The sequence below is a fragment of the Misgurnus anguillicaudatus genome, chromosome 10 (assembly GCF_027580225.2).
Source record: "Misgurnus anguillicaudatus chromosome 10, ASM2758022v2, whole genome shotgun sequence".
Taxonomy (NCBI): Eukaryota; Metazoa; Chordata; class Actinopteri; order Cypriniformes; family Cobitidae; genus Misgurnus; species Misgurnus anguillicaudatus.
Genome location: NC_073346.2, coordinates 35588934 through 35829939, shown reverse-complemented (window position 1 = coordinate 35829939; position 241006 = coordinate 35588934). Strand labels below are relative to the sequence as shown.

General features: G+C 38.1%; 2 protein-coding genes and 2 long non-coding RNA genes across 17 annotated transcripts; 1 reads left to right on the top strand and 3 right to left on the bottom strand.

Annotated features, from left to right (window-relative positions):
• Positions 1 to 5536: 5536 nt before the first annotated feature.
• Positions 5537 to 35717, bottom strand: smg5 (SMG5 nonsense mediated mRNA decay factor). The gene is made up of 22 exons (XM_073872507.1): positions 35318 to 35717; positions 34003 to 34101; positions 33794 to 33917; positions 33544 to 33700; positions 29881 to 29970; positions 29667 to 29756; positions 29433 to 29511; positions 28253 to 28378; positions 25160 to 25228; positions 23986 to 24197; positions 23690 to 23827; positions 22173 to 23003; positions 20381 to 20550; positions 20231 to 20306; positions 19968 to 20143; positions 15420 to 15578; positions 9680 to 9739; positions 9411 to 9570; positions 9000 to 9086; positions 7003 to 7081; positions 6786 to 6924; positions 5537 to 6618 (listed from the first exon to the last, which is right to left on the bottom strand). Exons 1-22 carry the CDS (start codon positions 35380 to 35382, stop codon positions 6535 to 6537), a joined length of 3270 nt encoding a protein of 1089 aa, XP_073728608.1. The 5' UTR covers positions 35383 to 35717; the 3' UTR covers positions 5537 to 6534.
• A 5115-nt stretch (positions 35718 to 40832) lies between these two features.
• Positions 40833 to 239740, bottom strand: syngap1b (synaptic Ras GTPase activating protein 1b). Of its 13 annotated transcripts, none has more exons than XM_055211187.2 (22): positions 239424 to 239738; positions 193690 to 193826; positions 176423 to 176528; positions 123910 to 124004; positions 120161 to 120282; positions 113723 to 113876; positions 110390 to 110488; positions 109458 to 109697; positions 106225 to 106560; positions 105695 to 105839; positions 91773 to 91917; positions 88692 to 88928; positions 86944 to 87145; positions 84732 to 84937; positions 84448 to 84661; positions 79962 to 80522; positions 79199 to 79636; positions 74547 to 74723; positions 66752 to 66963; positions 59622 to 59694; positions 51290 to 51351; positions 40833 to 42962 (listed from the first exon to the last, which is right to left on the bottom strand). In XM_055211187.2, the coding sequence occupies exons 1-22, from the start codon at positions 239443 to 239445 to the stop codon at positions 42845 to 42847; spliced, it is 4101 nt and encodes a 1366-aa protein (XP_055067162.1). In that variant the 5' UTR covers positions 239446 to 239738; the 3' UTR covers positions 40833 to 42844. The 13 variants fall into 13 exon arrangements, with proteins under 13 accessions (XP_055067162.1, XP_055067159.1, XP_055067169.1 ...); XM_055211189.2 differs by lacking the exon at positions 40833 to 42962 and adding an exon at positions 44928 to 45111; XM_055211190.2 differs by lacking the exon at positions 40833 to 42962 and adding an exon at positions 45051 to 45231 and having other exon boundaries at positions 239424 to 239739.
• LOC141367297 (uncharacterized) lies at positions 189791 to 191915 on the top strand. 2 transcript variants are annotated; one of them, XR_012371626.1, is made up of 5 exons: positions 189791 to 190366; positions 190895 to 190977; positions 191075 to 191206; positions 191295 to 191395; positions 191506 to 191915. It is a non-coding gene; the product is annotated as an uncharacterized lncRNA (long non-coding RNA). The 2 variants fall into 2 exon arrangements; XR_012371625.1 differs by having other exon boundaries at positions 189792 to 190366; positions 191295 to 191915.
• On the bottom strand, positions 191392 to 193092 carry LOC141367298 (uncharacterized). Its single transcript, XR_012371627.1, has 3 exons — positions 192753 to 193092; positions 192011 to 192147; positions 191392 to 191691 (listed from the first exon to the last, which is right to left on the bottom strand). It is a non-coding gene; the product is annotated as an uncharacterized lncRNA (long non-coding RNA).
• Positions 239741 to 241006: the final 1266 nt, after the last annotated feature.

Sequence of the window (241006 nt, the reverse complement as noted above, 5' to 3'; positions counted from 1 at the left end):
CCCGAACGAGGCATAAGGGTCTTATCTAGCGAAACGATTGTCATTTTTGACAAGAAAAATAAAAACGAGTTGGGGTCCATTAAAGTTCATTTGCTAAGTTTACCGGAAGTTACGTTTGTTCCACAAAAGCCTTATGTTGTTACTGCTGAAACCATTGTTGTACAGTGAGAGGGGCATGTCCAAATTTTTTTTAAAAAGTAAAAATTTAGCATAAAACAGGGCTTCACTGCCTTTTTGCTTTCTAATTTAAATAATTTAATAAATATAATTAATAGTGCTGGGCAAAGATGAATTGCATACAAAATAAGTGATAAAAGTGATTTGCATAATATAGAAGTGTGTTTTGTGTGTAATTATTATGGATATATAAATACACACATTCATGTATGTACTTAAGAAACATTTACATGCGTATATATATATATATATATATATATATATATATATATATATATATATATATATATATATATATATATATATATATATATATATATATATACTTATATGTAAATAAAAAGATTCTGAAATGTAAATATGAAAGTGTGTGTGTGTGTGTGTTTAAATATACATAATAATTACACACATTATTATGCAAAAATAACTTTTATTTTGTATGCAATTAATTGTGATTAATCTTTGCCAAGCACTAATAATTAAATAAATAAACAGGAAAAAATTATTTTACTTTTTTTTATTTTATTCTTCCGCCAAGCAAAATAGTTCTTCATAACGGTTGCAAGAAGCACACAGTGGCGCAGGAATACTGATGTAATGAGTTCACAGATAATCAGGCCGTAACTATTCGTTTTATAATCAGTACTGGAAAATCAACTCAATCCATTTGAAGAAACCGATTGCCTTAAACCATTCAAGTTTTAAAACACATACATTTGAGTACTGTGAACTTAAAGAGCTCCTATGGTCCGATTCATGATTGTACATTTCCTTTGGTCTGTAAGTGTGTTAGTACACGTTAACAATATGCAAAAGGTACCATCCCCAAAGTAAACAATGAGGCAAGTTATCATCTCCAACGTAAATCTCTTTTCTTGGACTACAACAAACACACGGATTGTAGGCAACAGTTTACTTCCTGAGTAATGTAGACAAGACCGACATTATCATAATTCCTCCCACTTCGGACTTACAGCCTGTAAGTTAACTCCTGTTAGCATTGCATTGTCATTGAATCTTTCAAACATGGTAAGGAGCGTCACATTTCCAGCTGACGTCAGAGGTATTCAGGGCAATCACAACGTATAGATTAGCTGACCAATCACAGCGCTCTTCAAATCGATGAGTTTTGTACAAAATCTGTGCGTTTCAGGAAGACAGGAATATCAGGAGCTACAAAAATGTACGGTATGTGTGTCGAAACACATTGTATTATACCAAATACACAAAATAATGTTGTTTTTACCCATAAATAGGTGCACTTTAAACAGTGGCGTAGCAAGTCAGTCCCAGGCCCATATGCAAAAAAAATGTACGGGCCCACTTAAGCCAAAGCCCCCCCAACCTTGCCCGTTGCCGCGCAGGTCTGTTATACATATACTGTTATAGTTATACATATACACAACATATACTTTTAATAAGGTAGTCAAATATTTATACTTTACTTTTTTACTTTAAAGGGTAGATTTAAGTAAAGAAAAACGAAATGTTTTAGGTAGTTTTTGACTCGTGACTAACTTCTCCGCCTTCTCTTTTCTCTTTAAGGCCCCACTTTTATGTTTATATTTGTCCATCCTTAATGTTCATGTAGATTGCCGCTATATTAACCTCTCACACTGTGTTTTCTTTTTTTTTTGGCGTGGCGATGCGTCATGTAAAAAAATGATAGCGTAGTAGTCTACGGAAGCCGCGGAGTGCAAAAAAAGAATAAACGCAAACAAGAAATGGAGAAATTAGACATTATGGAGAAATAAGAAATCACTACACATGATATGCATACAAAAATATATTTATTGCAGCCAGAAATAAAAATTTAATTGAAAAAAAATGTTTTAATTAAAAGCTGGGGCGGGCCCCCTATTGGCCTGGGCCCATTTGCACATGCATACCCTGCATGCCCAGACGCTACGCCACTGACTTTAAATATAAGTGCATATAACTCAAACTCAGTATATTTACGTACACAGTGTTATGTGTTTTAAAACTTTAATTGTTTGAGTTGAGTTAACTTATAAGGTTTTATACAGTCAATCAATCAACAAATTGTAAAAAAAGTAGAGTGAGTTATTTCAGCATGGTTTGTAAGGGAATATGAAAGATAACCCTGTATTTATTCAATGATTAATGTAAACATATGTACAGTTGACACAGAGAGGCCATGAAGTGCATAAAGTCAATCCCCTACCATAGGGTCCATAGGAGCCTTGCTGTCATTTCACTGAACACGAGTTATCTGTACAATATTTGTTCAGTTGCACGCCCCTTAAATGGTGCAGATGATGGGTTTCTGATCATATTTATTCTTGTAACAAACTTTTAAAACATACTCTATTTCTGAAAATGTACAATGAACTGTTATGAACCCAACAGTATAGTTCATCTTTCACCATCTTCCCATCCTCCATGCCACTGAAGCCCATGGGTTCATTTGGGCATTGGACAGGACTGCAAATAATTCTTCCCTTAAAGTGGGTCAAAACCCAGCTATTCAATGTTGGGATAGCACTGGGGTCTCTGCCAGCATACTGGCCATAAAGGCACAATGTAATCTTGGCAGAGGACCCGGTGTAGTTGAGGGCACGAGACAGAGAATAGTGGCATGGGGACACAGAGACCTACTTACAACTAAATGGTGATGGTTAGGTTCATAGCTTGTGTGTTTTCAGTTTAGATTGATTCATTGCTTGATAAGATTTTATTTGACTTTTTAATGTTGGATCTAAAATATTAAGTATATAAAATAAAAATATAAGTGTATTTTCATGTACAACATGGTATAAAGGCTATCACAGGGATGATATCCTTTTAAAAGGTCTAATAGAGGGTATATAGCATTTAGGTGCATAATATACAGTGATGTGAAAAGTATTGACCCACTTCCTGATTTTTTTTGCATGAATGTCACACTTTAATGTTTCAGATCATGAAACAAATTTAAATATTAATAAAAAAATAACACAAGTAAACACAACATGCAGTTTTTAAACAAAGGTTTATTATAAAGGAAAAACAAAGTCTAAACTCACCCTGTGTAAAACAGTGCTTGCCAAACATAACTTAGGCACTTAGTTTGCAGCACTTCGACCTCGGCGCTCAGTAACATCATCATGACTACTCCCCATCTCGCTCAACTTCCGTCAATATTACTGCGCTCTCGAGTTTGAAATGCTGCAAACTAAGTGCTCTTCTGCAAAACAATATAGTTTTCTTTTTTTTCGCTTAAAAACATCGCCACATTTTATTTTGTGTAACCATATTTACTCATATAACTACTCATGTAACAATCTTTAAATAGGGAAACATGAAAGTGTTTGGTAGCTTCAACATTCATCCCTGTTTGGATCCTAAGGGATGAATGGGGCTAGGCTAAATGCTAACACATTCACAAATGCATTGAAAAAAGATAGGTTGAGGTAGGAAGTTGAGGTAAGAACATAGTAAAATATTGAAAAACTGTGGTGTTTTCCTTTAAATGTGGTTTATCACACCTGAGTTTAGTTTCTCTAAAGGCCCACCTGTTACTGGCACACCTGTTCGCAATCAAGAAATCACTTAAATAGGTCCTGCTTGACAAAGTGAAGTAGACCAAAAGATCCTCAATGCTGAGATCCAAAGAAGAAACTTTGGATTTTTTATACCTATATATATATATCTGAGAGGTATCAATAAATGCACTCTTTAGGAAAAAAGTGTACTTTTGGAAAGCCCCACTGACAGCTTTTGTACCTTTTTTTTTTAGAGTGAATTATGAATTTATTTATACAAAATAAAACACTTTAATTCTCATTTTAGTAAAAACCAAATTAATTAGTTAATAATTTATCTATTTTCTAGTTTTACTGGATGTATCATTTTCATTTAAAATTTATTTATGCATCAATTTTCAATAAAATAATATATATATATATATATATATAATCGTAAAGGGATAGTTCATCCAAAAGTGTACATTTTCACTATAATTTTCTCATCCTCATGTTGTTCTAAATCTGTATGAATATCTTTTTTTCTGATAAACACAAAATATATTTTAATAAATGATGGTAAGCACACAGCTGATTGTTATTATTGACTACCATAGTGGGAAAAACAAATAGATGGAATTCAATATACTTTCATAATAATTGTTTTTCTACTATGGAAGCAAATGGTTACTCTCAGCTGCCTGCTTACCTTAATTTATCAAAATATCTTCTTTTGTGTTCACTAGAAAAAATTAATTTATGCCGGTTGAGAACAACATGAAGATGAGAAAATTATCACAGAATTTTCATTTTTGGGTGAACTATCACTTTAATACATACACTACACAGGGTTCCCACACAATTTTCATTTCAAAATTCCATACTTTTACAGACTCAAATTTTCAGACTTCCCTACAGATTTTTCAGACTATATTTTACTTGTTCTAAAAATGGTTTAATGATTCCATTGCTAACAAGTATGTTACATTCTAAACATTTAGTATTGTTTTTTTGTGCCTTTTAATAGGATAGGAAAGTAGCTAGACAGGAACTGAGGTGGGGGAGAAAGGGGGGCGGGATAGGAAAAGTCATGTTAAATTTATAATTATAAATAAAATATTTATAAATTCTATATTAAAATATTAAAAAAATGTTTTAAAGGGTTATTAATTTACCCCAAAATGAAATTTCTATCATCATTTACTTAGCCCCATGTCATTCTAAACTAATAAGATCAAGTGTAAAAACGATCTTTTGGCAGACTGATCCAATCGCCATTAAAAACTTTGCGTGGGAACTGGCGTACGCACGCTTTATAAATGAGCCCCCTGGAAATTACTCAAATCAAATTCCATACTTTTCCAAACCTGGTCGGAACCCTGACTACAAGAAGTTGATATGAACTCTTGAACATTTTTTTATTTTATATGCAGATTTGACTTTTATATGTTACTGCTATACAAAAGCTGTCTATAATAATGAGCAATAATGATTGGGTAAATTTTTTTGGACTAATCATTTTAGAAAACAAAATTTTATGCCTTAAAAGGCAGGGTGCATGATGCCAATGTTGATATTTGAAATCACCTAAACAAACACGCCCCTACCCCAATAGAATCTGGACCTCCTTTTGATAGACTCGTCCCACACAAACACAACCCAGGCAACAATGTTGGTTAGTAGACACGCCCCTTACTGCTGATTGGCTACAAGTGTGTTTTGGTAGTCCCTTTTCCAAAGTGTTTTTCAAAAATCATGCACACCGCCTAAAAAAAAAAAGTTAAATACAAATTTTGCCTTATATATTGAAAAATCTTTTTTCAAAGTTTTGTCATTTTCTCTTTAAATCCCTTTACAGCCCCCAGTCTGAAAACCCATCATTCAATAACGAGACATTGTAGATGAAATCTCTTTTAATTTTTAATGCACAGTCTCACACATACATTGTATTCTTTTGCGTTGTGCAATATGAAACAATTACTACGAGAACGTGATGGCAAATGACAGGGTCTAGATCAAACACCTCCACACTCGCCAGCGCAGCGGTGTGCGATGCGAAAGTCGTAATGTTAGAATGCTTTAACGCGCGTGACATCTCTACGCCTGACCCTCATTCCTGTGTTCAGCACAGCAAAGATACGACATACAAAAATAAAATCAAATAAAAGCAACCATTTGCCTTACTTATTTCATTCAGTTCATACACATACAACACAATACATTAAATCACAAAGGTACACGGCAAAAAAAAAAAAAAAACAGAGGGAGAAAGCAACGTAATAAAGCAAAAACGATCGAAAAAAGTGTACACCCAATACCCTGAATCCTTCTTGAGCAACAAGAGTAAATGCTAAAAAACAGAACTGTGGCTCCGATCAGGGCTAAATTCTTGTCGCGACCTTAAAGTTGACCTGCCAGTGAAACACAAGACATTCACGTGGCAGCGCACGACCCCTGTGCACCGTAGCATAAAGACGAAAATAAAACGATGCGAAAACACTGCTCTATACATTTAGTTATATGGGATTCTTTTCTGCATTTATGGACATGAATGTTTGTTTCTCTCTCTAAAACATATACACTCATTTCATAGGTATATATGTCTGGTTATAGCGCCCCAGGGGCATTTATTTCACCCCATAGCTTCTTTCAACCCTCCCGCGTTGGGTCGAGGACACGCTGTTGTACGTTAAAGCCCCGTGTCTCTGTCTTCTCTTTTCTCCGCACACTTACTGCACCCTCCTTCCTTACAAGTCTCCGCCTTCGAGTAGTTTCTCCTGGAGATGTAGATGCAGACAGGGCAGTAAAGTGGGAGAGAGAGAAAGAGAGAGATAGGGAGTGAGTGATGTGATCGGCCGAACGCAGAGCCGACCCCTGTGTCCCACGCTGTCTCTCAGCCCATCTCCTTCCATTGCTGATAAAACTCGGTGATGTTTTTCAGCTCCATGCCCGCAGACCCCACCGCCTGGACAGCAGCCTGCAACCAAACATGAGAAAACTTTTCATGGAGGCTCTGCTTTAAAATTATCCTTAATATTAAACTACAATAAAAACCGCTGTGAAAGGATGACATTTTTAACATAAAATATAACAGATTTGGCAAAGTGAAGATTGCCACAGCTGTAGTGTTTTGACAGTAAAAACCTTCATGGAAGCTGATCTTTCAGTCATCTCCTCCAGCGAATGTCCCGTTAATATGGTCACCATGCCGGCCGTGTCTTCATCTCCGCTTTTTTGAGACCCGGTGAGCTGACGACAGCTGTCCACCATCTTATAAAGATGCCTGTAAAGATCAGTTATTGCAGAATATCAACCACATTAAGGTTAACGTTATTGAAACGGGAGGTCATGTGTGTCTTACCAGGCTTCTGTGTCCTGGCGCTTTAATTTATCCCTCTCAAAACTTCTTCCTGACTCTTTCTGACAGCGGATGTATCTGTCGCAGAAATGACATACAAATGTGATGAGTCAACTGTCTATATTGTTCGGGGTATAAAAAGTAAATATACATACTTTTCTGCAGGAATTGCTATCCTAAAAGGGGATATTTTGAAAGATTATCTGGGGCACCATTGATGTCCATTGTAGGAAAAATATTATTATGGAAGACAATGGGGGCCCAGATCTGTTTGATTACCAAGATTGCTTGTTTGATTACAAATACATTCGTGTTTATTAAAAATGTAAACAAGAAAGTTTGAGGGTGAGAAAATTGATGAAAATGTAAATTTTTGGGTGAACTATCACTTTAATGCTTTTGAGGTCAAATGCAAACAAATAGAGCCTTTAAACGTCTAATGCAGTGCTTTCCAAACTGTGGGCCGCACAAGCCCTGAAAAGTGACGCCAAAATGTGTCGATCGCCCCCCAGTGACTGGTCCCAGTATAGGTCATAAACCCCACCTCCCCCATGTCATTCAATGGGACTTGAATATTTAATTACACTTCAATTATCTTTTTTCCGAAGCTGGTTTCTGTCATTTACTGTAGTTTTTATCACGTTGATGTAAATTCAAGTGCTTGTCTTTTAAAAAAGTTTGTTTTTAGTTAGTTATTTAATGCTATAAAAAGGGTGGTGTCACGTCATGATTGACAGCTGTGATATGCGTATTCTGCAAGGGCGGGGCCTTGAATTCGCGGCTTTACTTCGTGCTTACACACTGGCGGCTTCACTTTCACCAATGGAAGAGCGAAAAGCCTTCGTCCATCTTTTTTACAGTCTATGGTCAGGACTCACACACACAAACGTCTAGAAATATCACAAAAATATTACAAAATATCAATATCATCACCATCCTTTTATATAATATTATATTCATTGTTGTCAGTTTTGTTACTATTATTACTATTAATAATAATCATTATGTTTATTATTTATTATTATGAAGTTATTATTATGGGATTAGAAAAACAAAACAAAAAATTCCTAGAATTATTATTGGTATTACCAACATTATTGTACATACTATTATTGCATAATATACATATTATAATTATTACTATTATTATCATCATTATTACTACACAAATATGTATTATTATCCGTTTAATTTATTATTATTATTATTTTGTATTATTATTATTATTTTGCTTGTTATCATTGCTTCATAACAATATCATCATTTGTATTATTATCAGTTTAATTTATTGTTATTTTTATTATGAGTTCGCTTATTATCATTGGGCAGAAAAAAACAGTGTCACAATTGTTGTGTTGTTTTTGTTGTCTGTTTTGTTTTTGTTGTTTTCTACTTATCTGTTGTATGTTTTGCACTTGGACGAAGCCACTTATGTTAAAAAAAAATTCTCGAACAAAATCTAAAATATCTGTTAAATAACGTTTGTAAAACATTTGCTTTTTGTTTGACGCATCACCACAATTTGCGAACAAAAGGTTAACATCCACTTTAACAACGTTTGTTTGTCTGTCAAAAATTCACGAAGAAAACACAAAAATCTGTTAAATAACATTTGTAAAACGTTTGCTTTTTGTTTGACACATCACCACAATTTGCCAACAAAAGGTTAAACATCCACTTTAACAATGTTTGTTTGTAATTTGTTTGTTTGTACGTCAAAAATTCACAAAGAAAACACAAAATATCTGTTAAATACCGTTTGTAAAACGTTTGCTTTTTGTTTGACACATCACCACAATTTGCAAACAAAAGGTTACGTCCACTTTAACAATGTATGTTTGTACGTCAAAAATTCACAAAGAAAACATGAAAAAAAGAAAAAAAAAATAGAAATGAGAGAAGCAACTACCCCAAAACTGGGGATGTTGATCCAGTGGTCGAAGAAATGTAAAAAAGCACGAGGGAAGAGCTACAATCCCAGTAGAAAAAGATGTATCTGTTTCCCTTCCGAAACTCCGTCTCCAGGAAACGGATACTATCTCTCGCTCCAGCATTCTCTTTCTTTAGCATGTCCAGACCATCAATTACTAAAAAAAAGATCAAAATTTCAGTCAGTTAGCACAGTATTGAATGTTTCTGGTGGTCAGACCCTTCTGTATAAACTGCTTATTTGAGATTCATTTTCCTTACAACTGAGGTGCCAAACTAAAAAACAGATTAATTTAAGTGCATCTCTAAACTTGCAGATCAAAATACAGTACAGTTAAATCTTTATTTAGATTAGGAAGCATTTACATTTCATGCATTCGCAAAACAAGTTTATCAAAAGTGACTATCAAGTAATTACAAAACATTTCATGACTTTGCAGGACCACTTCAACCCTGGACAGATATACAAGACATTGGCTGACTTGTACGAGGGATGATGATGATGAAGCAGCCGCTGGCAGCCAGCTGTCTGATCGGACCCAGGTGCTGGCACAGAGCAGAAGTGTCTGGCACCAGGTACGGAGACATGGAGGACTGGGCTTTTGGCTGCTGCAGACTTCCTTCCAGCTGAGAGACCTCCAACTGCATGAAGACGATCAACAATTCATTACGGCTCCAATAAATAAAGTCGGTTTTGTGAACAAGAACGGCACTAACGAAAGTTAAAAAGAAACAGGACGGCTGGTCTGACCTGCAGGCGCAGCTGGGCCATGTCTCTCATAAGACGGTTCCTACGAGCTTCCTCTTCAGCCTGTGGATCAAACAACCAGAGGTCAATATAACCTCCACATAACACACCATAACATTACACATTACTTTTAAACCTCATTCACACAGCACTGTGGTCCCAGAAAATTTCCGTAAAATTAACACGTCCTGTAAATGTTCTGGGATCGAACTCACATGTGTTGAATATGTATATTATACACTCACCTAAAGGATTATTAGGAACACCTGTTTAAATTCTCAGTAATGCCATTATCTAATCAACCAATCACAGGGCAGTTGCTTCAATGCATTTAGGGGTGTGGTCCTGGTCAAGACAATCTCCTGAACTCCAAACTGAATGTCAGAATGGGAAAGAAAGGTGATTTAAGCAATTTTGAGTGTGGCATGGTTGTTGGTGCCAGACGGGCCGGTCAGAGTATTTTACAATCTGCTCAGTTACTGAGATTTTCACGCACAACTATTTCTAGGGTTTACAAAGAATGGTGTGAAAAGGGAAAAACATCCAGTATGCGGCAGTCCTGTGGGCGAAAATGCCTTGTTGATGCTAGAGGTCAGAGGAGAATGGGCCGCCTGATTCAAGCTGATAGAAGAGCAACTTTGACTGAAATAACCACTCGTTACAACCGAGGTATGCAGCAAAGCATTTGTGAAGCCACAACACGCACAACCTTGAGGCGGATGGGGCTACAACAGCAGAAGACCCCACCGGGTATCACTGATCTCCATAGGAAAAAGAGGCTACAATTTGCATGAGCTCACCAAAATTGGACAATTGAAGACTGAAAAAATGTTGCCTGGTCTGATGAGTCTCAATTTCTGTTGTGACATTTAGATGGCAGAGTCGGCATAAACTGAATGAGAACGTGGATCCATCATGCCTTGTTACCACTGTGCAGGCTGGTGGTGGAGGTGTAATGGTGTGGGGGATGTTTTCTTAGTACACTTTAGGCCCCTTAGTGCCAACTGGGCATCGTTTAAATGCCACGCACTACCTGAGCATTGTTTCTGACCATGTCCATCCCTTTATGACCACTATGTACACATCCTCTGATGGCTACTTCCAGCAGGATAATGCACCATGTCACAAAGCTTGAATCATTTCAAATTGGTTTCTTGAACATGACGAGTTCACTGTACTAAAATGGCCCCCACAGTCACCAGATCTCAACCCAATAGAGCATCTTTGGGATGTGGTGGAATTGGAGCTTTGTGCCCTGGATGTGCATCCCACAAATCTCCATCAACTGCAAGAAGCTATCCTATCAATATAGGCCAACATTTCTAAAGAATGCTTTCAGCACCTTGTTGAATCAATGCCACGTAGAATTAAGACAGTTCTGAAGGTGAAAGGGGGTCAAACACAGTATTGGTATGATGTTCCTAATAATCCTTTAGGCGAGTATAAATCGATAGATAGAGCAGTGGCCAAAAGTAATGTTCAGGGAGGGGGATTTAATGCCCCCTCATATGTGACCCTGGACCACAAAACCAAAGTCATAAGTAGCACAAGTATATTTTTAGCAATAAAATATTGCAGAAGTCAAAATTAAAGATTCTTTAAGGACAAAAAATGTAGATATTTTGTAAATTTCCAAAAATGTATTTATCATTAGTAATATGTGTTGCTAAGGACTTAATCTGGATAACTTTAAAGGCTTTTTTCCCAATATTTTGATTTTTTGCACCCTCAGATTCCAGATTTTCAAATAGTTGAATCTCGGTCAAATATTGTCCTATTCTAACAAACCATACATCAAAGCTTATTTATAAAAATCAGACCCTTATAACTGGTTTGTGGTCCAGGGTCACATATTACATGTGTACAGTACAAATGAACTGTTAAGGTACTTATTGGACAAAATAATTGAATGCACCTTTAATAAAATATTTAAATAAAGAGCAAAGATGGCAATTGTTCAAAGTTGCACACTGCAACACGTAGATAGAAAAATAAGAAACCAACTAAATCCTTTATAATCAAGCAGAAGTCTAAAACTGTGGTTTGGGTTAACAGTAGTGTTAGAGAGCTCATGCTGGTTGTAATGATTGGGTTAAAGTGAAGTCTTATAAGAGAATAAGGTTGTATCTCGAACACAGCCTTACTCCACAAGCTTGTCATGGACTGCAAGGCATTCTTTTGATTCGCAGGCCCTGAAGGTTTTAATGAAATTGTAGCAGAAAAAGCCGCCTCTTCACCGGCACAGCAAGGTAGCACTTCAACCATCATTTGTTCTACCCGTAAGGGCTGCGTGGTTGCTTGGCAACATGAGGCTCTCAAGCAAAAGCTCACATATGCGGTGAGGTTTTATGAAAAACCCCGTTCTCTTCGCCTGCGTAGACCCTGTCATTTTGAGGCACTTTCCATGGCTATTTCTGCATGCATTTAGCGCCATTACAAAATGGAGCACAAACTGAGGCATTTGAACATATCAGTCACATGAAGAGTTTCTAGTTTAAAGTAGGTCTGGCTCCAATTTTAATCAATCTTCAATTTAACAAAAAAATATTGATTCGGGGAAATCCCTGAATTGATCGATTCGTTACGTGCGTGCTTTACAATCCGTGTATCATTCGTTTTTTTCCAATTAAAACCAAAAAACGAATAATGACTCGTTTTCAAATTTTCTGATTGTGCACTCAGATCAAAAATAGAAAAAAATCAATAACGGGATTAGACAAATTTTGATTTAGATTTTTTTACTTAACATCATAGCAGACATAGACCAACCAGATCATTTTAAACAGATCAAGCGCCATTGTGGTAACAGATTAGAGGAAATTTTAATAAGGGTGTGAATATGATAGACCAATCATGCTCTCTTGTAAGTCTCACTCACTTACAGTCCAACCTTTGATCTTTTTCTTTTTTCATTATTATTATTTCGGGTATGGTAAATGGTAAATGGACTGCATTTATATAGCGCTTTTAACAGACCTATGGCCATCCAAAGCGCTTTACAATTAGCCTCACATTCACCCATTCACGCGCACATTCATACACCGACGGCGGTGTCAGCCATGCAAGGCGCCAGCCAGCTCGTCGGGAGCAACTGGGGTTAAGTGTCTTGCTCAAGGACACTTCGACACTTGGTCCGGTGGAGCCGGGGATTGAACCACCAACCTTCCGGTTTGTAGACAACCTACATGAACTACTGTGCCACTGCCGCCCCATACACGGTATGATACACTGATAAAAAATTTGAATTACCTGATAAAAATATTTGCACTAAATGCTTCCACTACATGAGAAAAGCCGTAGCCAGGTTAAATTTTAGAGTATAAAGATGTTAGCGGTCGGCACTATGGTGTGGCCTACTTTGGACGGGAGCGGGTGGTTTTCGCACTTCATTCTGACCGATGTTGCCACAAGTACCCCTTATAAAAAAAGTCGGACTGTAAGCAAATGAGACTTTGCTCTATCATATTCACACCCTTATTAAAATGGCTGTTACCACAATAGTACTTGATCTGTTTAAAATTATTTCATTGGTATATGTCTTCTAAGGTGTTAAATTAAAAATCAAAATTAAAATTTCTCTAATCCCGTTATTCATTTTGCTTTCAAAATATCGGAAAAGGAGTCGTTATTTGTTTTTTCATTTAAGTTCAGGAAATAAATAAAAACGTTTTTGGGTCAGTGACAAAAACAGTTTGGAAAGATGAGAAATTAAAAAATCTTTTTAAAATACTTGTTTTAAAAGCATGCATCAGGTTTATTTCAAGGCACATAGTGTATTTATGTAAATGTTATGCAATAAAAATTACATTTGCACCATTTTTATGACAGTTAAGACGGAATGGACCTTGTAAATGTCAAATGGTGTAACCGCCAATTGCGCCAAAGAATGAGAAATACTAACTATTTTATCTACCTTGATGACTTGTAAGCATAATCATCAAAAAAAAATCATTTTAAAATATCATTTTATTAGTTATTTCTAAATGTAAATTTTAATGCGTTTTTGTAATATTTGTCCTGACATATGCTGAAAACAGCTCTGTTTTCTAAATAATCTTTTACGAATTATGTAAAAATGTCTGTCAAAAAATCATATTACACTGAACTAGATGATTATATTTTATTCCACAATTTTTTTTATGAATATACTTATTTTTCATTTAAAAAAATACTAGTTACACCACTTGAGACAGACCGGTTACACCACATTGACATTTTTGCAATGATCCCCCAAATATTCTTTCAAAATGAAATAAAACCAGAAAATTGAATACTTGGTCCTCAAAAAAGAGAATTTATGCAAGTATTCTGCAAATTTATTTGAAATTTTAACCCTTTTACATGTAATTGAACCATATGGACACAACATTGACCCTTTTGCATTTTTTGTTTTAACTTGAAAAAAACGATTGAACGAATGATACACCGATTATTTACTCCAGGGAGTATTTGTATGTGTTTTAGACCATGTCTTTAGCCTTTTATGGAACGGCTGAAATTCCACAAGGGGGCGTATTTATTCTCAGACGTTGCATAATAAACGTGACATCCGAATATATCATTATAAATCGTGAATGGAAAGTGAGTTTCGAACGAATGTCCATTAGTGAACTAATTGTATACAGTATTTATATCGTAATTCGGTCAGAAACGTCAAGATTGTGAGGCGAACAAATCGTTTTGGATTAAAAGGCTTGGATATTCCATTTCATTGTACTTTTGGGGATTTATGAACAATTTGTTTTGGACAATTTCACCGAAGCGGATAAAGGGAAGATTTTGAAGGTAAGTAAATATCCTAAATCAGCGCCGCACGGTTCAGGTAACTAATAACTAGATTACAGTTTTATGACTGCTATAAATCATATGATGCTTTGTGTCTGCGCTTAATGGAATCCCGAAAGTCTAAGCTTTCAAACGATGTGCCGCATGACCGTATATTTTGAAGATTTAATGCTTCAAAGTTACAATGACGTTTATGCAGCCTCACGTGCAAGGGTGTAGTGATCCTTATCAGGTTAAATATTTATCCAAAGTAGACGGGAAACAGATCTTAATGTGCTGCTCACGCAAATACTGGGTTCACGTTTCCTTGTGCTTGAATGGAAATATATACACAATATTTTTTTAAAATGTCACGTAGTCTGTTTGAACAATTCAAAAAGAAAATCCATGTGTAACAGTATAATGTATTCGTGCATTACAAGTAGATCTTAAAGTGACAGCAAACAAAATCCTATGTCTGCAAAACTAAAATTTTAAATGAAATATTGATTACCAATCAACATTGGACTGATTTGAAATCTAATCGAAATTAAGGCTGTGCATTTCATTTTTGATTTTCAATTTCTGATTCAAACAATTACAAAAATAAGATAATCGAGGTAAAATAATTGTTGTGCAATTAAAATATAAATTGCATGCTGCTGCACCAAATTTGTTTGTAAGGCACTTCAAAGCACTACTGCATTGATTTGTGTAGCTTATTGCGACACTTACTTAATAAAGAGGTTAAATAAATAAATTAACAAAATCATGAAATAATCTTGTCAAATAACTGTGATAGTGATTTGCAACAAAATAATTGTGATTATGATTTTGCCCATTCAGAAGTCCTAATCAAACCCCACAAAAAAAAATCAAACTGATCGCAATACCCACCAAAATATCGCAAAGTTTGCAGCGATGCCCTACATTTTATGTTGAGCTTTATCTATTACTTTATTAAATGCATGTTATTTACCATACGGAACTGGGCCTTGGCCTGCTGAATGAGGTTCTCCTGCTCCGATTGGCTGATGCTGGTGAAGATGCCCGCCTCCGGGTTGAAGTGCAGCACGTTGCCTTGGAGATTTGTGAGGAAGTGGCCAAAGCTGCGAATGCAGCCCAAGCGCACCACACACTGGACAGCAGCGAGAAGAGAAAAGAGGAAACATGAGATTTCACAGAAACAGTGAGTGAATGTTAAATCACAGTTACACAATGCAATGCAAGCTTTTACGTTCTAATTAGCTGGGAGAAAATAATTGTTTGTCCATTAACTTCGCATTACTTTACATAAAATACACTTGCAAGTTATATTCTTTACATTAGGGAGCTTTAACAAAGGCACCTGCATGCCTGCTGAGCACTTTCTATAAATAGACACAAGTTTGATGGTTATTTAATTGCAGAAAAGTATGATTTTATTTTTTGAATTTAATATCATTAAAAATATATTTTGTCTAAATATTTCCTGTATTTCGAAGTTTTTGTATCTAAATATAGAGCGACCCAAAAAAATTATATGGATGGTCAATAAAAAATATTTTAAAACAACAAAGCTGGTGGTGGCCTTAGATTTACTCATTCTAGATAACACAGAGTATTATTTATCGTGTCACTCACACTAATAAAAAAAAACATTTGTCCATAAAACAGTGTCCTCAAGCACATCCTCAACAACAACAACAACAGTCTAACTTCCCTCTCTTACTTAAAGGAATAGTCTACTCATTTTCAATATTAAAATATGTTATTACCTTAACTAAGAATTGTTGATACATCCCTCTATCATCTGTGTGCGTGCACGTAAGCGCTGGAGCGCGCTGCGACGCTTTGATAGCATTTAGCTTAGCCCCATTCATTCAATGGTACCATTTAGAGATAAAGTTAGAAGTGACCAAACACATCAACGTTTTTCCTATTTAAGACGAGTAGTTATACGAGCAAGTTTGGTGGTACAAAATAAAACGTAGCGCTTTTCTAAGCGGATTTAAAAGAGGAACTATATTTTATGGCGTAATAGCACTTTTGGGAGTACTTCGACTCGGCGCAGTAACACCCTCCCTCTCCCATTATGAGTAAAAGTACTCCCAAAAGTGCTATTACGCCATAAAATATAGTTCCTCTTTTAAATCCGCTTAGAAAACACTACTTTTTATTTTTTACCACCAAACTTGCTCGTATAACTACTCGTCTTAAATAGGAAAAACGTTGATGTGTTTGGTCACTTCTAACTTTATCTCTAAATGGTACAATTGAATGAATGGGGCTAAGCTAAATGCTATCGAAGCATCGCGGCACGCTCCAGCGCTTACGTGCACGCACACAGATGATAGAGGGATGTATCAACAATTCTTAGTTAAGGTAATAACATATTTTAATATTGAAAATGAGTAGACTATTCCTTTAAACTATCTCCTTTTTCGTCCGGTCTCTGTTTGAATAAGAAGCTGTGTCATTAATTTCAGCATGCCTACAGACAGCTATAATAATGCTCTTATGCGTTTTCGGATACAACCGGATTTGTCAAAATGGAATTTCCCGCTCAACATTACACGTTTGACGAATGGAAATTTTTTCACATTGTCAGGGGCAAATGCGCATTTTTGCATTGATTTTGTATGTCATCTACTTGCAAAAGCTGTTGGTGTGCACACACACCGTGAGACTTTACAGTATTGTATATGGTGTGATATTTTCAGTGGTGTCTGGTTTTGTATGGCTAGAGTTAAAATCTCTTAATACCCTGACATAATAAAAAAATGTATGATTTCACATTTGCATATTATTATTATTATTTTTAAAATATCAGCATTATTAAATACTTTTGCAGTTAAAGGGACACTCCACTTTTTTTGAAAATATGCTCATTTTCCAGCTCCCCTAGAGTTAAATGTTCGATTTTTACCGGGTCTGGCAGTACCACATTAAGCAAAGCTTAGCATAATCCATTGAATCCGATAAGACCATTAGCATCATGCTCAAAAATAAGAAAAGATTTTTGATTTTTTTTCTTATTTAATACTTGACTCTTCTTTAGAAGAATTTTCTGTTGGTCTAAGTACACGATGTAACTCTTTGGTCATTTTTTAGCGCGATGCTAATGGTCTAATTAGATTAAATGGATTATTCTAAGCTATGCTAAAAGTGGTACCGCCAGACCCGGAGATCAGCTGAATGGATTCCAAAACGGTAAAAATTAGGGATCGACCGATATGGATTTTTCTGTGCCGATGCCGATTTTTTTCCATCAGCTTTAGCCGATGACCGATACAGGCTGCCGATTTTCTTTAGCCGATATTTGGAGCCGATACTGCTTTTTCTCATTCAGTTTATATCATAAAAATGACACAATGATAAAACCAAATGTTACAGCTCTTGATTTAAAAAAGGAACATTTATATTTAACAAATAGTAAAAACAGGTGAGGTAGAACAAGTAAGAAAATTCAGTGCTGCTTAAAATACATAAATAAAATAATAATTACACCATTGCACACAGTAGCAGCAACCAAGCAGCATAACAAGGGGAACACTTTACTTTATCCATGAAAGTAACCAACTATTTACAACCTATTTAATGCTTAGGTCTAAGTTTTAGTGCACTTAACTTAATCTCTTGTAGAGCAAATGTCTTTAATAAGACGACAAGGAAAATGTAAACAGCAATACTGATCCAAAAACAACTTAAAAAGAATTCTGAATAACATGCCAATTGCCCCACTTCTGTACCTCACACACCCTCTTGCCCTATAATAAATGCGAGGTATAGTTAGTTTGCCTCAGCTCGCTTAAAACGCATAAAACTGAACAAATACATGAGGATTTGTGTACGGACTTCGGTCAGATAGTAGAGCGCGTGCACGTGGGAGAGGTGCAGTGAGACATGGATGAGAGAGTGCATGTATCTTTGCGCTCCCAGTGAACAGAAATGTTGACAAAACTTACAAAAAAACACTTCTCCGGTCACATAAAAGTCCTGTGGGAACTGTTTGGAACTAAGTGCTTTGGGTCGAATTTCTTATTTTTTTCGCTGACGAAAATTCCGCGAAACTCCGTGTTAACAACCATAAACGTATGCAACCATGAACTGCGCTCTCCACAATGACGAGAAACTATCAGCAATGGATATTAATGTTTAGCCTTTTACTACTAACTTACATATATTTATGGAGATGAAAATTAAAAACCCAGCATGTCCAGCTATGATCAGCTGTTCGGCTAATGACCTGCGTTCGCTTGCGGCATTATGAGCACGCGTCGCTTCCAAACGTCAGACTGGTGGTCGCTGAATAAAACTCCTATAAATACCACGAAATCACGGAACAACGTCAGCATTATTTAATCCTATGACCAGTGTTTGTAACAGCTGCAGTATGCATACGGTTAGCCTAAAGGCTATTTGAAGCTCCCTAAATACAATGGCAAGCAGTTTTATAGGCATTCGCGTTTTCCATTATGACCACCAAACTTTCTTAGCTATGATTGCACGCACATATAGAGCAACGTGCTTACACTTTCAAAGTATATGGCAATATTTTTAGTCAGACGGTTAAAAGATGCTTTGAAGTTTAAAAAAAACTTACCAGAGCAGGCTTGGAGCGCTCCACTCTGCTAGTGGGGGGAGGGGCAATACACGGGCTGCAGGCAGCCTCCAGGAACACAGAGCTGCCTGTGGGCGCCTGTCTGTAATTAATGCCGGGGAAAAGCTATCGGCGAACGCAAGCCGCGAATCGGCCGATGCCGATACACCCAAAACCTGCTAAAATCGGCCCGATGTATCGGCCGGCCGATATATCGGTCGATCACTAGTAAAAATCAAATGTTTCACTCTAGGGGATCTGGAAATTGAGCATATTTTTAAAAAAGTGGTGTCCCTTTAAAATAGTTAAAGGTCCACTGTGTAGATTTTAGTGACATCTATCGGTGAGATTGTAAAATTGCAACCAACAGCTCAGTCCACAGCTCACCCCTCCCTTTCGAAACACATAGAGAAGCTACGTTAGCCACCAAAGGACAAACTCATCGGTCATCATCTGACACAATGTATGGACAAAACGCACTCTATAAAGCAGTTTGTTCGTTTAGGGCTACTGTAGAAACATGGGTGCACAAAATGGCAACTTCCAAATAAGGGGTGTATGTAGATAAAAACGGCTCATTATAAGGTAATAAAAACAACAAAGTTCATTTCGTAAGGTCTTTATACACCACTGATGATATAGGTATGTATATATATTTTTTAAATGTTACCTAATGCACCTTTAAATAAATAGATTTGCTGACTGCATCCCAGTTCAATATCACACACATTTTTTTAAACTAAATGGAACGTAACTTGCCTTCTCATCGGACACTCAGTTAGTGCTGTAGTGCTTACAGTGCTAACTAAAGTTACATTTTCAGTTCTTGCATGTGGACATATAAGAATATATGAATTTGAACAGTGTGGATAGCTCATATAATGTATGGTGTCCATGCGAACACAGTATATTTATATAAATACTGCGTGGGACAGTAACAATTACCTCCTCCAAAGGGCTAAGAGAAGGTCTCTGGCTAGTGAAGTCCAAGCGTCGATGGGCCGAGCTGAGGGCAGGAAGGTGGCGGAGTGCCAGATCCTCAGGCAAAAGCAACGTCTGGACCAAACCGGGCCGCTCAGACTCATTTAGGAGTTCTGTCACCTCTTTATTCAAGCCTAGATCTATAAGAGAAGCCGAAAAAAAACGTCTTCCTCGAGCATACAACTTACAATAAATAAATTAAGGATGTTTTGGTAGATTTTTCTCACCTGCTTCCAAAATCTTGGTGCCCTCAGGTAGTAAGTTAAGCAGGACTGAGAGTCTGTTCCACAAGCTCTGAGAACTCTGTAAAGATCAAGTTCAGTGTGCATACAGGTAGATAAAATAATGGTTCTGCCGCTTACGGTAAATTGACGTACCTGAGCACACATCAGGATGATGTCGGTGTTTGTCCTCAGCCAATCCAAAAAGACCTTCACTATCTGGATGAGATCCTGATTGGTCAGAATCTCCAGCCGCTCAGAAAGGGTTTTCTCACTGGGAATCGATTGGTTGCTGTGAACGCTGCCCTCGGAATCAGAGTCAGGATCTGAGTATGGAAAATAATATAATAAAATTTAATATACACTAAAGGAAATAACAGTGACTGCAAAGAATGAAAAGAATAGTCAGGTAATTTAACATCTAAGATTTGGATTCATAGTAATGAGCTACACAAAAGCGGTCTTTGCAGGAGAATCAACATATAATGTGACACCATCACTGCAGTGTTATGGCAGGTATAAATGTCTTAAAGGAGACTTTTTTAAGATGTCAAATAAATCTTTGGTGTCACCAGAGTACATATGTAAAGTTTTAGCTCAAAATATCATATGGATAATTTATTATAGCAAGTTAAAATTGTCACTTTGTAGGTGTGTGCAAAAATGTGCCGTTTTGGGGTGTGTCATTTAACATGTAAATGAGCTGATCTCTGCACTAAATGGCAGTAGCGAAGTTAGATTAAGGGGCGGTATTATCCCCTTCTGACATCACCAGGGGAGCCACATTTCAATGATCTATTTTTTCATAAGCTTACAAAGAATGGTTTATCAAAACTAAGTTACTGGGTTGATCTTTTTCACATTTTCTAAGTTGATAGAAGTACTGGAGACCCAATTATAGCACTTTAACATGGAAAGAGTCAGATTTTCATGGTATGTCCTCTTTAAAGGATTAGTCCATTTTCTTAAAAAAAAATCCAGATAATTTACTAACCATTATGTCATCCAAAATGTTGATGTCTTTCTTTGTTCAGTCAAGAAGAAATTATGTTTTTTGAGGAAAACATTCCAGGATTTTTCTCATTTTAATGGACTTTAATGGACCCCAACACTTAACAGTTTTAATGCAGTTTAAAATTGCATTTTCAAAGGACTCTAAACAATCCCAAATGAGGCATAAGGGTCTTATCTAGCGAAACGATTGTAATTTTTGGCAAGAAAAAAAAAATGCACTTTTAAACCACAACTTCTCGTCTATTTCCGGTCCTGTGACGCGCCAGCACGACCTCACGTAATTGCGTAATGACGTCGAAAGTCACGTGTTACATATATGAATCGCACATTTGTGGACCATTTTAAACAACAAACTGACACAAAGACATTAATTAGTATCATTCCACATACAACAACGTTGGAACGGTCCTCTTTCTCCACACTTGTAAACACTGGGGCGTAGTTTCGATACGTCATCCTTGACCTCTTGATGTGATGACGTATTACGTGAAGTCGTGCTGGAATGTCACAGACCGGAGAAAGACAAGAAGTTGTGGTTTAAAAGTGCATATTTTTTATTTTTCTTGCCAAAAATGACTATCGTTTCGCTAGATAAGACCCTTATGCCTCGTTTGCGATCATTTAGAGTCCTTTGAAACGGCAATTTTAAACTGCATTAATAGTGTTAATTATTGGGGTCCATTAAAATGAGAAAAATCCTGGAATGTTTTCCTTAAAAAACATAATTTCTTCTCGACTGAACAGTGAAAGACATCAACATTTTGGATGACGTGGTGGTGAGTAAATTATTTTTTTTAAGAAAATGAATTAATCTTTTAAGATGTAAGCATGCAAATAATTGCAATTGAGTATGCAAATATTACAAAAATGCCACAGTCCTGGATAAATTTTGAATAGCAAACAATGAAAAAGGGATTTATCTTAAGCAACGCACCATTGTCATTCGTTCCGTTAACAATCTCTGGACTCATGTTGCTAGATGTTTTTTCTGGAAGGGGTGTGATTTCTTGAGAGGGTTTAGGGTTGGAGTCTGAGGTGGGGTTAGTGGTAGCCGGTGGGCGGAGCAGCACATTGCTGAAAGTGGGAGCAAGCCGGAAGCAGCGCTTGGACTGGAAAAGCTGAGAAGACATGGCCTGTAGGTTACTGCTGATGCTGGCATCATTAGTAACTAGAGGGCCATTGGATGCTGGCGGGGTTGAGTTTTCTTCCCTGGATGGTTGTGGCTGCTCATCTTCCTCTGGTTGCTGATGTTGCGGCGCATTCTCTGCATCTTCTATGTCTTCCAGGTCCGAACGAGATTCTTGACTGTTCATGTCGGAATCCGTCTCGACGTCAAAAGCCGTGCCCCCTTCTTCTTCCTCCGAACCGCTTTCCCAGCGGCCATCCACCGCCAGCGGTTCTTTCCGCCCTTCTCTCGCTAAAGAGTTCATCTGGACCCTGGAGGATCCCAGACCGTCGACCGGCACGGCATCTTCCTCATCCTCCTCTTCATCACTCTCAAAGCCTTCGCTCAGGTCGCTTTCGTCCTCCTTGTGAGCACATCGTCTGCGGCGGAGCATGGATAGCCGCGAGAACTTCCTCTTTTGTTTTTGCTTCTCCTCTGCTGACCTCTTCTTCTCCAGTGCTTTCTTTACCTCCGCCGTACTTCCATTCCCTGTAGGCTGCTCTTCATCATTTTCTTTCTCCTCGTCATCCTCCAGGGAGCCGTTTTGCAGGGTTCTGTCTTCAGAGGGAGCTTCACTGGAATCTCTGGCCTCAGGCTCATCTAACAACAAAGGTATGAAAGTCATTTTCGAGTAGTCACGTTCCTTGTAAGCTGTCTACAAAACAGCATTTTAAGTCATCACATTTTAAGATACCTGGTGTTGTTTAAAACATAAAATGTTGTTATATGGCATCATACTAAAATCTATCGATAACAAAAAGCTAATAGGAAATTGACTACCATTCCTGATGCTTTATTTATGCCTATTAAAGGCGCTCTAAGCGAATCTGTGTGACGTTACTTTTTGTTGATGTTTGAACTGTTTTCAAACATACGGAGTGTAGCTAACTCCTCCCCCTCCCTTCCATGCTTTCATAAACGCGCCTATCCCCCACCCCTAAATCCTTCTTGTCGTTTATTGGCTGGAACACTTTGTTATCATTTCTGATGGTAGGTTTGGCCACTTTGTTGTTATTGCAGTTTGTGGAGCCTAGGCTGTCTTCAGAGATCGCTTTTTTTACAGTTTGATCAGCGGACAGGCAGCAAGCAGATAGTGAGAAGATGTTTGCTGTATGTAACAAAAAATGTTTTATGGTCTAAAACGCTTGAATTCGCTTAGAGCACCTTTAACATAACACAGATTTAACACAGATATATGATAACTTCAAACTCTGTTTCGCATGAAATGATGATTAAGTGTCTATTTTTAAGTGTATGCCACACAAAAAAATTGCTTTTATTCGCACCCGTGTTATCAGTGCGCAGGGCCGTGACATCACTCTCGCCCTCCTCCAGTTCAGCTTGCAGTCGAATGTTCACATGATTGACCAGATGTGAGAACAGAGCCAATGTGAAGGCGATGGAGGCACTGTACTGCTTTGAGGCTAAAATGTCATTTCAGAGAAGACAGAATTTAATCTGTGAGAGTAAAATGATGATCTGCACGTTTTAAATCATGACATTCAGACACCTGATGATGTATATTATTAGCTTTTTTGACACTATTTGATTTGACATTGATCTGATTTCAGTTTATATTTACCTCCTCGCTTCAGCCTGTGCACTACCATAAGGCAAGTCACCACCATCTTGAATATGAGGCTGTCAGGTAACACGGAGCAGATGGAGTCGTGCTCCTCCTCCTCCTCGCCGGTTGATTGGCTGCCGTGAGTAGGATGTGGCAGGTAGAACAGCACCAGATTAAAGTCCTCCAGCACAGACTGGCACAGTGACGTCAACTCAGTCTCCATCAGACTAAAGGAATGGGAGATTATTAGTTTACATATCATTTTATTCCTATATTTATAAGTTTTAGGTGTAGTATGAATATATGAATTGTTTGTTTCCAAAACATGATAAACGCCAAAATCAGTATTGTACAGGTCAGTATTAAAAAGTAAATTCTTAATTTTACGCAAAATCCGATATCAGCCGTGTTATTCTGTCATCTTTTCTCCGTTTTTCGAACCGTGACAAACGCCAGTCCTCCTTTACTGCAGAATGCAATAAATCTGCTTAACCACAGCGCACCATTCCACGCACTGTAAACATTAATGGCGGCGCGTTGAATAAACACGCAATCCTAGTTTTCCTCATCTACTTGATAAACCTGTGGTGGTTTTCTGTGGCGGAAAAGAAACGTAAGCCATCAAAATTGACTTTATGTGAGAGGCACTCGGGCGAAGGAAAAATGCCGGCTGTTGCTTATTCTTACACAACAGCATCAAACTTCTGTCATGCTAACACATTGACCTTTCTATTATTTTACCCGAAGTCAACGAAAATCGAGCAGGACCAAAACATTTTAAAGCTGATCGCATTCAAAAAAGTTCATCAACAACATCCAAAGGATGACAAAGTAAGTGTTTTGATTAATGCCATTAATGTTTATTTGTTTAATCAGTGTATACCACAAGTCAACTTAATGAATATAACATGGCAAAGAGGAATGCACATTTATATATTAATTCAATAACATTTAAAAAAAAAAACATGTGATGGATTTATTGCATTTTGTAAAGAAATCTTTGAAAATCATATTATGGATTTGATTTTTTGATGTTATTAAAACCTAAAGATGCTATGTGAAAGTTTGTAACAGAAAATAGTGGTTTTCATCTAGTCACTTTCTTGGTATAGAAAACACATTTTTACCCAAATTAGTCAAAATAAATTTATTTATTTTTGAAACCAAACTCTTCATGTAATCCTCTTACCTGTTCTTGGGCTGCAACAGACTTTGCAAATACATGAAGCTCACCAGCAATCTCTTGATGTCTTTTGACCTGAAGTAAGAAATCTTTTGTTAAAAACAGACAGATGTTTTCTCAGATGCATAGATATCTAGTTTCTAGGGGAAAACCAAAAAATATTCAGTCTGATCTCTTGGAAAAATAACATTACACCTGCTCAATTAGTATGTACAATTTGAGACATCTTTAGCAAATGCCTTTAATAAAATAAAACTGTATAATCTTTAAAATTAAGGTTTAAAATATGTTTAAGATGAAAACAATAAAAATGCATTTAACTCTGATTATGCAGACAATTATTGCTCTGGGATTAATTTTTTTGTTATATTTCAAGGGACAGTAAGTAGGATTTACCCCAATCTAGTGGTGAAATTGTGTTTTGCATTCAAACGAATAGTGCTCCCTGGCGCCTCGCTTTTCCAAAAGCGTGTTGCAACTACGGTAGCCGTTATGTAATCGCTGATCTCCTTGTTGGTTTCAGCTAGTTAACGTGTTCTGAATTAAAACGCGTTGTGGAAACGCATTGGTAGGCTAGTGCTTTTTGTCCCTCTCTGCTTTTATAGTTTATCAGTATGGTGGATGGACATGGAAGCCTCCTTGGACTTAAGCCGAAAGTATACTAGGGACGTCCGCGTATGCACGCCGTCTGCATGACGTCATTTTCGTCATCAGGAGGGTCCGCGGTCGGCCGCGTGGACCGTACGCGTGCAGCCCAAAATGTGAGACCGCGCGTACAGTCCGCAGACAACAGCGCATGCGCATGAAAATATTTAGACAGGACACTCAACTACAAACAATTATACAAAAGAAATAGATAGAATTTGCACACACAGTATCGTTTTTCTTCTTTAATTTTAACTTCTTACAAGAACAGAAAGCTGTGGAGCATGTTTGTTACCATAATGTTTGATTCCTGTTCTTTGTTGTCTTGTTGTTTGTTCTAAACTGTGTTTGCAATGGTGTATCGGTTACTTTTCTTCACCTATCCTAATGTTTTTATGTACTGTAAATGTCTCCAAATCAGTGCTGCCCTAACGGCCTGTTAGACTAATAATTTGAGTATAGTTGGAAAGCTGCGTGGACGATAGGGATGGGCATAATTAATCGACGATCGATAATTGATTGTTAAGAATTTCGTCGATCACGTTAATTTGTTATCAATTATTCGAATGCATTTTTTTATCTAACTCCTGTTTCACAAATACTCCGTATGCAGTGCGTTTGCGTATGTGTGGGGCGAATCCGTCAAGCACCCGTTGCAGTGCGCTGCTGACCGCTTATTCTGCATATAAGATGTTAATGTGATTGACACTTTCTGTGAACACTTTTCCGCATAAACAATAGAACAAAGCATCATTTTTTTTTCACAAAACAATATATTTGAGATATTATTTGACAGACTAGTAAGTGTGGATTAAGGATGTTTAAAATCTCTAGCCTGGTGGTCAGGATCTGAATGGATCAAATCAGCAGTTTTGCAATGCTTTATTTATCTCCACATATATCATAAATAAAAATAAGCAGAGTAACTTTGCAAGTCTACCCTTCCACATTATATATTTCCTACTATGTATGTATATGATTTCCAAATAATAAACGAGATTATTCAACGACAAAAAGCGTCTCATATGGAAATAAATCCTTACAATATTATTATTTCTCAAAACTTTATGACAAAAATAAGCAACTGTATTCCTACAGTTATTCAAAGATGCACACATTATTCCGCCTATAATTTGAATATTATACAAAAGTATTCATATAACGGCACGTTTCATATGGGAAATAAATATCCTCAAATTAACATAACAGCATAATAAAATGAATAAACAGACAATGAAACAGGATTGAAATATAAATTAAATTATTATTACCGGAAAAAAGCAATATTTGCCACAGGTTGATCTTGTAATAAGGGTCTCATCGAGGAAAAACACACTGTATATTTGTATTCATTGCATTTTTTAAGTATAAAAGTTAAATAACAAATTTTATTATAAAAATATTAACGATTAATCGATAGTCGATCAACAAAGAAAACTTAATCGAATGCCCATCCCTAGTGGACGAGTGCGCGCGCGAGCCGGACGCAGAAGCAGAAAAAAGGTATACCCCGGCCTTTACCCGTTCAATGTAAGTAAAGAGAAGAAATTCTAAGCTTACAAAGAAAAGTCAGATCACTGGCAGAGGTCATTTGACACCAAGGAGGACATATTTATAAAGACATTTTGATTAATAAAACACATAAAATCCTACTTACAGTCAAAAAAAAAATTCATAAAGGGTTCGGCAGAGAAATGTCACTAACTAAATGTGACTTTTATTGATTAAAGGGATAGTTCACACCCCCAAATACAATTTGCAGCCACCCTCAGGCCATCCAATTTTTTGGTGTTATTTTTTTGTTAATTAACGCAAGTCAACGCTTTCCGCCACTTTAAGAGTTCAAAAATTAGATATATTCAATACAAAAGTAACGCCCACGGCTCCTAGTGACATATTGACGCCTTGGGAAGCCAATAGGTGGATTTTTGCAAGAAATTGAACATTACTTACAACATTATTGAAATTAATGCAGAGCCTCTGTCAAACATGAGATATACATACACAGGAAATATATACAGGAAGTCCACTTTATCCAACCGATCTATAGGTGGCATTAAGAAGTTGGTTTGCCAACCGCCAACAAGCACCACAAGAGGATTGCACAAGAGACTAACGCCAATAACATTCAATGCTAATAACGTTGCAAAAACATTCAATTTTATTGCAAAAAACTATCAATCGGCTTTACAAGACATCAATATGTCACCAGGAGTCATGGAGACTACTTTGCATTGTATACATCTGCTTTTTGAACTCTCAAACTGGCGTAAACCGCTGACTTGCATTATATAAAATCACAAAGCACTGCGGTTTCTGCAAAACAACTTATTTATTGTTCTACAAAAAAAAGTCAGCAACATATCGGTTGGCCTGAGTAAATAAAAAGCACATTTTTATTTTATTTGGGTGAACTACCCCTTTAAATGTCTCTTAAAAAGATAAGGAATGCACCTCTGGCGCGATGGTGACAGTTTCTTCATCTCTTGTTTCTTCACCTGATGGTACATCTTGGCTGCCTTGTCAAAAAGACGCTTTAAATTCCCATAAGCACCATCAAAGGGAGTCTCTGACTGAATACTGTTCAACAGGGAAAACCAGTCCGTCAGGATCATGCACGAGTTATCAACACACAACGTTTTTTAAACATTAATCATTATCAGTCCCTCTGACGGACTTTTGTTTTCATTTCCGTGTAATGATCAAATGACTGAAGTAACACCATAACTTTAAATGAAAAGCAGCAAATATGTGTATTAATGCACTGCTGTTTTCTCACAGTCTCTCTCTCTCTTACACAAAGACACTTACTTAGGGGCTGTCCACACGGAGACGCGTATCACCGTATACTTATAAATTTGTTATCGTATTGGCGTTTCATCCACACGGATCCGGCGTTTTGGGAGACTGAATCCGCTATTTTTTGAAACCGGGTCTTAAAGTGGATAAATCTGAAACCGACACCCTTGCGGTTTCATCTGTACAGCCAATCCGTATATTTTGTGAAGCGAAAACGTCATCACGTCACGTGTCGGAAGCGTCACACGTAACAGCAACAACAATAACGGCGGACTGCGTGATTGTGTTCGTGCTACAGAAGCTACTAAAGCCTACTAGCTTTATTACAGCAAAATCTATTGCTTCTATGCAATTGTGGTGACCAACAAGCGATAATGGACAACACCATACCTTGGTTATGCGCATGCTCAAAGTCTTCTTCTCCGTGTATAGTGTTTATCTGTGGCAGAATTACAGCGCCCCATACTGGTCCGGCATATATACTACACCGCTTTCAGACGTTTCAGACGGTTTCAGTGGTTTCGTGTTTACGGATTCTTTTTTTAGGGCAAGGAAAAAAAATGATCGGATAGGGAAAGCACCGGCTTCGTGTGGACATAGCCTTAAACATGAAGAAGAGAGGTCGAAATTGGACAAAAGAGACAGATTAAAACAGCAGGTGTAATTGTAAATGTCTCTCTCTCGCCCAGTTATGATCCAAAGGACCAAAACAAATCTTAAAACCAGGTATAAACAGCCCCACTGACACAATCTATGAAGGTCAAAAGAACTTTGGTATCGCTTAGCCCAAAAACATCATATTACTCACTTTTGAAAACATGTATTTTTTGCTTACCAGCGCAAGTAGTAGTAAGTAGCTTCAACATTATAAAATTTACTTCCAGCCAATGTACCCAACTGATTAAACGGCATTCCTGTAAAAGACACATAATTCTCAAGTCAACAGCATGAAATTTAATTACACTTTTTTGCATATTAAAAATTCACCAACAGATATAATCACGAAAAGCATGCTGTTTGGTGCCAGGAGAACGTCTCTGTAGGATGTGAGAAGTAATGAATCTCTTACCGACGTGAGGAGCGACAGACAGGGCCTGGTGATAAAAGCGTTCGGCCAGCTGCTCCGCTTCCACTCCCGCCAGTTCATTCTGGTAGCGCGCTACACACAGCAAACATTAACATGCTGCGTTTATTTCCAGTAATGAGGACATGAAATCACTGCACAGTTTAAGTATGTTCAAAACAGTTTGATTTTATCAGACATCAAGTGAGAACACACTTACCGAGATCTCCCAAGTACACAAGGCACCTGTGACAAGCCATCTGGGCCCACTCCATCTCCTTAGGGCTGGCTGAGACCGGTTTCTTACGACCTACAGTCAATAAAATAAAAGAACAATTACCTAATCAATAAATAAGCCACAGAAGTAACACGTAGCAACATGAACCTCATCCAATTTAAACTAAATCTGATTAAATATGTAATTTTCACAGCTAGAGGTCCCCATACCAGGGCTCGAAATTGCGACCATTTTGGTCGCATATGCGACCGAAATTTAATCTGTGCGACCTTAAAATATATTTGGGAGCATTTGTGCGACTGCCCATTTTGTTGTGACGCGAGTTGATTGTGATCCTGCGTGCTGGCGCTGTCCCAGGTTCAGTGTTCTCTCCAACGATACATAACCAATCAAATTTCACCATTAAGTTCTTGCGTTTAATGAAGACCGCCGATTGGCTAATATAAGCGTCAGTCATTCCTTGTTTCAGTGAAGCGCGGAAATGTGAAAAGACGAACGCGTCGCGAGCATGACGAGAGCGAGCCGATTACAGCCAAGGTTATTACTGTTTCTTTGACGGCGATCGGGATTCAAATGTAACTCCACCACCGGAAAATACGAGTTGACGTTAAACCTTTCAGAGAGAGTGGCTTAAAGATTTCGAGTGTCTATGAAAATGTAACTGTTTACTGTAAATCCTGTAAAACGGTGTTAATGGCGGAATCAAAACATTTTAAGCGCCAGACGTACCTTGCTTAAACATGGAGAAAGTGCCAAAAACACAAGACGTGTCATGACAAATGTGTTTATTATTGATGGAGACACCGACCTGTCTGTCAGTGTGTTTAATGGTGTATGTGCGCATGCGCTGGTGAATGGACATTTGACAAACATCCTTGTGGTCCATGTTGCTGTGGAATACGACAATGCTGATGGTATGTTTTTGTTGTATTTTTTAAAACATTGCCTATTTAGTAGTAAAAGCATCCTGGTAATGCAGTTATCAATACCAATATATATTAGCCTTCTATATTAGGGGCACTTTTGTAGTCACAATTAATCAGTGTTTTACGTGTTTGCTAGATTTTCTATGTAATCTTAATCATGTTACCTGTAATTGTTAAATTATTATTGCTGCTATACTATTTCAACAGCATTTGGGTATTACTTTAGGAATTTATGCAGCAAAAAATAAAATAAAATAAAATAGAAGACCAACTTTTAAATGCTGGCCATAGGACGTGTAAAGCCTGGTGGTGGTGTTTTATTTTTAATAAAATAAATCTATTAACATTTACATTGTAGTTGTGGTACTTTTTAATTTTTGGATGGATGCGCCTAAATTTTTGCTGGTGCTCCTAACTCTTTAAAGTTGGGAGCACCAGTGCTACCAAATAAAAAAGTTAATTTTGAGCCCTGCATACAAAAAGTTCCAACTTCTGGTCACGACACGTGCGCGTTCACGAGAGTGCGCGTTTCCAGCGTAAAAGACACATTGGTGAATGCAGAAGCGAAAAAAAAAATGGCAATCAGGAAATAGAAATCTAAAACTGGGATTTTAAAGTCACAATGAAACAGATGTTGCGATTATCCGAGTGAAACGGTTTCTGAAAAAAAATACAGGGCTAGACCTAAATTCGTCAATCGAGAATTGATTGGATCGTGGTAAGTTGGGTCATGTTGCTATTTGCTAATAGCTGTGCTCTTTTCCCAGGCCCCACCCACCTGCCATACCATATTATTTGTAGTAAATAGAGATCGTCTCGAGGAGGGGAGATTTGCGTTTTTGATTAACTTTTTCCCCTCCATTGACTTCTCCAACGCTTCCCTGCCAATGACGAGTTTTTACGGCAATCCATATTTCTGCTATTATCCACCAGGTGGCGCTCTTACCCAACTTATAAAACAATGAAGCATCCACTAAGGCCAAACAGTAAAAATTCTGTGTATGTTTTGATCATCGCCCTAAATCTGATCTCTAACAAAAGTCCTTCACAAAAATGCAATTATCTCATCTCAAAATTTTGTATTTTTGAAAAAACCTACCCATATTTGAGGGGTATTACATATTACGTGCTTCTTCCTTGTCGTATTATTCATTAAGATAATAATTAATAAATGCACGCATAATTATGAACTTGATAAATGTTACAGATATGTTTTAATATGCACAATCAAATGCCTTTCAACATACATGTGCAAAAATCAGAATTAAATGAATGTGCTACAATTTTTACAAAAAAGAGTCTGTAGTAGCCTACGTGTTTTAGCCATAAAATAAGCACATTAAGTTACAAGTTTGTTAAGTTTTGTTTTAAAGAAAGGTTTTCTTTAAAGTGAATTTCGTTTAGTATAAACTGTATCTTAATTTAAATAAATTTTTCAACAACAAATTGCCTGGGTTTAATACCTAAAAAGCATTATAGCAGACAATATAATAATGACATGGAGGCGCCGGCGTGACGCGGTCACACTTTTATAAAACTGTCACTGAATTTACAAATGCACATTTTGCTTATTGCTCACACATATATTATGTTGAACAATAACAATATGTTAAAGTAAAATTATTAATAATTAATCTTAAAGAGTATTTGATTGAATGCTGAATGTTGTGCTTGTTCGATTTAATAAAATTAAAACTTCAATTATGATAATTAAAAGAATCAAATATTTAATATTGAGTGGGAAATTTTTGCTCATTTATTAATAGTATTTGAAAAATATATAAACTGCGCAGCTTCCACCTGTAGCCTAAATGATCTAGAACAGCAGCACCTGCGTTAAAAAAATCTGGTGCCAGCCCTGGTTATAACGGCCCACATATTAAAATTTTTTTAAATCGGGCTCTGGCTCATAATTACAGTGAACGCGTCGGGCCGGGCTAGACACAACATGCTCGGGTAGGGTCGGGCTTAATTTGTTGGGCTCGATCTAAGCTCCTAGACTGAAAACGCATCCTCTCATGAATGCTCATCGGTCCTTACTGGAAGCTTGTTTATTTTTTACTTTGTGAAGTTTTAAATATTTATATTTTTCTTACAAAACTGCATCGATTGCCCACAGGCGGCCTTAATTAACCCCCAGAAGCCATGTGGATTACTTCTGTGAAGGATGGATGGGCTTTTTAGGGCTTCAAATCAGAAGCACTATTTACTACCATTATAAAGTTTGGAACAGCCAGGACATTTTCTTATAAAACTCAGATTGTGTTTTAATTTTCCATCGGTCTTAGTACATGATGTAACTACAGAAGAGTCAAGTTTTAAATAGGAAACATATCTAAACTCTTTGGATATTTTTAGCACGATGCTAATGGTCTAATCAGATTCAATGGATTGTGCTAAGCTATGCTAAAAGTGCTAGCGCCAGACCCGGAGATCGGCTGAATGAACTCCAAAACTGTAGGAATCAAATGTTTAACTCTAGGGGAGATGGAAAATGAGCATATTTTCAAAAAAAGTGGAATGAACCGTTGAATGATGGGAGCTTTTACCAGCACTGCCGACTGGAAATTGACAGGATTTACAAATCATGTTCATGGATGATGTAATAAACTAAAGTTACATTATAACGTAAACCAATATAGTGGTAGTAGTTTTTAAATATTTTAAATGTAAATCTTACATATTGTGCCGTAAAAAAACTAAATGTGGCACGTCTCACCAATGAGTGGGTCAGTGACGTGCGTCCAGTCGATGCAGTCCTGTAGCTCCAGCTGATAATGTGACTGGATGTAGAGCAGCAGGTGTTGAAAGAAGCCCACCCCAGCAATCAAATGGGTCCTGTAGGCGCACTCCAAAGCACTGCGACTATGAATATGCTGCAAAGACAGCAAGAGAAAGCACACTTTATTGTGTTGGGAAACACCAGAGCAACTCTAAATTATGAGATGCAAGCAAAGAGGCAAAAGTACCTTCTTGTTGGTCTTGATGACCTGAATGACCTCATAGTAGACCTTTCTCCACAGCAGTTCTTCTGCCTTGCGTCCATAGTCCACCGGGTGCAGGAACATCAGCTTGACACAAAGTTCCCGCAATCTGTTGGAGGGAAAGCAAATTAATACAATTCCTCAACAGCTGTAAGATGCAACTTTAGGCATCTCTCAAAGTAAATATAGCTTACTTGTTCCTCAAGCTGATGTTCTCAGGTTTGAAGACCTCCCTATAGGACGACTTGCTGCTGATTATAACATCCAACTTATGCACCGTTTCCACCACAGCCCTTCATGAACGTAAAGAAAATGATGAAACACTCAAAAAACACAACTACACATACCTAAATGACCCAAAGCCAGTGATTTGCTGTTCCTACTTCTTGATAAATGTGTGCATATGCGTTTCTCATGGCTTGCAAACCATTTGGTTTGATCTTATGTATTTATAGCTGTACTTAAAAATAGTATTGACAACAAATGCACAGCTAAAATCAAAATGTAGGATGACATCAGGTAGATTGGGATGCTTACTGACATTGAGATGATCGTTTGAAAGCTTCCCTATCTTAAGTATCCAAATTCACCCCATCTGCGGTAGGCCAGCACATCTTATTCAACAGTTTATACAATAAAACTATAATCTCTACTTTAAAAAAAAATGTATACTAAGAGCTAAGTATTGAAGCCTTAAAGGTGCAGTGTGTAAATTTTATGCGGCTTCTAGTGGTGAAGTTGAAAATGCAACCAGCGACTCAGTCCACTGCTCACTTCTCGCTTTTGAAACGCAAAGAGAAACTACGGTAGCCGCCACCAGAAAAACATGTCATCGATGGAGACAACTTAGTAAACAAAGTTTGCCCATTAAGGGCTTCTGTAGAAACATGGCGGCACAAAATGGCGACTTCCACGTAGGGGGACCCTCTGTGTATGTAGATAAAAACATCTTATTCTAAGGTAATAAAAACATAACGGTTCATTATGAAAGGTCTTTATACACTCCTGATAATATAGTTTTGTATATTATTTTGCATTTCTGTCAAGAGATCCTTCTAAAAACTACACACTGCACCTTTAAAGTTTCAGATAAAACTACCTATCCAACTAAGTTATGTTTATACAAAACATCTTGTGGTTGTGTAAACACAGGCATTGATTTTAATATTAAATTAATATTTAGCTGCTCTGATGTCCAAATCCCTTCATAACTATTCCCATGTTCTGAGGGTTACCACATCCATTCTTTTCTAATACATACAAGCAAATTTTTTTGTCAAGTTTAAGTGGCAATGACTAAATGCACACGTCAAATAATATTTTATTTCAAGTTTAGACTATTAAGGCTTTAAGCGTGATGAACACGCCGATGACAATGTCTTAATCGATCTTATATTCTAATGAAAGCATAACATCTGATCCCCATAAACATGTTTTCATACAGAAATATGTAAAAATGCAAAGGTGTTTCCTGATACTAATAGTGTCGGCCTGTGTCGTCGTTCTCACCTGTACAGACGTTTAATATGAAGCACTTTGGCCTCAGGCTCGCTGTCCTGACCCGGTCCGCTCATTCTAGCAGCGATAAAGCGACTGTTCTGGTCTGGTTTCTGTATTTTGTTCTGGTTCGTTCCGCTCCAGTTTAGCGCGCGGCTAACGTTAGCAGAGTAGCTAACTCACCTCTTTCCCTCAGATTATAACTTAAACACAAACGCTGTCGTTCCTGTCCTCCCCCGCCGCCGGCCTCGATACCCATCCGCCGGCGTGTGTACTGGTGTCGGTTCGGGTCAGCTGTCACATTTCGAGGGGGTTGTGTTTGTGTTGTTGTCGTTCATCGTTGCGAGCGTCGCTCCGCGAGCGGCCATTTTTTCCCCTCCCACCGCGCACGGTTCAGTGACCGGGGCAAGTATCGCGAGAATTCCAGACATTCTCGAGGGCCGGGGCATTGTTGTTGTTATCGCGAGATTTACGAGGTTATGTCTTGGTCAAGTAGCTTAAACTGCAGGCGGGCTGGACGGCCCCTCGCGTGATCAGGCTCTGGCTTACAGTAAACGACAGTCCCAACAAAAGTGGTTCTCAAACTTTTTCGACGTGCGCCCCCCCTTGTGTACGGCGCATCCATTTATGGCCCCCCAAAATAACATGTATAACATAAAACATTCCAAAAATAAAAATTGTAATTAAACAAAACATATACAATTATACAATGTGGCGCTGTTGGTTTATTTTTCTGAGGTTTAATGTATGATAAAGGTTTTTAAAAAGGTTTTAATTTAATTTATGATAAATTAATGTATTTTATAAAATGTCATTTAACTAACATCTCAGGGTCCCCGGGGGGCCAATGCCCCTAGTTTGAGAACCACTACCTTACAAAACAAAAGCATTACATGCTAATCATAGAAAAATGCATTTTTTTAAAATTACATATACCATGCTTAAACTCTGCAGTCTTGTCCCACATGATTTTATTTGTACTTTAAGATAGGGTGACCATGCGCGCCATTTTTCCCGGGCGCGTCCTGACCAGGATTTCGGGTTCGTCTTCCGGAGGTCGTATTTGTCGACCGCATACGTCATAGAGGATTATTATTATTATTACAGAAAAGCAACCGTTATCTTTTAAGGTAAGAATGAAACTACGATTGTATGTCTTATGTTTTTAACTGAATGGCGTATGCAGTCAACAAATACGACTTCCGGAAGACACACCGAAATCCTGGACAGGACGCGTCCGGGAAGAATGGCATGTATGGTCAGCCTATTTAAGAAAAACAAATAACAATTATATAAAAATGTTTAACGGCATCATTTGACACAGATCAGTCAGTGATATATGGCTACTACATAAATTTACAAAAATGAATGCACTTATTTGCATTAAAAAAGTGGTGCTAGATAGCACTGAAAGTGGTTTAATGGCTCGCTATCATAGAGGAACCATTTATAGTGCTAAACATCACCTATGTAGAACCTATGTAGCACCATATTGTGGTATGTTGAACCATAAGTGGTGCTACAGTCATGCTTTAGCACCACTTATGGTTCTACGAGGGTACTAGTGCAGTGTAGCTCTAAAAAGGGTTCCCCTATGATTACAAGCTTTTAGTACTATTTAGCACCATTTTTAGACCAGTGGGTGCTGTAATAGGAGGTAAATTGTTCGATTAGGCTCTTTTACTGAACACATACGGCCTCACACTCTTGGGTGTTTCATTAAACATAGTGTGTGTCATAATGTTTCTATTAAATCCACCCTATATTCATTAAATTAATAAATATATTGTTTTTATGAAAACTTTTGTATGGATTCGGAACAACTAAATGATGACAAGAGTAAATGTGACAGAATTTTTATTTTTCTCTTTAAAAAAACCTCTCAATGTTAAAACTGTGGCTTTTAGGCCACATTATTCCAGAAAAATGTAAAAACATTTTCTTCAAGTTTTGGCCATACTGATATGGTGTTTTGTGCAGTGAAACTCATCGTTTCAAATATGCAAATGTATTTAACACTATTAAGATGTTGTGCCTGCTATCCACTTTTAAAGGGATAGTTTACCCAAAAATGAAATTTCTGTCATCATGTTGTAACAAACCTGTATAAATTTCTTTGTTCTGATAAACACAAAGATATTTTGTAACCAAACTATTCGTGGACCCCATTTACTTCCATAATATTATTTTTTCCTACTATGGAAGTGAATAGGGTCCAGAAACAATTTTGTTACAAACATTTCTCAAAATATCTTTGTGTTTATCAGAACAAAGAAATTTATGCAGGTTTATAACAACATAAGAGTAAGTAAACGATGACAGAATTTTCATTTTTGGGTAAACTATCCCTTTAAATGTGTAATTTTTGTTATGCTGATCAAAAGTCTCCTCATATCCTGAAAGCAATTGCTCTGAACAAATTTGTATATAATTTGTGAAAGATGTAGGACCATGAAATCTACTTTCAATAATTGGATTTGTTCTGAATATTATGATAGTATGTGTTCCTTGTCAGTCAGCATGTGTTTGCATGCTACGCCCTTACGACAATGAACCATAGTTTTATTGTGGTAAAAGTGTAACCAAGCGTTTTTGGTGTATTGATTACTATGAGCAAAACCATGGTTTTACTACACTAACCATGGTTTAACTATGTTTTTTGAAAACCATGGAGGTCAAAACCATGGTTATTTTATAGTTACGATGGTTTACTACAGTTACCATGTTTTTGTTTTGTTTTAACTGTAGTAAAATCATGGTTAGGTTTCCTAAGGGTGCAGACATCATACGTCTTCTGCTCGTTCAAAAATAGAGTGCCGCAGGGAAAAAGTATTTTTGTAGGCCAAACCGGGGAGTTAGTTGGATACTGGTTCCCTCACTAAAAAGCCCATTCATTATTCCCATAGGCAACGTCGGTCCTGAAGTGCCGATGTCCTGCAGAGTTTAGCTCCAGCTCAAATTAGGCACACCTGAAATAGCTAATCAAGGTCCAAAGAGTCACCTGAAAACTACAGGTAGGCAAGGTTATATCAATGGTTGGAGCTAAAATCTGCATGACAACGGCACTCCAGGACTGAACCCCTGCCATAGACTATTGGATTTTCGCAAAAAAAAATAAGCGGTGTTTAACAAAATATGACACTTACATGTTTTGTTCAACAAGGCTTTACAGATGAACACAACTTTTATTAATTTTGAAGTCTAAATGCGTTTACTAGAAATAAAAAACTTCAAAATTCATAAAAATTGTGTTCATCTTTGAAAAGTGTCTTGTTGGACAAAACATGTTTTTTTTTTGTTAAATACAGAGCTTTTTTATGATTATCCAGTCTATGGGGAAAATGAATGGGCTTTTTAGCAAGGGAACCAGTGTTTGGCTAACCTCCGGGGTTGGCCTACTCTATGGCAGGCAAACAACAACTACCTAACTTTCCTTTTGAACCGACTATGGCCGTTTCTCAATCTGAAGACAACAGCCTCCTCAGGTTGCATATATGCTGCATACATAATAAAGCCTAGTTTATTTAAGTTAATTGAGCATTACATCATCAAGTCATAAGCATATTACATCAATTTCCGATCAACTAAGAATAATAGTCAACTTTCTTGATGACGTATGCTAAAAAACGCGCCCTTCGGATTGAGAAACCAGTGAATTCTTACCTATGAATGACATATGATGTAATCCAATAACGTTGTCTCTGGTTGTCTCGCACATACAAAAACCTCAAAACAGTCCTCTTTCTCCACACTTGTAAACATTAGAGTGGTAGTTTCGCATATCTCATGCTGGTGCATCACAAGGTTAGTCGTGGTTAAAAAGTACTTTTTTAAAGGTTTTTTTTTTTTTGGCAAAAATGACGATTGTTTCGCTAGATCGACCATCATTGAACCTTATGTCTCCGTTGGGGTCGTTTAGAGCCCTTTGATGCTGCATTGAAACTAAACTGCATTGAAAATGCAAACCGTTGAGGTCCACTAAAGTCCCCTATATGGAGAAAATTCCTCAAAATTTTTTTTTCGACCGAACAAAGTCAGACACAAACATCCTGGATGACAAGGGGGTGAGCAAACCATCAGAATCTTCTTTCATGAAAGTGAAGTATTCCTTTAAATGTGACCTGGAAATGTTTTCCATCCAATAATGAAAATAATTGAAATATGCACATGGACATTTGAAGAGTTTGGTTGCAAAACGCGATAAACGCCATTTAAAAAAAAATTAGTTACCACCAAAATCAGTATTGTAGAAGTAAATTCTTAATTTTACGCAATGGTTAACTTAAATAATTGTGTTATTCTGTCATCTTTTCTCCCATTTCCCCCCTTTCTCTCTTTTGGCAAAGATGAATGCACATTAATATATTGATTCAATAGATTTATTAGCCTGGCTCCGCCCTCCTACGTTATTCCGCTTAATTTTCATTACGCTTCAGAACAACGTCTGGGACTGCTCTGTAGAGTTTCATTTTCTCCGGCAAAAATCTGCAGGTCCAATCAGCGAACAGCGGGGAGTGGCTAAGAACGCAGACGTTGAGGTCGTTCGTCAGACTGAGTGAGATACGTCACGACCAAACGTTAGCGATTGGTTATGGCGGATTCAGAGTGACTCTGGGCAGATCCAATAGTTTTAAACTTCAACAGAGGACCCTCCTTAACGGAAGTAACGCTTTGCAATGGAGCGTGGCCAGACTCTCTGTATAAATGAAATGAATGTACGAGAGTCTGGTTGCACCAGGCTATAGATTTATAGCATTTTGAAAAAAAAAAACGTATCATGGATTTATTACGGAGCCCCTAAGGGGGCATGGAGAAAAAATTTAATAAAGTTTAGTTACTAAACTATTGCGTTTAGTTTTGCGTGCGCACGTGAAACTATCCCGCTCGCACGTGAAAAGTTTCACATGCGCACACGATAGTTTCACGTGTGCACGCAAAACTAAACTTTTTATAAAAATTCTGCACATGAAGGTTTCGCGTGAGCACATGAAAGTAAACTTTAGATTTTTTTTACTCATATGTCACCTTAGGGGCTGGGTAATTTATTGCATTTTGTGAATATAAAAATAATCAAGTTTGTAACAAAAAATAGTGGTTTTCATCTTATCACTTTCTTGGTATAGAAAATACATTTTTACCGAAATAAGTCAAAATGGATTTATTACGTTTTGGAACCAAACACTTCATTTTAAAGTAGATACGGCCACAAAATGTCTTTCAATATGTTCTTATCAACCTCTCATCATCTGTCAATTTTGATTGTGAATATGGAGCATTATATAATATATGAGGTTGCCTGGATTTGTTTGCCTTTGAGAAGAGAAGTAAGAGAATCAACCTCAGATAGATAGATAGATAGATAGATAGATAGATAGATAGATAGATAGATAGATAGATAGATAGATAGATAGATAGATAGATAGATAGATAGATAGATAGATAGATAGATAGATAGATAGATAGATAGATAGATAGATAGATAGATAGATAGATAGATAGAAGAGTCATTTACAAAACCTTACATGAATTCAATAAGAATTTAATTATTTCTTTATTCATCTGTTTAATTGATTTCATTTCTATAATTGGCCCACCCGAAAAATATAAATTCAGATTTATTCAAAAAGAAATGAAAGTCTTTAACAGCATTGAATAAACTAAAAGATGAAATGATAACAGCAGTCATTATATCATTATTACAATAATAATAATAATAATAATCATAATTCAATAACCAGAATATCAACATTCATAACAAATCCAAAAACATTGGCAATACACTCTGACATACCACTCTTTCTATTAATATATATTTATGTATATATATATATATTTATATATACAAAAAGAAATAAATTCCCAAGTGTCTGCCCTTTTTAAAAACTGAAATTTTAGGGGCGGGGCTTATGGCTTGTCAAGAAAGATGAATATGATTGGCTCGTGGTTGGCTGCCAAAGATCAACTGAAGTTTATTAGAAAGAGGCACATCATGGGAACTCCATTCATTTACGGGGGACAAAAACGCAATTACTTGCATGGAAGAGTTGCTCGGCAAGTAATGAGTGAATAAAGCATCGGGCCATATAAAATGTCAGTAAATGGGAACATTTGGAAAAAGTTTCATGACTTTCTACACCGATCCAAACATCTCATCAGACACACAGCACTGTTGTAATTAAAAGCAATGGAAAATGCAATCTTCACGGATCAGCAGGCGATTCATGTCTGGAAAAGTTAATATATGCATACATACAGTAGGTATTTATCCTATAGATTTATATACAACCATTGCTTGGTCACCCAGAACTTGTTACAAAACACCTCGATCAATGTGAAAATGAGTGCAAGCTATAGACTGGCAAAACCTGTGGCAGACGCATGGCAATGCATCATCATAGCTTTCAGACTGCGTATACAGCCTGAGCAAAAAAGTGCTTCCAAAGACTCTTGCCAGAGAGTTGCCACTGTAAATATTACACTTCCAGAAAGTTCTCGTACGCTTACGACCGTCACACATATTGAGGAAAAAGCAAATCGGTAAAGAACATTCTGTACACTGCATATACAAAGATACCCTATATACAAATACATTATATACCGTATATAACCATACATCCAGTATATACACAACGACTGTACACACACTGTATATAAACACAGTCACTCACAATAATATTTAACCTGCATTACCTCTCAAAGTTTAGATTTTTGTCTAGTAGTGAAAAAGGAAGGAAATGTCCGCATCCAAATAATAAAGTTGAACAATTAACACACCAACTTGGCTTTGCTTCGCACAAACTAGCCCACAAAGTTTCTAAATATGAGGAACCAAACTGTCTGATCATCCATAAATCAAAAACACCACAGCGATCGTAGTAAACGAAAGAAATAAAGTAAAAGTTCCCGCATCCTTCTTTCACCGAGTCGTCGCCGTCGAGTATCCAGGATGAAGCAAAGTGCGAGAGTCGGGGAGGGGGAGCAGGTCAACTTTCCTTCGAATATAACGAAAATTCGTTGCAAAGAGATTGTCACATAAACTTTCCACGTTCTCACATTACCAGCATGTAAATCTTCGATCTCATCTGGGTGAGGTCCAGTCCAGAAGTTAAAAAATACAGTTCCAGCCTTTTACAAAATCACTTCAGCGTCTCTTGAGAGAAAAAGGCTGTGCATATTCAGTTTCCCCAAACTAAAAAACACGATTGAGAGACACGGGCAGGTGTGAAGGGCAGAGCTAATGTGACGTTAAGGAGAAGAAGAGGATTGTACCAACATCCTAAATGTATTTAGTTAAGAACCTATAAAACAGCACCTTTAAGATCGATCTGATCCACAAAAGTCCTCCGTCTCTCTCTGTGAAGTCTTTTTCGTGTGCACGTATGGCCGGCCAACCAGCCATTGTGAGGCACAAAAGAACTTCCAAAAGAGCATCCAAAAGCGAACTTGTATTTTCAGAGAGAGGCCACGACGGAGGGAGGGAACCTATTTTGTTTCTTTGGATCGGCTTTGGCACGAGTCAAAGCCTACGTTTGCCCTCCGTCAACCGATCGAATCGCGCGGCATCGCCCTCGAATTAAAACCTGACCAACCGGTCGACTGTCCTAGATGAGGCCTCCAATTAGATTCCAGATTGTCCTCCACGAAGCTTTGCGTTTGGCTGGAGATGAAGGGGATACAAGAGGTGCTTGATGAGCTGCTAACCGATCGACTCGGAGAAGAAATGGACTAACTACCAAAATGGTCTTTATTTCTTCTTTCCAGTTTGCGTTAAACTGGGAGGCAATTGATAGTTTACCTGAGTCGTTCGATTCTACGTATGAGGTATATTCATTTCATTTCATGGCACGTTTTCAGACGATAACCCTGTTATCCCATTTTTCCCCAATGCTTTTTGGGACATAAACAAATTGCCTGGTTTATTACTAAATAGAAGTGAAAGAAGTATAGCCCTCTTAAAAGCTAAAATGGCAATCAGTCCATTCTCCTCTCGTGCCGTCCCAATCCTTCGTATGATACAGTACAGCTCAGTGGTTTTATTGTGCAGATACTATATTGACAAGCGCTTTCGTCTAGGTTGGTTATATTGGTGTAGCTTTGATACATATACATAAAGGCCTCACATCAGCGATGGATTCAATTACAAATGAATGATTTGAAATGTATCAGCAAAGCCATGTAAATGTCTTCCAATGAACTGATCAATATAAAAAAAGTAAACAATGAGAATACAATCAGTATCAGATGGCACATCATGGCAGTGATAGTTCAATGAGGAGTTATAGCTAGCGTTATTTCTGTACAGTACATACGATCTGATTATTTTACACACCAAAATGACAATTTAATGCCAACACAAGCTACTTTTTAAAAACACTAGTTCAAGTCAACATAAAATAACTTCTTTGTTTTAAGCAAGCATGAATCATGTGCATGAAATATTATATTTTGTAATAAAAGTGTAATATATTCTTAATTTAGATAATGTAAAAAATTACTTTCTACAATGCCATCAACTTCCGTTGGATATTTCTTTCTTCGCTGAAAACATGGCACGTCAAAATCCCGCTCAAAAAAAAAACACCCACAAAAGCACTTACACCGTGCCGCTTATTTGCTTTAAATCTCAGCTTTCTTTGCATTTGAGAAAACACTTTTTGTAAAAACGAAACCTGCGTTCTGGCCTCGCATCTCAGTTTTGGTTAAAAGTGTTTCCCCTGACAGAGATCACCTCACGCTTTTAACAAAATCACAAGCATACACATTGAAAAAGATAAATTAAAGGGAAGACAAAGACGAATATGAACATTAAGGATGATGGCGAGATGGTCATGTGAGGTGGTTATGTGACACATAGCAATGCTTTGAGATTTCATAGCACCAGTTAAATACACATAGGTTCTGAGTTTGAGAAGAGAAAACATTGCACAAGTTCAGTCTAGTGAGGCAATTCGAAGACCACAAGCAGTTTGCACACCTGTCACAACGTCCACAACAACACGGCCGCTTCCTCCAGGGTTGAAATCCCGAGAAGATGAAAACATCAACCTTACGTTATCTCAAGAGAAGAGAGGCGTCGACCATTTCTGTAATTCTGTCGTCATTATTCTCGTGTTCGTTTGAAAACCCTGTCAGAAGATACAGAAAGGCACTAGGGACATAGCAAAGTCTCCAAGACAAAGCTGGTTCAATTTAGGTGGTGGTGCGCTTCAAAACATATTGAATAGTTTTTTTGCACGCCATTCCAGCTTCTTTTTGAATATGAACTGACTGCTTTATTTCATTGAAGATTTCAATAGTTTGGATGTGACAGGGGCTTGATCCAAAAACAATATAGGAAAAGTATCAGATCCTATGGAGAGCCCTTTCGTTTTGGATGGTGCAAGCAATGATGCGTCCTTCCTCCCATTGTCCATAATGTACAAAAAGCAAAGCAAAAGACATCTGAAGCTTTATCCTTACAGCTGAAACGTATAGGGAAACGAAAAATGTGACTTTTGATAATTGTTTTGGTCAGTGTTGTTATTGACCTGCTCCCCCTCCAATCTTGCCCCATCCCTGGATGCTGTCGCTGTGATCCCCGTTGCCATAGCGGCCATCACTGGGGCTGATTTTTGGTTGCCACGGAGCTCTCCGTTCTGGCGGGGAAAACGAGGAGGGGGCACTAACGGGAAGGACAAAACTCCGTTCTGGGAGTACGGGGTGGAGGGATCTTCCGCGAAGGACTTTCCAAAGCCAGAAGCGCTGGTCATTTCTCCTCCAAAACTCACACGGGGGTCTGCTGAACCCAAGGAGGAAAGCTGCTTTTCCTAGCGAGACAGAAAGAGAGAAAGAGGAAAGGAGAGGAGGGCAGGGCGAAGGAAAAATGGACAGATGGAGGGATGACGATTTGGCAAAATTAAATCAATGTGACACGATGGGGAGGAGTTCTCATGACGAGAAGAGAAGAATAGTAGAGAAGAACAGGAAGGTCACAGGGGGACGAGAAAGAGAGAAAATATTGAGATGGCAAGGGATTTGGAGGAGCAGTAAAGGAGGAACAAAACAGGAGTGTGAGTTGCACAGCGGAGGAATGAGAAATATCCAGAGATATGCACAGAAAATATGGGAAAGACATACAGAAAGAAAAAGATATTGGAGGTCCAGAGCTGTAATACTTATGTGAAGTTGCACGGCAGAGAGCCAATGATACAGAGTAATTTAAGTCCTAAATATTATTGTACATTGTGATTTTAAAGAATAGGTACTTTATTTATTGAAAAAAACATTAAGAGGGCCATATCATATTGTTTTATTTATAGTATTTTCTTCGTGGTCCAGGGCTGGAAATAGGGGGGGACGCGGTGGGACGGAGTCTGGTGAGTGAATTTCGAGGAGGAATAGAGTATCAACAAAGAGTACAGAAGCACAAGAGGGGAAACTCTGATTCGTTTTTGGCAACAGCCACTAGATGGCGCTTCAGTAGCGCGGGCGCCATTTTGGAATGAAAATTCTCACAGCCAATTCATTCTCAGCAAATCTCACAGGCAAATCAGAAGCGCAATAGTAAGTTTCTTAAAGGAATAGTCTACTCATTTTCAATATTAAAATATGTTACCTTAACTAAGAATTGTTGATGCATCCCTCTGTCGTCTGTGTGCGTGCACGTGGGCGCTGGAGCGCGCTGCGATGCTTCGATGGCATTTGGCTTGGCCCCATTCATTCAATGGTGCCATTTGGAGATAAAGTTAGAAGTTACCAAACACATCAACGTTTTTCCTATTTAAGACGAGTAGTTATACGAGCAAGTTTGGTGGTACAAAATAAAACGTAGCGCTTTTCTAAGCGGATTTAAAAGAGGAACTATATTTTATGGCGTAATAGCACTTTTGGGAGTACTTCGACTCGGCGCAGTAACACCCTCCCTCTCCCATTATGAGAGGGAGAAGGGGAGCGGACTTTTCAGGCGAGTCGAAGTACTCCCAAAAGTGCTATTACGAAATGCTGTATTGTCTTGTATGTATGTGTTGATTTGTTGTTGTTATTATGTAATTCTAATTTATGCTATTTTACACATTTACTACTAATATTAGTTACCAACTCCACTAGGTATGAAATATATTTTGAACATATTAATCCCCTGGATCCCACTACAAACATGATAATCTTATAGAACATGATGCATTGCTCTGTCCTATAATTGCCACTTTTGGACGGTGGCTGTTTTTTTTTTACTTAATCCATTTCGAGCAATTCTAATGTATATTTGTGTATATGTGTATGTATATGGAGCCAAAATATTAGGTGTGGATGAGTTTATGTCGCTATGTATGTATGTAAAATTAGCCTATATAAAAGTGGAAGACGTGTCTAAATATCTGAAAATAAGCTGTAAAAAGGAATAAATGATCACTGGTCTGATTGTATGTTATTCTGTGTTATCATCATTCAGGTTGAGTTTGAACTTTTAATGTACAAAGTAGCTGATATTGCCATCACTTAGTTGACTCCCGAGTCGCTTTCATTCCAAAATGGCGTATTTGTAGGGCTGCTGCTGGGCGCTGGTGTTGCGATGGAACGTTCTATTGAGTTTCCCCTCTTGTGCTTCTATACTCCTTGGTATCACCTCAAACTGGTAAGAAATTTTGAAATGGTGGAATTGAAAAGAAATTATATTAATTCAACTTGATAGCATTTAAAAATGACTCCCTATTATGTTTTTTTTGTGTGCGTTTATTGTAAAACTTTTATTTTGTAATGCATCATTTTGCTTGTCACATGTCACTTCACGGACACAGTGTCACTGTATGACTGATGTATCAGTTTCATTATTTAAAATATCCATTAAGTAAATATTCAACTTTTCACACTTTTCAAAAATATTTCTTTAACCTGAGGACAAATTTGTTTTTTTTTGTGACTTAAAAACATAAGAAAACATACCTATACTGTAAAAAATGAAAAGTTGGATCAACTTAAAAAATTACTTAAATTGGTAAAACCTAAATACATTTTTTTTAAGGGGACAAATCGTGAAATCCGATTTGTTGTTTAAGTCAGTGGTTCTCAAACTGGGGTCCGGGGCCCCCAGGGGGGACGCGAGAGGGTGCCAGGGGGGCCCCAGTTTTATGACATTTTATAAAATACATTCATTTATCATGAATTCTGTGTAATTAAACCTAAAAAAAATAAGGCTACTAACCAACAGCACTACTTTGTATAACTTAATATGTTTTGTTTAATTAAAATGTTAGATTTTAGAACAGTTAGAAATTTTCTTTGGGGGGCCGCGAATGAATGCACCGTACACAAGGGGGGCCGCACGTGGAAAAAGTTTGAGAACAACTGGTTTAAGTGCTATAATTGGGACCCTATCAACCCAGAAAATGTGAAAAAGATCAACCCAGTAACTTAGTTTTGGTAAACCATTTTCTGTAAGCATGTGAAAAAATAGGTAATTGAAATTTGGCTCCCCTTGTGATGTCAGAAGGGGATAATACCGTCCCTTAATCTGCACTGTCCCACCACGACACTGTCATTTAGTGCAGAGATCAGCTCATTTGCATTTAAAAGGACACACCCAAAACAGCACATTTTTGCTCATACCGACAAAGTGGCAATTTTAACATGTTATAATAAATTATCTATATGGTATTTTTTTTAAGCTAAAACTTATACAAAAACACATACGTACTCTGGGGACACCAAAGTTTTATTTCACATCTTAAAAAAATCTTGTGAAATTTCCCTTTAAACTTGTATGTTTAAGTAAAAAATATTTTAAATTAAAAATGTATGTTGAAAAAACTAACCTTTTCTAGGTGATACAACTTTAATTATGTTTTTAAGTTGATCCAACTTTTCACTTTTTACAGTGTAGGAGAAAACTTTGTAATTGTAAAAATTTGGTTGTAAAAATGTTTAATATTATATTGTTTTAGACCCATCTAAAATGACTCCCCTCCTTCAAAACTACAATGTAAAAAAATTCCTACTTGCACTTAATTGTTTTCTTACACAAGTCATTTTAACTTTTTTTGACTAGTGAGGAGTTGGTGTAGAAAATATGACAGTTTTTATTATAGTTATGTTATTACAACTTTATTTTATGGCAACTTCTAAACTTCTGAATTAATTATAACGTATTTATTCAAGTTGTTTAAACATAAACAAGGAATTTTTACAGTGTAAAGTCCCCCCAGTGAATTTCTGCCATTTCCAGCCCTGCTGAGGTCTATCAAAGAAGCATCATTTAGTTCTTTTTTTAATAACCAATACATGAACAGGAAAACTTGATTCCTTATGATATGGCCTCTTTAAAATTATGTAAAGTCTGTACTATAAAATAATTACTAAACATGCAAACATGCAACTTGTGTAACAATTGTGAGATGTGAGAATGAAATAAAATGTATGTAATATGTAGAATATGTACAGGCAGATCCTGACTGTTAATGATATCTGCATTTGTACATCAAATGTGCATGACATGTTATATATCAGTTTAACTGAGGGCTTTACTGTAAGCAACAAATCATCCTAAACAATGGTCCTATCATGAGACACATTTTATGTGAAAGAGGAAACTTGATCAGTACTTAAAATCTTCTTTAAATCAGTACAAATGATTTGTAGAACTCCTATTTGCACTTTCAGTTGTTACATTCTGTTTTCATATAGGCCTAATATTTGTATATTTCTATGTATCATGTTTGTATAAAATTTTGATATTTTATATCAAAATTTGAAAGCTCAAACCAAAACAGCGTGAGACCCACTATTTAGAATGGCAGGTAGTTTTCACACTTTGATTGGTTGGCACAAACCCAAGTTCTCTTGTTAGAGTCCCAACATATATTTCATATAAGCCAATACTATCTCAACCCAATACTTTCCTGCCAACTCTCCAATATCCAGTCCAAATAAAGGCACAAATAGCCCCCAAAACCTAACTTAAACAAAGTTTGTCTCTCGTCCTGTTTGTTTCCATGGAGAGGGCAGGCTTTATGAAATGTTTTGCCTTCACTTTTTAGGATGCACGTGGAACGCCTGGCATGAGGGGTTGGCCAATGTAAAAAATATGGGAATAAAACTCACACCAACCAAGCAAGCCCAACTTAAACAGTCTCAGGTCCGTCCCACCTCACATTTAGTGTGAAAACACCCATTTAGTCCATCACTGTCACTTTCATTTGTCACGTGTGGCTGGACATTCACAAATAGTGGAGACAACGTTTTTTCTTCCAGTCTTATCATCTAATCTTACCTTGAACCTCGGCTCATTTTATATCTAAATCATGCTCAGACTGTTTCTCATCAAGTGCGGTCTTTTTCAGTGATGTCTGCGTTGGGGCAGTAATGGAGGAACATTTGAATTAAACAACCTTAAAAAGCTTGAGAAGTTCTACAAAACAACAAGACCAACATTTGTACTTAATCCATTACCATATTTAACATACTCACCTGTTGTTTTTAAATCTAAACGGGATTAGTTTACCATACTACACTCAACGTTTTAAACACCAAAGGATTTGCTTTGGTTCCAGACTGTTACATTAGCAAAGCGGCTAACGTAATCCAGTCTGACTCAGCTCGGTGTGATTTCGTTTCTCTTCTCAATCAGAACCTAGTGATCATGAATATGAAATTAATGTTTGGAAATTGAGGTTTTAAATAGTCTGCAACACTAAACATAAAGACAGGTGATGACGACAACAGGATTAAAGGGTGCATCTCTGTCAGAACTGAATTCAAGTTGTGTTAGCACTCATGTGAGCGGCATGTTTGGCTGGAACCATTGTTTGAATCTGATCAGACTGAATTGGCCTGTCGGTAATGTACACTTAAAAAAAAAATGGTGCTTTATGATGCCATAGAAGTACCATTTTTGTCTGAATGGTTCTTTGAGGAACCATAAATGGTTCTTTGATGGCATCGCTGTGAGGAACGGTATAAGGAACTAGAAATGGCCATTACATGCCCAGTGATTCAAACCTATTAAATATTTTGGGTTCTTTCGGGTAAATCTGACCCCAAAATCTCATCTGGAGTGATATCTTACACTTGGGTGGACAGTTTTTTTCAAGATCCTCATTTACAAACACTAAGCGACATCAAACATACTTTCATCTTTAATATGTTTTTAAGTTACGTTAACTGTACCCCCCCAAAAAAACAATGCAACAAATTATTTACACAATCATAAACACTGATTTCCTAGGCAACACAACAGCAGCACTGCTACACAACACTCAGTATGCCTACACAAATACTTGAAAAATCACTAGAAGCGCAACAGAAGCACAGACGCACATGTATAATCTTCCACACACACTCTCAGGATCTCATGCACGCTGATAAACGACCCCTGACCCCTGTCAGAGCACCACAGATAAAGATACGGAGATTTCCCAGAATTCTCATCATCTGTTTGGGAGTGTGATGGTTGGGTGGATGATGCAGGTAGAATGGATGTGGTGATACTGTAAGCAATCTTGCACTGAGTCACATGGCCTGTGTTTGAAATGTGTTCGGCTATAATTTTACATAGAAACAATGTAAAACAAATCCCCAGAGACCTGCATTTATTTAAAACAGGACATGGAGGCAATTAGTGTTTTTTTTTTTAGATTATTCTAGATAATGCAATGCTAATAAATCCCACCAGCTTAGTTTTAAATGGGATTTCCCCCCCGGTGTGTATGTGACCCTGGACCACAAAACCAGTCAACCAGGGTATTTTTAAAGCCGAATAAATAAGCTTTACATTGATGTATGTTAGGATAGGACAATATTTAAACTACAGGCCTGAAATAAACTTTACACTTTTTTACGTTTCAGGCAAATCTTTTTCTTCCCCCATCTAGATTAATTTATACTTAATGACCTATAGGCAGGTGTACATGACTTAGTGCAGGTAAAGTGCAGTGCGTGTGGACAAATCTAGTGTACATACAGTGGATGTGAAGGGAGACAGGAGTGGAGTGGGTGGGTCAGTTGAGTCATTACCTGTGCATTCGAAGCGGAGCGGGTGCAAGGCGGGGCTGCACTAGGATGGACTGCCGCCTCCCCTAGGAGAAATCACCGTATCTCATCAACACAGGAGAAGAGAGGAGCAGAAAGGAGAGAGGGAGGAGACAGGAGAAAAGAAAACCGGAGAGAAGATACGAAGAGAGGAGCAGAAGGAAAAAGTAATAGTGGAGAGGACTGGAAAGATGTGAAGAAGAGAAGAGAGCAGCAGAGAGGAGAAGAAAGGAGCAGAGAACAGAAAAGTGAAGTGGAGAGGACCAGAAAGCAGCAGAGAGGAGAAGACACAAAGTGAGAGAAGAAATTAGCAGAGAGGAGAAGAGAGGAGCAGAGAAGAGAATAGTGGAGAAAAGAGAGGAGGGGAAAGGACTGGAAAGGTGTGGAGAGGAGAAGAGAAAAGAAGAGAGGAGCAGAGAGCAGAAAAGTATGGCAGAGAGGACCAGAAAGAAACAGAGATGAGAAGACAGAAATGGAAAGGAGAAGAAAGTAGCAGTGAGGAGAAGAATGAAGCATGCAGGAGAAGAATGGAGTGGAGAGAAGAGAAGAGGGGAGAGGACTGAAGAGGTGGGAAGAAGAGAAGCAGAGAAGAGAGGAGGAAGGAACAGAAAACAGAGGAGCGAAGAGGAGAAGAAAGGAGTGGAGAGGAGAAGAAAGGAGCGGAGAGAAGAGTGGAGGAGAGAAAAGTGAAGAGAAGAAAGGAGTGGAGAGGAGAAGAAAGGAGCGGAAAGATGAAGAGAAGAGCAGAAAGAGAAAAAGAGGAGCAGAGAAGAGAATAGAATAGTGGAAAGAGAGGAGGGGAGAGGAGAAAAAAGCAGCTGAGAGGAGAAGAAAGGAGCAAAGAGAAGAAGAGAGGAGCAGAGCAGAGAATAGTAGAGAGAAGAGAAGAGGGGAGAGGTAAGGAGCAGAGAGAAAAAGAGAGGAGCAGATGAGAGAATAGTGGAGAGAAGAGTCGAGGAGAGAATAGTTGAAAGAAGAGAGGAGGGGAGAAGTAAGAAGCGGAGAGAAGAAGAGAGGAGCGGAGGAGAGAATAGTGGAGAGAAGAGAGGAGGGGAGAGGAGAAGAAAGGAGCTGAGAGGAAAAGAAAGAAGCAGAGAGATGGAGAGACGCGAAGGAGAGAATAGTGGAGAGAAGAGAGGAGAAGTAAGGAGCAGAGAGAAGAAGAGAGGAGCGGAGAAAAGAATAGTGAAGAGAAGAGAGGAGCGGAGGAGAGAATAGTGAAGAGAAGAGAGGAGGGGAGAGATGAAGAAAGGAGTGAAGAGAAGAAGAGAGGAGCAGAGGAGAGAATATTGGAGAGAAGAGAGGAGAGGTAAAGAGCAGAGAGAAGAAGAGAGGAGGGGAGAGGACTTGAGAGTTGGGGAGAAGAGAAGCGAGAAACAGAGAATAGAGAATCAGAGAAGAGAGAAGCAGGGAGCGGAGAGGAGAATAAAGGAGCGAAAGGGAAGAAGAGAGGAGCGAAGAAAAGAGGAGAAGAAGAAAGGAGTGGAGAGGAGAAGAAAGGAGCGAAGAGAAGAAGAGAGGAGCGAAGAAAAGAGGAGAAGAAGAAAGGAGTGGAGAGGAGAAGAAGAGAGGAGGAGAGAAGAGAGGAGAGGAGAAGAAAGGAGCTGAGAGGAGAAGAAAGAAGCAGAGAGATGGAGAGAGACACGAAGGAGAGAATAATGGAGAGAAGAGAGGAGAAGTAAGGAGCAGAGAGAAGAAGAGAGAAGCGGAGGAAAGAATAGTGAAGAGAAGAGAAGAGAGGAGGGGATGAGAGAATAGTGAAGAGAAGAGAGGAGGGGAGAGATGAAGATTGGAGGGAAGAGAAGAAGATAGGATCAGTGGAGATAATATTGGAGAGAAGAGGGGAGAGGTAAAGAGCAGAGAGAAGAAGAGAGGAGGGGAGAGGACTTGAGAGTTGGGGAGAAGAGAAGCGAGAAACAGAGAATAGAGAATCAGAGAAGAGAGGAGCAGGCAGCGGGGAGAAGAAGAAAGGAGTGGAGAGGAGAAGAAAGGAGCGGAGAGAAGAAGAGAGGAGGAGAGAAGAAAGGAGAGGAGAAGAAAGGAGCTGAGAGGAAAAGAAAGAAGCAGAGAGATGGAGAGAGACGCGAAGGAGAGAATAGTGGAGAGAAGAGAGGAGAAGTAAGGAGCAGAGAGAAGAAGAGAGGAGCGGAGAGAAGAAGAGAGGAGTGGAGGAAAGAATAGTGAAGAGAAGAGAGGAGCGGAGGAGAGAATAGTGAAGTGAAGAGAGGAGGGGAGAGATGAAGAAAGGAGTGAAGAGAAGAAGAGAGGAGCAGAGGAGCGAATATTGGAGAGAAGAGGGGAGAGGTAAAGAGCAGAGAGAAGAAGAGAGGAGGGGAGAGGACTTGAGAGTTGGGGAGAAGAGAAGCGAGAAACAGAGAATAGAGAAGCAGAGAAGAGAGAAGCAGGGAGCGGAGAGGAGAATAAAGGAGCGAAAGGGAATAAGAGAGGAGCGAAGAAAAGAGGAGAAGAAAGGAGTGGAGAGGAGAAGAAAGGAGCGGAGAGAAGAAGAGAGGAGCGAAGAAAAGAGGAGAAGAAGAAAGGAGTGGAGAGAAGAAGAACGGAGAGGAGAGAAGAAATGAGGAGCTGAGGTGAGAATAGTGGAGAGAAGAGAGGAGGGGAGAAGTAAGGAGCGGAGAGAAGAAAACAGGAGCGGAGAGGAGGTAAGTAGCAGAGAGGAGTAGACAGAAGTGGAGAGGAGAAAAATGGAGCACACAGGAGAAAAAATGAGTGGAAAGGAGAAGAGATGAGCAGAGAGGAGAAGAGTGGAGCAGTAAAGAGAAGAAAGAAGTGGAGAGGAATAGAGAGGACTAGAGAGGAGCAGAAGAAAAGATTCGAGAGGAGCAGAGAGGAGAGCAAAGGTTTGTGTGTATGTGAAAGTGAAGGTCTGTGGTTCTGTGCACCACTCCCAGCAGGCGGCATGGGGTTGTGTCCATGAGACAAGATCAGCATGCATGCGCACGCACATGCACGCACGCACTCACACACACTCACGCACACACACACATACAATACAAACACAAACATTCCCAGACAAACATTTAAAGGTACATACACAAAGAAAAAATCGCACCATAAAATAAATCATCAAAAGTGATCTAAAGTAGGCTCTCAGCTCTCAGCACCAATATTGCTATTATGATTTTGCAGCCAACATGCAGCCAAAAATATAGCAATGACCAGCAGTAAGACTAATAAACATTCCTTTCTCTTCTCTATACATTCAGAATTATTCTGCTCTTGCTTGAAATGATAATTATTTGTGTTACTGACATGCGGCTGGCTTTATGCATCTAACATGTAGAAAACTGCACACAGCGCACAAACTTCTGCCAAGCACATGAGTATACAAACTAGATGAAAGAACAGAGACATCATTAAAAACTATGGGACAAGTCAAACCAGAGCGCTTCACAAACACAAACTTCTCTTCCACAAATGATCAGAAAGGTTAAATTCAGCATTATTATTAAAGATTAAAATAAAGCTGTACATCACTGTAATGCATAGTGTTCTGTAGTTTATTGCTTTATCTTCTTAGGAATTAGATTTCAATGATTGCAATGAATCAGAAACTCCAGGTGTGCTGATGTAGGGTTGACAAATCTTTCAATTTCCACGCAGAGATGTTTCCCTTCAAATGTCTGCAAGAAAATCTGCTGACTGCTTAACAATGCTTATTACATGGCTCGTTAGAAAGCCTGATTCTGATTGGCCAGGTTTATTATTCCCAGATATCAACCGCTTAAAACTAATTTACAAAGTAAAAAACTGAATCATTTTGAAAGGTAAAGTTTAAAATGACACAAAAATGTCTCTTAATTATATGACATTATACTTAGAAATTAATAAACCAAATATTGTGTTTGTGAAGTTTGAACGTCTTGCCTTATCTTAAAAGCGAAATTATAAAACGGCTCGTTCTGGTTCTTCAGTCTGATTAGTTGAAACGCTCTAAGCCGTGATAAAATACCCCGGTAACTCCACGGTTCAGACCGCATCACAAGTATCACTGCGCCACTGTTGCTGCGTACTGATTTATGAAAATAAACAACACAGTCTTTAATCATTTTTAATTTTTCTACATTTGCACAATTATGGCGATATCCAGATAAATGTCAATAAATATTGTTGAGTCATTTCGTCAATAAAGAGAAAAGGTTCTCTGGGTTGTTGTTGTCTTAAATTGATATTTCCGCTATTATCCACTAAATGGCAATCTTACCCAACTTAAACACTGAGGCATTAACTTAACACAACAGCGTTGTGTTGGATTTAGCGTGACGTGTAAGTTTTGATGGCTCTGAATCTGATCTCTTACAAAAATTTTATTATCTTTTAGCTGAAAATTTGAGAGGTGATAACTGATAAGAGAACACATGAAGGTATAGGATAAAACGGGTTTTTTTGTTGTTGTTTTTGGAAAGCGGATGGTCTGTTCTTTCATTTGATATTTTATGTTTATTTAAAGAAGATCATTTTTAATTTTTAACTTAAAAAAAAAAACGCTGACGGGGAAAGAGTTCAGCATGCTTCCAAGCATATTTGATCATCACTTCAACAGTTGCACGATATAAATGTTAATGTATATTTTAGATGAATGTTGATATATAAAAATAAACACCACAGTCTTTAATCATATTTTCATTGTGTCTTTGCTGCGTCTGTGTTGTTTGTGAACTGCGCTCTGTTGCAGCCACACTTGATTCTGAGGAACTACTTTGTTTGGCGGAAGAGTAATATGTGTACTAATATAATTACAACTTATTTGTGTTTCATTTTGTGAAACCCTGCTATGCATATGAAGTAACCGTTTTATAAACGCAATAAACCCCGCGAAGCAGCGGGGTTACAGTGCATTTTATACTGTATATATATACATTTTATACTCCGCTTCGCGTCGTGCCTAACAACGGCACTTAGCTGTTATAAAATGCACTGGTAACCCACTGCCTCTTGGGGCTTATTGCTTTATTAAAGCATACTTTTAATATAAGGCAAGACGTTCAAACGTCATTAGCAAATAAACATATAAAATATAATTTTTCAAATCAATATTTGAAGAGTTTGGTTCAAATCCGATATCCATCATGATATTATGTCATCTTTTCTCCCTTTCTTCCCAAATCGTGATGAACGCCAGTCCTCCTTCTCTGCAGAATGCAATAATTCCGCTTAACACATCACAGCACACACTTCCATGCATTGTAAACAATAATGGCGGTGCTTTGAATACACACGGAATCCTAGTTTTCCCCATCTAATTTATACTTTGTGATCAACAATCGAACAAAAACTAAACACTACTTTGATTGGCATTGATAAACCCGTGGTGGTTTTCTGTGGCGGGAAAGAAACGTAAGCCACTCGAGCAACAGAAAAACGCCAGCTGTGGCTTGTTCTCACATGACAGCATCAAGCTTCTGTCATGCTAACACATTGACCCCAGAGGATCTTATGAAAAACTTTCCATTATTTTAGTCAACGAAAATCAAGCAGGACCAAAACATTTTACAGTTGATCCTGTCAAAAAAGTTCAGCGACAACGTCCCAAGTATGACAGTACCAATGATAGTGTTCTTAATATCACAAAGTAAGTGTTTTGATTAATGCCATTAATGTCTTAATCTACCGTGGCCTGGAAAGGCAAAAATAAACCACAATGGTGAACCACCCACCTACAAGATCAAAAAACAAATTCACAATTTTTTTTTAACAAATTTACAAGTTTTTTAACAAATGTACAAGTTTTTTAACAAACCCACAATGAGCCAACAAAAGTACAAGCCCCTTAACAAATTTACAATGAGCGAACACAATTACAATCTTTAAAACAAATTTACAAGTGTTTAAAGAAATTAACAATGAGCGAACAAAACTACAAGTTTTAAAACAAATTTATGTAACGGCACCATGTAAACAAACTCGTCACGCTTCCCCGTTTCAGTCTATGTAACCCCAGAAGCGAACGAACAATGCAGTCCTAATTAAAAAGCCTAATACACAACATCGCATTCACAACTCTCATGTGATTCACGGCAATACTTCCGGGTTTCTTCCCACCGGAGGCTCGGATGCGTGACATCAGCCTATTGTATACCCTTTCCGTAATAAATGTAAATTTGTTTTAAAACTTGTAATTTGTTCGCTCATTGTAAATTTGTTAAAAAACTTGTAAATTTGTTCACTCATTGTAAATTTGTTAAAAAACTTGTATATTTGTTCACTCATTGTAAATTTGTTAAAAAAACTTGTAAATTTGTTCACTCATTGTAAATTTGTTAAAAAACTTGTAAATTTGTTCACTCATTGTAAATTTGTAAAAAAAACGTGTAAATTTGTTAAAAAAAAACTTGTACATTTATTCACTCATTGTAAATTTGTTAAAAAACTTGTAAATTTGTTAAAAAAAACCTTGTAAATGTGTTCACTCATTGTAAATTTGTTAAAAAAACTTGTAAATTTGTTCACTCACTGCAAATTTGCCAAAAAACTTGTAAATTTGTTCACTCATTGCAAATCTGTTAAAAAACCCGTACACCTGCTAAAAAAAACTTGTAATTTTTTAAAAAAACTGGTCAATTTGTCAAAAAAACCTTGTAAACCCGCTTCCAATCCTATAAATAAGCAATTTAGCACCTCGAGGCCACCGTATTAATCAGTGTATGCCACTAGTCAACTAAATGAATATAAAATGGCAAAGATGAATGCACATTTATATATTGATTCAATTGATTTATAGCATTAAAAAAAACTTTAATCATGGATTTATTGCATTTTGTGGAAAAAATTATCAGTTTTTATAATAAAACTTTAAAAATAAAATTATGGATTTTAAATTTTAATGTTAGTATAACCTAAAGATGCTATGTGAAAGTTTATAACAGAAAATAGTGGTTTTTATCTTGTCACTTTATTGGTATAGAAAACACCTTTTTTACCCAAATTAGTCAAAATGGATTTATTGCGTTTTGGAACCAAACTCTTCATTTAATGTTAACATCTTATGAGGTAAGGTCACTTCGAGTCGGGTCCAGTGGCCGGTTGCATAAACATAGCCGTGACATTAAGACTGCGTCTTAAGAATGATTCTGACTAACTAGCAATTAGTTAGGGCTAATCAGTCTTATTATTTGGATTTAAATTAGACCAATCTACCTTTCTATGTAACATACTTAAAACAGTTATGATCAGTCTTGAAGAAAAATATTCATGACTTACTTTTAAGACTAGTCTTAAAGTTTTATGCAACCGGCCACTGATCACACTGTCGGGGCTTATTTCTGCAATAACATCCGGCTGCCTATACATTATCCCTTACATGTATGAGGTTCTGTCCACCAGGCCACTTTTATATTCCAGAGCTAAAATCTGCCTTTTAACTCACTCTTACCTGTTGTAAGAAATCTAACTTTGATTTGAGATCTGACTAGATTATTGGGTGCGTGTATGCACGAACATGTTACTGGCCTCTATGAGATTTGAGAATTTGGTGTTTGTTGTAACATGCAGCGATGCACCATTCAGCCTTATGCTTTTAAGAAATAAAAGCATTAAAACAAAGCAAACAATGGCATGTGGCAAGGAAACATGGAGCCATTCTGTTGGAGATACTTAAGTTTCATAAGCTTAAGCACGTTTTTCTCTACCAGAGGGAAAGTGAAGTTGCTCATTTCAATCAAGCCTCCAACATTTCCGTCTCTTCAGTCAGATTTCTAAATTTTAGAGTTTTAAACAGCTATGAAATGAAATAATATACAAGTATATTCTACTATTTTAGATTTTTCTCTTGCATACCCCTTATTCAGTCCGTCGCCATGTTAACTCCAAACCGAGGCTGTGAGGAATGGACGTGCAGAACTTTGTCCTGTGGAGATTTGTAAAACAGCATCCTGGTACAAAACAATAAGTTTAAAGTGCATGCTCTGGATGTCCATCCCTCACAGCCACGTCTTGGAATCAACATGGCGGCAGACTGAAAAGGCGTATGGGCAAAAAGACCCTAACCAAGAGATTTAGACAAAAGTTCAGCAAGGTCTTATTATACCTAGATTTGACAGATTAATCTGAGATTCATCAATTTTATGAGCAAACTCGAGCTATTGTTCCTCTAGTGGAGAAAATCTTCCAGCATTGGTCCCTCCAAATAATAATAAAAATAAAATCTGAGTGCTGTTCTACAGAAAAACAATCAATCAGTTCTTTAAAGCATTCAGACACGCAAAGCAAAACCAACCAATACGTACACAGACAGACAGACAAACGATAGACACAACTGGTCATAGTAAAGGAGATATTCAGAGGAAATGACAACACAGACCTGGTCTGGAAAAATCCTGGGTTTGTGCTCAGGTACCACCCCTACTCTCAACTCATCTTCCACAGCCATGAGCCTTCATAAAGACAAGCGACAAAACAGAGAGACAATATTAGTTAGACACACAGTGTTCATCATTTCAAAAACGCTTGGAAGCGTATCACAGTACGGTCACATAAATGACAGTATTCCAACATCCCAAGGGAATACGGCAGCTAATAAATGAAAATGGGGCATATTGAAAAGCTTGTAATGATGTTTGACGTCGGCCGCTGTGACTGGCAGCTTATTTCCCAATTACATGCCGCCAGCCCACATCAAAGTGATGCTTTACTTGAAGACATGAAAAAAAGGAAGTTCTTATCTCCATGTGAAATTGTCCCCACCTTTTGGATATCAGATCAGACATGATGTTTTGTACTACGACACAAGCAGTTACCATTGAAGTGCTTTAATGGGTCTTATACTGGCGCAGCCCTTTTTGAATGGGGGGTGAAAAGGTGATGTACACCTTTAAATTAATATAATTTTTTTTAAAGCCTAATCTTTAATCTAGTTTTAAAGAAGACACTTTAAAGTTTTTCACGGAAGTCTCTGGAGGTGAAAATAATAAATAAAATGTTAAATCAGTTTACATTTATTGTAATAAATGAAAATAATGGACACTTTAAAATCTCTAAAGGTGAAAATATTTTTTTTAACAGTTTACATTTATTGTAATAAATAAAAATAATGCAATAAATTATATAATTATCACAAAAATTAGATTTGTGTTGCACTTTTAGTAGTTTTACCAACAACGGCCACTAGGTGTCAACGTTTGCTGCATGCTCTTGTCACAAATTAATAAATTACTGTCACTGGATTATTATTACTGCAAAAAGGTTTTGAAATATGACTACTACATTCTTAGACCTTTCCAACGATATATAGGTTGTCATGAAAGATGTAAAATAAACTCACGTACCCAGATCAAGGGACAGCGCCAGTTAATGGGTTTTAATATGGTATTGAATCATTATATTCTAGTGTTTGGCTTCATGTTGATTTCTTTTGGCAACATGACTGTAGACATAAGCAAGGACATGGCATGTACATAAAACACATACAGTAGCATGTGGGAATCACACAATGATGACAAATGATATTGTCTTGTTTCAATATGAAAGATTTTATTTATAAATGAAACACACAGGAGCTGCGGGTTATGAAAGTGCATTGAAATGAGACGTTAAAAATTATGACTTATTACAGTATAACCTTTTGTAATCTTTAGTTTATGTAAATAATGAATTGCACAGTTCAGGTTTAAAACAATATAATCAGATATTTTATTCCATTGATACGGTACATGTTGATTGTACAAATCCAGAAGTAAAAACAAAAACGAACAGAAATCAATTTTGTTGCTGTGATGTTTGACACTGAGACTTCAAAAATGAGAGAAGCAAACCATTTAATTGCAGGTAAGATAAAACAGTGACAACATTGTGATAGTTTATTAAGAAAGGTGATGAGGTGAGACAGTCAGGGGAGAAGATATAGAGGAAAGTAAACTTTCATTAATGGCTACAGTAAACAACATACTTAATGCACAGTTTCGCTACAAGAGTTAAATATATATATATAATCTGATATACATACAGTATATATGAATATATAATCTGCTCTATATTCCTAGATAAATATCTTTAAAACAATATGTGAATTTATAGGGAAGCAAAATATTTTTTGACAAGATCAAATGCTCATACAGCAACATCACAAACATTTTCAGCATTTCCGTGCAAACATCGCTTATTCTTCAAATCGTAATTACACTTGAAATGAGATATCTAAGATTCAATTTCAAACCTTAATGAATTAATTCAAAGATCTATAATTCATATCTCTATGTTTATTTCACAAAGAGCACCATAAGATATTATAGTAAGTAGTCATAACGTGCCTTATCAACTCATGTTTAATGTTTTATACTGTACATTGTACTGTAACAAATACCAAAACACAGTGTTATTTATTTTTTAAATAACATATTAATGTATGGTTATATGTCACAAAATACATAAATGTTTTAATAAAGTAAATGAAGCCTAATTTGTATCCTTGATGTTTACATTTTGATTTATTAGCAAATCTCATTAATTTAATCAGTGATTTATTTAGTAATGAAAATACAATTTATGAAAATAATCCTGCCAGCACACAATGATTTTTGTAAAAATGAAATCAACTAATGCTAAAAACTAGGCTACTGCAGTACAAACGTACAATTTAAATACTTATTTTGCATTACAATATTGAGAACGGGGGCAAAAATTGCATTTTATTATCATGTAATAATGTCACACCTCAACTAGGTTTCATTGCCTTCATTAAAAATGTAATTTCTTTATCCTTTTTTTGTGGGAGGGGGGTGTGTGTTAAATTTAATATGTTCTTGACAGGCTTTGTAAAGATTTTCAAGCTGTCACTGGGGCAGTACCCTTTAAAAAGCCCCCAATATGTAACATTTAGGTACGGATATGTATACATTTGGTACCATACTGTATGTACCTTTGAGGTATAATAATAAGTTTTTTTTTAATGTACAAGGATGCATATCTGTATCTGAACCCCTTAAATGTCTTCTTTTATTGCATGTTTCACATTGAATGCAACTGATTTTCCAGCAATGTGCACTTAAAATCTATGGATGTGACAACGGGTGGGATGAGATCGCTGTTCTTGTTGTAGCACATAGAGATATGATGAAACATGAACACCAGAAATATGATCTAATTTAAAGTGCACGACACTTTCACCACACATGTTATAGGACACAGTGAAAGATGTGTAGGATTAAACAGATACACAAGCTCTGGAAAACATAATTCCACCCTTCCAAAATCAGCTGATTTGGTTTGTTTAGATGTGCTGCTACGATTTATTTAGGCTTTTTGGGAAAAAAAGTGTCTTTCAAGACAGACAGGGAAAGGCAGAGAAAGGCTTGTTTTGGAAGAACATAATTAAAGGGATAGTTCACCCAAAACCGTTTACTCACTCTCATGTTGTTACAAACCTGTATAAATGTCTTTGTTCTTATGAACACAAAGGAAGATATTTTAAGGAATGTTTGTAAGCAAACCGATCAGAAGCCCCATTGACTTCCATTGTATTCTTTTTACTACTATGGAAGTCACTGGCAGAATTTTCAATTTTGTGTGAACTATCCCTTTAATGCAACACTGATATTTGCTTCTTAAAAACAGAAAAAGTCTATCATTATACAGTATATTTGCCCTCATGTCATGTGCATTAGAAAGTTGAAGCAGTACAAGTAACATGCTTCCATACAAAGTAATAATGCAATGATATTATTTCTGTTGGGAAAAGACATTGCATATCATTATGATTATTATTTGTAGCAAAAACAATTAAATAATGACAGCAATTTCTGTTGGACAAACTATTGCATTGTTGTAAAAGACATGCAAAGTAGGGATGCTCCGATTGATTGGCTGTAGACGGGTCGATCACAGCATTAAATGACTCGATCGGTAAATATGCTGATCTCATGAACCGATATTTCTATTACTTTTGTCATCATAGGGCACCTAAACGCGTCTGCAATTGGAGACCATTTTTATTCGTTGTTCATGTACGACCTGCAAATCTGGATTTCTCCATCGGCTTTTACCGGTCCTAACATCCAGCACGATGCGTCTTCACATCTCCATCAAACAGCGTATACAACAAACAGCGGGGAAAATAAGTATTTGACACATCAGCATTTTTATCAGTAAGGGGATTTCTAAGTGGACTATTGACACAAAATTTCCACTATATGTAGCCATCAAGCCAAATATTGAATTCATACAATGAAATCAGAACATTTAAGTATACAAGTTGAGTCATAATAAATAAAGTGAAATGACACAGGGAATAAGTATTGAACACATGAAGAGAACAAAGTGCAAAATGGCATAGAAAGCCAGGAGATCACCTGAAATCTGTCAGTATTGAGAAAGAAACCCTGCCCCCCATCAGTGTGTCCAGTACTCATTCCCTGTGTCATTTCACTTCATTTATTATGACTCAACTTGTATACTTAAATGTTCTGATTTCTTTGTATGAATTCAATATTTGGCTTGATGGCTACACCCGGTGGAAATTGTGTGTCAATAGCCCACTTAGAATTTACCCCATTTAATGCTATGATTCAACACGAGAACAAAGCAAAGATCTATCTCACGTCTTAAAGCTGCATTATCCTAATTCATCTCTAGAGACTGTGAAGTGTTTTATTTTCAATACTTGTAACAGACAATCTGTATATTCTAATAATCAAGGACTTTGCTGCCGTACCATGGCTGCAGCAGGCGCAATGATATTACGCAGCGTCCGAAAATAGTCCCCTTGGTTTTGAGCGCGATGCTAATGGTCTAATCGGATTTAATGGATTATGCTAAACTATGCTAAAAATGGCACCGCCAGACCCAGAAATCGGCTGAATGGATTCCAAAACAGTAAAAATCAAGTGTTTAACTCTAGGGGAGCTGGAAAATGAGCCTATTAAAAAAAAGTGGAGTGTCCCTTTAAAACAATACTATAGGCTACCTAATTACTGCAAGTAATATAATAAAGGCAAAATCTGTGGTATTACTTTATGTAAAAAAAAAGGTTTAACAGTTACAGTCCTCAAATATCTTACATACAGTATAAGCTTGAAGAATGAGTATCATGCATTGGTATCGGCCATTTATGACGACAAGAAATCGGTACGTTGCAAAAATCCTAATCGGAGCACCCCTAATGCAAAGTGCGCAAAAAACTCTTTAACTATTTATAAAGGAATTTATGAAGACTTTAACACTTTCAGGTGGTTTCCCGGACAGGGATTAGCTTAAGACAAGATATGGCAGTGGAAGTTGGTTTCAGTCTGGACAACTCGTACATTTATTTTAGTCTAGGACGAGTCTAATCCCTATCCGAGAAATTGCACCTTTGTCACGTTTTTTTTAAAGGCGACAAATCTATACGACAACAAACTATCGCCCATTTACAAACATTCATCTGGAATACAGTTTGTGCTTATACACGGCGAGGAAGAACACACTTGATGATTTTTATATATATTTTTTATACGAGTAAAAACCCAGGTGTCCCTTCACGGCAACTGGACATCTGAATGTCTTCACTCCATGTCTTCATTCCTAAAATTGGATTGAAATAGCAACATACTCTGTGACACAAAATATGCTGTATGTGCTGCATTACAGGAAGTTACATCATTATTTTCTCCAACCAAATAGGCATACTGGAAGATGGGTCATTTAGACTAATCCTATTTAGGAAGCCAAAATAACATGACATCAAAATGACAAACCAAAAACCGCAAGACAACACACAAATGTCCATGTTATAATATTGAGATGTTCATGTCTAAACAACTGCGAAACTGGGAAAATATTACATTTACAGAAGTAATTCACACACTATCAAAACGAATCGCCCTACTATATATAGAATAGAGGAGAGCAGGGCACAACCTAAAACTTTAAGATTAAAGGATTAGTCCATTTTCTTAAAAAAAATCCAGATAATTTACTCACCACCATGTCATCCAAAATGCCGATGCCCTTCTTTGTTCAGTCGAGAAGAAACCATGTTCCTTGAGGAAAACATTCCAGGATTTCTCTCACCCCAATGTACTTTAATGGACCCCAACACGTAACAGCCCCAATGCAGTTTAAAACTGCAGTTTCAAAGGACTCCAAACAATCCCAAACGAGGCACAAGGGTCCCATCCAGCGAAACAATTGTCATCTTTGGCAAGAAAAATATGCACTTTTAAACCACAACTTCTCGCTTATCTCTGTTCCTGTGACGCCAGCGCGACCTCACGCAATGCGTCATCACGTCAAGCGGTCACGGATGAAGTATGCGAAACTCCGCCCCAGTGTTTACAAGTGTGGAGAAAGAGGCCGGTTTCGATGTTGTTGTATGTCGAATGATACTAATTAATGTTTTTGTGTCAGTTTATTGCTTAAAATGGTCAGTAAATGTGCGCTTCAAATATGTAACACGTGACCTTTCCACGGCATTACGCAATTACTTGAGGTCACGCTGGCTTGTCACACAGCCAGAGGAAGAAGAGAAGTTATGGTTTAAAAGTGCATATTTTTTATTTTTCTTGCCAAAAATGACAATTGTTTCGCTACATAAGACCCTTATGCTGTTAAGTGTTGGGGTCCATTAAAGTCCATTAAAATGAGAAAAATCCTGGAATGTTTTCCTCAAAAAACAAAATTTCTTCTCGACTGAACAAAGAAAGACATCAACATTTTGGATGACATGGTGGTGAGTAAATTATCTGGATTTTTTTTAAAGAAAATTGACCAATCCTTTAAGACGATATAAGGTTGGATTTGGTGACTGACTTACAAACTCAACTAGGAAATAACATATATGTGTGGTTTCCCGGACAGAGCTTATCCAAGTCCCAGACTAAAATTCCTGTTTGAGCTTCTTAAACTCATAGGGAATAAGTTTTTTCATGCAAATGTTTTCTCTTAATTGACGAGATCACTCGTCAGTGGCGGGTAAAGAGTTAATGTCTTTGTGTCAGTTTATTGTTTAAAATTGTCCCAATTTTCGCTACATAAGACCCTTATGCTGTTTTTTATTTTTCTTGCCAAAAATGACAATTGTTTCGCTACATAAGACCCTTATGCTGTTAAGTGTTGGGGTACCTTAAAATCCATTAAAATGAGAAACATCCTGGAATGTTTTCCTCAAAAAGCATAATTTCTTCTCGACTGAACAAAGAAAGACACCAACATCCCGGACGACATGGTGGCGAGCAAACCATCTGGATCTTTCTCAAAGAAAACTGACTAATCCTTTAAGACGATATAAGGTTGGATTTGGTGACTGACTTACAAACCCAACTAGGAAATAACATATAGGTGCGGCTTCCCGGACAGAGCTTATAGTCAGTTAATCTCAGAGATGTCCCACTAACATCTGTAGTATCCAAACACTTCTCATCTAATCATAAAGCCAAATGAATTTAAAAATAACCTATTTAACTTCACCAAATGACGTGTGAGCGTGTGACCGCTGTTTCACCAACTTCCTTCTGGCATTACCTGTCAATAATTCCTTTAATCTGGGTGTCTTTCTCCATCTGCTGATGTCTCAAGCGTCTCTCACTGTCCTCCAGGCGGCTCTGATACTGCAGCAGGATCTTATTGGTCTGCTGTTCCTGAGATAACAGCCTCCTCTCGTACTCCTCCAGCTTACGGTGTGACATCATCAAACGCTCCTTCAGCGAATTGATCTCCTCCTCGTACTCTCGCACCTGCGACCACAAAACAGAGAAGAGGACACCGTTTTGAAATGTCTTTTTGTGTGATCTAAAACTAATGCAAGATCTAGATATATATAAGACTACATTGCTTATTTGTTTTTGGTGAAAGTAAGGCATACGATGAACTGATAAATTAAATTTCGAATGCTCCGCAAGATGCTTTACATTGATGCCTAAGGATGCAACTCAGGTTTTGAAACAGAGCCCATGCTATACCCTCATATCATCTTTTAGGAATCATAAAGGGATAGATCATTTAGTTACCCTTACGTGGTTCATAACGTAAAATGTTAAATACATTTCTTTGTTCCGATGAACACAAATGAAGATATTTAGAAAAATGTTATTAACAGATCTGAGGCACCATTCACTTCTATAGTATTATTTTTTCTACTCTGCTCTGCTTGGTTACAAACATTATTCAAAATATCTTCCTTTGAATCCCAACCTAGGCATAAGGGTCTCATCTAGCAAAACGATCGTCACCCCCCCCCCCCCCAAAGAAAGGACTTTTAAACCACAACTTCTCATTTTGCACTGCCTTGCATTACGTAATTATGCTGAAAGGTTACGCGTTGCATATGTGAAATGCACAATTTGGGACAATTTTAAACAATAAACTGACACAAAGACATTAACTCTTTACCCGCCACTGACGAGTTATCTCGTCAATTAAGAGAAAACATTTGCATGAAAAAAACGTGTTCCCTATGCGTTTTATTGCTATCTGTAATACCACGATTATCTACTAGATGGCGCACTTACCCAATTCATAAAAAACTGAAGCAAAAAATATGTATTAACTCTTTCGCCGCCAGCGTTTTTTTCAAAAAAGTTGCCAGCCAGCGCCAGCATTTTTCATGATTTTCACAAAAGTTTAATGCCTTCCAGAAAATGATCTTCTTTAAATATATAAACATACGATATACCAAATGAAAGAACAGACCCTCTGCTTTCAAACAAAAAAAAAACATCCTACCTTCAGTAGTTCTTTTGTAATCAGCTTTTGAATATGGGTAGGTTTCTGCAAAAACACCACATTTTGAGCAAAAAGCAGAGATAATTCCATTTTTGTGACGGACTTTTCATAGAGATCCCATTCAGAGCGATCTTTAAAACACACATGGACATGTAGCCATAGTGCAATACTTCCAGGTTTAAAAAGTTGCGGAAGGGCACCACCTGGTGGATAATAGCGGTATTACGGAAAGACGGAAATACTCGTCATTGGCAGGGAAGCGTTTTCTCTTGATTGACGAGATATCTCGTCAATGGCGGCGAAAGAGTTAATTTTACACTTTGTGTATGTTTTGATGATCGTTCTGATTCTGATCTCTAACAAAATTTCTTTACAAAAATGCAATTATTTCAGCTTTTTGCAAAAAAAATTTTTTTTGAAGAAGCCTACCCATATTTAAGAGTTTTTAAGCAGAGAAATAAAAAGGCTGGCGGGAAATGAGTTCATTAGTATCATTCCACATACAACAACACACTTGGAAACACTGGAGCGGTAATTTCGACATGATTACGTAATACTTAAGGCCACACTTGCGAGTTACTGCAAGATGAGAAGTTGTGGTTTAAAAGTGCTTTGTTTCGGCCGAAAATGACAATTGTTTCGCTAGATAAGACTCTTATGCCTTGATTGTTTATAAACATCTTGGATGACATGTGGGTGAGTAAATTGTCAGAAATTTTTTTTTTATGAAAGTGGAATATTCCTTTAAAGATGCTAATATTAAAGGTATAGCGGAGGATTTTCTCGAATTTTAGAAAAGAACCGCCTTCTCCACTTTTTAAAAAAATGCAATTGCGCAACACTCCTGATTGACAACTAGGAGGACCAATAGTCTTGATGATCAAACCGGAAAATGAAAATCCTCCGCAATACCTTTAATGGCAGATATTGAAGATGGAAAAACACTGTCCAGAACTTTCACTCATGCATATCAAGAGAGAATGAAAAGAAGTTCTTCTAAGTCGTCTACATAAACTTCCAGAAGGTCAAGTACGACTGGGACGAACTGACCAGAAGCTCACGCTGTTCTCTGTTTATTTCCAAGACCTGTTCTCATTTAATATTTAAAAAAATGCACAAGTGAGGCTGTCAGCACCATCTGTTGCTGGGGTGAAAGAGTCGACGTGCATTTTCTTGACACGTGCATTATGCCCCAAGGTGTTTACTGAGAGATACGGGTTCACTCGGTCAACCGACGGTCTAAATTTATTCTGTTACCCTAAAGTATACCCATCAGCACTTAAAGGAACAGTTCAACTTAAAGGGGACATTTCACAAGACTTTTTTAAGATGTCAAATAAATCTTTGGTGTCCCCAGAGTACGTATGTGAAGTTCTAGCTCATATAGATCATTTATTAAAATTGCCACTTTGTAGGTGTGAGCAAAAATGTGCTGTTTTGGGTGTCTCCTTTAAAATGCAAATGAGCTGATCTCTGCAATAAATGGGACTGTCATGGTTGGATAGTGCAGATTAAATTATCCCCTTCTGACATCACAAACGGAGCCAAATTTCAATGACATATGTTTTCACATGCTTGCAGAGAATGGTTTACCAAAACTAAGCCACTGGGTTGATCTCTTTCACATTTACTAGGTTTATAGAAGCACTGGAGACCCAATTATAGCACTTAAACATGGAAAAATTCAGAATTTCATGAAATGTCCCCTTTAATATGAAAATTTCTCATTATCCAAACCCATACGTAGTTTTGTTTTTGTAACACAAAACACTTTCATGCAACTCTTTTACTACAACACAAAGTAGCATGAAAGTACACAGTAAAGATGAACCGATATATCGGCCAATAATCCTATCAGTTAATAAAAGCAATTTTTTTCACACAATTGGTATGATAGTTTAAAAACAGCCGATATATCCGGTTAATCGGGGGAAAAAAAACGAAAATGCAATCATTTTTATCTCTTTGTATAGAAAATGTAAAGAAATGCCGCTAGTTTAATGTTCAATATTAAATGTAATCATTATTATTTAGTTAACGCAAGTTAATATAATCACCAAACTATTGGCATCGGTATCAGAATAATCTGCTATTGGTGGAAAAAATTTATATCGGTTTATCTCTACTATAAAGTATATTATACGAGTATATATAGCAGGGGTCTCCAACCTTTTTATGAGCAAGGGCTACCACACGGGATAAAACAATCTGGAGGGCTACTTTTTGATATAGTCTACTTAAAACTTTTTGTTTTACTTGTTTATTTTATTTGACTTGTTTATATGTTTTAGTATTGTTTAAAATTTTAACATACGTAAACCAAGCCAAGCTAATATAAAAAAATATGTAATGAATAAATATTACAGTTGAGACTATTAATAGAATGTGCTTTGGCGGGCACCTCACAGACTCTGTGCGGGCTACCTAGTGCCCGCGGGCACCACGTTGGTGACCCCTGATATATAGTATATCATTTACTATAGTTTAATAGTACATATACTGTACATGGCCGTAGCCAGGGTTTGAAAATTACCGAGGTCCATGGGGTGTTAAGAGTTAACAAATGCTATCCCAGGTTAAAAAAGTGCACTTAAATAAAATACACTTTAAGTACACTTAGTAAATGTAATATTTTCGTGCACTCATTTTGTGGCTTATATATCACATTTGTTTTTGGTACTTTTTAAAATTAAGTGAAGAACATCTAAGTGTTATTTTGAGACATCATTTATTTCAATAAAAATCTAGCTGGTTACTGGTATTCTTACTTTTTCAGGTAAACTGAAGTACTGATCAAGTACAACTTTACTTTTAATAAGTATATTTGTAGCATAACTTTACATAACTTACAAATGAACTTGCATGTATTTAAGTGGTTTAAGTACATTGAAGCATACTTTATTTTTACCTGGGATCTAAAATATTCTGTCTTAACCTTTTTACACTTTGGGTACACACTCTGTTTTGGGGGATGGACTGGGACTGCTGGATTATTTTTACTTTTTCATGCAACAATGTTTATTTTTGTAATCATTTTAATAAGCAATATTATAAAACGTTACAAGATTTTAAACAAGAACTTCTTTCGTGCTCTTATTGTTTTCAGCATGAGTTTGTTAAAGGTTAACTTCTAAATTAAATGAAATAACAGAATTCTTAATGCTTATGTTTTGTTGAGATTAGCTTTACCGTTTTACGCTACGTGTTTTAACATATTTGGCATATTTTATTTAAACCCAATTCTTCTACATCTTTGTACAAGAGTAATTTTCAATTGTCTGTTTTTCAATAGTGTTGTTGATACTCTTACAGACACAATTATGATGATTGCTTACCGAATGTAGTATCAGCAATAACCTGCTCGCGCTGAATATTTGATAACTTTCAGTTTCCATGTTGCCAGATATTAGTACGAAAAACAAGCAAAAATTAAAACTGCAAGCAGTGATGGAAGGGCCCTCGCACTCATGTGCACCGCCACTCTATGGCCTTAGTAAAGCAATAAACCAGGGGGATTGAAATTTCCGTGGATAAATATAGGTGGATATTCAAAGGAACTTTGAAGTGCCACTACTCCTTTATGCAGCAGGTGGCGCTATGATTGTAATTGATTGTTGTAACATTGATGTGTTGAGGCCAGGACCCTTGTCAAACGTATGATGTCTGTGACAGGTCAGACATTGCATGTCTGAGTAACAACAGCTTTCTCATGGCGAAAAATCAAACTTTGACAGGCCACAACGGACACGCCCCTTTAACGAAATGTCAAGATCTTCACAATTTATCATTGTGAAGTCCCTAAGTTCAGACTGACCAAATATGATGATGATCTGAATACATTTCAATGAGCAGTAAATCACAGTGTAAAACATGTCATTTCCTGCTTCCAGCAGGTGGCGCTATAACTTTTACTGAATATTGCCATGTTGATGTGTTCAGGACAGGACAATTATCAAACTTGTGAAGCGTGGGTCAGATTGGACATTTTAAACCTGAGTTAGAACAACTTCCTGTTTCATTGAGAAACACAGAAATTTGGCAAGCCGCCACATACACACCCTCCATTGAAACGTCAAGATCTCCGCAATTTAGCATTGCAAAGCCCTTTAGATGACACTCACCAAATATGATGATTATCTGATTAAATTTATAGGAGGAGTTTGTTAAAATACGAAGGCCAGAAATGGCAAAATTTGCACTCAAATTACAGAGAAAATTAAAAATGGCTGACTTCCTGTGGGGTTTAGAGCTTTGCTCCAAGAGACTTTTTTGTAGGTCTTGGGGTGATACATGATCCTACCACATTTCGTATCTGTGCGATTAACGTAGCGGGGGGGCTGCTCTATTGAATTTTTGTAGGTGGCGCTATAGAGCCACTTTAACACCCCAAGTTCTGAAGCCTATATCACATGAAAATATTTGCCACTTTTGACACGTGTGCAATGTTTCATGACTTTTTGAGCTCGTTTAGGCTGTCGAAAAGGGGATTCATTTAGCGATACTTTGCGAGGCCGCAACGGACACGCCCTTTAACAAAAAATCAAGGTCGATGCTATTTATCATCACACAAGGTCTTGAGATTAGACTAATGAAATATGATGTTGATATGGTTAAATCTCTAAGAGCAGTGAGTCACAGCATAAAAGGTGGTATTTCCTGCTGCCTCTAGGTGGCGCTATGACTGATACTGAATTATGCCATGTTGATGTGTTCAGGCCGCGACCCTTATGAAACGTGTGAAGTTGGGGGCAGATCGGACTATGTATGTCTGAATTACAACAGCTTCCTGTTTCATGGCGAAATATCACACTTTGCCAGGCTGCCACGGACACGCCCTTCAACGAAAAGTCAAGATCTTCGCAATTTATCACGGCAAAGGGCTTAACATCAGTCTGACCAAATATGATGATGATTTGATTAAATCTCTAAGAGCAGTAAATCACAGCGTAAAACATGGTATTTCCTCCTACCTCTAGGTGGCGCTATGAGTGAAGTTGAATATTGGCATTGAAATGTGTTCAGGCCAAGACACTTATCAAACGTATGAAGCGTGGGGCAGATTGGACATTGTATGCCTGAGTTAGAGCCACTTCCTGTTTCATGGCGAAAATGCAGAAATTTGTCAGGCCGCCACGGACAAACCCTCTGACGAAAAGCCAAGATCTCCGCAATTTAACATCGCAAAGGCCTTTAGATGAGATTGACCAAATATGACGATGATCGGATTAAATCTGTAGGAGGAGTTCGTTAAAGTATGAAGCCTGGAAATGACCAAATTTGCACAAAAATCAAGGCAAAAATTCAAAATGGCGGACTTCCTGTTGGGTTTAGAGCTTCGCTCCAAGAGACTTTTTTGTAGGTCTTGGGGTGATAGATGATCCTACCAAATTTCGTATCTGTACGTTTTTCGTAGCGGGGGGGCTGTTCTCTTGAAATTTTGCAGGTGGCGCTATCGAGCCATTTCTACACGCCCACTTTTGGCGCCTATACCACATGTAAATTTTCGCCACTTCTGACATGTGTGCAAAATTTCATGAGTTTTCGAGCATGTTTCGCCCCTCAAAAATGCGATTCACTTTGGAGAAGAAGAAGAATAAATAATAATAATAATAATAATAATAATAATAATAATAATAAACCGAGCAAAAACAATAGGGTCCTCGCACCCCGGTGTGCTCGGGCCCTAATAATTGGCCTTAAAAAACAAAGTTCATCCAAACCTTGTATTTCATAAATAAATCAGAGAAATCGCTAATACTAACCTAACAATCACTGTCTAGATAATGTCAAAGTGTCACATTTATTGCTAAAACACTACGTCTAAACAGGATTTTTAACAATGGGATCTGGCAACACAGCAAATTCTGTACCTGCGCTGTCGCAGCTTAAGCCAATCTTCGTCATTTTACACTAAACTATACAGTAAAGTGTCCAAACTTAATTATATATGCGGATTCGTTTTGAAATACGAATGAGTCATTCAGAGAAATTCAATGTTTTTTATATGAAAAAAATTACCGAGGTCCGGACCTCTGTGACCTCATAGCTAGCTACAGCCATGATACTGTAGGAGCGGTTTCCCGGACAGGGCTTAGACAAGTCCTAGACTAAATTGCATGTCTAAACTGCTTTAATTTCAAAACACATTGTACTGACATATCTTAACATATATCAGTATCATTGTTTTGTCTCAAGATGCACACCAGTATTTTTTTGTAATGTTTGTTTGTAGAAACTACTTAAATGTCCTAATTTAACTAAGTCCTGGATTAATCTAAACCCTGTCTGGGAAACCGCCCCATTGTGTGGTATATAATAGACAGTAGTATTTATAGTAGTACTGCAAGCTCCAAAAATAACACAAAACACCTTAAGGATTGAACATAATGCTACTGTATGCCTTTTTTAGGTGTTTTTAATATATGTTTGCGTTTTATTGGGGCTTACTGAAGTACTCTAGAAACAAACTGTGACATTGTGTGTTCCACTAAAAAGACATTACACTGCATCTATAAATCATAGGCTATGAATAACATAAACCTTTTGGGAAACAAATGTTTAAGCACATATACTGTAGTCTAACAAAGTAACACACCCTGTCCAGACGAGACTCGTCCATGCTCTTGGAGTATTCCTTCAGCTTGAACTCTTCTCTGTCGATGCGAGAACTCTCGATGTCAGCAGAAAGATGGGGCATGTTGGACACCCAAGCGACCGTTCGTTCAGAGGCAGGGGTCGCGGGGTTGAGTGTAGATGGAGATTGTGAAGAACCCTGAGGAGGAAATGAAAAAGATGACGTATGAAAAAAGGGCTACTTTTTTAATATTTCATATTTTTTGCAGAAGAAGCTGTCCATACACAAAAATTTACACGCATCACATTTAACTCTTTTGCTGCCATTGACGAGATCTCTATGAAAAGTCCGTCACAAAAATGGAATTATCTCTGTTTTTTGCTGAAAATGTGGTATTTTTGCAGAAACCTACCCATATTCAAGAACTACTGAAGGTAGGATAAAACTTTTTTTTGTTTGAAAGCAGAGGGTCTGTTCTTTCGTTTGCTATATTGTATGTTTATATATTTAAAGAAGAAAATTTTTTGGAAGGCATTAAACTTTTGTGAAAATCATGAAAAACGCTGGCGCTGGCTGGCAACTTTTTTTAAAAACGCTGGTGGCGAAAGAGTTAAAGGAATATTCCATTTTCTTAAAAGAAAAATCCAGATAATTTACTCACCACCATGTCATCCAAAATGTTGATGTCTTTCTTTGTTCAGTCGAGAAGAAATTATGTTTTTTGAGGAAAAACATTGCAGGATTTTTCTCATTTTAATGGACTTTAATAGACACCAACAATTAATACTTAACTCAACACTTAACAGTTTTTTACAACGGAGTTTCAAAGGACTATAAACGATCCCAAACGAGGCATAAGGGTCTTATCTAGCAAAACCATTGTCATTTTTGACAAGAAAAATAACAAATATACATTTTTAAAGCACAACCTCTCGGCTAGATCTGGTCGTGATGCGCCAGGTGACCCCACGCAATACATCATGACGTCAAGAGGTCACAGAGGACGAACGCGAAACTCCGCCCCAGTGTTTACAAGTGTGTTGAAAGAGGACCGTTCCTACGTTGTTGTATGTGGAATGATACTAATTAATGTCTTTGTGTCGGTGTATTGTTTACAATGGTCCGCAAATGTGCGTTTTATATATGTAACACGTGACCTCCCTACATCACTACGCATTTGCGTTAGGTCGCGCTGGACCGAACCTATACGAGGAGTTGTGGTTTGGAAGTGCATATTTGTTGTTTTTGTTGTCAAAAATGACAATCATTTCGCTAGATAAGACCTTTATGCCTCGTTTGGGATCGTTTATAGTCCTTTGAAACTCAGTTGAAAAAACTGTTAAGTGTTGAGTGTTAATTGTTGTTGTTTATTAAAGTCCATTCAAATTAGAAAAATCCTGCAATGTTTTCCTCAAAAAACATAATTTCTTCTCGACTGAACAAAGAAAGACATCAACATTTTGGATGACATGGTGGTGAGTAAATTATCTGGATTTTTCTTTTAAGAAAATGGAATATTAATGGAAAGACTTAATAAAGGTGATTGTAACATCTTAAAGGCGGAGTCCACGATGTTTGAAAAATGCTTTGGAAAAGGAGACGGGCCGACTACCAAAACACACTTATAGCCAATCAGCAGTAAGGAGCGTGTCTACTAACCGACATCCTTGCCAGGTTGCGTATGTGTGAGGCGGGTCTATCAACCGAAGGTCCAGATTCTATTGGGGTAGGGGCGTGTTTGTTTAGGTGATTTCAAATATCACTATTGGCTTTCAAACATCGTGGACTCCGCCTTTAAATAAGGCTTTGATACGCATTTTTAACGTAGTAGAAAATACAGAGATATTCATCGTATGCCATTATCAACACCACAACAAAATGACCGAGTTACGAATTTAGGTCAGTATCGCCCTGCCCTACTCTTAAACCTTACAGTTAAATAAAGTAAAACTTAAAAGCATAGTTCACTGTCTGTCAATATTTATTCACCCACATATTTGTTTAAAATGTGCATGTGACACTTCTGTGAAAGAAGATATTTAAAAAACTAGTCTCAGTGGTTTTGTATCCATACCGTAGAAGTCAATGGGTGACACCGTCGTTTGGTTTACAATAGGTACGTTAACATGCAACCAAATAATCAGTTTGTAATCATATTGATGGCTTAATCGGATTGAAAAGCCTTCATGTAAACGCCGTAATCAATACAACTGAGGTCGATCGGATTCAAATTTCAATCGTAATGAAAGGGGTGGTGTAGTCTGATCTGTGATCCAATCATCAGAAGAAAAGTACGTATAAATGTGTGAATCGTAGTATTTTCTCAATCGTATGCAAAAATACCTTGTGCACATGTGCAGAATTGTGCTTAAGTTTACGTCTTATATTTACCTCTTATTTACGTATCACATGATTCTTGTCACAGAATCATACAATAGCAAGGCAATAGCAACGCGCATTATTAACTCTTTCCCCGCCATTGACGAGTTAAGTCATGAATTAAGAGAAAACGCTTCCTTGCCAATGACGAGTTTTTCCGGCAATCCGTATTTCCGCTATTATCCACCAGGTGGCGCTCTTACACGACTTATAAAATTCAGAAGTATCGCCTTAGGGGAAAAAGTTTAAACTCTGTGTATGTTTTGAGGATGGCTCTGAATCTGATCTCTAACAAAAGTCCTTAACAAAAATGCAATTATCTCAGCTTTTTGCTTAATATGTGGTATTTTTTAAAAAACTACCCAGAGAGGTGATAAAAGAGAACAAATGAAGGTTGGATTAAACCTTTTTTTTGGGGGGGGGGGGGGGTCTGTTCTTTCATTTGATATATTGTATGTTTATATATTTAAAGAAGAACATTTTCTGGAAGGCAATAAACGTTTGGGAACATCATAAAAAATGCTGGTGCTGGCTGGCAACCTTTTTTTTTAAACGCTGGTGGGGAAGTTTATGTCTTTTATAACATTACATAAAGCAATAAAAAACGTTGTGCCTTTCGAAAAGTGTTTTTTCTTTGATAATATTTAAAAACTTCTCAAAAATAACTTTCTCCAACTCAACTTTGTACATTTATAAAGAGATAAAGAGATGCTGTATGCTGTGTTGCCAAGTCCTCTGCTTTATTGTGGACTTTAGATTTTGGCTACTTGGTTGTTTTTTCTGCGGGTTAAAGATGAAAGGATTTTGCTTAATAGTTGTTGGTATTTGGGCTGTAAATAGACATTGGGATGGTTTTGGGATAGTTTTAAATGTCCATTGGGATGGTTTTGATATGCAAATCAGGCAACCTTTTGGCATTTTGGCAACAGAAGTGGTGTTATTCCCCATTGGTTCTAACGTGTTAGCAACTCAGAACGTTTATTTAACTAGTTTAGTTTCCAAGCATCAAAATGTCTGGTTGTTGCGTTTGGTTCCACTAATATAATATACTAATATACGTATATATGTATCTGGCCACTTTATATTTGGCCATATGCTAACGTCTTCTATCCACTCTATTATATTACGCGGAAAAAGTCAACTTTTAAAATAACTTTCTCTGTCTGTGTTGCTTCACTGCCGATTCTTGCCATACTTCCATTGCCAAAATGTTACCAAAAGAAAATATTAAATATTTCAAAATAAAAAAAGTAAGAAGGTCTTACAGATTGGGAATGACATGAAGATGAGTAAATTATAAAAACACTTTTCTGAGTGTAATAGTTCTTACTATCTATTACATGTATAACTGTGGGTTTACACCAAACGTGAAGCGTGCAATCGAGTTGAATATTTTCAACTTGGGCGAAGACGCGTTTGAGGCGAATAGCGCGTGTTTTCATGGCAAAAGCGCCGCCCATATCGCGTCATTCCCATTTCCCCACGCGAGGACGCGTCTGATCGCATCTTTGCATTGACTTTGTATGTAATCTACTCACGCAAATCGTTGAACTCGCATCTGGTGTAAACCAACAGTTAGAAGTGTTATTATTTGTGTTACCATCAGACACATGAAACTTACACACAGTAAATGATTCATTACACGCTATTAGAATAAAATGTTCAAAAAATGGTCTTCTGCTCTCACTCAGGCTGAACCCTTTCGAAAAGTACATCTTTGGACCTAAATAGTTCATTTTAGTACCTCAGATGTACATATTGCCACCAAATGTATACATATCAGTACCTAAGGGTCCTTTTTAACTCTTTCCCCGCCAATGACAAGTTATCTCGTCAATCTGCAATACCGCTATTATCCACCAGGTGGCAACTTGCGCAACTTATAAAATCTGAATGTATCGCCCTAGGGCAAACAGCTGTATGTCCGGTTACGACAGTTTTGAGGATCGCTCTGCATTTGATCTATATCAAAATTCATTTACAAAACTGGAATCATCTCAGCTTTTTGCTCAAATTTGGTGTTTTTGAAGAAACCTACCCATATTTGAGAGGTGATATAAAAAGAGAACTGGTGAAGGTGGGATGAAACGTTTTTTTTTTTTTAAAGCAGAGGGTCTGTTCTTTCATTTAATATATTGTATGTTTATATATTTAAAGAAGAACACTTTTGTTGGGAGGCATTAAACTTTTGTGAAAATCATGAAAAATGCTGACGGGGAAAGAGTTAAAGGGTACAGCGCCCCAGTGACAGCTTGGGACCATTTTTTGACCTTTTTTTTTGAAAATTCACTCACCTGTTTGCTCACTGTGGGCTTGAGGAGATTCTGTTGTTGAACCTGTTGCCGTTCCTGATGTGATTTGGATTGTTGTGTAGACTGTGGTGTTCCACCTTGAGAGCCCTGTGACCCCTGGCTCTCCCTGGTGGAGCTCTGCTGATGGGGTAGGCCAGGAGGCGTGCTGTCTTTGACGGAGAGCTGCTGCCGGGGCCCCTGCTGCCGGCCCCCGAAACCGGACTCCGGGGACTGCAGCAGGTTCCCGCTCTGCGGCCTGGTTTTGGCTGCGGGTGCGGCGGCAGAGCTCACGGAAAGCTGATGCGAGGGTTGAGATTTCATTCGCTGCGTGGGAGGAGCCATGGATGTCTGACGGACGGGCTGAACGGTGGTGGGAGGCGTGGCAAGCGACGAGTGAGATGTGCCGGTCTGTGATGTCATGCCCGTCATCTGCTGCTGATCCTGATCACGACACACAGGCTTACATTACAACAACCGTCTCACTGCCACTGGCGTATGATACGAATATCTCATTTGAAATCGCCATTACAAACGGTAAGACGGTCACGGGATGTTTACAACAAAAGTCAGAACTAAACCTTCTATGATGTTAACACTTTAAGTAGGACTCTGTATCTTTTGGATTGCATCTAAACATGGTCCAAAACAGAGATAAAGTACATTCAATTCACTGGATTATCTCAAATTATTGCTTACATTCGCATTTGTATAGACATAAAGAGGACGCCGAACTTCTCAAAAGCCAACGAAGAGATCAAGCAAATACCTGCAAGTGCATTGGGACCTGCCGTCGCCCGTAGTCGCTCTGATTATGTCGGGTGTAGTCGTCACTGTAGCTGTGTGAGTGAATGATGCTCGGCTGACCCAGGTGAGGTCCAGGTCTGAGGGTGGAGAGGTCCTCGCTCCGGGAGAAGCCGCCGTGGGCGAACTGTGGCATGTAAGCGGGGTGAGAGGGGTCCGGTTCAGGGGACAGCAGCAGAGGAGGCGGCGGCTGAGCTCGACTGTGCTGGTGATGAAGCTGCGGCCCGTCTGCGGCGAGGTGGAACAGGGGGTTCTGGAAGGAGAGGGGGTAGCGGAGAGCGGCGGCCTGCTGTTGCTGCTGCAGCGAATCGCTGGTGGTTCCCATCTGGCTCAATCGGAGTCCCCCGGACATACTGGAGCCACCGGACCCGGCCGACATCCTCCCTCCGGCGCGCAGCTGACCTCCGAGACCTCCTCCCAAACCCGCGAGCCCAGCGTAGCTGCCGAGGCCGGCAATCGAGGCCTGGGAAGAGTTGAGCATGTCCCCCATAGACTGCAGGTTAGAGACGCTGTTCATTCTTGAGTCCTGGAGGTCCATCATAGAAACGTTTTCATTAACATCTAGACTCTAGGGGGAGAGCGCTGCAGCTACCTGCCGTTCGCAGCGGTCGTGGGGCGGTACGCACGTGAATAGACAGCATTTATGTGTTTATTAATGTGAGATTTAAATAAATGATTCACCCGAAAAGCAAAATTCGGTTTTAAACCTGTATGCTGGTGTAAATTGTTATGCATAGATCTTTTCTATACAACAGTTTTTAGTGCCCACCTCTGCCATGGTGAAAAAACCATAGACTGTAAAAATGTGAACGTAGTGTGTCTGTGGCGTCTCCTATAGGTTTGTGAAGAGCTTTTTTGAAGCCAATAGTTGGGGGGGCTTCCCGTCGCCATCTACACATCGCGGATAACCGAAAATGGGTAAAGAGGTGGGACGTAGTAAAACTGAGGTGGCTGGTTGCTGAAACCATGCACGACTAGCTCAACTTTAGTGACAACAGTGGCTGTTCAACCATCACTCAAGTGGCTACGCCCTTAATTATGCAAAACTTTCAATTAAATTAAATTCAATTTTATTTATTTTAGCGCATTTCACAATTGTTAGCAGCTTTACATTAATAGGTGTAGGAAAAGCATAGAAAAGTGAGCATAGTAATAATGTAACGTATACGGTAAAGTAGTAAGTTAAGCCAAATGTAGCGGACTCTCCAGGGGATGAAAAAACCCCCACCTAGTCCAGAGGGAAAACTCCTAGGAGGAGAAAAACCCCTGAGATATATATATATATATATACTATCGGGGTATATGAACGGGTAAGCATATTCAATTAATTCCGCCGGTGGTCGTTGGTCAGCCATCGGTCAGTATTTCAGGCTTAATATAATTTAAACGGATGAGTTACAAAAATATTCACCCCCTCACAGTTGTCATGTAGGGCAAAATAAGCTATTTAGACCAAAAACTATTTTTGTACCACATTGTAAACATTATTTTCTGCTGTAAAGTTGGGCATTTTAACATTGGGGGTCTATGGGGATTGACTCCCTTTTGGAGCCTCTAGTGGCCAGTCGATGAATTGCAGTTTAAGTCACTTCCGCTTTGGCTTCATCAGAAAGATTGAAAGGTTGCCCTCTAACTCATTAAAGCAACATAAAATTTGTCCTTGTATAGTTCACCCAAAAATAAACTTTCAGCCATACATTGTCTAAGTTATATTAACGGGATTCTTCACCCAAAAATGAAAAATCTGTCATAATTTCCTCACTCTCATGTTGTTACAAACCTGTGTCAATTTCTTTGTTCTGATGAATACGAAGGAAGATATTTTAAGGAATGTTTGTAACCAAACCGATCATCAGCCCCATTCACTTCGATAGCAGGAAAAAGAATAGCATGGAGGCTCATGAACGATTTGGTTACAAACTTTTCTCAAAATATCTTCATTCATGTTCATCGAAACAAATAAATTTATACCGGTTTGAAACAACATGAGAATGAGTAAATGATGACAAAATTTTCATTTTTGGGTGAAATATCCCTTTAAATAATATCCTGGGTCTTTTCAGCTTTATAATGGTGCCCCATTATTAAAGGATAGTGCTCCATTTTCATTAATACACCAAAGGTGCAGCAATGTTTTGTTAACACTTTACAATAAGGTTAGTTAACCACATTAGTTAACATAAACCAATAATGAACTGCACTTATACAGCATTTATTCATCTTTGTTAATGTTAATTTCAGCCATTACTAATACTTTATTAAAATCCTGTTAACATTAGTTTATGCACTGTGTATAAACTGAAATAAACAAACAAGAAATAGCTTTATTTCTATTAACTAACATTAACAAAGATCAATAAATACTGCAACAAATGTATTGCTCATGGTTTGTTTATGTTAGTTAATACATGAACTAATGTGTACCTAATGAACCTTATTGTAAAGTATTACCAATGTTTTTTAAGGAAATATATTTCAAACTATGTACAAACTACGGCTGTACACGTATTCACGAGTGAGTAAAAGTCAGGCATAAGGCCAAAAGCCCATCGCTTCATATTAGAAGACAATTTCTGTCAATTTTTATGTTTGTTAAGTTCATAACTTTTTTAAGTTACGTTTTTGGGCCATGTTTGCCTTTATTATATAGATGGAGAGAAGAGAACAGGGTAGATATATGGGTACGGGATCGGCAAAGAGCTTCAAGCCGTAATTCGAACTCGGGTCACCGAAAGTTTGTCTGGACCATATGTCGGAGCACTGCCGACTACACCATTGGCTCCGACACTTTAGAAGACATTTAATAACCGTATGGACTAGTTTTTGATGAATGTATGTGCTTTTTGGAGCTTTAAAAAGGGGGCACTATCCAGTGCCATTATAAAGCTGAAAAGAGACAGGACATTATTTAACATAACTCTGAAATAAGAAAGTCATAAACACCTTAACACCTAGAATGGTTTCAGGGTGAGTAAAACATTGGCTAATTATCATTTGGGGTGAACCATCCCTTAAGGACTTATATTTAAATGTCATACAATTGTCTTCTGTCCAAAATTTAAAGGATTAGTCAATTTTCTTTAAAAAAAATCCATATAATTTAATCACCACCATGTCATCCAAAATGTTGATGTCTTTCTTTGTTCAGTCGAGAAGAAATTATGTTTTTTGAGGAAAACATTCCAGGATTTTTCTCATTTTAAAGGACTTTAATGGACCCCAACACGTAACAGGTTTAATGCAGTTTAAAATTGCAGTTTCAAAGGACTCTAAACAATCCCAAACGAGGCATAAGGGTCCTATCTAGCGAAACGACCGTCACCCTTGACAAGAAAAACAAAAAATATGCACTTTTAAACCACAACCTCTCGTCTAACTCCGGTCCTGTGATGCGCCAGCATGACCTCACGTAATTGTGTAATGCCGTGAAAAGGTCACGTGTTACATATGTGAAATGCACATTTGCGGACCATTTTGAACAATAAACTGACACAAAGACATTAATTAGTATCATTTGACATACAACAACGTCGGAACGGTCCTCTTTCTCCACACTGGGGCGTAGTTTCGCATACATCCTCCGTGACCTCTTGACGTGATGACGTATTACGTGTCGTGCTGGAATGTCACAGACCGGAGAAAGACGAGAAGTTGTGGTTTAAAAGTGCATATTTTTTATTTTTCTTGCCAAAAATGACTATCGTTTCGCTAGATAAGACCCTTATGCCTCGTTTGAGATCATTTAGAGTCCTTTGAAACGCCAATTTTAAACTGCATTAAAACTGTTACATGTTGGTGTCCATTAAAATTAGAAAAATCCTGGAATGTTTTCTTCAAAAAACATAATTTCTTCTAGACTGAACAAATAAAGACATTAATATTTTGAAAGACATGGTGGTGAGTAAACTATATTGACCCCTTTTTAATGAAAATTGACCAATACTTTAAGTATGAACTGTATAGTGTGTCTATTTTTATGTAAAATTATTTTTTCAGCTATCAAAAAAAGTTTAATGGGGTGGCCACTAAAAACGTTGTGCAGAAAACATCTGTACAGCACACAGATTTAAAACGACATGAATGTGTCTCTGAATTTTCCATTTTGGGTGAATCATTGCTTTAATGTTTGTATGTGAACCCCAAATGGTGATGCAAGATTAACTCTCTTTCGTATGTATTGTCAGCACCCACATCATCCTGCAGCCCTCTTTCGCCATGCTTGTGTGGTATTTGACCATGCAGTAAGCAGGTTCTTCTCCCCCGGGATCAAAGCGAACACACAGACCCTCAGCAAAGCTGGCGAAACGTGTGCTAGGGAGCGAGCTGTTATTCAAATGAGAATTCGGACCAAACACACTGACCACAGTCATGAAAGAATCTCTTCAATTAAAGGGGCTAATATTGAAGCAAAAACCTCCACCTAAACATAACCGTTTCTCTCTGGGACTTACCTTTGGGTCTGGATCAGTAATATCAGAACTGCTAGTACAGTACGCGGGACTAGACCGGGCCAACGGGGGGCGGGCGACATAGAAAACATCTTTCGATGAGGCTCTGTGAGGATGATCTCGATCCGCGAACCCCCCCATTCCAGGCCGAGATGGGGGAGCTCCGCCGCTGGACATGGCAGAGGTTGGAGAGGGCAAGCGAGTGATGTCTATCGAACTGCAGTAGGAAAATCTCATTATTAGACTGTGTAAAATATCTATAAGCATATAAAGACACAAAACGCTACCTGTTGAGGTCTCTCATCATGAGGTTCTGAAACTCAGACGAGACGCCTCGGTTAAAGCTGGGCCTGGAGAGCAATCTATCCGTCTGTCTCTCTGGAGGCTGTCTGTCTGTCGGATGGCTGGGCTGCCTCTGGAGATGAGGGTTACGGAGCGCCATGCTGATGTCATTTAGTAGGCGTGGCAATGGTCCAAGTTTGATGATAGCATCCTTTTGGAAAATGTAAGTTTATAGAGAGAGAGAAAGCAAGAGACCAAACTGATGACCAATCAAAAATAAGTATATTAATATTAATAATGGGCCTCATTTACTATGCATGCATACACCTGTACTGTATCAGGGGAAGAGACTTACATTTACATTCATGCATTTGGCAGATGCTTTTGCAGTGCATTAAAGGTTTACATTTATTAGGACGTATTGAACCGTATATGACCTTTGCGCCATCAACTGAACTGAATATCCATTTTGGTGTAAAAAGATAAAAAACTATTTCTGTACACTTCAGGCGTAGCTACGTTATTCAACAAAAATACTTTTTTTGTGAATCCTCCAGTAAACAAGCAGTACTGTATGTGAGACCCTACACATGGAGTTTAAAGGGGACATTTCATGAAAATCTGAAATATTCCATGTTTAAATGCTATATTTGGGTCCCCAGTGCTTTTATCAACCTAGTAAATGTGAAAAAGATCAACCCAGTAACTTAGTTTTGGTAAACCATTCTCTGCAAGCATGTGAAAAAATAAGAAATTTGTCTCCCTTTGTGATGTCAGAAGGGGATAGTACCACCCCTTAATCTGCACCATCCAACCACGGCACTGCCATTTAGTGCAGAGATCAGCTCATTTGCATTTAAAAGGACACACACAAAATTTTTGCTCACACCTACAAAGTAACAATTTTAAAATGTTATAATAAATTATTTGTATGATATTTTGAGCTAAAACTTCACATATGTACTCTGGGGACACCAAAGATTTATTTGACATCTTAAAAAAGTCTTGTGAAATGTCCCCTTTAAGTGTTAGGGTTAGGATTGTTAGTATATTAGCGTTTAATTATTGCCATCTCACGTACCCACTTTAACTGTGGGTTCACACCAGCCGCGTTTGAGGCGTCAAATTCGCGTGTACCGCGCCTAGTTTGCCCCTTGAACAGTTTGAGTTTACTAGCTTCATTCACGCGTGAAAGCCGCGCGTGAAATTCTAGTCATCGAGACATTCACACGGAAATTTCGCATCATGGGAGGGGCTTCTGTGGCTCCGCTCACTTCCTGTGATCACGTCACTACTAGACCAAGCTCCTGAATTGGTTAACACGGCACCTTTGTCCGCCAAAGTTCGAATTTTTCAACTCCCGAGTTTGCCACGGCAATGTTCAATTCGCGGCTTTCGCGCAAACTAGACATGCGAATGAGGAGGAATCGCGTTTACTTCGCCGCGCTAAATGCCTCATTCGCGCCGCGAGACCTCCAGACAGGCGTCAACGTGTCTTCACATTGACTTAAAGGAATAGTCAACATATTTTAATATTGAAAATGAGTAATTACCTTAACAAAGAATTGTTGATACATCCCTCTATCATCTGTGTGCGTGCACGTAAGCGCTGGAGCGCGCTGCGACGCTTCAATAGCATTTAGCTTAGCGCCATTCATTCAATGGTACCATTTAGAGATAAAGTTAGAAGTGACCAAACACATCAACGTTTTTCCTATTTAAGACGAGTAGTTATACGAGCAAGTTTGGTGGTACAAAATAAAACGTAGCGCTTTTCTAAGCGGATTTAAAAGAGGAACTATATTTTATGGTGTAATAGCACTTTTGGGAGTACTTCGACTCGGCGCAGTAACACCCTCCCTCTCCCATTATGAGAGTGAGAAGGGCTATCGAAGCGCCGCAGCGCGCTCCAGCGCTTACGTGCACGCACACAGATGATAGAGGGATGTATCAACAATTCTTAGTTAAGGTAATAACATATTTTAATATTGAAAATGAGTAGACTATTCCTTTAACATTAAAATTACTCGCGCTTGACGCCTCTACCGCGGCTGGTGGGAACGCAGCATAAGCCAAAATATTTTCAATGAGAAAATTAACATGACCTTACAGACATAAAAAACGCACAATTCCTGTAAACATACATTATGCAAGGTTTACATAAAATTAGTAAATGAGGCCCAGCAATCTTCTACAAGGTTATTAAAAAGCATCTACCTTACTTAGCTGTGCCATAACTTCCCACAGAAGACTGTGCAAGATGGAAAGCTCGCGTCCCAGGTCGATGTAGCCCTCGAAACCGCCTGCATTGCTCACGCTATCTAGATTGGAGATCTCGTAGAGGAACTGCTGCATGGATCCCCACTCCATCTCTAAAAACTCATTCATAAAGGACATGTACTCCTCCTTACTGCCAAACCTGTAGTACAGTGAGGAATTAGAAAGAAATCACATGAGCTTTGTGCTTTAAACTATGAGCTATGATACAGATGCTCACAATGACGATAATGAGAATTATTTATTATTAGAAGTTTCATAGTTGGCTACATTTGAATGGTTAAAGATCTAGGCTGACACCTCAAAGGTCATAATGAATTTAACTAATAAATTCTTTCCCCGCCATTGACGATTTATCTCGTCAATTAAGAGAAAACATTTGCATAAAAAAAAAACAGGTTCCTGATTAAATTTTATGTTAATCAGTGATTATCCACTAGATGGCGCACTTACCCAATTTATAAAAAAACTGAAGACAAAACGTTATTTACTAAGTTTAAATTATGTGTATGCTTTGATAATCGTTCTGAATCTGATTTCTAACAAAATTCCTTCACAAAAATGCAATTATTTCAGCTTTTTGCTTAAAAAAAATTGTATTTTGAAAGAAAAATACCAATATTTTAGAGTTTATTAGAAAAAAATTGAATGAAAGTTTTTTTCCCCCCGCTTTGTTTGTTTATTGTTTGATTGAAAGCAGAGGGTCTTGTTCTCTTATTTGATATATTTGTATGTTTATATATTTTTAGAAGAAAATTTTCCTGGAGGGCATTTTGTGAAAATCACAAAAAATGCTGGCGGGCAACTTTTTAAAAAAATGGCTGGCGGGGAATGAGTTAAACAGGAATATTAAAACGGTCCCCTGTAGGGTTGCAAAAATGAATCGATGAAATCAACAAATTTCATTATCGATTAGTTGGTCTGTGATGTCACATGCTCTCGCATCACTGTTGGACAGCGTGGACACGTGTCCGCTACATACAGCACAAGCTGTGCGCATATAATTAAAGTCAGGCGCTGACCACTGCGCAACCAGTTTGTTTAAAAGCAAGGCAGCGTTGCCAGGTCCTCTGCCTTTCGATGGAGTTCGGAATTGGGCTACTTTTAACTTCTCGGCAGGTTGATGTTTCTCTTTGGGTTAGAGATGGAAGGATTTAGTTGTTGGTATTTGGTCATTGGAATGCTTTTAAAATAATTTTGAATGGCCATTGGACTGGTTTTGTTACGAGGATCTGGCAACCCTGACACTACAAATACCGAAGCAAAAGGGCAAACAAACGCTGGTTAATAAAGGTTTGATTTGGTCCTTTAAAGTCGCCATGAAATGTCTTACTCAAGAATACATTGAGGTTCACCACTATGAGGCTTGAACCCACAACCATTTGGTTACAACTGCAGATATTTAAAGACATTGTGTATACACCAGATGTGACTTACATCTCGGCATGTGGACTTGATGTTGTCTACACTGGAAATCTTTTAGATATACATGATTTTAAAATATTGCTGTACAGTAGATGCCGGACTCTTATTATTTACCAGTTGTAAAAAAATTGTGCAACCCAAGCCACCTTTCCTAATTCATCTATTCTGTCTAATGCTTCGAGTGCTTAAGTTGAGTTTTCTCTTCATATAGCAGCAAAGATGACATAGCAATAAAGTTGAAAGACTTAAAAAAGCAAACTGACTTTGAGAAGTTTGCAAGGTTCTGCACGACTTTGGCTATTAGGGTGAGTGTGCGTGACGTCTGCTCGTCGGGATATTCCTGCGTGAGGTTGAATAAGGACGGGGACATGACGGCCGGACACAGGAAGCGCAGGAAAAGGGAACCACTGATTAGTCGATCAGCAATGTCTTCCCTCCCTCTCTCTGCACATCGGACACGCCAGGAGGCAAAGACCTCCTTCAGTTCTCTTGGAAAAGCACTGGAAAGAACAAAAAACATGTTATACTTTGTTTTGCTTGGCATTTACATGTACTGAGTATAATGACATTTCATTTTTGGACCCTAAGAAGCAGTAACTTAATGGGGTGGTTTAGTCCCTAGTCCCAGATTAAAATGCATTTTTGAGCTGGCATACAGTGAGGAAAATAAGTATTTGAACACCCTGCTATTTTGCAAGTTTTCCCACTTAGAAATCATGGAGAGGTCTAAAAATTGTCATTGGTGCATGTCCACTGTGAGAGACATAATAACAATAAAATCCAGAAATCACAATATATGATTTTTTAAACTATTTATTTGTATGATACAGCTGTAAATAAGTATTTGAACACCTGTCTATCAGCTAGAATTCTGACGCTCAAAGACCTGTTAGTCTGCCTTTAAAATGTCTACTTCCACTCCATCTGTTTGAGGTCGTTAGCTGCATAAAGACACCTGTCCACCCCATACAATCAGTAAGAATCCAACTACTAACATGGCCAAGACCAAAGAGCTGTCCAAAGACACTAGAGACAAATTTGAACACCTCCACAAGGCTGGAAAGGGCTACAGGGAAATTGCCAAGCAGCTCGGTGAAAAAAGGTCCACTGTTGGAGCAATCATAAGAAAATGGATGAAGCTAAACATGACTGTCAATCTCTCTCAGACTGGGGCTCCATGCAACATCTCACCTCGTGGGGTCTCAATGATCCTAAGAAAGGTGAGAAATTAGGCAAGAACTACACAGGAGGAGCTGGTCAATGACCTGAAAAGAGCTGGGACCACCGTTTCCAAGGTCACTGTTGGTAATACACTAAGACGCATGGTTTGAAATCATGCATGGCACGTACTGTAAGCAGGCTTGTGCAAAATTCAGAATTGAATTGAGAATGACTCCTAAATTCCAATTCAATTCTTGAATTTGAATTGAATTTGAATTGATGTCAAAAACAGGATCTAGAATTACAATTCGAATTTGAATTAAAGGAAGCAGAATTGCAATTCAATAGAAATTCAAAGAAATTCATATACATATTATACAGTAAGTGAAGTGTTAAAAATGAAGTTTCAGATGTGATTGCATTACATATTCTATAAATTATATTAGTTTGAACTACTTGTACAGATTACATTAACAGGATATGTTTTCCCTCATCAATTAATGTTAAAAACTCTAGTCACATAACAAATAATAAAGTTACATTTTTTAGTAATTGTAATTTTGTGGAACATGACTTCATTTCCCAGAATGCTTTACTTTAACCAAGTATTTGGAATGGTTGCCAAACAATTTTCCAAAGTAACTTTCCTAACACTGAATGTTTGTGAGATTCTTTCTGTTGTGTGACTGTGGAATTTATTTGAATTGCCATGAATTAAATTCCACTTCCTGTCATTCCAATTCCAATTCAAATTCAACTTCCTGTAGGGCGGAGTCAATTCAATTCAAATTCCAATTCATGAATTGAATGGAGGCCAATTCTGAAATTCTGAATTGTGCACAAGCCTGACTGTAAGGTTCCCCTACTTAAAACAGCACATGTCCAGGCCCGTCTTAAGTATGCCAATGACCATTTGGATGATCCAGAGGAGTCACGGGAGAAAGTCGTGTGGTCAGATGAGACCAAAATATAACTGTAAAGCATGGGGGTGGTAACATCATGCTTTGGGGGTGGTTTTCTGCACATGGGAATACGATGGCAATTTCAGACCCCTCCATGATTTCTAAGTGGGAGAACTTGCAAAATAGCAGGGTGTTCAAATACTTATTTTCCTCATTGTACCGTATTTTCCGCCCTATAAGGCGCACTTAAAAGCCTTTAATTTTCTTAAAAAATGACAGTGCGCCTTATAATCCAGAGCGCCTTATATATGGATCAAGGCAAACTCCGGGTCAATGTCAAAATGTTCCGGCCGGCTCGCGCGAGGACGCTTCGGCGGCCGGTTCGAGCGCTTCCGCGGGTATCAGACTGTTTCATTTAAAATGTTCCGGCCGGCTCGCGCGAGGACGCTTCGGCGGCCGGCTCGCACGAGGACGCTTCGGCGGCCAGCTCGCGCGCTTCCGCGGGTATCAGACTGTTTAATTTACAACGTGTTTACTGAATTATTCCCGTCCACGTTTGGGAGAAGAGTGAGCAAGGCTGGGAGAAATTGTTAATATGCACATCAACGTTTGAACAACGTCACCATTGTGAACTGAGTTTTCAGAAAGCTTAATAAAGTTTGACTTTATCTGACATTCCCATTAGCACAGCTCCATCTAGTGGATGCATAACGCAAACCCAGTCAAACGTTTGACTGCAGTATCTTACTCTATGCGCCTTATAACCCGGTGCGCCCTATATATTAAAAAAAATCTAAAATAGGCCATTCATTGAAGGTGCGCCTTATAATCCGGTGCGCCTTATAGTGCGGAAAATACGGTAATTTAAAAACATCTTGCACTTATATATCAGTGCTGTGTTTTGTCTCAAGATGCACACCAGTAATGTTTTATGTAAGGTATGTTTGCAAAAACTACGTAATTGTTCTAATATAACTAAGGCCTAGTCCTGGATTAATCAAAATCATTGGTCTCCAACATGGTACCCGTGGGCCAAAGCACATCCTATAAATAGCCTTATTTATTACATATTTTTATATAAGCTTGGCTTTTAAACAATGATAAAACATATCAACAAGTAAAAGAAAATAAGTAAAAGAAAAAAGTTTAGTGTAGACCATATAAAAAAGTAGCCATCCAGATTGTTTTATTCATTGCGGTAGCCCTTGCTCACAAACAGTTTGGAGGCCCCTGATCTAAACCCTATCTGGTAAACTGCCCCGAAGTCAACTAAATACAAACCAATGAGAGTTGACGATTTTGCAGAGGGCAAGTTCACAGCACATCCGGAGGTTGGCTTGATGTTCGGGCAGTATTGAAGGTGGAGTTCTCATGGGGTCGACTTCACAGTTCTCCTCTGACTCATACAAAGCTCTGATAAAATCACCTGAATACAAATAACCATAGATGTGTGACACATTGCACCAAACATTAGCAAAACACTGAGTAAACCCTCTTAAAATGTTTAAATGTATGAGAAAATTTCTTGATGCTCACTGAATTTACGCAGAGTGTGATATTTGAAAAACAATATAAAAAAAATATTTTAAATATTTTAAAATATTTTTATTCATGAAAATAAATTACGAACCATGGGCTTTATTTATTCAGTGTATTGACCTATTGTCACCTACTGACACAGGAGCGGAAGCGCTGAGAGTAATACTCCATTCCTGATTTTACTGTTGCTTCGCAGTATTGCGTGACATTTTTACTTATATCTTTATTATAGGCCATTTTATTCATGACCATTAATTACAATAGGGGGGAGGAATTTTGTCCCCACTGATGAAGTTTGTTTTAATCCGAATATAAAGGAATTAAGTATAATTTTACTTTACCATTATGTTTTTCTATATGAATATAATCATAGTTTACTAGTGTGTGTTTACCATTATGTTTTCTATATAACCATAGTTCACCATTGTGTGTATGAAATTTACCAGCATGCATTGCAGTATGTTCTTATACATGGCGAAGGTTGTTACATGTTGAAGGCTAAGACAAAAGACGTACTGTACTCTTGACAAAGTGATGCCATATGTTTTCCATATGATACAAACCATATGTTACTGAATATTAGACCATATATGGAGTACATGGGGTGGGGAGGCCAGCTTATATATACCACTTGGGGTACAGTAAAACTTTAGTGGATCTTGCAAGATCTCCTCACGGCTTTATTTGGCTGACAATAAAGTCCATCTTTGAAATCAAAACCTAAGATTGAAGATTGTTTCATCCGAAAAAGGGAAACCACAACATTTTGGCGTCACGAACAGGATAGAAAAGGGCTGAAGTACCGAACCACCTGGGCGGACCTGACGAACAACACAAACAAGAATGGCCATATACTAAGGTAAGCACTTTTTGCTTATTAAATTAGGTTTGTGTTGTTTGACAGAACTGCCCAAAGTGGTGAGACATTTAAGCTCTTCTAAATTTAAGAACCATATATGTGAAAGGGGTTTTGATTTCAAGGGTACAATTTAACAAAGGCATGCATGCATGAATCTGTATTGACTTACTGATGGGTTGGCTATTAAGACCATAGTGATTTGACACAGATTTGTAAGTGAAGAGAACGCGTGTAAGGTAATATACAGTGTTGAGGAAGTGTTATCTGTATATTGTTTATGTGTCCTGTCGAGGAAGTGTTATTGTTGCATAAGGTAATATACAGTGTTGAGGAAGTGTTATCTGTGTATTGTTTATGTAACATGTCGAGGAAGTGTTATGGACACATAAAGTAATATTGTGTGGAGGAAGTGTTATCAATATTACGAGTTGATATACAGTGTTTATCTGTATATTGTTTATTAATCATGTGGATGGAGGTGAAATGATTAATGGTTTTTAGTGTATAAGTAAAACTGTGTGGTTTTTCGGTTTTAAGTGTTGGAGTACTCTGTGTCTGTGTCTGTGTCTGTGAGCGTGGGAATTTTGAGTGAGGTTGCAAGCTGCTGAGAGACTGTTAAATAAACTCTGCATCTGGCAGTCAGTGAGAGCGTTTCCCTTGGACAGGCCTTTGGGCTGAAAAAGGGGGGTGTAATTACTGTCTGGTGGGTGTAGTGTGAATGTTTGATAAGCCCTATTAAAAGGGATACTTATGAATGTTTAATAGGCCCTATATTCATAGGGATACTGATGAGTGATGAGCCCTGTAGATAAAGGGACAAAAGACTGAATGTATAAGCCCTAAAAATAATAAAGGGTTAGAGTGTGCGTTATGAGCCCTAAAAATGAAGGGAGCCCAAAAATAAATAAAGGGATTGATACGAATGCGAGTTTCTTACTGAAGGTTTGGTCAAAACAAAGTTTCTGTATGAAAAATAAAGGTTTAACTAAGAAATAAAGATGGCTGATATTGTTGTTTGATATGTTTTGGATTTGAAAACATTTTATACAATCTCCTTTCAAAGCATAAAAACCTGTGGGGACATATAGGAGAATAAACAATTGAACGCATAAAATTCAATAAACCCACAAAGTGTACTAAGGGTTTTTGTATTATGAATAAAGACATGGCATTCAGTCCTGTTGAAACTTTGGGATCAAAGTATCCATTGTGTAAGGATCTTATAAATAAAGTGTCTAAAAAATGGCAAAAACGTACAAAAAACATGGTCACCAGATGGCCAGAAGAGGGGACTTTTGATGTGGCATTGTGTGAGGAGATGGAAACATTGGTTAAAAATTACAAAACCAAAGAGATGAGTAAGAAAAACAAAAAAAGAGAAGAAAAACGTGAAAGGGAGCAGGAGATTTTAGCATTGTTCAAAAAAGAAGGGGAAAGTCTGCGTAAACATTTAAAGCAGGCCAGAAGGCTGTTGAAAGACTTGGAACAAGAAACCAAGGCTAAGGAACAAAAATATGCAGACCCCCCTCCTTATTTGAGCTCTGAGGGTCAGTTTCCATTGCTCAAGGGAACTGTTGGGATTTTGGGTGAGATGCAGATGAAAGGAACTGTGGAAATAGAAGATGATGAGGAAGAGGAGGAAGAGGAGAGAGAGCCAGTTGTAAGATCTAAAACCAAATCAGCTCTTGCAACAAAAGAAAAAACATTACAGTTAGACTGTTACAAACAAGCACGAACAGCACTAGAAAAGATGAAAACGCCATATAACATAAAAACACCAAGTGCAAAGCAATCATATGAGCAGGGAGAAAAAGAAAAACAAGAGAGTAAAAAAGAGAACTTACTAGAAAGAGCAATAAGTGAAGAAAAATGTGTATTTGATGAAACATATGAAAAAAGCAGGGAGGGCGAAGAGAGAGCGGAGTCCCTGGTTGATGTGGGGAAATGGTCACGCGGGGAAGAAAAATCACTTAGACCTTTAACAAAACAGCTCCCCATATTAATTAAAGGAGCTCAAGGTAATTACGTCCCCTGGGCTTCACAAGATCTTCAAGGACTCGTCAACCGACTCCCGGACATCCACGAGGGGGCTGGCAAGTTCATCAGGATTTTGGAGGAGGAATTAGCTGGAAAGCTGATTGCAGTTGGAGACATCAAAGCCCTTCTAGCGAAGATCGTAGGGGGAGCTAAGACTGATCAGATCCTCCAAGACGCTAATCTACACAGAGCCGTGAATTCCTACGACATGGATGGAATTGTTTTTGATGCATACCGCCCCGCAGTGTGGCGAGTTTTACGAACTGAGTATGAAACCAGAATCGACCCCAAGGCACTGAAGGGGGAGGAACTGAGCGAAACAGAAAATCCCCTCACTTACGTTCAAAGGCAATTAAAGAGATGGAAACAAGAGACTGAGGGAGACCCCGAGGGGGATCCTCTTATGACCACCCTTTTTAGAAATGCCATAGTGGATGCTATGCCACAGACTGTAAAAAGCAAACTAGAAGATGTGGTAGGTCTAAACTCTAAATCACACAAAGAGTTTTGTGACCATGTGTCTCATGCTGTGGACTTATTCAGAAAAAATGAACAGAAACTGAAAACGCAAGAGAAAGAACTGCGAAGAAAACTGACACAGTTACAGCTGGAAGAACTTTCAAACAAAAACAAGAGAAAGATTCAAGCAGCCGTGCAGAAAGACGAACACAACCAGATGTCAGTGATGGCTCCGGTGACTTCTCCTCCACCAGCTGTTCAGCCGACCCCTCCCGCAACAAACCCTCCTAATGCACACCAGACCCCCGTGCCCATCATCAATGTATACAATCAACAGCCAGGGCCGATGGGGTGGACAAAAAATCCACCACAAGGGGACAGGAGAGGAGCAGAAAGACTTTCTGACATCATCTGTTGGGGGTGCAAAGAAAAAGGTCATTTGAAGAGTGCTTGTCCGAGCCATTCATGGACCCAGTCCCCTGGGGGTAGAAGGGGGAAGAATTGGCAGAAGTCTGTGAGGGGTCCTGTGAATCCCTGGGTAGGGACAAATCCAGATTTTTAGGGATGCCCAGAGAATCCTATTGGGGAGAGTCAGTTACCAATTTTAACCACTAATGCAAATCAAGAACCAATTTTACAGGTTAAAGTAGAAGGAAAAAACATACCCATGATGGTAGACACAGGAGCGGTTTATACATGTGTAAATTCAAATTATGCATCACATCTCCCCATGTCTGGCAAATTTGTAAAGACAATAGGATTCTCGGGACAAACTCAGTTAATTCCAATGACCGCTCCGATTTGTCTACAAACTAAAAACAACCGTGTGACCTTACCAATCCTGATATCAAACCAGACTCCTATTAACCTTTTAGGAAGAGATGCTTTGTGTAAATTGGGTCTTAAAATTTGGTGTTCTGCAGAGGGAGTGTATGTGGATATAAAAGGAACTCAAATGATGATCTCTGAGCCAAAAGCTAATGTGTACTGGTTAGGACAGATTGAGAATGAGGTTAAACAAGCACTTGATAAATGGGGTAAATTCATTGAAGCACAGATTCCTGATGCACAAATACCAAAGTCACGGTTCCATTGTGCAATGATGTATGATCCTTTAAGAGGTACAGAACTTGAAACAAGATGGCAGGAAGAAACCAAAGGGCAACAAATTGAGTTAATCTCAGATTCCATCATAATAGGCAAACAGGGAGCAGCTATAACCTTAAAGGAGAATGACTTCACAAACAAATGGTTTACTATAGCTGATTCTGTACCACATATAGCTCTGTATGTAGGGGAAAATTGGAAATCAAAAGATGTTGGGCCTATGCTGAAAAAGGCCTCACAAAGTCAATGGGAGGTAACAGAAAATCCATTGATTTTTCATTCTGCTGATAAAAATTACATTAAAATTCTGTATGGAACCTCACTGTTAGGAATTCCTCAGGAAGTAATTATTAATCAGCAGAAACAAATTCAAATGATGACAAAACTTGAAACAGAAGAGAGTTATATTGCTGAATTACTACAGGATGTGGAACGACAAGTCCCACCAGAGCTGTGGTCTAAACATGAAACAGATGTGGGCTTGGTAAAATCAGCCAGCCCAGTGAAAGTGAAACTTAAACCAAACATCTGCCTTCCCAGGAAAGCACAATACCCATTACGCCCAGAGGCTGAATTGGGAATAAGGGCTACTATTGAAGGATTATTAAAAGCTGGGGTACTTTTTGAAACAAGCAGCTATTGTAATACTCCAATTTATCCTGTACTTAAAGCAAACAAAACTAAATGGCGCCTCGTACATGATCTACGAGCAATCAATGACATAGTAGAGGATAGTGAAGTTGATGTGCCAAACCCACACACTCTGCTAACAAATGTCCCCCCTGATGCCAAATACTTTACTGTGATTGATCTATGTTCTGCTTTTTTCAGTGTACCAATTGCTGAGGAAAGTAGATATTTGTTTGCATTTACTTATGCTGGTAAACAATATTCATATTGTAAATTACCACAGGGGTTCAAAATGTCACCAACAATATTTAATCAGGTACTCAAAGCTGATTTGGAAGATCTCATAATAGACAGCACTTTGCTGCAATACATGGATGATTTGATGATTTGTTCAACATCTCTGGAACAATGCCATAGAGACTCAATAACGGTACTGACTAAACTAGCTCAAGGAGGTCATAAAGTATCCAAAACCAAACTACAATATTGCCAGCCACAGGTGGAATATTTAGGGAGGTTAATCTCATATGGAACAAAGGCCATAGCCCCAGCACACCTAGAAGGCATAAGTAAAGCACCATTGCCACAAAAAGTAGGACAGATGATGACTTTTTTGGGCATGACAGGTTTCAATGCTGATTGGATAGAAGATTATGCAATCAGAACAGCACCATTGAGAGACATTATGAAACAGGCTGGGCTACAAAATCTTAGTGCTCCCTTAAAGTGGACTACAGATGCATTAGCAGCCTTTGAGTCAATTAAACAGGAGCTTCAAAAAGCACCTGCTTTAAGTACACCTGATTATACTAAACCCTTCCACCTGTTTGTTGCCAACAGAGCTGATGGATATGCTTCTGCAGTATTAATGCAAGAAACCTGCAGTGGTAGGAAAAAGCAACCAATAGCATACTATAGTACTAAACTAGACAATGTAGCACAAGGATATCCACCTTGTTATCAGCAAGGTCTGGCAGCAGTATTTCAAACATATGAAAAGGCCTCGTCAATAACTATGGGGTATCCAGTTATCATATATACCCATCACAAAATTGCAGAGTTAATTGAACAGGGAAAATTTGTTTTGACACAAGCCCGTATTTTGGCATATTCGTTACTACTGACACATCCAGATGTAACAATTAAACGGTGTAACACGGTGAATCCTGCAGAGTTGATTCCTTTGGCTTATGAAGGTGAGCCACATGAATGTGTTGCTGACTCGTTAGCTTTCACCAGGTTGCGACCCGATCTCGAATCTACCCCAATTACTGAAGCAGAAGTCACTTACTTTGTGGATGGATCAAGTTTCAGGGATCATTCAGGAATTCACACTGGTTATGCAGTAGTGAAAAAAGAGGGAGAGGATTTTGTGTCTGTACTGTCCCAACACTGCGCACAGCCGTGCTCAGCTCAATTGGCAGAATTAAAAGCTCTTACAGCAGCATGTAAATTGGCAAAAGGGCAAACAGCAAACATTCTGACAGACTCAGCCTATAGCCATGGCGTCTGTCACCACTATGGGGCAGTATGGAAACAAAGAGGTTTTAAAAGAAGTGATGGCACACCTATTCAACATGCTGAACAGATTGTTGAATTAATCTCAGCTATGATGTTGCCAAAAAGACTGGCCATTATCAAATGTCAAGCTCACAAAAAAGGAAATAGTTATGTCATCAAGGGTAATAATGCAGCAGATTCGGAGGCCAAAAAGGCCTCCGGGTGTCAGGTGGCAATAATAGCTCCAGAAGTTCTTATTGAACCCAACCCAACCATTGATGATATTGCTCGGATTCAACAACAGGCAGGACCATATGAGCAATCTATGTGGCACCGAAGAGGGGCCACAAAAGACTCCCAAAACATTTGGCGGTCGCATGAAGGTCACATTGTTGCACCAACAGCACTGTTAAATGTTCTAATCACAGACGCGCATGGATTTGACCACTGTGCTCGAGCAGAAGTGATTAGAAAAATTAAAGAACAAGGATATTGGTCTCCCTATTTGTATGCAACAGTAGAGGAGTTTTTGTCAACATGTGAAATTTGTGCCAAGTACAATGTCAGAAAAGGAATAACAACAGCAATAGGTCATATTCCGGTACCAGAGGGACCATTTAAACACTTGGTTATGGATTATGTGGATATGATTAAGAGAGTGCAGGGTAAGAAATATTTGCTTGTTGTTATTTGTAGGTTTAGTCGTTGGGTGGAGGCTGTACCGTCGGCTGACGAAGGAGCCGGAACAGTAATCAAATTTCTGACAAGAGAGGTTATTCCTAGATTCGGAATACCATCAGAAATAAGTTCAGATAATGGATCAGCGTTCATTCAAAAAACAGTAAAACAAGTACTACAACATTTAAGAATAAAGCAAAGATTGGGATGTGTTTATCATCCACAATCTCAAGGGATGGTTGAAAAAGCCAATGGAATCATTAAGGCAAAACTCAACAAAATATGTGCTAGTACTAAACTTAACTGGATTGATGCTTTACCTCTTGCACTAATGAGCTATCGCATGCAAACTAACAGAACTACACATCTAACACCGCATGAAATGCTTACAGGTCGACCTATGCCCGCTCCACACTGCAGAGGTCCATATTCTGGGCCTCCATTAGAGCAATTGCAAATGGAATTAAGGTCCTACATGAAAAAGCTAACTGCTATCCATAAAGCTATTTTTGTGCAGGAAAGGAGAAAGCAGCCTTGTGAGGAGACGGAGACCACATGTCCAATTGTCCCAGGGGACCAAGTCTATCTGAGGGTTTTCAGGAGGAAATGGAACGAAGCCAGAAGGGAAGGACCATATAAAGTGGTGGCCTCTACCCCAACAGCAGTCCGAGTGGAAGGCAGCAACACGTGGTACCACTTAAACCACTGCACTAAAGCTCATAAAGAAAAAACAGTGACTGGAGAGGACAGCCTTGGAACAACCAGCCAAGAAACTTCTGCTAAAAGCAATGAGGCACAAGATGCGGCATCAGGAAATGACCATGGACAGAACACATCTGACGACATGCCTGATCATCATATGCTTGTGGCCAGTTCATGCTTTAAACAACACCACGACTCCGCCTCCAGTTATTCAGGCCCAGAATCACACCACCCTGCCATTGACTTCAACACCTGTAACTCCAATGCTGAACCACACTTCCCTGTCATCAACTTCACTTTCAACCACACAGCCTTTTAATCTTACAACTTTTAAAGCAACGGAGCGTGCAACCGCACAGACTCTGAACCATACCTCCTTTACATCAACTACATTTGCAACCACACAGACTCTGAACCATACCTCCTTTACAACAACTACGTTTGCAACCACACAAACTTTGAACTCTACATCCTTTACATCAACTACGTTTGCAACCACACAAACTTTGAACTCTACATCCCTTGCGTCAACAGCGCTTGCACCCACACAGACTTTGAATCACACATCCCGTATGTCAACGCCATATACAAACACAGAGACTTTGAATAACACATCCCTTAAGTCTTTAACGTTACTACCGTCAACACAAACGCTCAACCAAACGAACTTGCCATTGATTGTTGAACCCTCAAAAGGACTGAGGAACAATACAATCTCAAATACAACTGAACTAACATGGAGAGGAAAACAACGTAGAGATATTGAGGATGATTACAGTATGTACGGAGAAGATGCCCAACTAGACATTTTATGGGAAACGGCAAAAAGTAATCAATGGTATGAATGGGCAACCTTTACAGCAACAGATTTACAAGGAAAAAACTGTTTGTTTTGTTCTAAATCACCTGCAAGTCAAGTAATAGTAGTGCCAAATCCATTTGATTTTGAAAAATGTGCGGAGATGAATAGACTCCATTGTAAAATGAAACTGCACAGACCTATTTGTCCAGCAGAATGTTTGAGTTCTCTAAGTAATAGTAGAGAAAGACTTATGTATCGACACATACGATCATTTGCATCTAGATGCAGAGGTATTGATGTATCAAAAATTCTGCAAGTAGGAAATGACCAAATAGAAATCCCACAATGGTACATCATAGATTATAGTAAGGAATATGAGTGTTTTGTAAAAACCACAGGGAATTTTAATATGGGACAATTTAAAGGAAAATGCAAAGTAATTTGGATGTTAGATAAGACAAAAGTTCGACAAGCCAGTGATACTTTAGATCTCCCACCTATGAGGTCATCAGGAATAAGAAATGGGAAGAAAATGATTCCAGAAAAAATCTGTGAAAATCAAACTATAGCATTCCCCGATGTAGACACCCATACTGATCAAACACAAGCAATAGCAGATTTTTTCTGGATTTGCGGACATAGAAAACTTTTACCTTCTTTGCCATTAGGATGGAAAGGAAAATGTACAAGAGTACGACTAATACAGGAGATTCATATAATGGAATGGGATTTCGATTACAAATCAGAACCAAAGGACACAAGTAACCATAGAGTTAAGAGAGGTTACGAATCAGATCCTACAGTATACATAGACGCAATAGGTCAACCCAGAGGTATACCAAATCAATTTAAGGCCCGAGATGAAGTTAAAGCAGGTTTTGAGTCAATATTCATTTGGATTTCACAAAATAAAAATACAGAATGGATCAATTATATATACTATAACCAGCAGAGATTCATTAACCACACCAATGAAGCTTTAACTTCACTTGGAGAGCAACTAGATGCAACCAGTAAAATGACATGGCAAAATAGACTCGCGCTTAATTGGATATTAGCGGATAAAGGAGGAGTGTGTATTTTATTTTCTAATTACTGCTGTACTTTCATACCTAATAATACAGCACCAGAAGGTACGTTTACAAAAGCTATGACCAAACTCAAAGAGTTACAGATTGAAATGGCAACTAATGCCGGAAGGGATGAGAAAATGTGGGATTGGTTCGATTTAAAACTAGGAGCATGGGGAGCTTGGTTAGCAAAATTAGGAATATTTGTAGGAGTAGCGATCGGCATCGGAGGATTATTATTTTGTTGTGTCATACCGTTATTAAAATCCCTCGTTATCAAAGCTACTGTTAAACAAATGGAAATGACAACTTATCAGGATGATAAAAAACTAAAGGCACAAAATGATCAGTCCATGCATTACCAGGACTTACTTTACAGAACAGTAATGAACCTACAGTTAGTAAATGAATATTCAAGCACCTCTGAGGAGGATGAAAACGAGGAATTAAAGCAAATCTCAAGCACATGTAGGTTAAGTATAATCAAAACGTATTACACGAATCTTACTTAAAATGTATTATTAGGTAGTACTTTTGTTTTATTGATTTGAGGTTACTTTTTGGTTTGGGTTTATATGTATGCTTAGCTTTAGTTTATATTGGGTTTTATATGTAGGCGTAGCTTTAGTTCATATTGGGGAATTTTATATACACTTGTGTTATTCAATTCAATTTAATGTCTCTCGTGTTTATCATGCATACATAACTTAGATTGTAGTATCAATTATTTCAATTTACTTATTTTATTTGGTTTGATTTAAATTTACATTTTACTTTATGGTTATCATACATACTTAGTTTTGTTGATTATTTCTGGTTACTTATTTTTTGATTCAACTTTATATTTACTTTATAATTATTATGCATGCTTTACTTAATTTTGTTTATTTCTATTTACTTGGTTTGATTTTACTTTACAGTTATTTGTTCTCTATGCATACTTTATTTTTGTTTTAATTACTTACTATATTATTGCTTTTCATTTGCCAACATTTATATATACGGTATAATTATCATATATTTTGTACCATGTATTTACCCAGTTTTACCACATATGTTCAATATAACTACAACAGCCGCAGACAAGTGCAGAACCAATTGCACACAAACTGTTTATGTAGGACTTAAGTTCTTTTACTTTTACATTCAAAGACAAAATAAGAATGGAAAGATGTTTGCTCTTATTGTCCATAGTTCGAAGTGCAGTGGCATAATTTAGTAATTGGTAATGTATAGTGGTTTTCTTTAACCACGATATATAGTGATAACTGAGAAACTGAATTATGAAACGGCACTCCGGATTAAAATAAATAAACAGGAAAGTGAGGCTAGGTAAGCCTCAGAGCGGGGATTATGATGAAGTTTGTTTTAATCCGAATATAAAGGAATTAAGTATAATTTTACTTTACCATTATGTTTTTCTATATGAATATAATCATAGTTTACTAGTGTGTGTTTACCATTATGTTTTCTATATAACCATAGTTCACCATTGTGTGTATGAAATTTACCAGCATGCATTGCAGTATGTTCTTATACATGGCGAAGGTTGTTACATGTTGAAGGCTAAGACAAAAGACGTACTGTACTCTTGACAAAGTGATGCCATATGTTTTCCATATGATACAAACCATATGTTACTGAATATTAGACCATATATGGAGTACATGGGGTGGGGAGGCCAGCTTATATATACCACTTGGGGTACAGTAAAACTTTAGTGGATTTTGCAAGATCTCCTCACGGCTTTATTTGGCTGACAATAAAGTCCATCTTTGAAATCAAAACCTAAGATTGAAGATTGTTTCATCCGAAAAAGGGAAACCACTGGGAAAAAATAATCCATCAGAGGGATATTAAGGGATATTAAGACTAGAGGGGGGTAAATCCCCCCTATCCCCCCAGAAAAGCGCACCCTGAATTTACGTACCATTGCCTACAGATGACCTGAATTATTTCTCTATATCGCTTCATCTTTTGGTTGGTGTGTCCACTAGAGGCGCTTGTTTTGATGCAGGTTTATTCAAAGTTACAAAGCAGACAAAACTGAACATTATTGACGTATACTCTTTAGTTCATGTTTGTGTGACCGTGGCAGATAAACGGCTAATGTTGAGGATTCGTCTTTGGCCGAGGTACATCAAAAACTTATTGTTCACAGAAATCATAGTGTTGACTTTCAAAAGGGACAGTAATTAATGATTAAAAATACATCTGTATATTTTAGTCGACTGTGTTTTATTCAAATTAAACCGCAAGTTGCACGTTTGCGTGCATATGACCACAAATAATTACCAAACAACACAAATCTACTTAACTCTTTCCCCGCCATTGACGAGTTAACTGGTCAATTTAGAGAAAAAATTTGCATAAAAAAAGTGTTCCTTGTGAGGTTTTATGTTTATCTGTAATACCGTGCTTATCCAATCGATGGCACTTACCCAATTAAAGAAAATTTCATTGGGTAAGTGCCAAATTTAAAGAGATTTAAAGAAAATATCCATATTTAAGAGTTTATAAGCATTGATAAAAATAGATAGGATGAAACTTTTTTTCCCCGTTTTGTTTGTTTGTTTGTTTGTTTGTTTGTTTGAAAGCAGAGTGTCTGTTCTTTCATTTCATATATTTGTATGTAAAAAAAAAAAAAAAAAAAAATATATATATATATATATATATATATATATATTTATATATATTTTATTATCCATGGAAGTCATTTTGTGAAACTTTTGTGAACATCACAAAAAATGCTGGCGGGCAACTTAAAAAAAAAAAAGACTGGCAGGGAATGAGTTAAGATAAAACGCTTCCCTGCCAATGACGAGTTTTTCCAGCAATTCGTATTTCCGCTATTATACACCAGATGGCACTCTTACCCAGAAGCAACCCCTCAAGTAAAAAAGTTCTAACTCAGTGTGTGTTTTAGATCATCCTTCTGAATATGATTTCTTTCAGAAGTCTTTGACAAAAACGCAATTATCTCAGCTTTTTGCTCAAAATGTGGTATTTTTAAAAATACCAAATTTTGAGCAGGAGGTAATAGAAAGGTTGAAACGTTTTTTGGGTTTTTTTGAAAGCAGAGGCTCTGTTCTTTAATTTGATATAATGTGTGTTTATATATTTAAAGAAGAACATTTTCTGTTTGGCATTAAACTTTTGTGAAAATCATAAAAAAAACGCTGGCAGGAAAAGTTCACCTAAAAATGAAAATTTTGCCATCATTTACTTACCCTTAACAAACCTCTAAACATTTCTTTGTTTTGCTGGACATTTTGCTGGATATTTGTAATCAAGCAAGAAACAGAAGCACCATTTACTTCCATAGTAGAAAATAAAATACTATAAAAGTTAATGGTGCTCAAAAACAGATTGGTTACAAAGATTTCTCATAATATCTTTCTTCGTGTTCAGCAGAACAAATATATTTATACAGGTCTGTAACAACTTGAGGGGGGGGGACTATCCCTTTATTAAAGACGTGCAGTCTTTAATTTGTGTGTGTCTGCTTCTTAACTTGAAAAAAAATCAAAAAACGAAACTCCTCTAGTAGACATACGATCGAAAGATATGTACTGTTCCAGGTGCAACATATTTTAAGTTATGCAAAATGTAGGCAGAGGTACGTTTGGCGAGTGAGCCCTGCTCATTCTAGACAGCAAGCCATTCGACTAAGAATTTGAAAGGGCCATGCATACAAAATAAGTAACTAATTTACATGGAAGATAAAGACTGTGTATATTTATGAAAATGTATTCAGTAGCACATATACAGCCCCAATTCTAACAGACTATAATATATGAAATGCTGTGAAAACCTTCACCTAAAACGTCTTTGAGGTACTTGTGTCCGATGAGTTTGAGGTACTCTTCTATGGCTTTGGTGGCCAATGTGTTCTCTCTGAAGATGAGGTGCTCTCGATCAATGAATCGGTCCACCTCACACATTGCCATGTCTGAAAGAAAGTCCTTGTGCAGAGCAAAAGAAGACACATCTATGGTTAACACACAAACATTGTATATATCATCAATATATATATATAAATCATTTCTACATTCTACAAAGGCGGACCTACAGACCTTTCATTAAAATTGAATTGTTTTAATACAAACTTTTCAGTACTGAATTAAGTATAGACTAGGTAGATTCATTTATTTATTGACTACTTATTTCACACTACAATTTCGGCCATCTTGAAATATTTTACTAAGCATGGTGCATTATGGGATTGCATTCACCTAAAGTAGGTCCAATTTAGCCAAAACAAACGCTTTGCCTATTTTACGTTTTCTATGGTAAACATGCTAGGTTTTGGTGCAGAATAGGTAGTTCCAAAACAAAACAAGGTTCTACCTTTGCCTTCCCTGTGCTCTGCAGGATGTGCACCAGCGCACAAGCCACCTCTTCTTTGCTCTTCACGCTCAACAGCGGCTCCAGAACGGCGCATAACGTTCGGTAGTTGTTGGTTACGTACTCTGCAAACTCTTTATAGAGCTCCATCGGCAAGATGCTCATGGTCTGAAAGCGCGACTTGAGCCGCAGGGATGCGTTGATGATTTTGCCTCCTCCCACACCTCCACCCTTGGCCAGGACGCTGGGCTGAATGACAGGGTACCACTGCTCTACAAACTGGCGACCGGTGATGCTGGAAATGGGGATGCTGACCAAGCCTAAATATGTGCTTTTCTCCTGTTATGGGTGTAGAAATAACAAAAAAAAAACATAATGGGTCACCTCGCATGCACACACATTTTTTTTGGTTTTGTATCTCGAAAAGAACTAAAAACCTAGTTAAATTGTTTGACTTACCGTTTTATTTCTGCATAAACTTATTATCAATTAAAACACTCTTTTTCTAAATTTGTAAATCTGTTTCTGTGGCTCAATTGGTAGAGCTTTGCATTAGCAGCGCAAAGGGTCCTGGGTTCATGCAAGGAACACGCATACTGATAAAATGTATGCGCTGTAAGTCACTTTGGATTGAAGCATTTGCTAAATGCATAAATGTAAAAGTACATTTGCAAAGGGACTTCAAGATACTTATTATGCATGCGGGTGATTCTCGCGAAATTAGACTTATGAGGTGTCATGAAACATTTTGTTAAAAAAAAGTATAAAATAAGAAGCATACAGTTACAAACATCTCTTCATTTACTATTTTGCACATTATTTTAAATGACATCATACAAACTAATTTTGTTGTTTTTTCCACATTTAAGGGGATCATTTTCATTACCGCAATGTGTCCATGACTGGATTTGGGTTCTTTGACATGGAAATATTTATAATTAAAAAATCTAAAAAATAAAAAGCTTCAGTGCGTGTTATACTATAAACATTTAAAGTAAAGAAACATGTGGTATTTGGTGATCATTGGTAAATGAAGAGACAATAATAAGCAATATAAATGTGTCAAAGACCAATTTTCTCATCCTCCGCAACAATTTTCAATCATTGTTTAAGCCCCAAAGGAACTAACATTTAAAAAAAAATTGTTGGAAGGGACATAATTGACTGTGACACTCAAGATGGCTACCAGGTAAGCAGTTATTATTTTTTCTTTACAGATAAAAGTTGAAATTTTCATTGTCATAGTACACAGACAACTTTTTAGTTCTCATTACCGAAACATGAGTTTGTAAATGCATATATTTTTAATGTATTATCATGTTGCGGTAATGATAATTTTTTGATAATGATCTAAAAAATGTAAATAATTCTATAGGAAATATTTTAAGTATTTTAAGTTCAGACCTTAATCTTATGTGCAAAAAAATTGGCTTCAAGGGCTTTTTAAAAAAATCTGGATTTTGTGAGAATCACCCATGCTATTCTTGGGATCAAACAAATAACATTTGCATTGCTAACACAATGCTCTACCATTTGAGTTACATAAACACATGTATAATATCTATTATGTTTTGTATCTATTACAGTAAATGAAGAGTTTGGTTCCAAAACGCGATAAATGCCATTTAAAAAAAAAAAAAAAAAAACGAGTTACCACCAAAATCATTATTGTATCAGGTCAGTATTAAAAAATCCATTATTAAGCAAAATCCAATATCTGTCGTGTTATTCTGTCATCTTTTCTCCCATTTTTCCTAAAATGCGATAAACGGCAGTCCTCCTTCTTTGAAGATGCAATAAATCCGCTCAACCAATCACAGCGCACCATTCCTAGCACTGTAAACAACAATGGCGGTGCGTTGAATACACACGGAGTCCTAGTTTTCCACATCTACTTTGTAATTCGTGATCAACAAACAAATATAAACAAAATAATACTTTGATGGCATTGATAAACCTGTGGTGGTTTTCTGTGGCGGGGAAGAAATGTAAGCCATCAAAATCTAATAATTTACGCGTGAGGCACTCGGAAGACGGAAAATGTCGGCTGTTGCTTGTTCTCACACACAGCATCAAGCTTCTGTCATGCTAACACATTGATCCCAGGGGATCTTATGAAAAACTTTCCATTATTTTACTCGAAGTCAACGAAAATCGAGCAGGACCAAAACATTTTACATGAAAAAGTTCAGCGACGACGTCCCAAAGATGGCAGCAGCAATGCCAGTGTTCTTAACTCATTCACCGCCATTGACGAGTTATCTCGTCATTTGAGTTCATATTTAACTAATAAATATGCTTTTCTGGACGAATTTCAAAGTGAAAGTGTAATACCGCTTTTATCCACCAGATGGCGCCAAAACGAATTTATCAAAAACGGAAGTTAAAAAGATTTAATGAATTATTTTTTACTGCCTTTATGTTTGATAGTCATTCTGAGTCTGATCTCTAACATAAATTTCTTTACAAAAATGCAATTTTTTAAGCTTTTTGCTCAAAATGTTGTATTTTTGAAGAGAAATATCCATATTTCAGTGGTTAAATTAAGTAGAAAAAGTAAATATATAATGAAAGTTTTTTCCCCGTTTTGTTTGTTTGTTTGTTTGTTTATTGTTTGTTTGAAAGCAGAGGGTGTGTTCTTTAATTTGATATAATTTGTATGTTTATATATTTATAGAAAATAATTTTTCCTGCAAGGAATTTTGTGAAAATTTTGTTAAAATCACAAAAATGCAGGTGGGCAACTTTTCTCAAAAAGGCTGGCGGTGAATGAGTTAATATGACAAAGTGTTTTGATTAATGCTATTAATGTTTATTTTTTTAACAGTGTATACCACGAGTCACTAAATGAATATAACATGGCAAAGATGAATGGCATTTATATATTTATTCAATAGATTTATAGCATTTTGAAAAAAAAAACATTTTATTGCATTTTGTGGGAAAAATTATCCGTTTTCATAATAAATCTTTGAAAATCAAATTATGGATTTGAATTTTTTAAGTTTTTATAACCTTAAGATGCTATGTGAAAGTTTGTAACAGAAAATAGTGATTTTCATCTTGTCACTTTCTTGGTATAGAAAACACGTTTTTACTGAAATTAGTCAAAAGGGATTTATTACGTTTTGGAACCAAACTCTTCAAAAGTTTTTTTCACATCTTTTAGGAGTTCACTAGCATACAACTCTAATTTTGAGTATTTGAGTACTATTTTCAACTTTAAGAGTCTTTACCTTACGTCTTTTCTTGTCGGTCTCTTTGTAAAGATGAAGGCGGAGGTTTCGGACAGCTGGCAGGTTGTTGAACTCAAAGTGCTCACCCCAGAAGACGGTATCGGTTCGGGGTTTGCTGGTGGTGCGGGCGTACAGCATGTCATCCAAACACAGTTCACAATAATAGCGCTTTTTGGGTGGGAGTTCCCGAGCCTCTATGATCCAGAGTTTCAGAACGTTGTCGACACGTCGACTGTTGTCCTGAGTAAAAGAAAACGACGACGATGATGATGAAGGGGTTCATGAGACATAGTAATAGTAAGTTAAATACTACATGGTACTCCAAAGGGCCTCCAAAAATATTTTAATACTGTATTACTGACTACTTTGACCAATTTTTCGGTGATGCACATCTGCTGCTTTTCTGCAACTTTGAAAACTTCAATCATTCGGCTAATAAGCGAAACTAATTAACACCCTTGGTTTGTCCTCCTTTATCTCAATATTGGCACGGCATCTGCTACAGGACTGACTGGGCTGATCATTTCTGGAAGTGTACATCACGTTCTCCACGAATCACGAATCAGTCCAAACTCCCGCTGCTTGAACATCTGGATGAGTCAATCCACACCAAGACACTTCAAAACTCTCGCGAAAGACAGTCAATCGAAATAATAGATGTCTGCAGAAGAATCCAGCAGCCTGCGTGGCCTTTGGGATTCATCTGAGCGTATCGAATTAGAAAAAGGCGAGTTTGTTTAGGAAGTTTCATAATACAACAGGACAGCAGACAGAAGCTACTTCATGTTCACCTGGGAATCGTAAAAATACCAGTAGAGGGTAAATTGAGTATAAAGACGGAGATGACAGGAGAGGTTGATAGTAAAGCAGATTTATGCAGAAAATAAAGAAATAGAGCGAGCGTCTCTTTCCTTGTTCTTCTTCACACTCACTTTGTTGGGTTTGACAGCTCTCTGTAAATTCTCTATCCATTTGTCTCGCTCCGCAGCCGACCGACAGGCGAAACACTTTGTTCCTGAAGCAGTTGTCACCTAAGGAACAAAATAATGAGTTTCAATATTTCAGCTTTCAGAGTAATAAGAAAGAGCAGCTCGCAAATTTCCACGGGGCAGAGAGGACTCATTTTGAGGGTTATAATTCGGGCACACCCCTGTGTTTCAAGGTGATGCAAGATGTAATTACTTCAGCACTAGTGGTGCCAAGCAGAACTGTACAAATAATGCAAACACTATAAACTCTTATTTTAACAACAAAAGTATGCCACTGTTTACACTTGTATTGAAAAGTCCAGCTAAGACCAGCATAAGCTGGTGAGCTCGTTTTAGCTGGTCTCCCACCTTGGTTTTAGCTGGGTTTGCTGGTGTAGCAAGCTGGTCTGTCTGTGTTTTGGTCACTTTTAAGCTGGTCTAGGCTTGAAGACCAGCTGAAACCAGCTACCAGTTTATGCTGGTCTTTTAAAGTTACCTTTTGTAACCTTTGTAATTTTCAAAAATGTGTTATTTATATTTTGACATAGGGGAGTGCGGGGCACAACCTAATGCTTTTTGGCTTTGGTTTTATTTATAATTAAAACAAATTTTAGGTTAGATTAATATTTTTTTACACAATCAACACACACATCTCTGCTACTATTAACACTTAAAGTTTGTTTGTGGGACCTACCGTTATCGTACAATTACACCCAAAGTGACAGGAGTGCAAACTTAGCCCATATGTGCGATTCATTGTAACAAACTGTGGGCTTGTTGTAACACCTGCTAGAAAATTTCGTTTAAACAAAAATAATTCAATAAAATTCTGCCTACATACTAAAGGTGGATATTGTTTATATATTTGCCTATAATAGATAAATATCCACACATTCATGATCCTTCATCTAACCATCCTTGCATTATGCATCAATGCATATAAATAGATTTTTTTGAAAGGGCTGCACAATTAAGACAAAAAAAAATCATAATTGTGAGTTATTTCCCCTGATATTGTATTAACAGTTATCATCTTAATGAATAGTATTTACATTGTTTTCATTTCATTATCATTGTATACCTGCGGCTTAATTGTAACACTGTGTGTGACAACTAACCCCACTTTGTAAAAATGTTTTTAATTCCAACTATCAGTTACTAAGAGTTGTTGACATGTTTTAAAATGGTGTTATGTTTTAGGTAACAAGACAGTGATTAACTCTTTTGCCGCTATTGACAAGATATCTTGTCAATCAAGAGAAAACACTTCCCTGCCAATGAAGAGTATATCCGGCTTTCCGCAATACCGCTATTATCCACCAGGTGGCTACATTTATACTTTCTTCTGCCTGTAGCTCAGTGTTTCTCAAACTTTTTCTGCCATTCCCCACTTTAGAGGTAGGGAAGAGTTCCAAGCCCCACCTGTCCCAATCGCCCGAACAAAATCGTAATCAGCTAGGCTTTAAGTTACCGTGTGACATTTTCTACAGTCTGATTTATTTAAGTTTTAAGCTAGGTTTATGTTTAAATGTGCCGTTTTGAGTGTATGGTCAATAAATAATTGAATTAATAGATTTTCTCCCATTTGTCACGCCCCACTTGTAATGTTCCTATTCCCCACCAGTGGGGCCCGCCCCACACTTTGAGAAACACTGCGTAGCTGAACATTAACGCACATTCCAACTTATTTTGACAGCACAGGTCACAATTATTCACCCTTAAAGGAACAGTATGTAAGAAATGTATATCAATTAATCATAAATTGGCCCTGATATGTCACTAGACATTAACAAATAATTTTCATTTCAAATACTTATATCACTGTTGCAGCCCTCAACTGATGTTTATGTTTTCATTTTGTGTATTGGCCACCAGTTTTGTGATTGCAGTACCAGTTTTGGCCACAATCCTAAAGGACAAGTTCAGTATTTTACACTTAAAGCCCTGTTTTCAGATTGTTTATGATGAAATAGAACGGGTTTGACTGAAAATTGGACATATGATGCTGTCCCGAGAATTTTCGGTTTCTGTGGTATCACCCCCCCCCCACACACACACACACACACCCTCAAAATGGCTGCATAGGTGCACTGGAACATTCCTTCCTAAAATGCATTAAACTTTCGTTTACAAAGACGTGAAACTCATCGAGTGGTCGGGGGTGTTCACTCATGTGCTCGCACGGAAGTCGCTGCAAAAGATGCTTTCCAACAGGTTTTATTGTAGTTTTTGTCCAACTGCATTGACTTGTATTAGATGTGCTGTGAAGTACGGTATAGACCGTTTCAGCAGTAACAACATAAACGGCTGCACGTAACTTCCGGTAAACTCCGCTAAGAATAAATAACAACAAAGTTCTTTCAACATAGTGTATTTATATAACAAGCAAAAAACAACACATAGATTACCTAGGAAACCAATACATTTGTTATTTTCGATGAGGCATTTGTTCAAGAGATCAGTTTAGCAACTAGTCAGACCTTAAAAAAAATGAAACCGGAAGTAAGGTTAGGATCCAGACGTGTATCACGTGCGTCCGATGAAACGGTCTATTACTTCGCCGCCAGAAACGAAAATGGAGTTGTTTGTATTCTTGCAATTGGCAAAGGTGGATTATCGCCATCACCTGGGCTGGAGTGTCTATTATTCAAGCTCTCAACGGAAGAATATACGGGTGTGAGGCGTTCGGAAAAATAGGTCCATAAGTTTACAACGAATGCTAAAACACCTGTTGGAAAGCATCTTTTGCAGCGATTTTTGTGTGAGCATATCAGTGAACACCCCTGACCACTCGATGAGTTTCACGTCTTTGTAAACGAAAGTTTAATGCATTTTAGAAAAGATTGTTCCAGTGCACCTATGCAGCCATCGTGAGGGTGGGGGGAAAACGAAAATTCTCGGGTCCAAATTTCAGTCAAAACCGTTCTATTTCATCATAAACAATCTGAAAACAGGGCTTTAAGGGTAAAAACACGAACTTGTCCTTTAAGTTGTAACAAACCTGAATACATTTTGTTTGTTTTGCTGAACACAAAGGAAGATATTTTGAGAAACGTTTGTAACCAAACAGTTTTCGAGCACCATTGACTTCCATAGTATTTTTCTTTCCTACTATGGAAGTCTATCGTGCTCCTATTTCCTGCTTGCTTACAAGTACCTTCCTTTGAGTCCAGCAAAACAAAGAAATGCTTTTTCTGTACTGTGTTTGTGTTGACAGGTGCAGTAAACACACCCTGAAACACTCCAGAATTGAGTATATCTATAGTTTGCAGAGAGGTTGAGAAACTTTCACGTTACCTCAAAACAGTACTCCTGTCCCAGTATACTGGAGTGAACTGGTTTGATGATGGCGTCTTCATCTAGTGTCAAATCCAGAGCCTCGGCTGCACTGCTGGGAGACAGCAAAGACTCATGGGAGTGCGACTCTTTGAAGCTCTGCATCAGACGTGTCCTTTAAGAAAAAAAACAGCAACATCTTTAAGAAATCTAATCTCCAAGGATGCTTTAAAGTACATCACACAACTACATCCAGGGTCAACTTTTAGCCACCTGCTAATAACCAACTGAATGAAAACTTACAAGCTATAAATGAAGAGTTTCGTTGCAAAACGAGATAAATCCATTTTTTTTTTAAATTTTCTCAAAACATGTTTATTATTACGTTATCATGTTATTATTTTGTTTTATGGTGCTTCTTAGCTGTATTTATTAAGTTATGAAGGTTTAAATCAAAACAAACCAACTTCATTTGCATTGAAATTAATTGAAATGCACAACCAAAAACGAGATTTATGAACAATTAAAAAAACGGTGGTTATCTCGTTTTGAAACGAAACTCTTCAAATATTTCTCATTCATTAAACAGTTTTTTTTGCATTTTTACATTTTAGGAATCCATATTATGCTATTTTTACATTGCATACAGTATTTGTGACACTGCATTTGTTGTTTTCTTTCAATAAATCCACACTTGTTGCAAAAACATTTAGCTTTCATTCCTACAATCATATTTCATTACATTTTCAAGGCATCCTAGACAAACATCTGCTTACACATGATGGTGTTTTCTTAAGTAGACAATTTGGGTGTTTACATAAAATTAGCATACGTCAATAATCAATCTCATATCAACTACATCGCCAAACAATAAATCAGTTCTGTATGAATCTACAAGCCAACTATCAAGTAACTTTATTGACTAGCCACACATTTGATGCTTTCTACTTATTTTGCTGATAAATTATGAATATTGGTTAGATCACAAAGTCCATACAGAAGTTTATGTGGATATTAACCCTTCATCTTCAAGCAAACTCATATGGATTTGTATGGACGACCAACTTTTTATGTTTTTGTATGATTTGCTTTGATCCCTGTGACGTTGGGTTTAGGGGTGGTGGTGGTGATGGTATGGGGTATTATTATTTTTTTCTTCTAATAACTGTATGGTTCTCTTAGTGCGAATACATACAAATTAGCCAAATCGTAAAATATGTACAAATACCCACAGATGTAAAACAATCTAAAGGTATATCTGCATAAATGTTTAAGCAAAAACGAATCAATCTTAGTAGAAATATAGTTGAAAAGCACATTGTAACATCACATCTACACCTCGACTGTACAATCAAACGCACACGAACAAAGTTTATCGAGAAGTATGATTAAAGAAGTATAAGAAATGTTAAATCCCTACTGGTTATGTATTGCTTGTCCTGCGTCTTCTCAAAACCGGAGTATATGTACAGTATACACAGCCTTACAGCGTTAAATACAAAGTGTGGGGGAGACAAAAAAAAGTGAGAGGGAGGGAGAGAGATGGAGGATATAAAAATAGACCCAAAGGAGTGAGTCACAATGTAAGAAATGATAGAGAGATATAGAGAGAGAGTGGAGGGGGGAGAGAGAGGGAGAGCAGTGAGACAGCAAGACTTCTGGGAGGAAATAAAAATGTTATGTAAACTGTGAGAACTGAAAAGATTAAGAGAAAGACAGGACAGACAGATACCCATATATTGCGTCCAAGTACTTCAAATGAGTATGAATGTGTGAATGATTAGTATTCACATGGATGCAATAAGCAGAAAGTACACAGATGTTGACGTATCACTGCTGTAAAGATGCTGAATTGTGCAACCAGTGGACGAAATGATGCTGTCGAACCGCAAACTGTCAGATATTATAAAGTTAAAATAAAAATAGGGGAGAAACCAAAGCTGGGATGCTCTTATAAGTACTATAAAGTTGTTTTTCTAAAGTTGATTCAATTTGACATTTTTAACAACATCCGAGTAAATTGTTTAAGAGTTTGTTGCTGGTGCTTTAAGAAAATACTAATTAAAACGTTTTGATATATTTTTTAACAATTTTATTTATTGATATATTTTTAAGTTATATTTTTTGGCCAGTTTTTGCCTTTATTAAGGGGGGGGTTTAACGCTATTTCATGCATTCTGACTTATTAACACAGTTTAAGAGTTGTAGTCCTCATGCTAAACATAAGCAAAGTGTCAAAAAAGCAGTTGAGCTTGTAAAAGAGATTTTTTGAGCCAAACTCACGCCTCCTTGTTCCTACAAGTTTCGGAAAGTTTTTTTCAAATGGGGGTATCCGTTACGACTGATTGACCCCATATTCCTTTTATGGGCCTTTACCCCCAGAAAAGCATGCCTGCCCTGCACGTCAAGTGAGAGCGAGAACGCGCGTTAGCATTGCTCCGTCGAGTAGAAGTCACCGGTATCACTGCACAGCACAAGACAACTTTGTTTTAGCAAGATAGTTCAACAAAAGAAGTGTGTTTTTGGATGTAAGGAGAAAAAAACCTTATTTAGCTTTCCCTGTCGTAAGACAACAGTGGATGCAGTTCGTCTTTACCGGACAGCAACGTAATTGCGAATGAGTGTTTGTTCCCCAGCTGCATTTCGGAGAGGACTGCTTTACAAACAAGGTTCAGTTTGACGCCGGATTTTCCACATTATTACAACTATTGGAGCGGTCGAAACTTTAAAAGACCCCGTTTAGGAGTCACAACCACAGGCGTAAGTAATTCAAAATCTCACGTGTTTTGTTTGCATTCGCGCATACGTGCATGTAATGTAAACAACACCAACAACAGCACTTTGTACTGCATTTACAACATTTGCTTTTAAAACGGGCAAATGCAGTTAAAAACTGGATTATGTTGCTTTTTTATTAAAATAGCGGATAAACAAGCAAGGATTAATTACCTGTAAGAGACGTCCTGCTGTAATCGTTGCTGCTATTCTTCCTGTTCGTCCATTACTGAGTAAGTATCCGATTTTTAAAGTTTGATTTCCATTTATGTCGGCTGTAAATCCAAAACTAGTATCCGAAGCTGCGCGTACTCGTAACTCTTCAGCTCCGCCTACCACACGCCTTCAAGTGTTCGACCTTTTACGCCCAAAATCGGAAAGGCTGTTTTTTCTTTTATAAATCTGACTAAACGAAAGACTCTTTGGACATATGATGAAATACTACTCTATATATAAGCAAGATTAACATTAGATTGGCAAAAACGTCTTGTGTTATGTCAGCTTTAAACAGTAAGGTTAGGAGAGGAAAAGAAAAGTACAGGGAGGAGAGAGGCGTATGGGATCGGCAAATGACCACGAGCCGGGAATTTTTTTATACATTTGGAACCACAATCGGTCAAATCTAAAAGACAATTCTCATAAGGGTCAATTTTTTTTAAATGTACACATCATCTGAAAGCTCAATAATTAAGTTTGGACAATACGACACTGGGTCTCATTCACTAAGCATGTGTTTGCACAAATTTGTGCATGAGATGTGCGTACAAATCGTGATTCAACAAAAACGTTTGTATCAAACTTTGAAGAGTTTTGTTGCAAAATGAGATAAATCCATTTTTTTACATTTTTGTCAAAACATGTTTATTATTATGTTATCATGTTATTATTTTGTTTTATGGTGCTGCTTAGCTGTATTTTTTAAGTTATGAAGGTTTAATCAAAACAAACCAACTGCAGTTGAATTGAAATTAATTGGAATGCACAACCAAAAAATTAGATTTCTGAACAATTAAAAAAATGGTGGTTATCTCGTTTTGCAACGAAACTCTTAATTTCTTCTAAATGTACGCAAAAATTCATGAAAATCTTAAACCACTCGTACGCAATAATCACGTACGCTATACTCAAATACTAGGCTATAATTATAATGTGTATAATAATGTTGATATATTAAATAAACATGATTAAATTTTATATTATAATATTTTCTGTATTTCTGTATATATATATATATATTATTTTACATGATCTTTTTTATTATTATATACATTATATTATCATTATTATAGCCTACTTATTTTTTCTACACATATCAAGAAGATGCCCGTAATGACAAATCTTCACGCTTTTCTTCCTCACTTTTTAAAAATCTATATGAAAGCGTTTGCTTAATGCCTAATGTAAGGAGGTGTTTGACTTGACAAAGACCTTTTTGGTCGAAACGTTGTCTTTTAAATAATAAATATTGAGAGCTATAGTAGCAGTGTGCCGTTCTTTGTTTTTTCGTGATTTAATGCCTAATGTAAACATCATGTAAATGTAATGAGAAGTCCAAACATCAATCACTTGATCTCCTGTCTGTTTTATTTTCGATACAGATGCGCGTCTCTGTCATATTTCAATTCAATTCAATTTTATTTATATAATGCTTTTCACAATAGTTTATTGTTTCAAAGCAGCTTTACAATAATAGAAACAGTGAAAAGCACAGAAAAGCGACAGATAGCACAACATAATACATTATAAGCGAGCGTATTACTAATGTAACGCCTAGAAGAGGAAGCTAAGTTAAGCCCAAGAAGGCTGTATATATATATATATATATCTATATATAGATATAGATATAGATATAGATATATAGATATATAGATATATAGATATATAGATATATAGATATATAGATATATAGATATATATAGATGTATACACACATATAAACGGATAAGGAGATTAAGCGGAGATTAAGCGGGTTCTGCCGGTGATCGTTGGTCAGGCATCAGCTGGGCATTACGTTGAAGGACGGCCAGTAGATCAGAGGTGTGCCGACTTTAATGAAATGTCATATTTCTTAACGCATCCAATACTTTAATGTTACTCCGGTCGATGGACAGCACTGGCTTCCTCCAGTGACAGCAAAACCTCCCAAATAAAAAATGCAAAGCAAAACGTAACTTTACCAATAATAAATATGATCAGGGATATCTTTTCGAGCTCTTTTGCTTCTATGACAAACTGCTCTAAAATTTTCAGTAGAATAGCGCTGTGCTGCAGAAAACCTTTATATGGAGCTGGTTTGTGTCAGGATCCTGTCAGAATGTTCTTTTGTTTTAATGTTTAGTTTAAATTGACAGGGTTCTGACAGCATCATGTTCTGTGTGGGAACACGTGGCCATGGTTTGTTGATATCAGGCCACGTGTTTTCCTTGTCTTGTCTCTTTTACCCTGCTCCCTTGTCATTCTCATTGGTTTTCATTGTTTGATCCCTATCACCTGTTCCCCTCTTGATTTACTCCCTTATTTAAAGTCCTTGTGTCTTCCTGTGCTCGTTTGTTTTGTTTTTGCCTATATGTAGTAGTGATGGGCAGTGTGGCTCTATCCATAGATTCGGCTCTTCTGGCTCGGCTCCCTTAGAAGAGCCAGCTCTTACGGTCGCACCTCTGCCTGCGTCTGAAGATTCGGCTCTGCTCGTTCGCTACAAAGAATCAGCTCAAAGCCGGCTCGTTCGCGAACGACCCATCACTAATATGTAGTCAAGTCTAGTGTTAAATCATGTTAGGTCTAGTTTGTGTCTAATCTGTCTACTGTCTGTTTACTGTTGCTTGCCCCCTCGTGAGCCTTTGTTTTGTACTTTATTAAAGTGTTTTCAGTTTATCCCTGACATTGCTTGCATTTGGGTTCATTTGTCCCATGTTCCTGACAGTTTGGGCGTGTTTTATGCAAATTACCAACCTCCGCTCATGTAGAACACTCCAAATTCACCAACGTAAGACGTAACAAATTCATGTGCGTACGCAAGTGTTGTGAATTAGGCAGAAAGTTTTTGTGAGTGGTTCAAGTGTGCATATAAATACGAAAAACGTAGGCAATTATTAGTGAATGAGACCCATTATTTCTGGAAAAATCCTGGAATCTGAGGGTGCAAAAAATCTAAATATAGAGGGATGTATCAACAATTCTTAGTTAAGGTAATAACATATTTTAATATTGAAAATGAGTAGACTATTCCTTTAATCGTGTATCTACTCATGTAACAGTCTTTAAATAGGGAAAACATGGAAGTATTTGTTGGCTTCTAAATTCATCCCTGTTTGGATCCTAAGGAATGAATGGGGCTAGGCTATGTGCTAACACATTCACAGCACGCTGTACAAAGATTAAGTGCACTCATTGAAAAAAATATAGGGATGTATTAATTCATCTAAGCTGAGGTAAGAAAATAGTAAAATATTAAAAAACAGTGGTGTTTTCCTTTAACAACTAAGTACAATATTATACTTTTCCCCACTCTAATACACATTAAATATCTGTATATTTATATGGCTGTATGTGTCTTGTATTGATGCATGAATAGCAATGCCAACACCAATTTTTAGACTGGACAATAATGTGTTACTAAACTAAAATGGTCCTGCACTGCACTTGTTTCCCAGCATGCTGTTATAGGAGAAAGATTTGAGAGAGTACCGGTCCTGGTCAGCGCTGCGGAATCGAGGGAGGATCATCTGACGGAAACTGCTGGTTCGGTCCAGCTTTGGCTGACTCTTGGCCCGTTTGATGGACCCCTTTAGTCTTCTGCTGAGGAAACTCTGAAAAAATCAACAGAATCAATATTAGTACACAGATGAGTAAAACAAGCAATATCACAAATAATATCACAGATAGCTGGAGTAATAAAAATGAAGTTTAAAAACAGCTGTTTAAAGGCGGGGTGCATGATCTGTGAAAGCCAATGTTGACATATGAAATCACCTAAACAAACACACCCCTACTCCAATAGAATCTGGACCTTCTTTTGATAGACCCGCCCCACACATACGCAACCCAGGCAGTGATGTCGGTTAGTAGACATACCCCCCTTACTGCTGATCGACTACAAGTGTGTTTTGGTACTCGGCCCGACTCCCTTTTCCAAAGTGTTTCTCAAAAATCATGCACCCCGCCTTTAAAAGTGATGGATGTAGATTCAGTACAAATTATGCAACTTTGAATTATTTACTTAAACGTATATCTATGAATGTAACTGCAACATGGGAAATAATTCAAATGGTATTGAAAAATGTGTATAAATGATCCATCCCACTCAGAGTGAAGTCTAAATAAAGATTTTTTTGCAATATTTATATTTTTCAATTTCTAATGAATTAGATTATCTGATGTGAAATTCTTGTGCAACTGACTGAAATTATATTCCTTTACTTGTGACCAAACATCTTAGCAATGTTGCACTATCCGCAGTCGACCAATAGTGGGAGATGTTGCTTCATAAATATTTTCTGTTGCCTGGAGTTGGAACAGACTTGACACAGCAGGCGTGAGATCCACACGCCACACAACTCATAAGCTCTGTGTTTCACATCATATAATCTTAACATACAACCTCAAATCACCACTATCACTGATGATGTAACCTCCCAAAGACACAGCAGATGATACTTTAAAATTTAAGATAAAAATATTGGGTTGTTTCAACCCATTGTTGGGTAAAATATGGGCAGACCCAACCATTGGGTTATATGTAAATCTATGCTGGGTTGTTACCCAACCATGGGTTGAACTTGAAACAACCCAGCATAGGTTTATTTCTAACCCACAGGTTAGATCTATCCATATTTTACCCAACATTGTTATAGTGAAGGCTATTACAGCTGATGGCTGTTGTAACACCTAACCCCAAGTACTAAACTTCTACAGATACCTCTTAACATACAGCATAACTATGAATATGTTAGCTTAAAGTCCCCATGAAATCAAATCTGACTTTTCATTTTTTAATAGACTATTGCAGTGTTTATTATAAACTATTAACTCATTCACCGCCATTGACGAGTTATCTCGTCATTTATGATTTATAAATATGCCTTTTTGGACGAATTTCAAAGTGAAAGTGTAATACCGCTTTTATCCACCAAATCGAATTTATCAAAAACGGAAGTTAAAAAGAGTTAATGATTTATTTTAACTGCCTGTATGTTTGATAGTCATTCTGAGTCTGATCTCTAACATAAATTCCTTTACAAAAACGCAATTTTTTAAGCTTTTTGCTCAAAATGTTGTATTTTTGAAGAGAAATATCCATATTTCAGTGGTTAAATTAAGTAGAAAAAGTAAATATATAATGAAACGTTTTTTCCCATTTTGTTTGTTTGTTTGTTTATTGTTTGTTTGAAAGCAAAGGGTGTGTTCTTTAATTTGATATAATTTGTATGTTTATATATTTATAGAAAATGATTTTTCCTGCAAGGAATTTTGTGAAAATTTTGTTAAAATCACAAAAATGCAGGTGGGCAACTTTTCTCAAAAAGGCTGGCGGTGAATGAGTTAATCTGGGAAGTCATTATTTTAAAGGGGCCATGGCATGAAAATCTGAATTTTTCCATGTTTAAGTGCTATGATTGGGTCCCCAGTGCTTCTATCAGCCTTGAAAATGTGAAAAAGATCAACCCAGTAACTTAGTTTTGGTAAACCATTCTCTACAAGCACATAAAAAAATAGGTCGTTGAAATTTGGATCTCCTTATGATGTCATAAGGAGCTATTATAATAATACCGCCCCTTAATCTGCACTATCCAACCACAGCACTGCTATTTAGTGCAGAGAAAAGCACAATTGAGTTTTAAATGCAACAAACCACCATCATTGTGATCAGTGTTTGAATTTCATCAGCTCATTTGCATTTTAAAGGACACACCCAAAACGGCACATTTTTGCACACACCTACAAAGTGGAAATTTTAACATGCTATAATAAATTATTTATATGGTATTTTGAGCTAAAACTTCACATATGTGCTCTGGGGACACCAAAGACTTATTTGACATCTTAAAAAAGTCTTGTGCCATGGCACCTTTAAATCATGCACCCTCAAAAACTTTAATCAAAATCTTAAAACATACTTCCGCCCTCTTGTGGCTATCATTCTCTGATGATGTCAGATAGACGCCTTGGGCGGATCATCCGTTAACCCCGCCCCCTCCAACTGTCAGTCTGCAGCGAGTTCTATTTTTGAATGAAACATCTACTTTTAAATATCGAATCAATTCACAGAAAAAACAGAAGCCACACCCACTAGTTTCCTCCTGTGATATTTAGTTTCACTTGTATATCACAACACGGAAGTAAAGCCGGTCGCGAATTCCAGTTCATGGGGACTTTAAAGGGACAGTTCACAAAAAATGAAGATGCTGTCATTATTTACTCTAAACGTATATGAGACCTTAGAAAACCACATAGCAACACCCTAGCAACCATTCAGAACACCTTAGCAACTATATCAACCTGGAAATCATATACAATACTCTAGGACCTCGGCTTCACGTCATGGCAGCATCACCACCTCTCGGGTGTGCATTATTTTTCTAATAATTCAACGGCCCGTCGTCAATTATTCTTTACATATGTTCTGATTCTATTTTACGTTTATATATTTAAAAAATAATTTTTGGAAGGCATAACTTTTGTAAAAACCATAAAAAACTTAAAAAAATACTTTATTTTTAAAAACGCTGGCGGGGAAAGAGTTAAGAAACACTCACTGTAGAAAAACCAGCCTAAAAAAAGAAATAAAAACCAAATCTAAAAAGCTACTTTCATCCCACATTCATTGATGCCATTGTAACTTTGGTTGCCATGGAAACTTTTTTGCCTCTCTCATCCCTATGCGATTTACTCAAACCGTGGGACACCAAACAAATGTATAAACCTTCTTCGCATTTATTCTAATATTATCCAAAAATCAGTTTATCTCAAAGAAATCCAACGTTATATTTGATGTTCTCAGACAGAATGACTCAGGCGTTGGCTCTGAAACACGAACATGTTTGCTTCCTACGTGACTAACTGTTTGTCTAACACCTCGCCGGCCGGTCGAAAGAGGAAGAGAAGTCAGCTGTTAGATAACATACCTCGACCGATGGCAGTGATGCCACACTGGGTCCAGATTCGGGATTGGAACCCATAACCTGCCACTCACCGGCCCGATAAGAGAGCGGGACCGAAGGAGGGAGGGTGAGCGAGAGAGGGGGTGAAAAATGTAGAGAGCGAACGAGAGGAGGGTTGCTTACTCTCTTTTGTTGTGGTAAACAAGATGGGGTTAAAGAGGGTAAGAGGGGCAGAGTAGTCGTGCGCGGTGACCTCCGTCCGGAGACGGGAAGAGCCGAAGACGGTAAGGAGAGGGAGGGAGAGAGAGATCGGGGTCGGGAAGGAGGGGTACTCACGGATTGTCGGAAGGGTTGAGGGGGGGCAGTGGGTGGGATCTCCATGCTTGGCTGTTTCCCAGTGGCAATGCTTTTCCGACGGAGCCGAGCGTTGTCTGAGAGAGAAAGAGAAGGAACGTTAGTAACAGTTTACCTGGGAATGAAAAATCAGTCATTACTTACCAGCATGAGGTTATTTAATTATCTTAATGTTTTAAATTAAAGGCGGAGTCCACGATGTTTGAAAGCCAATGTTGATATCTGAAATCGCCTAAACAAACACGCCCCTACCCCAATAGAATCTGGACCTTCTGTTGATAGACCCGCCCCACACATACACAACCCGGCAAGGATGTCGGTTAGTAGACACGCTCCTTACTGCTGATTGGCTATAAGTGTGTTTTGGTAGTTGGCCCGTCTCCTTTTCCAAAGCGTTTTTCAAACATTGTGGACTCCGCCTTTAATAGTGAAGCTGTTTGGTCCAGAACATAAACTAAATGTCCAAAAAAACAACATAAATTAAACATTATTATCGCTGAATAATGACTTCTGTTCCTCTTTTGGAGTGATATAAAAATAGTGAGTAAATAAAAACAAACTTTATGTTTGTCTAAATTATTCCTTGTAAAGTGCAGGTTGAAAGTGAAAGAAATATGTTGCCACTAAATATTAGTTCCGGATTATAATATTAATAAAAAATATTGCCCTTTTAACAAATATATTTAAAACAGTTTTCTATAAAAGGCATATTTATTTTTTGTTGACATAGGAGCAATCCTATCGTAATGGCTGTCATGTTAAAGGGAAAGTACGCCGAAAATGTTTAATTTTGTCATTATTTACTCTAAAGCTAAAGTTGTTCCAAGTTGTGTATGATTTTCTTTATTTTGCTAAATATAAAGGAAGATATTTTGAAAAATGTCTGTAACCAAGAAGATCTGGGGCACCATTCACTTCCATAGTATAAATATGTAAAATAAAACAGGTGTGCGGGGCAAAAACTGTTAGTTGTAACACGGACTGTTTACATTGTTGCACAAGGTTGAGCGTTTTGTTTTTCAGGTATTTTTTTCAAAAGACGATCTCCCGCAAATTATTGGAAATGTATTATGTTTTTCCAGAGAGTTATGGATAAACGAGTGTTTTAGTGGCATGTAAGTACATTTTTTCATCATATGTTTTTTTTGGTTTCTAAGTTGGGTGTGTAAGATACCAAATCCAATGCTATGTCATATTAATCAGTGTCTTGTTTACTAAAACATAGCATCGTTTTAAAATATGTCTGCAGCTCGTAGTAACTTTTTTGGTGTGCTTGAAAATATTTTGACCCGGCGGAGTTAATTGTAACGCTGTGTTACAACTAACCCCTCAGCACTTACGATATGATACGCTAACGTTAGCATAATTCTTGCCATTGTTTTAAATAGGCTACACAGAAATAATTGCTGGCTGCCAACAAAATAAATGTGCCTGTCTTATCAAAAATTGTGTGTCAAATTTATTTTTGTTCATATCTTTAATATTGATTGAATAAGGTCACGTCAAAGATTAAAATCATAATAAAATGAATGGCTAAAATCAGACTTTGATGCTCATTATTTCAGAATTTGATTTTGAAACTGTAGTATGGTTATAACAGACTGGGTCACATATAAAAAAAAAATTGCGATAATTGTTCTGCTTTTTCCTCACAAATTTAGACATTTGTATCCATTTATAATTGAACTATTGTTAGAAAAGGACTGTATGAATGAATACAGTGTGGATACCTGTCTATTATAGACAGATATATAAACAATATCAACTTTAAGTAGACAAAATATTATTGAAATATTTGCTGCAAACTTAATTTTTAGCAAGTGTTACAACTAACCCCCTGCCTGTTACAATTAACCCCACCTATGGGGTAAGTTGTAAGTAACGTTTGCACTTCTGTCACGTTTGGTGTAATTATCCAAGAATGATAAGTACTAGAAACAAACTTCAAATTGTCATTTGTAGCAGAGATGTGTGTGTTGCTTGTGTAAAAATATAATTAATTAAACTCAAATATTTTTTGAATGATTGAGTCAAAACCAAAAAGCGTTAGGTTGTGCCCCGCTCTCCCCTACTATAAGTGAATAGTGCCCCAGATCTGTTTGGTTATTAACATATTTCAAGATAATAAGAAATGTATACAAGTTTGAAACAACGTGAGGGTATGTAAATAATTATTTGGTGAACTATCTCTTTAAGATCCTATGACCACCTAAATACTGAATATACTTTTTCTGAAATCAAAAGTTGTAATTGTTAACATAAGTTAATGTACAACGAACTAACATGAACAAATGTTTTGGCATTAACTAACTAATAACAAAGGCGTATAAATGCTGATAAATGATATTGCTCATTCTAAGTTGGGGTTGGCTAATGCATTTACTACAGGTATGTTTAAAAAATACAACCTTATTGCAAAGTGTTATCAATATGAATTTAATTAAAACAATGCAGGTAAGTTTCAGGTAATATTTTTATGCCTGTAAATTTCTCAATGCACCTGCCACTGGACTGCCAAGTTAATTTTAAACCTTGTGTGTCACATTATGACAAAACCTAATGAGGCATTAGCAAACAAAACTCTTATTGACTGGTGTCCTTGATCGAGCACTGACCGAGATACGCAGTCACTGGAGGTGCCGTAGACGCGACTATTGCTCAAGAACTTCAAGTCGTTCCAATTCGAGTAAAGTCGCTGACGAAACAATCTCTCCACTATCACACCATCATTCTGTTCTGCTCTGTGCCGTGCTTACCCTCCCATAAATCTAAGTGTAAATAAATACCAGGCATCTCCTCAGCCAATCCGATCTCTCTCTTTCAATCTCTCTCTTTCTCTTCATTTTTGAAGCTCACAGCTCAAACACACAGTTCTCTCGCCTTGCACCCACGCAAGCCTTTTACATAAATCAAATAGTGTATTTATTCATCTCTCTGCATTTCTGTTTTTCATGAGAGCATTTTCCTCTCACCTCTACCATTTCATTCTTTAATACTCCCTCTCAATTTCATCAGTTTTTTAGCACAATGCTATACATTAAATTTCACAATCTCCCCTCCTGATGTTTAGTACACTCCTGATACCAGAACAATGATGATTTTATCATTAAAGCCCGGCAGTAAGTATATGTCTGTCAAAGGCAATTATATTTAACACATTGATTCACCAATATCCCCTTTCAACCACGGCTGGCTGCGTGTCAGCACCGAACGCTCGGAGAGACCTTGATATACAGTAAGCTTACGTTTCCACCAAAAAGAGTTCACTACGTCACCAGTAGCTATTATTATACTGCTGCTTGTTATTAAATGCTTTAATCTGATTGGATGAGAAATGTTCCACGGGTATTGATTATTTTTTTTGTAAAATGCACACATAATTTGCCAAATGTCTTAAAATCACCACCAGATCAATGTTTGTGGTAACCGTGGTATAAGTGGAATAATTGACCGCTTCGTGTCGTGCCGCATTACCTTGGTCATTAATTATTCCTTACATAAACCATCATGAAATTTCGTTTGGTAACATGTTTCTTAACATGTTTATTAGCTTTAGCTGTTATTGAACATTTATTTTATTTCATTCCATTGAAAGGGTTTACTGGTTTTAACCATGAATTATTAAATGGACATTTTACTGTGGTATGTCAGGTGTTTGTGACATAAAATAAGCAATAATGCACCTATAACAGTTTAAAGGGACAAACAATTTTCCAGCTCCTCTAAAAATCTCGTTTTGGAATCTATTTTGGGCACTGCGTTATATCATTGCACCTGCTGCAGCTATGGTGCGGCAAAGTCCTTGATTATTACGCCAGAATGAGAGTATAATTCCTAGCCATCGGCCTAGAAAATCTCAACTTTTAATTTTCCGCGGTCTTAGTACACAATGTAACTACAGAAGAGTCAAGTTTTAAATAGGAAAAATATCAAAACACTTTAGTTATTTTTTTTAGCATGATGCTAATGGTCTAATCAGATTTAATGGATTATGCTAAGCTATGCTAAAAGTGGTACCGCCAGACCCGGAGATCGGCTGAATGGATTTCAAAACGGTAAAAATTAAACGTTTCACTCTAGGGGAGCTGGAAAATAAGGCTATTTTCCAAAAAAGTGCAGTGTCCCTTTAAGCAGTTTCATTTAATCGAATACTTACAAACAACACACATTTTTCGCTAGAAATGCAATTAAACGTTGTAAAAAGTGAATATATAACTTTATTTATACAAAAACTGTGCTCCAGACGCTTCTTTGCCACCATTTTATGCTTTTTTAACTCTATCAGACTCGACCAATCACATTCCCCTCGCTCACACGCATAGAGTTGTAGGACATTAAAGGCATCAAAGAATACATCTATGCTGCTTTCAAAAATCTGAACCTGAAGAAGTTATCTCAGGAGATGTAAAACAATATTGGATTCGCCTGGAAAAAAGACCCCATGCGCATCCTGAACATGTCGCTCCCTACATGGACGCACTTGCTGTGCATCTACATTTAAAATACTGTAGTTGCGCACGCCAAATGTGAACGGCCCCTAACTGTGCGTGTACACCAAAGCAAACGCGGCTGGAAATGCCAGGCAGATGCCAACTGCGGACGTTTGGCAGCATTTTTCAGCTGGGCGCTTTGTTTGCTATGTTACGTCTGTTTCTGTTTGCTATGTTACGAGTTTCTGTTTTAAAGATCATATGGGGGGCCCCATACATAGACTTGCCCTGGGCCCACAAATTTTCTAAAATCATCAACTATATGTAATACACTTAACAAGCAATAGTTAGCCTGTCCGGAACCAAGCTGACTAAAACCACATCACTGTATGACACTTGCTTTTCATGTGAACGGCCCCTACGCTAATAAGATTTTGTTTCTCTCTCCCTGTCTCGTCCTCGATCCCGAGGACAATGAGACAAACAGATCCAGTTCCGGTAAATGTGAAAGTCGGCACACCTCTGATCTACTGGCTGTTCTTCAACGTGATGTCCAGCCAATGCCTGACCAATGACCACCGGCAGAACCCGCTTAATATCCGCTTAATCTCCTTATCCGTTTCAATGTATATATATATATATCTCCCAAGGTTTTTTTTCCTCCTAGGACTTTTTTTACTTCCCCGGCTAAAAATCCGGGTTTTTTTTCTCCTAGGGTTTTTTTCAACCCGGGGAGGCAGCCTTCTTGGGCTTTACTTCTATACGTTACATTAGTAATACGTTCGCTTATAATGTTGATTTAAAGCCGCAGCAAATTTAGCTGCTTGTGCTATCGTGTATTATGTTGTGCTATCTGTCGATTTTCTGTGCTTTTCACTGCATCTATTATGAAAAGCTGCTTTGATACAATTACCAAATTGTGAAAAGCGCTATATAAATAAAATTGAATTGAATTGGCTGGTTGGTTGTTGTGCTATTTGTCTCGCCCCTCCTCCACTGTGATTGGACAGTCGAGTGAAAAGTGACATTGACGAGCTGAGCGTTTTACCCTAAAGTTGGGCACTCAGTGCTGAGTGCAAAAAAACATTAAGAGGGCGTGCACACCAAAGCTTGTACGGCAGCGGCCGGCGTATGTTTTCAATTGTTTCCAATAGAAGCGCGCTGATTTTCAAACAAGTCTGTTAAATTTGTCCCACCCCTCCTTCACTGTGATTGGATGGCTGAGTGAAAAGTGACATTGATGACATGAGCGTTTCACCCAAAGTTAAACATTTTTCAACTCTGGCCGCTCAGCGTGGAAAAAAAAACAGAGCTTGGGTGCATTTTTGAAAAGCACGGCACTTCATTGGAAACAAGTGGAAACGTACGTCGGCCGTTGTAAATGCCTTGGTGTACACGCCCACTAAGGCTGCTGTTTTTGATCATACGGCATTTGGTTATATGGCAGTTTATATGACAAATAGCATTGGTCCTGGACGCTGGTTGATTATTTCAGTAAATAAAAACATTGTAGCCGCATTGTATAAATCTTTCAAAACAGACCTACCACAAACTCAGAGATTGCAAAATTGGCTACAGTACAATCGACATATAATTTGACAGTCTTCAATTTCTTAATATTACTACAATGTAATGTACAATCCTAAAGCGAAAACTGTCCTACACTGTCAATAAACAATTTTACAATATAAATAAAACATCCTCTAAACCATTATTACCTAAATAATATGTTTCTTTGGAGATGAATCATGACATTACCAAGCTATCCTTTGATGTACCACTACTGAGCCCCTAAGGTGACAGTGGAGTAAAAAAATCTAAAGTTTAGTTTCGCGTGCTCACGTGAAACTTTCATGTGCTCACGCGAAACAGTCATTTGCAGATTTTTTTTACGTTTTGCGTGCTCACGTGAAACTTTCGCGCGTGCACGTAAAACTATCGCATGCGCACATGAAAGCGAAAGTTTCACGTGTGCACGGGATAGTTGTTTGTGCGCTCGCGAAAGTTTCACATGAGCATGCGAAAGTTTCACGTGCGCACGCGAAACTAAACTTTATTTAATTTTTGCTCCATATCTCCTTAGGGGCTCCGTATACCACAGTACTGTTTTGGAAAAAAAACAATTAACATATGTACAAACTATTAACATCAGATTTGTACAACTCATTATTAAGCAAATACATTTAGTACAAGAAATGAATCTGTTTGAACAATATAGATGCTTGATGGTACAAAAATTAATTCACTTAAATGTGTCTGGGTGATAAAAACATAAATGAATGTTTTAATGTTTACTCTAACAATATAAACTTTAAGAACCGCAGGACTTAATAGACTAAACCCAATCGGAGGTCTGAGGTTACCGTTCCTTTTAATTATGGCAAATTGAAAGCCAGCTTGGATACATCCATCTATTTCAATTTCTCCCACTGTCCTTTTTGATCCAAATCCAGGCTCTTTATTTGGTTGCCATGGCAACATTTTCTAGTACCTTACATTTGACTAACACAGAGGGAGAAGATAACACTGTGAAGCGTTGAAATATAGATCCACACGCATGTGAAAACGCGTGTCACAGAACACGTGACCGTAAGACCGATGGGAAACAGGAAGGTCACGTTTCAGGGCATCTTTATTAAGAATCAGGGGAACGGTTGGCAAACACAATGATCGCCGAAATAGGCAAGATCTTCATCACAAGGATAAGAGGGGATTTTTTTTTATCAGCCTATAATTGTGGACAGATAAAAGCTGTAGTGTAATATTCCTCCCGACAGAGGTGTGTTAAAGTATGTGCACAGGTCTGTGTGGGTGAGAGTGCACTTTTTATTCTCAATGTAAATCTGATGTCAAGCTGAAAGCTGGAACTGAAGTGTGTGGGTGGAAACAGCTTCAAGCTTCAATCCCTCTGAGAGAAAGAGAGAGAGCCAACGGAAGAGAGAGAGAAAGAGACATCCAGAGAGATTGAGAGCATGGCGTAGGGGAGCAAACATGATAAAAAGTGAAACAAATGAAAAAAAGATATCAATAACTTCTCAACCTGATTGATATGCGTGGGATTGCTAGCTGGTCGATGTTTATGCCTGAATTAGATTTGTAACGGTGTACGTAGCTTACTGAAAAGAAAATAAGGCTTATTGAGAATTATTCCTAAAGGTGAATTGTGTAATATTTGCAATGCAGTAGGACTGGACGGTTAGGGCTGTGTATCGGCAAGAATCTCACGATACACAATACAGATCACGATACATGGGTTGCAATGCAACATGTTGCAATACATTGCGATTCTGTAAAGCAGCAATACAATAGGATATAATTTAAGGAAAGCTGTCATTAACCTCATTCACAGAGCACGTTGGTCCAGAGTCCTGCAACAGGTCGGGTACCCGCGGATACCCGCATAAAAGTGTCTAAAACGGGTGGATTGTGATATTCCTAAAAATCACAGGCAGGGATGCGGGCAGATAATTAACTCCGTGCGGGCGGGTAGTAGCGCGAATGAAAGTATGTGCAATATTTATATGTCTATAAATTACATTACACACGCAACATATGAAATTTGACCCATAACATCACCACCACTGGTTGGAGCGTTGCAGGAGTTTTGCCGTTGATAGCCGGACACTGGGAACTTTTTCTCTTAGAAAGCATTTCGAGACGAGACTTAGGAGCACAGCAGGGGTTGTGTAGATAGGTTGTATTTTTTCTTGTTCTTTTTTTCATTAATAGGTCTATTTATGTATAGTTATCAGGTTCCATAGCCTATTTGGGTGCCGATGGTTGGCTACTTGAATGGCGCAAAACAAAGCGCACTTTATCCGGTTTCATTCGCCCATTCATGACGCTGTTGTGATGTTAACTCTTTCACCGCCATTGATGAGATATCTCGTCAATTAAGAGAAAACGCTTCCCCGCCAATTACGAGATTTTCCGTCTTTCCGCAATACCTCTATTATCCACCAGGTGGCGCCCTTCCGCAACTTTTTAAACCCGGAAGTATTGCCCTATGGCAAGCGCCTGCATGTCCGTGTCTGTTTTAAAGATCGCTCTGAATGGGATCTCTATGAAAATGGAATTATCTCTGCTTTTTGCTCAAAATGTGGTGTTTTTGCAGAAACCTACCCATATTCAAAAGCTAATTACAAAAGAACCACTGAAGGTAGGATGAAACGTTTTTTTTTGTTTGAAAGCAGAGGGTATGTTTATATATTTAAAGAAGAACATTTTCTGGAAGGCATTAAACTTTGGTGAAAATCATGAAAAACGCTGGCGCTGGCTGGCAACTTTTTTTAAAAACCGCTGGCGGTGAAAGAGTTAAGAGAGGTACGAGATAAAAAATAAAGCACTTTAATTGGAATGATTTTAGCGTGTGTGATTTATGTGTGTGGGCGTTGGGTAACGGGCCAAATATTAACGGGTCTGGGCGGGTGCAGGTTTAATTTTGATATTATCACGGGTGACGGGTCGGATCTGGTGCTGAACTTTGTGGGAACGGGTGGAAGCGGGTCTCCAAAAATGGACCCGTGCAGGACTCTGCGTTGGTCCCAAAACATACCCGTAAAAATTGGCAGACAAGCTTCTGTGTGAACACAAACACGTCCCGTAAATTTTCTGGGATCGCTCTCTCCGGAAGAGGACCAAGTAACATTGCCGTAAGATGCACGGAAAGTGTTGCAGAAACAAGATGCAGAAACAATGGCGTAAGGGTGTACCGTAGTGAGGACGCATGTGTCATTGCAACAGGTAGTTATGGTTTAGCTCTTTAAATCAAGGGATTTACATGCAGTTTAACATGCACGACAAGAAATGTCTGCAACTGGAATGAAGCAGAGATCAGGGTGCTCGTCACTATCAGCGCTGAAGCTAAGATCATTCAGCAGCATAAAAATATAGCGCATCATGCACTCATAGCTTATAATAAACAAAAATGGTCATCGCAACAAGAAATATTGTTCAGGTTTTAAATGCACATTAACATTCACAATGAGAAATATCTGCAAACTGGAATGAAGCAGAGATCAGGGAGCTCATCAAATGAAGCTGAGATCATTCACTAGCATACTAGGACTCCTTATCATAAACAAAGAGAGAGAAATAACGAATGATAAGCAAACTTCAGACGCTGCGGAGAGAAACGCACCAAGTGCGGGACTTTAAAGGCGGAGTGCACAATGTTTGAAAGCCAATGTTGACATTTGAAATCACCTAAACAATCACGCCTCTACCCCAATAGAATCTGGACCTTCTTTTGATAGACCCGCCCCACACATAAGCAACCCCGGCAAGGATATTGGTTAGTAGACATGCCCCTTACTGCTGATTGGCTACAAGTGTGTTTTGGTAGTCGGCCCGACTTTCCAAAGCGTTTTTCAAACATTGTGCACTCCGCCTTTAAACACGTCAGGTGTCTTCATGAGATCTTTACGGTATGTGTGTGAATGCACGCACAGATTCCAGAAAATCACTGGCAGTGTGAATGAACCAATAATCAAACCATCACGGACAAATCCCGGATGCATTTTTTGTGTATTTTCCATAATGTCTGTTTGAAAAGGGCTAATAGCGAACACAAACGCCACATAAGAAACTTTAGCAAAATTTGGCGTGCCTCAATGCTAGTACTTCTTGTCACTCCTTAAAAGGAGTTCATTGCTAAAAACACTGTTATTTTGTGTATTTGGTATAATACAATGTGTTCGCATGGTTTATGGTTAAAGATGGTTATTTTCCACATACCGTAAATTTTTGTAGCTACAGATATATTGCTTTCCTCAAACGCATTGATTTTGTACAAAACTCATCGATCTGAAAAGCTGTTTCCCTGATTGGCCAGCTAATCTGTATGTTGTGATTGGCCTAAATACCTCTGACATCAGCAGGAAATGTGACGCTACCATGTTTAAAAGATTCGCTCACAATACAATGCTAACAGGAGTTAAATCAGGCTGTGAGTCAAAAGCAGGAGGAATTATAATAATGTCGGTCTTGTCTACATCACGAATCCCAGGAAGTAAACTGTTGCCTACAATCCGTGTGTTTGTTGTAGTCCAAAAAAAAAAAGATTTACAATGAAGAGATAACTAGCATCATCGTTCACTTTGGGGTTTGTACCTTTAGCATATCGTTAACATGTAATACACACGTACACACCAAAGGAACTGAAAAATCGTGAATCAGACCATAGTTGCTCTTTAAGTTCAGAGACAAGAAAACTGTCATGAATCTTTTGATGATTTTTATTTTTAAAATATTACAACACTCACAATATTTTCTTACACCCCAAAGTGATTCATTCAATTTACTCAATGTCGCAATAAATTTATTTAAGCTACATTTAAACAAACAAAATTAGAAAAACAAAACCAAAACAAAAAACTTTTGTTTAAATGTAGCTTCAATTGATTGCAACCACTTACGTAAATTAAATTAATAATTTTTTCAGTGCAAGAACTGGTTAAGTCTTTCCCCGCCATTGACGATTTAACTTGTCAATACAAAAAAACCCCGCTTCCCTGCCAATGATGAGTTTTTCCGGCAATCCGGCGTTTCCGCTATTATCCCCCAGATGGCGCGCTTACCCAACTTATAAAACCCAGATGCAACCCCTCACGTCAAACGGTTTAAACTCAGCGTATGTTTTGATCATTGCTCTGAATTGGATTTCTATCAGAAGTCTTTCACAAAAACTCCAAACGAAACAATTGTCATGAATCTTATGCATAATTTTATTTTTAAAATATCACAACACTCACAATATTTTCTTACACCCCTCATGCCAAGAATTGGTTAAGTCTTTCCCCGCCTTTGACAAGTTAACTCTTTCCTCGTCAGCATTTTAAAAAGTTGGCAGCCAGCGCCAGCATTTTTTATGATTTTCACAAAAGTTTAATGCCTTCCAGAATTTTTCTTCTTTATATATAAACATACAATATTTCAAATGAAATAACAGACCCTTTGCTTTCAAACAAACAAAAAAGTTTCATCCTACCTTCATTTGTTTTCTTTTTATCACCCGGTTTATTAAAAAATATCACATTTTGAGATAACGAGTTAACTCGTCAATACTCGTTTTTCCGGCAATCCATATTTCCCCTATTATCCACCAGATGGCCCTCTTACCCGCCTTACACCCCTCACGTCAGTTCAAACTCAGTGTTGATCATCGCTCTGAATCGGATTTATATCAGAAGTCTTTCACAAAAACGCAATTATCTCAAAATGTGGTATTTTTGAATAAACCAGGTGATAAAAAGAGAACAAATGAAGGTAGGAGGATGAAACTTTTTTTGTTTGTTTGAAAGCAAATGGTCTATTATTTCATTTGAAATATTGTACGTGTATAAAGAAGAAAAATTCTGAAAGGCATTAACGTTTTATGTAAAAATCATAAAAAATGCTGGCGCTAGCTGCCAACTTTTTTTAAAAACGCTGACGGGGAAAGAGTTAATCTACACACAAGTTGAGAAAGAACTTGACATTAACAATTCACCTTACCAGCATCTCTTTGGACTGGGAGGAAACCAGGAGTACCCGGAGATAGAGTAAACCCACGCTGACACGGGGAGAACATGCAAACCCCAAACAGAAATACCTCCTGACCCAACTGAGAATTGAACCGGGGACCTTCTAGCTGTGAGGCAACAGTGCTACTGAGACACAGACACTGTTCTGAATTTGATTTTCTTGGATACTGTAGGCTAAGGATGAATCTGACAACGAATCTGTTTAAAAGAGTCATTAGCATGCAAATCATACATTACTGCTTACCTTGCAAGTAAGGACAGTGCAAACTATTTGTACATTTACTGTTTGCACAGACCGTATTTCTGTTTAGTTACATGTAAAGCCATAATATGTAAGATTTTTGCGACACTTGAACAGTGTGATCTATTTCATGCAGTTGTGTATTAAATTTGTAATTTCAGAGAAATTCCTATTTTAAATGATGGCTCATCCCTTGACACTGTCGCTTATCAATGAAGTTATATCCGCTCTATCCTTGGTTTATTAGTTAAAGAAACTTTTTGTGATAATCAGATGATGTCTGCACAGCTTCAACTCTTATTTAAAGACTTATTTCATCAATTCAAATAAATGAAAATCTTTTCAAAACGTGAATTTAAAATAATCTAAAAAACGGTCAAATCGTCCAGCTCTACAGAAGTCTAAGGGGCTGTTTACACTTGGTATTAAGATGTGTTTTCATCGATCGGATCACAAGTGGACGAGAGAGACACATTACGTTTACACCTGGTATTAAAATCTGTCTCTTTTGTCCACTTTCGACGCTTCTGTGCTGAATACTATGAGGGGGTGGTCTGTGAGACGGTGGGCGAGTCTCTCTGCTGTCATTCAAACCCGAGCGGGAGTAATTATGAGTTTATATGGACGCAAACTAATATTATGTCGGAGTGCACTGCTTGTTTAGCAAGTAAACATGCTGCACAGTGTTTTGTATATTGGTATGTAAGAGCTTTCTTTGAATTTTCAGCGCAATTAATGAAATAGGATTGCGCAACTTTCACACGCTTTCAAAACGAAACTACGGAGATCAGCCGCTTAGTTTTATCAATGAAAGGCTAAAAATAGCGCTGTTCACCGTATGTTCACGCCAGAAGTCAAAAAAAGACGTAAAACTTGTGTTTAATACCTCAGATTAGATAAATGGGCGGAGAGAAGGCGGTCGCGTGTGGCTGTTCGAACGCATTCAACCACATGTGAGAGGCTGTTTACACTTGGCATTAACATGTGTTTTCGTCGATCGGATCACAAGTGGACGACGTTAATGCCAGGTGTAAACGGTGTTCAAAAAGTTTTGAGCTCGTCCACTTTCGACCACTTTCAACCACAGATCCAGAGGTGGTCGAAACCACTTTCGATCGGATCGCTTTGGAGTTGCAGAACGCACATGTGGTTGAATGCGTTCGAACAGCCACACGCGACCGCCTTCTCTCCGCCCATTTATCTAATCTGAGGTATTAAACACAAGTTTTACGTCTTTTTTTACTTCTGGCGTTCCGCAACTCCAAAGCGATCCGATCGAAAGTGGTTTGACCACCTCGGGATGTGGTTGAAAGTGGTCGAAAGTGGACAAGCTCAAAACGTTTTGAACACCGTTTACACCTGGCATTAACGTCGTCCACTTGTGATCCGATCGACGAAAACACATGTTAATGCCAAGTGTAAACAGCCTCTAAAACTCACAAATATTTTGCAGAAAAGTGTAAAGTGCACTTCGAGGCACTCCTCTGTCTGAGCCACAAAGGTCTCTTTTTCTTCACTGATGAAACATACTGTCTGCTATTCACATGGTTTTTGTCAGAATACAGGGCTACTTTTCAATGACCATCAATTGATACATTTCAAACCCAGATGCAGTTGTTAGTTATGTCTTACATCAGAAGGGGGAGATTGAAAACCTGCTTGAAAACAGGCTATTTTACACTTCTGTTTGGTTCCCAAAGAAATTAATAAAAACATCTGTTTGGTCCTGTCACTTTACCCTTCAACTAAAAGACTGTGGTGAATAAGTATAAAAAAGAGTGATGCCAGCAAAACCAGGAGACATTTTTCCAAAGGACGTCTGTGCAATTGTTTCTGCTACAGTATTGTCATCTTTAAGGATGCTAACCTAAAACTGAGAGTGTTTTTTTTTAGATGTGACACTGTCAATAAAAGCAGCAAGAAACATAACACTAGAACCGCATACTAGACATACATACAAAAAATATAGTAGATACGTATTTATCTAACTACTATAGATGTAAATCAGATATCATAACAAGAGTATATATAGGTAGTGCATTTCAGGTGTTACCCCAAACACCATAAATTTAAAGTAGGGGTGCATAACGATTAATCGTGATTAATCTATAGCAGAATAAAAGTTTTTGTTTACATCATATATGTGTGTGTACTGTGTATAACTTTGTATAAATAAATACACACACACACACACACACACACACACACACACACACACACACACATGCATGCATGTATATATTTAAGATTTTTTTACATGTGTATATACATTTGTATATTTATGTATAATTTATATTATATATAAATAAAAATACTTAATATATATATTTTTCTTACATTTATACATCCATGTGTGCATATTTATATATACATAATTATTATTCACAGTTCACACACATATATGAGGTAAACAAAACTTTTATTCTGCGATTAATCGTTATGCAACCCTACACTGTAAAAAAATTTGCTGTAATTATGCAGCTGGTTGCCAGTAACTTACTGTAGAAGATAAAGACTGAAAATGTTTCATGTTCATTTAACTTTGAACAAACTGTTGCTAGTAAATAACATAAATGCAAAATCTACAGTAAGTTACTGGCAGCTAGTTGCCAGTAATACCCAGTAATACTGTAATTTCTACAGAAATATTTTACAGTATTTAAAGCATGTGATCATTTTGGCTTTACTCATCTTTTTACTTAAACACCACATTAAGTACAGTCAGCGTTTAGCAGAATTTATGCATACAGGTTTGACTTAAAGGCACAGCTCACCCAGAAATGAAAATTAGGTCATGATTGTGTCTTTTTAAAGCTGTATAAACTGGTTTTGCTCACATTTGTATGTTACTATGGATAAAAGTGTCTGCTAAATACCTATTTTTAAATGTAATGTAAATAGAAAGTCAACGAGAGGTCATAGAGGCAAGTCAAGTTCGGAAAAACACCCAAAAAGTTGTCTATGCATGCAACTTAAATAATATATACACTGTTTAAAAGGTCCTAAAATGTACCATTTGTATACATTTGGTACCAATATGCACCTCTGAGGTACTAATATGAACTTCTTAGGTCCAAATCTGTACTTTTTTGCAAGGGTACCATGCCAGTGACAGCTGGGGTACACATGTTGACCATTTTTTTTCTGATAGTGTACAGATGTTTTAAGAGGAAAGAATCAATTCAAATTCTCTTTTGTGTTCCACAAAACAATAACGGCATAAATGACTGGAATAGTCTGAATAAAAACTTCTCATATTTGGGTAAACAACTGGACATGACCCATTAAAATTTGAAGAGATGAACTAAATCAAGTAAGTGTGTGTGTTTTAAAAAGTGCAGATCTTGGAAGCGTGTACTGAAGGTTCCTACCTACAATAGAAATGTAGCTGTATGGGACAGCACAATTCCTTATTCCGGATGAATTATTCAGGATCCAGGAGCAATGTCAAGCCACCGAATTGTTCAAACTGTCTTCCTCCAAGCATGTTCCAGCCTTTGTTTTTAAGTCACTTGCTTCTGCTGAACTTGAGAGTAATTCCTTTCCCACACTAGTTCAGGTTCTCCTTCTCTATACGTCAACAGTAAGATGGACGGCCACACCTGTACTTTAAGCATGTTTGCTTGTAGTCATGAAACTATATGCACTATGCTCTTAAAAGCCTGTTAACATCTGATAAATCGTTAGATGAATTATTAATTGATCTCTTTACTTGCAATCCCTTGTCTGGTTGTATATGCATAAGCTATTTATTTATATTTAGGCTAATTTGTTTAATATTACTTTGAATGAAGTTAATAATTAGATTACGTATTTCACTTTACCTACACGTCTAACTATAGATTAAATATGCAGCCTAAATGTATTTACCTACAGTGTTATAAGCCAAACTATTCTGCGATATTAATTGAAATATTTACAGGAATGAATCCGGAGTGTTAAAGTGTTAGAACAGTTTGTACTCTTGTGTCTTATTTTGCCATCTTGTCTCAGTCACTCTCTCCAGCCCTGCAAGCGGCTGATCCTTAGCAGAGCGCCTGATGGAGAGCTCCGGGTCCCCGCCGCGCTCACCGATTCTGAACCGACGAGCCGCTTCCCGTCTGCCTTTACCGCGGTAACCAGCACCAAATCTGCGGCGAAACTCTCTCATGTTTTACTTCAGCAATATTTATAAGCGCCGTTTAGCGTTTTAGTTGAGCTATTACTATTTTGAATCCATCAAATAACTTTCCCGATAAAACGGAGCGCATGCATGACTCCAAACGCGTTTATACAAAGCTTACACTTCACAAAGACGCAAAAACGCAAGCTTTTGATTGCAAATGTGTAAAAATATATGTGTCTATGTGTAAAGCGTGTGTATGTGTGTTTGATGGAGACGGTAACACTGATGCGTAATAATCCTCCGAGCGCGTAAAGTTCAAGCGGTTAAAGACGCGGCTCTCGGTTTTATTACTCCTTTTATCTTATTCTGATGCATTGATCGTGATGAATCAAAGGTGCAAAAACGACGATCCCTCCTTTCAAAAAGGCGACGAGGTCATTGAATGAGGACGTAAATGCGCATCCGAAATGGCATTGCATGAGCGAAGGCGGAGAGCTGGAACTCCTTGTCGTATTCCGGAATATTTCCGCTCGTATCCACTCGTACATTCAAGACGCTGAGCAGTAAGGCAACGCATCCTTTCAGACAACTGTCCCTTCCTTTACTGCGCTCTCACTCTCCAAGCCGAGAAGAGAGGAGGAGAGGGAGCAGAGCTGGACATGGGGGTGGGGTAGAGATGGGATCTGATGGAGAGAACTTCATGTAAAAGCCTGGGGCAAACCATCTCTCTCTTTCTTTTTCTCCCTCACACACACACACACACACAAATACACACAAGCACTGGTGTGTGGATGTGATGCTTGCAGGCAGCCGGTGAGTGGAGAGGCTTCTGTAGAGGCAGGTTATGTGGGAGGAATGTGTGTAATTACACAACTACACAAACTGAAGACAAATGACAGTGTAGATTAAAGTGTGAGAGTGCATGTGCAGAACAAAGAAACACCATTACCTGTATGTTATCTTTGCATGCTGTTTAACTGCATCACTACAGTTTTTCATTTTCTAAACTAGAATAATGCAAGAGATACCAGTCTCTGCAAAACTTGATGCTATGCGTGTGGTTGCCAGGATGTTGCTATACGGTTGCTATAGTCCTGATTGGTGCATTGCTACATGCATGTGGTTGCTATAGCATTGCCTGGTGGTTGATAAGGTGTTGCTAAGCAGTTGCTAGGGTGTTCTGGGTGGTTGGTTACTGACTAAAGTTGACAAGCTCACACCTAATGATAGATATGACTCAGGTTTTTCATTCAGAGTCTAATGGAGCGTCCACACTGACGATAATTACAACTATATTAGCGTCAACAGAGTTTAGAGTTAATTGTAAACTCACATGTTGCAGTGTTACAGTCACAAAACTGGATGCAGACGAACTGTTGCTATATGTTTTCAATGTCGAACATCTTTCCTCAAATTTTGACTGCAGACGCTGGATGCTCTGAAGCCTGAAGGTGCCATGCAAAGCATATATTATGCCAGACTGCTTATACAAATATGTATGTATTATGTCCCACTCAAAAACACCACTTTCTGACCACTACCGTCTTTAATTTGTACACTTAAAACCCTGTGCCACAATTAACAATGGCTAAAGAAAAATTATGAATCCACCAGAGATAACATATGGCAGTATGTTTTATCATTCATCAACTGAAAAATAATCACTCTTAAAATGATCCCAACAATATACTTCCAAAGGCATATTTTCTTCCCCCCTCATTTTCTTCCCCTAAATTCCCCATAAGTGGAATAAAATAATTTTTTTTTATTTTTTAAACCATTGTCGCATGGGTTTGGTGTTAGATTTGGGATTTGTTTAGGATGTAATTTAATATTGGTTTCTCCATGTTTTGTCTATTTTTAAACAAGGTCGCTTGGAGTTGGGGTTAGAATTGGGGTTTGGTCATTTTATGTAACAAAAAGTTGTTCTAACCCCAAACCCAAGCGACAATGTTAAAAAAAAGAAAAAAAAAGAGAAACCAATATAAAACGTCACAAAAAGATGCACTGTATTAAGTAAACAGGGAAGACTGGCATATCATATGCATGCAAAATTGGAATCGGTATGCTATTTATACACAAATCATGAGAATGGGCTGATATTAACAGATATACAGACATTAATGTAACAACAAAATCGATGTGCAGTTGGGTGAAGGTCCTCAATCAGGAGAAGGTGCATTCTTCTCAAAATAGATTATTAAAGGGTCCCAAGTTTTGTAAAATGTTCTGGATGAACTGATTTTATTCCGTTTATAGAAACATCAATAAATCATTAAGTAAGGGATAATGTAGAGGCAGCCGGTAGTTATCGGGAAATAAGCCCCGTCTTGTATCATACTGAAGGGGCTTATTTCCCAATAACTACCGGCTGCCTCTACATTATCCCGCTTATTACACGGCTACTTGCCACATAAGAAAAAAAATGGACATGAATATGAAACATTTTATTGGCATATTTGTTTTAAATTAACATTTTTATCCTTCCACGAAACTTTGCACAGATGCATAAAATAATCGTAATACCTTATTAAGATCCTCTGCTTCATACTTGTCTGTCTCCATTTTTTCTCTTTTAGCCAGTCTTTGAGAAGTTTTAATGGCCATTCTGTATTTTTGTGAGTGTTGGCTTCGTAGCTGTCATGCTCTATTTTGTCAAGTTCAGTCTCAGTAAGCTCTCTGTGTCTTGTCGTTGTTCGTTCTTCTATCCACTGTTTAAATGTTTTGTTTTTTCCGTACATGTTAAAATTAATGTCAAAATGTTCCATTCTTAATTGTGGTTGTCCAGTGTTTGTCACAAGATGGTGCCAAAGAGTAATCTTTGTTGGCGCGGAGGGATTTAAAACATACAAGTAGCGCCGGCTATGCGTTATTACTTTGGAGCGGTTATTATTTGAAAAGAACGAACCTGCAAATGTCTCAACTGACCAATCAGAATCAAGCATTCCAGAGAGCCGTGTAATAAACCTAAATAAAAATCTGGTTTGATCCCAACGATATTGTTCATCTTTATCGTTAGTTGTGGCATGAACTCTGGACTATTCTCTTTAATTTAAAACGATTTCTTTAAATACAGTGAGGAAAATAAGTATTTGAACACCCTGCTATTTTGTAAGTTCTCCCACTTAGAAATCATGGAGGGGTCTGAAATTGTCATCGTAGGTGCATGTCCACTGTGAGAGACATAATCTAAAAAAATCCAGAAATCACAATGTATGATTTTGTAACTATTTATTTGTATGATACAGCTGCAAAAAAGTATTTGAACACCTGCACAGCAAAATCACCAGTGTTAAATCTACACTCCTGGTGTTTCCCATATAAACTCCAGCTGTGTAGATTTAACACTGGTGATATTGCTGTGTGTCTATCAGCTAGAATTCTGACCCTCAAAGACCTGTTAGTCTGCCTTTAAAATGTCCACCTCCACTCCATTTATTATCTTAAATTAGATGCACCTGTTTGAGGTCGTTAGCCGCATATAGACACCTGTCCACCCCATACAATCACTAAGAATCCAACTACTAACATGGCCAAGACCAAAGAGCTGTCCAAAGACACTAAAGACAAACTTGTATACCTCCACAAGGCTGGAAAGGGCTACGGGGAAATTGCCAAGCAGCTTGGTGAAAAAACATCCACTGTTGGAGCAGTCATTAGAAAATGGAAGAAGCTAAACATGACTATCAATCTCCCTCAGACTGGGGCTCGATGCAAGATCTCACCTCGTGGGGTCTCAATGACCCTGGGAAAGGTGAGAAATCACCCAGAACTACATGGGAAGAGCTGGTCAATGACCTGAAAAGAGCTGGGACCACCTTTTCCAGTTGGTAACACATTAAGATGTGGTTTGAATTCATGCATGGCACGGAAGGTTCCCCTGCTTAAACCAGCACATGTCCGGGCTCGTCTTAAGTTTGCCAATGACCATTTGGATGATCCAGAGGAGTCATGGGAGAAAGTCATGTGGTCAGATGAGACCAAAATATAACTTTTTGGTCATAATTCCACTAAACGTGTTTGGAGGAAGAAGAATGATGAGTACCATCCCTACTGTGAAGCATGGGGGTCATAGCATCATGCTTTTGGGGTGTTTTTCTGCACATGGGACAGGGCGACTGCACTGTATTAAGGAGAGGATGACCGTGGCCATGTATTGCGAGAATCTGGGGAACAACCTCCTTCCCTTAGTTAGAGCATTGAAGATGGGTCGAGGCCGGGTCTTCCAACATGACAATGTCCCGAATCACACAACCAGGATTACCAAGAAGTGGCTCTGTAAGAAGCATATCAAGGTTCTGGCGTGGCCAGTCTCCAGACCTAAACCCAATAGAGAATCTTTGGAGGGAGCTCAAACTCTGTGTTTCTCAGCGACAGGCAAGAAACCTCACTGATCTAGAGAAGATCTGTGTCCAGGAGTCCCTCCTGCAGTGTGTGCAAACCTGGTGAAAAACTACAGGAAATGTCTGACCCCTGTATTTGCATTAAAAGGCTATTGTACCAAATATTAAAGGACAAGTTCGGTATTTTACACTTAAAGCCCTGTTTTCAGATTGTTTATGATGAAATAGAACGGTTTTGACTGAAATTTCGACATATGCGGCTGCCCCGAGAAGTTTGGGGTGTTTGTGTTTCACCCCCCACCTTTACAATGGGTTCCATTGTGCACCGGAACAATCCTTCCCAAAATGCACCAAACCTTCGTCTACAAAGACGTGAAACTCACCGAGTGGTCAGGGGTGTTCACTGGTATGCTCACACAAAAATCGCTGCAAAATACGCATTCCAACAGGTTTTATCGTAGTTTTTGCCAACTCCATTATTAGATGTGCTGTGAGGTACGGTATTACTCCGCACCGTGAACTTTGTTTATATTCTTGCAATTGGTAAAGGCGGATTAGCGCCACCACATGGGCTGGAGTGTCTATTATTCAAGCTCTAAGGCGTTTGGAAAAATAGGTCCACAAGTTAACAACGAATGCTAAAACAGCTGTTGGAAAGCATCTTTTGCAGCGATTTTTTTGTGAGCATATCAGTGAACACCCCTGACCACTCGGTGAGTTTCACGTCTTTGTAAACGAAAGTTTAATGCATTTTAGGAAGGATTGTTCCAGTGCACCATTAAACCCATTGTAGAGGTATGAGGTGAGAAACAAACACGCGAAAATTCTCGGGGCAGCCGCATATGTCGAAATTTCAGTCAAAACCGTTCTATTTCACCATAAACAATCTGAAAACAGGGCTTTAAGTGTAAAATACCGAACTTATCCTTTAACATTGGTTTTCTCAGGTGTTCAAATACATGTTTGCAGCTGTATCATACAAAAAAATAGTTAAAAAATCATACATTGTGATTTCTGGATTTTTTTTAGATTATGTCTCTCACAGTGGACATGCATCTACGATGACAATTTCAGACCTTTCCATGATTTCTAAGTGGGAGAACTTGCAAAATAGCAGGGTGTTCAAGTACTTATTTTCTTCAATGTATATTAAAGTTAAAATGGTAAAACTTGATACTAAGAAAAGTGAAACTGTAGTACACTCAAGCGACACAATTTCATTTTAGACACAACACTTTGCATACATCCCTGCTTGCAAGATGAGTCGATAGCATTTTGGTCTGTTTTCTGCATAAAAGCAAATTTTGTCTACGTTTTAGGAGTGCACTGCCATATACAGACGAAAAGCCACAAAACTCCAGTGCTGACTTCTGAAGTCCTTAACACATCACACCCACGTTGCATTAAAACGAGGCATATTGGGGATTTAATCGAGAGCGGTCATTTTTAGACGAAATGCTCTGTGTAAATCTATCAGCGTGACACACGTTTCTATGGCGACGAGCAAACCCATGCCTGGTCCGCAAGCCTGCGAGCATTCAAGTTAAACCATTGACGAGAGGTCGAGCTGGGCACCTGGTGCACATCTCACACCGCCTGATGATCCTCAAGAAGACCACGATTGATCCAGACCGCAGGAAATATACACTGCTAATGTGTATCTCTCATTCAAGAGCTGAACTCGCACGCATTTAATTAAAAGAGCACTATGCATTATCAAAGGCCATTTAAAATACATCTGTCTGCTGCTGAGTTTTTATTAGAACTTGAAAAGATCCTACATTTATCAGAAATCCATTTCATTTTTCACTCTTTCTCTCTGTCTCTCTTTTAAATTCCTTCTCTCTTTCATTCGTACTATCTCTCTTTCTCTCTCTCTCTCGCTCGCAGTCTGTCTGCTCTGTAATTATTTCCATGGTTACCATCAGCGATCTTAGGCTAAGCTCAAATGTCTCTTTTCTCCTTCGCATTTCTTTCAGCTCTTCAATTTGCCCGATTTTTCGTTAGCATGCAATTACACCCATCTGAGATGCTTGTTTTCTTGAAGAAACACTACAGTATCTCACATGATAGCAATAAGAGTAAATAAAGAATAAAACAAGATGTTTGCTGATGAATCACTATTCACAGTTTTAGAAAAACATCTGAATAGTATCTCAGACATTTAATGTAGTTGTTTGTGCACGGAAAAATGAAAACGCAACATTCAAGAATTTTGTAAATGTTATGCAATCATGTAATGCTAATAAATAGCCGTGGTTATTTCATTATTCAGTGGAATTATCATAACCAGCAGTGCAGAGAGTTTACAGCACAATTCAACATCACTACCGTTCATGGATAAACGGTCCGCCCACCTCCCCTAGTTTAACCACCTACTGGGATCAACACCAAACAGCAGCAAGGCAAAACTAACACACATCAGCCAAACACACTTTGTGTTTTATTGTTCGTACAATACTTTGTGTGCTCAAACCCTTGGAGTGAACAAACACACACTGAGGATCACTGTATTGCTCAGAAGTAGCTCTTTTATTGCTCAGCAGACATCATGGGTCACCCAGCTATGTTTCAGTTTTGTCTCAGATGTTTCGTATAACCTTCATTAAGAAAAATTTATCAATTAAACAAGATTACTGTCCAAATACAATATTGTTGCCATGCATTACGGGTATGCATTCTTTGTAAAGAATATATACAGTACTGTGCAAAAGTCTTATGCCACCATGCTACCATAAGATTTGTTGTTTTTGCAATTGAAAAGTGATCATATACTGTATAATTATTTCTCAGTCTCTTTATTAGAATACAAAAACAGTATAAAAGTTTAAGCTGAAGTGTCAAGTATTTAGAGTAAACTCCCATTCCACCTGAGCAATAGCAGACAGCTGCAGAATCTCTTAAACCTAAATGAAATGAAATCCTAATTTCTCATTCTAATCAAATGACTTCAGTCTCCTCAAAAAAGCTCAAGATGTGTTTCGTGCCAAGAGAGGTCACACTAAATACTGACTGACGCCTGAAGAAGACATTTGGTTTTGTTTTTAATTTTGTATAGATATTTCCCTTTTTTTTCTGTCTGTATCTTAAAAAAAGAGTGAAAAACAAATATGGATGGACATTAAAACTTTTCTAAGACAACAAAGCTGGTGATGGTGGCCTTTTGACTTTACATGAAATAATACCATTGCATTTTACCCAAACAAGTACTGTACTGTAGGCACCATAATCATGCTGCCTAGCTTTTGGAGCAGGTGTTAGAAGTGCACCTAAAGCCGCCTTTCCACTGTACACGACATTCGGACACGACTGTCGGAGTACGCCCCCTAGTGGTAGTCATAATTAAGTTTAAAGAGCACCTATTTCATTGCTAAAAAACATGTTATTTTGTATATTTGGTATAAGTGTGTTCGTGTGGTTTATGGTTAAAAAACATTATTTTCCACATACATTTTTGTAGCTCCAGATTTCACTCTCTTCCTGAAATGCACGGATTTGAAAAGCTCTGTGTCCCTGACTGGCCAGCAAATCTGTACATTATGATTGGCCTGAATACCTCTGACGTCAGTTGGAAATGTGATGCTCCTTACCATGTTTGAAAGATTTGCACACAGTGCAATGCTGACATGAGTTAACTTACAGGCTGTGGGTCCGAAGTGGGAGGAATTATGTTAAAGCAACACTATGTAGTTTCCTTGAAAAAATGACTTACAGCTCCCCCATGTGGTTGAAAAGCGCAACAGTGCCTGGTATCAGACACTCTTCTGCAGGCACCGCCACTTTCAGAGTGTGCTTGTAGCAGCTAGGAGGCTGCTCAGGTTGCAGCAACAGTACAATTTGTTCAGTTAAAAGTTGTTGTTTCACTGAAATAATTTTAGAGACATTATTTAAAGGTAAAAAAACTTCATAGTGTTGCTTTAATGTCGGTCTTGTCTACATCACCAATCCCAGGAAGTAAACTGTTGCCTACAATCCGTGTGTTTGTTGTAGTCCAAGAAAAGAGATTTACGTTGGTAACTATAACTCGCGTCATAATTTACTTTGGGGTTTGTACCTTTTGCATATTGTTAACATGTACTAATACACACTTACACACCAAAAGAAATGTAAAAATGTGAATCAGACAATAGGTGCTCTTTAAGTTTAATCGTAAATCCATGCCAACATGGGAGAGAAGCTCATTCGAACGCAAGAGCCTTCCATCTACCAATATTCACCATAGTGGAAAAAAATAAATGAATGCAAATGAATGAAACAATAAACAGCTATGAATATGACAAATATGTTTTGAGAGAACATTAAAATAATAACATACACATATTAAATGAATAGTGTATTACTTTTCAGTAATCAAAGTTTTTTTTAAAGAATAACTAAACCATAATCTGTAAGAATGGGGCTTTATTAGTGCTGTTCATTGATTTGAGTATTTTTTTTGACATTTGGGTATAAAGTGTTTCAATGCTACAATATATAGTGTGAAAACGTCTGAGTGCTGCCCTCTTCAGGTTGAACGTTGGCTACTGCAGTTGAATTTTCATGTTGGATGTTGCGGTACTACGTGACGAAAGCGGTACGACGTGACGTAAGCAGGTTCAAGCTCACCACGCCCTTGTTACAATCTCACCACACTTGGTGCGAGCTCAGTTCGTCTCCTCTATCTCCATTGGGGTCTGCCCACTTTTCTTGCATTTTTCAAATATTGCCAGTGGGCGGAGTCAGGCTCTGACCAGGGGTTTAGTTACTCTTTAAAGGATTCAAATGTTACTGAAAAGGGGGTCGCACGCCGGCCGCGCAGCTCAGCGTCGCGATAAGTCGCGTCTAGGACAACTCGGAGGTATCGTAAACCGGAAGTGCACATTAAATAGCGCGAGCTTGGTCAGATAGCGTCTACTTCAAAATGCAAAATATACGTTAGCAGCCAATGTTAATCATTAATGATTTGGGACAAATATGATGTTATTTAATGTTAAACTAAGTGAGTGGCGGGACAGGGATTTAAGCAACATCCTGAGTCTTAGCTGGGCGGCGCGGACAGGTGCCACCTATCGGCGCCGGTGTGCGTATACTCATAGAAAGCAATATGTTCAAGTTTTTTCCATAGAGAATTAAAGGATGGTTCAATGGTATTTCATGAATTCTTACTTATTAACACAGTTATAGAGTTGTTTCCTCATGCTAAACGTAGGCAAAGTGTCAAAAAAGCAGCTGGGCGTGTTACAGAGCATTTCTCTGCCGAATGCATTTCGCCAAGGTTCGTACAAGTTTCAGAAAGTTTTTTCGATTACGGGTCCAGCATCCGCAGATGGTCGTCACCTCACGCAACCACTTTGCGACTCTTTATAGAGAATTAAAGGGGTGGTTCAATGGTATTTCAGGCATTCTGACTTATTAACACTGTTTAAAGGGATAGTTCGGCCAAAAACGATATTAAACCCATGATTTACTCACCCCCAAGCTGTCCCGAGTTGCATATGTCCATCGTTTTTCAGACAAACACATTTTCGGATATTTTAGAAAATATTTTAGATCTTTCTGTTGATTAAATGTAATGTTACGGGGTCCAGCCATAGTCCACGACCTTCAAGTCCCAAAAAAGTGCGTCCATCCTTCACAAATTAAATGCAAACGGCTCCAGGATGATAAACAAAGGTCTTCTGAGGGTAATCCGTGCGGTGTTGTTGTAGAAATATCCATATTTAAAATCTTATTAACGTAATTAACTACCTTCCGGTAGCGCCGCCATCTTAGTATCATATGCATTCAGGATGAGAGCTTACGCAGCGTACAAAGGTTCTCTGCTGCTGCTCTGTGCCCCCGCCCTCCGAATTTGTCATATGTCACTAAGAAAAGTGCGTACACTACGCTAATACTCTCTCCTGAGTCTAAGATGGCGGCGCTACCGGAAGGTAGTTAATTACGTTAATAAAATTTTTAAGAGTTTAAGAGTTGTTTCCTCATGCTAAACGTAGCCAAAGAGTCGTTGGGCGTGTAACAGAGTATTTCTGTTCCGAATGCACTTCGCCAGGGTTCGTACAAGTTTTGGAAAGTTTTTTTTTCGATTACTGGTCCAGCTGACTTTCAGAGGTTTTTATATGTATCACTTATTTTTATCTGCACTTGCTCTGGCAAACCCTGCCCACCCGTCAATCAGCGGGAGACGCTAGAACCTACAAACATTACATCACGCGACAGCTTTGTTTCATTTCAAAACTCAACAATAGCACGAAAGAAGAAGTGTGTTTTTGGATGCAAGGGGAAGAAAGTCAACCTTATGGAAACAATGGATATAGTTTATTATCAGGGTTAGCAGCAGAGTTTTGCGTGTGTGTTTGATGTGCGGGATTTCATTGAAAAGTCCCAACCGGGTCATGAGTTGCATGCGGTAAGTAAGACTTTTGTCTTATGTTTCTAAATAGGTGGGTGCATATTATATAAATGACACGAACATGTAATGAATCATAAGTTAAACAATATATATCTGGAATAAATCTGGTTAACGTGGCTTGGATAATTTGGTTTTTGAAGAAATAGATGAGAAGTTCCTATAAAAATCTCTGACTGTTTAGCAGTCTTTGATATGTATTTAAATCTGAGCAACTTTGAGACCTCATCTCAGACCTTTTTAAGATCTGCTCTGAAAAGATGCCACTGCTGAGTTGTATCAAACCATAGTTGGGTCAGCTTTGGACAAACCCAACCGGTGGGTTAACATGATCATTATTTAGGTAAATTTAACCCACTGGTTGGGTTTGTCCAGATGTGCACCAGCCATGAGTTGAAACAACCCAGCCTTGAGAGGCAAAGCTGAGAAGCTGGAGACTTCACCATTTCCCAAACCTCTTGTTTTCCATTATAAACAACTAAGCAGACACTAATCACTGTTGAAGTTTGTTAGCTTCACTGGTTCCTCAAACTATAAGTACAAACAGAATTTAACCCACCACGCACTGTTCATCATATGGAAACTGTATTCATAAATCAAACAATATGCTTATTTCTTCCTCCACCCGGTCATGGTTGCAACACTAATGTAATCTCTTTTTCTCCGTAAAAAGGTGCATTGCACTGGATTATGTAACAAGCTCTTTGTTCCAGCTCATTTTGAATCCAAGCAAGCAAACAAGCAATGTAAAATACCAAAGGGACATCATTCGAATAACTCTTTGACCACATGGCTTTATTATCATTTCGTTTAGTGTCGGTTCAATTCTCACCCATTCTTAGTCTCGATACCCAAAATACCAAAAATGGGCTGGATTCTTGCGGCGACTATGGTCCTGTCCCAAATGGCACACTCTGGACTTGTGGTCCTCCTCAGAGTCCACACTTTGATGACATCAGGTAGTCCAGACTTTAGGGACCCTTAATGCAAGTCCACGTGGGTGCAACGGAGTCGTATTTTGGGACAGACTCGAGCGTCACACCGGAAATAGGTAGAGAAGTTGCCCGTCAGTGTGAGCTCCTCCCTTCCGTCGTCTGATTGGTCTGATTGCTCTTTCGCAAGGACTTCTGGGTTGCTGCAGTGCGGGCTTCGCTGAAGACCGCATCAAGGGGGCAAAGGAGGCGCTGATGAGCACACTTCAAAGCGTAAAAAATGACAGATGGGACACCCTACGGACTCGTGGACTAAGCGAGCACGCACAATTTAAGGCCACGAGACCGAAAGTCCACATGAAGTGCGCCATTTGGGACAGGGCCTATGAATTCTTGCACGAGTGTCTAACCAATGAGGATCCAGATCTTGACCTTCCTAAGCCTCAAGAAGAGGGCATTATTACTCTTGACCTTTGCACACACTTTGTGTTTTTTTGCGACTGTCATTTGAAATCAGTTCATGACAGACAAAATGATAATAAAGATGATTTCAAATGTATTTGTAAAATATGCAAAGTGTTAAAAGTGCTATAGAAATATACCAAATTGATAAAAAATGAATTGAAGATGACATGCATTAATATCACTGCAACAAGAAAGGACAGAACTGACAATTGATTTGAGACAAACAGATCTGACAAGTATATTAAAAGATCAATGTGCCAGTCTGATGGTCCAAATGTTAAATGCAATGTGAAATGCAACAGGATATTCAGTGATAACATATTTTATAACATGCAACAGTGAATAGTGTACCAAAAAAGAAATTGGATTCAATTGTGATTTCATTCAGACTTTAACATTTATCAATAAAGGTGTCAGGCAGAAAGCAGGTTTAAAATGACAGGTGAGATAAAGCAGGATAAACAGACTGAGCAAGAGGAATGATACAGAAATGAGGACACACTTGAAACGTGTGCCACCTGGCTAGGCCCTGCGCCAACAATGTTGTGTCAACTGGCAGTGCCACGCGAATGCACGTGCGAGCATGCACAAGTGAAGACATTGTCTTGCAATAACGTTGACAACTTAAAAGCACAAATAAACACAAATTAAAAACAAGCAACTCAATATACATATGCGTGCATGCGCGACTGCTGTCACACGCACCCACAGACATTAATCTGTTTTGGCATGACACCCGCAGTGGAGCTGTGGAAGTGATTCTCATGCAGCCTTTTGCACAGCGATTCTGAAGAAAGTAGAAATCGGTGGCACCCCGACAGCCCCTTCATACCCCCTCCCGAAAGGATCTGCACCAGCAGGGCCGCAGTGCTGCGAGCACATCATCATTTAGAGCGGTAATGGCTGTAGTCTCAATGATGGAGGAAAGCAGCTGGAGAGACTATAGGCTGTGTCCTGATTTGCCAACTTGTACTATGCTGTAAAAGTATCTACTTTATGTCGCTATTCCAATACCTGGTGAGTTCACTTTTACCACTGACTTCTACAGAACCGGTTATCACAACCACTTTATAAAAAATATTGTTATCAAATATTGATACAGACTACTAGATCGTAGACCTAGTTAACGTTCTGACACAGGCTACACATCACTCATTTCTGGTTTACTTCCCTCGAATCATTATTCTTCATTTAGTTTTGATTCATTTACGCAACGCTATCGAGAAAAGAAGCAGTTGTGTGACTTTAGAGCTGCGCTGATGCGTTTGCATAATGATGCATGTTATAACGTATAATTAATGCAAGCCAAATTGAACTCTTCTGGAATTTTCTTATCAGCATCTTGGTGATCCAAACTGTACAGAGAAATCACAGATTTTTAAGCAAGTTTCACAGAAAAATTGTACAAAATTTAAAGGGATAGTTCACCTTAAAATGACAGCATTATCATTATATACACTTCCTCTTGTTGAATGTCTTTCTTTGTTCTTAAGAACCCAAATGGGTGGTTCTCACGAAATCCAGACTTAGAAGGTGTCCAGCATCAGATTTGATAAAAAGCCCTTGAAGCCATTTTATTTTTGCACATATAAGATTAAGGTCTGAACTTACTATAAGCATTATTTTTAGAGAATTAAAAAAAATATTTCCTATAGAATTATTTACATTTTTTAGATTATCATTATCAAAAATTATCATTACCGCAACATCATATTACATTAAATATGTGCATTTACAACTCATGTTTCGGTAATGCGGCTTTCACATAGGATGCGGTGTGCGCTGCGCTGCGCTATGAAACCCATTCATTTCAATGGCTTGCGCCGCGCGAGGGGGATTTTTTGTTGCGCCAAGCAAAGCGCGAGCGCAGCGGAGCGCAGCTTGCGCTCACGCCGCGGTCAAAGTTCAACATAGTTTAACTTTTGCGCTGCGCTCTGTGACGATTACCCGCGCGGCCAATAGAAACAGGGCATCCAAACAAGCAAAATGGACGAAAGCTTATACTCGGGATTCTAAGGGCTTTATTATACAAGTTTATGCTCCTACAGAGACATCGGAAGGAAAGCCGTCTCATGGAAACACGTAGCAATTCAAGTTGGCATGTCAGGTGTGTTTTAAGTCAAGCAGCTTGTTGTAGGTATGCTTAAAGTTACGTGAAATGGAGACGAGCAACATCAGTCTCTGTATTCCTCGTCGACTATTTAACGCAAATATAAACACTGTAGTAATTTATTGAAAACCCCGCCTACTTTGGTCTGGCCATCAGAGCACAAATCGCTTGGCTGCGCCGAACCCAGCGGCGAGCGCAGCGCACACCGCATCCTATGTGAAAGCCGCATAATGAGAACTAAAAAGTTGTCTAGGTACTATGACAAACAAAATTAGATTTTTTAATTGTAAATATTTCCATGTCAAAGAACCCAAATCCAGTCATGGACACGTTGCGGTAATTAAAATGTTCTACCTTAAATGTGGAAAAAACAACAAAATTAGTTTGTATGATGTCATTTGAAATCATGTGCAAAATAGTACATGAAGAGATTTTTGTAACTGTATGCTTCTTGTTTTGATAGCATTTACTTTTTTATCAAATGTTTCATGACACGTCATAAGTCAAATTTCGCGAGAATCACCCAAATGCTGATTTTTTTTTACATTTTTTAACATTTAAAAAAACAAGTGTTGTTTTGATTACCATGAGTGGATGGTTGCCACCTCTTCAAGCTTTAAAAGTACCCAAACGTATAGGGGAAAGCAGGGACGAATATACAATTTTTCATATATATAATTTTATAATGTAATTTTGAACAAATTTAAACTTCAGTATAATTTCACTTTGAACATAAGTAGTGCATTGTTAGTTTGGACGAAAGTAACACATTGGGTCAGAAGTAACACAACAGTACAAGATAGATTTTTGTGTTACACTTGTTTTTAGTCACTGAAAAAAATGATTAATTCAATTTACTAAATTTGTTTAATGTAAGTGGTTGCAATAAATTTATTTAAGCTACATTTAAACAAAAGTTCTTCATTTTATTTTACTTTACTAATATTTTTTGTTTAAATGTAGATAAATTGATTGCAACCACTTACCTTAAAAATATTGAGTAAATTGAATGAATCATTTTTTTCAGTGTATACACGTCTATGACCTTGCTAATATTTAACTGCAAACATATTTTGTTGTTTATCTTTGCAAAAATAATTAAATTACATTTTCATTTTAAATTACAGTTTCATCAAATGTTTCGAAAGCAACCCAACAGTACACTCTAAAAAAACAAACGGTGCTATATAGCACCAAAACTGTTGATTTGAATCGTAACCATAGAAGAACCGTTTTTAGTGCCATATAGCACCGGTGAAGCACCAGTGAAGCACCTGTGTAGAACCATATAGGGGCCATATAGCACCACTGTAGCACCACATTTGATTCTACAGTACATAGCACTATATGGTTCTACACAGGTGCTTCACCGGTGCTTCACTGGTGCTATATGGCACTAAAAACGGTTCTTCTATGATTACGAGCAAAGAACCACTTTTGGTGCTATATAGCACCGTTTGTTTTTAGAGTGTACAAACTTGAATTGTTGAAAATAAAACATTTTTTCAACAGTATGAACACTATAAAATTAAATTAAATCAAATTAGAATGACATATATTATCAACATAATGCAACAGTATTAGCAGCGGGACAAAAGTATCAAGTTTTACTTTCGACCTGACAGGAACTTCTGACGTTTAAACCCGATTTACTTTTATTTTGAAAAACTCTGGGAATGCAAACTTCAGGATGTGTTAGAGCACTAAAAAACCTGTAGATTGATCAGTACTTTAACACACAAAAAATGAACGCATTACTTACCATGGTTGAAAACAGCTTTCCAGACCTACACACGCAAAATAATGGCGAAATGTAGTCAGGGCTCGGCGAAAACCGCTTTGTTATTTTCGTCCCACGTTACTTTCGCCCCGGTTCTCCCCTTGTCCATTCGACTCTCATGTCATATGTTTTAAGTGTCCTAACAACAAGAAAAATGTCTTTAGGTCACTTCAAATATATGAGACAGGTCGAGTGGGTACCTATTTAACACAATTGGGTCCTTTTAAAGCTTGAAGGGTTTTCTGATTACTATGTGGATAGTGGCCTTCGCTTTTTAAGCTTCAAAAGGACACAAAAGTACCCCATTCAACTCGTGCCATATAGTTTAAGCCTTCCTGACAACAATAAAATACAAAATGTCTTCAGGTCACTTAAATATATGAGACAAGTTGAGTGGTTACTTATTTAACACGTTTGGGTTCTTGAAGGGTTTTCTGGTTACTATGGGAGTGGATGGTGTCTTGGTCACCATCCACTCAATAAACGAAAACCCAAAAAGTTTTTTTTTAATATGTGCATTTGGGTTCTGCAGAACAAAGAAAGACATGGGAGATCAAACAACATAAGGGTGAGTTAATAATGACAAAGTTGAACTATCCCTGTGATTTATGAGTAAAACATTGGAAAAATCTGCCAATGAAGTCACTTGGAAAACCAAGTGAAACATAAGTTATGTCAAAAGTCAATTCTGCTGCTGAAAGGATATGTGTAGAAAAAGAATATAAAAATGAAAAGATATTTAATCCCTCAACCCTTTAACAACAGCATTTGTGTTTAATGTGATAATGGAGCAGTTGGTCAAATGCAACATAATGAGCCAATTAGTCTCTTTATCAGACCTTACAACAAGAATCATTTTTTTACTACACGTACAAGATCATCCATCCAAAGCTCAGATATACTGCAAATTTTCTCGCTTTAACACAGCAAAATAATGTTTTCAGTCAATTCTTCCACAAGCGATTGATCCACAAGAGATGTGAAGCTCTGTGCTCTGTATGTCAACAGTTGTCTAATTGGTCTCTCTCCTAAAAAGACATTTTAGGAGAGACAAAAGCTGATACTTAAAATTAAACAAGTCTCCTGTGCTTTGAACGAGCAACATCTGAGTAATACATTTTGACTCATAGAAAGCATGCAATGATAAAATGTATAAAAAAATATATATCTGCACTGTCACTTTGGTTAAAAGCATCTGGCAAACGTATTGTCTATCATCTCTATTCACTTGGCTTCTGGGCTCAAGGTAGGAGAGGAAATATTGCTTGGTTTTAGCCTCGACATATTGTTTTCTAACTGAAAGGTTGACGCTAGCAAGGGTGGCAATAAAAACAATGATAAAAGCAGCAAATGTTATTGCACATTATGAATAAAATCTAACCAATTAAAACATACAAAAACAAAAAATATTAGATACATTTTATTCAATTTGTCATTTATCCATATGTGAAATTAGCCAAATGCTGACAGTATTATACAGATTGTGCAGACGGCATTAAAATCCAAATGAATTCATCAAAAAGCGCAATGTTCTCCCATGTTTTATAAGACACCTGAATATATCAACATTAAGCAGTAAAGACAAGGGCTCTGTTTTAATATCTAGTCACTTGGATATGTCGGCAGGATTTGAATGCATCAGATATGCGCATAGCTCACCAGCGGACTAATACCAAACCAAACTCCATTTAACGCAAGTCATTTTACTTTCAATAAACTTCTATCAACTTAAATCCAGAAACTGGATTTTTTATTGTCAACACTACAAAAAGATGTTTCAAAGTAGCAAAACAGTCACAAAACAATGACATCATTAATTTTGCTTTACTGGACTTCCATCAGAGATATTGGATATAACAAGACTCAGCAGCATTTCTATTACTATGAATATGAGAATAATGCATTGCTCAATATTGCCACTTTGGTAACGCAAGTCCCGCCTTCCAGTTAAAAAAAACAATCAATAAAGGCTGATGATTCTCTAGGGGAGGGGCTCTATACATTGTGGTGTGAGGTGGAGGTCTTCACCGGTCCATTAGATCCTAAAACCCGAGGTCCAACTAAGATCCGAGCGGGTTCGGGTCTAAAAGTTTCATTTGTGCCTCAAACACGGGTTGGGTATAATATTAGCAACATCAGGGGCTCTATCTTACACCCGGCGCAATGCAGCGCAATGCGCGACGCAAGTGTCTTTTGCTAGTTTCCACCCTAATTTTCACGTTTAGCGCCGCGTTGTTTAAATAGCAAATGCATTTGCGCCCCCTTTGCGCTCATGGGCGTTCTGGTCTGAAAAACGAGGTGTGTTCAGGCGCATGTTGGCGCGTTGCTATTTTGAGGCAACTAAAATAGACTACGCCATTGACCAACAAAAACCTGGTCTAAAGTCTAAAGTCAATGGCGCAATATGTTTTATGTTATTTAAAGAGCGCATTAGTAATATGCGCCTATAAACGGGAGGACAACGCGGGTTTGCTTATCACAAAGTACATAAATGCGCAGCAGCACAAAAATGCTTTTAAATATGAAAGATTAAAGGATTGAATTTAAGAGATTATTATTGAGTCTCTTGGACATATTTATAAATCGGGACTGATTATGAGACGTTAGAAGGCGCAAAGAGCTGCTTTACCTGCAGCCTGATAAGTAAATAAATGCTTTTCTTTAAACAAATGCGTATGTTTTTAAATGTTTTTTTTTTTAATGCTACCTCACGGATTTATTGTATATGATGTACCTGTGGATATGGCGAGATGAGAAACATTTGTAAGTAATGCTTAAAAAAACTCTTTGCTAAAAAAAACCGCTGTCCAAAGTGCTGAAACGTGAGGAGAGCCGTTTGTAATTTCTTTATCTCCTGTTTGTTACAAATAAAGTATTTTTACAGTACAAACCTTATCTTACATACTTGTAAATTATTTTTTGATGATATTGGATAGCCAATCATTTAAAGCAATTACAAGCCTGCTTTTTACTTCCATGACTAAAAGAAAACGGGTTTTAAAGGTTTTAATAAAAAAAATAACAATTTCAATATAAGGGAAAAACAACACAATTATTTAACATTAATCTTAAACTGGGGATCTTCTACCTCCGCTTAGTTTTTCAGTTTACAAAGTCTGTCATCTAAATAGGGATTAGACATAGCGCCAGCGCAACTTGCTTTTAAAGGGAATGAGAGCTGTGACTCTCATTGGTTTACTGCACGTTACGCCCAAAATACTCCCATTACAATAGGACCTACCCTTTTCGGCCATGCGCTCGGCGCAAAAACGATTTTTCCCGTCGTTAAAATAGCAAAAGTGGATTCGGACACGCCCATTTAGACGTTGCGCTGTGCGCTTTAGACAATGCGCTTAGATCGTTAAAATAGGGCCCCAGGTCTCTGTAATTTAAAATGAATGTGTTTTTGCCAAACAGACCCTAGAAGACCCAACTATCTTGCATGTGTGCATAAAATGCTTTTATAACCCCTCCTCTGTTTGGCAAGAGCGCTTGCGACGTCACGTGGCTGGTGGTAGGTTAATTTTCATTGAGCCAGACCTGTCAATCAATTTTGAATGCACATTTTAGCAGTTACCTTGGTGTCGTCGTCAGATAACAAATGAAAATAAATGGAGCAGAATGACAAATTGGTTTCGAGGCCACCGGGGTTTCTTTCTGTATTACACAAGTCAGTGCCATTTACTCTTGGGTCCAGTTGGTTTAAAAAAAATGCTACTGGGTCGGACTCAGGTGTAATTTTCTTGGGTTTTCTCGGGTTTCTTTGGGTCGGGCCTTTAAAAAAATATTTAAGCACCTCTAGTTCGGGTAAAAAGTGATTCAGGTCATTTTGGATCGGGTGCATTTCTTTGGACCCTAGAAGACCTCTATTGCGAGGCACTTGCCAACCTGTGCACATGCGCAGTATCTGAAATGAACTCTAAAAAATGTGTTAAAGCGCAATTTGAGCTTGAAGGAAGGTCACCCAATAATAAAAATTCTGTCTTCCTAGACTCACTCTCAAACCGATTATGAGCCCCATTGGAAGTGGGGCTCATAATGGAAGTCAATGGGGCTCATGATCGGTTTGGTTTCAAACAAAATATCTTCCTTTGTGGTCATCAGAACAAAAAGTAATTCAAACAGGTTTGTAACAACATGAGAGTGAGCAAATGATGACAAAATTTTAAATTTGGGGTGAACTATCCCTTTAAGAAACAAAAGTTATGGTACAGTTAATGTTAGGTTTAATTGTTTGGTAAGAAATATGTTGTTTAATTGTGATTTTAGCACCTAATTTTAGAGATACCTGTCTTTCCACATTCAAGTAATTAGGACTTTAGTCTTGCATGACTGAAATAACTGCTGGGGGGCGTTGCAAATATGGCCTCCTAGTGGCACAACCTTCCTAAAGGGACTTCCATACTCGGCAAATCATGTTTTCCATTCATTTCTCTGTGAGTCTGGAAGACTACAGTATTTGTAAGATGCTCAGAGTTGGATGAGCGCTCCAAATCGGTCACTTCCATTTCAGTAAGGATGTTGCCTTAAAAGGCACCTGATCGTAGACAGCAGGTTGTGTAGGCAGCAATGCAGTTTTGTACCAGAGCCAGAAGATTTAAACAAACTCTTTTTAAGTAAAGGTAAAATAAATACAGCTGTAATAGTGAGTAAGTAGGGTAGGATTACACGAAATGTTGTAACTCCTTGTAAAACAAAATAACAAAATTTAAAGTGCTTTAAGAGATTAAGTGTGCAATAAACTCCAATGATTCAATGGTTTACGCAAGCAGTTGTACCCAAAGGCACCGTCCTAACTGAGGAAAATCCTCATCAGTTCAAAACGCTCTGCATAAGACATTTTATTATTATTTAACTCTGCACAAAGCACAAATCGATTCCAACATGTTAACATATTGCTATGAAGTTAGTAATCAATATTATTACAAATATCTTCTAAAATTCCTTTTAAATTGAGTTTTCTTTACATTTTAAAAGCACAAATGCATTAAAACATCTAAAAAAAGTTACTAGCACAAACATTATGAATTTATGTTTTTTTTAAAAGCATTCCCCTCTGGGTCACTTGTCAATGCCGTTATGTTCGGGTTATCCTTGGTTTCTGCTGCTGGTTTGTTTGTGCAATCCAAATGGCCTATGACATCATTATATTGATTCGAATGCAGCACTTTCACGATAGTTTAATGTTATATGCCGAACAAACTGCGCAATGCCAGATGTGGAAGTACATGTAGTAGTTTTCATGTGGAAGTATGTGGAAGTAATGACATTTGGATTAATCCCCTTTGTTGCAGCTTCTATCAAAATGGCTAATATAAATAAATGTATTACTGACCCTGACACACAAAGTTTCAGATTAATGAATTTGGTTAAAACCCTGACTTGAACACACTGAAAAACTGTAAGGGGGCCAACCAGTTGGAGAAGAAAAAGGAAATGACATGCTGTACTAAAAGTTAATGCAGAATAGTGATGGGCGATTTCGAAGCACTGCTGCATGAAGCCTCGAAACATTTATGAATCTTTTGCTTCAAATCAGTGGTTCGGAACAGGTTTCATACTGGCCAAGTCACATAAATTTAGTTGTTTCGAAAAACCGATGGTTCACCACTAGGGGAGTTGATCACAAATGACCAGTGTCTAATATGGTTAGGGGAACTCAGGTCAGTTTCATTATGCAAGTTCATAAAACATTTATCCTTCTGACTGATAACTTTACCATTTTTCCTACTTCTTGTTTATAGACAGATTTAATGACAAACATGTGCATAATTAAAAGGGGAACTAGAGATTAAATTATCTGTTTGCCCTAAAAAAAAACTAAACTCACAGAATAAACTTTCATTTTTCTAAAAAAAAAACTTTGCATTCATTTTGAGTGCCGCCTTTTTCGGTGGTTCAAGGTCTTTGAAACAGTGAATCATTTTTCGAAGCAATTGGTTCAATTGATTCGAAGCTTTGAAAAGCTTTGTTTCTCCCATTACTAAAGGAGAATCCAAATGGTGCAAAGATAAATAAAACTGTACAAAAAGAAGTTTGCAACACAGCTCAGTTGTAATTTCTCTGAGTTCATAAAGGCCCTGTCCCAAATGGCGCACTTCATGTGGACTTTCGGTCTCATGGCCTTAAATTGCGAGTGCTCGCTTAGTCTACGAGTCCGTAGGGTGTCCCATCTGTCATTTTTACGCATTGAAGTGTGCTCATCAGCGCCCCCTTTGACCCCTTGATGCGGTCTTCGGCGAAGCAGGCTTCGCGCACTTTACCAACCCAGAAGTCCTGGCGAAAGAGCAAACAGACCAATCAGACGACGCACATGAGTTCACACTGACGGGCAACTTCTCTTCCTATTTCTGGCGTGACCCTCGAGTCTGTCCCATAATACGACTCGGGTGCACCCACGTGGACTCGCATCAAGGGTCCCTAAAGTCTGCACTACATGATGTCATCAAAGTGTGGACTCTGAGGAGGACCACAAGTCCGGAGTGTGTCATTTGGGACAGGGCCAATGAGATCTGAATATCGTCTTCTTCTTCTTTGTTTTATGGCGGATTGCAACCATGACTTATCAGGTGCATACCACCACCTACTGTATCGGAGTATGCAGCAAGGAAATTATCTACTTTTAAGGCCCTGTCCCAAATGGCACACTCCGGACCATAGACTGTAAAAAAGATGGACGACGCCTGTTCGCTCTCTTCCATTGGTGAAAAGTGAAGTCGCCAGTGTACCGATACGGCGCTGACATGGGTCTTGAATCTGCGCAGTAGCGATTTCGGGACCAGTCCTGCACAGTAGTGAGCAGGAAGTAAAGCCGCGAAATCAAGACCCCGCCCTCGCAGAATGCGCATATCACACGATATCACAGCTGTCAATCATGACGTGACACCACCGTTTTTATATCATTAGATAACTAACTAAAAACAAACTTATTTTAAAAACAAACATTTGAATTTACATCAGCATGATAAAAACTACAGTAAATGACAGAAACCAGCTTCGGAAAAAAGATAATTGAAGTGTAATTAAAAAATTTTGTTGGTCTCAAGTCCCATTGAATAACATGGGGAGGCGGTGTTTATGACCTATACTGGGACCAGTCACTGGGGGGCGATCGAGACGTTTTGGCTTCACTTTTCAGGGCTTGTGCGGCATGCTTGCTCCGGACTTGTGGACTTCCTCAGAGTCCACACTTTGATGAGATCATGCAGTGCAGACCTTAGGGACCCTTGACGAGAGTCCACGAGGGCGCACCGCAGTCATATTTTGGGGCAAACTCGAGCGTCACGCCGGAAATAGGAAACGGCGTTGCCCATTAGTGTGAACTCCTCCCATCTGTCGTCTGATTCGTCTGATTGCTCTTTCGCAAGGACTTCTTGGTTGGTAAAGTGAGTAAAGCCTTGAAGACCTCATCAAGGGTGCAAAGGGGGTGTTAATGAGCACACTTCAGAGCGTAAAAATGACAGATGGGAAACCCTACGGACTCGTAGACTAAGTGAGAATGCACAATTTAGGGCCATGAGACCGAAAGTCCACATGACTCACTGGCTTTCTTGGCCAAATCATTTGACAAGAAAGTGCATATATCTTATTCCCAAAGACTTTTGGCCATTTGCCCACCATCACCACAATTATAATTGTGCATTATGAATGTGTTAATCCTGATATCATTCAATACCTTACAGTGTTTCCTCTAGGATTTTTTTCAGCTGTGGCGGCAGGGGGCGCCCATGATGATTATAAATGTACATTATTTTTTAAAAAGTAGAATATAGGCTACAGTAAACTAACATGTATTTTTTTTATCATTTTCATGCTGTCCTTTACTTTTCCTTATATTTATAGCATATTGCTTTTCTATGTTTGATCTAAAATGTATTTTCTTAAAAAACGTGACATAGCTACGTACGTAGTTCGGATATTTCATTGTAGTTTTAATGTAGTGTGCATTGCAAGTTGTGCTCGTGTTTAGCGTTACAGAGCTGTTGCAAACTCACGCACAGTCCTGTTTGATAATCCGCACCGCTGTGATTGACCGAACATCCATCAGCAGCAATTTTATTTCACACCCGGACCATTTGACATAAAGACCCCGAGCCGGTCACACCGCAAATCGCGCAGTTGAATAGAAACCTTTAACGGTCTTCAGACAGATCTTAAACACAAAGCACGGGGCCATTTAAAAAACGAGTCGAATTTTGTTCTTGGATGTTAGACCCGCATTTTACTCTTGTCTATTGAGTCCCGACCTGCATCTACGCAAATGACGCGCGAAAAGCCTATTATTACACCCGTTAACGTTACATCAAATATTATCCGTCTGCCTCAAGTTTGTATTACCAACGTTCTTCTCTTCCACAGGAATAATGTAAGTTTCCTTACAACAGATTCGACTATTAATGTCTTGCAGTCGCATATAAGTATTATTCAGTATTTAGCGTTTTGTTTTTGGACAAATATCATATCATTTAATGTGAAACTTTGTGAGTGTCGATCTAAAGCACAGAAGATTGATTGACAGCTGAGCGGTCAGCTGCAGCAGCGCGCTAGTGCGCTTATAGCCTATATTCTGAATAACTAATGACCAGATATGTTTATAATATGTCTGATTACAGTGATTCCAATTGAATTTCCAATAAACTCGTTATTTGTTAAATCGAAAGTTTAATAATGTATTTTCTCGCAGCCCTGCGCTGCGTCCGTGTATATGCGCCGGTGAACATCAAATGCGTGATGACCTTGCACCTTAAATTAACCTAAATTGATAGTCATAAAGATAAAAGTAAAACAATATTCGAAACTTCAAATTATGTATTTTTATTTGTGTAAACTCACAATAAGGAGAAAACTTTGTGCTTATTTAAAATCATTAAAAACATGACGTGCTTTCTGCTGCTTTGGTCAGCGCGTCTCAAAAAAACAGAAACTCAAATACTTTTTTATTCGTTTTGTCAATTTAATTATTATTTAAGTGTAACATATGTCGTATAGGCTTATTTATTTTATTATTATTTCTCAAAACAGAGACGTAGCTTAATCATCCTCTGTTGATTTAAATCTATTTGTTCATTAAACTAAACCCATGGAAGAAATTATGATACTTTAGGAGATTTATTTATAAATGATTTAACAACGCGAATCCAGAAAGGAATTTATTTCTAAGACAGCCAGTCTGGCAGAGCGGACATTTCTGTAGCTTTTTTGCGAGCTGCCGCCGTGGGTTTTGTCTAGAAGGGATACAGCAAATGCCGAAAAGTTAAGGATTATATTTGGAGGTAGGATTATTAGGATGAAAACAGCGGCTCTGGCTAAATAAGATACAAATACATCCTACAATCGTGTGAAATTTTGTGTTTAGAGTGGGGTTTGGTTGAAGGATTAGGATAAAACAGTGCTCATCCAGCGAGATTTCGTTTGCTGTATCCCTTCTATCCACAACCGCAGGCGTGGCGGGGATGTTTTAGGCATGGCGGGCCGCCACGGTAGAATGTATATAGCGGAAACACTGACCTTTTTCGCAATAATCACCAACCAATTCCACTTATCAAGGAGTATGATTACAACCCAAATGCAACCCTCTGAAAACCTAAAAGGGGATTACAGGTGTCTGGGATTACATCCGCTTGTTGTTTTGCATCGTCAATTTATGCCGTTTCTATAAAATGTATAGTAAAAGAGAAGACCTTCGTATTAAAATTGGATACAATTCAAATGAGTACAAGCGGGAGCGTGCAGGTCCGGTGTCCTCAGAAATGAAGGTCAGGATGTGGTGCATTAGATTCAGATTCATGGCTACGTCTCTCTCCAAGTTCAGACAGCACACTTTCAGATTGCCGACAAATGTGTGATGCATATTATAGCACCATACATAGCAATTACAATCTGATTTGCTGGCTGCTATGCAACTTCTGGGAAAGTTGTGTTCACATATTATACTACAGTAGGCTGCTATAATGAGCTTTTCCAAGAAAGGAGTCACTTGGGTTTTTGAGGTGCGCAATAAAGTATATCTCCGAAAGCTATCCAAGAGTTTGGTTCGAGACAGTTAGTAGCAATTTACCAAGTACGGTATGTTCTGCTTTGTTTGCAGCATGTTGTTTGTAAAACAGATGGCACTCATTAGCTTTGAACAAAGAACATATCGGACCACAAATCCCGCACCCATTTTTCCCCCAATGTTTTGGGGAAACCTGTTTTCAGGTGTACCCAACCCAAAATCCTACATACAGTACTGTAAAAAACCGTTGTCGGTCACTTTCATCCATCTTCCTGTCTGAGTGGGCTGCTCCCAGCCGATGTAATTTACAACGTGCACAAGACATGTCCCACAATGCATTGTGTTTGAAGAAAGCAGAAGGAAAGAGCAGGAAAAACTGAACTGAGAAAACTATAATATCATCTTTGGCCTCCCGCAGGGACAAAGATGTGTTTCCATTGAACGAAATATTGAAAATGAAACTTCCCTGAAGAGAGGAAGCGAGAACTAATCATCAAGAAAATCAGTACAAATGTAAGTGTGGAAGTTACTGACAAGAAATTGAGAACATAGCACCACCACCCAAACTAAATTCAAGACTTTAGCTCAAAAACTCACATCAGCATTATGGCTGAGCTCAGCATAAAGAATAATAAAAAATAAGCACAGACTGAACTTGTTATGATGTTGCCCTCATAAAAAATTAGCACAAGTAACAAAACATCCTCATACTTGTATAACAAAGACAAAAACACAAAGAAATAATAGAGAAATAATTATCAAACAAAACCAATAATTGATTTTATGCCGTAAGTCATAAATCGCACGGGTATATTTGTACCAATAGCAAAAACTACATTGCATAATGACAACATTTTTTATCCCAAAAATCATTAGGATATTATGTAAAGATCATGTTCCATAAAGATATTTTGTAAATTCCCTACTGTAAATATATCAAAACTTTGTGAGTGCAAGGACTTCAATTGGACAACTGTAAAGGGATAGTTTACCCAAAAGTGAAAATTCTTTCATCATTTAGTCATTCTTATGATGCGTTCACAGCAGACGCGAAGGAGGCGGCAAGCACGAGTGATTTACATGTTAAAGCCGAAGGTATACTAGGGACATCCGCGTATGCGCGCCGTCTGCATGACGCATTTCCGTTATCGGGAGGGTCCGTGGCCGTATTTTTTTTTTAAATATGCTCATTTTCCAGCTCCCCTAGAGTTAAACATTTAATTCTTACCGTTTTGGCATCTATTTAGCCGATCTCCAGGTCTGGTGCTAGCACTTTTAGCATAGCTTAGCACAATCCATAGAATCTGATTAGACCATTAGCATCGCACCTAAAAAAAACAAAGACTTTTCGATATTTAAAACTTGATGCAGCAGCCGGAAATAGTCCCCAATGGCAGGGGACTATTTTCGGGCCAACATTTTGCTCATTTTTCAGTGGCATTCTTACAGATTGGTTACTCAACTGCTTTTTCCGAAGCGACAATGGTTAGAAAAACAAAACAGTTAAGTAACCAATCCGTGAGAATGCAGCGGAAAAGAAAGTCAAAAAATTCTGTGAGATCAGGTTGTTTCGGGCAGTGCGTAATATCATTGCGCCTCCTGCAGCCATGTTACAGCAGCAAAGTCCTTGATTATTACGCCAGAATGAGAGTATAGTTCCTAGCCATATCAGCCTAGAAAATCACAACTTTAAATTTTCTGTCGGTCTTAGTACACAATGTAACTACAGAAGAGTCAAGTTTTAAGTAGGAAAAATATTGAAACTCTATGGTTATTTTTGAGCGCGATGCTAATGGTCTAATCAGATTCAATGGATTATGCTAAGCTATGCTAAAAGTTTTAGCGCCAGACCCGGAGATCAGCTCAATGGATTCCAATATGGTAATAATCAAATGTTTAACTCTAGGGGAGCTGGAAAAATTTAATATTTTCAAAAAAAGTGGAGTGTCCCTTTAAATCGCTATTTGTGCTCCACAGAAATAAATCAGCATACAGGCTTAAAACAACAAGAGGGTGAGTAAATAATGACACAATTTTCATTTTGGGGGAAACCATTCATTTACAAGCTTCTTCCTCTAATTTACTCGGATAAAGACATCTGCATAATACATGAACTAATGCCTCATTTCAAAATCTTTGCCCAGTCACACGCTGTTAGTTAGCTGAGAGCAATATGCTCTGCCATCCCAAATAAGAAGAATTTTATTCATTACTGTGATTCATATTCTCATGAGACTTTACATATCAAAGTCATTTATTTAGCCCAGAACTACTTTCATAATAATAGCCAGAGCTGGATATTTGGTATTTGTTTTCTTATGGTAGGTGCTTGGACGATTAATCAACTGTTACTATTATTATGTAATAAAATAATAGCTCAACCAAAAAAATACTGTCAGCATTTACTCACCCACACATTTTAACCCTGTATTTTTGTCAGTGAAACAAAAAAGGAGACGAATGTCCAAGCTGCTCGTTCATTATATACAGAAGTAGGTTTTGATTTATACTGCCAAGCTTCAAACAGGAAACAAACACCAAAAATCTATGAGCATAAATCATAAGTATATTAAATGGCTGTGCCTATAAATCTTCAGACGTCATATTACAGCTTTGTTTGAAGAACAGGCCAAAATGTAAGTTCCCTTTGTTATAAACCTAAGAATTTATAGTCACTTCTTTTCAAGCTTGCTGTGTCACAATTGGTCACATTAGAAGGTTCATTCAAACGAACAACATGTGTTTTATATCATACAGTAAAATGTAAATCTAAATTCTACATACAATGTAAAGCTTGTGCACCTGAAGAGATGATTGACAACACAAATTGTACTGTAAGTAACTACTAAAATAAAAAAGTTTTAAAGGTGCCATAAAAACTGTATTTACCTGTATTATAATACAAGCTCTGTACATGGTAATGACATATTGTAAGCCTCAATCGCGTTTGTTTCCTCAATTTTATGTGAACCTCGTGATCGCAAAAGACATGATCTCACAAAGTTCTGTGTAATTGTCATGGATCTCCGCATTTTTCCGTGTCCGTACCACAGACTTTCTTTCCGTGTCAGTTTCACGTTTTGGTTACTCAATTCCTATTTTTAAACCATTGTTGCCTGATGTTAGGGTTAGAATTGGGTTTGGATGTCATTTTATGTAACAGAAAGTCATTCTAAGCCCAAACCCAAACGACAATGGTAAAAAATTAGGAAAAACAATTGAGTAACCAATACGTGAAACTGACACGGAAAAGAAAGTCTGTGGTACGGACACTGAAAATGCGGAGATCCATGACAATGACACGGATAAATGAGCAAATATATTCCGTGCCTATAATACGGAAATCTCAACATACGCCCTAACATTAAATTACACATTAAATTAATAACAAAGTTGTTAAAATGCTAAAAACAAAGTTGTGACTGCTGAGTTAGCGCTATATGCTAATTAATGCTATATGTTAGTGCTTAGGCTGAAGTTGTCACGGCTAGTCCGTGACATGTTTTGTGTTTTGCACTTATCCGTTTCACCTGGACTCTCATGGACTCATTACGCCAACACACCACACCTGTTGTATGTTTGATTGTGTTTGTATTTATACGCCTTTGTTCTGTCAGCCTGTGCCGGATTATTGTCATTGCTACCCCGTCTGTTTCCTGTTTTGATGTTCCTGTGCTCCCTGTATTCACCGTGTCATTCCTCGTGTTTTTATCATTAAATGTTATTTATTTTGGAACTTTGCGTTTGCGTCCTGTCACTCCTACCGTGTCATGACAGAATAATCCGGCCAAACTGGACGCAGCAAGTTCACGGAGGGCGGCTCCCCCAGGAGTTTCGTCGAGGGGGAGTAGTGACATCGGGGTTCATTCCCCATCAGCCCCGATGTCTCTTGGGGACCACCGTAAGCAATCGCTCGCTCCTGCGGGTCTGCGGGAGGAGGATCGGCCCAGGCGGTCCCCCAACGGTTGAGTCGTCGTTGACGGTCCCTCGGAGGACCACCGTTCCACTCGTAGGGGGATCCGGAACAGACCACGCCCGATCATTTCCCCGGGGTGGCTATCGAGTGAGGGTCTCCGTTTCCGCGAGGGGACGGGAGATGACTTCCGGGGGGTGTCTGATCGTCGACGATTCCCAGAAGGGGGGTAATTCGTCTGCCTTGGTTCTCGGAGCGATCCCGTTGGTTTCGTCCCAATGGCTGCCGGCTTCGCCAGGGTCCCCAAGCCCTCCATCCCTCCCTTGGACTCTCGCTACCAGACTTTGTTTTTGTTTTGCTTTTATGTGAGTGTCTGGTAGCCACTCGTAGAGGGAGGGGTTATGTCACGGCTAGTCCGTGACATGTTTTGTGTTGTGCACTTATCCGTTTCACCTGGACTCTCATGAACTCATTACGCCAACACACCTGTTGTATGTTTGATTATGTTTGTATTTATACGCCTTTGTTCTGTCAGCCTGTGCCGGATTATTGTCATTGCTACCCCGTCTGTTTCCTGTATTGATGTTCCTGTGTTCCCTGTATTCACCGTGTCATTCCTTGGTTTTTATCATTAAATGTTATTTATTTTGGAACTTTGCGTTTGCGTTCTGTCACTCCTCCCGAGTCTTGACAGAAGTTCTACTATTTACGTTACAGTTACGTTTTGCAGGTCCATACTAAAAAAACACAAACTTACCACTCAGAAATATCCATTAACAATCTCCAAACAATTAGTTGTTCCTCAAAATCTGTATTTTCGTCTGATACAGACTTAAATACATAAGGTCTGTTTAGTAATGTGAGCTACTGGCATGGGCCTCAGAGCAGAGCAATTAGAGCAGAGCTTAATATTATTATTCATGACCCTTCCAAATAGGGCAAAAATAGATCATTCAAAGGACAAATCCTAGGTTTGTAAATGGACATGTAAAAACGTTTCTGGATAATTTTTGAACTTAATTAAGTTACATACCTTCAATGTAAATATCAAAGAACAATTTAACATTATTTCAATGCATTCTTTGGCACCTTTAAGCATTCCCTGTTGCATAAGGATCACATGAACAGGTCTCATCGCATCCACTTGTTGTTACTGTTTACAGCAGAATAAACTGATAGCAATATCTATGGACTTTTAAGGTATTCATCTAACCTACTGTAGCAAGTTGTTTTTATTTGTGGCATTTTTCATATTTTAATAGGTCAACAAGAGTGAAAATGCTGTCAAAACACTGAGAGGATCTTCAGGGAAATCTGAAGTGACCTGCTTACATTAATCTTACAGTTGAAGTGTATAAATTATCAATGTTAAAAAATAATTCATGATTTTTCCATAGCGGCTTCTATACCAGCTATAAGCTATTACACCAAAACCAACGGAGCTGGTAAAGTACTTTAAAGAGGACATGAAAATCTGACTTTTTCTATGTTTAAGTGCTATAATTGGGTCGCCAGTGCTTTTGTCAACCTAGAAAACGTGAAAAAGATCAACCCAGTAACTTAGTTTTGGTAAACCATTCTCTGCAAGCATGTGAAAAAATAGGTCATTGTAATTTGGCTCCCCTTGTGATGTCAGAAGTGGATAATACCACCCCTTAATCTGCACGATCCAACCACAGCACTACCATTTGGTGACGAAATCAGCTCATTTGCATTTTAAAGTACACACCCAAAAATGGCACATTTTTGCTCACACCTACAAAATGTCAATTTTAACATGCTATAATAAATTATCTATATGATATTTTGAGCTAAAACTTCACATACGTAGTCTGGGGAAACCAAGGATTTATTTGACATCTTAAAAAAGTCTTGTTAAATGTCTCCTTTAAGATTATGAATGATATAAACAGCAGGCAGTGATGAGAAACCTAGTCAATTCTAGTCAATTACTATGGCCACATTACAGAGATAATGCAATCCCAGCATACACAGCAAATGTTGATATTTTGTATTACGGTAAATTGCAGGTGAATGTGATGCATCATTAATGATGGAAAATCATCTAAAATTTATCAACATTCTCTAAAATATAAATGTGTTTAAAAGTTATTTAAATAGTGTGATATGCATGTGACAGCCACAAAAACTTTTACTTCAAATAAATGTTCATTTCAAAAGCAGCCCACTTCAGTATAAAATGTTAACAGTGGATTTGGGTGACAGCTATGCGCATCTCCAGAATATAGTACATGATATCAATAACAACAATCCTTTATTTTACCAGGAAGGTTCCAATAGCTACATTTCCAATCCCAATCAAATTCGCATAAACTCAAAGTATATGTCAAAAACATTTTTAAAGGTGCAGTGTGTAAATTTTAGCAGCATCTAGTGGTGAGGTTGCGAATTGCAACCAGCGGCTCAGTCCACTGCTCACCGCTTTTGAAACGCATAGAGAAGCTAAGGTAGCCGCCACCAGAAAAACATGTCATCGTCGGAGACAACTTAGTAAAAAAATTTGTCCGTTAAGGGCTTCTGTAGGAAAATGGCGGCACAAAATGGCGACTTCCACGTAAGGGGACCCTCGGTGTATGTAGATAAAAAGGTACTTTTCTAAGGTAATAAACACATAACGGTTCATTATGAAAGGTCTTTATACACCCCTGATAATATAGTTTTTTAGAGATTCTTCTAAAAAATTACACACTGCACCTTTAAGTTTAAGTTTAGGGCTTTATTTATCCCCTTGGGGCAGTTAATTTAGACTTTCGTGTGTCAGGATCCTGTCAGGATCTTGTCTTGTATTGTGACAGGGTTCTGACAGTACCATGTTTTGTGTGGGAACACGTGGCTATGGATTATTTATTATCAGGCCACGTGTTTTCCTTGTCCCGTCACTTTTTACCCGATCCCTTACATGTTATGAATTTCACCTGTTTCCCTCATTAGTTCTCCTATTTAAAGTCCTTGTGTTTGCTGTTCTGTGCACGTTCATTTTGTTGTCTGGTGTCCATGACTTGTGTCTTTGCCCACGGTACATCTTGCTGTAAGTTAGTAATCCAGTGTATTCTTAGTCTAGTCTGTTATTGATATTTGTAAGTTCATATTTGTTTTATATCAAGTTTAGTGTTGATCCTGTCTTGTTTTGCCCCCTCGTGGGTTTTGTTTTCTCTTTTTGTAAATAAAGTTCCTGTTTTGTTCATTCCCCGTCTGCGTTTGGGTTCATCTGCCCCCCAATTCCTCACATTCGTGGTGCTTCATCACAAATTTTTTAAATGCACCAATTACATAAAAAAAGAGGGAAACAGAGTTAAATAAATAAAATCTATTAGTTAAATAAATCTTCTAAATCAAGTAGATTTATTACATATTGCTTATGGCACAAAAATAAATTTGTGGAACATCTAACTGACCTTAAACTTCGCCCAAGGGCCATCCACTCAAAATATTTATTCAAAGGGTGTGTACAGTCTACTATAATTTTATGTGCCATCTTTATCACTTGCTGTTCATTATAAAATGTTAGACTTCGCAAGGGAATACCTACAATTTTTGAGCACACATTAACAATACCTTGAAACCGATTTTTATTCTCTGCAGACAACAAGGAAAACAAACAGGTTTATGCTCGAGTGAGGTGGTTTGTCAGTAAATTCAAAAAAGGAATATATTGCAAAACTGCATTTTTTGCATTTCGCCATAGTTTATGGAATTACTTACTGTATTGCAAGACAACAAAATTAAGTTAAGGGGACGTGCACACCAACGCTTTTACGCATGTTTTCAATAGTTTCCGATGGAAGCTCTGCGTTTTTCAAAAAGCCAGCAGCTAGCGGTTTTCTTCCACGCTGAAAACCGGCACTCGGTTGAAAAATTTTCAACTTTGGAAGAAAAGCTCCGCTCGTCGTGTTTTCTAGCCGGGTTTTCGCCTGGAAGACTATAGAAATCTGGCATCCTATTGAACGATGTTAAACTGAAAGAGCGTGCCAAACACCAAACACCAGAATGAACGAGTTTACAGTAATCAGTTCATCAGGCAGTAATACAGTACGTTCAGTTCACGTTTGCCTAAAATATGAACGAGTTCATGAACTTTCGTTCAATGAACTCGTTCAGGCACAACACTGGTTGTACGATAAACGCACCCCAGAGCAGTAACCCTATATGCAAAAAATACATCAAAAATTTGCTCCATAATTACAGATTGTAAATTTTTAGGACACTAAAATGATGATGAATTTAAAAAATGTGTTTAATAAAATACTAATAAATTAACAAATATTGATAAGAAATATATATGTGACCCTGGACCACAAAACCAGTTTTAATTCGCATGGGTATATTTGTAGCAATAGCCAACAATACATTGTATCCTTTTTTATGCCAAAAATCATGTTCCATGAAGATATTTTGTAAATTATCCTACTGTAAAAATGAAAAACATGTATTTATCGTTAGTTATATGAGTTGCTTTTGAACGTTAAAGGCGATTTTATTAATATTTAGATTTTTTTGCACCCTCAGATTCCAGATTTTTAAATAGTTGTATCTCAGCCACATATTGTCCTATCCTCTCAAACCATATCAATGGAGAGCTTATTTAAAGACACACTATGCAGTTATTTTACCTTAATATAGCTTCAAAGTTATTTCGGTGGTAAACAAAGTCATATTAGGGCGAATCATCGTCCTGTTGAAGCTCGGGGAGGACGCCGCTAGCAAAACCAGCAATGCAAGCTTGAGAGAACCGCCCCTGACAAATCTCGCGAGAATCACGACTTGCTTTACGGCAACGACGTCACACACGTTAGGCTTGTTCGATTTCGTGTGGCGCTGCAAGAACCGACCGCCGGATGATGTCAAAGTACCGCGAGAATGCTCCGAGATGGCACTTTGACGTCATCCGGCTGTCGGTTCTTGCAGCGCTGCATGAAGTCGATCAAGCCCATAACAACAACTACACGCGCAAATTTGAGACGTGATGGTAAACGATTTAAAAGTTAAGAAAGCGCGTTCGGAAGAGAGTAGGAAAAGGAAAAGAGAATCCGACCGCGTTAGGAACCGGACAAGAGTCCCACTCGGTCAGGTTTTTACTCGTTGGCGTGAGCTAAAAGACAGCACTGAATGGGATGCTGATCTGGCGATCTTGTTGATGGACTAGTAAGTAAATCTCTTATTTGTAAAGTTGTTTGCGGTCTATGTTGTATGTTGTTGCGCTTGCTTGTAGTATGTCATGCGATTATCATGACAACAGTTGTCAAAATCTCACATAATTATCAGGACATAAATAAGCCTAGAGGTTATAAATAGTGTAAACATGCACAATTTGCAAACTATTATGATAAAATAATGTATAGTGACATTATAACGACCAATGTTATGAAATAATGCAACGTACACAATTAACTTTGTCATGGCATTTTGTAATGTTTACATTACAATAAAAGAACACAAAGAAATGATACAGTAGACATAGACTATAGACTGTATACTTGTGATTTAGCTGCAATCATGTAAAAACGTTATAAGCCAGCAAACGCGGTAGGCTACTTTATTATTATATGCACTTTACACTTGGAATAAACTTCTTATTATACTATTACCATCACTTGTAGTTTAGTAGACTAGTATGCAGTAGCCTAATATTTGTATGAAATTGTGAAACATTACCTGGTCATTATCTGAGGTGTACTAGAGTGGGCTATATAGGGAAATTACGACAGTTGCAAGTATTCTCCAGCGACTCTAGGGGTCGCTGTTTGACAAAAACGCAGAAAATGCATAGAGCGGCTTTAAAAGATGCGTTTCAAATCATTCACGTCATTTATCAGAATGTCGTCCATTAAAATCACCTGCCTATACAGACACCATATAAAGGAGCTTACTGTGTCTCAACCTGAAAGTCTACCCGTAATGTAAACCAAGCTGGAAACGCACCGGGGAAAAGCCACTTCAAAACAGGTCACTGTGTCACTGAACCGTATAAACCCCTCCGACCGCACTGTCATCAAACACGAGCTAATTAATGTCATTCTCACGAGATCATTCCCATTCAATATTCACTCAAAGCACATAGACGACATTCATCCATGCTGACTACATCAGAGCTCACAGCTGTGCGCAGGCCTTGTCGAAACTGTGAATCCCGAATCGTTGTCAGGGAAACTGTGAGTCTCTGATGATCAGCGGAGGGCCACCTTGTTCGAGACGTCACATACTGCTGTGCAACGGGCATCAGAAGCATGCGAGCAACTCTCTCTCTTTCACTTACCCATCTCAGGATGGGGCCTCCCCTCCACAGGCACGCTGACCGTCCGTCGCAGCAGCTTGTTCCTGTGCGACTCGGAGCGCCGCTCGCGCATCAACAAAGGGTGAACCTGCGGGGAGCAGAGATAAAAGGTCAGTGCATGGCGTAGGGTCAATACACAACTGAGATTCATACATGGGGCTCTGTGCTACTAAGTTAGTTGCTTACTCATCCTCATGTTGTGCCAAACCTGTATGTATGCTGGTATTTTAATGTAATGCACATGTAATATACATGTATATATTGTTATAACTCAATCTTCCAACCAGATGAGAGCTTTTCTTCATCACCAAAGCCTCCACAGCGCCCCCTCTGGCATCCGCATGCAGGCGGCGCATAACAGCTCAGCACAAGGGCCATTTAGCGACGTGGGCGTCTCAACTGTGTTCCCAGCACTATCAGCTGGGAGATAAGATCGGGGCTTTGAGAGTACGGCTGTGAAGAAGGCGATTACCTTCAGTCTGGGGTGATAAATGAGCAGGGCAAGAGAGGATCAGAACAGAAGCCTTGCGGGGAACAGCTAAACCCCTTCCCGTCACCTGAATTTAGGGGTGGCCGTGCCACTCGGCCGCAACTACGGCGGTCACATGACCCAGCTGCATTACAGGACACTCTCTTCCTTTTCGATGCACCGCTCAGCATTTTAAACTCAGATTTATTAAACAAGGGAATGACAGCGGCATGCACAGCTGACTGCGAGATAATGATGTGAGCTCTTGCCTGATGGTGCATTGGCGCGGTTTGTCTTTATAGTTTTAAAGATGAAGGATGTCTACATTAAGCTGCACCCATGGGGGGGCGTTAGGGAAGAGCAAAACAAAATATCATCTTTAAATGCTCAGATGCACGACTCCTGGAATTTATCTATCGCAGGCTGCAATGAAATTACAGGAAGGATCTCTTCATAAAAAATACATAACGTGCAATAAATCCTTTAGGACTTACTACAAAGTGTGCGAGATCTATACTCGTTTATCAATTTGTATGGCCTTTTATGTGAATGATCATCCACTACATGGCCTTGAGTTATTTTTACCATACAGTCAGTGCACCGTGTCAACAAGTTGTCTGTTTGCGTAACGCATGATGCAGCAGTTTCATATGCATTAGGCTTACAGTACAATTTCATTCTTTTCTGTTACTGTCAGATTGTCCCATGCATTGGCGCTTGCCAACATGCCAGATTCCACAAATCAGGAGGAGGTGGTTGTCATGTCATGTCCAAGAACTCATTGAAAAAATAAACAAATAACATACTTGTTCAAATAAAGCTATAAAAATATATTGTGGGTTCATACTGAAATCTGCAAATCTGATCTCTTGGGAAACTGTGGTGGCACTCTAAGCATTACTGGAGTCTTCTGGAGAAGCTGGACACCTAAAGGTAATGTTTTATCATTTTTGCATACAAAAAAATTTCTTTGTTTAGTCCACACTACACTTTCATGGCCTGTTGCTATTACAACAGATTAATGAAACTGAAGAGCACCAGCGCAGATGAGGAAGTGCGAGGCACAGGTGAGTGGCAGTGTGCAGAATGAGTTCAGCTGCGTCTGCACCTGACTGACTGTGTTGCCTTGGCAGCAATTACTTGTTTCAATGTTATCTAGCACAGATCAAGAAAGAGTAACTGTTAAGAAAATCCAGAGAGACTGAAACCAGGTGAAGATGGGCCTGCCATGGTTCGGCAATCTTATTCCCAGTGGAGAAAAGCCTCCATTTCCCTTCTCCACACGAACCATACGAGGGTCATAATATTGTAAAAAATTAAGTTGTAAAATTGACCAAAAAAATTGTTGTACTAGTTGTTCTGGTTAAAATGCACTATATTTAACTGCATTCAATAAAAAACTTAAAATGCAATGTTTGGATTTGTGGTTTAACTATTTGATTTGTGTTCCATTTGTGATGTAACAGTGTTTTTATGTTTGATATAACTATATTCTTATGTAACTAATGTAACTTTGCTAAAATTTGTGGTGTAACTGCATTCTAATGTATGATGTAACTGTGCTCTATTCTGTGATGTAACTATTTTCTAATGTGTGATGTAACTATATTCTAATGTGTGATGTAACTATATTCTAATGTGTGATGTAACTGTGCTCTAATCTGTTATATAACTATATTCTAATGTGTGATGTAACTATATTCTAACCTGTGATGTAACTATATTCTAATCTGTGATGTAACTGTGCTCTATTCTGTGATGTAACTGTGCTCTAATATGTTATATAACTATATTCTAATGTGTAATGTAACTAATGTAACTGTGCCCTAATCTGTGATGTAACTTTATTCTAATGTGTGATGTAACTAATGTAACTGTGCTCTATTCTGTGATGTAACTGTATTCTAATCTGTGATGTAACTGTGCTCTATTCTGTAAAGTAACTGTGCTCTAATCCAGTGTTCACCAACCTTTTTTCTGTCACGGCACAGTTTTAATAAGTAAAAAAATAATACGGCACACCACTATACCAAAAAGCATTAAAAGAAATGCACAAACCTCTATTGCAATGCTTAAATGACTTGTTTAACTGGAATATTTTACTATATTAAATGTAGAACTCACATTCAATGCAAGTACACTTGTTTTGATGAACACAAAGATTATATCCTGGCTGGAATTGATGACATTGACATACGCAGTTGTGATTTTTAATTTTTCCACGGCACACCAAACAAGCTGTCACGGCACACTAGTGTGCCACGGCACAGTGGTTGGGGAACACTGCTCTAATCTGTGATGAAACTATATTGTTATGTGTGATGTAACTAATGTAACTGTGCTCTATTATGTAACTATATTCTAATGTGTGATATAACTATGCTCTAATCTGTGATGTAACTATATTCTAATGTTTGATGTAACTGTGCTCTATTCTGTGACTATATTCTAATCTGTGATGAAACTATATTGTATGTGCTACTGTATGTAACTAATGTAACTGTGGTCTAATCTGTGATGAAACTATATTGTATGTGCTACTGTATGTAACTAATGTAACTGTGGTCTAATCTGTGATGAAACTATATTGTAATGTGTGATATAAATAATGTAACTGTGCTCTAATCTGTGATGTAACTTTATTCTAATGTGTGATGTAACTGATGTAACTGTGCTCTAATCTGTGATGAAGCTATATTATAATGTGTGATGTAACTGTGCTCTAATCTGTGATGTAACTATATTCTAATGTGTGATGTAACTGTGCTCTATTCTGTGATGTAACTATATTCTAATGTGTGATGTTACTGTGCTCTAATGTGTGATGTAACTATATTCTAATCTGTGATGTAACTGTGCTCTATTCTGTGATGTAACTGTGCTCTAATCTGTTATATAACTATATTATAATTTGTGTGATGTAACTAATGTAACTGTGCTATAATCTGTGATGAAACTATATTCTAATGTGTGATGCAACTAATGTAACTGTGCTATAATCTGTGATAAAACTATAGTCTAATGTGTGGTGTAACAGCATTCTACTGTTTGATGTAACTTTATTCTAATCTGTGATGTAACTGTGCTCTATTCTGTGATGTAACTGTGCTCTATTCTGTGATGCAACTATTCTAATCTGTGATGTAACTGTGCTCTATTCTGGGATGCAACTATTCTAATCTGTCATGTAACTGTGCTCTATTCTGTGATGTAACTAAATTGTAATATGTGATGTAACTGTGCTCTATTCTGTGATGTAACTATATTCTAATGTGTGATCTAACTGTGCTCTAATGTGTGATGTAACTATATTCTAATCTGTGATGTAACTGTGCTCTATTATGTGATTTAACTGTGCTCTAATCTGTTATATAACTATATAATAATGTGTGATTTAACTAATGTAACTGTGCTCTATACTGTGATGTAACTATAATCTAATGTGTGATGTAACTGTGCTCTAATCTGTGATTTAACTATATTCTAATGTGTGATGTAACTGTGCTCTATTATGTGATGTAACTGTGCTCTAATCTGTTATATAACTATATTATAATGTGTGATGTAACTAATGTAACTGTGCTATAATCTGTGATGAAACTATATTATAATTTGTGATGTAACTGTGATCTTATCTGTGATGAAACTATATTCTAATGTGTGATGTAACTAATGTAACTTTGCTCTAATCTGTGATGTAACTATAATCTAATGTGTGATGTAACTGTGCTCTAATCTGTGATTTAACTATATTCTAATGTGTGATGTAACTATATTCTAATGTGTGATCATGTAACTAATGTAACTGTGTCCTATTCTGTGATGTAACTATATTCTAATATGTGATGTAACTGTGCTCTATTCTGTGATGTAACTGTGCTCTAATCTGTGATATAACTATATTCTAATGTGTAATGTGCTGAAGGGGGCTACTCCATATGTCAGTTATGCTTCAAACTATCTGTGTGGTAGGGCAGGTAAGGGAGGAAATGAGAAGAAAAGCAGGTGTGTACAACGTTCTGTCCTTATAGGAAGCTAATAGATCACAGCCCTGCCTGACAGCCCCCTGCTAGCAGCCAGACTGAACCTGAACCTCCACTGATTCTGCTGGCATGCTGCTCCATCTGGATCCACCTAGTGCCCCAGCATCACAGCGGAACGCCTCAGCTAAAGAGAAGAATGATGAGATCTGTCCACTTGTATCAACATCACATCACTGTCACGTTACGGATGCTCTCGTAATAAATGACACAGGATGATGTTTACACTGGAGACACGAGCTGCGCTCGGCGCTGAGGATTATATCCTGATCCGACGAACGTGTAGTGGGGAAATATTATCTCCCGTTTTATTTGCAGTGAACGTTTTATTCAGTGAATTATGGATTGAAAACATTGTTGAAATCAGTCAAATATAGTAGTAAAAAGATACAGATAGATGTGCAGCTTTCGCTACACAAAAATGCTGAGAGGGATGTTAGCCATTCTTTAATTTTTGCCTGGGGTTAGTAGTGGATTTAGACACACCCCCTTTTACAAAACCACACAAACCAAATACTCCATTGCACTGTAGTTGAAGATTAAAGAGGAGAGAAGGAAAATGTCATTTTAGTATTGTCAAAGTTTTCAAAAGCAGTAGCAAAACAGTGTTTGTACATGACAAAATAACATTTTTCCAATCACTTGGTGTCATCTCTTTATTTTAATGTTTTACAATTCCCAAAATCCTGTCTAGCATAGAAACTGCATGCTGTTATGACAAATATTATTTTTTAGTGGTAAATAACAGCACAAAACACATTCCTTGACCTTTGTTTGTGCCTTCAAGACTTTAACTAAAATAAGTGTCTAATAAAATAGCATCAAGAATGAAAAAATCTCTACAATCTAGCAATAAACTATAGTACTTTATGGTTAGGACTTAGTATATCCCACTAATCCATGTCTTGGATATGTCCCACCCTAACTTCCTGTTTCAACAGGAAATACGCCAACACAAGAGTGAAAAATGTGTCAAGCCATTTCATTGACATAATCTATCCTAAAGTATTCATAAACAGTTAATTTTTCATTTATAATGGACTCTCATTACTGTAAGAAAACGCTAATGGCAAACATTTGTTATGCACTGTCACACTGTCAGCCTCAAGCACAGGCTTCTCAGCTGACAGTGTCCAAACAAATTCATTTATTTATTCTGACATCTATAAAAAAAAACGTACTAAAGGCAACAAGACTGGATGCAGAAAGCATTTCGGTTAGTTTGTGGTTTTAAAGTCTGATCCTCGGTCAGCTACAGGAATGACTGCTGCCCACTCACAGCTAGACAAACCTCGCTCCGGGCTTATTTACGTAACAGGGATCACGGTGGCACAGATCCACACGAGGACCATTCATATGAGCGCTGGTGCACAGAGCGTTTGCAAAGTCGGACGTGGGCCACTGTCATCGCACATCAATTAGGATCTAATGGCATGAGAGAAGATCAAATCGTGACTCTCTTCCTCCCTCTAAAGGCTGTTTCCGAACATAGCAACAAGTCATTGTGTATTTATCATCCATCTACTATACAGTATTTTCATGTCTTACTTACAGTAAATGTATTTACTGTTAAGCTGCTTTGCAACAATTAAAAATAAAACTGAACTGTGTCAAATGATTTTCATTGCATACGATCAGCTGAAACCTGAGGGGTTAATCTACTACACTCATAAAAATAAAGGTGCCCATTCATAAATTGTCCATAAAGGACCTTTAACATCTGAAGAAACTCAGTTTCACAAGAGGTTTCTTGAAGTGGCTTTTTAGAACATATAAAACAAATGTTTTTTTTATTAAATGCTTCGAATGAATGGTTCGTTGGGTAACTAAAAATGGCACCAGTGTTTAAAAGGTTCTTTACTGCAATGAAAGTTGTTATAGCAAAAGTTGTTAAAAGAACCATTCCTTTTTACCATTTCATAATCTTATTCACTACAAAGAACCTTTTTTTGAAACAGAAAGGTTATTTGAGGGTATTAAAGGTTCTTTATGGAACCATTCAGATAAACATGGTTCTTCAGTTGTTCTCAAACTGGGGGCAGGAGAAGGTTTCATGGGGCACCAGTTTTATGACATTTTATAAAATACATGAATTTATCATAAATTCTGTGTAATTAAACCTCAGCAATATAAGGCTACTAACCAACAGAACTACATTTACACTATGCAATATGTATAATTTATTAACAGTTCTTTCTGGTTCTCGAATCTGAGTGGCTAAGAACTATGCGATATTGTACTGATAACGGCACAGTAACCGCTTCACCTTTCGTATCATTCTGCCACCTAGAGAATGGAGGTCCTAAACAGGCTCATCTCTGAATGGAAAAACACAGACGCGCTGTTTTTAAACACTCTCCGTGTGTCTTATTAGTTCCCTAGCTCGTGAATCAGTCGGTGAATCCCAATCGGAAGTTATAATTCCGTTAAAGATCAGCGATCTCGGTTTTTCTTCTGGAGCTATATCTCTTATCAGAACACGAAAACACCGTGGAACTGCAGGTAAGCACCGCAGCTTTTAAATGTGGACTTGATCATTTATTTAATCGCGACATGACTATTAAAACATGTTATGAGAATATCGCCACTGGTATATTTGTAAGCAGCATGCAAAAACATCTCTCTGACACTTATAAAAAACAGTTTTATATAGTACTGACAAGAACAAAGTTTAATAATAATCGAGTGCTCGTATCGCGTTAAGAGTAAATGGGAAAGCAATAGTAACATTATAGAAGTATAGTTTTATTAACTTTTACCTCGCGCCAAAACAATAACAACACAAAAGACACTAAATATGAATAAGAAAACAAGTAATAGTTTTATCATGACACCAAATACTGCTGATCTCATTTTGACCATCAAAAACAAACAAGGCGAATATCAGAGCCAGGGAATCCCTGTCAGAGATTTAGCCCAGAGAGGGCGGTGGTCAGCGGGGCGAGTGAACACTGACGTCTGCTCATGCTTTGGTTCTCATACGTACCAAATCTCACTAAGCAAACATTCAAACAGGTGCTATCTTTACTAATCGACTGTAGATTTAAATATAATACATATACATTCTCGACTGAACTAATCTTAAAACTACACTTTGTGACCAAGAAACGTTAATATAAAGAAACGCCTATCCATCCATTGAGTTATTATGGGATTCAAAGCAGCCGAAAGTGTTACCTGTCATTCTGGCCGCCCTCAAATCCGTGGCGGAAGAAGTAGTTCTCAAACAAAGAGGCTTTTAAAATAACTCCGTTGTTGTTTTCTAGTTTTTGTTTTTCAAACGTGTGCCGTCGAACTGTTGTATAAAAGCAATATCGCTCTCGGAGTCGTGCGATACAGCTCTACTTAAATATGTTTTGTTTAATTAACATTATACATTTTAGAATGTTTTATGTCATAAATATTCTTTCGGGGGGGCCACAAAGGGATGGCATCATGAAGCACCTGTTTTTAATAGTCTATGAGTTATTTGATCATTCTATGGAAATATACATTTTTCTGTCCCTAGCTTTTACAGAAATATTCCACTTGAAAAGGGTTCCAATTTCTTTATATTTTAATATTAAACAATGAGCCCTATCATACACCCGGTGCAATGTAGCGCGACACAAGTGTCTTTTGCTAGTTTCAACCAGGCGCAATGATAATTTTCACGTTTAGCGCCACGTTGTTAAAATAGCAAATGCATTTGCGCACAATTTTGTGCACATGGGCCTAAAAACGAGGTGTGTTGAGGCGCATTGTTGGCGCGTTGCGATTTTGAGGCAACCAAAGTAGACTATTGCATTGACCAACTAAAACCTGGTCTAAAGTCTAAAGTCAATGGCGCAATATTGTTTTTGTTATTTAATGAATAACATGTACAAACTGAAAAAAATGAAAATGTATAAACGGGACGACAACATGAGTTTGCTTATCAAATGTCACTGGTGTTACCGTTTAAATTATTACTTTTTTCTGAAAAAAAAAAAAAAATCCTGATATTTTAGTCACCCCCATGTTATCCAAAATGTTGATGTCTGTTTTGACAATTTGTTCAGTTGTGAAGAAAACATTCCAGGATTTTTCTTAATTCAATAGACTTTATTGGACCCCAAAAGTTTACAGTTTAAATGCAGTTAAAAATTGCAGTTTTAACACAGAGGCAAATGAGGCATAAGGATCTTACAGTATCTAGCAAAACAATCATCATTTTCAGCAAAAAAAAAAAAAAAGTATTTTAAAACCACAACTTCTCGTATAAAGCTGTGTGAAAAGGTCACGCATGACGTATGCGAAACTACCGCCCCTTACGCCTCATTTGGGATCGTTTAGAGCCCTTTGAAGCTGCGTTGAAACCGCAATTTTAAACTGCATTAAAACTGTAAATTGTTGAAGTTCAATAAAGTATGTAAAATTGAAAAAAATCCTGGAATGTTTTCCTTAAAAAGCTTAATTTCTTCTCGACTGAACAAAGAAAGACCTCAACATTTTGGGTGACATGGGGGTGAGTAAATTATCGAGATTTTTTTTTTTTGAAGAAAGTGGAATAATCCTTTAACAAAAATCTCTTTATTTTGAAATAAAAATAACATCAAATGAAATCACTTTTGATTTAATTCTTCCCATTTCCTGAAGATCTATAAAGAAATGCTCATGTTAAGTCACTGTCTTTTTTTATTCATCAGAAATTCGAATGATTTCATATGAAGCTTTTAGTTAAGAGTTTTAACAAACCTGATTAAAATAAATAAAGCATTATTTCCTTATTTGTTGCATTATCTTTTTCTTCTGTAACTCCGACTACATGTCTACAAAAAAATGGAGAAATAATATTTTTTAAAATCTTTAAAGGAATAGTCTACTCATTTTCAATATTAATAAAGCAATAAACCCCAAGAAGCAGTGGGTTGCCGGTGCATTTTGTAACAGCTGAGGGGCGTTGTTGGGCACGACGCGAAGCGGAGTGCCTAGACCCCCTTGGCTGTTATAAAATGCACTGGTAACCCAACGCTTCGAGGGGTTTATTGCGTTTATAAAACGGTTACTTCATATGCATAACGTTAGCGGGATTTTATAAAATAAAACACAAATAAGTTGTAATTATATTAGTATAAATATTACTCTTCCGCTAAACAAAGTAGTTCCTCAGAATCAAGTGTGGCTGCAACAGAGCGCAGTTCACAAACAACAGAGACGCAGCAAAGACACAATGAAAATATGATTAAAGACTGTGGTGTTTATTTTATAAATCAACATTCATCTAATTTATACATTAACATTTATATCGTGCAACTGTTGAAGTGATGATCAAATATGCTTGGAAGCATGCTTAACTTTTTCCCCGTCAGCGTTTTTTTTTAAGTTGCCACCCAGTTTTAGTTGAATGCCTTACAGAAAAATGATCTTCTTTAAATAAACATAAGATATCAAATGAAAGAACAGTCCATCCGCTTTCCAACAACATAAAAAAAAAACGTTTCATCCTACCTTCATTTGTTGTCTTATCAGTTATCACCTCTCAAATTTTCAGCTAAATGCGGAGATAATTCCATTTTTGTGAGGAACTTTGTAAGAGATCAGATTCAGAGCCTGATCAAAACACACGCTAAATCCACCACAACGCTGTTGTATCGAGTGAATGCCTCAGTGTTTAAGTTGGATAAGATTGCCCTCTAGTGGATAATAGCCGAAATATCAATAAGACAAAAAAAACTTCAGAGAACGTTTTCTCTTTATTGATGAAATGTTTTATTTATTGACATTTATCTGGATATCGCCATAATTGTGCAAAGGTAGAAAAATAAAAAAATGATTAAAGACTGTGGTGTTTATTTTCATAAATCAATACGCAGCAACAGTGGCGCAGTGATACTTGTGATGCGGTCTGAACCGTGGGTTTACCGGGGTATTTTATCACGGCTTAGAACGCGTTTCAACCAATCAGAATGAAGAACCAGAACGAGCCGTTTTATAAAATATGTTATTACCTTAACTAAGAATTGTTGATACATCCCTCTATCATCTGTGTGCGTGCACGTAAGCGCTGGAGCGCGCTGCGACGCTTCGATAGCATTTAGCTTAGCCCCATTCATTCAATGGTACCATTTATAGATAAAGTTAGAAGTGACCAAACACATCAACGTTTTTCCTATTAAAGACGAGTAGTTATACGAGCAAGTTTGGTGGTACAAAATAAAACGTAGCACTTTTCTAAGCGGATTTAAAAGAGGAACTATATTTTATGGCATAATAACACTTTTTGGAGTACTTCGACTCGCCTGAAAAGTTTGCTCCCCTTCTCACTCTCATAATGGGAGAGGGAGGGTGTTACTGCGCCGAGTCGAAGTACTCCCAAAAGTGCTATTACGCCATAAAATATAGTTACTCTTTTAAATCCGCTTAGAAAAGCGCTACGTATTATTTTGTACCACCAAACTTGCTCGTATGACTACTCGTCTTAAATAGGAAAAACGTTGATGTGTTTGGTCACTTCTAACTTTATCTCTAAATGGTACCATTGAATGAATGGGGCTAAGCTAAATGCTATCGAAGCGTTGCAGCGCGCTCCAGCGCTTACGTGCACGCACACAGATGATAGAGGGATGTATCAACAATTCTTAGTTAAGGTAATAACATATTTTAATATTGAAAATGAGTAGACTATTCCTTTAACGTTGCCAAAAAAGTAAGGTAACACCAGTAACAAAAATGGTACATGCACCCTTTAAATAAATGCACAAAGAAAATTAAAAGCATTAATTTATGTGTATTCATAAAGTAAAAGGTTAATCTAATAATGTGGTTAAGGTGAAAAGGTCACTTTCTTCCTGTGTTTTTGAAGTTTTGATTGTGTTTACGTTTATGTTTCGTGTGTAAAAAAACACAGTATTTTTCACATAATTTACCAGAATGATATCGCTGCAGGTCAGCAAGCTTTATCCTTTTGTAGGTACGTGACAATCTCCGCTGTCGCGGCTGTCAGTTTGGTTCCCCTCGACGCAACTTTGGATTTCCTCAGGCGAAGTAAAAACATTCTTGAAATTGTAATAGACATTTAGTTTAATTTCTAAACTACAAGTGAACGAAATTTCAATTATTTTGAACGACGCGCACAGTAGTTTTACCACCCGCAAAATGGAAAACAATGGGAAAAAATAAAGTGATGACTTTCTAGTTTCAAATGGCCAGTATTTTGTTATTCTTGAACCCATAGACATGGTTTTGTTGTCATTTAATATTTTTTTTTCAAGCTCTTTCTATCTCAACAACTAGTTTTAGAATCCCGGCACCTCTTTTGGGCCACTTAAAGCACTGGTTGTAGTCCAAACTAGCTGTTCTCTGTAGTCCTTCAAAAGCAAATGTTCTTAAAGGAAATATATCGCTTGGCATTGAACTTTGAGCTTTATAATTTTGCAGGCATTATTTATGCTCTAACAGCAACATTACACATTAGCTAAACTTTGAAAAACGGGATCACGAAAAACGGCCGCTTTAAATGTTAGAACAAGAAGTACATTTTAAGACATCTTGCCATACCAAAAATGAACATTTCTGTAGAATGACCCTATTGTTTATTAATACATTGACATTCTCTAAATATTGATGTTATTGTAATACTCTAAATGCAAAGATTAGCCAAACTCTTCCTAAGATAATGGATAAAAACACACATACAGTGTGAATGTGAAGCACTACTAAATAATTCTTAATTTATGACAGGTACACGGCTCTCCGTTCTGCTGTTAAGTGAGGGCAGCACAAATCGACTGGAAAGGAGTTACTGCATTTAGTCTTTAACTAATGAGAGAGAACACACTTCTGCAGACCCACACAACATGAATGTCTGCAAGGAGGAGATGGTTGTCATTCACTACAGGACCTGAATGAAGAACCTCACATATACAAACAGAGCAGAAACTGTCCCCTGCAGGAGATAAGTGACAGGCATGTATATACAGGGTTCCCACAACTTCAAATTCAAGGACTAAATTTGGGGACACATTTCAAGTGAGAGCAAGGTTACATCGTGTTACCTTTTAAGATACATTGTTACAGTTCCCTTTCGAGCTGCATCACTGCGGTTACACTTTGGGGACGCCTCCAGGGGTAAGTGCGTCTGAATGTGTACATCAAATTCAACCAATGGTGAGGCTTGATGACAAAGACAGGGTGACGCGGGAGCCAGGAAGTATATCGCTATCTGAAATATTGCCAAAGACGACATTACAGGGACACAGGAAGTATGGCAAGGGAGACGCAGCGTCTCGTTCCCTTCCCAGGGAACAACAGTTATATAGACACTTGAGAGACACAGGCTGCGCACGTGCTTTAAATTGAAACCCCTCTTTAGTTTAGGAAAAGCGCCGTTTTGGTTGACTTTCACGGAGACAGCACTGTCATACTTGCGATCACTCAATTGGTTAGACTGTCACAAAGCCTTTCTGTATATTTCTCATATTGCATCCTTTCTACACTTGCGTTGGGTGACTCCACGTTACGTGGTGGTGGACAGCCAATCGCCGGTGCTTTAGGTCCTTACACGCAAGTACAGGCTCACACAGACACAGCCGCTTGGCTTTTGGAACCAAAATTTGGCACCGAAAGAAAATAAAAATTTCGATACTCAAAGCATCAAAGTTTTTCGTTCGATACCCTAACGGTATCGAAGTTCGGTACCCAGCCCTAGGCATATGTCAGTGTTCATCCAATCTCGAATTTTACAACGTAGAATTGTAAGAACTGGCAACCCCGACTTTCGACGAAAAACACAAACCTTGAAAGTATATTTTTTGTCCTGGCATCCACACAACTAATACAGTTCATAACATAACCACCTCCTTGATACTTTAGCTATGTAAATACATTAAAGAGCACCTATTATGAGATACACGTTTTTAAACATCCTTTTGTGTGTAAGTGTGTATTAGTACATGCTAACGATATTCAAAAAGTACATACCTCAAAGAAAACGATGACGCGAGTTATCGTCTCTAACGTTCGAGGACTACAAAAAACACTCGGATTGTAGGCAACAGTTTACTTCCTGGGATTGGTGACGTAGATAAGACCAACATTATCATAGTTCAGCCCTCTCTGCTTGGCTTGGGTACGCCCTCAAAGACGGGGGTGGAGAGCGCTGAGTCAGAAGAGAGCTAAAATGGCGGAGGTTGGGAGTCCCTGCTTTGACCCTGTTTGCAAACTCTTGTTTCATTGTTTAAGCGATTAAATCTCTCGAGTAGACGCTGTCTCTTTAGATGCAAGGGCAAAATAGCACTTTATGGACTAACACAGAGGACATCATGTTTAATACGGTTCCGGAAAAATCCAGTCAGAAGTTGTTCACGGAGTTTTCACAATAACTGCTTCTCATGAACCAAAGCTGCGCGACGTCTCCTCCTGAAAGTTGGATTACCGTGCACTTCTGGATCACAGGCTGTAAGTATTCATGTTTATTATTTGCCTTTACTGTAAGTTACGTTACCTGTAACCGGAGCTTAACATTATGTGCTTGTAGAGCTCAGATATATATCTATGTGTAGAGCTAAGCTTGCAAGCTAATTGTTTTGTGTTGTAATAATGTATTTCATAAACAACGTACCATATTTACACACGTGTGTGTTGAATTATGCAGACTATCGTTTTTATCGATGTTTATTTAGACGTGTTTACAAACTTGCTAAGCTGTTCCAGCTAAACTGTTACCGGTAAAGTTTGTTCTCATGATCAAACTCAAGAAACTCGAAGTACAGATGATTTGTTTAACGTGATATGTATTTTACTGTTGTTTTTCTTAGATTTTGAAACGAAGTAAACACGTAATGTGTGTTGCTAATGTTGGGCCATGTAACATGTAATACATTAACGTTTTAATGAATAGTCTAACGATTTATAATCGTTGTACTCTATTGTTATAATATGTCTTTTTGACTGAATACATGTTTGTTTTATTTGTCTATATCCTAGATTCGCAGCTGGACACATCCTTCTACACTGTATGCAAACATGCAACATCATTACACACAGTACAAGGCATATGAGGAGCAAAGGTGTGTAACACATATGATGTATTTAGCTAGTGAAACCACTACCAGTCTTAAATGTATAACTGATGATGACAAAGTTTTTTTCTCTGCATAATCATAGGAACCCAGGCAGTAGCATCGTTTCACAATGTTTCAATCACCATCATCAGTGGATGCCTTTGCCGTCCGTAGCCTGAGATTTCAGATTTGCAGCAAAAAATGTGACTTTCCCATTTATTGGAATGCTGTGCAGGTATTTAGGTATTTTAGTTACTGTGTTAAATAAAGTAAAGTAGTATTTACTTTTAGAATAAATGAATTGCATATTTATATTTTTACAGGTTGTACCTTGCAGCCATCCATTACAATGTCACCAAGCCATAACAAAAGCAGGAGAGGGAAAGTACAAGGCTATGTTCCCAAAACACACAAGTGACATACTGTAAGCAGTAATGTTTTATTTCAAATACATTCATAATTAAAAACTTAATGTATGAAGCAGGGAAATAAATTATCAAAACAAAAGATTTATTGACTGCAATATTTGTACAGTTATGTGGATGATGTGATCAGGCTTGTGTTTGATGAGGTATTTGAAGATAAGCTGAAGGAAACCCCGATTCCAATGGACCTGGCATCACAGTTTGAGAGACCTTCAAAGGAGGACGTGATTGCATGCCATCTTCAGTGCAGGGGTCGTCGGAAGCCAACATTCCGATCAGGAAGCTCCAAGCATATCTGGAGAACAACACACGACAGGATGATAACCCTAAAGTGTCGTCTTAGATAGCACCAGCTGACAAAGCTTTGATATGCCATTTATCTGAATAGATAGCTGTAAGAAGTGAATTGAACAATTTTTTGAAAGAAGAGCACAATATGGTTACTAAAGTATGTTTATTTGTATATTGTTTAACAGTTAAATATATATTTGTAATAAATAAACTTTTGACTGACTACTATATTTTCTTTAAAGTTACATCTTTTGTTCTTTTGGGTACTTTGTTACTATAATAATACTTTAGTGTTATTGGTTTAAAAATGTAATAAAACTTACTCTAGTCCTGCGCCTCAAAGGCTTATAGTCGGTACAATAAATGTTCTGTGTGTAGGGATTTAGACAATTTGTGCAAAACCTGGATGATGAATCACGCAGGTAAGAGGCCCTGGAACCTGTTGCATTCTCCTTAAAACCTAATAAGTAAAAACATAGCACAGTCAAATAGTATGTAAGCAGTATTTTATAATGAAGTTTACTATAGTAAAATAATGTAGAAATTACCAAGTGAAATCGTTTTATAATCATTTCAACAAATACTTTCTATGTGCTACATTTGGTGTTTCCATATAGTTTGCACAGTAATAGAGTATGTAAACAGTCTTTTATAATACATTTTACTATAGTAAAATAATGTAGAAATTACCAAGTGAAATCGTTTTATAATCATTTCAACAAATACTTTCTATGTGCTACATTTGGTGTTTCCATATAGTTTGCACAGTAATAGAGTATGTAAACAGTCTTTTATAATACATTTTACTATAGTAAAATAATGTAGAAATTACCAAGTGAAATCGTTTTATAATCATTTCAACAAATACTTTCTATGTGCTACATTTGGTGTTTCCATATAGTTTGCACAGTAATAGAGTATGTAAACAGTCTTTTATAATACATTTTACTATAGTAAAATAATGTAGAAATTACCAAGTGAAATCGTTTTATAATCATTTCAACAAATACTTTCTATGTGCTACATTTGGTGTTTCCATATAGTTATGTAGTACGTTATAATTACCTTTTGGATGTCTTTGCAACACATTTTCGTCTTCGTTTAGCATTCTGGCAGAGCTAAGGACACCTAAAAAAGTTAAATCCAATCGCATTCATTGACGGAGATCGTTTATATCGTAACGGCCTTCTGAACTCTCTGGATCGAGCTCGAAGTGGTAAGGCAGTACAGACACCATCGTTTATAGAGAAATATAACGCTTGTTTACGTTGCCTCTGAGGCTGTGACTCTCTCAGTCAGAACCGGTGTGTCAACCCACACGTAGTCAGGGGCGTAACCTTTCAAACACACGACGAACCCAGCTGACCAATAACAGTTGAGTAGTCATCTGACCAATCCGATTACACTAGAGATTTTGGGAGGCGGAGACAGGAACTAAACCGAGCGTTTTTCAGACAGTGGGAAATCGGTGAGGTATGTAAGCAATTTATAAGACTCACAATGCATTAGTTCAAGTTTTAATAACATGTATGTACTATGGGATACTGCATTTACGTGCTAACGTGCCAATTTATTAGCATAATTGGTGCTCTTTAATTTTATTCCTAGAAAAAACAAAGACAACTAAATATAGACATACAGCATATGTGATTTGAACTTTAGGTACTTTCAGAAGAAATCACTCAGTTTAAAGGACTTTGGCTAATGTTACAGGACATGAAGTGATTATATTTGACCCCGTCTGTAAAAATTCAGCTAAAGGAATTTTTTATGATTTACTGTTTTCTACATAAATCATCTCAGATAATGTAAAGAACATTCTGTAAAAAATATAACCTTGATATCTTTAATATTGACTGAGTAAGGCTGTGTCAAAAAGTACAATTAAATTCAACTCAGTGAATGAAAGCAAACTTTGATGCCCCTAACCAATTGGATTATCAGACTTTAACCTGGATTTCACAGACAGGGTCACATGCAGTATGTGATGGGGTGCCGGTACCTCCTCCTGGTCCAACATGTAGAGCTGATGTCCAGAGATCACACACAGACGAGGGTTCCAGTCGGGTTGCTCGTAGGAGGGAGCAGCAGCGAAGGAGGGCTGGTGTCGGTAGGACGGGGGGACAGCACACCTCGCATCTGTAAGAGAAGAAGAGAGGACAGAATTTAGGAGATGAGAAGAGATGAGAGTTTAGGGAGATGAGAGGAAGAGGATGAGAGGGTGTGAAAGGAGAAGGTTTGAGGAGATAAATGGAGAGAGTTTTAAAATATGAGACGGGGGAGTTTGAGGAGATGAGAGGAGAAAATCTGAGGAGATAAGAGCTGAAAGTTTGAGGAGGAGATTTTGAAGAGAGAAAAAGAGAAAGATTAAGAAGTTGAAAGGAGAAAGAGTTTGAGGAGATAAATTGAGAGTTTGAGAAGATGAGAAAATCTTAGGAGATAAAAGCAGAAAGTTTGAGGAGAAGAGAAGAGATTTTTAAGGAAAGAAAAGAAGAAAGATTGAGGAGTTAAAAGAAGAAAGAGTTCGCATGGAGTTTGAGGAGATGAGCGGAGAAATTGTGGGGAGATGAAAGAGGAAATTTTCAAAAGATGAGAGAAGAGAGAGTTTGAGAAGTGAAGAAAAGAAGTTTAAGGAGATTAAAGGAGAGTTTAAGGAGACGAGAAAAGAGTTTAAGGAGATGAGTGGAGAGTTTGAGGAGATGAGAAAAGAGTTTGAGGAGATGAATGGAGAGTTTGAGGAGATGAGAAAAGGGTTTGAGGAGATGAATGGAAAGTTTGAAAAGATGAGAAAACCTTAGGAGATAAGAGCAGAAAGTTTGAGAAGAAGAGAGTAGATTTTTAAGGAGACTAAAAGAAAGATTGAGGAATTAAAAGCAGAAAGGAGGAGATGAGCGGAGAAATTTTGGGGAGATGAAAGAGGAAATTCTCAAAAGATGAGAGGAGAGAGTTTGAGAAGTGAAGAGGAGCAGTTTAAGGAGATTAAAGGATAGTTTAAGGAGACGAGTAAAGAGTTTGAGGAGATAAGAAAATCTGAGAAGATAAGAGCAGAAAGTTTAAAGGAGAAGAAAGGAGAGAGATTGAGGAGAGAAAAAAGGAGAAAGATTGAGGAGATGAAAAGAGAAAGGGTTTGAGGTGATATTAGAGTGAGTTTGAGGAGATGAGCAGGGAAAGGTTGAGGAGATAAACAGAGAGAGATTGAGGAGATGAGCGGAGAGATTTTGAGGAGATGAATGGAGAGAGTTTAAGGAGATAAAAGAAGATGTTTTAAAAAGATGAGAGAGTTTGATAAAAGGAGAAGTTTGAGGAGATTAAATGAGAGTTTAAGAAGACGAGAAAAGAGTTTGAGGAGATGAACAGAGGATTTCAGGAGAGGAGGAGAGAAGAGCAGAATGTTTGAGGAGAAGACCAGAGAGATTATGAGGAGATGAACCAAGAAGGTTTAAGAAGATGAAAAGAGAGTTTGAGATGAGAAGAGGAGAAAGTTTGAGGAGATTAAAGGAGAGTTTGGGAGATGAGAAATTAGTTTGAGGAGTCCCAGCAAGCAATTTTGGCAAAAAACAAAGCAAAATTTGGACTGTCAGTGAAAGTCTAATAGACGTCTAACCATAGCCCATGAATAGACGATGCGCATACGTTTAGAATATGTAAAAGAAATGAAAGCAAACAACTTGAACACCGGTTGACTTTGCTTTCATGATGGAATATATTACATCTCCAAGTTATTTGGCAAAAACTGCATAAAACCAAATTCAAGGTTATTTAGGTTAGAAGTGGGTTACTCATAGCCGGACCATATTGGGTCTATACAGTAGTTAGGGCGCACTCACATTATCCAAACCAAACCATGCCCCAGCGCGATTGTTACCCCTCCCTACTCCCCCAGGTGCACTCACTCACACTGTACTTTTTATCGATCCGAGTCCGGGCGCGCTTTCGTCATTAAGACGCGATTGTTTTGAAAAAAGCAGGAAGTAAAGCTCTTACTGAACACTGGAACCCACCGTAATGATAAGTCTGTGTTTTTTATTCAGAGTCGTTTAGTGCGCGATTATAGACAGCCCTCTCACATGTCATCATATTGCTTAGTTGATCTGTCACGTGTGCAGCTCGGACATTCACGTAACCCCGCTGCTCGCATCAAAAGGTTTTTACGGAGGCAGGTGAAGATGAGTGGTCGCGCAACTGACGTCTCCATCTTTTGAGACGCGCTCAGGCCCAAGTGAACCACGCTCCAGCCCACCTCTGCAACCCGGCCGCGGCGCGATTAACCAATCCGCACCCAGGAACAGAGCGATCACACTAGTCAAACAAACCAGGCTTTGGGGGTCAAACGCGCCCGAGCGCGGTTTGGTTTGGATAGTGTGAGTGCGCCCTTAGCCATCATTTCACTGTCTCTGTTTTTGCTTGCTGGGGATGAATGGAGAGAATTTGAGGATATGAGAGGAAATTGTTTGAAGAAAGAAAAGAGTTTCAGGAGAGGGGAGGAAAGGAAATAAAAGGAGAGTTCTTCTAATAACTGAAATACATGACTTGCCCATATTAGAAACAACTGAAAACATTTTTTTTATTCTTTAAAAATACGTGAAAAGTGCTTGCAATGCAAAACTGCTTCCACAATGCTAAAATATATGGTTGGCAGGGCATTGCTATGGAGTTGCTAAAATGTTCTTGGTTTTGCTAGGCCTGTAGGTGGTTGATTACTCCAAACGTAGCACAGCAGTCTCCACCATCAGTTGTACAGCAACCGCTGCAGAAATCAGCAGACTGTGATCAGAATCTTTGTCCAATGATTATTATCACAAAGAAAATATGTGAAGCAAAGGTCTGCTTTGATTGCATCAATATAGAGGGATATGTTCTTCTAAAAGTTGCTTCAATATCAATGCTCTCCAGGTTTTATGTAATTCAAAGATTATCCCAAAACAAAATACCAACTTTTGCAGCTTTTTATCATATTATTATATGAACTGCTATATACTTCCAGGAAAAGAATAACAAATACGAGTAGCTATACACGGTACTGTAGCTGTCAAACTAACCACGAGTGTTTGGCCTCAAATACACTAAACATAATAAATACTGTTATTGTCGTCGACAGACATGAATGCCACAATACAACTGACCTACATTTATATCTAAGCAAATGGCCCAGAATAAGACCTTAGAGACTCCAAGGCATCTTTCGCCTTTGACTCTAAACAAATAACTCATGTGTAGACTTTGATATTGATAGCACCGTACAGCCCCGAGGTTTCATCAGGTTTTAAATCGAGCCGTAAAGCTGTCATGTGCTTGACTCCGGCCCTGTCAGCCAAGGCAAGAGCAATAAAGGAATTACTGTGCCCTTTGACACTTCACTTCATCCCAGTTCTTTATAAAAGTTATGACAGGGCCATCTCTCACTCTCCTACTCTTTCACTTTGGAAGTTACAGATCAGATCTGATATTCTTCCCTGATGTCCCTGCTCCCGTTCCCCAAGTCCCCACCTCTGACCCTCCAGCCAATCAGAAGCAGTCCTGACAGATGGTGGCAGCATCCGAGAGATGCTGGACCAGCGAAGGAGAGTTCTGTCCAGGCTCGCACATATTTTTCAGATTTCCTCCAAAAAGTTAAAGACGACAGAGAACAACAGTCACAAAACAGACTGACGGACTTAAGCAGCCTTATGTTTGTTGAATTTAATCACAGACGAAAGGACTTTTCCTACATAGTTTTTGGCTTTTCATTTGTTGGAGATGGTCCTACTTCACTGATGAAGCCAGTCGTAGAATGGATTTGCAGTAAATGGAAAACAAAGTGTATTTGCTTTAAATCTATCAGATGCTCTACGATTACTTAGATGAGTGAAAGCAGACAATTGTACTTACATTGCACTCTATGAAGGGTTGTGCCGATAGACGATACTACTGTATCTTCTAACGACGATAGTCAGATGGTACAGTATGGACTATACTGGCTTTCATAAGTTCATCCCAGAAATACTCTGTCACACGCTCACCTGCATTTTTAAAACTTTGCCTTTGTTTAGCATGAGGAATATAATTCTTTAACTGTGTTAATAAGTCAGAATGCATACAATACCATTAACCCCCCTTAAGATGTTATTTCAAACCAGTAAGCTGTCTACTTTTGTGTTGCGCAGAAAGGAACAGTATAGGGTTTTGAAACAACACGGGGGTTGAAAAGATAACGACAGAATTTTGATTGCACGGCAAACTATTCCTTTAACTTGACAGCAGGCCAGGCCGCTCCTTTTACCCAAACAAACACAGTAAATGCAGTACTGCTTCGCATCCCCGCTGCTGGGCCTTCCAACACTCTCACTACTGCGCGCCGCGCTCTCCACTTGACAGTCAGCCAGCTGAAATCTTTTCCGCCATGGAAATAGCCTGTCACATCCAGCCATGTCCTGACGAGAAGTCCCGCAGAGCTGGAGGAACTGCCCAGCGCTCGGCTCATCAACAGCATCTCTTTCTCCATGGAAGACACAGCTCATGACAATTACTAATTCACTTTACAGACTATAAAAAATACAATGGTTTGGGGCAGGAAATACACAAACTGTATGCCTAGACGACACAGGGTACCATTGCACTTTTAGTGATCCCAGGCAAGAAGTCTACACGGGGGACAAACAGTACATCTTTATAACACCGAGAACACCCTGGGGAACACCCAGGCCCATCTGTGGCTTAAATGGGCCTGGTTGGCTATACCAAAACCATTTTTATTTCTTGAAATGTTTTAATATTAACTTAACTGGACTCAAATTTGGTGCCACACAAGTCAAATATTCCCACAAGGAAAAGTCCCAGTGGTTCTTATGGCCTGTTATCTGTTGGATGGAGGACTCTTATTGCCAACAGGATTCTGTGCCAGTATACATGTTACAACTCCCTATTTATTGAATTAGGGAGTCAAAAAACTAAAATTCACATACATACAGTGGTGGCCAGTGACTTCTTTTTGAGGGCAAAGCTTGTGAAAACATGTATTTAGCCGTCACATGTGTGGCTCGTCATGTCAAAATACGTGCCTGCTGCATATGCTTCGAAGACGTTTATGATAAAAGAGACGCTCACGTTTGCCAGATACTCACTTAACCTTATGTGTAATCAGAGTTTAGTGTTAAAAGGACATTCCACTTTTTTTGAAAATATGCTCATTCTCCAGCTCCCCTCCGGGTCTGGCGCTAGCACTTTTAGCATAGCTTAGCATAATCCATTGAATCTGAATAGAGCATTAGCATCGCACTCAAAAATAACCAAAGAGTTTTGATATTTTTCCTATATAAAGGGCTCGTTATAGTCGTGCGTAGGTCCTACGGCGTAGCCGCGACGGCGTAGGTTCTGCGTCGGTTTTCATTTATACTTTTGCGTCGTCCTCCGCGTCGACGTGCAAACACACGCACAAACTGCTGGTAGGCAGTATCCACGCCTGTAACCACAGTAGCAGCGCGACCGTCAGAGAAGAAGAAGCTTGGCAAGTTAACCCACAAACGAAGAAGAAACAGCAACTTGTTGTGTATGATTTGAGAAGAGCAGCAATGATGGAAGTAAATAAACAGTGACTTTTTTTGCAGTTTGAGTTAAATCACTCCTCAACTTGGCTCATCTTTGTTTTCACCGTCGCAAACGGAAATACCTATGACACAGTTTTTTTACCTGACGGGAGGGGTTCTGGTGGACCAATCACAGCACTTGCGGTCCGCGTAGAACTGACGCGCTGTAAACATTTTTGCGAGGTGCACGTTAGGCTACGCAGAGCTACGCACAGGCTACGGATAGCCTACGCCGTAGAACTTACGCATGACTATAAATCAGGCTTAAAACTTGACTCCTCTGTAGTTACATCGTGCACCAAGACCGACGGAAAATCAAAAGCTGCGATTTTCTAGGCAGATATGGCTAGGAACTATACTCTCATTCTGGTGTAATAATCAGTGACTTTGCTGATGTAACATGGCTGCAGCAGGCGTAGTAATATTACGCACTGCCGGAAAATAGTCCTCTTGGTTACTTTCAATAGCAGGGTACTATTTTGCTAAGTTATGCTAAAAGTGCTAGCGTCAGACCCAGAGATCAGCTGAATGGATTACAAAATGGTAAGAACCAAATGTTTAACTCTAGTGGAGCTGGACAATAAGCATATTTTCAAAAAAAGTGGAATGTCCTTTTAAGTTAGTGTCTTCCTAGCATAAGCTGGTGAAGGAAGCTGGTTTTGCTGGTGTAACAAGCTGGTCTAGCTGTGTTTTGGTCACTTTTTAAGCTGGTCTAGCTGGACTTAGCTGGTCAGGCTGGAAGACCAGCTGACCCACCAGCATGACCAGCTTTGTCAGGCTGGGAGGACCAGCGTAAACCAGCTAGTTCCACCTTAAACCGCTTAAACCAGCTACCAGCTTATGCTGGTCTTAGCTGGATTTTTCTGTAGGGTTGCGAGTATTTCGTAAACGTTAGTGTCTCTTTTGCCATAAACCCTTTGGACGCAAGTGCAGCAGGCATATATTTTGACAAGACACATGATGCACATAGGTTCACATGACGCACCAAACACATATTTTGACATGATGACCCACAAACATGACACTCCAAACACATATTTTGAATTTGCGCCCCTCGGAAGAGAAATCACTGGCCGCCACAGCGCTGATGAAACATGTGGTCGAAAAATACGACTTCCGGAAGACGTACCCGAAATCCTGGCCAGGACGCGTCCAGGAAAAATGGCACGTATAGTCACCCTAGTTTATATGGACAATGAGGTAGATTTAGTACTACAAGTTACCCTGGATTATAAAGTGCCAAAATTTGGTAAACTTTGTTGGAAAATGTTGCTTTGGTTATACTTGCATAAGCCTATAGAATGCTTTACACTTGCGCATGATGTCACTCTTATCACAGATTCGCATTGTAGTAGTTTACACTGAGAAGATACACTGAAAAAAAAATATTAATTGAAATTAAGGTAAGTGGTTGCAATCAATTTATTTAAGCTACATTTAAACAAAAAAAGATTAGTAAGGTAAAATAAAATATAAAACTTTTGTTTAAATGTAGGTTAAATAAATTGATTAATGAATCATTTTTTTCAGTGTAAGGCATCGTTTTCCATAACTTGTACTTTGAAATATGTTTCAAAAAGTTGCTTTTCAGGACCCTAAACAAACAGCCAAACCATTAAAACGTTCCTGTTTCAGTTAAAACATTTTAATGTTAGTTCACACTGTTGTTATAAAGCCAGTCCAAGACACTGAATATGTATTGACATGTGAATGTTTGGATTATATCTATTAATTGTTCTTGGTTGTGACATCATAATATGACAATTTCTAAATAAAATATTTTAAAGACATGCACTATTTAAAGAAAAGTCATATATTGATAATCCCAGTATATAATGTATACCTCCAACTGTTTTATCCAGTCTAATGAGCTGTCATTAGGAAAATAGTTTTTGTTAAATTTGCATTGGCAAATTAAAAACTGCTATTCAAATGCAAATGTTTCAGCACATAAGAAGTAGATCAGCAAATGAATGCACCAATTAGCATGCTAAGTGCCCTCTGACATCACAGGCTACAGACAGACACGTTGTAGGTGTCTCCTCATGTTCTGCATCACAAATGATGGGTGTCATTGGCTGGCAAGCTTCTGAGAGGGTGTCACTATGTTTCGCAGGCTCTGGCCGCTGATGTGTCCCATGCACGAGAGGAACAGACCACGCGTGGGTCAGACTCGCATTGTCAATACGCAGCCCAACAAGAGCGATAGTGATTATTCGCATCGCTGCGCTCCAAATAATAGCACACCATCTCCACATGCCTCAGGCTGATACTGCACCATAATGGACATGTGACCTTACGTCATAATGCACTTTAAAAGGCAGGAATGTGTCATTTAGTACATAATGGCTGCTCATACAAAGCTCAGAAGATAAATAATGCAGCTTACAGTTATATTTCAGGGTCAACTCTATCAAACATTGACATTGATATTGTGGTCTACTTTCCCAATTGTAAATTTTACATTTTAATTTGCTAATCCTCCTGAGCATTTCAACTGCATACTGATATGATGCTGTGATGCATTTTAGTAATATCCTTATCCAGTACACCCCAGCGGAAAAAGCCCAGAAGTTGTTGAAGAAGATACTTAATGGAGTTCTCAGTTATGGTTCAATTGTCGACTGCATAGTGGACATTTCTCCTACGATTACTTTAAAATAAATAAAAATAGACACAAATGAGACCATTAACAGAGTTCAGAGCTATAAAATTATGTAGATAGCATTGCTTAGATCATTAAGGTCCTGAGAGAATATATTAAGAAATGTTTAAGATTAAATCTCACACTTTTGCTTGCAGATATGAGCATAGTTTGAATTAGGGTTGAACCGATACAAAATTTAGTTGTTAATACCGATATTTGATTTTTACTTAAAATTAAAGATGCACCGATCGACCGGCCAGAGACCTGAATTGGTTGGCCCATCTCACGACATTCCGATTCCGAGCCGGTCCTTTTGTTGCCAGCTGCGCAAGCAATAACCTCACAGCCACACACAAACTCGCAGTGGAAGCAGCTCCCGACCCGTTAAAGGCAGGGTGCATGATCTGTGAAAGCCAATGTTTACATTTGAAATCACCTAAACAAACACGCCCCTACCCCAATGAAATCTGGACCTTCTTTTGATAGACCCGCCCCACATATATGCAATCCAGGCAAAGATGTTGGTTAGTAAACACGCCCCTTACTGCTGATTGGCTACAAGTGTGTTTTGATAGTCGGCCCACTCTCTTTACCAAAGTGTTTTTTCAAAAATCATGCACCCCGCCTTTAATGAACAGCTGCATTCATTTAATTTTGTATGCAAATGGCAAGTTGATATTATTCTATCAGTTTACCCACCCGTGTGCAGGACTCAGCTCAGGGGTGCGTTTCCCGAACAATGCCATAACTCACTGCTGAACCACCATAGTATGATACATAGTTGGAGAAACTAAATAACTGGTCACGACTTTGTTGCACGTCATTTGAACCACGTTGGTGTTTGACCCTCTTTCGCCTTCAGAACTGCCTTAATTCTACGTGGCATTGATTCAACAAGGTTCTGAAAGCATTCTTTAGAAATGTTGATAGAATAGCATCTTGCAGTTGATGGAGATTTGTGGGATGCACATCCAGGGCACGAAGTTCCCGTTCCACCACATCCCAAAGATGCTCTTTTGGGTTGAGATCTGGTGACCGTGGGGGTCATTTTAGTCCAGTGATCTCATTGTCATGTTCAAGAAACCAATTTGAAATGATTCGAGCTTTGTGACATGGCGCATTATCCTGCTGGAAGATGGGTACATGGTGGTCATAAAGGGATGGACATGGTCAGAAACAATGCTCAGGTAGGCCGTGGCATTTAAACAATGCCCAATTGCCACTAAGGGCCCTAAAGTGTGCCAAGAAAACATCCCCCACACCATTACACCACCAGCAGCAGCCTGCACAGAGGTAACAAGGTATGATGGATCCATGTTCTCATTCTGTAACACCAAATTCTGACTCTACCATCTGAATGTCTCAACAGGAATCGAGACTCATCAGACCAGGCAACATTTTTTCATTCTTCAACTGTACAATTTTGGTGAGCTTGTGCAAATTGTAGCCTCTTTTTCCTATTTGTAGTGGAGATGAGTGGTACCCGGTGGGGTCTTCTGCTGTTCTAGCCCATCCACCTCAAGGTTGTGCGTGTTGTGGCTTCACAAATGCTTTGCTGCATACCTCGCTTGTAACGAGTGGTTATTTCAGTCAAAGTTGCTCTTCTATCAGCTTGAATCAGTCAGCCCATTCTCCACATCAACAAGGCATTTTCGCCCAAAGGACTGCCGCATACTGAATGTTTTCCCTTTTCACACCATTCTTTGTAAACCCTAGAAATGGTTGTGCGTGAAAATCCAAGTAACTGAGCAGATTGTGAAATACTGAGACCGGCCCTTCTGGCACCAACAACCATGCCACGCTCAAAATTGCTTAAATCACCTTTCTTTCCCATTCTGACATTCAGTTTGGAGTTCAGGAGATTGTCTTGACCAGGACCACACCCCTAAAGGTGAGTGTATGCTTCTAATCACAGCTGTCCAACTGATATTTGGACATCTCACATGATGTCAGTGAGTTTCAGAGAACTTTCAGAGCACAACTATCTGTTCAAATAAAATGATATGTAATTTAATGCAGTAAAAAGTGCAATGTTTAATCGTTTATTTTATGATGAAAATAAAGTTTTTTTATTAAAGACAAGTGGATTTTGTCTTTAGCCTATATGCTGTCAATTATAGTTTAAAGAAAGAAAATCTGAATCAGCAGGTCACATCTAAAAAAAAAAAAAACTGGCCAAGAAAATTGTAATCGGTGCATCTCTACTTATGATGACGTCAACCAATAACTACCGATAGTTTTGCTTTTTACTCATTGTTTTTTTTTGCCCATCGCCTGTTTCTCAACAAGGATCAGTAAATGTCCAATGGTGGGCGGAAAATTATACCAATTGTGGGCCGATATATCGGTGGATCCGTAGTTTGAACCCTTTACTGAAACTCTAAATGACATACAAGTGTTACCGAGGTGTCCATGCACAAGAAACATCTGAGAAGCAGAATACTTACACGTTTTAAACCCCACATATTTTTATATATATAGTTATATATGTATGATGTCTTGTGTATTCAGTACCTCTGATCCTCCCTGGCCTGTTCTGTTAGCCACTAAACACACATCTACCTGCTTCTCCTCACCGTGTCCTCCACACGGCGTCACTGTAGCTGCACTTTACAGCTCCCGCCCCCCAAATCTACATACAGGAAACAAGGTTACTGCCCAAGAGATGTCACTTCCGAAACACCCACTCTCTCTCTCTCGTTCGCTCGCTTATTCTCACCCACACACCCCCAGCTTATTGCCATGACAACCGGGAAAAGAATAGAATATAAGTGAGTGTTAAAGAGACAGATGATCAGAGAGAGGGGGGACGAGAGAGGTAGGAAAGACAAGGATAGAACTGAACTGAGAGAGAGAGAGTGCTAAAATGTGTGGGAGAGAGGAAAAGCGAGAGACGGATTGGAGGGAAAACAGAAGGAAGAGAGATGGAAAAGAGAAAGAGGGAGAAAAACGAAGGGTTTGGAGAGAAGCGAAGGGAACGAGGGCACTTTTTTGGGAAAGAGAAACCATTTCTTGTTCCCATAGCAACCTAGCCATCCATGAAATACTCTATTGCTTTCTCTCCTCTCTTTACCTCCCTCCTATTGCTATATACAGCTCATAGTATATGTGACAGCAGATAACTGATAAGTGAATGAGATGATGTGGAAATCAGATGCTGCTGATGGTTTTATGCGCTCTGATAATCTGCTACACTTTCTAATGAAAACATTGTCAAAATCCTATGATTTGTAAGTGTACTGTATGTTGTAAAACAAAACCATTTCCAAATATTTTATTTAATTAGGAATGACTCATAAAATATGCTGCAATACAAATACGGTACCATATGGGTCATTTCCAGTAACATTAGCTGATGCAAATGTAAATATTTCTCTTAAAGAATCTGAACACAGCGTGATGGATATTTTGTGCTCTTAAAACATAAAATTAAAATGGTATACATCTAAATGTTATATGCCAAAATAAAATATGTCTGATCCGTCAAAAATATACTCTACATATCAGGCAACAAATAGATAATGGAAATCAAATCAAATGTGGGACCACACTCTTGAAAAAAGGTTCTTAAAACGGAACTATACAGTGATGCTTTCACACCATGACGTGAGATGACTCTGGTGTAGGAACCATGACGTAAGCGGGCATGGCGGACATAACACGAGAGGGCTCTGGCGAAGTGGACATGAAATGAGAGGGTTCTGGCGTGGCGCCATGTTGCAAGAAGGCTCTGGCATGGTGGTCATGATGTGAGAGGGTTCTGCCGTGGCGGCCATGACGTGAAAGGGCTCTGGCGTGGCGGCCATGACGTGAGATGGCTCTGGCGTGGCACCATGTTGCAAGAGGGCTCTGGCATGGCGGCCATGATGCAAGATGGCTCTGGCATGGGCGGCATTGCATTAGAGGGCTATGGCATGGTGGCTATGATGTGAAAGGGCTCTGGTATGGCGGTCATGACGTGAGATAGCTCTGGTATAACGGGCATTGTGTGAGAGGGCTCTGGTGTGGCTGCCATGATGTGAGAGGGCTCTGGCATGGCTGCCATGACGCGAGAGGGCTCTGGCGTGGCTGCCATGACGCGAGAGGGCTCTGGCGTGGCTGCCATGACGCGAGAGGGCTCTGGTATGGCAGCCTGCAAAATGGTCCCCTCAAAGTCCATCAATGGACATTCACAGTCCAGGGGGACCAGCTAATGCAATGAGGGGGTTGAGTCCCAGCCAATGCCATGCCCTATGACATGGTTCGGAGCAGTTGGACTGGGATGCCAACACCCAAAACTTGATCCTTGGCACAGTAAACACAAGACATCTGCCAGATCCATTTTTGTGGTAATATTTTGTAACATACTGTCCAAAACATGAAGCAAGACAGTATCTATGTGCAGATTAAATTCTAAAAAAAAGAACTATTTAGAAAACCATGAACATGAACAACACGTAACACCTACAATAACCTACAAATGACAATGGAAAACACTGGGATATATAAGACACACCTAGATACCCTTAAATAGTGCACTATTTGAGGGAAAATCCATTTTTAGGGGTGTTTGAAATCATAATGGACATTATTGAATGCACTTATTCAAACCCACAATGGTCTGCAATAATAAGTACAACCGATGTACACTCAAAGCTAGCTGCTAATCGTCCACTGAGGCTCACGCCGAATGAATTCTCCCGTTTTCCGTCTACGCTTCTGGCAAGCTCAAGTGTCCGAATTCCCTCACTAGTTCATTCACTCATTCAAGTGAGCTATATTAGTGAACTAATCTAGGGAATAGTGAATGAGAGGATGGGGAGTATTTCAGACACAGCTGAAGACTACAATAAACCAAGATACTGTCAGGAATAGCTGAGAGAACCCAAGTGCAGAAGGATGTCGGGGTTTAACAGAAAACACTTTATTATTTGACACAAAAACAAAAGCCCACGAGGAGGTAAACACAATTAACAAAAGCTTGACAAAGACTAAACTAGACTCACAACTAGACAGAAAATCTAGACTTGACTTCTTGACCGGAATAGACACAACTGGATCACACGGACAAAACAAAATGAACCTGCACAGAACCAAGGACACAATCACATTAAATAAGGAATCCAAACAAGATAACGAGGAGGGAACAGGTGATGGGAATAAGTAATGATTAACAATAAGCAGGAGAACGAGGGGGCGGGGGCAAGAGACAAGACACTGGAGGCACATGCTACTCTGGCCCTGTCCCAAATGGCGCACTTCATGTGGACTTTCGGTCTTGTGGCCTTAAATTGCGCGTTCTCGCTTAGTCTACGAGTCCGTAGGGTGTCACATCTGTCACTTTTTACGCTTTGATGTGTGCTCATCAGCGCCTCCTTTGCCCCCTTGATGCGGTCTTCAGTGAAGCCCGCACTGCAGCAGGCTTCGCGCACTTTGCCAACCCAGAAATCCTTGCGAAAGGGCAATCAGACCAATCAGGCGACGGAAGGGAGGAGTTCACACTGACGGGCAACTTCTCTACCTATTTCCGGTGTGATGCTCGAGTTTGTCCCAAAATACAACTCCGGTGCACCCACGTGGACTCGCATCAAGGGTCCCTAAAGTCTGGACTACGTGATGTCATCAAAGCGTGGACTCTAAGGAGGACCACAAGTCCGGAGTGTGCCATTTGGGACAGGGCCAATAAACAAGGCATGAGCCTCCACATAAAGCCTGGGACTGCCAGAACCCTGCCACCATGACAAAATACAAATATAACATAAGACTTCAAGGCAGAGTCCTGACAGATACAAGAACTACAAAATGACAAGGCAACTTCAAAATAAAAGACATGAACACAAAACAAAGAATCCTGACAGATGCCATAGAAGAACCATTTTTGGTTCTCCGAAAAACCTTTTAAATGAAAGGTTCTTAACAGACCCATTTCTTTTTTACCTTTTTATAGTATGTTAAACTTTTTTCCACTACAAAGGTTCTGTGAATGACTACGTTTACATTTACGATGTGATTATTTCAAGTAATCAGAGTAAGGATGTCACAGGAAGATGTTTACATGACTCCAGCAAACCTCTTGTTAACAGAGTTGAGGGAAAACAGAGTTCCTAATTTTTACTGCGAATTTGCGCTTAAGGAGCATGACAATAACACAGGCGCGCTTCAGTTACTAGGGTATAGATACGATTAAAGTGTTTACATAGCCGTGTCTAGTGATTAAAATCAGCATAAGCCACGTTTTAATACGATTACACTTGCTGCGATTCTAAACCTAATCGCATTATTTCTATCAAAATATTGTGTTTACATGAGATAAAGCCCTGTCATGAGATAAAGTTCCTGTCAATCAATTTAAAATATCAGGATCACATATTTATTAGTAGGGGAGAGCGGGGCACAACGCTTTTTGGTCTTGGCTAAATCATTTAAAAAATTGAGTTTGATTAATTATATGAAGAAGTTGAACATTTCTCAACTTTTCAAGTGGCAACGCGTGCATCAGCCAATCAGAACGCCATATGCAAATAACCTAGACTGAACCAGCCAATTACGTTAGCCTTCCGTCAAGCATTAACGCTTTTGCCCCGTGTGAATTTACTGTAAATATGTAGGGCTGTCACAATAATTAAATAATTAAATAATCGTCTAATCGCGATTGTTTGACATCATTGCAATTATTTTATATCACCGCAATGATTGCACATCTCTCTAAAAAACACAAGGCGGAGCTGCAGCGCCAGTATAAACGATACAGTATCAGATTACTTTTACATATGTGTTACATGTATTAATATTTACTGACAAGTAAATCTTGCAAAAGATTTAATTTAAATAATCACAACAACAAAAACTCTGTGAAAATTATTATATAAACAAACAAAAATGTATGAGAATTAAAAATGTCAAAGCAATTAACCATCATCCAGATTTTATAATCGTGACAGCCCTATAAATATGTGGGAAAAGCAGCACAATTATGACAAAAACATTTTTTTTTATATGTGATCCAGTATGTAAAAACCATACTAAAGTCTAAAAATCGAATTATGAGATAATGAAAATCAAAGTCTGATTTACGCCATTCATTTTATTATTATTTTAATCTTTGACGTGACCTTATTCAATCAATATTAAAGATGAACAAGGCACATTTATTTTGTTGGCAGCCAGCAATCATTCGTGTTTAACCTATTTCAAACAACTGCAAGAATTACGCTAATGTTAGCGGTTTTATATCGTTAGTGCTGAGGGGTTAGTTGTAACACAGCGTTACAATTAACCCATCTGGGTAAAAATATTTTCAAGCCTACCAAAAAAGTTACTAGACATATTTCAAAACGATGCTATGTTTTATTCAACAAGACACTGATTATTATGACATAGCATTGGTTTTGGTATCTTACACACCCAACTCAGAAACTGAAAAATATAATGAAAAAATTTACTTACGACACCAAAACACTATTTCATCAATATCTATATGAAAAAACATTATACCTTTCCATACATTTGCGTGAGACCGTCTTTTGTATTTTGGCCTTCTATTTAATCCATTTAAACTAAATTCCCAACTAATGAAAGGGTTACGATTTTAAAACTCAAATGTTGCCAAACCCTGTCATAAATCAAACTACAACAAAAATTAAAAAGGATGAGCTACAAAATGTGATCCAACTTTCCAACAAACTCACTGGCAAAGTGCTTTTATAGCTCTTCCTCTATCAAACCCCCCTCCCTGCACCTTCAATCCATCTGTCTCTCAACCCCCCTCTCATGCTCTCTCTCTCTCTCTCACATTTGGAAGCTAATAGCGATTTAAAGTGAGACAGCATTCATAAACAGACAAATCATTAAATGCTTTGAAACACTTATAATGAAGGTGATGGTCTTGCTCATGCCTGTGGCATTTCTTGTACTTTTTCCTAATGATAGAATATTTCAGAATAGTATTCTACCATAAAATTATTTTCTAAGTATGTATCGTAGCAAGCCTATTGTCAATAATATGCACATTTTCTGCATCACTGGATTTCATACTACTGTATGCTAAAATGTGCATTATACAACAAAGCAGTGGCGGCCGGTGACTTCTCTTCCGAGGGGCCTGAATTCGAAATATGTTTTTGGTGCCTCATGTGAACCTATGTGCATCATGCGTCATGTCAAAAAGGGCGCCTACATACTTTACACAAAACTGAGTGAGTATTTGTCAAACATGAGTGTCTCTTTTATAATAAACGCCTTAAAAAGTTTGCAGCAGGCATGTATTTTGACATGACGCGTGATGGTGATTCTCGCGAAATTAGACTTATGAGGTGTCATGAAACATTTTGATAAAAAAGTAAATGCAAAGTAAGAGTATCAAAACAAGAAGCATACAGTTACAAACATCTCTTCATGTACTATTTTGCACATGATTTCAAATGACATACAAACCAATTTTGTATTTTTTTCCCACATTTAAGGGGAACATTTTCATTACCGCAATGTGTCCATGACTGGATTTTTGTTCTTTGACATGGAAACATTTATTATTAAAAAATCTAAAAAAAAAATAAAAAGCTTCAGTGCATGTTATACTATAAACATTGGTAAATGTAGAGACAATTATAAGGAATATAAATGTGTCCAAGAAAATTTTTCTCATCCTCCGCAACAATTTTCAATCATTGTTTAAGCCCTCAAGGAACTAACATTTTCAAAAAAATAAAATAGTTGGAAGGGACATAATTGACTGTGACACTCAAGATGGCTACCAGGTAAGCAGTTCTTATTTATCTCTCCAGATAAAAGTTGAAATTTGGTTTGTCATAGTACCTAGATAACTTTTTAGTTGTCATTACCGAAACATGAGTTTGTAAATGCATATATTTAATGTAATATCATGTTGCGGTAATGATAATTTTTTATAATTAGGGTGGCCATTCGTGCCAGTTCCGCCGGACACGTCCGGGTTCGTTCTCCGGAAGTCGCGTTGCTCGACCACATACGTCATCGAGGTTCTCACATTTCAGTTAAAATACATTAGAAAATTAAGATTGATTTCTTTTAAGACATACAATCATTGTAGTTTCATTCTTACCTTGAAATGTAACGGTTGCTTTTCTGAAATTAAACCCGAAATATTAAACCTTGATAACGTATGCGGTCGACCAACGCGACTTCCGGAGAACGAACCCGAAAACATGTTCGGGACATGTCAGGCGGAACTGGCACGAATGGCCATGGCCACCCTATTTATAATGATAATCTAAAAAATGTAAATAATTCTATAGGAAATATTTCTTAAATCCTCTAAAAATAATGATTATAGTAAGTTCAGACCTTAATAAGTCACCGGCCGCCACTGCAACAGAGAACGCTTCTATAAGTACCGTAGGCTATCCCACAATGCAATGCGCTTAACTTTTCTCTCTAATGTGATAAATGAACTAGTCAGTCACGTACGTACGGCTCTGCATGCACAAGCCAAGCGACTGCCATTCTGATAGAGGGGAACGCTTACAGAGAGCTCTCTCCAGGTATTACAGCCCACCGTGATTTGATCAGTCAGTCAATTTTTACACAACATTAGATCAAAAAATGCAACTGCAACCATTTCATTTTCAGGGTAATAACCAAACACCACTTGCTGAGTTAAACACTACAATGTAACACATTACCGTTCAAGACATTTTTATTGCATAATGCATCTTGTCCGACATACTATTTTTTAAAAGTAATGGGCACTACAACACTCACTGTATAGCACAGTATTTAGTATGCAATACAGAAGTTTTCCACTCTTAACATTTCTATTCCTGTACTTTAGGTACCTAGTTTACATTTACCTCTGAAGAAACTGTCAAAACAAGTACGAAGTACGGCAGCGGGCATCTCGATGAACGTTTGCATATTTGCATTGTGCCGTATTTTTCTTTCACTGGAATATTCCACATGCTGAATAATTCACTGACAGTCTGAGGCTAAAATATTTCACATCCGTCTGGTATAAACACATGACACAGCTATCGTTCAGCATGAGGATCTGTGTGTGTGTATTCTTGCATAGTTCCTTTGTGTATTCCTTTCTATATCTTCATGCGTGCGGGTCGCTCCGCTGAGATGAAACGGGTCGTGCTTTGGGCCCTAGGAGATAAAGCGTAATTATAGTGATCCGTCCTCAATCCAGAGATAGACTGAGAACTGTGTCATTGTATTATTACCCCGCGGCCTGTCTATAACATTCATACCTGTGCTAACTCCACAGCGCATGAACGCACCAGCAGACGGGCAGAACTTTTGACTGAGAGGAGCCACAGGTAGAAAAACCTACAATGGCGGCGTGAAATGCTTTCAGCAATGCATTTTCCTAGGAAAACAGGATAGTTAAGAAGTTAAAATCTAGGGCGGTACTTAATTGAATCAACTGGGTTAGAAATCATGACACCAACTAAAAAGAAAGTTGTTTCAGAAGTCAAACATTTGAAATGAAATTCTGTGACCCAGCATGTGAAAACCCAGCTAAATTATAATTTACTGTTTTCTACGTAAAATTATAATGTAAAGAACATTCTGTGAAAATATAACCTTGATAACTTTAAAAACGAGTGTAGGTCATGTCAAAGATTGAAATCAATGACAGAAATCAAACCTTGCTCGTTTTCTCATAAATAGATTTTGAGACTTTAGCCTGGTTTTCACAGGCAGGGTTACATTTGTGCTTTACAAAATGTAAAAATATGCATTAAAAAAAATTATATGTGGATTTCATGTTGACTTTAATAAAAATCTGATTTATTATAAACAAGTAGCTAGCCACACAGTTGGCGGTACCCACTGACTTCCATTAGGAGTAGTAAAAAACAAATACTATGGAAGTCAATGGGTACTGTGTGGGTTGACTGCGTGCTTACTATTATTTATCAAATAATGTTTTGTTTGTTTAACAAAAATTTGACTCTTCTGTAGTTATATCGTGTCACAAGACCGAGGCACAATGATATTACACAGCGCCTGAAAATAGTCCCCTTAGTAACTTTTAATAGTAGGGGACTTTTTTCGGGCATTGCATAATATCATTGCGCCTCCTGCACCCATGTTACGGCAGCGTAGTCCTTGATTATTACGCCAGAATGAGAGTATAGTTGCTAGCCATATCTGCCTAAAAAAATCACAACTTTTAATTTTTCGTCTGTCTTAGTACACGATGTAACTACAGAATAGTCAAGTTTTGCATAGGAAAAATATCAAAACTCTTTGGTCATTTTTAAAGCGTGATGCTAAATGGTCTAATCAGATTCAATGCATTATGCTAAGCTATGCTAAAAGTGGTACCGCCAGACCCAGAGATCAGCTGAATGAATTCCAAAACGGTAAAAATTAAATGTTTAACTCCAGGGGAACTGGAAAATTAGCCTATTTTCAAAAAAGTGATTAAATAATCATCTCATCGCGATTGTTTGACCTCAATGATTTCAGATCACCGCAATGATTGCACATCTCTCTAAAAAACACAAGGGGGAGCTGCAGCGCCTGTATAAATTAGACAGTATCACATGGCGCTCCTTATTTGACACTGCAACGCAATACATTTCAAAGCCATTCAATACAGTGAAAAAAACTGCATTTAAAGAAATGCTGCAAAAAAGTAGTATGAGCTGCCAAGTAAAACATACATTTCCAAAACAGCAATTCCAAATTTAGGGAAGGGAAGGATGCTATTCTTAAGGATCTGTATGGAATAGATTTTTTTCAGCTCCTACAGACATGTGGTCCAGTACTAATATGACCTTAGTAGGATTGGCTAATATTTAAAGCCTGTTTTGGTATAGACCATTTCATCGGGCACACGTCCAGTGACGCGATAAGCGTCTGGTCCGAACTTTACTTCCGGTTTCTGTTTGTTTAATGGTCTGACTAGTGAACTCTTAAACAAATACCTCGTAGAAAATAACAAATGTTTTGGGTTCCTATGTAATCCTCGTGTTGTTTATTTTGCTTGTTGAAATAAACTACTTTAAAGCTGCAGCGTGTAGTTTTTAGAAGGATCTCTTGACAGAAATGCAAAATAATATACAAAACTATATTATCAGGGGTGTATAAAGGCCTTTTTATAATGAACCATTATGTTTTTATTACCTTAGAATAAGATGCTTTTATGTGCATACACAGAGGGTCCCCCTACGTGGAACTCGCCATTTTGTGCCGCCATGTTTCTGCAGAAGCCCTTAATGGACAAACTTTGTTTACTAAGTTGTCTCCATCGATGACATGTTTTTCCGGTGGTGGTTACCGTACTTCTCTGTGCATTTCAAAAGCGAGGGGTGAGCAGTGGACTGAGCTGTTGGTTGCAATTTTCAACCTCACCACTAGAAGCTGCTAAAATGTACACACTGCACCTTTAAAAGGACTTTGTTGTTATTTATTCTTCGCAGAGTTTACCGGAAGTTACGTGATGACCACGAAAGCTGCGTGTTTATGTTGTTACTGCTGAAACCGTCTATAGTCAGTTTATTTTTTTATGTGATTGCATTTTTATCAATTTTTATTTATTAGACAATTAACGTCAGAAAAATTTTATAATCGTGACAGTCCTAATTGTAATTAATTTAATGTTGGGGGCGTACATCTCAACTGTAACAGTCATTGCTATGTTGAGATTGGCCTGTTTGTCTTTTGCATGCACAAGGTTTACATAAGAAGGAGGAAACAAGTCTCACGATATGTCATTACCATGTACAGAGCTCCTATTATTCATCTATGCCTAGGTAAATACAGTTTCACATTTTATGGCACCTTTAAAAAATCTGATTATGCATAATGCAACAATAGCTATTGAATATATAAACAATATAAATTGTGACATCCCAAACAAATGACACTGCGAGTGGGTCATACCATCCAGCTCTTCAATGCCCAAATTGTTTCCACACACATAATCTGAATGAACAGGACCACAGAGCTAATGTCCCATGAATGTGAGGACACTACAGCAGAGACGCTGGCACGTGCTGGCCCACTTTTCAGGCAACACAGCGTGTGTTTACCTGCCCGATCTGTGTGTGTGTCAGTGTCTGCCAGCCTGTCCTGGTCACACCTTCAGACCCAGACAGAGATGAGCAGGTGGCCTACAGCAGAAGCCCGGACACTCGCTGGTCTGAAGAGCGAGGACATCAAGCGAAGCAGATTATAACCATAAAATGTGGCCTGAGAGCGTGAAATGTAGTTAAGCAGAGAGTATGAGGAAAAGAAGAAGGTTTAATGGGATCTGTGTGCGTGTGTGCAGCATGTTATGCATATGAGGAATGTAACACAGATATCCTCCCCGGCTAAACCTAGGTCATCTCGCAAAAGTGCTGTAAGCCAGCGTGAAAATGAACCCCGCCACGCGCAAAAGACAGCTTACAGCTACACGGCTCTAATGCGCCATCAGCAGGGAGCAAACATGGGCCGATATTAAAATGCACACAACAGAGTCTTTCATCAAACTCATTTCTAAAGCTCACCTTCAATGCTTTCTAGCTTTATCCTTACGGATCCGCAAGGGGACTGTTTAAAAACAGCTTCGTTCTGGTAAAAGGCTTTGCAGGTACCTACTAAAGGGCAAAGCGGAGTAATTGTTTTGAACTTCGTGTCGATCACGGCACCCACGTGTGCATGTACAGTATGCGGGCCCGCAAGCACGTGTCTTGGAGAAGTGATGCATATGTGAAAAACATCAGCACAAATGCAACCTCAACGGTTACTGCCAAATTAATTTGCATTAACTGGAACAGACACATCCACATATGAGTAAGACTCTTTACAGCTCTTTATCCATACAACAGTTCATAGACTATGTAGGTCTCTTGACCTGATTTTGCCAGAAGATATGCATATTATGTTGACCCAAGGACAACATTTTTGTAAATAAAACCTAAAAACACCCCAAACCCTAACCATAACCGAACCTAAAATCATAGTGAAATGATAAGTGAAAAACAATATAGAAGCAGCTGATCCTGGTTATAAGCTTAAACTTAAAACAAACTGTAAACTTATTTCTGAAATTTGATTGGTTGATTGAAATGTTGTCACAGGGTCAACATAATGTTTCCCTGAGGAAATCAACCATTTGGAAAAGTCAGAAGAGCCTATAAAGGTCACACTGAACAAAAACTTTGTACATACTGTAGAGTACACCCTTTCAAAGGTCAACAAAATTGTGAGGCCACGCTCACAGAAACACAGGTATTTTTAAAACCACAGCGTTTTCTATGCATTTTAGCCAATCGTCCAAACACAAACGCAGTATCAGAAACCGAACCTTTTTGAAAACTCTAGGGTAAAGATTTTCAAAAACTTTGTTTAGGTGTTGTCATGTTGCTGAAGATTTTGGCTTGTGGGGTCAGAGTGCGCGTTGGCTCATTTTTTGACATCAGATTGAGCACCACAATCTCCTTTGTTTATGACACAAGTCTGTGCAATGGCAGACGTAGCCAAAACATTGCTGTTAATAACTTTTTTCAGGCTTCTGATTGGCCAACATGGATTTATGGTAAGGGGGCATGTACACAAAGACGTTTTTCTTGCAGCTGGCGTTAATTTTTTCAAATTGAAATGTCGCGCTTATAAAAACGGCAACAACTGATGTGTTTTCTTCGTGCTGAACGCCGGCACTCTGCGTTTGTTCTAAGGCTGTCAAAAGATTAATCATGATTAATCGCATACAAAATAAAAGTTTGTTTTTGCATAATTTATATGTGTGCACTGTTTGTAATTATTTTGTATATATAAATACACACATACATGTATACATTTAAGAAAAATGTTATGTGATATGTATATATTTTTATAGTGCTGGGCAAAGATTAATCGTATACAAAATAAAAGTGATTTTTTTGCATAATATATGAGTGTGTGCTTAGTGTAATTATTATGTATATATGAATACACACACATTCATGTATGTATTTAAGAAACATTTACATGTGTATATTTATTTATTTATATTTTTATATATTCTATATGATATAGAATTCTATATAAATAATTTTTTATATAAATAAAAAATTTCTGTAATGAATGTATGTATGTGTTTAATAATACATAATAATTACGCACAGCACGCACATACACATATCATGCAAAAAATCACTTTTATTTTGTATGCGATTTAATCTTTGCCCAGCACTAAATTTTTAATCTACCGTATTTTCCGCACTATAAGGCGCACTTAAAAGCCTTTAATTTTCTCAAAAAAATGACAGTGCGCCGTATAAACCGGTGCGCCGTATATATGGAACAAGCGCTGCATTTTTAAATGTGAAAAAATACAGCGCTTGCAGCATTACGGTTGACGTAGTCAGTAAACACAGGTATTGTGCTTTCTTTTACAACGTGTAAAAACTACGTGTTTACTGAATTAGGGAAAAGTTCCCCTCCACGTTTTGAGCAAGGCTGTGAGATATTGTTAATATGCACATTAACATTTAAACAACGTTACCATGGGAGTGAACGAGTGAATGAGTTGTCAGAACGCTTAATAAAGTCTGACTTTATCTGACTGTTTTGTTGACATTCCCTTTAGCACAGCTCCATCTAGTAGATCTAGATGTCCATCTAGTAGCAAACCCAGTCAAATGTTTGACTGCAGTATCTTCTATTCTATGCGCCTTATAATTCGGTGCGCCCTATATATGAAAACAGTTCTAAAATAGGCCATTAAATGAAGGTGCGCCTTATAATCCGGTGCGCCTTATAGTGCGGAAAATACGGTATATTCAATATAAAATATATCAAAATTTAAATAAATACATTTTATATACATATACCACAACAACCATCCGGCGCATCGTACAATGTGCAGGGCTCAAAATTAACTTTTTTATTTGGTAGCACTGGTGCTCCCAACTTTAAAGAGTTAGGAGCACCAGCAAAAATTTAGGCGCATCCATCAAAAAATTTAAAAGCACCACAACTACAATGTAAATGTTAATAGATTTATTTTATTAAAAATAAAACACCACCACCGGGCTTTACACGTCCTATGGCCAGCATTTAAAAGTTGGTCTTCTATTTTATTTTATTTTATTTTTTGCTGCATAAATTCCTAAATTAATACCCAAATGCTGTTGAAATAGTATTGCAGCAATAATAATTTAACAATTACAGGTAACATGATTAAGATTACATAGAAAATCTAGCAAACACGTAAAACACTGATTAATTGTGACATTACAAAAGTGACCTTAATATAGAAGGCTAATATATATTGGTATTGACAACTGCATTACCAGGATGCTTTTACTACTAAATAGGCAATGTTTTAAAAAATACAACAAAAACATACCATCAGCATTGTCGTATTCCACAGCAACATGGACCACAAGGATGTTTGTCGAATGTCCATTCACCAGCGCATGCGCACATACACCATCAAACACACTTTGACAGACAGCTCGGTGTCTCCATCAATAATAAACACATTTGTCATGACACGTCTTGTATTTTTGGCACTTTGTTTAAGCAAGGTACGTCTGGCACTTAAAATGTTTTGATTCCGCCATTAACGCCGTTTTACAGGATTTACAGTAAACACAGTAAGTTACATTTTCATAGCGGAGACACTCGAAATCTTTAAGCCACTCTCTCTGAAAGGTTTAACGTCAACTCGTATTTTCCGGTGGTGGAGTTACATTTAAATCCGGATCGTCGTCAAAAAATACAGTAATAACCTTGGCTGTAATCGGCTCGCTCTCGTCATGCTCGCGACGCGTTCGTCTTTTCACATTTCCGCGCTTCACGGCAACAAGGAATGTCTGACCCTCATATTAGCCAATCTGCGGTCTTCATTAAACGCTGAACTGAATGGTGAAATTTGATTGGTTATGTATCGTTGGAGAGAACACTGAACCTGAAACAGCGCCAGCACGCAGGATCACAATCAACTCGCGTCACAACAAAATGGGCAGTCGCACAAATGCTCCCAAATATATTTTAAGGTCGCACAGATTAAATTTCGGTCGCATATGCGACCAAAATGGTCGCAATTTCGAGCCCTGAATGTGTGATAAATAAAATAGAATTATCATAGCAGAAACGCTGGCACACTCTAAAAATGGCTGGATTATTTTTGGCCCATAATGGGTAAATATTGGACAGAACACGTGCTGGGTTAAAAATTGACCCAATGCTGGGGTTTTTTAACCCAACTGCTGGGTTATTATACCCCATAGTTGCATAACAACAACCCAACATTGGGTCATTTTTGACCCAGCATGAGGTTATTTTTAACCCAGCACGTGTTCTGTCCAATACTTACCAATTATGAGTCAAAAATAACCCAGGCTGCGTCCGAAAACTCTAAATTGCTGCCTTCTGAGGCAGGAAGGCATCAAGGCATGTCCGAATTCAAATTTGGTTTACTTCCTGTCTCCTGAGATACCTATGCGTGGGCGTACAATAAGAATGTGATTGGTCGTGCCCGGTCGAGTTCGAAAAAATAAAATGGCGGCCAGTGGACCACCAATTTAGTGTAAATAATGGTATATTTTCACTTTTTACACCTTTTAATTGCATTTCTAGTGAGAAATTAGTATTGTAGTTTTCAAATATGTGAGTTATCACAAAGGTGCTCTCTGTTTATATTTAAAAAACACGCTGCCTTTGAAGTGTGTCCGAAAGTCTTTCTCTGAGCTGCTTTCATGTCTCCGAAGTCATTTCCTCATGAGGCAGCGAGGCAACTAGTCACTGCCTTGAGTTTTCGGACGCAGCGCCAGTCATTTTTAGAGTGCAGCCGCCCACAGTTGGCATCTGGCTGGCGTTTTCAGAAGGGTGTTGGTGTACACGACCCCTAAGGGTTATATTGCCACCTGTTGGTTTGGCATGCTCTTTACAGTGCTTCAAAGCGTGTTGGACAGATATTTTTTTAAACCGTGCTTGTGTCGCCGAGATTTTTTTTAACAAAGGCGTTTATAAAAATACCTGTGTGGACTAGGCCTGAATTTTTATTTTGAGGGACATATTCCTGTCAAACGCACATGCTAGCTAAAACAGAACCTGTTTAAATGATCCCATTCATTTCTGTTTCGTTTCACGCCCCATGGACAAGAATGTGACTTTACCGGGGGGCATTTGGAAAAAACAGGGGAACAAAGTATTATGTGAAGCGTCACCAGTTCGAGTTGTTCTGGTGTATCGGCGGAACAAACACAAAGCTGAAAACATGAATTCAAATCAGACATAAAAGCTTGAGGACAGAAACCTCAATATCAAACATTTTTACATGCAGAGCTACAGATGTGCTAGAGCCGACTGTGAAAGTGCTTCTCTGATGGATCTTACACGGTTATTAGCAGTCCTAAACTAATTAAAGGCATCACATTAGCCTTCTGAAAAACATCTGAAAGAGAAAACCTCACTTGTACGAAAGCAAATTCAAACTTGATAAACTGCACTTAAAACACACATAAGCAAAGCAATGCATCTGATTTGAATAACATTAGAGTAAAATGCACTAATCACAATAATACCAAATGTTTGACTTGTAAATAGACGTTTCAAATGAAATCTGTGGAAAAATTAAAACTTTAGGCTACAGATTTGATTAATTCCTTTAGATAATATTCAAAGGATAATGAATGTTTCTAATATCCCCCAAAAACAGACCAACTTTTTACACAAATTATAGTCATATCTGTCTCTTAAAAACATGCCCATGTGGATGCACTAATGTAATTTTCATCCATCTATTTCCCATGTCATGTATTTGTTCATATCGCCTAATAATACAATGTTTTGCTCTTCAAGATTACAGCTCTCATTAGTTGTTCTTGCTAAGGCAAGCATCCCTGTTATTGTTGCTCATACGATGGGTAAGGGATTTGCACAAACCTGCCCCTGCAATGACTAAATAACCCATTTATACACAACCTCAAGGGTTCGAGAAATGCATCCTCCAACACTAGCAACATATTGCCTCTCTGCAATTCCTTCACAAACAACCTATCCTCCAACCCATAGGACTGGTTAGGTTATTTATCCAATACGTCACAGAAAAGCTTCCCTAAATTAGCGTCTCTACCAAAAGCAGGTAAAACTTTCCCCTATGGTCCCCATGAAATTATATATTGAGGTATGTAATGGGATATGATTTTTTTGCTTTTACCGACCAGAATTAATTGTATCTATATTACACTATTCAGGCATTTTGAGTAAATCATTTTAACCATTTACTTATTTTATAATATAAAACACAGCATACAAAACAGCCACAATTTTTGTTTAGAGAGGTCAAACGATTAGATTATAGGGAAAAAATGCAAAGCAATCACTATCTGACATAAATCTCTGTACAGTCGTTCAGAAACTGCCGCCAGAAGAAGCGATACGTCATTGTTGATTGTGAAATAGTATCGGCTCTCGTGACCAATTGCATCATGGTCTAATGTCCTATTCGGTCCTAGGGAGTTCTTCATAAAAAGTTATCGTATGGCTTCAGTTCGCACTGAATTGTTTGCAATACCTTTACACTGTTTTGCCAATTTATGCAGTAAATACCTGTGACCAGGGCTTGACATTAACACCCGCCAAATGCGGGTAGATTTCGGCTGTGGCGGGTAAGACAGCCAATCCCACTAGCCACTTTGGCTGGTTGAATATATTTTTTTTGTAGTTTTCTTAAAGTTATGTGAAATTATAAACAATGCGCAATGACACTGGGAAACTACAACTCCCATGAGCACTCCCTGCACCCAGCGCAACATCTTGAAACGCGCGCGATCAGCGGAGGCTCGCGTTGCGGACCAAAGCGCCACCTTAATTTTTACCAGAGAGAGCGCGAGAGCTGATGGATTTGCGAATGCACGGGACGCAGTCTGAGCGCATGCACGTACACTTCGGGAAAGATAAAACAATTGCATGGAAGTGATTTAAAGTGCGTGCACACTCTCTGGGCAAGAGCGGAGAGAAATTCATTGCGCAAACCTGAATGTACACATCCCAGTTTTTTGTCCGAAATCAAAGGAAACCCACCAGCTTTATTTTAATGTAGGCTACATTGTGCAACAATAATGCCCTCTCGACATTTGCAATTATAAGTATTAAATCACTTTTAACAGAAACCATGATCAAGCATATAAAATTTACTGCTGTTGTTAATAAATTTTTAAAATGCGTTGTTGCGGTTAAGCGTCTGGTCAAAACTTTACTTCTGGTTTCAGCTTTTTTTAATGGTCTGATTAGTTGCTAAACTGAACTCTTGAACAAATACCTTGTCGAAAATAACAAATGTTTTGGTTTCCTAGGCAATCTATGTGTTATTTATTTTGCTTGTTATATAAATAAACTACTTTAAAAGGACTTTGTTGTTATTTATTCTTAGTGGAGTTTACCGGAAGTTACGTGATGACCACGAAAGCCGCTTGTTTGTGTTGTTACTGCTGAAACCATCTATAGGCCGCTAATTTTTAAAGAGCACCTATTATCCGATTAATGTTTTAAAATTTACTTTAGTGTGTGTATTAGTACATGTTAACGATAAGCAAAAAGTATAAACCCCAAAGTAAACGATGACGCAAGTTATCGTATCCAATGTAAATCTTTTTTCTTGGACTACAACAAACACACGGATTGTAGGCAACAGTTTACTTCCTGGGATTGGTGATGTAGACAAGAACGACATTATCATAATTCCTCCCGCTTCGAACATACAGCCTGTAATTCAACTTCTGTCTTTCAAACATGGTAAGGAGCGTCACTTTCCAGCTGACATCAGAGGTATTCCAGCCAATCACAACGTACAGATTAGCTGTATCCAAGTGTTTCAGGAAGAGAGTGAAATGTGGAGCTACAAAAATGTACGGTATGTGGAAAATTATGTGTTTTTACCATAAACCCATACACATTGTATTATACCAAATACACAAAATTACGTTGTTTTTAGCAATGAAATAGGTACTCTTTAAAACGTTACTTTAGGACGTAATGGGTTGCTTGCACAAATTACCTATGGGGTAGGTTTTTTTGGAGAACAGTCTCTTCACAAAATATACACAAACTTTTAAACTCACCATATGCAGACATTAGACGTTTCATTAGGTTCATTTTTGTTTCAAAAGTATGACATAATTTTCACCATCTTGGTTAATTCAGAACAAACTGAGACTTCTCTACTGAGGTGTCCGGAGAAGAACCCACCTCTGTTCTCTTCTAGAATTACAAGTCAGATCAATATCTCAACATGACCTCATTTATCATCAAAATTAAATTGTCTGTATTTGTATACTCCTACTGTATGCCAACAATAGTCTAATGCATGTCTGTTAGGGATAACATTACAAATTAGGTGACACCAAACTACAAGCGTATTTATTTTCCTGAACAATGAGAGAGCAACATCCGAGCTTGCTGTATCTGAAAAGCAATTCCACAAAAAAAGAGTAAATCCATTTAAACAAAGCACAGAAGTGGCTGAGGGCAGTCGTACGACCATGCTTTTCAGTTTGAAAATAATCTTAAATTATTCGGCATCAAAACGTATTTACGAAGACCCAACTAGTCTCGAAGCACCGAAATATGAGTTAAAATCAAGATAGGGTTCACATATTCATTAAAGCATTGCGCACTGCACCATATACTGTATTATGCACACGTATAGGGTAAAATGGACCGGTTTCAAATGTCATTTAATGCCGCGTTTTACATGTAAGTCAGGGTCCACTGGCTCTATCGGCCTTCTTGTGCATGTACTGTAGAATTGATTACAGTCAAATACAGTACGCTTCATTCTTTATCAGTGCACACAGTGAATGCGAGAGCCGTACAGTTCTGAAACAGGCAGTCTGCCACACTCCACCTACCCACGGCATCTGTCATCTGTCTCTGAGTGTGGTAATACTCTTCATCACCGGAGGAGCTGAGAAAAAATGAATGATTTTCACTGTATCTTCCGCTCAGTATCCTTGGGGCACAAATTCAGTGGCCGTAAAATGAATTCGGACACTTAGGTCATACTTAAAAATATTTGAGTGTCATTGCATTACAACAGCAAGGCATCACACCTACTGCCGTCTGCAAACAAAATATCATACCCCTGTTCTGAGAACTAACCTCTTTTTTCTGAGCCATTTTGGATGATATGCTTTCAATACTTTTAAGCCTTTAGGTTATTATAGGATATATGGTGTCAGTTTCCCTTAATTTCACATACAGTAAGTGACAAAACAGAGCAAAGACAAGTGTAGTTATTTATATTAAAACCAGAATATATGTTATAGATAAATGTTTTAATTAGGGCTGTCAATAGATTAAAATTAGTGCTGGGCAAAGATTAATCCAGATTAATCGCATACAAAATAATGTCTGTAATTATTATGTATAAATACACACATTCATGTATGCATTTAAGAAACATTAACATGTGTACATATATTAATTTATATATATATAAAATATATAGTTCATGTTCACTGTGGTTTGTTGTTGTCTGAAGTCATGAACGCTAGTTGGTGCTCCAGTATATTCGGTCCGCCGAAACCCATCCAATGAGAAATGTTCCGCGGTGCAAAAATAAGTGTGATTAAAATGCGTTAAAAATGTTTAGCTTAATTAACGCGTTAAAGTCCCGGCCCTAATATATATATATATATATATATATATATATATATATATATATATATATATATATATATATATATATATATATATATATATATAATATTCTGAAATGAATATATGTATTAGGGCTTTGTATCGATTCAGATGTTCCAGATCAATTCGATTTCGATTCACAGGGTATCAGATCGATTCAATTTCGATTCTCGGTTCGATTTACGATTCCGATTCTCGGGCTGATTTTTATACTCAATTCTTGATTCAACTCAATGAATTTAGATTTAATACAAATACTATATTTATAAAAAAGAACAGTGAATATACGTTATATTTATTTTAGGTACACTTGGGTACATTAAAACAGAACCCATCTCTAATTTTCAAATGCATACAATTATACAATACAATTTTGATGCAAGATGAAAAATGTATGCTGAAAAAAGTCAGAAGAGTCGCAGTCCTTGATCGAACAGGATAAAAAAAAAATCGATTCATGGCCTTTGAGAATCGATTTTGAATCGACCACGTAAAAAAAAAAGATTAATCGGAAAATCTTATTTTTTTGCCCAGCCCTAATATGTATATGTGTGTGGTTAAATATACATAATAATTAAACAGTACACACATATATTATGCAAAAAAGAAAAAAATATCACTTTTATTTTGTATGCGATTAATTGCGATTAATCTTAGCCCAGCACTAAAATATTTAATCTAAATCATGAGTTAACTCACGATTAATTTTTATCTGTTCTAAATATACCTTAATTTCATACTTTTCAAGTATTTAATACTCTAATCAACATGGGTGTGGAAAAATATAGATGCTTTATGCAAATATATGTTTACGCCAGCCTGTTTACATTTTCGACAGAACCATCAGCCATTGTTTTGTACAGTATATGAATTTTCCTTTTAGAAGACCCTTTTCTTTCAGCATTTCTGTTTAGTGCTGAAATTACGTGTTGCGTTAATCGCATGTTAATAAAATTAGTGGCGTTAAAATTAATTTGCGTTAACGCGTTATTAACACGTTATCCGACACAAACCAGTGGAAATTTTTTGAAACCAGACTGGACCATAATTTAAACGGCACCGATGTGTGTGGAGTCTGCATACCTGCATGCACCAGTCAGACAGAAAGAAACCCTGTTGGCCTTGCATCCAATTTGGCCATTTATTTTCCTTTGTAATCTGAAGACGACACCAAGGTAACTGCAATGCATTCAAAATGGATTGACAGGTCTGGCTCAACAAAAAGTAACCTACCGTCAGCAAACATGGGGTTGGAAAATGACTCGATGCACACACGCAAGATAGTTTGGGTCGTCTCTGGTCTGTTCTGCAAAAACATTCATTTTAATCTGAGACCGGATACCGCTATTATTATACCCGACCTGTGTCCAAGGCACACATGAAACTGAACCTCGGTACATACTTATCGACCGTTAAAACAATACGTAATGTATAGAATTAATATGGTTAGTGATAGTACTACAGTAAATCCGCCATGTTGATACATTGTTTGACATTAGTTGTCATTTTTTTAATATCTCCTCCTTCGTTGGGTGACTCCTCTCTCGGAGGCTCACAAGATAGTAAAGTGTCCTTTGAAAGCACACTTCAATATCTTTGCCGGAAGTAGTAGCAGGGCTCGAAATTGCGACCATTTTGGTCGCATATGCGACCGAAATTTAATCTGTGCGACCTTAAAATATATTTGGGAGCATTTGTGCGACTGCCCATTTAGTTGTGACGCGAGTTGATTGTGATCCTGCGTGCTGGCGCTGTCCCAGGTTCAGTGTTCTGTCCAACGATACATAACCAATCAAATTTCACCATTAAGTTCTTGCGTTTAATGAAGACCGCAGATTGGCTAATATGAGCGTCAGTCATTCCTTGTTTCAGTGAAGCGCGGAAATGTGAAAAGACGAACGCGTCGCGAGCATGACGAGAGCGAGACGATTACAGCCAAGGTTATTACTGTTTCTTTGACGACGATCGGGATTCAAATGTAACTCCACCACCGGAAAATACGAGTTGACGTTAAACCTTTCAGAGAGAGTGGCTTAAAGATTTCGAGTGTCTATGAAAATGTAACTGTTTACTGTAAATCCTGTAAAACGGTGTTAATGGCGGAATCAAAACATTTTAAGCGCCAGACGTAACAGTTACCTTGCTTAAACATGGCGAAAGTGCCAAAAACACAAGACGTGTCATGACAAATGTGTTTATTATTGATGGAGACACCGACCTGTCTGTCAGTGTGTTTAATGGTGTATGTGCGCATGCGCTGGTGAATGGACATTTGACAAACATCCTTGGTCCATGTTGCTGTGGAATACGACAATGCTGATGGTATGTTTTTGTTGTATTTTTTAAAACATTGCCTATTTAGTAGTAAAAGCATCCTGGTAATGCAGTTATCAATACCAATATATATTAGCCTTCTATATTAGGGTCACTTTTGTAATGTCACAATTAATCAGTGTTTTACGTGTTTGCTAGATTTTCTATGTAATCTTAATCATGTTACCTGTAATTGTTAAATTATTATTGCTGCTATACTATTTCAACAGCATTTGGGTATTAATTTAGGAATTTATGCAGCAAAAAAGCATAAAATAGAAGACCAACTTTTAAATGCTGGCCATAGGACGTGTAAAGCCTGGTGGTGGTGTTTTATTTTTAATAAAATAAATCTATTATTATTTACATTGTAGTTGTGGTACTTTTTAATTTTTGGATGGATGCGCCTACATTTTTGCTGGTGCTCCTAATTCTTTAAAGTTGGGAGCACCAGTGCTACCAAATAAAAAAGTTAATTTTGAGCCCTGAGTAGGTCATCTGGGTACTTTTCACCTGCTGGTTTTTGGATTCTTTGAATTCTGACATACTACTCCCCTCGCATACTAATTTTAGCCTACTATATAGTATGGAAGTAGGCAATTTCGGACGCAAAGTACATGTTTTAGACCTTAGCCTGCAGTGAAAAATACACTATTAGAAACAACAGTTTGAGACTGCTTAACTTTTACAGGTTTACCTTTCAAACTTTTACAGCTTGGACTTTGTGCTGGCTCAGGCCCGAGACATACTCATGTATATACATGAAGACACTTTTTAGCTACGGAAGCTTGATTTCACGTGTTCTTGAGGCCAAAAATGTCAGAGAGCAACTCGTAACACCACAAGCACGTGTTGCATTGTCAGCATTGCTGTGAGGAGATCTATGGTGGACATCTTCTACCGTCTGATCAACTATTCTCATGATAAAGCTGCATTTTCAGGAGAATCTTGCCCAGTTATATCTAAAAAATGTTAACAGCTTCTTCAACACTGTGATGCTATCTTTCTTTAAAAAGATGGACAATGCCTGTGGTATAAAAACTCTAAATTTAATTCACACTGATGGAAATCTTAAGTAAAAAATCTACCATAATGTGGTCTGGTTTTTGGTTCTTATCCACTGACTTTGGATTGCACATTGCTAGGTGCCATTGTAAAAATTTAATATTATTCTGTATTAATTCTTAAGCAGTTATTTCATAAGCTGCTACATCAGCATCTTTTTGACTCTGAGGACAAGTCTCCTCTCCAGGATAGAAAATTGTATTTTTGTGACAGTCATATAGTACATAGGTTTTTAAGCTTTATGATGCCAAGGACCCCAAAATATGATGAATCTTTTGTGAGGGACTCCCTTCCTAAATATATATAGCTATTAACATATTTTTATGTATAACGTAAATATAATTGGCTACACTTACAGTAAAGATGGATGTATAAACCTGAAGACAAACTTTTTTAATTCAAATTTATTTGTACTGTAGCAACTTTGACAATAAATCTAGTTTCATAGCAGCTTTACAAGGAAATTTGCCTATATGAACCCCAGTAAGATAAAGATGACTCTAATAAAAAAAAGATACAAAGCAAATATAATTTATTCTACAATGTATGTAGCAAGAAGTGAGAGATAAATACTTAATAAATCATCTTTTCAATTTTTTCTGTCTTTTTACTCCGAAGTGTTCTAACTCTAACCCCTTAAAACCTCCCCGGACCCCAGTTTGAAAACCCCTGATATAGTGAACCTACATTAGCTACATTAGCAACCAAATAATCTGTTTGTAATCGGATTGATGGCTGAATCGGATTGAAAAGCCTTCATGTAAACACATTAATCAATACGATTGAGGTCGTTTGGATGCAGTGCAGTCCAATCTGTGATCTGATCATCAGGAGAAAAGTACGTAATATATAAACGTGTGAAGCGTTATATACACAAGGTAAAATACCTTGTGCACATGTGCAGAAGAATTGTGCTTAAGTTCACGTTCACCTCATATTTACGTATCACATGATTCTCGTCACAGAAGCATGAAAGAGCAAGGCGATGGCAACACGCATTATTAAGGTAATGTTCCCCATGCTGCTTTGCGCGCAAATGTATTCACGCTGCAAGTCTAGCATGGAAACCATGGACCAATTTTTCCCCTGAAATAGGGAACCAATCACAGAACGGGGAGTTGTCATAGTGCCACTAAGTTGTGTTGCTTTTCAATATCAATATACAGCTACCAGTTTATTTGCATAGCTTTCTGCTGTGTGCACACGTACCTGATAAAAGTTGTTGACGCTTGAATTTATGTCACTCTACATCCGTCATCTGGTATAATTGAAACGATTGGCTATGAGCTACATACAGACGCATTTGATAGACAGCGCCCAATAAACGGCTCTGGGCATTCATAAACCACGCCTCAAATACGAGAAAATTAGCGTATGGTTCCCAGACCACGTCTTATTCTTTATGAGACTGGTCTGGTGTTAGCCAGGCTGGTCAGGCGCTGTAAATTCATAACATTACATAAAGCAATAAAATAGCGTTGTGCATTTTGAAAATTGTGTTTTTATTGCCTATATCTGAAAACTTATTAAAAACAGCTTTCTTCAACTCAACTATGATTTTTACATTTATCCAGAGATAAAGCATGAACTCGAAGACAGATGCTGTGTGCATCGTGGTGTTGCCAAGTCCTATGCAGTTTAGATTATTTTTTTTCTGCGGGTTAAAGGATTTTGTTTATTAGTTATTGGTATTTGGGCTGTGAATAGTCCCTGGGATGCTTTTGGCCTAATTTTGAATGTCCATTGGGCTGGTTTTGATTTATGAATCTGGCAACCGTTTGGTTCCAATTATATAAAATGTACATGTAAACGAGTGTGAATCAAAAAAAGCTTTTTTTGCCAGAGACACAAGGCACTTGAAGCTACCTAACAATAAAATGAAAGAGTAAAATGCAAAAATTAAAAATATTATATTATAAAGAGACATGGTATAGTGCGATAACAGGCATAGTGCAATGACATCATTTTGCAATGCACTGATAGCAAAAACAGATTCTTTGAAATTTAGTGACTGGGAATACACAAATAAAGGCTTCTAGGTAATCTGTCGTAAAGAAAGACATCACTCACAGTCCCACAAACTATGTTTTAACATTTTCTAAACAATATGGCCCTTATCTATGCAAAGGTGTCTGGGTGATTCTCACGAAACCATTGAAACACCACGGCACTTAATGATTTTAGCTTTAAAATGTGTAATATAGTAACATTAAAAAGCATCAGAATTAACACAATACTGTGTTCTACCTTGCTCAATGTGTGATTTCAACATAAGAATTTATAATTGTAAATTTTATCTCATTTTCTGCTGAAATTCTCATTACCGCAATGTGTCCGGCTGTGTCTGAACATGCGTTATGTTGTAATTTAATCAAATTAACACAAAAATATTACAAAAAAAAATAAATAAATGGATATTTTGCTAGAATACTTTAGATGACAGAAAAAATATTTACTGAATATTCATGTATAATATGTCACGGTCCTGTCGGACATCCGTGCTAGATTAGGTCTGAGTGCATCTGACAGGACCGTGGCAGTATCATGTTCTGTGTGGGGACATGTGGGATCACATTCTGTGTGTGGCTGCCACATGTTCCCGGTGTCTTGTTGCTGTCGTGATCTTGCCAGACCTTAGTATAGATCAGGTCTATGTTCTGTGGGCAAGGTCAGGGCAGCAGTGTGTGTACGTGGGAACACGTGTGTTCACATCATATCTGTGTGACACGTGTTCCCAGTGTTTTGTGGCTGTCATGGTCCTGCCTGACCTTGGTTATTATCCAGAGGGCAGGACCAGGGCAGCATTGTTTTATGTGGGAATACGTGTTGTTTCACATCATGTATGTGTAACACGTGTTCCCAGTGTCTTGTCACTTTTACCCTACTCCCTTATGTAATCATGTCTTAAGTGATTAATTATGTTCACCTGTTCCCCATTGATGTGCTGTCTATATAATGCCCTTGTGTTCTCTGTGTGGTGTGCGTGCGTTGTTGTAGATTCTGTGTTGATGTTCACCAAGTCCTATCCGAGTTCTTCTCGTGTTTTGTTTTATTTGTGTTCCAGCACAGTGTTTTTGTTCCCGTCTGTTTTTACCCCCTCGTGGGTGTTTCAGTTTTTTGTAAATAAATCATTGTTATATTTTCTTACATCTTCTGCATTTGGGTTCTCTATTATTTTTCACAATCCGGTTTATACGAACCGTGACATAACGCACGCACCCAACTGAACCCAGCAGGGATGTTTGCTGGCAGCCGCCTGGCGATACGGGGAAGGAGATCCCGCCCCGCATACGAGTCGGGTTACGAGTGTTATGACCCACTCGTATGCGGGCCCGAAGGTAATGCCAGGCGGCGACCGATCGAATCGGTTGGATCCCGCCAGACTCAGTCCAAGATGAGGGACATGATGACCGGGGCTGTCAGGATGGGGAGATCGACTCCCATCTCCCCGGTGCTGGATACTACTCCCGGGGCCAGTCTCGGACCGGTACTCCCTGCGTCAAAAGGGAGGAGGAGAAGGACGAAGAGGGCCTCGGAACCGGCGCAACCAGAGACTCGTTATTCGCCGACACACCCGGAGACACGTCACCCGCCGGTGCAGCCGGAGACACGTCACCCGCCGGTGCAGCCGGAGACACGTCACCCGCCGGTGCAGCCGGAGACACGTCACCCGCCGGTGCAGCCGGAGACACGTCACCCGCCGGTGCAGCCGGAGACACGTCACCCGCCGGTGCAGCCGGAGACACGTCACCCGCCGGTGCAGCCGGAGACACGTCACCCGCCGGTGCAGCCGGAGACACGTCACCCGCCGGTGCAGCCGGAGACACGTCACCCGCCGGTGCAGCCGGAGACACGTCACCCGCCGGTGCAGCCGGAGACACGTCACCCGCCGGTGCAGCCGGAGACACGTCACCCGCCGGTGCAGCCGGAGAGACGTCACCCGCCGGTGCAGCCGGGGACACGTCACCCGCCGGTGCAGCCGGGGACACGTCACCCGCCGGTGCAGCCGGGGACTCGTCACCCGCCGGTGCAGCCGGGGACACGTCATCTGCCGGTGCAGCCGGAGACACGTCATCCGCCGATGCAGCCGGAGACACGTCACCAGCCGGCGCAGCCGGAGACACGTCATCCGCCGGCGCAGCCGGGGACACGTCATCAGTCGGCTTTTCAGCCACAGGACGTTAAAAATCATGTTCCCCATGGACATTTTGTTTCCCCTGTTTTTGCCCCCCCACCCCTTCATCATGTATTGTTTTTGTTACATCACCCCAATCCGTTTGTTACTTATGTTTGTTTACCCTTGTTGTTTGTGGTATTGTTGTCGTGGGTGTCTTCTGTTGTGAAGTCCATCGTTCCTCGTGTTTAATGTTTTTGTTTGTTTTTGTTTGTGACGTCTTGTATCCGTCTTTTAAGTGGGGGGTACTGTCACGGTCCTGTCGGACATCCGTGCTAGATTAGGTCTGAGTGCATCTGACAGGACCGTGGCAGTATCATGTTCTGTGTGGGGACATGTGGGATCACATTCTGTGTGTGGCTGCCACATGTTCCCGGTGTCTTGTTGCTGTCGTGATCTTGCCAGACCTTAGTATAGATCAGGTCTATGTTCTGTGGGCAAGGTCAGGGCAGCAGTGTGTGTACGTGGGAACACGTGTGTTCACATCATATCTGTGTGACACGTGTTCCCAGTGTTTTGTGGCTGTCATGGTCCTGCCTGACCTTGGTTATTATCCAGAGGGCAGGACCAGGGCAGCATTGTTTTATGTGGGAATACGTGTTGTTTCACATCATGTATGTGTAACACGTGTTCCCAGTGTCTTGTCACTTTTACCCTACTCCCTTATGTAATCATGTCTTAAGTGATTAATTATGTTCACCTGTTCCCCATTGATGTGCTGTCTATATAATGCCCTTGTGTTCTCTGTGTGGTGTGCGTGCGTTGTTGTAGATTCTGTGTTGATGTTCACCAGTTCCTATCCGAGTTCTTCTCGTGTTTTGTTTTATTTGTGTTCCAGCACAGTGTTTTTGTTCTCTTCTGTTTTTACCCCCTCGTGGGTGTTTCAGTTTTTTGTAAATAAATCATTGTTATATTTTCTTACATCTTCTGCATTTGGGTTCTCTATTATTTTTCACAATCCGGTTTATACGAACCGTGACATAATAATAATAATGAAGAAAAATTAGGAAAATGATGTGTCCATGCCTGATGTTCTCATCCTCCGCAACACTTTTTGAGAACAGTTTAAGCACACATACAGAATTTGAATAAAGTTTGATTTTGAGTGACCAAGCACATGGACCAGTTACTTCAAGATGGCTACCAGGTAAGATCATTTTTTTACAGTTAATTTGAAATATTGTCTTGTCAGAATGCTTACACGATATTTTGATATCATTACCGCAACAGATGCTTATTAAATGTTAATTTAATTAATAGAAGCATAATACTTTGATTTTAAATGCATGTGCAGAATCTCCAAATTATGTTCTTTCAGGTTTGTCATGTCATTTTGAAAATATGTCAGTGTTGATGTTTTCTGACTGTTGCGGTAATGAGATATTTTAGGACTAATTTTTTTAATTATGTTACAAAAAGTGTTAAATGATAAGTAAAAGTTTTTAAATTCATGTTCCCATTTACTCCAGACTTTGTTTTTCAATGTCTGGTGGGAAAAAAAGTAAATTTAAGCAATTTTTACATTTTCATGCTTGACATTTTTAAAACCAAGTTTTCGTGAGAATCACCCGTCTATAAGTTGTTCTTCAGTAAGTAGGTTATGGTTGCTAGACTCTTTTGGACCAGTCAAAGAATCCCATCCCTGTTTCTCTATTACAATCCCTTGATATAGTTTGTATCATGAATTTAAGTCTATGCAGGTTTTTTTTCCCCCACCTCTTTTATTATCCACCAAGCACTTAATGACTTAGAAAAGTAATTGCAAACCTCTTCTTGACAAGTCACACGATTTGTGGTACCATTTATGTCCGCTGTACAAATGTCACAGGACCAGCACAGCGGTGTTTAATAGGGTTAGGGACTCGAAACTTCAACACTACAGTAGTAGCATCGCTTGCCTTAGCGAACATTGCAAATTAGCTTGTTTCATCCTCAACCATTATTCCCATAACTATGTGCAGAACAATGATAAAGTAACATCTCTTTTCACCATGTTAATACATGCAGGCCTAAATGTGATACTTTTACAGCTAAAAATATCAGCAATTTATCACAAAACAGTACAGTTGCTTTTAAGACAAAAGCCAAATATGTTCACCATACAGTACAATCTACTTCTGGGATGACAGACTGATGTAATTTCATTGGTTTCATTAGCAGGGCCTTATTCTGTCTTGGGCATGAATCAGTCATTACAGTTTTTGCCCTAAATGCCCTTCTGCCACACATGAATAGTTAAAACCAATCAAAATTGTGAGATCATCTTTTCTTCAGAGCACCATTAAGTCAAGCTGTAGGCTAAATGACTCTCAAGCATAATTCAATTACTACACAGTCTACTTTATAATAAGAGAACATCTGCTTGATTCGTGAAGGTTTCTTATGTGGTCCTGGTGTGAACATTAAACCCCAGAGTACAGTCAGCTTGATTTATTTTGCACTGCTGGGGTCAAAGTGAGTCAGAAGCTCTTTGCAAAAATCTAGTGAGCTGCCTACAAAGACACCATTTTAAAGGAGTGGTAAACCGGCTGTTTTTGAAGGTTTGACTGTGTAATCATGCTTCGCTTAAAAAAAGCTATACATATACAATTATTTGCTGTTTCCATTCTCCTAGAAAGGTCATGAGTTCCTGGTTCAATGAAGCTCCTCCCTCAGAAATACACTGTCTGACTGTATAGCACTGTTAGTTTTGGCCCTATTTTAACGATATATGCACGGAAGGCGTGTCCCAATCCACTTTTACTAGTTTAACATTAGGAAATTGGTTTATGCGCCTGGCGCACAGTCTAAAAGGGTTGCTCCAAATCACGTAATGAATAATGGGTGTGTTTTGGGCGTAAGATGCACTGAACCACCCCCTTTGTTGGATGTTCCCGGAGGTAGGGTATGTGTCACTAACCCAGAAAGAAGCTCACTTGTAGTCAGATGTTCGTTTGTAGTTTATGAAAAGCGATTTTGCATTGAACTTTGAGCATTGTAACTTTGCAGATATTGTTAATGCTCAAACAGCAGCATTACACACTAACTGAAGTTAATATAGTAAAAACATATTTAAGGACCCCTTCAATAGTTATGCTGACTTTTAATATTCCTATATTTAGCAAAAATCTAAATCTTGCAACAACAAGCAAAAGTATGTCCAAAAAAAAAAATGGGATTATAAGTAAACTTATATTTCATTCTATTAAAATATTATTAATAGAAAATGATTTTAATTCAGACTGTTTTACCCAATTGTGTGTGCTATGCATTTAAAGGGACACTCCACTTTTTTGAAAATATTTTCCAGCTCCCCTAGAGTTAAACATTTGATTTTTACCGTTTTAGAATGTGTGACACCATGTGTGCAGGAGGAGCAATGATATTACGCAGTGCCTGAAAATAGTCCCCTTGGTAACTTTCAATAGCAGAGGACTATTTTCGGGCACTACGTAATATTACTGCGCCTCCTGCAGCAATGTTACGACAGCAAAGTCCTTGATTATTACGCCAGAATGAGAGTATAGTTCCTAGACATATTGGCCTAGACATTTAATTTTCCGTTAGTCTTAGTACACAATGTAACTACAGAAGAGTCAAGTTTTAAATAGGAAAAATCTTGAAACTCTTTGGTTATTTTTTAGCGCAATGCTAATGGTCTAATCAGATTCAATGGATTATGCTAAGCTATGCTAAAAGTGGTACCGCCAGACCTGGAAATCAGCTGAATGGATTCCAAAACGGTAAAAATCTAATGTTTAACTCTAGAGGAGCTGGAAAACGAGCATTTTTTTTTTTTGAAAAAGCTGCTATGACTAGCTGACCTGAAGGAGACCAAGGGGTTTAAATGTGAATGGAGTAAGTTGCATAATAAGTTCTGCACCGCATCTCCAGTGATTATTCATGATGTCTCTGAAAAATCATAGATAGGCTGAGAATGTAGATTAAAAATATAAAGGACAGCTGAACTTGGTTAAACTTCCAATTTGGAACAATACGCATACAACTAGCTAAGTTGCTGGAAAAGTTTACATTTTATTGCTGTCAAATTTTTGAAAGATCATTGAAAGACAACTGCAGACAAAAAGCAAAACTGTATATTCAAATGTATTTTCCTAAATGCGTTTGCAAATTAATTACTGCTTATTAGATTTTCTGTTCAGACATTTTTTTTTAATTAAAGGGCACCTATTTCATTGCTAAAAAACAACGTTATTTTGTGTATTTGGTATAATATACCCGTGTTCGCCTGGTTTATGGTTAAAAAAACACATTATTTTCCACATACGCTACATTATTGTTGCTCCAGATATCCCTGTCTTCCTGAAACACACTGATTTTGTACAAAGCTCATCGATCTGAAAAGCGCTGTGTCCCTGATTGGCCAGCTAACCTGTATGTTGTGATTGGCCTGAATACCTTTGACATCAACTGGAAATGTGACGCTCCTTACCATGTTTGAAAGATTCGCTCACAATGCAATGCTAAGGAGTCCGAAGCGGGAGAAATTAATATAATGTCGGTCTTGTCCACGTCAACAGGCCTAGGAAGTAAACTGTTGCCTACAATCCGTGTGTTTGTTGTAGTTCAAGAAAAGAGATTTACGTTGATGATGATAATCGTCGTTTACTTTGGGGTATGTACCTTTTGCATATTGTTAACAGGTACTAATACACACTTACCGGGGGTTCACACCAGCCGCGTTTGAGGGGTCAAATTCGCGTCTACCGCGTCTAGTTTGCCGCTTGAACATTTTGAGTTTACTCGCTTCATTCACGCGTGAAAGCCACACGTTAAATTCTAGTCATCGAGACGAGAGGAATTCGCGTCATGGGAGGGGCTTCTGTGACTCTGCTCGCTTCCTATAATCACGTCACTACTAGAGCAAGCTCCTGATTGGTTATTGCGGAACGTTTTTCCACCAAAGTTAAAAATTTTGAACCCGTCTACCGCCCACGCTTCATGCCTCATTCGCACCGCAAGACCTTCAGACACGCATCAACGCGTCTTTACATTGACTTAACATTGAAATCACTCGCGCTTGATGCCTCTACTGCGGCTGGTCTGAACGCTAGGGCTGTCACGATTATACAATTTGGCTGATGGTTAATTGATTGATAAATTGTGATGATTATGACGATTAATTGTCTGTTTTATTGCTGTGACATTTAATTCTCATACATTTTTGTTTGTTTATGAAATAATTTTCACAGATTTTTTTGTTGTGATTATTTAAATTAAAGGCGCTCTAAGCGAATCTGTGACGTTACTTTTTGTTAATGATTGAACTGTTTTCAAACAAACGGAGCGTAGCTAACTCCTCCCCCTCCCTATCCCTTCCAATGCTTTCATGAACGCGCCCAACCCCCACCCCCAAATCCTTCTTGTCGTTTATTGGCTGAAATATTTTGTTATGTTTCGTGGTGCTAGGTTTGGCCACTGTGTTGTTATTAGAGATTGCGTTTTTTTACGGTTTGATCAGCGGTCAGGTAGCAAGCAGGTAGTGAGGATATGTTTGCTGTATGTAACAAAAAAAATGTATGGTCTGAAACGCGTGAATTCGCTTAGAGCACCTTTAAATCTTTTGCAAGATTTACTTGGCAGTAAATATTAATACACATAACACATATTTAAAAGTAATCTAAAACTGTCTCGTTTATACAGGCACTGCAGCTCCCCCTTGTGTTTTTTAGAGAGATGTGCAATCATTGCGGTGATTTGAAATCATTGCAGTGAGGTCAAACAATTGCGATTAGACGATTATTTAATCATTGTGACAGCCCTACTGAACGCAGCATTACATACCAAAGGAAATGTGTTAAAAAACATGTTAAAATACAACCTGGTTGGTTAGTCAGAAAAAGAAATTTTTCTGTTGGTCAAAGCATGACTGAATCTTAGGTTACTTAAAGCACGGTACACACTGTCCCTGAAGACAAACGCACACACGCTGTAGATTGTCATGTGAAATGAAACGATACCCAATCAAAAAAAGCGAGCTGATGAAAGATGAATTCATTACAACTACAATCATGGCGCAGCAGGCACAGTCCAAAGTGAGATGTTAAAAAAGCAGTCCATTTCATGCCTTAATTATTTATGCCCGTTGTTCGCCATGTTTGTTTACTGTGAAGTCACGTTTAGCCGCGAGAGACATCGCGAGCTTTCCTATGTATTCAACGGAGGACGCGGGTTGTTTGTGAAGTTAATCTGATGGTGCGTGGTGTCCTGTCATGACGACATAGCGGCACTTCACACTATATGAACAAATGTGTTAAATAGTCAATTTTTTTCATCATGATCGTGGTCTCTAACATTTTGAAAAGATTTTTTAAATCTTTGGGTGTAGCCCTAGCTTTAGTTTACTTTAGTACATCAACATTTATTATCATTCTTCACCAGTAGAAGTCCCTTTAATTTAGGCCCTGCACTTTTAATAGTTAGTTTTCAATGTTAGAAGTGAAGAAAATCAAACAATCTTACTCCCCAAATCCATTAAAAAAGTGTCTTTGATCAAAAAATTGCCTCTCACAAAAATCATTCAGATTCTCACATTTAGACTAGTTACTTATCTGGGCTTTAGCAAGTATGATAGCCTTGTTTCTGTAATCATATCTGGGCAGATAAGTGCACGAAACAACTATCTGTGCTCTCCAGTAAAGCCTGAATGATATTATGTAATATCATTTCTGTTTCAATGCTTTTACCATTGTAGTTGTTGTACAGACCCACCGGCCTCAAAGACAAAAGAGCATGTGATGCTTTCTCTCAGTGTCTCATGGACATTACTTTGAATTATTCAAATGCAAAGCAAAAAATGAGTAAAACACAACACTAAGATCAAACTACGAAACGCCACGTGCAAAGTCAAATAAGTGGCACCTAATAATACATACATCTATATATTGTATGGCCAGCTAGCCACTCTCTGATATATAGACCAACAATACACTGTTTGAAAACTATTGATTGACTGCAAAAACTACAGATGTACCTGTTATGGAGCCAAAATGCAACGTTGCAATAGGTTAGAAATTGGTTAAATCTCATCTCAATTCATCTCCCAGTCAACTACTACTCTATAACAAAAATACAGATACACAGACACAAAAACTATCTATCCTCATGTAAGGTTACTTCAGTCCAATACTTCATACACACAATTCAACATGATTTTCTGATCAGTGAGTTTTTACATGCAGTGGAATGCAGATTGTAAAATGTCACGAGGGGGCAGATAGGTCTCTATCTCTCTCGAACATACCGAAACTGCCTGACTTGATGGGAGTGATAAAATGACAGCAGTCCACCTGCATCACACGGAGATCAGCATCAGTGGTACTCTAGCGCAGAAGGATGCTATGGGAGGAACACTGGGGATGCAGCAGAAATCCATCAGTGCTTCTTACCTTGAAAGGGAACATATGACATGTTCCCACGGCATTGAAGGTGCTCTCCGTGTCTATTTAGTATCTCGGCATGCAAAGATATCCTTCAGCAGTCACGGGAGGTAGAGATCTCTTCTGCTCACAGACTGCGTCGACGCTGGAGCGATATTCCCGTAATGCAAATGGAAAAATAAGATAGACAAAAATCATCGTCCGTGATCGACAAGAGCCATTGGAATGATCGGAGCCCAGCGCGTGAAATTGCGTTCACATTATATATCACACACGCGCAAAACAAGAGTGATGAAGAGAACGATGAGATGAGAGAGAGAGAGAGAGAGAGAGAGAGAGAGAGAGAGAGAGAGAGAGAGAGAGAGAGAGAGAGAGAGAGTAGGGGGCGTTGAAGTGCGCGTGAATGTGCGTGCGTGTTTCCAGTGTAGTTCAATCTAAATGCACACTGTGTGTGCATCTGTAAACGTGATGTTGTGTTAAAATCCCACGTAAATTGTGAAATACACCCCTGCAGATTCGCGTGACAATGTAAGCTCACGGCAAACTCCTCATACCAGTTAAAATTGTGGTAGTACGTGCCATCTTTTGGACATGCGGTGTACTTTGGTAGTACTATTAATAGCAAGCAGTACCATATATTTGGTGAAAGGGTGCTTAAGTTACATAATGACTACAATTGAGTAAAACCTCAACTGTATAAAACGTGCTACCTTATTTACTATTTTTAAAACCACACTTAAACCACAGCATAAAATAAAATGCTGTTTTTAAATGTTTTTTTATATTACCAATTTGCTTGCAACTATTGATAGTTCTCTAATATTTATTTAGTTTACTTGCTAAAACTTGAATTCGTCTCAAGTAAGTAGGAAACATAAACAATACATTGAATTATGCTTGCTAATTGACAATATTTAGTTATATTCAGGGAATAAAGCCATATCTAAGGAAAACAATATCAAAAAACACATAGCAACGCCATAGCAACCGCACAGCAAATTACCTCTGTACCAGCAACGCCGCTGTCAGCAAGTTATGCACGTGCAAGCCACGACGATATTTATGTTTGGTCAAAAGCTTTTTTTTATTTTTATTATTACTACTACTTCTAATTTGTCTCCCTAGTACATACATTTCGTCTATTTGCTCTAGATCGGCGCTTATTTTACGCGTAAATTATTCTGTTAAAAGCAGCTGTGTACCGCGTCGTACTGTATGCTGTCGAGTCGTTAAACCGTGTACTGTTCCGGCCTGCAGGTGGCACTGTTAACAACACACAGTCAATGAAATAAAACAACTGTTTCGCCAAATTAACAACTTTATTTTTCAATAACTTCAAATAGCTTACAATGTTAGTGAAGCACTGTTAAAAGTTTATTCACGCTTTTCAGTTTCATGTTCATATTACAATTAATATCATAACAATAAAATATTTCGTTGTGTTTGTGGGGTCACGTTCTCAAGCAGCCACCCATCTAAAATATTTATTTCTCATAAATAACATTTAATCGTCACATGACGCATAAGAGATGGGGTGTCGACGTGTGTAAAGAGTTACATCCAAAATTCAGTGTTTTAATGTGGGCTCACCT

Coding starts and splice junctions, on each gene's coding strand:
- smg5 (XM_073872507.1), bottom strand. CDS start 35,382: ATGAGCGGACCGGGTCAGGACAGCGAGCCTGAGGCCAAAGTGCTTCAT. Junction 25,229..28,252: donor CTGTCACCATCGCGCCAGAG/GTGCATTCCTTA, acceptor TTCTTACTTCAG/GTCAAAAGACATCAAGAGAT. Junction 6,925..7,002: donor CGCCAGGACACAGAAGCCTG/GTAAGACACACA, acceptor TGATCTTTACAG/GCATCTTTATAAGATGGTGG.
- syngap1b (XM_055211184.2), bottom strand. CDS start 239,445: ATGTCATATGTTCCCTTTCAAG. Junction 113,877..120,160: donor CGCAGCGCTGACCAGGACCG/GTACTCTCTCAA, acceptor TTTTTCTTAAAG/GACACGTCTGATGCAGAGCT. Junction 45,112..59,621: donor CCAGGATTTTTCCAGACCAG/GTCTGTGTTGTC, acceptor CTGTCTCGCTAG/GAAAAGCAGCTTTCCTCCTT.